This window comes from Tympanuchus pallidicinctus, unplaced genomic scaffold, assembly GCF_026119805.1.
Source record: "Tympanuchus pallidicinctus isolate F22 unplaced genomic scaffold, pur_lepc_1.0 scaffold9, whole genome shotgun sequence".
In the NCBI taxonomy this organism is placed as follows: Eukaryota; Metazoa; Chordata; class Aves; order Galliformes; family Phasianidae; genus Tympanuchus; species Tympanuchus pallidicinctus.
The window spans coordinates 23,317,006-23,604,264 of NW_026294813.1; the positions used below are offsets into that span (position 1 = coordinate 23,317,006).

A 287,259-nucleotide genomic window follows, 5' to 3' on the forward strand; every position below is an offset into this window, starting at 1 on the left:
ACAATACAGACCTGACACAAATCTGAGAACCACGAGGGCATCACAGCTCTTGGGTATCGAGCATGAGGTGAGCAGTGCTTGCAGTGAGGCACTTAAACCAGAACCCGAAAGGTAATTCGTGTACAAAGCCATCACCAGGTACAGTTACTCACACTGCCCTCAGTTCTGTTTAAGAACAGCTGTGTGTTCTATGCACAGTGTTAATGCCCTACTGCCCTCCCAGAAACAAGACATTAGCAAAGTAAGAAAGAAACCACACCACCATCACACAGTGTTAAACAGAGGATGGGTAGAGGAGCGCTCAGTGTGGGCAGGTACAGTGAGAGGATTCCAAATGGTGCCTCACACAGTGCTGTTCCAGCCAGTCCCCAGCTCTATTTGGAGAAAGGTCTGTGCTAACAGAATGCTGATGGTACAAATGCCAGAAAAGATCCACCTCTCTGTGCTCAAGCAAGGAATGCCAGAGAGGATGGGATGTAAGCCTTAGTGGGATTTACAGCAATTAGAAATGTAACCAATTTAATTGTGCCAATTAAAATACTTCGCCCACACCAGCATGCTGTATGGAACAGACCCACAGGTCCCATCCTGTGCTGTTGGAGGTGGGAAGTGGAAATTCCCAAAACAAGGCAGCGTTGTGCACAGCTGAGAAATTTCTGCATGCTGTGCAAACAGTGACGCTGAGCTCCTTCATCTCACAGCAAATCTGCTCTGGGTTGGACTTCCAACAGCAGTGAAGAGCCATCTCTGGCTCTTCGTCCTGCACTCCCTACACAAAGGAGCTCCACAACATCCGCTGTCTCTGCCACTCCAGCCCAGCTGGGCAGTTCGAGAGGAACAGGGAAGAGTCACAGTTACCAGAACAACAAATTTAAACTTGGCAAAAGTAATGAATTTTATTTACAAATACAGGTAATGAGGATTACAACTGAAACACTACCGAAACTCCATCTCAAAAACAATGATTTATTGGTAACGGCATTAAATGGAGTCTCAGGCTATGGTCAAGCAATTATCCAGGAGCTGTAGAGAGAAGTGAAGATCTCAGCTGGCTGCAGTAAGGCCTTCCAGTGTCTTGCACATCCTTAGTGGCTCTCTCCTTTTTTGCCAACTACCTGGTAGAGGAAAAGACAGACAGTGGCAATGAGCGGTGAACCCAGCAAGCGGCACTGGACTTTTTTTTTTTAGTCAGCATCAAAAAATCAACAACCACAACATTTTTCAACTACATTAGTGCAGCTGAGCATGCACTGCTGCATGTGAAGAAGCTGTGAATCCCTCTGAGGTGCTGAGGGCTGCAAGACACAAGAAACTCTTATCTTCAGTGTGAATAAAAGCAGCAAAGTATCAGTCTCACTTGAGAAGAGTTAGAAGACAGGAACTGCACAACACATCACATTTAGAAATGTTATACACCCAGCACTGGACCTCAGAATGCTCTGTGAAATAACACAGCAGGAAGAGAACCACAGGGTGCTCCAATAATGTTTGTTCCTTTCCCTTGGTGACCCTACTGTGTAAGTGCCTGACAGCATCTACCTTACCATGCAGCTCAAACCTGAGGAGAGATCTGGATTTTCAGTTATTCTTAGTGAAAACATTATTCCTTATGAAGACCACTCCTAATCTCCAATTCTACAAACCCCACCAGCCATCTCAGCACTTCTCATTTGCAGAGATTACCACTGCCACCACCAGACTTTGGTGAGATTTGCCAGCCAACAGCAAGGGAAACACCAGCACTCTATATTCTGCCATACAAGCTTACAGTTAGCACGGCTCATTAAGGAAGGGCGTTGGGTCCCGTTCGTTACAGATACTGGACACAGGCATCACAGCAGGAAGTGATGCAATTTTAGTCATTTTTCTGAAAAGGTAATCCCAGTGCTCTTCCCGACTCTAAAATTAAATACCCATTTCTAAGTCAAAACAGAATAAAAAGGAAGCTTTAAAACTTTGGACTTGAAGCTGCAGGAGACCTTTATCAAGACACCAATTGCCAACTCATTTCCATCTAACCAAAGTAGCACTTGGAGCTACGACAACGTTTTGTCTGAATTAGCTTGAATAGAGGTTACAGAATCTACGTTAATGGAAGATAGGATTTCCAATTACTACTCAAAGTTGAAAACTAAGGAGTAAAATCTCTCTTGTGCTCTGATGGACTCCTAGAGCCAGTATGTTGAGCGTTAATTACCTCTGCAACTAAATGACAACATACCACACAAGATTCCCACAGGCAATAGTGACATACAGAACTGTAGGAGTACCATACCACAGACAAAGGATGAAACCTCCACAACCTTGACTTAGAGAAGTCCCACTCCTGGAAATACTCTTCCCAATTCTTCCCCTTTTCTTCCATGTCTTGGAGGGGGCACTTCATTTTGTCTTTAGAGTATCCAACTGCTTTTGGTGAACTGAGTTACCACTATCAGAAAGTAATTCATATCTACTGATGAAAAGCACTTTCAAAAGACCAATTTCATCTCCCAGGAACCCTTGACCAGAAGCCCTTCACCATGCTGTGACCTCAACTTAATGCTCAGTGTCAGGAAAACTCCACTTGTCAACTTAAGAAAAAAAAAAAAATAAAAAAAATAATCAGAAATCCAATCATTCACGTTAAGATCCAATTAATCAAGTTAAAAAAAAATAAAATAGTTAATCTGACAAGAAGCAGTATTTATTCCTCGTATTTCCAAAGCAAACTGTGTTCAGACACAGAAAAGCAGAAAAAAAAAAGAAAAAAGAAAAAAGAAAAAAACAGTTGGAAAATTAAAGATTAGCTGTTAGCAAGTGTATAACTTCAGTGAAAAGTATTGCAATACCAGTCTGAAGTGGGAATTGACAACACGCCCATGTGAATTATCTGTGAAAATTAATCATGTTGATAACAGGTACTTTGTCAACACAGGTAAAAGAAACATTTTCTGACCATCCCACTGTACCTTCCCAAGAAGAAAGTGTGCATACAAACTTGCACCAAACAATCATTCCTTTTCTCAGGAATGGATCAATTTTCCAGCTGTTTACAGACATAACTGCCACTTAGCACGCTCCAAGATACTGGTCACAGCCCTCATTTCCCCTACAACAGTGGAATCTTTTGAAGCAGGTCCAGCAACTGGACTCACGCTGCTGCAGCATGATCAGGCCACCCCTACACAAACACCATTTAGCTCCTTACTTTCCCTTCCCTGCTTAATTTCCTTTGAGCAAAGTGGGGAACAATAAAGAGAAACTGGCAGCCTAACTTCTTACTGCAGTCACACCAAAGTCGGACATCAATCTTGACTGAGATAAAGAAAAAAAAAATAATCAAGTTTTCTGTAGAGCATTTCACAAACTCCATTACAGAATTCAAATCAAGCTGAAAAATGAGTTACAGACAAAAAAAAAAAAAGCTGTAAAACTGCTAGATGGTGTGCTTTTAAAAATGTCAACTTTGGGATAGAGTACAGTTTGTGAAACTGTAAGAAAGGGAAGTGTTTAAGATAAGATTTAGATTGGGGGGAGAGAAAGAAGACAGATGAGTTGACGCATCAGAAGGTAAAGAAGGCCGTCCCTGATTGCAGAAGGTACAGACATGGGTCTTGCATCAGTGCTGAGATTGTGAAAAGGGCAAAAGAGATGCTAGATAAGCAGAGGAAGCAAGGAAAGGGAGTATGCCACACCACACCAATCTGATTATTACTTTTTAATGTCTTCTGCATTTTTAGTTCTTTAGAAATGGGAAGTTACGCTGAAAAACAAACAAAGAAAGTGTTACAAGAAAAACAGCAGCAAAGTGGAGAGCAGTAAGTTGTTCTGAAAAGCCTTGATTCAGGAGGAGACCAAGAAATCCCCACCTGCCCATATCCCCAGCCTCTATAAAGGGGCAGCGAAGTTAAACCAGACATAAACAAGAACTCTATTGGCATTGAGTTGCATGGTCTTCCACAATTAATGAAATTTACCAGTGCATCACCTGGCTCACAGGATTTATGACTAAGCTCCCAGTCAGGAGTCAAAAGGTCACAGAACTTCACAGATGTCACTCAGCATCAGTTGCTTGCCTCTCAGTAGTTTGAGAAGCATCCAGGGCACTGGAAACAAACCTCAAATGTAACCTCCTATATCTTGAGTGCGGTCTGGTATAGGGCTGGGATTCTTTAATTCTGCCTTAAATCAGATCTCATGAAGACGAGAAGCAGAAATAATTTGGATTAAATTAAAAAGTCATACATTTACAGCAGGCTTTTCAAAAATTACTTCAGAATGTGAAATATGTATGGGAAGAAAATGTTAATTGCAATCTTCTGCTTCTGGGGGCCCTTTATTTAAGTAGGGCAAAGAGCCTGAGCTGTTCCCCCCATCACTTTCAGCTCTTACCTCACAGTTCTGCAGTCAGTTTATACAACTTCTCTTCCCTGTGACCCCCTTTCCTGCAACTCCAAAGACTTCCTCCCAGAGGATAAAAATCAAATTCAGCAGTCTTACTGATCAGGAAGAGGTCATGCTTACAGCCCTGGTGGTGTTTCAGAGCAACATGAGCAAATTCAAATCTTCCTAGACTGAAGGACACAGTGGTTGCTGTCACACACCTTAATAACCTATTGCTGAACAGTGAGCTGCTACAACCAACCCTGCGTTCACACCCCACTACATCTAGGTATCAAAATACATAGGCCTGATCCTCAGCAGAATCACTGAAACCAATGTTTTGCTCAGTGGTGGGTTTCTTTTTCCAAATTGAAAAAGAACATGTATAGAATCACCTGAGCAGCAATGATTTGAACGACAAAAGCATGGCTGGACTCATGCTCGTGTCTACTTCTACATTCTAACGCTTCCATCTAGAAATAAGTGATTTTTACAAACTCTTCAAAAAAAAAAAAAAAAAAATCAGGGGAAAAAGCACTTGTCCTCTCTTGTTAATTATGTTTCAATACTGCTTCTACCATAACTAGAAGAGAAATATGCATTGCATAAGTGGACTGAGCTAAGGCAGTGAGGCACCTGAAAGCAGTAAGGAGTGGGTCTTTTCGTCGATCATAGAAGACAAAAAGAAACATGAAGTTTCCCTGTTGATCTGTCAGCCTAAATATAACTAACACTCAACACTACATTAAGGTTCCATAGCTGGCAGGACCAGTGGAAGTGAAGGAACAGAAGTTCAGATTCCTGAGTACTTTGGCTTCCACGTCCCATTTGCTATGACAACATATTTTAACATCCTAACATTAAACTACATGTTCCAGAAATGAATATTCCTATTTTGTACAAAGTTGAGGAGTACTTCAACCAGGAAAGGATTAGCAGCCTCAAAAGCTAGCAGTGTATGCTCTTCCGTGAGGAAGTTCTGAGCAGTTCTAGACATTCTGATAATACCAGTGCAGTGCTACCCAGCGTTAACATTTAAGAAAGATACAGGTCCTGTAAGCTGGTGCTTCCCTCCCTGTCCCTTCCAGTGAATGTCACAAATCACATTCCTCAGTAGTGCAAAGACATTCACACGTGAAACCAAAACAGTAACTAGTGTGGTATTTAACAGGCTATACAGCAGCTTTCAAGCAACTGCACTGCATTTAAAACCAAAACAGACTTAAAAATCCCCTTGTTAACAACAAACAGGTAAGACTCGTTCTATTTTTTAATACCTTCATGAGATTTGTGTGCAAGAAGTCAGAATGACAGCTCAGGCTGGAAGGGGCATTGAGAGATCATCGGTTCCAGCCCTTTGTGGAAAGTGTGCCAGGATGAGACCACCTGAGATGCCCTGTCCCATGGATTCCACCATGTGCCTGCAGAGCCTGTTTCAGTGATCAGTCGTTCTCACTGTCAAACCATTTATCTCATCTTGAGATGTAAACTCTGAGTGGAGCTGCATCTGTTGCTGCCTGTCTTCTCCATGTGGCTCCTAGTGCAGAAGGGTCTCTTTGTTTAATGATTACCCTTAAGTACTTCAGCGTGAACTACACACAGACCTTAAAAAGTCTACTTTAGCTGACACTGACAGGAATAAGGCTGTTACAGCTTCAGACTAAGAAAGCATGTGAGCACTGCATCCAATTTACTGTTTTGCTCTCACAATTTAAAACATTGTAGGAAACATCATGTGGCTCACTGCTAGTCACTAGTGCTCATGATATCCCACAAGAACTATACATTGCTTAGCCAAAGGCACCTCTGTCAAAATTATCCAAGGAAAAAAATAACAGATTTAAAAGAGTGTGCCTTTTAGAAAATAAACTTTTGGAAAGCAGAGTATTTATGGAGTGTACAGAGAAATGGAACTGAGACAGATCAAATACTGAAACTATCAGTGTAAGAGTGCCACTTTCTTCCTCAAAATAACAGAGAAGTACTGCAGATTAATCATGTGACATTAAATAGTAATGGCAAAACCCACTGCAGGCTACAGTTCTGCTATCCTACAAAAAAACATGCAAGCAGGTTCAAAATGAATTAACCTATCTCTAGTTTTGAGTAGAACAGATGTGTTCCTTTAGAAATTTCTAAAATTGGTATCCATTAAACTTAGAGCATCTTTTTCAATGGCTTCATATTTCAGTAAGTTGGCAAAACTTTGTCAGGCATCTATTCATTAACATCATTACTCATTTTATTAAGTTTTAGAAGAAGATGTTAGATCAAGTTTTAACGTAAAAATCAGAGTACATAACGTGGCAACTGTTAGCATTTTTAGCCTTCTGAAGACATAGGTGGCTTGTGGAATAAATTCTGGGTCTTTCAATGTCAATAGTTGCATGGACCGCCCAGTTTGGAAGCAGTGGTGTTACAGCTCTATTTGTCTTTGTAAAGAGGGTAAGTCTTAAAGCAGTTTGTTTTTAACAGATACTACATTCTAAAGGAAAGCTGTAAGTAGCTTTGAAAGTTTCAATACTTTCAAACCCATTTCACATTCTCAAAAAAAAAAAAAAAAAAAGGAAATGAGAATGCTTTATCCTTCAGCATTTATCGGCCTGAAGTCATAACATAGCAAGTTGTTTCATTCCCTGATCAGTGTTAAAAAGTGTGTTTAATGTCATATTTACCTTGTGATCAATAATTTTTTGGATCTTGAGTTTACGTAGTGCTGCCTACTGAATAAAATCCATAAAATCCTTCACCAAAACAGCCACCAAGCCAATCACAAGGAGTCTGTCTATTTCATATGGAGACCTGCTTCCCTGCTTCCTGAGCACCAGCAGCATAAAAGTTTTGAAATCAAGGTACAGATCTCTCAGCTGTTAAGAAACAACACTGTCTATAGTGCAGATAACTGGACAGTTCCTCGTGTTTTCAGTAGTTGATGGACACATTCTTACCTTTTTAAAAAAGACGAAGAAGCAGTCGATGAACAAAAACAAAGGCAAGACCAAAGAGCTGTTAAGATATAGCTGCATGTTTTGTTTTGGATGTTTTGTTTTGAAATCTACCTTAAGTTGCAAAATTACAGCAACTGAGTGTATTTTAGTCAACTCTTTTCTGGATGAATTTAAAACATTTGTAAGTGCTTTTAAGAAACAAAGACTTACTCGCTTGAAGTCATTCATATTTGTTGCTTGGACTGGAGTTCCAATAAACGTAAAGTACATAATTCTTGTTGTCTCTTCATCCCCGTGATTAGACTGGACAAACAACTGAAAAATCCCAAAACACAAGCACTAAGGTGTGATGAATTCCTGAATTAGTGCACGAAGTGCTAGGCTCTCAGGATCTTTGAACTAACCACAGAAATGCTTTATCCAATCATAAAGGCCTCATTACCCTCTGGAGAAGCAACTGTCCTCTTATTTTAAATGATTACATAGAATGCTGTTATTTTCCCAGTGGTTTACTTAAAAGCATACACAGCTTGGAATTTCCCAACTTCCATTTCCAATCTGAGGACATATTCAGCAATCAAACAGGATATAAAGTCACAGTTCACTCTTCATTTAAATCTCACTCTAAATAAAGTTCAATATGAATAGTCTTAAGGCCTCCATTTCTAAGTGTACCTTATTACTACAGTCTGCACAATTACATGCTTTACAGCATAAACACTAGAACTACAGATTTATTTTAGCAATTGCTTTACTTACATGTCTTTGCAAAAATTTCTTTTACTTCATTACCTGTACTGAAAAGTCACGAGGTGGACAAAATGACTTTTTTTTTTTAATTCTTGAACACAAAATCCAGGTTCAGCAGGGAAACTTTGGAAACGTTACCGTGGGGTACATAAGCAGAGTGCAAACAAGCAGAACTTTTATTTGATCGCCCTATCACTTGCCTAGTGTTTGCACACTGTCCTGCCAAAAGCTAACACGGGATTTGATTAAATAATAAATACGTGGCTTGTATTTAACAGCATAGTTTTGTGGGGTGTAAGTCTACGTAATCTATCACCATTTCATCTGCGAGAGCATAAATTTGGGTTGCAAGGAGGGTGCCCTATCTGCACCCTACTTGCACACCACTTCTTGCCTCCTGATCTCTCCAAAGGAAGACAAGATGCCTCTCATGAAGGTATGATTGTAAAAATGCAGTAGGATTAAGTACTATGCTAAGTCCTGAAGAGGTGAAATGAACCATCTCTCACATAGTGGGTGAGAGATATGGCATGCACGTTGCCCTGGTTCACCCAAAATTTCAGAAATGCTTTGAGCATGAACAAACAGTACGCCATCAGTGGTGAGCAACTAAAGACATCTGCAGAGAAATCAACATCACAGTGCTCTAGAAGCCTATACAGTTTTCAGCCCCAGCAGATCATACAGGATTTACTTACAGTTACACTGTTAACATTCTGAAATTTAACATAGCGAAGTTGGATAATGCCATCTTCTTTAATATCATCTGGTGTTAGCTCCAGGGCTTGAGTTGGTTCACTTCTTTCTGCTTCTTCAAAATCCATAGATCGAGGAAGATTGATAAAGATTTTTATGTACTTTGGACCTTGTCCTGTGTCAAAATACAGAAGCAGGATTCAGATGCTTTAGTGTTTTTTTCTTTTTAAATGCTGCTCAAGAAGCCCTTCCTTATCTCATCATCTAAGTGCTATTCAAAAAAAGGCACAGACTTGAGATGCAAAAGGTACAGATCTGCCATCCTCACACCACTACTCCAGACAGTGAAAGATATCAGAAGTTGAACTACTTGCCTAAGCTTCAGTGACAGAATTCCATGCAATAAATCCAACAAATGTCTAAAAAACTGTTTTTCTGTGTCATGTGTGACATTTATGTACATTGTATTCAATTTTGTAACGTAAACCAACCAAGTATCAAAATTAAGCAGTTTTTTCACTACTCTCACACTGAATTCCTGAACAGAGGTTCCCCTCACAGCATGTCCAAATACAGTGAAACTCTATTTGTGTCAAACCAAATATAAGTGCACAAGGACAGAATAATGGTAATCAGAGAATCATCACAGACTCATAGAATGGCCTGGGTTGCAAAGGACACAGTGCTCATCAGTTCCAACCCCCTGCTGTGTGCAGGTCACCAATCAGCAGCCCAGGCTGCCCAGAGCCACATCCAGCCTGGCCTTGAATGCCTGCAGGGATGGGGCATCCACAGCCTCCTTGGGCAACCTGTGCCAGTGCTTCACCGCCCTGTGAGTGAAAAACTTCCTCCTAAGGAATGTGAGATAATTTGTTGTTGATTTACACCAAATTTACTTTCTGCAAATCCCAACACGATTTCAGTAAAAGGAACTAGGGACAACAGTAACATCTTTCAACATTTAAACTAAATGTGGAGAAAGCTCAGGTTTCCAGGACACAGTTAGAGACAGAGATACCTCACTTACCATTATCTGGACCCTGAAGTTTCATAGAATAAAGCTTGACTGGCTGACTAAAAGCAACAGTAATAAGCAGCTGAGGGGGAGAGAGGAGAAATTTGTTGTTAAATACTGTTTTCTTCATTCTCCAAACAAACATAGCACAATAAATAAGCCTAAACTTACAAATAAAATGTCGTGTGCACATTCTCTATATTCCATACGTGCACCAGTCTGCCACTTTGAAGTATCAGTAAATGCTACTCTGCTTACAACTTTTCTTCAGAAACGTGTAGAAAATTGGAAATGCTACAATGAACTTTTACTTCATCCACCTTCTGTCTCCACTCTTTTTCACACTGCTACAGCAATATAAACCCAACTCATAAAAAAAAAATACTTGCAAACCAGTCACTGAAAATATCTTAATATCCAGTGTACCTGCTCATCACAATCCGATTCCAAGTACGTAGAATCTTTACGTAAACAATTATCAAATCCATGCTCATCACTTTCATTAAGACATTCACAGCCAGCTTTGTTGATAAACGGCATTAAGTCCATCTGAAAGGAAAAACAAAAGAATTGCTGACTGCACACATCTGCCACAAACTCACCCAAAAGTAGAAGGAATAAATGAAATTCTTCTCTGAGCTCATTATTAAAAAAAAAAACAACAAAAAAAAAACAAAAAAAAACCAGAGCACACAGAAAACCTCAGGGATTTATATAAAAAAAAACAACTACGGGAACTTGTTGGATGGCAACTTAAACCACCCTTCTCACACCTATATGTTTGGTCCCAAAGAGTAATGTTCTACTCATACTGAAGCCCCATATACTAGCTTTAAAATTACTACATATTACAATTCAGGTTGTAGCTTCACAATATAAACTAAATTAAAAAATAGGCTGCTTAGAGAATACAGTTCACTTCCTGTATCCTACTTCCCATAACACTAAGAACTATGTTATTCCAAGTTAAACTACTTACTGCATTTTACTTATCCCCACCCACACCATATAAAGTGAAGTGCAATGCATACAGTGGAATACTTAACACAGAGTGGAGCTGCAAGAAAATTCAAGTGACCTATGCCTTTGAAGTTTACCAAAAAGAGAAACGTCCATCTAGATTTTGCTCACATTTGTCTAATGGATATTGTCAGCACTGAATTTAAAATAGTTAACCTCAAAAAAAAACCAACAACCAGGTGTTGGACTGCACGTCATATGGGTTTCTACAGATGCTCAAAATCAAGTTGAAGATGTTTGATTTTCTCACATGAAGGGATGCACACTAAACTGTGACATGACTTAGTTACTTGGTAAATTACATTTCACCTAACTGGGTTTTATTCTGCTGGCAAAACAGCAGGCAATCTCATTTAAGGAGTAATACTACACCAAGGACTGCTTGAAGAACACCATCTCAGATAACGGCTCTAGGAAAGTGTTTTGTCACATCAGAGCTCTCACTTACATGTTTCTAAGCACAGCTATCAGGTAGGCTTGTAATTTGAAACACACAATTGCCTTGATCCAAGAGGAAAACAAGCAGGACATGAGAAATAATCTCCTGAGAGAGCAAATATTTAAGTGGATTGCTTTGCTCCATTCAGATTTCAGCCAAAAATTCAATTATCCTTATCAAGTTTTGATTTTTCTAGAATACAGGTCTAGATCATGTGATGGTAAGAAATCTATTCAAGAAAAAATATTTTAAATTATTAGAGAATAGTTAAGAACTAAATTTTAGTTAAGTGATTTAGATGCAAGGTTTTAAAAATATCTTGTCTGAGAACATGTGGCCCTCCATTTTCATGGCAAACTGCTATGCAGCTGAACTATTACGAAGGTTATTTCCTTCAAAGGATTTTTTCTTATATAAATAAGAAAGAACATTAAAGTGGCAAGCAAGAAAGAAAAACAAACTCCCAAAATACAAATCAGCCTACCACAACAAGAATAACAAAGAGGACTTCTTAAAGAACAACCAGAGCAACTTTTCAACGGCTGTGTCTAACTATGTCCTTTACCATGGAAGATCTTGCACTTCAAAAATGTTTTGGGAAGACATACTGTGAAGCTCGAGAAGAAGAAAGAAACATAACACAAAGCTGCAGATGAATCCTTATCATAAAATATTGTTTTAATCACTTATGGCTACGTGCAGACATTTGTCTTAATATATTTTACAATTTTGTCACGTACATATTTAGTAAGCATGGTTAACTTTCAAATGTTGTCCCTTAAAGCCATGGGAGCTTGTAGGTTTCCCTACAGGAGCATTATTTGACCAGAAGATGTTTGGAAAGGAACAGAAAGTTCTAACAAGTCACGTAAATTTTAAAAAGAGACTCAGATAAAATATGCTTACATATCCTTTGGGAATATCTGTATCTTCATTATTTCCAGGATCATTCTCCAGGTGCTGCTTGATTTTTTCTTCTAACCCTACAGCATCTGCTCCTTGATACTGGTCAATCCGCACTTTGTTCCGAAAGAACAGAAACGTCGGTGTTGCTGAGATATTGTTGGTAGCAGCTGTTCCCTAGAATGCATAAATTAGTTACCAGTGTTCTCTAGCACACTATTACAAACATCAGGCAAAAACACTGTTTCACATGGATGAGAATGTACACATTAATATTAATCAAGCTACAGCAGCCCCAACATCACAGTTTTTCTTATACTGCAAGAACCTTCAAGTCAGACAACAACTTGAATTGAAATGCTTCAGATCCTCCTAATCTTTCCTACATTTAGGCATTCTTTCAAAGGATTTTGTGTTAGGTTGGTCAGTCCATCATAAAAATCCTACTACTCACATGCTCTTGAAGGTGAAGATCACCTCATTTCCCATGTTACAAGCATTCTTTACACCTGTGTTACTTCCCTTTCCAAAGGGATTCATGCACACCTCGAAGGCTGCAATCTTCCACTGTAGAAGGTGGCTTCTACTTCATTTCTACCTGTATCTGTAGCACCCAGGTGTTTTTTTTCCCAAAACTTGCCATAATTTAGTGTTGTTTTAAACAGCGTTGCTACTTCTACGCTCATCTCTCTTCGTTATCATTTGCTTTTCTTGAACATTTGCAAGTTCAAGAAGCTTCCTTTCAACACACCACTGTTGATTTCTGCTAACAACCCTTAAGTCTATCAACAGCTTGTCTGCAACACTTGTCTGTTAAAAACAGACACATAGTACTTGAGAGGAATTACTGGCACTGACTTTGTAACTGTGTTACATCAGTAGAACGCACAGCAGGAACTGCTAAACGACCAGCACATCTTTTTAAAGAAGGATATCAAACTGCTAATTGCAAGAATATTTTCCTAAATGTTTGGTCACATCTCCGTGAATATAATAATTTCGGATCAATAAAATTTCTTGTTAATCAGGAAACACATAAATGGACACTTATTATACTGATCAAGCAGCTTTCCTTCCAGTTTCTCAGTCACTGCATTGTCTAATTTTCCTCTTACAAAAGCTGAAATATGCTTTGGAATACTAACCTGGCACTGATGCACATCCACTTCCAAAAATGTTGCCTGAGGGTACTTGTTACTCAGAGCATTGAAAGCTGGAGCTATCCTTAAACAAGGACCACATCTGTGAAAACAAAATAAAATTCAACCTATTTTTAAAAAAAAAACTCTTGCCTCAAACTGAATCAGTACGTTCATTTTCTTACTTTGGTACATGTTGGGTGAAAACAGCCAATAATCTGAATTGCACAATGCTAATTGCTACATAATACCACGTCATCATTACTGTGTTGTTATACGAATTACAGAAAGCTATGGCTGAGCTTTACTGCAGTACATATACAACAACCACAACTGCCTGTGGATCCAACCCAGCCCCAATGACAGGCCCTGCAGCTGAAACAGAATCAACCAGCACCATTATCAGTTACCCCTATAAGCAAAGGTAAAAAATGCCTACTAAAGTGAGGTTATTTAGTAAATAAATCCTAAATCACATGGCAGAAAATGAAACTGAGCCACTGAGCTAGTCCAACAGCTCAAACAGTGAGAGCAGGGAGAGGAAGAACTTAGAAGAGACAGAGACTGTCTAAACCCTGATGTTGGGTGAGCTTCTAAACATATAAGAAGATTGTAACCATTGTCCAGGTAAGCACATTGTTATGTGGCTGCTCCGGAGCTGAAACTTTGGGGTCAGGGGCCTGAACTTAGTGGGCAGTGAAGCCAAGCAGCTGCAGCTGTGATCCCTTTCTAGGGAAGGAAGCATTGGCAAAGCAGTTGGAAAAGAGGCCTTGCCCCTATGGCAGTGATGTCATGATGGGAAGATATCCCTGCAAGGATGAGTCGGTAAGTTAGCCAGGCAAATGGGCCACCATGAAGAGAGATAAGCAGTACCTGAGGGAATCTGCTGAGCTGGCATTAACATATACCATTAAAATGAGCAATACCAATTCCTAAGATCCACACAACATCGCTTTTTTGCCTCAACAACAATATTACAATAAGAATCACCCAGACTAAAGGAATGAGTGGCTGTGTGGTGCTTGGCTAACAGGCTAAACCACAGCAGAACCATGCGTAAACTCTCTGAAACTGAATGCAACAAATCCAGTGCCACCTGTGGAGGACAGCGACATTAAAGTCCCTGCACAGGACGTGACATAGAGATGACATACTAAACCCTTTGCAGGGATCACCGGAGCTACTATTCACTGTGACAATATCGAGTCACAACGGCCGACTTCGCTGCGGGCATGAAGATGCAGCCACCTCAACACAGGGAGATCTTGACAACTTGTGCAAACGGCAGCGCAGCACCAACCCATGAAGAACCGCAGGCTATTCCTGCAGCAGCGCACAGACATCTCTCAAATCTCTAGCAAAGGGCTCCGGCCCGCTGACGGACACTCAGCCTCCCCTTCCCACCCTCACCCCGAGGAAGATCGGCCCTGCCGCCAGCGCCCAGCACGGCCCCACACCGACGGCGCTCCGCCGGCCGGGCCCGCGCCTCACGGCGCCACTCACCCCCGCATGGTGAACTTCACCACGGCTAGGCGAGAGCCGGCCGCGCTCAGCTCAGGCTGGAACTCAGTGTCGTTAGCGATCAGCTTCACGCCCACCATCCTCGCCGGACGGGGGGAGGCAGAAGGTGCCACAGCGGCGGCGCCGGCCTCTATCTGCAGCGTCACGGCGGGAAGGCGCGGCCGGCGTGCACCGCGCGGCGCGTCGCGTCGCGCAAAACGCATGCGCGCTCTGCCACGCTTCTCCCTGCAGCACTTCCTGCCGCGCAGCGCAGCGCCTCTCAATTCGAGAGTAGGAGGGAAGCGAGAACGGCCATTTTGAAAAATGGCACGACGGAAACCAGGCGGCCATCTTTGTAAGGGGCACGCCGGAAGCGATGCCACCATCTTTGTAAGGGGTACGACGGAAGCGAGGCGGCCATCCTTGTAAGGGGCACGTGTGAAGGGAGGCGGCCATCTTTGTAAGGGGCACGCCTGAGGTGAAGCCCGGTCCCCCGCGGCCCCGAGGAGGACGAGGCGGCCGCGGCCTTTGCCGTACAGCTTAGCACCCGCAGGAGGCCGGCGGCGTTGATATGATATAACACGATTCAGGTACGTTTGCCGTCCCGGTCTTTGTCGCCTCTGATCCCGCCGCTGGGTCCCGTAGAGGTGCCCGCAGTTCTGCTCTCCTGTCAGGAGAGGTCCGTCCCGTCGATGCGCACACTGATGAGGCAGAACCGCCTTTCACAGAGGATTCAGGCCGAACGCGGCGCCTTCCGTGCCTGCCGCAGCCCTCCGTCTGCGCCGCGCTGTCACGCTCCGCCGCTCGTCTCTATGGCGACGCCGCTGCCTTTGCGTGCCGTCAGTCGCGGCGGCCGGGGGGCGGCTTTACGACACTGGGCGCCGCGGCGGCCGGCCTCATCAGCTGCTCGAGGGAGCGCGGCGCCCGGGGGCTCCTCTGCAGAGCCGCGGCGGGGACAGGTGAGCGCTCGCGAGTCGGCGGCCTCCTCCCAGCCGCGGCGCGCCGTCCATCAGCCCCCCGGTGCGCCATGTTGTACGGGGGTGGCGGCGAGCCCCACCGGCCCCCGAGGATCGTTCTCGCGGTGCGGGCGGAGCGCCACGGCGCGGAGTGGCGGTGTGTGAGGGAGGGCGGGGGGCGGTGTGTGTGGGGGCGGTGTGTATGTGGGGGGGGGGGAGAGGCGGCTGCACCCTCGGTGCCGCATATTCACGGCGCTTCGTGGCATCCCGAGGCTGTTTCCCTTTTTTTGTGCCGGCCCCGATGCCACTGGTAAATAGGGGTACGGGTTGGAGTTCGCTTTGCAGCTCATGGGGTGACAGTGCTGAACGCGGTTGTGACAGCTGGGATCTGGAAAAACCTGTGTGGGTTCCCCGTGTCGCCCAGCGAGGTGCCAGGGCAGCCTGCTTCTGAGGCGTCTGCTAGCTCTGCTGCAGGATCTGGATGGAGCCAGAGAGCCATTACAGCTGAAACAGCTTTCTGACACCATCACAGAATCACCACGGTTGGAAAAGACCTACAAGACCATCCAGTCACAGATGCATAATGCTAATCACAGAATCATAGGGGATGGAAGGGACCTCCGAGAGATTCTGGAGTCCAGCCCCCCTGCCAAAGCAGGTTCCCTACACCAGGTTGCACAAATAGGTGTCCAGGTGGGTCTTGAACATCTCCAGAGAAGGAGACTCCACGACCTCCCTGGGCAGCCTGTTCCAGTGCTCTGTCACCTCACTGTAAAGAAGTTCTTTCACCCATTTGTGTGGAATTTCTGGCCGTTTCCTGTTGTCCTGTCTCCACATACTGCTGAAAACAGTCTGGGCTCGCCGTTCTATCCCCCTCACCTTAGATATTTATAGACCTGGATCAGGTCCCCTCTCTGCCTTCTTTTCTCAAGGTTAAACAGACCCAGTTCACTTAGCCTTTCTTCACAGGGGAGATGCTCCAGTCCAACCATCCACCTATCACCAATAGTACTGACTGAGCCATATCCCTCAACACAAAATCCAAACGTTCCTTGAACACCTCCAGGGTCGATGGCTCCAGCACCTCCCTGGGCAGCCCATCCCACTGCTGGACCACTCTTTCAGAGAAGCAGTATTTCCTAACGTCTGGCCTGAATCTCCCATGGCACAGCTTAAAGCCACTCCCTCTGGTCCTATCACCAGTTACACGAGAGAAGAGGCTGACCCCCAGCTCACTACAACCTCCCTTCAGATAGTTATAGAGAGCAATAACGTCTCCCTTGATCCTCCTCTACACCAGCAGCATTCAGCAGTGCATCCCAGCTGACCATGTCCACTTCCTTTATCTGGTTTTGCATTCATCTGTATACCCATGAGGTGGATTTCTGTGGGATAGCCCACATTACCTTCCTGCTGTTAAGTGCTTTTGGGTTGATATTCTGCAATCCTGTGCTTGGCTGCGGAAAGCAGTAACTTGTTACTGGAATGCCACAGTTATTGGCACATTGTGAAGATTAGGAAGGAGTTTGTGTCTGAACTAATTGGATTTTTAATGTCTGTTTTGGAAGGCATGTTTTTGTACTGTTGCATTTGTTTTTGATTTTGATTGTGTTGGGAAGGTTTTGGACCATGTTCACAATACTTTTCTTTGTGTTACAGTAACACATCGTGGCCAAATCAAGTGCTGTGTAAAATATCCAAGGAGAGCTTTGTCACAGGGCTTGAAATACAGCTGTGCTGTGTGATGCCCAGTGCAGGTGAATGAGTGAGAAGAAATAGAGAATGCATGAGGGATAGAGGTTCTGCCTGCACACGGCTGTGGGAGAGCTCAGCAGATTACAGGGTGGATGAAGGAAGTCCAGGTGCCTGTACCTTTTTAATCCTTGATCAACGTAATAGTCTTGGAGCAAGCAGAGGTTAGTTCCCTCCTGCAGATATGCTTAATTCTGATGTAATGAGTGGGTTTATTGAGGTCAGTGTGAATATTCAGGGCAGTAAAATGAAGTGTGCTGTGTTTACTTTGAGCAGTCCTTGCACCTCTTGGCTGTGTTAGGATGCATTGGTTCTCCTTGATAGCTACTTGCTTTTGTTTTTGTCTTGAAATTGGTATGGTTAATTACCAAGACAAATGCACCTGGCATTTCAGCTCACCGTCTTCTGGCCTGTTTTGCATGCATGTTTGTCCACGTGCATGGTGATGGCAGATTTGCCTGGCTTTTTGCTAGGCTGGTTGCCTGACATTGCTGTCACCACAATGAATTTGTTTCATGCAGCATTGATTGCGTTCTTCACCTGTTTACTCATAACTCTCTCTTAGCGAAAAATGGCAATTCTGCTTTCTTAATAAAGACTTTTAGCACAGTGTTGCAATAATATTTTTTTCATTTGCAAAGCAGAAAGTTGAGCTTGGATAAAGTTTAAAGGTGCCCACCTGCAGTGGGCATCATACAGCACAGCTGTATTTCAACCCTGTGAGAAAGAGCAAAGTTATTGCTCTCTAAGTTTTGTATTCAGTGCTCATCTGATGCGACCCGAAATGAAAATGTTAGATGTGTTGGAGTTTAAGAACTGAGCACGTAGATCCTTTTCCAGTGTTTTGTATCATGCAAATGTGGCCCAAAATGTCGTTTAGTAGAAAAAAACCTACAAAAATAGCCATTCAAACCTCCAGCAGACAAACATGGATTTATTTGCTGAAGAAGTATTAGCTTTTTGGAAGTGTTCTCTGACTTTCCAGATAGCATGGATTTACAGAGAGGAGATTTCACCCATCAGTCTCGGCGTGGGAGGCAGAGGAGCAGAATTTGGCACAGCTCCCATAGCATCCTCATGGACAAGCTGCTGATACATGCTTAGGATGAGCGCATTGTAAACTGGTGGAGCATACAGCCTCAGAGGGTTGTGATGGACAGCTTGATGTTCTGCTGCAGGACAGTCATAGTGTTGCACCCCGAGGGCTGGTACTGAATCCTCTGGTGTTTAATATCATCAGAGGTGGCACAGGCGATGGACAGGGCAAGTCTACAGGTGGTACAGAATGAGGAGGGAGGCTCACAGAGGTGTGCTGCCTCAGCCTGGAGAGATGAGCCAAGAGGAGCCTTGTGAATTCAGCAGAGGGAAGTGCCAGGAAGTTTCTTCCTGACAGCAGTTAAGCATTTGGGTAGGTTGTGTATATGCAGGAGTGGACGTGATCCTGGGCAGCTGTATCTGGCCCAGATCTTGTTCAGCTTCATTGTGATCTGCTGCAGTGCCTTCCTTCCACCCCATCCGCTCTATGGTTCTGTTGGATTTGCAACAGGCTTGGAAGGCAGAAATACTTGGCATTTGATCCCTTTATGATGAGTTGAAATTCGGCATTTCGGAAGCCTCTAACAATTCCTGACGGGCATTCAGAAACAAGCAGAATGTTATTAACAGAGCAAACACTGCTGACCATTTGTGTTTAGTAACAGATTTGCTTATTCACCATCTACACAAAGAAAGGTGTGAATATCTAAATGTGTGTGTTCTGACAGTTGAACATTTGTGCAATTCTGGATACAGTATTTTGTTTTCTTCTCCCTGCTGTGTCAATCCTCTGCTTTCCCAGCTGCATGTATTAAATGGAAAAGGCCATTAGTAAAAAAATTGTAATCACCATTGGGTAATTCAAATGGAAGCCATGATGTAGAAGAAAGGAGCCTCTGCCATGGATACATGAGTGCATACGGGTTGCTTTAGGAGGGGTATTGCAGTGCTTAACTCATGACTTTAGGAGAGAAAGATTCTGTATGTGCAAAAAATGTTAGGCGTAAAAATTACTGTTTGTGTGAAAATATGAAATCCTTTTAGAAGGCTTCTCCTGATGTCATGGATGGCAGCCCTCTCTGTGCTTGGTGACAATCTGAGGAATAAGGTAATTTAAATTCTACTGAAAATGCAGAAAAAAATGCATTAATATGTGGTAAACATTGATAGGGAAGGGAATGGTTTATTGTTAATATTTCTGAACTGCTTTGTTTGAGCATAAGTTACATTTAGAAGCAGATGTTCATTTGGCAGACTTCAGTGGTTCATTTTGGAGCTGTTACAGACCGGGAGTGTACATGATAAAGAAATAGTCATTTCATAGATGTTTTTTTGACAGATTCTTTTAGCACCCGCATGTATCCTCAGATGCGCTGGGGACAGAACTGGTACCAGCTGGATGGCTGGGGAGCTGGTTTTATTGTCCCAACACAAGGCAGAGGTGAAAGCTCCTCACCAGCTGCTGGGCTTCCTACCAGGAGTCAGTTCGCTTTGGGTGCGTTTTTTGGTCCCACAAACTGTTATCAGAGAGCTGTCTCAGGGTCTTGATTTTGAGGAGGTTCAATGATATCTCTAGGCTGCGTCTCATGGCTGAAAGGTGTGGGAAAGCTTGAGGCACCTGCAAGTAAAGTGATCTTGCAGGAAGAGTTTGCGTACAAGCGGAGGAAGGTTTGTGGCTCCATCTTTGATTTCTTGCAGCAACCATTATCATAAAGCTCTCTGATCATACATCTGACCTTCATCTTCACTCCTATGCTCCTTGTAGGTCATGTCCCTGATTTTCTTGAGCAGTGCACTACTGTTAACTGCTAAAATCTTCTCTGCAACTGCTTTGCCTCTTCTTAAACAGGCTTTCATCTGAAGGCAGCATTTTATTTTCTGCTTGCCGTTTTGTTCCCTAAGTTAGCTGTGAACACTTTACCAGTGCTATACATGTGAAAGAAGTACTCGATGGTGTTGATGGTGTTGTGGTTTGGTGAAGGTGTTAAATGAATCTGCGATTCAGCATTTAAGCAATAAGTTGTACTTGAGAAAGCAGTTCAATAGCCTTGCTCAAGTAGGGTTTTTTTTTCCCAGATTATGGAATTTGCCTGAATACCAGCCTTCATAGTGCTGCGGAGAGTCACTGACTATTCCACCAAGTTAGTACGTTATTTTATTTTTTTTCATTACTCATGCAAGGGCACGTTAATATTGATATTCTTTCAAGTCCTATTATTAAATAAATACAGATTATTTATCTTCTGGGGTTTCTTTGGAGGGAGGGAGAGGGCAGGATGGGATGGGGGCTTTTATCTGGAAATCTAAAGTGTCATTTTCGCTTTACAAAGAACGCAGTTGAAGACGCTGAAGAAGAGGTTTGAGAGTCCAGAGACATGAGATGAAGTAACTTCCAAAGTCAGTATATGAGAGAGTGTTCTTGGATCCACATTACAGCTCCCATTGCAGGAAAAAGCAAATGAAAAATTTCAGATCTGGGGAATATTAGAGAAAATTGAGAGCCTCCCTTTGGTCAGGTCTTTTCAGTAAGGTCTTTTCCAGCCGTTCTGCGTCTGGGCATTCATTGTGACTTTGAGAGGGGTGGTTCGGAAGTGAAGTGCAGTAGCACCCTACAGATGGCTTTCTGTACTCACGTGGTAACGCAAGGTCGTTCTTTCTTTCTGTGTGGAGGAGGTCACCAAGGCGCCTGTGGAAGTGGTATGGAAAGCCTCAGCCACCTCTGTGATGACAGGACTTCTAAGGAGGAAGAGCTCAGTTTGATGTCTGCAGTTCATTGTCCAGTTAAAATTTCCAGTCCCTATTTCTGCAAAAATTCTAGAGGGGTACAGATAAATAGAACACAGGGTTTCCTCTGCAGTGGTTCACCGCGTGCTTTTTGACCATTTGTCAATAGGTACTGTGTTTATTTGTTACTGGAGTTGTCATCATTGATGTAAAAAAAAAATTCTATATTGATTGTTTCCAGACATTAAGTGACTTTTGGTTTTTACTGGGAATGTATTTGATGCTCGGTGGCAGTAGAGAACTGTTCTTTGCAGTCTGAATTCCGCGCCAGTTGAGATGAGTTTGTGGTACTTCCTGAAAATGAAGTTTTTAATGAAGGCTTTGCGATGCCATACTAAAAAACTGGAAGGCAAGAGGTAGCTTTTCTTTCTGCTCTCTCTCTCCCCCAGGGGTTGGTATGAGAAGTTCTAAGAACTGTCTCTCTTTTATATAAAAGTTTTGGAATGTGAATATTTGTAAGCCTTTACATAGGATTTCTCTGTTCACGTTTGCAGTGCTTCCTCACTTTGGTCTGCATGGAAGGTACAAGATATATTAGATTACTTATATGTGCTAATACTTGTGACTGCTGTAATATCCTCGTGAAAATTCAGTATTTTAAGTATATTTATAACGTTGGTTTGTGTTTGTTTGTTTGTTTTAATAGCAATAGGTAAAGCATCAGGCTTACTGCAGAATTTGGTGAAACAACTGCGTACCCTGGTAGGCGAGCTCCTTTATTATCCCAGCATGCAGTTGTTCTCGTCGCTGAGACGATCACAGAGATGACTTATGGAAATGTTCTGATGCATTCCCTGATCTATGAGCAATAGGAAATGAAAAGCATGGGAAGAGACTTCATGTTGCTTATCAACATTTTTATTCCCAGAATTTTTCAGCTCTAAAATTATTGATGGATTGTCTTGTTATCAACTGAAAGTTATTTTGTAGGTTAAACTGGAGGTCAAATGTTTATATATATATAAAAAATAGTAACACAGAAAGAAAAAAACAAACCCCAAACACCAACCAAAGCAAAAAAGCACCTAGGTATAGTGTGTGCCAACAAGCTGCATCAGGGATACTGCAGTGCAGTGTGGCTCCCAGCCATGAAGGGCGGCTGTACAGGCAGGATGCTGTGGGACTGACTTTGGCAATTCCGTATTTCCAGCCCACAGCTACTGAGCCCCAGTAGTTGGCTGAAGTAAAATTGGTGCAGAATATTGTGCCTTCATTGTGTTTTAAATACTTCATCTTAACAGAAATTTCTCAGCTCGCCTTTCCCAGTGTGTCGTCTGTTTTATTTCATTACAAAATGTGGTAAATAGTTGACTTTGTATTTCTGTGATGCATCTTTGTACTGCGTCTGGACAATCTTCATTTTAGGATCTCATTCAATTCTTTTTATCATCTTTATATCTGTAAATCGAGTACCTTTAGGCCAGAGGTTTTGTAATTCCTCAGCTGACGGGTACACTGCCTTTATTAAGGTTGCTGCATCCTTTATGCCTTCTGAAAAATATTTTGCAGTTCTGTGTTCTGATCATCCAGACACGGAACAATTGATCCAGCATTGTGTAACAGCACTGCATTTACAGCCATGTGTTACAAACACTCGTCTCAGGGTGGTGTGTCAGAACAGAGTGCGTGCTTGGTTGTTGGTCTGTATTTGTATTCATTTACTAAGCAATATTGCTCAATTTTTAATAACTGTGGTCCCATTGGGTGCAAAAAAAGATTTGGGCATAAAATGACACTTTGTAGTGACTGCTGTTACTGTTCTCATCCTTTGAATTTACTGAAAAACCATTCTGCATCCCAGACTTCTCAGAAGCATGAGGCTTAGTGCATCCGGCTTGCCTGTGTCCTCTGTTCCAAGACTCAGGCCAGTTTTCAGTTGTCACTGCAGTCTGTAACACCAAGCTGTGTTATTCAGCTGTTTGCTGCTTCCCTTCCCCCCTTTTTCTGTATTTATTAACATGTTCCATTGCTGCTGCCACAGGGACTGTTTGCACTAGAAATGGAGTCAGTGTTTGTCCAAATTACTCTAAAACTATGTGCTTGAAGAGATTTCAGTGTAATGTTTATACAGATGAGAGATAGCATTAATTTGTTTTGAGCTCCCTGTAGCATGGCAGAAAAAAGCTTTTGAAATAGAAGGTAAAAAAGTGCTGTCTGCATTAAAAAGAAGGATAGGGGTTGCTGTCGAGGATGAGCACATTTGAGGATATTTCTTCTGCTGCTGCTTATTTTTCCATTGTAATCAATCAGAATTGCTTTCTCCGTATTCTAAATGACTGTAGAAAGATTTGTTTGTCTGCGAGCACACACCTGTACTACAAGATCATGCTAGTGGGATGAGTGCATATATATTAATATAAAGGCAGGAAAGTGTGCTGAGGTATTCCTTCAGTGAATTCTTCTACCGTATTTATACTTCTCTACATGGGAAATTCTGCTGGGAAATAGTGGGAATAGCTGGGAAATGGGATATACTGATTTGAACTATGCAAAGTTCTGAACAGAAACCTCTGTTAGGAAACACTAGGAGCATTTCCTCCATTCGTTTAGCACACTGATTTTCCCATTCATTTCTCAGTAACTTTCTGTAGCTCAAAGTTCTTCTGCAGGGTAGTTGAGCAACTGCTACAGCACTATGTGAATTCTCAGTAAGAGATGAAGAAAACTTTGGTCGTATCTGATGTAAGTGTTCTGCTTGCTGGCTATGTGCTCTGTTTTTCCATTTATTCTTAACAAGTACTGCTAAGTGGAAGAGTTCTTGTGTCTGAACATTGAAGTGTTTGGTAAACTCAGGGTATTGCTAACAAAAACAGGCTTGGTTTGGTGTTCAAATCTCCTGCTGATCTCAGAACTGGTTTTTTATTGGCCTTGCTGTTGCTCAGATCCCCGGGTTGTGTGCTGCAGCTTTCCCCAGCTCACATTTCCCCTTCCTGCTCCCTATTCGTGGCTGGACTGCAGCTCTGGGCATCTGTGGGGACAGCTGACGTGGCTGGCAATGAATGGGATGGGTCCAGAAAAGAATTAAAAATGCAATTTTTATTTTGTAACAGCTGCAGCAAGGGACAACAGAAATAGATCAGTTCCTCCTCTTTCAGTCTCAGACTTTCAATCAGTTCTTGTTTAGGATCCAGCTTCAGAGGGCTGGCAGTGGTGGAGGATTGAGAAGTGCTTTGCCCTTGCTGTATTTCCTTTTTCTAGCTTTTGTTAGTTCTAAACGTTGATAGTTCTAGCAGTGACTCTTGTCTCACAACTGAGTCACTTGTTGCACGTTCCAGTTCCTTTTCCCTCACTGCCTGCCCCTCTTAAGAAGCTTTTCTCACAGATTTCCCTCCGAGGAAGGCTGTAGAAGTACACCTTCAGCCACCAGTGCTGCAGATGAGGGCTTAGACACCAGAGACTGAAAGGTTCAGAGTTGTGTAAATATGTTATTTGGTGCATCTGTGAGGATGAAAATCTTCCTCACTGAGAGATGATTGTATACTGTGTTTTAATTGAGGAGCGGCATGTTGTAGTGACTGTTTCTTTAGGATAAAGTGTTCATAAAGTCACTTCAGACTCATCTTTTACTGCCTCGTGAGATAGGAGGGTGTCAGCTGAAGAGCAGGCATATCCATCGAGACCTAATTAATTAGTATTGCTGAAATTGACAGGTGTGAAAGCAGGATGGCTGGGAACAGCCTCGTGTTGCCCATTGTCCTGTGGGGCCAGAGGGCTCCCACCCACTGCATATCAACCCTGCTGCTCATGGATGACGCGTCGATGATCGTCACTGGCTGCCACGATGGCCAGATATGTCTCTGGGACATTGCTCCAGATTTAGAGGTAAGATGCTTGAGTGCAGATGGTGCCTAAGGTGTTTATCCTCGTTACCAGAGTGATTTTACTGTTCAGTATGGCGGCATCCCCTCTGGTCATTTTGTACTCGTTCATCTGTCCTTTCTTCATCACTTCACATGATGGGACTTGGATGTCACGCCATCCACTTCCGGTAGAAAATATTTCGCAATAGAAAGAGAAGAGTTTGCTCTTGAATTCTGTTACTGCTCCTTCAGTAATTTATCTTAAATAATTATTTCCTCTTTTTCTGAAGCTCTTCTAAGCTGTTTTCAATGCAGCTGCTTTGTAAAAACCAGAGATTGGAGGACTGTGTCTAGAGAGTTTTTTAAGGTTATTACTTGATTAATCTGCTGATTTCCATGAAAACTGAAAGAGAAAAGAAATCTAGTAGCAAAGATGAAGATTGATTAATTATTTTAAGGAAATCTAGTAGCAAAGATGAAGATTGATTAATTATTTTAAATATAGATTTTTACATTACACATTACTGTACTGAATACCTAAAATTCTCAATATCCGAGTTATTCCCGTAAATTGTTTGTTTAGTATGTTTAAAAAATAAAGAAGGAGGGGCCAGTAGAAAATGACTATTACCTTCTAGAAAGGACAAATAAAAGTCACTTTTTCTTTTTTTTTAATCAATGAATGCAATGTATGTAGTTTATAAATAGATGTGTAGGGCTGTGAAATGTACTCGACTGGGGGAAACTTGCTGCAATATAACAGTTGTTTTGAGTTGGGTCAAATTCAATCTATCATTTAAAATCACTGTTAACAAGAGTATTATGCAAAGTAAATTTTTACACAGATTTGTATTATGTTATTGGGTAGAAATGTTTTTTTTTTTTTCATGCAACATAGCACATCCTGTGCAAATGCCTTCAAGGTTATATGTCCACAAGTGTGCTAATAAAATGTGCATGTATACGTATAGCCACATATTTATATAATGTATAAAACAGAAATCTGGAATATGCATATTCTAGTTAAGTAACGCTGTTATTTTTCTCTCACATTTTGTTTCCCTGATTCTAGATTAATCCCAGAGCTCTGCTGTTTGGTCACACAGCCTCAATCACTTGTTTATCAAAGGCCTCTGCTTCCAGTGAGAAGCAGTACATAGTGAGTGCGTCAGAGAGTGGGTGAGTTCTCTGAGCATTTATTAATATGCAGATCTGTTAAATAATGGAAGTTTCAAGTAGAGTAGAGATCAGGTTGCTTGCACCTATGTCTTCTCATTCCACAGTGCTTTTTACTTAGTCCACTATCTGTAGATATTCCAAACGATGGGACTTCTCCACTGCAGGTACTGAGTGTGGTCATAATTTGGGGTACACAGCGTGACTGAGTGCTAAGGGGTGGGAAGAGAAGCTGAGCATAACGATGGCTTCGGAGATAAGGGGAGCCCTGCTGAGACAGCACCCTGCTTTCCCTCATCGCTGCTCAAGGCCAGATAGCTACTTATCAGAGCTGGCCATGAGCCTGGGCAGCTGAACCCCATGTGGAGAGGGTGCAGTCACTGTGCCCTTGTATTCACTTTCCTACCCTGGCCAGCTGTGGGACAGCACATCTTAGATGTCAGCAAGAGGACCATAGTTCGTTACTCTGACTAAGTGACTCTGGGAGGGCAGAGGTTTCAGGTAGTTGAAGAAACTGCTCTTGTCAGCAGGAATCTGGAATAGCTTTCTAAGAAGAGAGATGAACATTTCAGTCAGAACAAATAGCCTTGGTTTGCTGACTTGCATTGAGTAAGATGGGGCTATGTTTCACCTCTGTTTCTTACTTTCTGCCTGCATAAGTGCAGTTGGAGAAGTATAGGTTAGTTACCTATGCAAAAAATGAAATCATTTCTTTTTATCCAGGGAATACGTTTAAACAATCTTTTAATCTGAACACTGTGAACGTAGCTTGTCAGAACTTAGAATTTCCACCTTGTAGTGATTTCAGTACTAAGTAGTTTTTTTGGGGGGGGGTTTAGGGCAAGAACAAAAAAGATTTCTTTGTGAAATGATACATCTGATACAAAGGGGAAAAGTCACTGACAGATTTTGTTCTGAATAAATTTAGGCATAAAATTTCAAAAGTCAAAATATAGGGGGAAAAATCTGTACATAGGGGTAAATGCTTTTTTTTAACTCTCTGAAGTCTGAATTAATTCCTAGAGGTAACTGTAATATTTTCTTATCAGGTAGGCCAGAAAAATACTCTCTGATACTCCTTTTTGTTAGTTGTTCTTTGATTTCAAGTTGGTCTTAGAATTGCTGGAGAGTTCCAGGTGATGCTTCCACCTGTCATCAGCTTGGAATCTCTGAAAACTTTCAGAGTTCACTGCTGTGTGATAAAGTTCTGGTTTTCTGTAATTATTTTTCTTCCTCACGAATGTGGAAAAGGCAAGCTAATCTTCAGATATCTGATGGGGTGCCATCAATGTACACAAATGACTTGAAATAACTGTGAGAGAAATTGGAAATCCTCACTTACATACTTGCATGTACTTAATATTGATGTTTTATGATGTAGTGTGGTATTTTATTCATTTCCTTTTGTCTTTGTAGAGAAGAACAGTCTGCACAGATTTGGGTAGCACTGGATGCTCAAGTAGATTTTGTGGTTTCTTTGTCTAAATGCAATTCATACAGTCAATAATAAGCATTTAATTTATTCCAATGTAAATTCTTAAATCCTTGGAAGACTGAAATACTTTGGATGTAGTTGTAATCTGTCTTTTGTATTTTAGGGAGATGTGTCTGTGGGATGTGAATGATGGCAGATGCATAGAGTTTACTAAGCTAGCCTGCACACACACTGGCATACAGGTTGGTATTTGTGTATGATTTGGTAATCCTATTCTGCATTGTATAGCATGGATAACTACAGCCGAGTTATTGAAACGGGAATGAGAACATTCACTCTATCAATAAGTACCCTGCGTTTGAAATAGGAAACAGCAGGTGGGAGCCTCTGCAAAAAGCTCCTTCATCGCTACACAGCAATTTTGGACTATGCAGCCACTAGGATGTATTTATGTAATAGTGATCTTGGTTAAAAATGAAATAGTGTCTTGCATGGAGTGTAACTTCTGTATTGTGTTAATGTCCACTTAGTTCTACCAGTTTATGGTTGGGACTCAGCGTGAAGGGAGACTGTTATGCCATGGACATTATCCAGAAATTCTTGTTGTGGATGCTACCAGCCTTGAAGTTCTTTATTCTCTGTTATCAAAGATATCTCCTGATTGGATCAGCTCCATGACTATCATTAAATCCAACAGAACACAAGGTAAAGTTTTTTGTTGCTTTTATTGTGGCTTTGGCTCTCTGCAAGGGAATACATTTGCTTCAGCTTTTCCAAGAGGCTGGGGAGGAGTCCAGAATGTTGCTTCTTGCTTTTTTCTGCCACGTGGGGGATGAAGGTGATCTTGGGCAGTACCAAGCCCTAACTTTCTGTAAAAGTAACAGATGAGTAGTTATTTCTATCTCTGAAAATACAGGAGGAGAAGACTTGATAACGTTGTGGGTATTCTTTCTGTTGCTGTTACATCAGATGAGAGTTTAAGCTCTGGCCAGATTTAAACGCTTTTTCATGAGCTGAGCATAAAATACAGCTAAATCAACTCAACAAATTGCTCACCTGGTAAATTGGTAAATTGATTCACATTCCTTAGGAGTTCCTGTGAAAGATGGGAAAAGTCTTAATTTTTTAATTTTTTTTTTTTTTAAATAAAAGCATGTTCTGCTAGAGTGAAGAGTGGTAACCTGTTTTCACTGAGAGTTGTGAGAGTTTACGAGAGCACTGTGATAGTAAGGGCCTGAAAACTGGCATGAGACTGGAGGAAGAGGTGCAAGCACTCCAAATGCTAAGGCTGTCATCTGCATAACCAATGTGATGTGTGGTGTACATTGAGATCATTTGGCACATAAGAAATTGTGATTTTTTACAAGATATGTACATGCCATGAGTATTTCTTTTGATCAGTAGCTTTATAAAAAAGCACTGGCATAACATTTGCAAAGCTATTATTGCAAAAAATATATTTAAAATCCTGGTGTGGGCAAGCTAAATCGCTGTCCCCACAACATCAAAGTGACTGGAATAACTGGAAGTGAATTCTGATTTTAACTGTTGTCTGGACTGATTTTACTTCTTGTTTTGTAATCATTTTTATATTTTGTAATCAAGGCCTTGCCCCTTGGCTTGATGGAATTTTGCTCTACGCTTGACTTGCTTGGTAGAAACAGGAATTTCTAGAAGATTTGGCACTGGATGTGAATTTGGAGTGTGTGGTTTTCTGCCCTTCTCCTCATCACCCTCTTTGTATTTTGAGCCCTAGATAATCATTAAGAGTGCTTGCTTCTCTGTCATGAGACTTGCAGTGATTCAGTGCTTTCACGTTTGTGTGCATGTGCTTCTAGCATGCTGTTTTGCAAAGTAATTTCTTGATTCTGAAGCAAACGTTTCAAGATGGTTTTGATAAATTCCAGTGTTGAAGTATTGTCAGATGTGTTTGTACTCAGATATACACAGTGTGTAACACAACGAAGACCTTCTTGTACTTACCAGCTTATTTTTTGTTTTTTTCTCCAGAGGACACTGTTGTAGCAGTTTCAGTGACTGGCATCCTCAAAGTATGGATAATAACATCTGAAGTTAATCGCATGCAGGTAAGCAAAGGCTTTTGTATTACTGGTATGCCCCAGAAGTCTCACAGGACACTTACTGTTGGCTGTTGATAACCAGAATTTTTTTCTGGGACTCTGTTCTGATGAAGATGTGAGATGTGAAGGTGTCTGAAAGACTTACTGACCAGAGAGCATAATACTTCCCAGTATTCATTATTAGTTATCCACAGCTCAGTCTTACTGGTAATTTCTGCTTTCCTATGTACCGATCAGTAAAACTCTTAAAGGAGATTTAACAAGCTTTTCTTGCGAATGATCTATTAAGAGAAACAAATCGAAGACATAGATTATTATACTTGTTTAGCAACTATGAACAAAATAACATTATAAATAACACGTAAACAAAACTAGTTCCATTTTTATGTTTCAGGAGTGTTTATATCAGAAAAGCAACCAAGTCTGAGTTAAGTTGGAAGACCAGTGTAATGGAATTACTCGCTTATAGTCCTGTCAGAGGATGACAAAGACATTATTAGTATTTTTTGTTTTAAAATTTTGAGATTGATGAAGCCATTTGCTATCGAGGCACTTCTGAAAACACCTGTCATGCAACTGATCACGGTTTAGCTAATATCACATTTAACAGTTATATTAAGAAATTAAAAGAGTAAGCAGTGAAGAGTATATGAGTAAAAAACGCAAAGACTTAAGTAACAGGTGTTGACCACAACATAGGCCATTTGGAATAGTGAGAACCTTGAAAGAAAGAGCTGAGCTGAATCTGCTTAGTTTCAGCTGGCTGCTGAGAAGCCAGGTAATTCATCAAGGGCGATCACACTAAGCACAGCTTATCACATTAGCACAGCTAATCTGTCCAGCTGAGGAGTTCACTAGGTTTAAGTCACAAAGGAGAATGCTGCATGCTCTTGCAGATCTAAGAAAAATAGAAGGCTTGGTTTCTCCTTAGAAGTCTGCCATCTGGCATCTAATGAAACTGCCTAGTCCCTTTTCCATCACGTTTTCTGTCATGTTCTAAGTTCATTTTTAGCTAAGAAAAAATCAGCTGGGTGTCATCTTGTTATCTGATTGCCATATGCATGTTTTCCTGTGAAAAGACTGCCAGTTTCAGGGGCTGGTTACTGTCACACTGTCAGAGTATTTCAGTGGTTTGTCCTGTAGGACAAGATGTTTTTTCCTCATTTTTGTAAGATGGGGAAATACAATTTCAGGAAGATAGTGTTATGGCAGAGAGATCTGTAGCAGAGTAAGGAACTGTAATCTGGGACTTTTGAGCACCTGTTTCTGTTTTAACTGCATGGCTGTCCTAATCGTCTCTGCCTCTGGTCTTGTTTTTTTTCTTGTTGTTTCGTTAATGGAAGCCTGCACACTTCTGGTTGATTCAGTCAAGCGTTTATAACCAGCCTGGTAAGAGTGCTCAAACATACACCAGGTGGCATGATTCTGTGGCTGGAGCTGCACAGACTCAAGAGAACAGGAGGACATGGCCAGACTTGGCAGGTGGGGAGTGGCAGCAGTGTCCCACCTTCCTGCAAGGTGTCCCATTTCTCATCACTTCCTTACTCCTGCTCCTGTGTATGTGCTACTCGCATCTGCAGGCTTGACTTTTTCATCACAGAGCTAAGATTTGAGATAGGTTTTAGCAATAGGAGTATCAAAATGAAGCCTAAGTACTTGTTTCAGTTAGGATTCACAGAAACGTTGACCAGCTCATAATTTGAGCAAGATTGAAACCATCGGTAAATGCCTTTTTTGAAGTTGTTAGGACAGTAAGTAATAGCTTGGTTTAGTTGCCTTTTATTTAAAAATGTGTGCCGTTAATGTTACTTTTTAATTGTTTTTTTTGTTGGTTTTGTTTTGTTTGTTTTGTTTTTTTAGGACACAACACCCGTATTTGAAGAGGAGTCAAAACCTATTTATTGTCAAAACTGTCAAAGCATTTCTTTCTGTGCATTTACCCAGCGGTCGTTGTTGGTGGTGTGCTCTAAATACTGGAGGGTAAGCTATCTTATTCTCACTGCAGTAGCTGATGTAATTAAATTGCCAGTAAGACACTCAGAGCAAGTTGTTCTCAGCCCTTTTAGGTTGTCTCTGTTGAAACCAAAATTCATTGCCACATGGACATTTTAATCTGTGATTAGCTGGTGATAGACTTTTCTGTTTCTTCTCAGGTTTTTGATGCTGGAGATTATTCCCTTTTATGCTCGGTCCCTAGTGAGAACGAACAGACCTGGACTGGTGGTGACTTTGTGTCAGCTGATAAAGTGATCGTGTGGACAGAAGATGGTCAAAGCTTCATATATAAATTACCAGCCAGGTACTCAACAGTGAACACTGCTTTTTTTGTTTTTAGATGAGCACGTGGGAAATTTTGAATAAACTCTGTGTATCTTTGGCTTGTATTATATTACAAGATCATGTGGAAGTTATGGGAACTGTTATTTCATGAGCAAACCTGAAAGTGTGCGTCCTGTAGATATGTCACATCAAAGCAAGGATCTGTGAATGAGGTTGTTTCAGCCAGGCTTGTCCCACTGTTTTCTAGCGTTTTGATAACTCTTTCACTTCTTTATGGTAGCTGTTGGAGAATGTGTGATGGCAAGGAGCGTGTTTTGCATTTTAACAAATCAAAATATCATTTAAATATTTCCTTAAGCAGTGATTACAGCAGTGGTCTGTAATGTATTGTTTTGACAATTGAAAAATATAACATTTTAGGGCTTGGACATTGTTTTTGCTTAAGAACCTAGCATTTCATGTAGTTAGCTAATGATTCAGCAATTAATCTTGTCACGAGGAATTTTAATCTTTTCCTTTTGTTCTTAAACTCAGCTGTCTTCCAGCCAGTGACTTGTTTCGTAGAGATGTGGGGAAAGCAGTAGAAAATTTAATTCCTCCTTTGTTGTACAGTGTATTGGACAGAGCAGATAAACAGGTAAAATATGTTTCTTTTGTATTTTCCTTTGTGGATAACACTCCTTCAGAGTGTTGAAGTATGCAAACGTCATGACATCTTTTTTCTCTTTACAATGTAGACCTTCAGGATCCTTTTTTTTTTTTTTTTTCTTTTACTAGAGGAAGTAGACATCTGCAGAGATGAGTCTGTGGTCAAATGAGTCTTCAGTTCTCATATGATAAGAGTTTGTCATTCATCAGTGCCTGATGTTCTGATTCTGAGTTGAAAAGCTTAGATTTTCCCAGTGTGAAGAAATGCCAGTTCTGGCTAAAATCCTTGTTGAACTGTGCTTTGTTTTCATATCGCATTGTGAACTGCATCTGCTATAAAACAGATGTGTGATATGCCTAATCATTTATTCTGCTACAAGTATAAGTGACTGTCTGATTTACAAATACTGTCATTGCTGAACTATTGTAGGAATCCTTTCTTTATCTTAGCTATTTAAACTGTTGACAAATTTGAGCATAAATTTTAAACAAAAATATATATTTAGGATATATATGTATTCTAGATTTTTTTCTTTCCCTTAGAACTGATTTGTTTTATAACTAATCATGGTTTCCATCTGATTCATGTTGCTATATTTGGCCTTTCCTACTAGAAAAATGATAAAGCATATAGCAGTTGGTTTTTGTTCTGCTTTCTAAAATACACAGTGGATTCTGTGGGAAAAGTAAACATTCAGATTTGTGCATAGACGGCCTGTGTCTGAAGTTTTTCAAATTTATTTTCTTTTCACCAGTTACTAATATGTCCCCCAGTCACCCGATTTTTCTATGGACAAAGGGAGTTTTTCTCTAATCTGCTGATCCAAGGAGACTCTTCAGGGAGGCTGTGCATTTGGAGTGTTCCTGATACGTTGGAACAAGACTGTGCAAAAGGTAGGTGTGACAGAGTCTTTTGCTAGATCTGTTTGTGAGCGTCTCTGTTTTTTGTGTGTTTTGTTGCTGGATAAAGCACCGTTGCTTTTCCTGCAAATGCGTGAAGCTTTTCTGTTGTTCTTCTTCCTTTAATTGCTGGCCTCTTGTTAGAGCTCTAGTAACTTGAAGTTTTTAATATATGATCAAAATCTTATGCTGGACACCTTTCAGTTATTACTTTTTAATTGCTTTCTCCCCAAATTCCAGCTATGATGTCTGGAAGTGCCATGTGCTGTCTGCCTGTGTAATAACTTCTTGTAGCTTAAATCGCATGTTTTCCCAGTCTCTCATGTATTGCTTCCTGGTGTAGCTTCCCTGGCCCTGGGGTAGCCAGTCAAAAATGTATCTTTTACTTTGAACAAAGTGTTGTGACACGCTAAAAGTTGTAACTTTGAAATCTCTTAACGAAGGCATTCCTGTTCTGGTTCTTCAATTATTTTTTTTCTTTCCGTTCCAACAGGACTGCAAGCAACAACTTCGATATCCCTCCAGGAAGCTTTTGATAAACTTACTCCTCGCCCAGCTGGAATTATAGACCAACTGAGCTTAATACCAAACATCAAGGAACCACTGAAGGTTACAGCCAGTGTGTACATTCCAGCCCACGGGCGGCTGGTTTGTGGTCGGGAAGATGGAAGCATTGTCATTGTGCCAGCAACCCAAACTGCTATAGTTCAGCTTTTGCAAGGAGAGCATATGCTTAGGAGAGGTATGCTAACCAGCTTTTAAAAGGCACAACTGCATGACAGTGTGTGCTTCTCTCTTATTACATACACTGAAATACAAAATAGTCCTGCAAAGAGAGCAGTAAAGACAGGAGTTGGATAGCTATACTCTTCATAACTCTGATGTTACGTTGTGATGAGGAAGCTAGGTAACGAATTAACTGTGGGCAGTCTAAATGTATTTTTGAAGGAGGACTCCTTCACTGGAGGAGTTCACGTGTTTCTCCTGGGTTTCTGGGGTGCCAGAGAAAAGACAGGCAGCACATTCAGCTGAGTACTGAGGTGTCTGTGAGTACACACTGAAATGAGAATTCCTCCTAGTGTGTAGTGTAGCTGGTGGACGTGATACGTTGTCCTGCTGTTGCACTTTTTGATGCCAGATAGTGTTGCTTTTGTACTTTCATAAAGTTTCCAAAAAGGTGTTTGAGTCCAGGATTTTTTTGCAAATGCTGGCAACTGGAAATGATGTGTGAATGTTTTTCAAGTGTGCAAATGTGGATGTGTATGTGTGTATGTATATATGTGAGGTTGTCAGTTATGTCATATTGTTTATACAGATGATTATTTTTAAATGTGAGTTGTTTTAAGTTGATGTGTTATTCTGCAAATGACTGTTGGTGATTCTTACACTCATAAAATACAGAAGTGCTTCTATGTTTTCTGTGTAAGATTTGCAGTTGTTGCTGGAGAGCATAATTATAGTAAGAAACTTCTACTATGTCATGCACACATTCCATAGGATACTTGACTCTGGTATTTATTTACTGACCTCCTTTTGTTAAATTGCCAACTGAAAAGGTAGTTTTCATTGGTTGGAAGGTTACAGTGACAGTGGTTTTTAACTGATCTCAGTAGAGAGGACTCATTGTTCCTGCACTATGTTCACAAAAGTTGTTTTTCTTCTAAATTTAAATTTGTCATTTGTACCTGTTCTGCTCAGGCTCTCCTGTGGCTACTGCTAAATAAGATTTTGCAGTTTTTCTGATATTGCTCTCATTTGATTACATTTCTAGAAAAATTAATGTTCAAGTGGGAAAAGCTTGGTATTTTTTTTTCTTTTTCCAGACCTTTGTGGAGTGCGGTGGTTTTGTTTGTTCTGTATTTTTGTTTCTGATGGGATTATCTTAGGAGGTCGGCTGTTTTAAGACAGCTGAAAATTGTGAGATGGTGCAGCCACAGGAGTCATCAAGACCATGTGAAGTTAAAACAAAAAACAGCGAATCTTTTAAAGCAAGGCAAGGCAAATTCTTTAAAAACATCTGGCAAAAATGTAGTATATGTATTTTTTTTTTTTAATCACAGGCAGTGCTCTGTTTTGTTTATTCTGTCAAAATTTAAAACGTTTTTTATCCCTCTTTTCCACTTTTCTCCCCCCCTGACCCTGACTTTACCCCATTTCTCAGGTTGGCCACCTCACCGGACTCTCAGAGGTCATCGAAACAAAATTACTTGCTTACTGTATCCTCATCAGGTTTCTTCTCGTTATGATCAAAGGTATTTGATCTCAGGTGGTGTGGATTTCTCAGTCATCATATGGGATATATTTTCTGGAGAGATGAAACATATCTTCTGTGTACATGGTGGAGAAATTACACAGCTTCTAGTTCCACCAGAAAACTGTAGTGTAAGTTTTAAATAATATGTTCTGATAACCTGTCATACGCTTCCCATAAATGCTGCAGCCTCTTAAATCCTTCTTGAAAACGTGAATGCAATCTGAAATACCAAAGCTCCAGGTCTGAGCTCAAGTATGACCCTTATAGGCATTTAAAAATAATGTGATCGTTCTGTTAATTTTGGTTGTGTTCACACCATGATTTAGCTATAGAAATGACTAAAAATAGAAAAAATGGATATTCAAACATGGCTAGCTAAGGAAATGATTGGCTTTATATGATTATACAGCATTAACAGTGGGAGAACATTTCTGCCACATGAAGTGAACTTATTTCTCTGATGAGGTTTGAGGCTAAGGCAAGACACGCTAAGTTAGCCCATAGATTTTGAATGAAATTTCATTTTTCATAGCTTGGTTGAGCAGAAAGAATTTAATGCATGTAATGACATTGATTTACTTCAGAATCACAGTTTCTCTTTTTTTGTTCAAGACAATTTCTCTGCTTTTTGTTTCCTTGTTTTTTCTTCCCTTGTTCTCTTTCTGAACATTCTTCTGCTTTGTTGCCCTCACTTTCATTCCTGTGTTTCTCTAACACATTTCCTGTACCTCTGCACTGCCTCTCTCTGCTGTGATGCTAATTTGCCTTGGATGTACCTTTGAAAACATTTGTGACTTGACAAGTTAATCTGAACTGAATATAGATGTAAAGTTTTGAATTTAAACTGAAATATTAATGCACACTCCAAGTCTAGGAAGAGTTGGAAGAAAATACAAATTTTCTATTCAAATTGTTTACAGAATATTTCACAGTGACTTCATCTGTGGGAGTATTCATAAATGTGTGCCAGGGACCTGAGTGTTCTGTCTCATGCATCACAGTGCCTGGCCTTTCTTTTTTTTTTTTCCTTGTTTTAGTAAGGATCACACATCACTGTTAGGTAAAATATTTCAGCCTCTAGAGTAAAAAAAAAAAAAAAAAAAAAAAAAAAAAAAAAACCCAACAAAACAAAAGCAATTATATAAATGTGATGAGATTGAGAGTTAGTATTCAGAATTTTATTTTGTCAGATGACTAGGTCTTTTTTTTTTTTTTCCAGATAAATAAACAAATTCACAGTTGCTTCCTATTCAGATTTTAAATGTCTGTAAAACACTGATAGAAAATAATTAGCCTTTTGTGGAAAATCAAAAGGTTTCTGACCATTGTAAGAGCAAACAAATATGTAAGTGCATGGCTGCACTGAACAGTTGTTGGTTCAGTGCATAACGTTTTTTCAAGGTAGAGATACTCCTCAGCTCTGCAGAGATGGCTGGTCTGACAGCCTTTTGACTTTACAATTATGAGTGGTTTGCTTCTGGAAGAGTTTGGTCCAGTGGGATGACAGCAAGTTCTGCTGTGTATTTCTGTCCCTGTGTTTTTCTTAGAAAATACGTTGTTAATCGTTGTGCTTGATTCAGCGGAGATGAGAGTATTAAAAGCAAACTGCCTCCATTAGGATTAACCTGTATCTGTTTGTTTCTTTTAAAGGCAAGAGTCCAGCACTGTATTTGCTCTGTGGCCAGTGATCACTCTGTAGGTCTTCTCAGTCTGCGTGAGAAAAAGTGCATCATGCTGGCATCCCGCCACCTCTTTCCTATTCAAGTGATCAAGTGGAGGCCTTCTGATGACTACCTGGTGGTGGGATGCTCTGATGGGTCCGTGTACGTCTGGCAAATGGATACTGGTATGGTTACAGTCAGATGTTGTTTAATCAATTTTTTTTAATAATGCTTGGTAATCTGTGTAAGTTGCATCTGAGAGAAGTGTTAATTGTTTTCACGCTTTCTGTCTTTCCCTTCCCATGTTCTCAAAGTTTGTAGATTAAATAAACCTTTGTTAAATACGTACTTCAGTGTTTAAAATGACTTACTTGGTTTTGGAGAAGCCTAACTTGCTTTGGCCTTCTTCTTCATGTTTGCTTTCCCACTTTCCAGTTTGTCAGCACATATGCTTCCTCAGTTTGCCTGAAAGTTTGGCGTAGAAGTTCAGCACCTTAAGAATCATTAGCATCTTCTTCTGTAAAGTGAAGGATAGTGCTAAATTCTGTTTATCTGGAGTTTGTTTTCCTTTGTTATTAAGGGGGCTGATCTTCCCTTTAGAAGACAGTGATTAAGACAAATGAACAGAATGGGCAACAGGGCATGAAATTGCAAGCTTGATTGTAAGAAATGTCTTTGTTGAAGGGGAGAAAGTGAGGAAAAAAAATGTCTGTGCTGTATGTAACTACCTTCTAACGCCTAAATTCACTTAAAGAAAAAAATCCCAAACCTACAATAATACCCAAATATTATTTTCATCTTATTGTGAAATAATCCTCCCAGCGCTTGAAGGGAGGATATAAACAGGAAGGGAAATGGCTGTTTAGGTGGATAGTGATAGAACCAAGGGGGAATGGTCTTAAACTGAGACAGGGCAGGCTTAGGTTGGATATGAGGAGGAAGTTTTTCACTCATAGGGTGGTGAGGCACTGGCACAGGTTGCCCAAGGAGGCTGTGGATGCCCCATCCCTGCAGGCATTCAAGGCCAGGCTGGATGTGGCTCTGGGCAGCCTGGGCTGCTGGTTGGTGACCTGCACACAGCAGGGGGTTGGAGCTGGATGAGCATTGTGCTCCTTTGCAACCCAGGCCATTCTGTGATTCTGTGAAATCGAGATGAGAATTTCAACCCTGCTTGTAGCAGAGAGTTGCAACTAATTGATCCTTAAAATCTTTTCCAACCAAAGGCACTTGGTGATTGTTTTGTTTTGTTTTGTTTTGTTGTGTTTTGTTTTGTTTGTTTCTGAAGCTTTAGGAAACAAAAAGGAATCTGATATCCATCATGGGATGTTTAAGCCATGATAGTTGGAGGATGGGAAAGGGAAATCAAAGAGCTGAGAACAAGATTCTGCTCCATGCTGGGCCCATGCAGTCTCCAGTGTGTGCAGTGCAGGATCACACTGTTTATTTTTTAACTTGTTTTGATTTTTATTAATATTTTCTTTGCACACTTCAGCCTGTTAGAAAGTTGGGGAAATCCCATTCCTTGAGGAATATTACTACTAAAAATAGCTGTTAGCACCTCTGAAATTTCTGTGCGTTGCATCCCGTTGTATTGTGATTTTGGGGGTATTCTGCATTGTTCTTGCTTAACCTGCTGTTTTTCACGATGCTTGAAGGTGCTCTGGACAGATGTGTGATGGGAATAACAGCAGTTGAAATCCTGAATGCCTGTGATGAGGCGCTGCCTGCAGCTGTGGACTCCCTGAGCCACCCCGCTGTCAACCTGAAGCAGGCCATGACACGGCGCAGCCTGGCTGCCCTGAAGAACGTGGCACACCAGAAGCTGCAGACCTTGGCCACCAACCTGCTGGCTTCTGAGGCATCTGACAAAGTAAGCTGTGTTCCTCTTGGTCTGCTTCCAGAGCAGCGTCTGACTCGGTCTTCGTTTGAAAGACTCTTATCCAAGCCACTCTGATATTTTAATAGAAAGACCTGAGGTTGATCTGCCTGGCCTTGGTAGGGTCCTGCATTCATAGGATCAGTAAGGTTTGAAAAGACCTTAAGTTAGTTTATCTGGCCTATCTTTGTAACTTGAAAACTTTTTATGATTTCTTTTTTTAAACGTGGCTCATGAAAGAAATTAAAATATTTTTCTATTTCTGTTACTGCCCTTTTGAAATGGAAAATACCATTCTTCTTGCTAAGTGTGGGTCTATGTAATTGTCATGTCAGTATGTGTTTGTTAATATCTCAATGTCTGTTAAGAACAAGTAAGATTATGAGTTCATATTCTTCTGCAAATGTTTTCTTTTTGCATATGAGAGGACATTTTAGGTATTTAAAAGAACCTCAAGACAAGCAAAAGAATATTCTGACAATAAATGAGAACCCTGTGGTACCTATGTTTTTATTATTTCAGTCTTCTTCACGCCTGGGATTAAAATCTCCAGACAAGAGAGTAGTGTTAGATTTGCTTGTGACCGTATTAAATCCTTTAGCAGGAACAGTTTTTTTCCCAGACTGTTTAAACCTAAACAGTTACGTCTGCAGAAGCAAACGTAAGAAGCTAAAAGCTGATGGAGGAGTAACGTGTGCTGAAAGAACTGCTGGGATTTCTCTTGCTGATCTTTGCTCGTTAGGGATTTCTCTCACTACTCTTCTGTACAGAAGTTTAGGACCTTTCTGAGGGAAATCCACCCGGAATCACCTTTCTGACTACAGCTGCCAGGATGTAGCTAGATGAAAGAGAAGGGCTTTGTTTTTTGGGTTTGTTTTTTGGGTTTGTTTATTGGTGTAGGAAGATAAAGCATGGATAGGCATCAGTGTATAGCAGATGTAAGCATCTGTAAGTAGAATGGTCATTATTCCTTGCCTCTGCTAGGAAAGCTATGATTCTTGAGATATTTTATTTCACTGACAGACATTTAGGGATCATAATGATGAATTTGTTAAATTGAGATCATCACAATCCAAATATTGCTTTCTTTATTTTTGGTTTGGTTTTGTATGAGAGCAAATTTTATTATATTGGAAGGAATATCTGGGAAACTGGAAAAATAGCCTCGGAGTTGTATGCTAGAGAAGTATGTAAGAAGCTGTCCCTGCCCTGAACAGTTTGCTCTGCTTTGAGCAGATATTGGGATTAGAGGATTTCTAACCTCAGCATTGCTGTGACTCTGTCCCTTATATATGTAAAATCAATTAATAAAGATATTCTGATTCCAATCTGCTGCAGTTCATCATTTTTCCCTTTATAGTAGTCTTTAAAGCTATGGAATTTGATTAGCCTGTAACTCAAAAATGTTACTGGAATCCTAGGGAAAAACGCTTGCATTTTTCTTTTTGCTTTTCTCTTCACTGAAAGTGCTGGTGATGTTCTAGTGGGCCGAGTTTTGACCACCAGGGAGCAGCAGAGAGCCGCTTCCAGTTTCAGGTGTTCTATTTTGTTTAACTTTTTTCTCTATTCTGGTTGGAAAAGAGCTGTCACTTATAGAGGTCATTCTTCAGAGCAGCGTATGCTCAGATTTGTGCACAGTATTTCTTCTGCATCCTGTATGACTGTCAGTATCACTTAGTAAGTGATGTTGTGCTTGTGCATGCAGTGCAGATATTTGTGCTTTGTGCACAGGAGACCCTAACAGGAAGGTACTGCTACCCGCAGAGAAATGGTGCATAGCACTGCAAAATGTGTTCTGTCCCACAGGGCAATGAGGATTAATAACCAAAGGAGTTTGATTATTTTACTTCTAATTTTATAGTTTGCGTCATTACCAGAGACCTTATGTAAAAAGTTTCTTACATTACAGTCAAAGAAATTAACTAGGTTTTTGTGGTAAATAAGGAACACGTTAAAAAAATCAATGAATTTTAGAACAGGATTTGTAATTATGTATTGACATTTAGTTATTTCTCTTCTGGTTCCAATTACCTGTTATTTGCTTCTTATGGAAAAGTTATTTAATGAGCATGGTTTGTGTGTTCTCAGGATTTACCTGAGAAGAGCAGGAGGTCTTGTCCTAGCATTGATTGAAACCTTCTGCAAGGCAGCGAGTTGTCTTTTGGTGGAGGCAAAAAAGAAGAGTATAGATTTTAAGGGAAGGCTAGTCTTTGGTGCATGCAGTGCCTGAAACTTGGCTGAGGCTGTGGCAATGACAAGTACAACTCACTACTGAGAACTGCCCGCTGACAGGAAAGTGGGTGCAGCAAACTTACCACAGGTTGTACTTGCTCTCCTCCACTTCTGCTCCATGGAATAGAATGTGGGCATTCATCAGAATATTACCAGCCTTAAATTAAGAGTCTGAAAATTTAAAAAAAAAAAAAAAAGTATTATGTAGAAAAATGAAGATTATAATATCAAATACAGCAATTTGACTAGACAACTAGACTAGTTCTAGGTAAACAAACTCTGCGCAAGTTGTCTTTGAACAGAACTGAAAAAGCAATGAAAGGGCACTTAAAAAAAAAACAAAACAAAACAAAAAAAAAAAAAACAACACTTATTTTATATATATTTACAATTTTTTTTCCCCCTGTACATCTGTCTATGAAGCATAGAGAGGTTGTTCTTGTTCTGCTCATCAAGGAAACTGAGTGCTTCAGACAGGTGATTTCCAAACCTAAAGCTCACGTCAGGAGGTCTAGTTTTTCCTCTGAAGATTTTTCTATAATAAGCAATCTCATTTAAAAACAAATATTCTGTATCTGAAGAGTGTAAAGCGTAGCAGCAAGAGAAAATGCAGAATGATTTGAGATACAAAAATCTGTGAATGTAAACCTTGGGGTTTAAAATAACGTATTTGTTTCTAAACTAACTTCATACCCTGAAGCAGTTGGTGAATGTGAGATGATGAATATTATATTCCTTTGTGCTAACAGCATTTTGATGATCTCTACAAGTGTAATGGAAAAATAATATATGTACATCATTTGTGATTTCAGACACCTGTTAATGAAATCCTGTATGAAATTGACAGTAGCCAAGTAGTTGTAGGACTGAAAGTGCATGTCTAGTTTTTCAATTAGAGAATGTTAATATGTATGTAGAGGTAAATATGTTTGCCTTTGTGATTTGTCATGATAAATGCACCTGTAAGTGTTCCAACTGTTGAGCTCAGGGGTTGAAACAGACCAGATAATGGCTGTTTTATGTATTTTTATTGGTCAGCAGGCTTTCAGTAGGGGATATTCTTGTGGTCTAGGGGATATAAGACTTTTTAAGATACTCTCTTTGGTTCATGTCTGTGGAATATCAGGATGCATAAAGAACGGAATAGAAGTATGTCCCAAATTAGTGTTTGTACAAGTTATCAGTTATTTTCACAGTCTGGCTTATACCTCTGTAGTTATGCATGTGTGTATTTGTAAACACAGTGTAATAGCTGCAAACCTTGTTAGTTTCAAAATAACTGCTGTGAAATCTGCAGTTTATCTAGAGTTCTGTTTATCTGATAAACTTAAGTAAATGAAGTTATTGTATTTTAGGATTGTAAGATTTGATCACAAGTCTAAAATTGCTGATGTTATGAGAATGGCAGCCAATAATATAAGAACATTTTTCATGTTTTATGCCCATGTGATTTTTCTAACTTTCATCACCTTTGATTAAATACAAAAAAAATGTATAAGAACAATTATCCAGTGACAATATCAAAGTATTCTTTTTTTTTTTTTTTTTTTTTTTTCTTTTGTAGGGGAATTTACCTAAATATTCACATAACTCTCTGATGGTTCAAGCTATAAAGACTAATTTGACAGATCCAGATATACATGTGCTCTTCTTTGATGTGGAAGCACTGATAATTCAGCTGCTGACCGAAGAGGCTGCAAGACCCAACAGTGCCCTCATCTCTCCTGAGAATTTACAGAAGGCCTCTGGTGGGTCTGACAAGGGAGGCTCCTTCCTGACTGGTAAGCGAGCAGCTGTCCTGTTCCAGCAGGTCAAGGAAACCATCAAAGAAAACATAAAGGAGCATCTTCTCGATGATGAAGATGAGGATGAAGAATCAATGAGGCAGAGAAGAGAAGACACTGACCCAGAATATCGTGCTAGCAAATCCAAACCATTAACTCTACTAGAATACAACCTAACCATGGATACAGCAAAACTTTTCATGTCTTGTCTTCATGCCTGGGGCTTGAATTCTGTTCTAGATGAGCTTTGCCTTGATCGTCTTGGCATGCTTAAGCCACACTGCTCAGTGTCCTTTGGCCTTCTGTCTAGAGGAGGCCACATGTCTCTGATGCTTCCCGGCTACAATCAGCCTGTAGGCAAACCATCCTATGATGGCATGGAGTTGGGCAGGAAGGTGTCCGTTACAGAAGGATTGGGGAAGGGGACGTACGGCGTGTCACGTGCTGTCACCACTCAGCATCTCCTGTCGGTCATATCGCTGGCAAACACACTGATGAGCATGACCAATGCAACCTTTATTGGAGACCACATGAAGAAAGGCCCAACCAGGTAGAACCAGTGCCCCTATTAACACGTGATGACTTCTGTGTAGAGTCTCTATTCAAACACGGTGTTTAATTCTGTTTAATTTTACTGTGGAGTTTGCTGTATCAAGTGGCTTTAAGAACTTTAAATACCCACGCAACCAATGTGTTTCTTCTTTCATGGCAATAGTATTTTTTTTATGCCAAGGTAATGTTGTATTTAATCAGGTTGCAGAAGTTACAACGTTAATATAATGGGGGCTGATGTTAATATGATATGTTAATGTCAGTGTTAACGTAGTACAGGGCTGAAAGCCAGTTTCTGCTCTTCTTTTTAATATTTATAGCATTTAAATAGATGAAAAAGTAGGTCGGATTCTAGGTAAATCAAAACATACGAATGCACATAACCAGGTAAGCTAGAAATTGTAAATGAGATACTTCCTTGATGTCAGCACGACTGTTCTTTGCCCATTGCCTTTCAAAGTTTGTTTAGATGCGGGATCTTAGCAAATAATCTTTCTTCATTTCTCTCCCCTTTTTGCCTTTTCCTTCTTCATGCTCCCTCCTCTCCTACTTCAGGCCACCCCGGCCAGGCACTCCTGAAATGTCAAAAGTGAAGGCCCCTCCGTCGATGGCAAGTCATGCAGCCCAAGGACAAATTAAGCAAGGTAGAAATCACTTTCTTCGGAACAATTTCATACGTCTTCTCAGCTCCATGTGCTGAAGTCATCATGTTGTTATCACGTGATAAAAATGTTACTAGCTTCTACGTGGTTTACAAATGTACTGTTATATTCTAGATGAAAGTTGTAGTGATTAACAAGTTTTTAAGAATCAATTTAAAGTTCTCATATTGACATGGAGTCATTCCCTGACATGGAATTTTTGCGTATTTTCATTGCTTCCTAAATTTCAGATATTGAGGTGTCTGTAAGGCATTCACAGTTATTACAGAGTAGAAGAAAAATGTATACCATGCATATAAGCTGAAGTATAAAGGTGAAACATATGTAAACACATAAATATTTCCTCTTTCTTTTTAGAAGGAGTGAGATTTATTTTTTTTTTTAAACACTGCTTCTACTGCTGCTGCTGTTTCTATTATCTGTATTTATGAAAGATGGCAGTGGATGATACTGGATCCTTTAGGAATCTGCATTCTCTTTTATTTCATGAGTACAGTGGCTAAATATAAAACATAGAACAACCTGTGATACAAAAGAAGGATGTACATAAGGTTAGACTTTAATTCCTCAAGTGGTGGGAGCAGCCCAGAAGCAGTCCCACAGAGAATGGAGGGAGGATGGAGGTGCCTCCACCTCTGCTGAATTAAAAAGCTGCTGTTCACTGGGGCAAATGAGTTATTCGTCTTAATGGAAAAAACAAGTAAATCTGTGACAACATGGCGTAGCCTTTTTACGTTGAGTGCAGAGCTAAGGAGCAGTGAGATGTTTGCTGCAGCTGCTGGGGACACAGACAGTGTCTGCTCATGTAATTTCTTCCAAAATTATAGTTAAAAAAAAAAAAAAAAAGCTATTAAAACTTTGCCTCTTTGAGGTATGGAGCAATTTGCAATTTGTAAAATGGTTGCATTTTGCAGAAAACAAATGTTTACTGTTGTATTTTTTATGGATATTTATCTTTTGTATTTTGGATATCCTTACGTATGTCTTTAAACTATGAAACTGCTCTTGTATTAGGAAGCTGGTAAGCACAACAGGTAACTGACACATCAGTTGTGATTTTTTTATCATTTGCATCCAAAAGTGAGGTTGTTTATATCCAAAGAAGAAACTTGCTTGTCAGAGGTGCTTGTGCTTGTACTCTTGTGCTGAATACAAATTTGTTTTCATCTGTATTTTGAAAGAGGAAGCCAGTTTCAGGAATGATATGCATCAGGCTTTTGTTCTCGTGTAGGGATGCTGCAGAAGTAGAGAAGTAGCAGTCAGTGACAAAAAAGTGGAAATTAAAAAAAACCACAACAGTGCAGTAGGGCTCTTGTCTCTAGATCTGTTTTTTTAGCTGTTTACTTTTCTTTGGAAAATTTGTACTAGAGAGGCCAGTGTTTCCCGGAGATGGTATCTTTTGGGCAAGTTCAATGCCAGAAGAAGCATATCTGTCAGAGATAGCATATACTTTTGTTTTTAACTGTGCAGTTATATTGCAGTTATTCTTTCCTGAATGAAAAGAATGTCAATTTTCTTTTGAAACAGCTTTGCTCGTTATGATGGTAGACATGCACAGTGCAGGGTACTCACTGGAAGTATTTTTAACTTCATCAGAAATAACTGATAAAAATAGAAATTATATGCATTATATGCACAGTTCCTTTACTGTGATGTTTTGGGGTGTTTTACCAGTGTTTGGCAGTGTGACTAGAATGCTCCTGGAAGAAGAGTTTGAATGCTACCCTTAGGTCATACATTTATATCCCATTGTTGCTACTTACAGCATCTTGCTGCTCATAAATTACCAGTGCTTCTTAAAAATCAATTAGTATAGATACGATTAATGCATAGTATGACGTGCTGAATGTCCACCCATTTGACCTGTATTTGTCCTGAGCTCAGCACATCTCTGTGCTACTCTGCTATTGGGCCAGCTGCTTCCATCATAGTGACTGTTATGATTATTGACACTTGCAGGCAGAGAACAACAGCAACAGGGAGAAATTTCAAAGTCTTCAATTTTGTTTTAAGAAACAAACAAACAAACAAACACAAAAACACATAAATTTATTTTCCATAAGTTGAACAGCTTCTTTTATACATCTGCTGAAAGCAGTCTTTGTTGTGAAGTGACTTCTGCTGCTCATGCTGTCACTGTACACGTGCCATCGTGCTGCATTCATGTGGAAGGCATGGCAAAGTGTCCCTGATGCAGATGTCCTCCAGTGACAATAGAACTTCACTGCATGAAAAGCAAACAGAAGACAATGCTTAATCTGTTCAGGAGCTTGAACCCATTGTTGTTCTGCAACGGAATAAAAGAGGGGGATGACATATGGTAATTTCTCAGCAGGAAGGAGGTGTCAGATAGGGTCCTCTAAATCTCCACATTGACCTCTGGTTGTAGCTGTGTATGCCATAAGGTCTGCATGTCTTTTCATGTGATAAAGTTCAACAATGAGCATTACGGGAGTATAATGTTTAGAACTGATTTTAAATTGCATTTGCACAAGAAATTACACAGTTTACAAAGCAAATACATCACAGCTGCTGCTTGGAGCACGTGCCTTCCTGTCAGCTTGCCTGTAGTGTTACCCTGGATGCCTTACATCCATCTGCTTGATGTTCTCAGCCTTTTCCTCTGGTTGAGGTTCAAGCTTGTTCGAATAGAGAAAAATTTAAAATGGAACTATATTGAAACTAATCATCAGCAGTATGTTCTGCAGCATTTTAGATGAATAGGTGGGACAGCCCAGGTTTGAAAGGGATTGTTTCTGGGTTGTTACTGTTTGGTTGTAATGAGCAGTACAAATTTGAAATCTGTCTTCAGAAAAAAAACCCAAACAGAAGCAAAACTCCTGCTTTGAAATGCAGTCAACAGTGCTGCTGAAGTGAGCTCAGCTTTCAAAGTCCGTAGTTGTGATCTTTTCATTTGCAAATACCTTCTTCTCAAAACATGCAGAGTTATGCTAGTGACTCTGTTTTTCTGTAGTTGCATGCCTTCTCCTCACTGACACACTCCGCTTCTTATAAAGCCTAGAAGTTTTTTTTTTTCTTTTTAAGTTTAATATTATCACGGTTTTGTTTTTCATTCTTCAGTGATACTAATCTGTTTTTCAGAAGCTGCTATCCTCACTTTCCTATTTTTTTCTCTTTATTTCTTCTTCTTTCCTCTGCAAGTTGCTCCTGCTGTTTCTTCTAGCACTGAAGCTGGTCACTCTGGCTCTGACACTGCTCCTCCTTTACATACCTGTTTCTTAGTAAATGAAGGTATCTTTCCTCATTTTTTCTATCTATTGTCTTTTACTTTCAACTAATGTTCCTTATCATTGTTATGATGTGACTTTAATTTGTTCTTTGGAGGTATTTTTCTTTTCAAGAAATAGAGGTGATGAGTTTATTTTTGCATATTTGCTGCTAGAGGGTGAACAGATGGGGTTTGTCTGTCCGGGACTTTCTGTCGAAGTTCAGTTTTCAGTGACCACGTCAAAGCTTGGATTTCAGACTGTATCTTGTTTTGCTGTTGCTTTTTGACAAAATAATGAACCTTTTTAAAGTAGGAAGAATGTGAGTGACCAAACTGCAGCTACAGCATGCACAGTTCATGTCCCACTGCTGTACTTCCACGTGGGTATGGCTGCTGCTTCTCAGTGCAATGGCTCAGCTCCATCTGGAGCTTGGGGATCTTCTGGGAGTGCCTGTAGCACAAACCAGGAGGCTAAACCTTTTGTGATGCTTTATATTCAGAACTGAACAAAAATGAGCTTCACATCGCTTAAATCTGATTTGTAGTGCAGTGAAGACAGAAACTGTTCAATTGGACTACTTGGGGTTTGTGTTGATTTTTTTTCTAATAGAAGTTCATCTCCATAGTGAAGAATGACTTTCTGCCCTGAAGATTGGCACACACACAAATAACCTAACACAGACCAAACTAACCCACAACTCCTGAATTGCTTCAGGGAATTTGCTTTAAACCTTTGCTTTGATGCCTTATTGCTAAGCCATAAATCTGTGTTTTTTCATAGGAATTTCAAGAATTAGATCTTATTATTTTCCTTGTAGCATCATGAAAAACTTTGCTAGTTCAAATACTGAGATTTTTGTGTTCACCATTGCTGACAAATTAAAAATGGAGATCTATATGCTCATTGCAGGTATTTCTCATGCTTCTCAAGTTGAAGTAGATCATAATACTAAGAGCATGTTTTTGGCGTACGTTACAGGACATTTTAGATTGTGTTGTTTGGGGTTGATAGATTCCTCTTTACAGCTCTTAACTAAGTAATATTTCAGGCTTCCAGTGTGAAGCAGGATTTAAATGGGAAGAGTGAGAGTGGTGGACAAATGTGTGCTTTGATGTGCTGGCGTACCTCCTTAAAACATCTATAATCTTCCTAGTGGTAATTTATATGATTAGCTTTCTTTAAATGAATGGCATCAAACTTGCATTTAGGACACTGTGTGAAAATAATGGAAACTACTGTTTCAAAAAATCATTGAAGATGGTCTTGAACTCAGGACTGTGGCTTGTGCTTAGGAGCTTTTCAGTATTTAGTGTGTTGAACATGCTCTGAGGGTTGCAAGCTTGAAATTCAAGCCTGTGATTCAGTGCAGTTATACTTCCATTTTGAGGGAGGATGAAAAGAAAGAGTGTTTTTGATGTGTTCTTCTGTGTTTGAACAGGGTGGAGCCAGCTTGCTGCCATGCACTGTGTGATGCTCCCTGACCTGCTGGGTCTGGACAAGTTCAGGCCTCCTCTTCTGGAGATGCTGGCTCGCAGGTGGCAGGATCGCTGCCTGGAGGTGAGTTCATAGGATCACAGAATTACAGACTGGCTGGGTTGAAAGGGTCCCCAGAATCCCCCAGCCCCACTCCACCATGATTGCCCTCTCCAGCTCAGGCTCCACAGGGCCCCATCCGTGTCCTCGAGCCCTCCAGGGATGAGGCACTCACACTTTTCTGAGCAGCCTGTGTATCAGTTCAGCAGTAATATTTTGTTTTTTGTTTTTGTTTTTCCCCCCTCACCCCCAGTGCCCAATTCTAAAAACCCCAAATAACACGCCTTCAAATATCAGTCTTATGTTTTTAAGTCTTTGTTTATTTAAGAGACACATCGTTTTAGATGAGAAGCTTCCGTGATGTGCCACTGGATGGCAGCCTTGCTCCACTGCAACAGGAGCAAATCACTGAGGGAGTCCTCAGGGAAGCTCAGTTCCCAGCAGCAGAACCTTGGGGCAAAGGGAGAGAGGATGTATGGAGGTGTGGGAGGAGAGGCAGAAGTGATTAATGCGTTGCAATATTTGAATGTTTTGTTATTTTGGTTTTTATTTATGCAGAGTGCAGCTTTATGTACCTGTCCGATGTTGATGGCTTTTATTAAGCTCATTTTTCCTTAATATAAAAAGTACTTTCTGACAAAAGTTCTTGTAGCTGCTGATTCTAGATTCAGCAGGTCAGTTTTCCCATTAACCTCTTTCAAAATGTTGAAAAAATGATTGTATCTCTCTATATTTGTTTGTTCATGTGTTTTTTCTTAGCTTTTCTGTGACATATACTGTATATACATCTTCCTAACGAAATTCCAGGATTAAAATTTCTCTTATTCCATTATGAATCTCTTTGGGATCAAAAACTAACCTATGTGTTTTTTTTTTTTCCTCAAGAGACTGCTGAGTTGCTTAATTTGTTGGAGCTTGTGTACAGCAGTCAGTAAGTGGTTTGTCACCAACAGTGTGATAAATGACTGCTAGGCCTTAACACTGCACCTATGCTACTGTGGCAAAAATTTCGTTGACTGTGCAGCTTTCAGAGTAGGAAAGGAGGAACAGAGCTGGATTATAGGCTGTAGGACTTGAGCAGTCTTGTAACTTAATGGGGAATAGGCTTTTTGCTAGCTGGGTGCCTGTTCTTGTGCTAGATAGGATATACCATGAGATGGTTTTCTGAGAGGATAATTGCTTTGAAACTAATTAGGATTTGTAAGCAGTAGGAGTCCGTTTTCAGGATATCCTGAGGTGTCAAGCTAGCGTTCTGCTGATCCCTGCTTGCCCACGGTTTTCTGTCTTACCTTGATCGAGTTGCATAACTTCTTTGTGTGTATACATTGCCCTTTCTTCCACACTGCACACAAATGAGATTATTTCATTTGAAAGCTGTTCCTTGGGGATTTTTGTTCTGCTATGGTATTCCAACATCCAGCTTCGATATTAGAAAAATTATTTATTCGCTGCATATCTTGGAATTCTGGACAACTTTTGTTAGAAAGAAGGCTGATCACAAGTTGTTTCTAGAAAATTCAAATTTTGGTGATATTTTAGTGCATCAGTGCTACTGTGACTGGCAATAACCATTTTACTTGATGTAATGTGAGCCACCTTATTTCTTCCAGTGGTAAACCTCACTTTCTGTTCACTTGTGGGGATGTAAAGTAGCCTCTTTGCTGGGGAAGGTTTTCTCACAGTGCCTATGACTCTGTTATGTCCTGTGTTGGGAGTCACCATAGTTGGGGGTTGTCCTGTTTGTGGCCATGTTGTTTCTGTACTTAAGTTGGAAAGGAGCAGGAAAAAATGTGAGTTTTCTAAAAACTACATTTAGTTTTTTATACAAGTTTTTTTTTTTCTTTTCTTTTTTTCTTTCTTTTAAGTGATTCTTTTTGTCGTGGTAGCTAAATTGTACTGATAGCATATTGATAAATATTTCATGATTGAGTTTCTGTGATGTTTCGGTTGATGTATAGGTACGAGAAGCTGCCCAGGCCCTGCTGCTAGCAGAACTGAGGAGGATTGAACAGGCAGGCCGGAAGGAGACCATTGACGCTTGGGCTCCATATTTGCCACAGTACATTGACAGTGTCATATCACGTAAGTAATTGTGTGACTAATGGTAAAATAACTCCACTGATTGATAAAGGGGGAAAAAGGAATGCCATAAACCAATTTGTTAGCAGTTCTGCCAACTTAGGGAAAGAGGCATTTGAGTTATGCATGAAAATTTCTGGAAATTTTCGAATTTGGTAGTCATGAAATTGCTTGGGATCCCTAATGTTGATTAGATAAATAGAGCATTCAGTGCATTTCACTAGGAATGCAGAGTCTTTTGCAAAGGCTTTCCCTAGTATTGAGGGGTAGGGCTGTAGTTTGGAGATTTCAGAGAAGAAACCTACTTTGGAAAAGGCTGGCATAATTACCAAAGAGTTTAAGATTATAGAAATGGTTATGAAGGGATTCTTTGGCATCCCCAAAGCATAGAAGGGTTCTGAAAGGAACTAATGCAGCCGCGTGTAGGAGTTGACCTTCACTGTATGTTGGACATTTGGTACAACTCTTGCCTCATTGAGTGTTCAGAACCAATGGTTACTCAGGCTGCAGGGAGATTCTGGGTGAAGATGGCTCTGCAGTTATCAAGGATTCATTAGGCAGTAATTTATGGTGGTGAACATAAGATTACAGTATTTCGCTTTGAAATGCGGAACATTTTTCTGCCTTATCACATTCACAAAAGTCTAAAACTGGAAGTTAATGGACTTTAGGGCATTAGAAGGTTAAGCTCATTTTGAAGAGTGGGTGTGAAAGACGCATCTTGCAATGTTCTGCTAAGATTTCTTAAACTGTACTAGAAGTATATAAAGAATGAGAGCTGTTCCTTTCTAATCTCTCCTGCAATTTATAAAACGCGTGTAGCAGTAAGTCATTTCCTCCAGCTTTCTGCAGTCCCTTTTTGGTAATTTCACACCATTGTTCACACCATCCTCCTGACTTGACTTTGATTATTGAAATGCCAGATTAGATGTGCTGTTTCCAGCTCCTTTGAATCACGTACTCTTCCCTTTTCTATTTTTCTCTATATGTTTCTTTCCCCTTTCCTGATGTCATGTGTGTTAACACAACCACCTTATTATTTGCTAGGTCTCCTTTCTTTGCATATTTACTAAAAGATAATTTAAAATACTGCTGCAAATGCGATTCTCTAACTATTTTGGTTGTTTAATATGTTTGTAAGAGAAAGCACTGGTTTTTGTAACTAGTTTTTTGGCATCTTCATGTCCTCATTTCTTTTTTTGTTGGGTAAAGGCATTTTCTGAAGAAATCAAATGAATTACTGAAGTACAAATTAAAAAACAAACAAAAACCCTTAAAACTGAGACAAGTTGCGTTTTGATTTCCTGATGAATCTGACTGAATTAATTTTAAATAACAGCTGATCCCTTTTGACAAAATACTGCCAGTTGAAATGTTCCACTTGTAGGTGAAATGATAAAGGGAACTTCTTTTAAGTACATCTCCTGCAGCCTATGAAAGTCATGTGTAGTTCTGAATGATTGACCATACTTGGAACACTTGGCTCGTGGGCAGAGAAGGATTTTAACAAGATCTAATGTTATCAAGGACACGGGTCTCCTGTGTACTTTGAACCATGAAACATATGTATTTACCAAAACATCAGGCTTCTGACCATGATTGTGTACAAACATCTTGCAATAATGCACTGGTACATTATATAATATTTCTTCTTCACATAAATTAAACCACCACGGACCACTGTTTAATCTGTTACATTTTTCTCCAAAGATACATCTCCAGCTATTTTCATACTGTTCACTCTTATTAAAGCAGAGATTGTGCAAACTCTAAGAATGTATTATTGCAAGGTCAGTCAGCATCACGCAGTACACCATTCACTTAACTGTCCATAGTCTTTCCTTTCCAGAATGATGTACAAACACATCTGCCATTTGTAAGAAAGCAGTAAAAATATAAATGTATTTTTGTGAATGAGAATGTTGCCTTAAAAGTAAAGTAGTACACGTTCATTTTCCTTAACTGTGATTCTTCCACTGAAGGATGTAGCTTCTATTCAGGGAAGGATCTCTATCAAGCACAATTGATTTTAGAGAAATGTGTAATAATCTTATTAAATCTAAATTGAATGCATAAATTTCATGGGATGCGGTATGTTCAGGTGGTGCTGAGGCAGAGCTGCTGTTTATTGCAGCCTTTAGGCATGCAGCCTTTGCCTTACAAGGGTGTTGCTGCTCAGCCAGATGTGCAGCCAGGCCATCAGCAAGGAGTGGGAGTGTGCTGTACATACTGCCAAAGAGCCTCCGTTCAAACCGGTGGAGATTGGTGCTGTTCTGAATGTTTGGATTTATTTTTTAATTGCTCTTCTGGCGAGACTGCTTGTGCTCAGTTTGTGGAGTATAGCTTTAGTTGCCCTTCAGTCTCACAGTAGCTGCTGTAGCAGCTGTTAGTGAGTGCTGATTTCTCTGCAGTGAAACAGAATGACTGTGTTAGGAGCAAGGTTATGGGCTGTTGAAGTGTATGTAAGGCACTTTGTAGGGCCCCTGCTTCCAAATCAGGAATTACCACTTAATCAAAGTCACACTAACCCCAGCATTCTCTATTTGGGGTTCTTCTCATTACGTAAACTCTGCTGTGTGGAAGACTGAGAAGAGCATGTTGTGTTCCACATGTGCATAGCTGGAAGCAGAATGTTTAGTTCCGCTCTTGTGCCTGTGCTCAGGCTGTAGGCATGGTATGTGTGTGTACAGCAACTGCCAAAGATGGGCTGGTAGGAAAAAGAAAAGCTAATTTCCTGTACGTGTTCAATACACACAGCATGAATACATACAGCAATACTTTGGCATTTTTTTAGTTATTAGCAGATCAAAACATAGCATTTGTTTTAACACTAGATTAGAATGCACTTAGCTATCAGAGCAAACAAGATTTACAAAAGGAAAAAGTAGGGAGAAATCAGATGAGGAGTGTGGGTGAATGAATGACTTGAGTGCAAGCGCTCAGTATTGAAAGCAGTGATACAGAAAACGTATAGAATACATAATGATTAGCACATTGGAATTATGCCTGAGTTTGTGGTTCTGAATGGCAGGGTTGGAAGGCTGTTGTGCAGCAGTACCAGCCGTGTGAGCATCCACAGAGGTGCTGGCACCCTGAGGAAGAGCAGTGATTGTGATATCAGACTGGAGTAATGAAATTAATGAGGAGCTGCAGAGCTTGCTTTTGTAGGCAAAGTGTACAGATGTTCCCTTAGTTACAGTACAACACGTGATATAAGTTGATTCCTTGTTTTGAAAGATATGGGGAGGGATCAAGGGGATAAAAATAACTTGGAACGGCCCAAATGGACGTGATGAGTTTCTGAAAAACATGGCTTAGTGCTGGAAAACAAGCAGAAGGAATATGGTACAGTTCAAGAAATACTGCTCTACCTCCTTCATCCTCCATGTCTTCCCATGTCCTGACTTACTAGGGAGGCATAGAATACTATCAGCACATTTCCCTCCAGCCCATCTTAGTACATTATGAGAGTTCTTGTATGTGTGATGTGGAGAAAGTGCTTTTCTTTGACATGGCCGGTTGCTTTATAAGTGGAACAAACTAATAGAAGCTTGGTGCTGGTATCTTTAGCCATATGCATTCAATTGGCTCTTGAATGTCTCAGGAGTGCAGTGTTAGCAAAAAAGGTGAGATCTCTCCATTTGTATACCTGCACATATCCCAAGAGGAGCTGGGGGCAGGACTGTGCTCGCTGAGATCTACTGGATGTGCGTGTCTCTCAACTCCTTGATGTGTGGAAAGCAGCAATGCAAATTTGCACTGGATTATATTCTAATAATCTTTTAACTGATGCGGGAGAGAGCACTGTGAACCATGGAAATACAAATTCTTTGAGCTTGTGTCTGAATCATGTTGCCATTTAATGGGGAAAACTGTACGCTTATGCAGGTTTTATTCCCATACCTGGTTTTGAATTTTGAGGAACTCAGTAGTGTTGGCTGATGTCCCAGAGCACACTGAATAGTGCAACTTAGGAGCAGAAATGTAATCGGTGCTTGGAGGTGTGCTCATTTCCTGATCACTTTGTGTAGTGATTGTGCAGGAGTGCAATTGCAGGTAGCTCTTAACAGAGAGATCAGCAATTTGTATCATGTGTATTATCCCTTCCTTGTTTCTGAGCAGCCAGCTGAGGGAATTATGGCTTTAAAGGATGGGCAGCAGGGTCAGGTGGATTCCTTCTTAAAAATTCCTTCTTAATTGCTATTTCATATCAATTTCTCATTTCCAGCCAAACTTTTTGATGAATAAAAACAAAGGGGAAACACTGCATTATTTATTCTCAATCCAGAGCATGTTTGTTGAGCTAGTCGTGTAACCCTTTACTTTTACATATAATTACATCATAGATATGTTAACGTACATGTTATATTTGTAGTCTTTATATTCAGCTGTTAAGCTGTGCGTTATGAACATGAAATGGGTGAAATGAATGTGGCGTCATGATTTGAAAGTGTTGAGTTGGTTTAGCCATTGATATTGTCAGCCTTGCACATGAAGGGAAGCTTTGGAAGCTTCATGTTCTGTCTGCTAGGGTTGTCACGTAGCCTTTACCTGCTCCTTGTTTTCACATGTGATTGTTTCTGCAGTCTGTAGTGCATTCTCCATGAGGAACAGTGCTCAGTTCAAAAAGGGAAAAATGTCACCTCTGTTACCTGCTTATTTTGAAGAGCAAAGACTTCCTCAATGCAAGATGGATTCTGCAAATGATTTTTTTTTTTTCTTTTCTAACAGATTTCGTTGCTGAATGTTGTGTTCCTATTAATTTATTTTTCTGTTGTTCAGTGTAGTGTCTTCTAAAAATGCTGAGGCAGGTGTTTCATGAGCCCCATGCAGTGGAACCCCTGAATGTTCCAGCATGAAGTCTGCCCACCCAGCAGTGCAGAGCCTGATGTGTTTTAAAATACGTGGTGTTACTGCAGATACAAAAATGGTTCCTATGTCTTTAATGGAAAGCAAAAGGTTATCTGGCCGTGCCCTTTGTGTGCATGCTGCAGGCAGGCAGGCAGTGTGCACTGGGAGCTGCCAGATCGATCGGGTGCTGCGTACTGAATTAATTCCAGGCAGGAATCTGCTGCCAGTGAATGCTGCCTAAAAATTAGGTCTGGATGCTGCTGGTGCTTCCCATATTGTTAAACCTAACGTCTTCATCAAATTATTACTTCTTGTAAAGTGGAAATCTTAAACAATGTGGCAACGTGAAATTCAAGGGAGAACAGTTCAAGAATGTGTTTCTAAATTTCTTTGCTTTGATCATAACGCATTCTGATAACAAAAATAAGCATGATAAGTCTACAACAAATATGGTGTTGTCACTCTTATTAATATATTTCTGGTAAATGTATATCTCTGTAAGGAAGTTTTACTTAAGATTAACTGAGTAAAACATAATTGAGCTTCAGTTGATTTAAATGGGAGTTTTCAGTTAGTAAGGACACTGCGATCAGACCTCAAAGACTGCTGTATATCCACATGGTTGGTCACTCTGCTCCTGCAAATTCTTACTTTGCCGAGCACAAAGGAGTAAATGAAACAGATTTGCACGGCGCTATTTTGGTGTAGTAATAGAATAATCAGTTTATGATGCTACAGTAAATGATGAACTGTAATCATAGAGTCATGGAATCATTTGAGTTGGAAGGAACTTTTAGAAGTCATCAGGTCGCACTCCCTGCAGTGCACAGGAGCATCCACAGCCCCAGCAGTGCTCAGAGCCCATCCAGCCCGACCTCAGCTGTCTGCAGGGATGGGGCACCATCACCTCTCTGTGCAGCCTGTGCCAGAGTCTCACTGCCTATATTATTGATAACTTCTTCTTTGTATCCAATTTAAATCTCCCTGCCTTTAGTTTGAAACTATTCCCACTTGTCTTGTCACGGCAGACCCTGCTAAAGAATCTGTCTCCTTATTTCTTAAAGCCCCCCTTTTGATTTTTGAATGGCTGCTCTCAGGTCTCCCTGGAGCCTTCTCTCCTCCCTGCTCTCAGCCTGTCCTCACAGGGGAGCTGTTCCATCCCTGGCACCACTTCTGCAGCCCTCCTCTGGATGCGCTCTGTCAGGCCCACGTCCCTCCTGCGCTGAGCACTCCCCATCTGGACACGGCACTCCAGGTGAGGTCTCACAGCTCGGAGCAGAGGGGCGCATCCCCCCTCGCCCTGCCGGCCACGCTGCTGCGGATGCAGCCCGGGACACGGTTGGCTTTCTGGGCTGTGAGGTGACACTGCTGGCTCGTACCCAGCTGCCGTCCAGCAGCGCCTCGCGTCCTTTTCGGCAGGGCTGTGCTCCATCCTTGCATCCCCCAGCTTGTACTGAGGGTGCAGGTTGCCACAGCCCAGGTGCACTCCTTGCGTTTGGCTTTGTAGAACCTCTCACAGGCACCGCTCAGCCTGTCCAGGTCTCTCTGGATGGCATCCTGTCACCCTTGGGCCTGCCAAAAGCACCAAAGCTTGGTGTCATCCACAAACTGCTGAGGATTTGCTCCATCCCACTGTTAATTTTCCAGTGTTTTCTAATGTGTCAGCAGGCTTATGTTTCATACACGCACTTTCTTTCTGACCTTTTCATTTCCAAATCATGTTTCTGAGACATTTTGGTGAATTATGTAGAAGGTAATTGTGTATAGGAAAACATATCCTTTCTTGCTGGATTTTCATTTAGAGGAAGTGATAATGTACAACTATTGCCTGATTTTCTGTGTGATTGATATCTTCCTCCCCCCACTTTTTTTATTTTTTGAGAATCATTCAGATTGAATAATTTGTGCTTAGGTTTTAATTTTAATTATGTAAAATTGTAATTGTAAATTGTAATATTTCATATCCTGTTCTTAGAACCAACTCGTGCAAAAACATTTCTGTCTTTTCATTCTATTATCACTGGTCTTGCTAAGCTCTTTAGGTGTAGCACATCTAACGTGAAAGCTCAGCTGCTTCTCTTCAACCTGAGGATAAAATGCAGTGAAAGAGGTGATGTGGGAACTAAGGGACATGGTTTAGTGGGCATGGTGGGGATGGGCTGACAGTTGGGCTTTTCATGATCTTTGAGGTCTTTTCCAGCTTTTTGATTATTCAATGATTCTAAACAAATCCAAGGTGTTGTGCTTTGGCCCATCCAAAAAGCATTTTGACAGTGCAGTGCTGGAACTACCAGGTCCTTACGGGAGCTGAAAAAAACATGCTGGGAGACAGCCATGATCAAACCCCTGAGAGTGCTCCTCTCCATGTAGTTTATTAAGAACTATTGTATTTTCACTTATAAACCATATTTTTACATCTGGGGAGGACGAGTTGTTTATCACATCGAAACTGCTCCAAACTGAAGAAATGTGTGTGTTTGTTATTTTATTTTTCATAAGGATGCTGAACAAATGGCAGAGGAGCAGCAAGGGAATAGGCAGGACTTGGTCACCCTGTGCTAGTTGACAGTCTGGGGTAGCAAAGGGAAAGGCATTCCAGATTTATTTCTTTCTGAAGCTTGGCTGGTGCTGACAAAGGGCTGTAGTCCTTTTTTAATGGGATCTTAATGCCTCTATAGATGGCAAGCCTAATGCCACAATCAGGAAAGCAGCAATCTCTTCATATAATAAGATTTTTGATAGCTGACATAAAGGATACATCAGGAGGAAAGAAATCTTATCTGGGCTCTCTTCAGTCTGCTCCTTCAGCTTTCCTAAAGCTCTTTGGGAACACTATTTGTGAGGCTGTGCTTTTTCACTCTTAGCAAAACGCTTCTTTTGATAGTGCCTTGATGGAATTGCAGTAAGGTCTGGGCAGGGGCTCATAAAGGTGAAAGCTGGGCACAGTACACCGATGAATGATAGCCTCCTGTGATGTTACACGGCATGACTTAGTGTCCATACCACAATTTGCAAGAGCAATTAACTCGTACATCACAACCAAGTTATGCAGAATGGCTCAGATGAGGGAATGTACTCTGAAAGTGACATGGAAAGAGCTGTTTTTTGGTGGGAGAGATGCAGGATTAATAGATGTGCGAGAAGTTCTGCTGAAGTCAGTTTTATGGCTAAAGAGGATGTTGTGTCTTTCTTTTGATTGTTTTAATCATGTTAGAAGGTAAAAAGGAAATATGAGATGTCTACACTGTGGAGAACGTTTATAAAGGAAAGGTTTGTATTATAGGAAGTCAGAAAATAGTTTATCTTTGCTTTATCTGCATTTCGTAGTGCTACATTGCAACAGAAGATAATTTTATTTTTCCCTAGTGTAGGGTTGTTGTCTGAGAAAACCATTTTGACTTCTTATGGGTGTTTGGCTGTTATTTTTTCAGCTGGAGTTACCACGGAAGCCATTCAAACTGCTACTGCAAGCCCAGATTCATTGGGAACAGAGGCAAAAGTTCAGGAGGAAGAGCATGATCTAGTGGATGACGACATCACAGCTGGTGAGCCTAACAAAACGTATTTCTTTTTTTTTTTTTACTTATTGAGTTCAGTGCAAAAGAGATGGAACACTTTCTTTCTGACTTTCCATACTTCTCATGTGAAAATGAAACATATGCTTAACTCTAACTACTGTCTTTTTACTGCATTGCTTCTGAAACAAATATTCTTCAGTGTGTTTTGAGCTTTGTTGTCTGCCTGCAGCTGACATACTTAGCTCTTAGGTTTGATTCTTTATTGTTACTTCTTAAATGATTTACCGTGGTGAAAAGACTGATGCAGAGGTGCTGCCATCGTAATCCACTTCACTGAATTGTGTTTTCTTTCAGTGAGTAAATGCTGTTAGTGTGTCATACATGGAGTTCAAGTATGTTTTGGTTCTAAAAGACTAATACAGCTTTTTACCGTTGCTGTATGTTTCTGTAGACTGATGGATGGTTGAGAATTCCGGCCCCTCAAGGCATGTTCTGAAATGACAGGCCATACAAAAACAAACATTTAATTACAACAGTTCTCTTTTGATTCTTTTGTTCATGCTTGTCTGTGCAGCATCGTGGGGAAAATACTCGTATGCTCAGTATCAGTACCTTCAGAATTTGAATGACTGCAGTATGTATTTTGGCATAGCATAGCACAGATTATAGAGCGCAAGAGCTGTGCTGTTCTGTCAGCTCAGACTATGTTGTCTGAGCTTTTTATAGATTTTTGTGAAAGTCAGAAGGAAAACTATTCGTATTGACCAGAAGACTGTTAGTATGCCAGATGGAGTTTTGGGTCAAGTCTCTGGCTGAAGGTGACTGAGACAAGATTCCTGCTGGTTGAGGAGTAGACTGTTTGGAGCACAGAGTATTAACACAGGCTGTTTGGAGAAGGCTTGAAAGAGCTGTGAGGGAGGAAGAGTGCTGGAGATGCTTGTAGGGTCTGGGGGAATATGTGGGAATTGTCAAAAACAGCAATGGATAGAGGCTGAAAAAATGGAAATAAAGAACGGGAATTTGTGAAAGGGCTTATAGTACCCTGAAATGCTTTTCACAAGATATCCATTACATTGTGTTTTTTTGAGAAAAGTAGCATCTACTTGGTCCCATGTCTGTCAGCGGCCAACTGGTTCCTCTTCTGGAAGCCTCAGTAACAGCAGTATTACCAACTATAGAATACATCTATAGGCATGAGTTGTATCATTCCCTCATTCCCCTTTGATGCCCTATGTATTTTTCAGGGGAAAGATGGAAAATGGGCCACTTTATTGGAGGCAGTTCCAAATGATGTGCGTTTCCCTGCTCCCTGCCATTCCTGATCAAAGCGATTGAGCTTTAAAAGCTGTGTTCTGAGTAAATACAAAATTTCTATCTACAATTGAATGCAATCAGTTTAGTGTTTGTAGAATACATAAAAAAATTAATTCAAACAGTTTGAAGCTTACCTTGTCATCTTTAAACATGATGCAGCTTCTTTCTATAGTGGTCCTTTTAGAGCTAATACTTATTGATTGACTGCACAAAGTAATACCAGTGTGCAGTGGTCAACAGGATTTTTTTCCAATTCAAATTGGTATTCACCAAATGCTCTCATTCCTTCAAATAATTTTTTAAAAGGATCACTTCCACATTGGTCCTTTTAGAGATTAAAGCAGTTTAGCTTAGCTTGCTGAAAAGCACTGAAGCCTATTTCTGGGAAACAGCACCACAGTGCCTGTCAGGCATTTAACAACACACAAGCAGGAGTTATATGGGAAACTGAATGTTGTTGTTCAGATGTACTGAAAAGACATGCAAGAACAGGCTTCCAAGCTGTTATCTTTAATGCCTACAAGGCTCTTCTGGATAACTAAACCTAGAGCAAATATCTTGCTTAAATCATTCACATTAGAACAGTAGTGTTTTTTTGTTTTGTTTTGGTTTGTTTTTTTGCTACTTGGGTGGAGAATCTTCTGATTTCATTGACTGAACTTCTTCAAAATATATTTCGTATTTAATATCTTTTATTGCCTTGTAATTTTAATCTTAGTTGCTAACCTCATTTTAGGCTCTAAGATATCATCTAGCCTTTTTTTTTTTTTTTTTTTTTTTTAGAAGTATAGATCTGTTTTTAAATCAGTAAATAAAGGAAATAAGGAAGAATAAACACAGTGCTGTTACGTGTTTGAAGATGTGACTGTCTGCATTTGAGGTGTGCCTGGAACCCACACAGCAGCATCTGCAGGGATAATAAAACAAACACACTGCTGAGCACATAACAGAGATAAAGGGTCAGATGTCACCAGTGCTGTGAAAAAGGCACTGTTGTGGCGCCTCAGTACCTCTGCTGACAGATTTATTTACTAGCATAGAAAATGGTGTAACAGTGCAGATAGACTCTTTAGGAATTCAGTGAGTTTCCCATGTTCAAATGAAGGCCTTCAAGGAAGTAACTTTTAGGTTGCGGTAGTGTGTGCCTCTGAGCTGTGCAGTATTGCCTTAGTGCTGGACATAAATAATGTATTGGGACACAGTAAGGCATATATTCTAAATCTTCTATGGATTGCTCTTGCACCTAATCAGCAGTACTTCCCCACGCCCTGCATGTGGGGCTGGCACAGCTCTCGGGACCTTGCTGGGGCAGGGGAAACTTGAGGACCCTTCCCACCCCAACCAGGCTGTGACTTCTGGAATGAGTGGGGGCTTTGGCATTGCAAAATGGGGAATTTTTCCACAGCAGTTTCTTTTTGTAGCAATGACTTTGCTCGGATTGGCATTGACAGTGATGCTTGCAAAGCACAAACCCTTTCCTGGTACTAATTAAATATTAATTTGTTAAACATTTTTCCCCTCTTTCATGAAGTCTAGATATCATGTACCATCACCACAGCTGCAGAGATTACAGAAGTACTACTGCCTTGGTTTTATAGCTTAAAGGCTTGCAGAAATACAGTGGTGCATTACATTTGTGACTGAGCTGGGCTTCACACAGCAGCAAGCTAAGCAGCGCTCGGTGAACTTTGAGGCTTCTGGTAGCAATGTGAATGTAATGCTGGGAGATTCCATTGAGCTGAATACAATATGCACTGCTTCCAGGGAAAGGGGCTTGGGTGGCTAGAGACCATCACAGAATTGCACAGTTTGGGGGGGATAATCTAGCTAAAGTAGGTTCCCTACAGTAGGAAAAAGATTTTGTGCCCTCTAATTGGGTCGATTACACGAACGGGGGGATTTTTTTGGCTTTGTTTCTAGGAACTATTCAAAACAAGCTGTAGGTGGTAGGGAAGCTTGGGGCAAAGGCTTCTGAGACAACTCCTGGAGCTGCTACGGGATGACAATGATAGCACTGATAGTTGCCCTCAGCTGCCTTGTTGTGAAAGGGTGAGATTCCAACAGGAGGCCTGATAATTGACAAAGCTGGGTAAACTCTTGTCAGACCTATTATTCCGGGTTGGTATTCCTCTACATAAAAACTGAATTGAAACGGAATTTATTCCAAAGGATCTGATATTCCAAAAAGCTGGAAGGTAGATGATGGAGACTGCTTTAAATACGGAAATAAGGATTATTATTTGTCTAAGAAAGTTTCAGAAAAAAAAATCTAAATTTATGAAAATATGTGTGCCCTGGTCCAATGAGGGTTGTCTTGGTGCCTTCAAGTCTGAAGCAAGCTGCTGTGTTAGACCTATGCATCCTTAGCTCTGGGCTCTGCAAGGGGTCTGGCAGTTGTGCTTCCAAGGGCAGCGCAGCGAGCACTGCTTTTTTTAGGCTCCTTTTTGCAGAAGCACTGTATGTGAAGCACCATTTCCTCCTACCTGCTGTTGTGATGTTATAGTAGGTCCTAGGGCGGAACAGAGGAGATCAGCATGCTCCTTGTTTAGCCACGTGGCCAAGGGAGCCCCAGCCAAGAATGCTTTGTGCATCTTGTGCAGGTTGTAATTTCCAGTACACCAGCAGAGCTGCAGCAGTGACAGCAGTTCACACGCAGCAGGTCGTACGGAGAAGAAAAGCAGGGAGTGTTACTGATAATGTTTGCTAACTTGAAAGCTTAATCTTTTGAATAACTTCCTGTAGTACTACGAAACCTATTTTCTCATGTAACGAGTAGTATTTGTTAGGCAATAATTATCCATTAGCTGGTAACATCAGAAGCAAGGAGTATTGTTAGTTTATCTCATATTCTAAAACTAAGAATGACTCTGAAGGCACCAACAGTATGTTGTCTGTGTTATGTTGAAGGTTCAGCAATTTGCAGTCATGGTTTTTGTATTGTATCTTAGCACAACATTTGCAGAAATGTTGAATTTCCAGTGTTTTCCCATATTTTGGGTAATAACTATTTTACCCCCAGTTTCTAGATGTTCTGATGTTGGTACAGTCAAACTATTTTAAGTAGTTTTAATTTAGTTCCTAGTTGATATATTATTTTTTGCTATTACTCTTTTTAGCTCGAAGACTTCCATTGTAACAGAAGAAAAATATTTCATTTGTTTACCAAAAGTAGCGCGCGGTCATTTACTAAGCCATATGCTGTGCTTCTGTTTTGCTTTTTTGCTCCCTTCTTACTCTTGTTAATGTGTTGAGTCTCTGGACTGCTTTGGTGGTTTCTGTGCATCCTCTTATGCTGATGGAGCCAGACTTGAAAGCAGAAGCGACAGGTGCCATTGCCCAGTGCTGCCCTCCCCTCCTCTGGCAGCCTTCCCCGTAAGGTTTGCTGTGAGGTGGAGGTGCACAACAAACGACACCATCTGCCACCCCCAGCAGCCAAGCCAGCAGCCCACTGTTCAGCACAGTGTGGGTGCCAAAAGAGCCGATCTCTGGACAAAATTCCCGCTGGGTTTCTTTCAGGCAGCGCAGACCGAACTTGAGCACCTTCACCGCGTCACATACTTTTGTGTGTCTCTAAAGTCCACCACAGAGAGATAAAAGATGCACTTAATTTGTATTTAATAACCCATTAGAAAACCACCTACCACACTGTGCACTCTGACTTACATAAAACACCAGAAAAAAATGAGGTTTTACCATCTAAAGCAAACTTCATCCCGTGCAGATGCTAATGAAAAAAAGTAAAAATGCACACCTCTCTTTATATTTTCTATTACAGTTAAAAATGGAATGTGGATGCCACAAACACCAGTTATTTAACATACAGATGTTAATTGTTAATGGAGTATTCTGTGTACTAACCGGAATTTTGAAGTACCTTGAGAAGTTTGTCTAATCAGATATGTGCATACAGATCTATAAAAAATTAAGAAAGAATATAATTTCCTGCAATTTGTCTTTGGTTGTCTACAAGAAAGCATGAAGTTGTAGGTGAAATACTTTAAAAAAAAAAAAAAAAAAAAAGGCTTTTGTTTAAGAAATGTAAAGAAATGTAATTCACGCAGAACAAGGATTTTTCACCAAAGCTGTGTGCAGTTGAAGAGATGTGGGCATCTGCCATTCAAGCAGATGTCACCCAGTAAGTACCATTAAGAAATGTGTTCTTTGTGAGAGGGTGATGGGCTGGACATCTGTCTGAATGGCATCTGTCAGTGCTGGGCAGTGCCGTATGCCTTCATTAGGGAAGTGCTGCAGAGAACTGATCTGTTTGAGGTGTCAGACATGCTTCTAATTAATAGCAGAAGCACACAACAGAGCAGTTACAGAGTTCTGCCAGGCTCAAGCAGTGGCTGTGATGCACACCAGCACGTCACTTTGCGTTTAGTTCTGTGGGTGTAGAAATAACTGATGTTTCTAAAATGACAGTTAATATAAAAATAAGAGCCTTGGCAAAACTAGTATAAAAATATTTGAAGGAGGTAAGTCAAATGAAGGGCTGTTACATACTTTGATTGCAGTGCTGTGAAGTATCTTTGTCCTCTACTAAAAGAGAGGCATCCATTTCAATTCATCTTCTGAGCTATGGAGATGGGAAAAAAAGAAAACTCCAGACATTTGGATGTGCGTGGCAGCCGTGCTTTGCTGAACAGCTGTTTGCTCAGCAGCTGCAATGTGTCATCTTTGTAAGCTGGTTCTGAAAGTCCAGGCAAAATCTTACTGTGTTCTATCCTTCATGCAGCATAACTCACTGTATCGGTCCTTTTGCACTCTTGTTTTGTAGGTAGAAGTGAAAAGTCAGCCTATCAGTGTGCGTTACTATGTGAGCATGGATCTGGACTCATCTGAAGTCGTTTTGTCTGTGCTGGTGGCTGATGTCTTCTTCCAGCTCTGCCCATCTCCCTTTGTGCTGTAGTTCCTTTGGAAAGTTTCATTAATGTAGGAAAAACTAGTTCTCGTTGTCTTAGTCTGACGTTTGCACCTGGTTCGTATGCTTTCAGCTACTTGTCTTTTCTCAGTGACATTAGGCAGAAGTGCTTCAACTTGATGTTTTCTTTAATTCAGTTAAAGATTTATGAAAGATTATTGCAGTCAATTTTTTTTTTTTCCAGAGTGATGTTCTCAGATGTAGCACAGGTTGTAAAAGCCACATATAAAAATGCTATTTTACTAGTATTCTTGAGTCCTGATTTCCTTCTGTTTTTATTCAGTTAACATGTTAGTTAGCATTGCAATCAAAATCTTAGTAATTCTCATGCTTTTTCTTTTTTGTTCCAGTAATGGTGTAATGGTGTTTGAAGTGTGTGGTGGGAATATGCTTAAACCCGTGCAAGGTTTTCTTTGATTATTGAGGCAACTGAGCAAATCAGCAGTTTGTTTATGCTCTCCATTGGGTTGCTCACTGTGGGCAGTGTGTTTGGGAAGTGGGAAGGCCACCAATTTTGGAACAGTTCTTAGCCAACTTGTCTTAGAGCTGGAGCATGTGACAGCACTCCTGCAGGAGGTGCTTGCTTCCAGGTATGTGACAGCATTAGGGCAGCTCCTAGCAGGTGGTATCTCTGGAAGTTAGGGAGTGATGAGCAGCTGCAGGAACCTTCTATACTTTTTAAATTTAAATTGGGTTGCATTTGCTTAAATAGTCCTTGGACTGAGGAGATGGGATTAAAAATCCTGGAAATCTTTTCTGTTTCCTTTTGCATCTTAAATTTTAAATTTCTCATGATAACTTGGTGCCTAATCTTGTCATATATTGCCTTAACACTTCCTGTTATCCTAGCAACATGCAGCAAAACTGCTGTTCTGGGGTAGTCCTTTCAGAAGTCCCCGCTTTATCAATTTATAACCCTTTCTCTATGTACTGCTGTTGTGACTTTCATGCTGTAACACCTTCTCTGACCTATTTCCCTCCTCAAAAATAACAAGTTTTGTCTCAGCCATAAGTAATTCTTATGCTGGACTTCAAAACGAGTTGAAATCACAGAAGTAGCTACAGGCATCCACTACTGCAAGAGCCTGCAACTGTAAACATACAGTGTAGAAGCCCCTGTCCTTTGCCTTCCGCAAAGCAAGTCATCTGGTCATTTGGATGCAGTGAGTGGTTGTTTCATTTCACACCATCTTCTTCTGGTCATATCCCAGCAGAAGCACCCAATGCAGGACAGCTTTGGCTAGCTGATGTGTCTCTTTCCTGCAGCCACTCTGGTCTTTCCGTTGCCACAGAGGAAATACAGCAGTGCGGCATCTTGACTGGTATGAGATGAGAAGTGTCATCTTAGTCACATCATTTCTGTGTGCACATCTCTTCCAGCAATGGTTTGGGCTGTTTTTTCCGTCATTGATGGATCTTTTTCTCCTTTTTTAGTTACGCATAGCCCTTCAATTTTGATGTGTCACCCAACCCTCTCCGTGCATATTTTGCAGGACCTGGTGATAAGAAAAACATAGAACATGGGGAGTTTTGGCTGGGGTCTGTACCCAGTGGAAAAGAGAGCTGTAAGCTTTATCACAGTTTCAAACAGTGCATCTTGCCAGAGGGTGTTAGAAGCAGTGAGAAACAAAAGCTCCAAGAGGTACCAGGCTGACATTTGGAACAATCAGCACTGGGAACCAGTGTGCACCTTTAGGCTCCTGATGTTGGTGTGCTGGAGTTTCCTTCCATACCTCTTTCCATTAACCCGGGGAAGTTTGACTTGAGTCCCTCCCCTGCCTGAATGCAGCATTCCCCAGGCTGCCTTGCTCCGTGGGTAGGGTTGGAAAGTAAGGAAAATCTTCCATAATTTAACACGATGAAAATAGAAGCCAGTTGGCCCATTCTTGTTTGAAAAAATCTTGTAGTTTATTTAAAAAAAAAAAAAAAAAAAGTTCACGTTTAATAATTCTAGGTTTTACTGTTTGATGTATAAATAAACACTGCGTTAAGAAAACAGTTTAACCTTCTCTATGGCTAAGCATCTGATTAGCCACAGCAAAATCAGAGAGTGCTGGTCTTAAACTTAGTCCTACTGACACCTTTTTTAAAATGACATTTCCTTAATTTGCGTTGCAGTTTTTGCAAGTGGATTGATGAAAAGAGTTTTTAAGTTTGAAGACCTGTTCCTCTTGTTGTTTGGCCTCATTCTGCTCTAAACTATTTTACGTGAAGATAGAGATCTGAGATGTGTGGAAGGTTTTTCTTTTAACATTTCAATAGCAGCTGGCTTTATACTTTTGTATAGCCTTTTTCTATAACCTTCTTCTGCACGGATGATTTTTCAGATTAGTAATTTAAAACAATATTTGTCTGTCTGGCATGTGGAAAAATCTGTAAGAAGGTTTAAAATATATAAATAAAATCCAACTAGCAATAACTTGTTGTATTGGAAATTACTTGTTTTCACATTTCAGATAGCTGTATTTTGGGCAGCGGTAATTATTCAGGAATAAAGTATAATGTAACCCATACTGAACTTCATCAGAAAAATCAGTGGTTCAGTAGTAGCTTGTGTATGCAAAGACTTTAATTTTATCTGCTTAAGCCAGAGAGGAAGAAAGTAAAGGTTGTACGTTGCTTTCTTTTACCAGTCTCTGCGCTTTGATAAATAAATAGATCATCTAAGATTCAATAGGCCAATTGCAGCATATAATAGCTATTCAGAGGCAATTAAACTGCCTTTTTTCATGCCGGCATGTGAGAGTGCCCTTTCACAACCTTCAACTTGATTTGTGGTGATTCAAAATTAACTTAAAAGTCTTGTTTGCTGACAGCTTAAAGCTTAATTGACTGAAAGCCAAATAGAGTGTGTTCTGCATTCAGCACCAGAGCTGTTGCTGGAGCCGCGCGGCAGCGCCGGGTCCCTCTGCTCCGTGGGCCTGGTGCTGCCTGCACTGAGCTGCGTCCTGCCTCGCAGCGAGCTGGGTGCTGCCTTGCACTGAGCTGGGTGAGATTGGAGGTGCCTGGGAGCAGCAGCGTTGGTGCTCAGGGGGTTTACATGGCAGTCCTAAGCAGTGCTGAAAAGCACGTCATCGCTAGCCTGTGCGTTGTGCTGCTGGCAGAATTCACTGTGAAACATAACCCTGATCTCAGTCTAAACGCTTTTCCTTATGCTGCTGGAAGCTTTCAATTTCCCTGAATTTTTTTCAGAGAGGGGAAAAAGAAACAAAAAGTGTTTTGTCTGGAAGCTGTGATGCTTAGCTTGGTGCTGTTCATCAGCCACAGCTTCCTACGCGCACATCTCCCGCCCCTCCCGGCAGGGGCTGATGCAAAGCACCCAGCAGGGGCCAGCTGGAGACAAATGGGGAGGTGGGCTTTGTGTGTTACAGGATGGTCGGTAAGGGTGTGTGTAATACATCTAGAGGATGTATTAAATCGTTGCAAAATAATCTTTAAGCAGTGGGAATTTAGATCAGTCACAATCGGAACGGTGCTAAAAGCAAGGTAGCTTAAATTGTAGGCAAAGGGTATAATAGGTGCATCAGAAGCATGTAACAACAGCTTACGAGTTTTCTCCTGTAAATTCTTACCGTTCCGTTCATGTGAAAGTCAGATTTTAGTGTGTAAAAGATTAAGAATGTGGATTTTGATATTGCTATATTTCTTATTGATTTCTTGGCAAATCGTAGCTATCTAATTTTTTCTGCCTCCCTATTGATTTCCAATACGAGCAACATCTTTTTATAACGCATCAGGAAAAGTTACCATTTGGTTTCAAAATGAGTATAATGTAAAATAGTTTTATGTTCCTTTCAATAAAATTGTAATCATGCTTCAGAATGTAAAGTTGAGATTTGTACTGGTTTTATTGAAGTTTTACCTATGTCCAGAGTGATCTGAAACTTGAGAATAAATTTCTTTAATTGACTCTTAATCAACAACTTACTGAAATCTTCTTTGGGAAAAAGATTTCTTCTGTTTACATCTATCTCACTTTATTTATATACAAACATTGCTAATGTAATCTTTATCTGTTTTGCAATATTGGGTTTGCCCGATGGAATTATGCTCTGTTTATAATGTAGTGCAGAGTTATGTAGATGCCCGGAGTTGCCTTGTGTTTGTAAAGCTAGAAGATAAATGTCACTGTAATTTTCCTAAGGCTGATGGGCACATTTAGGAAACGTGCTTTTCTGCATACAGTACACACTTTTTGTTGCCGTCGTTCTGATCAATTGAGGTTTCTTATCTGTATCACTCCTTTTATTACTGAATACTTCACTGTATTCTGCAGCTCTGGGAACACAAAATGGGCGAGGAGCTTCTCCTCGTGCTGCTAAGAGCAGTGGAAAATAAAGACAAAATGGATCCTCTGCTGTTCAGATGGGGGAATATAGAGTACCTCTTATTCATAAAGCACAGCATTTATGCATCAAAACTTTTCTCATTACTGGTTATAGTGATTGTGATCAAAATTCTGGAAAGGTATCGAGAACATTTAAAGTGCTTTTGTTTATGACTCATTTATGTAGGCGGTAGCACAGAGGGATACGGATTTCTGGAAACTGCAGCACAAAGCTCCATTTAAAAATTAAAGCGATGAGGTTAGGGGACAATTAATACTTCATAAACGTGTGATTGTGGTTTTCAAATGTGATATGAAACAACCAAATGTTGCTACGGTAAAATTTATTCCCAGGTTATTAAAATTCGAGTCTATGTGGCTTTCAGTGGAATTAAATTAGTGTAAGATGTTGATTGCTTACTTGAGCTTGTTGGTGAAAATGCATGCTGAAGAGTGTAGCTAATTGGTTGCCGTGCTGTCTGGAAGGAAATGGGACATTTCAGCACACAGCTCACAGTGCAGTGGTGAGAAGGGATAGGGTTAATGCAGAGAGATAATAGGTTAACCCTGTGTTCCAAGAAAGAAATTTGCTGCTTTACACACTGTCAGATATTTAATTAGCTTCTTAAATATTTTTTGGTTTTCCGTTGGTGTGCTACAGATAGAAAATGACTGACAACAGCAATTTCAGTATTTGCAGGTAGATGGAATCCATTTGTTTACGAGTTCCACATGGCCTCATTATAAAGTAATAACTGGCACACAAGTCAATGCTTCCAGGAGCAGAAGAGTTGCAGTGGTGCCAAACAGAAATCTGTAGGTGCATGAAGTAATGAATAAATATCATCTATCGCTAGCTTTAATCTGAAGTAGGCTGCGATTTAGGCAATGCTGCACAGCTTTTCCAAGACACAAAGCATTTTTGGTAAGTCCCGAAATAACTGTGCTCAAGTTTTTCTTTCCTTTTGGTGCAAAACAAACTAAAGGCTCGCGTGATCAACTTGCAAGGCATGGCTTGGGCGTGGGGCAGGCTGAATTTGGCACGACTGGCGCTGCAACGAGGCTGCTGCTCCAGGTGTGTGGGTGCAAGGAAGAGCGCTGCATGGTGTGCGTGCACGTCCCCAAGTGCTCATAAGCATGGCACGCCGCACGGACGCTGCGTGGATACTGAGCAGATTCAGGCGTTGAGCTTTTTAGGAAGAATGAGTGATGGCTAATGATTATTTAATGACAGATCTCTGGGCTGAAAGGCACTTAGCACTCAAAGAGTACTGCAAAGCCTATTTCTCAAAGCTTCCGACAGGTTTATTTGGTCTCACCTTGAGTAGAGCAGTGCTGTATTGATTTCATTGGTGTGGATTTAAACACACTATTGGCTTAAAATAGCACCACCTATGCAGAAGAAAATCAGGGCCTTAACCCTTCGGGTTGCCAGCAGCAGCTCTGTGGTGTTTGGCTATGGGCTAACAGATTACTGATGGCCTTTTGTACCCCAAATGCTATCATTTTAAATTATGCACTGCAGTTTTTCAGTAATGTCTGTTTCGTAACGTTCAGTGTGGATAAGGCACGGGGATTTGTGTGTGGGTTCTGACCTCCGTGTTCCTGACCAGGGGTGGACGGTGGAGTCAGAGCCCTTGGATCTGACATTGGGTCTCAGATGAAAAATTGAACTATGTGAATTTTTTTTTTATTTCAAAATTTGAAAATCTTGGTGGCTGCAACAGCATTCTCTAAATAATAATGATAACCGTCATCGTCATCTATACTCATCTAATAAATGTTATTATTCCCCATGAGGGGTTTTATAATTCTCTTTCTAAAGTGCTGCAGCTGGCTGGCTGCATAAAATCAGGTTACTGGCACCACAAAGGGAATATGTTATCAAAAAGCAAACCAGAAAAATGCCCTGGCTTTAATAATACAAAGCTATGTGACTTATTGATATTTAATTATTAAACTTCTCTGTTGGAAGATGCTGTATGAAAAATTAGGAAAATGAAGTTTAAACACTTCCAGTTTCTACAGTAGTAACAGTGTTCCTTCATTTCGCATGCTTTCCTGCAGCTACGAAAACAGCAGGACAGTCATCATCAAACAAATGAGACAGCCAATAGGAAGGAGACCTTTTGGGGAGGGAAATTAAAAATGGATAAAAACAAACAAACAAAAAAAATGCCAGCAATTATTTAAAAGACAACAGCAAGAACAAAACAACCTGCTGTGCTTAGGAGCAATTCTTCTGCAAATTCTTATCTGAATTTATTTTCAGGTGATGTTATCAAGTGTTCTTTCATTAGCTAAGCCTACATATCTCCTTAATAATTGTGAGAACAATGGAAAAGGTGCAGGAAATCTTTGTGAGATGTACTGTTTTCTTCTTATGCAGCTTCCTTCCCCGTCTGATAGTTTGGTGGCAGATACCTAATAAAACACAGCAAATGATTCATTTAAAAGAAAATACCAGATGGCATGGCACTGAAATGCCTTCATTCAAACTCTGCATTTCAGCTATCTATAGGTAATGCCACGGGTGCATCCTGTTACTAATCTTTTATATTCTGGTCTAAGTGATAGGAATAGTTATAAAGGAATTGCAGAATACGTTATGTCTTAATGAACAAGCTGCTATTGAAGTCTGTTTGATTCTCCACCCTTTACGTATTTCCTGAAACAGCCCAGCTGAAGTGCTGCGGAGGCAGCAAAATGGAAACTGTAAACACCCTTGAGATAACCATAGGAAATAAAAACTGGGTTCCAGAGTTAGCAATCCCAGTCAGCCTCTTCAACTTGCCACGCGCTGCCAGATTTCTGCATTGTGCTTTACTGACTTCTGAGCTGTCAGCTAAATTAAAAAATAGACGCACAAAATGAGTTTTCCGTCTGCAAGTATGTACATTTTATAAATACTTTGAAGATTATGGAATTGCTGCAGGTAGAAACAGAGATGGCTCACGACTTAAAGAATTTGGGAATTTTCTGTATTTACAGATGTTTTTTTCACCGTTAATGAGCATAAGACTGAAAATAGAAATAAATGACTCCAGAGAGCATAAAACTTGTTTGTTTGCCTTTTTCTTGTAAGCAGTAAGGGAATGCATGCCCTGCACCCGACGCCCTGCACCCAATACTCTGTTCTGCTGGCCAGAGGAGGGAGCCATGTGTGTAGGAATAACAGAAGTGGCAGAAAGCACCTTCTTGAATCCTGTCAGGTTAGCATGGAGACGCAGTGGCTTTCGTGAGCTTAAATGAAATAGATTATTTTCAGCCTTTTCCTCATGGTCATTTCATGTTACCAGTATTTCTGTATATTTTTCAGTTCTGGATTATTTTCAACACTGTGGCATTGTAGGCTTGCAGAGGTGCTGAAATTACTGTAATTATTCTTCAGAGTACAGTCTTAAAAATTGAAAATGAAGGCAGACCCGCAGAGTGGCTTGACTCGTTAAGAATCCTGAAGAACTGAAGTGCCTTTCATTGGCACATTTAATTCACAGCAGTTTTTGTTTGGTTGTCCTCTCTTCCTTCCCTTCCTCCCTCCCTCTTTCACTCCTTATTTTTATTTCCTTCCTTCCTTATTTTTCCTTCCTTCCTTTCTTTCTTTCACATTTTTTGTTCACTTCGTTTTGTTTTTGTAGTTTGAAATCTGTGTTTTTTGCCATTTCCTTTTAGAGCACCATTTGAGTAAATTTGTTTATTTACTGTAAGAAAATAGTGCACCTGACAAGAAAAGATATTTGAAACTACTGATATGGAAATACCAGGCAGTTGCATGGATTATTGTGAGCCAAGATGCGTGTAAACAAAACTGCCTTTCCCCATCATAGCTCTTGAATGTTCTTCTATAATATTCTCCATAATGCAGAGACACTGTTACAGTTTTAAAAGTAAGCAGTTTCAGTGCTGGCTTGCCAGGAAGTTTTGTCATTTGTCGTTTTGCAAGGTTTCATTTATAGACAGTGACTGCTGACGATGTTCACTTTGTGCTGTGAAATATGGACTGTGACAAAATCATGAGGGGTTTAGTTGTTGGTTTTCTCTGCATCCTTTAAACACCAGGATGGCATCAGAATTCCCTGCCAAACTGGTGCAAGCTCTGTTGTGGTCTTGAGGAAATTATTTTATTTCCTTAGGTGAAAGTTGTGGGCTTTTTCAGTCCACTCTTCTGTGTGTATGTGTGCATGTATCTATGCACACAATGCACGCACAGATATGCACACATAAAGCAGATACGAGGTAGCAGTCCGTCCCTTACAAAACCACCTTCAGCCTTAATTCAGATCCATTGATTTCTATTCCAGTTAAACCTGAAGAACTTAATTTGTCTTTTAATCCTTTTATTGTAAGCCAGGATAAAATTAATTTTACCCAAGAACTGTGCAAAGCCAATTAACATGATCTTTAGAGTTATTTAGTAAAGTGCTCCAAACTGTTAAATTCACCCTGACCTCGTGGCTGCACTCTCTGACTGCTTTTTAAATGAAGCAATCAATAACCTGCAGCCTTTTAAACAATTTGAACTTCTGAAATGCTCTACCTGTATTTTGAATGCTTTGTGAATACCCTCTTTGCTTTGTGTTACCCGTAAGGCTGCCTCCTCTAAACACTGTTTAGATGTAGTTTTCAGAAGGCATTGGAATATTTAACACAGTCATTTGGTCTGAAGTAAACCCAAGTATAAAGAAATGCTTGGATGCATTATGCCCCTCCAACACTGTGCAGTGCTGGAGGCATGCTGTTTTCCAAGGTACACATGCACTGTTTTCCAAGGCACACGTGCACTATTTGCTGAGGAAAATGTGCAACATTAGTGTCCTTCCTCCAGCAGGGCTCCTGCTTCCACGCAGAGCTCTCTGGGGTTATTAATTTCCCCTCCGTGATAGGGTGATCAACTGTCCTGTCAGGAAAATGGATCTCCGTGTCACCCATCGCATGATTAAATGGAGCCACGGCGCGGTGAGAAAATACCAAATTTTCTCGAGACAAATGGAAGTGGAGGAAGGACTACTTCCAGAGACATCATTTCATTTTAGATTCTCCCAAACAGCTGTCAGTTTATTCGTAGGAAATCGTTGCCATTCATTTTACGCTTTTGTGAGTAATTAAAAAAAAAAAAAAAAAAAAGTGAATGCAAAAATCTTTTATGTATGTTTTTTTTTTTTTTAATTTCACTTGGAAGTTACAGCAAAGGAACGTTATGGCCGTTGTGCCGTCTGAGCGAGAGCCGTCGCGGGCACCTGGGTGCTGCTGTGCAGGGTGCTGGGGCCGGGTCGGGGCAGGGCCTGGTGTTCGGCTCTGGGTGCCGGCTGGTTTGTTGTGTGCTGCCTGATGAGAACTGAGAGCCCTGAGGAATCAGGACCAGCATTTCAGGATGCTGCGACGTCTGCCTTTCAGGGACCCCGAGCCAAGCCAGCTGTGTGGCCGTGAAAGAGCAGAGTGCAGGGCGATAGGAGCTGCTGTACTCCCTGCTTTGTCTGTGCAGCCCCTTTCCTGCCTTCTCCCTCTCCAGGCAGTCCCTATTGATTTTTTCCCCCTCTCCTGCCATTGTTCAGCTTTCCATTGGATTTTTCCTCCCCTTCAGCTGGCACGTTTCTGTCGCTACCGCACTGCTGTCTCTGAACCACGATGGCTGCATTTGCTTAAATGTAGTCAGCTTTCTGGAGGTAGCATCTCATTTCTGATGGAGCACAGGTAGACCTGCATTGGGCATGCTAATTAGCTCCTTCTTAACCTGTGCTCTGATGATTCTCATCCAGTGCTGTCTGGGTTTCCTGAAAAGGTTTGGTAGAGGAACCTAAGAGGAGTGTTAAGGCTTTGTTGTTATATATCAGATTTGTATGTCTTTTTTTTTTCTTTTTCCATTGCACTGGGAATTAGCTGAACATGAGCTGTACTTGTCTGGCTGTATTTCAGTCTCATAAACTTCTAAGATTTGGCTTCTTTATTCCTAAAAAAAAAACAAAAAAACAAAAAAAAAAACAAAACACCCAAAAACCCAAAATTGATCCACCCTCCATCAACCAAATCTAATATAGCCCAAGAGTTTTTAGTTTCACCAATAATATAAAACTTGGAGTTTTATTTTAAAATTCACACAACAGTGAGGTTTTTCCATGATTCCAGAGGATGTTTGTTAAAGAAACATTTGGGATACTGAAATGTAATGGCATATATCCTTATGCTAAAATTTAGTAAGAACTAGAATATTATGATGGATCATAACACAGAAGGTTGAGGTTTTTTTGGTAATAGAAATCCAGTATTCCAAAATACACTTTGTGAGGTAAGGAAACCAAAGAGGATTTCTATTTGTTACAGAAATTTAGGGTGAACAAAAATCAGGCCAAATATTACTTTTCACAAAAGTAGATAAACACAATTCTGTTGGTTATGGCTTTTTCCTCTGCAAAAGAATAAGGATCTATAAAATTTGATGGTTTTCTGCGTCCCCCTTCCTTTTTTTTTTTTTTTTTTCTTCAGCAGGGTCTTGACAGTTTTTGAAGGATGGGTGAGATAGCAGTTGCAAAAGTAGCTATTTAGACTTCTGTTGTGCATTTTGGGAAGTAAAAGTCATTATCTTCAGCAGCTGAAAATTCTGCTAAGGGAAGTAACAGTCCTGGAGATATGCTCTAAGTTAAATGGAATCTCTTTTATTTTCTCTGGAAAACAGAATGTTTGGAGTGTTACGCCTTGCTTTTGTTTTCCTTATAGCTTCTCCTTCTTGTTCCAGGCTGCCTGTCCAGTCTCCCGCAGCTGAAGAAGATCTCCACGTCCTATGAGGAGCGCAGGAAGCAGGCTACAGCCATCGTTCTGCTGGGTGTGATTGGGGCAGAATTTGGGGCTGAGATTGAGCCCCCTAAGCTGCTGACACGGCCACGCAGCTCCAGCCAGATCCCTGAGGGCTTTGGGCTGACGAGCGGTGGGTCCAATTATTCCCTGGCAAGGCATACCTGTGAGTATCCCTGTCCCTTGTTCTGGCATTTAGGGTAGGGTGGCTTTTAAAATATCATCGTGTACTAACGTTCCAGTATGCATCAAGTCATTAAAAAATTTCCTTTCGGAGGATGGAATAAAGTTGAAATGTGGAATGTGCAAATAAGCAGTGTCATAATAAGAGGTGGGCAAGAAGTTGGTGCTCATACAGAGAGCAGAGAAGTTTCCAGGATGGCAGCACAGCTGCCAGGCAGTGATGCACCAATAGTCAGCAGCAGCCCAACTTTCACTGGCACCGTCCAGCAATGCTGTTGGCGCTCCTTGTTCTCGTCTCTATGCTTACACTAAAATCTAAGACTGCATTTATGTAATTCATACTTTTTTTCCTATGAAAATATATCTTGGGCTGTAAAGAACAAGAGGGTGTGAATAGTGAACACCTGTCCTGCCTCTTAAATTGACAGATCTTCATTGCAGCATTTTGTAGCTCTTACAGTGCAGGAGTTCTGTCTCTACCTGAACACTGTCACAGTTTGCTTACTTCATGCACGTAATTCTGAGGAATAGACTGTATAGGATCAGTAACCTATAGGAAGACATACTTGGCAATGACTTAGAAGAAAGAAGTATCTTAAGCAAGAAAAAAAGACACAGATGAGTTCAGTGTAAAATGCTATATAAAATGTTACATTCTGGGCCCGTATGAAATGTAGTCCTGTAATGTTGCTGTAATTACACTTCCTACAAACAGTGACAGTGATCTTATATAAGAACGTAACATATCTGTGGGTTGTCAATTTGCTGTTAATATTGCAAAATGTAATGGAAGCAGATGCAGCTGTAGTGCTGTAAGCCTGTGGCTGGGTTCCTAAGCACGCTGGTGTTTGTTTTAGGGGAATCTGAAAAAAGTCCCCTGTGTCATCTCCCTACCATCTCTCTGAAGTGCTGTGGACTCATTGCTGGTATTGCTGGAAAAACCACCAATTACCTGGTTAGTTATAAAATAACTTCACAGGAGAGGATTTCTGCTCCTGTACTGGTTTAGTCTTCATGTGATGCCCAAGATGTCAGAGGAAAAGAGGACAAAAAATGCAAATATCTGAAAAACAGTGTATTGTCTGAGCTCAGAGCTATTACCAGGAGACTGGTTCTTACGAGTGGGAGGAATGCTTTTGCTAAGCCTGAAATGGCAAGAAGACAAAGCAAGGATCTGCACTTGTGCTGGGTCTAGGATCCTTTGAGCCCTGTGTGCTAAATAGTCAGTGCTCCAGGCCTGAAACTGATGTGTGTGAGGTCTAGATTATCACAGAGCAGTGCTATTCAGCAAAGTCTTGAAGGCCTCAAGTACCAGGGCATGACTGGACATTTTTCATTTCCTGTGTATCTGCTTGTTTCTGTTAGAGGATCGACTTCCTCCTGGTGTCTGTACAAGCTACAGGGACTCCTCTTCAGAAAAGATACAAAATTCATTCTGTTTTTTTCTAGTAATGTTTTACTCCAACTTATTTTTCAATAAAATATGCAGAAAAATAGTTTCAGAATAGTAAATTAAACATTTTTAAATGAAATTTAGGGAAAAAAAATAAATTTTTACTTACGTGTGGTGCAATACCATAACAATCATAAGTAGAGCTTCGTTAGTCTGCTGTTAGATTAAGTACCCTGAGAACTGCTGGCATGGCTGCGTTGGTGCCCAGTTCACAGAATCACGGAATGGCCAGGGTTGGAAGGGACATCAAGGATCATGAATCTCCAACCCCCTGTCACATGCAGGGCCACCAGTGCTGAGCTAGCAGCCACTGAACTAAGTTGTAGCAGATTGTACTCAGAGCCCAGGAACATCCTGCAGCATTACTTGAGTCACCAGCATAGCCACCATCATTCAGCTGGTGGGCAAACTGCCCCAGGGTTTGGAAAGCAAAGGGATGGTTGGTTCTTTAGAGCACATGCGTGTGATGTGCAAGTGGAACTGAAAATGAAGTCTTGTAATTCATAGACTCATAGAATAGCCTGGGTTGAAAAGGACCACACTGCTCTTCCAGTTCCAATCCCCTGCTGTGTGCAGGTCACCAACCAGCAGCCCAGGCTGCCCAGAGCCACATCCAGCCTGGCCTTGAATGCCTGCAGGGATGGGGCATCCACAGCCTCCTTGGGCAACCTGTGCCAGTGCCTCACCACCCTCTGAGTGAAAAACTTCCTCCTCATATCAAACCTAAGCCTCCCCTTCTCAGTTTAAGACCATTCTCCCTTGTCCTATCAACACCCACCCTCACAAACAGCCGTTCCCCCTCCTGTTTATGCGCTCCCTTCAAGTGCTGGAAGGCCACAATGAGGTCTCCCTGGAGTCTTCTCTTCTCCAAGCTAAACAAGCCCAGTTCCCTCAACCTTTCCTCACAGGAGAGCTGCTCCTGCTCCAAGAGCTCCACATCTTTCCTGTGCTGGGGGCCCTGGACGCAGCGCTGCAGATGGGGCCTCACAAGAGCCGAGCAGAGGGGGACAAACAAGGGGGACGATCACCTCCCTCTCCCTGCTGGCCACCCCTTTTTAATGCAGCCCAGAACACAGCTGGCCTTCCGGGCTGCAAACACACACTGCTGGCTCGTGTCCAGCTTCTCATCCACCAGTCCTTCTCCACAGGGCTGAAAACTCCCAATTGGTACAGATACCTGGGATTGCCCTGGCCCAAGTGCAGCACCCTGCACTTGGCCATGTTAAACCTCATTAGGCTCACATGAGCCCACTTCTGCAGCCTATTCAGGTCCTTCTGGATGGCTTCCCTTCCTTCTAGTTCTTTATTTTCTCTTCCCCTTTTACAGTTTCTTGCTCATCTACCAATCCCAGCTGCTTTCAGTCCTGGTGTTCTTCTCAGCAGTGTCGCCTGGTCAGAAGCTTGGCTGATGGCTGGGCCATCTGTGATCATCATAGCCTCTCTTCTCCTATGTTTTTATTCAGCTATCTACTTGCTGCTTTTGTTACATTAGGCTTAGCAGAACTGTGAGCTCCTATCTCTGAACTCCTATTAATCATAATGTCAGGAACACCACACAGCTGTCGGGCTGACTGATAGGGTGAAATTCAGGCTTTAATGTAGATGAAACTTGACACAGTAAAATACTGAAGTTTTACATCTGGGCCATAAAGTAATTTGTGAAGTGCTTAAAGAGCCAAAGAAGATCAGGATACTTTTGCCTGTAGTAGTTTAGATTGTGAAAGGCAAATGCCTTATCAGATGTTAGTGAGATCCCCATCCCATCCAAACCAAGTAATCTTACTTGGAGGTATCAACGTCTTCTCATGAGAATTTGTCAAATGAGAGCATTGTTACAACTTCAAGGAAGTGAAGAGCAATTGGCGTTTATGAACAAAGAAGACACTGTTTGCTCCCGGTATTAGCAGTAAGCTTGTTGGGGTTGGAAAAAGCCTTTAAAGTCTCCAAGCCCAGCTCATCCCCACTGTGATCACTGACCACATCCCCAGGTGCCACGTCTCCATGGTTCTTGAACACCTCCAGCAGTGGAGGTTGTCAAAGTTAAGAGAGAAATTACACGTAGCCTAACACCATGGTATTTTCTATTTAAAAGCAAGTTATCCAAATGAATTAGGTCTTCATTTGCAGTGTTAATGTGCGCACATTTATCTAAGTTGTACACATTGTGACTTACTGTATTTAAGAAAATAACTGATAATGTCTTGTTAAGCGAACAGAATTCTCCTGAAATCCACCCAGTGACCTTGCGTGCCGTTCTGCATTAATCTCTGTTGACATTACAAATAGTTCATGAGATATTTAATTACAAAATGCCACCCCAAAGTTTCCTCATTATAGATGCACCACGTTACACTCAAACTGCAGCTAATACTGTGTTTATAAAGAGAATGGGCTAATAAACCTGAATGGCAGGTTGGTCCTCAAGATGAAAATATTCGATTCTGTTGTTAATGCAGGATGTTTTGCAAAGCATCTGCCATCAGTACAGTTGTTAATGGTAAGCATTCTGCCCTTTATCTCAGAGTCGTATGTGACAGCATGCTATGGCAGTGAGGTATGCAGATGGGTTTTGCAGGCTATGTTCACACTTGCCTCCTTCCTAAGCAATTTTTTAGTTTCCAGGTGGCAACTTAGGGCAGTCACTCCAGTTTGGCTGACCTGTTTAGTGTGGGAACCACCAGCACTTAGGTTCCTACAGCAGACTGGTAAGGAAGACACAGACCTAATGAGGGAACCCAGCAGGTGCTGGCAGCAGCAATTAGCACAGAAGAGCTCAGGATCCTCACCTGGAGGAGCAAGAAATCATCTGAGCAGGAGAGCAAATTAGGGAAGCTGGCTCAGAAACCGACCAACCAAAACTCGATGCATCGGGATTAAAGCAAATAACTGATGGTATTGCTCCTAGTGAGAGACTGCTTTTAGTGTTGGCTGTTTTGCTGGCTGTTCCTCTGTATCAGTCATGCAGGAAGAGACTGCCCTGTGTTTGGTGACCTGGAGCTGGTTCTGCACTTATCAGTCTGCACATTTGGAAATTCAGTGCAAGACCAAGATGTGCCCTCGATAGTTTTTTCTGAGTTGCGATTAGATTAGTCTTAAACAGAATTTGGCCCTGAAGGGGAAAAATAATAGGAGAAAGGAACAGAGTAGTTTATAAAAATCTTTATGTTAGCCTTAGAGATAATACTTAGAAAAAGCAGTCAATCTGTATGGCAGAAAAGAGCCAATTGTTGTGGCAGATATTATGCCCTAATTTAAATCTGTTGGACTTTTCTTGCTTTCTTTTTGAGCAACAAAATCCAATCTTAAAACTTCAATTCGCATCAAGCATGCTATCTGAGATTCCTTCCTTCCTCGCAGGGTGGGTGGTGAACAGCCCTCTCTGTTGGAACCTCTGACAATTCCCACCTGGCAGCAACGGTGGACTTGAAGATTCGGTTCCCTAATCTACATGCAATGCTACCGATGTAAAATCTATATTTTTTTGTATGTCTAATGGGAAAACCAAAATTGCATATGCTTTTTGCTCTTTGGTGTCTGTATTAAGAAATAGTGCCCAAACATTGTCGATCAATACTTTGCATGCCTAAAAAGAGCACTTCAAAATAACTTCTTTATGAAGTGCTGCTTAATAAGCTGTGATAGGTCAATAAATCTGCCTGTGCTTGTGTTTGTAATGAGTGAGATGAAGGGAAGCTCAGAAGCTAATTTTATTCATCATACAAATTAATATTATTCCTTCATTAGGCTTGTAGCTTCCAAGTTAATCATTCTTCCCTTAAAAGAACAGGAGGGAATTCAGAGTCTCCTCATCTTAGAGCCATATGTGTAAGTTAGAGCTGTGCATGCACAAATGATCCCAAAGCCAGGAAAGTGCTTGGGGGATGTGAGATGTTTTGACTCTTGTTTTATAGAGCAGAAACATGGGAGAAAGGTGCATAAAAACAAGTGAAACAATGTTGGCTTGGAAACAACCATCAGGGTTTTCAGTTCACTGTGTAGAGATGGATGAGCAAATTCCACTGCATCCACAGAACACGTTACCTCCATGATGTGAGTGCATGGCTATGGCCATGTGCTGGGAGGTGTTTGTTTTACGTACGGAGACCAGTGAGCACAACGTAGGGTGATGATGTTCACAGATGAGTGTTCCAAGTTATCACATCTGCTTAAGAAAAATAGCTACGGTTGCGTGTGATGGGAAAATGTCTGAGATTGGCACAACGTTTGGGCAGGCTCCAGTGTGCTGGAAAGAAATGCTGCTGCCAGCAAATGATGGTGGGCCTTGTGGAAATGGCATCATTGAGAAAGCATGCAATTTAGATGAAAATAAATAGTATGGCTTAATGATATTATGCAATTAACAGGAATGAAAATAACAGGTGTACTGCACAGTTATCAATCGGGTTATATTGGCTTTCTCCTTCCTGCTGGATTATAAACAAATTTTGGATTAAAATAATGGTGGTTTGCTTTTTCTATATCACTGTAATATAATTTCATAGTTAGAGGAAGAAAGCATTTAAGCTAGCAGAGTTGGGTTCTCTCCATAAATTGAAACAAGTCTGATCTAAAACTCATTTACTGTCTTGGAACAGAATTGATCTTGCTTTCACATTTGATTCCCCCACTGCAGTTTTCGAGAGGAAGAAAAATGGCATTGTTAGGTCACTTTAACTAGGCCATGGGTAGGCAGCGAGGACTGTAAACCTGCTATTGCCAACAGCTTTTGTCTTTCTCCTTTGTCTCCCTTTGCAAGGATTTATGTAAAATTGTATGGAATTTTGGTACAAAATAGGGGCTGTATTGGTTTTGCCCACTTGCCAGCACTCCTTGCTGTTTGCTCACTTAATGTTGACAAGCACTATTAGGCTATTCTGTACAAATGCTATGAATTTACTGCATCTAGAGTCAACTGTTCTGACCTTCTAAGCCTGTTATATTTGCAAAATCTAGGTTGGTACTTATCATGGAGGAAATATTCCCTTTATGATTAAATATTTCTGAAGTTTGTAAGTCTTCAGAGTGAACGAGGACACTTCCTTTCTGATCAGATAAATAAGGCAAAAGTATATATATTTTATTGTAGGGAAAAAAAAGAAGTCTTTGCTGTTCCAAAAAGCATCCAGTTATATACATGCTGCAGAAGCAGCACTCAGTAAGGAGCCCTTTAATTTTCAAAGTTCTGAGAGTTTGTTGTACATTTCCAGGCAAATGTTGCTTTCAGGTGTTGGCACAGCCTGCCCAGGGAGGCGCTGGATCACTGTCCCTGGAGGTGTTGAAGGCACACAGCGATGTGGCACCCGGGGTCATGGTTAGTAGGCATGGTGGGATGGGTAGGTGTTGGGCTCGATGGTCTCAGGGGTCTTTTCTCGATTCTGTGACTCCTCTGTGGTTATTTCTCAACATTGCAGCAGTCCCTGAGCAGAAGTGATGAAAGGGCTGTTCGTGTAGGAACGACACAAACGTCTTGCAGGTCATTTTTTGTTCTGACTGAATAAAATGCAACCATGCAAAGTAACTACTTCTTAATACATTGTAATACCATATTTTTGGAAAGAGATTAAAACCCTCCCTGCCCATGCCAGTGCTGAAATTGCTGTGGGAGCTTCACCTGTTTCGCGGATGGAACATAAGTAACTTGAGAGAGCATCAGGAAAATTGAATCCTCTCCGAGCATAAGTTCAGTTGAAGAAATGAAATGTGCCACAATTAGATAGAGGGCAAAAAGAAATGCTGGAAGTATGTTATGTAAAAAGCAGGAGATTTGAGATGTGCTCAGTGCACATTGTTCAATTTTTTAAGTGTTCATAATTATGACTTTAGAAAAGTTATTCAAGTTTTAATTTAGGGCAGAAAATATCCTCTGTCTGAAAGAGAGCACAAACTCTGATAGAAATTTGCAGCTCCAAAATGAGGAGTTCATGGGATGTGAATTTTTAACCAGAATATCCAAAGTTAAGTTTCTCTCCTTCTGCTGGTATTTCATCCAGGTGCATGTCAAATCAGGACCTGTAAAAACAAAATCATCCAAAAAAAGGTGCTGATCTTTTTTAAATTTCTGATTAAAAAAACATTGTGTCCACGACTTAGAGAAAGAGAGAAGACTGAAAAAATCCCTAAAGCTCTTGTCCTTCACTTCTGTTCTTTTGTATATAAAATCAGAAAAAGATTGAAAGCAAGCTGAACCACATTCTTGGAGTCCATCATTTTTATTTAGTCCAAACTGGATGTTGTGGCAGATTATGAGAATGGGAACCAGAGTTATCAGTGTCTTGTTCGTGCCTATACTATTGATTTTCCTGAGCAAATTATTTAATTTTTTTAAACCTATCTCCAAAACGAGGATAACAGTGCTGATGGGTGTAATATGTTTAAAGCTCTTGAGATTCAGCAAGGAAAGACATCCAAGAAATTCAGAGGGGTACATGCATTCAAAATAACTGAAGTCTTTAGTTTTCAGGTCGCATTCCCATCAGCAGAAATGGAGTAGGCATCAAAGACTCCAACCTTTGTTTTTGTGTTCTGGAAACACTGGGGGAAGTGGGCAGCTCAGTACAGGCCCTGCTGTGCTTTGTGGACGGAGGTTTTGCTGCCATGCAGATGCCTTCAATGAGGGCTTGCAAGGATGAGTTTCCAGTCCTTACCCTTGATTTGCTTTGCTTGCAGCCTCTGTGCCTAACTTTGTTGCCATGTACTTGTGGCATATGTGTCACCATGCAGAGTAAGAGATGGGGACAAATGCTGATGGAGATTTGTGCATAGGAATGACATTTCTCGACCTCTCTTTTTCCTCTTTTACTGCCTGAACTCAGTCTGTCTGGTTAGTCACACCTAATCTTTAACAAGAGACACTTTCATTGCTTCATCCTTAATAACATTTAACAGCAGAAGATGCATGCAAATCATCACATCTTTCCCATGGCTGAGTTTTACTGCTTTTATTCAGATTTACAGGAGAAAAACCGAGTCTGCTGCTCGCAGCCATTTCAGCTTGTTCTTCAGAGTACCTGCCCTTCCCAGCAGCCATGGACTTGGGGTGGGTGTCACGATGCAGCCCCCTGCCCACAGAACAGGGTCGGTGGCAGAGGGGCTCGGAGAGCATCCCCACTAACAGGGCTTCTCCGGGACTAATTACCTCTTTACTGCGCTGACTCTAATGTGACATGTTTATTGCCTTAACTAACAACTCATTAGCTTAGTTGATGTTTTTGTCAATATTAATTCGTTCATTTAAGCCAAGTCAAAGCTTAAACAAAGATGTCCAGGCTGAGAAACGGGCAGCAGGATGACTTTTGTTCAGTTCATCTTTTCTTCAGCTCAGTGTACACAGGGCAGGTGTCAACAAGAGCAGCACTAGGAGTATCTGTATGAGAAATGCTGGAGTGCTTCACTGCAAAAAAATGTTTGTGATGCTTCTTAATGGGTTCTTTCATTTGAGACAAAATTCATGTGCATTGAAGCTTCATAGAATCATTACTGTTGGAAAAGTCTTTTAAGATTATCAAGTCCAACCCCAAACCATCTCCACTATGCCCACTGAACCACGTTCCCAAGTGCCACATCCCCATGGTTCATGAATACCTCCAGGGATGGGGACTTCACTACCTCACAGGGCAGCCTGTGCCTCTGCATCCCTGCTCTTCTGGAGAATAATTTTTTCCTAATATCCAGCTGCACTTTTTAAGAAGAAACTTTCAGCTCGCATTACACGCATCCAAGTTTAGTGTGAGTTCGTGTGCACAGCAAGACTATCAGTAGCTTTCCAGGATGCTGAAATGTCAGGAGCTTTATTTAATGAATCACACAACTCGTAGGAGACAGTTCTGAAAACCAGGGAAAACTGTGTTCAAATCAATAGGTTATCATTACCGCAGAGGCAAACTAAATGAATGTTATTAAGAGGTAACAAATAATTATGTAGTGATAATGATAAATTACCTTTGTCTGGGAGCGTTGTTTTAGTGTTTCCTCACATTTATATATATGTATGCAACTACTTTAATGAAAAACTAATCTATTGAATGAAATAGCGGGAGGGAGAGAGCTCTGTACGTGGGCAGATAGTGACAGGACAAGGGGAAATAGCTTTAAACTGAAAGAGGGCAGATTTAGGTCAGATGTGAGGGGGAAATTCTTTACCCAATAACAGGCAGGCTCAGCACTGCTGCCCAGAGCTGCCTGGGTGCCTGAGGCAATGGATGGCATGCCCTGGGCATCCTGGGCTGGTGGGGGGCAGCCAGCCCACGGCAGGGGTGGGCTTTCTGTGTGTATATTATGTAGCACGTCTCTGTCATCTCAAGAGCTGTCAGTGAAACTGAGTTATTAGTTAGTGTCTCATCCTTCTATTGGGACTTCTGTTCTGCTTCCACCTCTCAAGCTGTGATGCTGATAGCTTTGCCAGCAGCAGTGACCAGAGTCAGAACAACACGAAGGCTTTGCAATCATTTCATTTCACTCCCTAAATAAAGCAGTACCAGTCCCCACATGTTTAACATTGAGGAGCTTTCAGTAGGAAGTATATTTTGAGAACAAGGGAAATCATCACTGTAAAACTGGAATACTTTACAAATAGGCACCGTGGTTTGTGCAGGGCATGGGAGGAGGCTTGTGGAGCCCTGGTTGTCTGCACTGTGCACAGCTGCTCTGCAGGCCTGGCAAGCAGCAGGTGCTCACCTGGAGGTTGTGGTGGGTTTTGTGACTTTTATTTTCTCACTGTTTCTCACTCAGTTAAGCATACCTGGCTCAAACTTATTTTAGCTCCAGCAGGATTCAAAAATGTGTAACCTAAACAGGGCCTAATTTAACTGCTTTCTTCCCCATTTGTTTTCCTGAGACATTATTGCAAAATTATTTACCTTCTTTTCTGAGAGGTTTTTATTACTCCAGTAATATTATCACAGATTCTGTTTGAGTGATTTTTAAAATTTTTTTGCAACTCTGTTGAAGGGGAATTTCTTCATACAATTCGAAGGAAGCATCATGATTCACCCTGATTTTTTTTAATTTTCTACACACCATTTTCTGGCGTGTAGATTGACTATTTTTTTGCATAACGATTATTTCTAACGTAGTAAAAATACTGTGATTAAGAGTCAACAACAGCAGTGTTGGCATGGAGCTGTTTAAAGCAGATGACTGTACTGTGCTGTCTCATGTGCTCTAACATAGGGGCTGGTGCTACCATAGAGAACTTGTTCAGGATCTGTCAGGCAGAGGTTGGCTGGGGTTCAGCATTGCTGACGGAATGCAAAACTTTAACACATCCTTTATTTATGTGTAACTGAAAATTATCATTTGTTACTATAGCTCCCAAAACCCGATTCCTTGCAGAGTCAGCTGTAGGAGCTGTAGGTACTTTCCACAAAGCATGTGTAATCTGGGGACTACTTGTAAGACGCAACATTTTTCAAATTTAATTAAAAATATCTCAGGTTTCTTCTGTCTTTCCATCAGATTTTTCATGGATTATAGGAGTTTCTGGAAAAAATCTGAAAGTGGTATTTTTAATGAATTTAAACAGCCCTTAGGATAAAATATAGAACAATGCTTGTAATATGTAACACCTTTCATTGCCCTGGCTCTCCTTGACAGGCAAGGCACTGACATTTCTGCTGCTGCAGCCTCCCAGCCCCAAGCTGCCTGCGCACAGCACCATCCGCAGAACTGCCATTGACCTCATCGGCCGTGGCTTCACTGTCTGGGAGCCCTACATGGACGTCTCTGCAGTGCTGATGGGCCTGTTGGAGCTCTGCGCTGATGCCGAGAAGCAGCTTGCCAAGTAGGTGTCTCCTTATAAACTTGTGAACCCTGCGCCTTCTGCAGCCTGCTTGTGGAATTGTAGAATTGTTAAGGGAAAGACTTCTAAGATCATCTAGTCCAGATCCTGTGTTTAGAGTAGTCAGTCATCTCAGATACAAATAAAATCATGGAATTGTTTGAGTTGGAGGGGACTGTCTGGTCTCGCTCCCCTACAGAAAACAGGGATACGTACAGCCCATGAAGCGCTCAGAGCTCCATCCAGCCTGACCTTGAATATCTCAAAGGACAGGACACCCATCACCTTTATAGGCAACTGTGTCAGTGCTTCTCTACCCTTAGCATAAAGAACTTTTCTTATATCTAGTGTACATCTCCTCTCTTTCAGTTTGAAACCATTTCCCTTTGTCCTATCACAACAGACTCTGCTAAAGACTCTATTGTCCTCTTCATTATGTTGGCCCTGCTTTAGATAGTGAAGTACCTGTAATAGTCGGCAAGGAGATGGAAAAAGAAAGGAATCCTCCATTCTGGAGAAGGCAGGGGTTTTTTTGTTGCTGACATTACTATTTGTAGCATCAAGGAAACTTGTGTATTTAAGGATTGCTAAGAAATCATAAACTCGGTGAACCACAGCCTATCTTTCAAGTTTGTGGACAAGTTATCAAAGTGTCCTGAATAAAGATACAGATGGTTTAGGCTAGATTTAGCTGTCTTGTATATGTCTTGTACACCTGATCTCCTGGAAAAAAAATGTCATAGAATAATAGAATGGCTCTGTCATGTCTAGTGTAGCAATAAAATCTTTCAGATAAGTATTTGCAGCTGGGTCTAATGAGAAAGGAGTGTGTTGATTTCAGTGCAGGTCTTGGGCTTGCCTCATTTATGCAGACTAGATTCTCTTCTTGAAAGTGCCATTAATCACACCATCAAGTAGTCATAGCTAAACACAAAGTGAACTTACTAGGAGGACTTGAATAATAAAGGTAGTGTCCCGCACATTTTGTTAAGATCATGGAATTTTTGGATTTTATTGTTTGGAGTTTATTAGTGTGGCTTTGCAGCAGATTAGGGTTGTTATTGAGTATCCCTAGATGTATGAGCTGGGGCCCAAAGACAGTATATTTCTACTGGGGAGCTGAGTCTCACAATCCTTACTCTGTAGATCCGATTAATGACAACAGGACTATTTGTACAGTGAAGGGCTAGCAGTATAGTCTTCATTTTTATTATTGTTTGTTGTGAAACTGGCCACCTGGTCTGAAATTTACTATAAATTGCAAAGTAAATGTATTTTAATTTATTTGTTTTCCACCAAAAAAGCAAACAAACTCAGCTTGCTGACCAGTTTGAGTTCTGAATTTAGGTATGTGCAGATGGGATGTGTTTCCCAGCAGAATACAAACTCTCCAGTGTGTGAATCGTGGTAACGCTTTCCGTTTCAGTACAGCTTTCTGAATTTGCACTGATTGAAATTCTAGTGCTTTCTGTGTCTGGCACACAAAGTGTTGTGTGAATATTCACTAGGGGTTTTTTAAAAAAACATATTTAATGCTTAATTTTTTCTATATAGTGTTTTCTCCATAGTATTTTAATTAGTGACGTTCTTCTTTAAGTATTAATTATTAAATTACTTCATAAACCATACATTAATGTAGGAGCAGTTTCATTCTAGAAGACTTCATGACTCATCTGTGAAAGGTTTTTGCTCATGAAAAAATAACCTCTTGCTTCTGAAATTGCAGAGCTCAACATAACTGCTTATTTAGGTATTAATATTACTGCATTTCTTAAAATGTGGAGGCTCATTTTACAGTACATGATATTTTGCTTTGTGGCTTTGTTCATGCCTTCCAGGCTTTTGGATGTATTCTGAAGCTTGTAGGGGAAAAGAACTGTGTGTTAAAGGAGAAGAAAATGTTTATATAAAACTGCAGTAGGCATTTCTGTAGGGAATATTGATATATGTTAGAACTGTTTTGTTAGCATAAGGAGGGTCTGTGGTTAGCTTGCAGATATTTTTGTTTACAACACCACTGTAGTAACATTAGTTTAGATATTAAAAATAACATTCCTAATTGTTTTCCCGTTTTATTCTGAGCCTGTTGTTTGATACATTAGTAATTATTGTGTTTGGGGATTTTTTCTGTACGCTGTGCTGGATGAAACTATATGGTCAGAAGCACTTCTAATGATAAGCGTTATTGATGGGTATTTAAACTGTTGTTATAGTTATAAACAGTCTTCTGGTTTTGTCAAGAAGTTCTTTTGTTTGCAGCACTAACTTTGAAAACCACAAGCACTTGTAGTGGAAGTCCACATCATTAACCTTAGCGTTCAAGATCTAAACCTAGTTCTGAAAACTGCTATGTTGCAAGTTTTATTTTATGAATATGCTTAAAACTGTTTACTAATAAGCACACATAAACATTTTAAGTGATGGGTGCAGAAAGGAGCTGACTGCGTTTGTCTTAATGCTGTGTATGCATCCACCTGTGGGAGCACTAAGATTTGTACCTTTTGCATTGCATTAAGGGAGATTACCAAGTTTACATAGCAGTTTTGATTTCCTCAGACTGTGAAGGATGAGTGATTGTGGTGTGTTGAGGGCAGTTAGTGGATAAATCTGTACAAACTGGGTGAATATTGTTATCTGCCTGAACCTCGATTATTTTAGCTTGACAGAAGAAGCCAAGACATTTTACCTTCCCAAAGAATCTTGTGTGTTCTATTGTATTTAAATGTGGGCTTGCACAAACCAGTGAATACAGTTCTTCAGAAAGTAATTTTCATCTTGCTATTACATTCTCAGCTGTCATAAAGATTAGTATGGTTCTCTATACACAGAGCACTGAATAAATGAATGTATCAGCATGTAGCCTTGAGGAGCCCAATGCAATTTTCATGATGATAAATTGCATAATAAGCGAGAAAGTGTTTGCTTATTAATCCATAACAAGATTTAGATTGAAAATGGCCTGTTACATTCATGACAGATACAGTACTGACTGCAGACAGACTAAGATGGAAAGAAATGGAGCAACAATGTGTGCAGGGGGTTAAGTGTGCATCTTACCCTCCCGGTGCCCTGCTGAGCTGCCCCTTTTTGTGCCTGATTTACCGTGTACACAATAACAGTGCACAGCTGCCTGGCTTCTATCCCTGATGTTAAGAACGTTTTATGAAAGAGCTTTTATGTCAAGCTTGTGCTTTAAAAAAAAAATCACTTCACATTTATTGACGAAAAAAAAAAAAAAGAAAGAGGTGTTTTCTTTTTTCCCTTCTGAATTAAATATCTGAGCTGAAATCCAAAACGTGGGTGTTTATAACTCCTCCGCTCTCCCAGTTCATCCCAATCCCTGAAGGCTGCAGCAGGCAAGCCAGTGAAGCTGCTCAGGCATGAGGATTAAGAGTATTTTTCTAGCACTTATTAGGCTTTGATTTCTTGGCACAGGTGATTGTTGGGATCATTGCTGTCTGTAATTTTTGCTCTTTGGATTACAAGCTACCGTTTGATTCAGATCGTGATACTGTATACCAAAATGAACAACTTACGTTTCTGTCTGCATGTATGTTAATACACGTGTGTGTGGTAAATAATTAGACTAAATTTCTTCAGTTTTGACTGTAATTAGTGGAAACCTGTTTGTTTTATGTCTGTATACATTCTGCCTGTGAATGTACGTTATGTAATACGGACATGCCTAGTTTTCAAGTGCAGTGGAACAGCTTTGGAGTATTGCCTAAACAGTTGCTGAAATTCAGGTTTTTAAAGGACAAATGAGAGACAAATGAGTCCTTACAGTGAGGATGAGGAGGAGGCAGACGAATTCCAAGCTTCCCAGCTTCACGACAGGGAGGATGTTTGGTTCCTTCCCCTTTGTTCAGCCATTGCTTCAGTGCTGCACATGTAAACAGAAGGGGGTTTTTGAGGTGTATCGCTTGTGGTTCCTGTTAAATGAGATGGGATATACCAGTGGTTGCTGTTAAATGAGATGGGATATAACCAGTGGTTCCAGTCTTCGCTGCTTTCCCTCCCTCTTGCTTTAAAGGAGAGAAATGCATAGGAGCGCCTGTTTTGCAAATAGCTGCTTTCTCTCAAAGGCAAAACAGGCCCCACCTCTGCAAAAGACCCTCTGTGAAATCATGTACTTCATGATCTCTTTTCTGGCCTCTTTCTGTAGCTTCTCCTTGTCTGCGGCTGGCAGAAAACGTCTGGTAAATTTTCAGTTGTGGTGTCAGAACTGGCGATCTTTGCTGGGGTGTCATTAGGGTTTGATTCATTTGGATATCTGTTTTTTTTTTTTTAAATAAGAGATGAAGTCTGACTTTCGAAGGGTATGATGACCAAATTCAAGCAGACATCATATTCATTTTTAATAACTCAGATTATGAAATATGTTTTAGATTTAAAATACCTTACAGGTATGTTCCAAACTATTCCTTTCAACTACTTAAGAATCTAAAATTTTTCTGTATGTTTTAAAAGTGTCAGTTTCTATCTACATGCAAATTCTGATTTATTAACTTTTTTAATTGAGCAAGTTATGAGTAGAATTATTCAATTATGTAAACAATTTGGGTAACAGCTTCAAAACATACCTCCTAATGAGAATCAGCTTTTCCTTAAGAAAGCAGATAAAAAGCACAAATGAAAAACCCAGTTACGTGGAGTATTTGAACCCTGTTTTCTTCCTTCTGTGATTACCTTGGGATTTAAATCGGTGCACAGTGCTTGCCATTGCACAGACAGTGTCACAGACAGCAAAGCTGAAGGATGCAACCCACAGGTTAAGATCCTCAGCCCACCGAATTGTTGTTGCACTCGCATCAGTGCTACTTAATTACTGTGATGACCTGAGGATGGGGTCTGGCAGAAATGTGCTCCTTTGGAGAGCCTGCCTGAAGCACAGCCCTGATTGCATGGGCAAATAATGGGACACTGCCTAAAAGGGGTGTGTGTTCCCTCGAATGCCATCTCAGTGAAATCAAAGTAAGAACAATGCTCTTTCTTAATTGAAAAGGCAGCCAGAAGGAGATGATGGTTTTGGTGTATTGTCCTGTGAAGGGATGTCAGACACTCCGTACCACTGATGTGCAGGGCCGTGGCTGCCTGAGGCCGGGCGGCGCTGCCCACAGAGCACCTGGTCTGTAGGACCCACATAGGGACTCACTATGAAAGAAAATAATCCTGTTTATTAGATACGTTGTGTTCCAGTTTTGAGAGAAGGAGGCTGCTAGCTGTGTGGCCATACTTTCCCGAGAGTGCAGGAGTCTGGCCAGTGAAAATCAGCTCCTGGGAATCAGCTGGATGGCACATGTCAAAAGCAAATAGGTGTAGGAAAGCCAGCTTTCCTACTGTTTGGTACAGTTAGAATATCGTCTCTGGTATTAGAAATGTGTGCTAGAGGACAGGCTGTGACCATTTCGTCTGCTACACTCTTCAAAAATCAGTCCTGAAATGTCTGCTAACGGTGCATTGGGAAGACAGGGGCAGGAGGAGGACGAGAGGCACAACACATGTTGCCTCCTTGTGTGGGATGTACCGAAGTCCTGAAGCCCATCAGTACAAGAGCAGAAGTTTGGGTGCAAAAACTAGCGTTTCCCTCTATGCGTTAGTTCTGCATCTGCCTTTGTTTTGTTGGAGGTTTGGGCAGTGTGCCTGCCTTCTGAAGGAGGATGTGCAGGCCAGCTGGCCTGGCCCGGGGGTTAATCCCTGCCCGCATACTGCCACTGCTGAGCGATGCTAATGAATTAACAAAAAGCCTGTTGCTTTTCAGGAAAATGCACGCTTTACCAGGCACCCTGTAAGGAAGAGTGCTGCTGGCAGAAATATGAGGCCCTCTTATAGGAAAAGTACTGAGGCATTGAGGTTTCCATTGCTTTTGAAAGATAATGAGGTTGGTTGAACACCTCCCTTTGATACCATCTTCGCGTTTCATCACTTGTCTGTACAGTCCCTACGTGACTTTTTTTTAAGTTATATTCAAATTTGCTTTTCCAGACAAAAAGAGACATCTTCATAACTCTGTTGGTTTTCAAAACATTAATTTTAATGCATACGATAATGGTGGGGAATGGGAAAGGAAATAACAAACTTTGTATGCTATTTTTATGAGTTCAGATCTGTAAAATGGTTGTACCTTATCTTGTTGTTGCTTCAGAATAATAGTTCATTTGGTAGAAAACACTTTAACCACACTGAAGTTTTTTGTTGCAAAGTACCTGATTTGTAAGCTTCCAGTAAAAAAATATTCTTAAAGCTATTTTAGGGACACCCTTTAAAGAACAAACAAACACAAAACAACCTGCGTTCTGCAGACACTTGTTTCTGTTTTTTCAGACATAAATGAACAAAAGCCAACAGCAACAATTTGAGGCATGCATAAATAACTTAATAGTTTGTTTACAGAATGCCACCCCAGTCCTCCTGTCCAAAACTAGGAGTGGACTTGGCAGTCACCAATTTGACTTCATAATCTCCTGTTACTCTTCAACAAACATGTAGCTTTCCTTCAGTATCACTTCTAAGTAACACGAACGTGAGGTCTGGGATAAGACACGTTGGAATATGTGGTTTGTCAATTTTAGCTCCTGAAAATCAGGAGATCTCAAATGTTTGTGTTTCAGGGTAAATAGACAGACTAACCCAAATGTTTCTGGACTTCAGAAAAATGAGCTGATGCTTTTTCTTGCCGTTTTGAGTTTAGTATATTTGAGCTGCTTGTGCAGGTGGAATATGCAATGGGAAAAGCCCGTTGTTTGTAAGGTGTGGAGTGTCAGGAGTACAGGAAACATACGCTGTGATTTGTGCATGGCATTGTTTCAATTTCTCCTCTCTCTCGTTTATTTTCAGGGCAAGTGGAGTCTCACTCTGCTTTTAAAGCAGAACCTTGCTGACTCTGATAAACCAGTTTTTACCCATATGGAACCACACAGAGAGGGATGCAAGTGCAGAGTGTTTACGTTTCTTTTCACGATTATGCTTCTAATTCCCATGGCTTTCCTGCTAGAGAGGTTGCTTGCAGCCTTTTGATTTTGAGGAGCTTGCAAGGTGTAAAGGAGGCACAGCCAGCCAGCCCTGGGGAGGAAGGGATGGACAAAAATGGGTGCCCTCCTCACAGCTGTGCTGAGCAGCATCACCACCACTCTGACCAACAGCATTTGAGGCAGCACGCTGGATGAGGATTTGGAGCAGAGCGTTCCCACTCATCCATTTTAATAGCATTAAATGTGTAAAATGAATGCGATCACAGAACTGGAAACGGCAGCCCTTACTTCAATGAGTAATCCCTCAGAAAGCAGCATGAGTACATGGGTGTGTGAGGGCTGCAGAAGGAGACGTCTGGTTGTGATGGCTGTGCAGCTCTGCTGACAGCTGTGTGCTGCTCTGCAGGCATTGTGCTACGTGTTTTAATGAGTTACATCTTACCTAATTGGGCTGTCCTCTGTGTTTAGAAATGCATTATATTTTTTTCTGAAACCTCGGATTCTAGATAAGATGATTTCACTGCACTGGACTCATTTTATTGAATGAATTTTTACCTCATTTATGTTCTTTAGAGTATTAAACATCTGAAATCACAGGGATAGCAGAGATTTTATCTTCTTTCATGTAATGAAACGTTTTATTGTTAACACGCACTTAAATGACATGCTTACACTGAAGCAAATCTTCGTTTTTATTACATTCACACATATTTGTAATACAAACAGCTGGGATATATAAATTCCATTAAAATTTGATGGCAGTTTGTTAGACAGCGTTGTTCTCCTGCATGTTCTCAAAACTTACCCCCCGTGCAAAGGGAGAATCCCAGCTTCATCTCTGGTCTTCAGACAGAGATCGCTGCAGGTGGAGGTGGCAGCATGCAGGAAAGGACCTCATTTTTACAGGAAAATGACTAACCTGTCCATGTTGTTTACAGGCTAATATTTTGTTGTTGCTAAGCAGCAATGGTTGGGGAGCGGGGGGGTAAGTGAGGAGGCTACTTCTGGGTAGCATGGCTATAGCGGCAGGATTGTTTCAGGGCTGGCAAAGAGCTGTTTGTGGTGTTGCTTTTTTTGCTGCAGTATGCATGTTGGGCTCCAGAGGCTGTTTGTGCCAGGCTAATCCCACTGAACGCTGTGTCCCAGCTGCTTCTTCCCCGTCTGTAAAAGCCCAATTCCTTCTCAGAGGATGATCTTTCTTGGTTTCCACACAACCCTTTTCCTCCCATTTCCAGCTCCCACACCGCTGTTCTTTTCTGTTGGGAAAATGTTCCCTTCTGGTAATGGAAGCCAGGAGGTAAACACTGCTTTGCCATAATGCCCTTCCCCCATAGTATTAACTGAGCGCCTTCAAGTGCTACTGATTTTTGTATTCTGATTTTCAGGCAGATCGGATATAACTTCATACATTAGCTTGCTTTTCTGAAGGCAAAGAAGCTAAGAGCTCTTAGCCTGTAGAAGTACTTTCATTTTGGGCTGTGGATTTGGGTGTGGGTGCAGGAAGGATTTGTAGAATTTCTGGATAGTGTAGAGTTCGCCCAGCAAGAATGCAGTCTGCTGTGACATAGATAATGGTAGTTAAACAGTGATAGTTGAAGTAGTAGCCTTTTAAGAAAGGAAGCTTTCAGACAAAAATTAGATATGCATCTTCTTTGTCAGCTAACTTATTCTCTCAGTTATGACATAAGAGATATTACTTTTGATTAATGCAGCTATTGGCTACCTACTTTATTTTTTCTTAAATTTATGCTGCCATAGCAAATAAAAATGCTACATATGGAAAACTCAGATGCTAGTTAATCTCTGAGTGTTATTTGAAACACTGCAGAAAAACCTCGTGGTTAGAAATTTTTAAAGAGCATTTGAATAATTTTAGTAAGTAACATAAGGCATGGGTCCGTCATCTCTGCATGCTTCTGTAAGTCATGCACTAAAGCAAATTAAACTGAACAGATTCAGCGAGTTCAGTTCAAGAAGCCTCTTGCTTTAATCTCCTGAAACTAGTGCGTAGCTGAATTAAGTAGAATTACTATGAAAAGGATGTTTTTCAGCCAGAATTTAAGATTTTGTAGAAGTGTAAAACATAATTTCTTTGCAAGACATTCCTCATTTGCCTTGTCCTGGGCGCCGTGATATGTATTCAACACATACAGGTAATTTGTTAACAAGGCCTTTTTAACACTTGGGACAGATGCACATACTGTTTTCAATCTTCATGGTTAATTATTCGATTTTGTATTTGATGATAGAACACCCTGACTCCTAATCACTGCTCATTGTTGTGAGTCCATTATATTCTAACTGTTTGAGTGCTCCCGTTGACCTTGAACTGACATTATAAGCTGTTTCTAATCTCTTCACTCTATATTTCTAATGCTCCTTTTCTTTCTCCCTGCTTTGTCTGGCGCCGTTTAGCATCACAATGGGGCTGCCCCTGAGCCCGGCGGCTGACTCTGCACGCTCCGCACGCCACGCGCTCTCGCTCATCGCCACAGCCCGGCCGCCCGCCTTCATTACCACCATCGCCAAGGAGGTGAGCAGGGTGGTGAGCCCCTGTGGGACAGCAGTGAGCCGTCACACGTCCTGCCCTTCCTCCCCAGAAGGGGAAAAAGCAAGGATCGCGTTTGCATTGTTGACACACAAGTTACGATTGGGTTTATACTTAGCCGGTTATATCTTTGTCATATCGTGATCTACAGGTTGTCCAGACTTCAAATATTAATGTGTAAAAAATGCTACTTTTCCCCTCAGCAATGCAAACGCCACCCAGTTAAAAGTATGAATCGAAGCAGGATGGGGACTGAGCCGTGCAGGCTGGGGGCAAGGAGGGGGCGGTGCTCAGAGGTTGGTGTCGGTCGGCGCTGTCTTTCTGAGACTCATCTGAGTGAACCCAGATGCCTGGAGCTTTTGCTTAGCTAGATGTTCAGCAGCAGGCCACAAAAAGCCTGTTATAAAGCAGGCACCTGCTTCCTGAGGAAATACGAAGAAAAATGTCACAATTATGTAATCAAAACCCTAAGCATTTGCTCATTTTGACCTGTAGCTTCGTGAGGTTAAGTAATACTCAAAACAAAGGTAGACTTTTGTTTAAAAACTGCATCAGGGATGACCACTGGTGACTCATAATCAAAGCGAAGTAAAGCAAAGCACTCTCACCCCATGTAACGTATTTAGTAAGAATATTTAGCAAATCCAAGTTTGCATGTGTAACCCTGCTCCTTGTAGGTGCACAGACACACCGCCCTTGCAGCAAACACACAGTCTCAGCAGAATATTCACACCACAACTCTTGCTCGGGCTAAAGGAGAGATCTTGAGAGTCATTGAAATCCTTATTGAGAAGATGCCTACCGACGTTGTGGACCTTCTTGTGGAGGTAATGCTGTCGTGCCGTATGGCTTTGTGGTTTTGATGCAGTAATAAATAATGCCTTGGCCGGAACGGCATTGTGGCATTTGATTCTCTTGTGTACCATAAACCTTTTTAACTTAAAATGTTAAACACTTTTGTGGCATGATTGTGGGGGGATCAAGCGAGCAAGATAGTATGCTGGTGGTTACATGTGTGCTGGTGGGACTAGTACCTGAACATGCTGGGGGTCATTTGGACATGTTTAGCCTTCGTCTTCATTGGTGCCAACAAGTACTGGTGAAGAATGGTACAGGCAATGCAATGGTTCTGCAGTTTTGGTACAGATTTTAAATTTAGGTTTTGAAAATGCAGTGAGGCACAGAAATATTTTGTTTTTGCCTGTCAGAAACGTTACTATGAAGTATACAATGTCAGATATTTTCAACTTTCGTTTCCAAGGTTATGGACATCATCATGTATTGCCTCGAAGGATCTTTAGTTAAGAAAAAAGGTCTTCAAGAATGCTTTCCAGCCATCTGCAGGTAAGCTCTTCCTTTGTGAATAATGAGAACAAAATAATGGGGGTCTCTGGCAAGATGCATTTCATACTTGGAGTGGAACATACTTGCTTCTTACAACAGCAAATCAGAAGAATGGTTTTTAGCTTACTTCTAATATTCTTTACAGATTTTAGTTTTCTGCCACATCTGACAGATAGGAACCAGAAAAGAGAAGTGTTAACCAAGTATTGTAAAAGTCCAGAATGAGGAAAACACTGTGCAGTCTCTTGGAAAAACTGTCCTGCTGCCCTGTCATGCATCCTAGCTGCAACAGCTGCACAAGCACACCAAATTAATTGGGCAGCTTTCTTTCAAAGGGTTTATGAATATCTTTGTTGCTGTTGTTGCAGAAATGATAATAACATTCTTGAGTAACAAGCTAGATTCCAATATGTATGACCTGCTTGAGTGAATTAATTGACATAATAATGTACAGGCTGCAGAAGAAAAATGGACTAAGATGGTGACAGCAGAAAATAAGGATTTGGTTTGGAGGTTTAGGGGAGCTTAGTGGTGGATTGTTTCCAGGTACAGGTAGCTTACGTTGTGTTGACTTCCCCAAACACCTTTGAGCTGAATTGCTGTCTGTTCCTAAGCTGAAATGAAGCTGTGAGCAGCCAGCTTAAGCTACATGTCAGCTCTCGAGGCGAAGGTGGGCGTAGAAGCTCTCTTGCTTTCATTTCTAGATCTGTTGTCAGCAGCCCAGTCCTTCAGGAAAGTGTGCTCTCCTACTGGGAGCCTGGCCAAATAGCAAAAAAGTATCTAATTCACAGGAAGCCTAGGTCTGTCTCTGCTCTGCTCTCTGAAATGTCCTCCAGTGGGGAATTTTGAAAATAAAAGTTGCATCCCTTAATGGCAATAGCTGACTGCTGTTGCAATCTGTCTGTGTGATCTGTCAGTCAGTTGTTGGCACAGCCCTGCAATTTTGGGCGAGCCTCTCAGGCCTGCTGGAATTTTCTCCTCTCCCACCACATCCTTGAGCTCTGAGCAGATTTGGGAAGCAGGGAATGAAAGCTGAATTCAGGTAACGCCTGCTGGGGGGCAGATGAGCCCTGTGGCAGGAAGCAGGACACAAGGGCTGCTATTGAACTGTTTTTTAAAAAAATTTTTGAAGCTCTCATGCTGATGCAGGAGAGGCAATTGAAATTAAACCTCTCAAAATCAGAAGAGCTCTGCTGGTTTCTTTAGAGTGTGCAGATTCCCAGCCCCACTGATCTGGGAAGGGAGCTGAGCACCATTACGTGCTTTGGTCCTGGGATGTTTCTGCTTGGCTCTGAGCCTCTTTAACAGTAAAATGCAATTTATAACATGTAGACACACAACAGCTTAAGACTATGATGAATGTCCCAGTTATACCATTAAACCAGTACGACCAATAAATTGTAACTTTTGTCTCTCCACCATTACATTTTAATTTAATAAGCTATTAAAATATTGAGTAGTTTCAAGAAAGGAACTATTATTCTGTTGACAGATAAGACACTGATAGAAGTAGTTTTCCTTCTTCTTGGTACTTTAAAAGGCTTAACGTAACACATAAATGCAAGGGCAAGTGGGAATTAGTGCAAAAAATCTTCCCTTTCCTGTTGTACTTTTATAGTTATACATTATCTTAACGGATTGTTAAATTACAAGTAATATTTCCTATTATACATAGTTATAGCCATTGTAAAAATGATACAGCACCCCACTGACGTGGTCATTCAGCCCAATGGAAATTTTCATAACATTTTAGCAAGTTGTTGAGCATCTGGAGAGGGTCCAAGTGGAAGCACTTTGACGTAATCCTATTATTAATTCTGTTAATATCTGCTGCCCTTTCTGCTGACCTGCATTATATGCACACCTGTTGTGATTAAATTGTGTAGTTGCCCAAATACTTTCATTAGGTGTGCATTCTTATTCATAGCCTCCCATAGGGCATTTCTGCAGTGCTCTGTAATGACAAATATTTTGCTTGTTTGTCCCTTTGGAGGGGCGTTCATATTTTCATAGAACAGTAAAAACCCACAGCTGTGAACAGCAGTGTGCTGTGTTGAAGTACCAGATTCTTTCCTTTTTTCTTTTTCTTTTTTCTTTCTGTTGTACAACAGCAGCAGTCTATTGCTAGTTGCTGTGAGCATGACTCAGTCCTGATACGTGGTGATGAGGTAGATCCATCACCATGCAGAGTATTTCATTGCATGTGACTATGATGTGCGTTTTCTTTTCCCATTAGTGATATTTTCTTAAAAGGGGGTTGTATTACCTTTTGGCATCCTCACTACCAACCCATTTCTTACAAAAATGGAAGTGTTGAAATGCAGTGCAATATGCATGAGATATTTCTGAATTTCTTTAAAATTTTGAGGGCTGATATTGAGAGCAACAAAATTCTGTTCAAATTCAGCATTATCCTGATTCAGCAACTACACAAAGCTGAGTGGTCCCTGATGGACTGCGTTGGGTCAGGTCATGCATTTAGTACAGTTTGCTGACTTCAAACCTTCTGTGTAACAGCATCATCTCACATGGGAGTATAGATTAAATTTACAACAACAACTATTTTAGATTGCTTTTTACTAAGAAGCAGACTTGCAGAGAGTACATCAAGAATTAGACAAAGTGAGGTTGTACAACAACATTTTATGCATTGATTACTTGTGGAAACTTAGAGCACAACTGAAGGAATTCAAGGCCACTGGTGAAAGGTACCTTCCCTTCTGCTTGGTGGTTTCTCAACTGGTCTTTCACAACTTTCTGTTTGCTAGCTAGTGCACAAGTTCTTTGGACAAAGATTTGGAGCATTTGAGCATTCTGACAATACAAATGCTTGGCTTTTCTCTCATTGGCCATCTGTCCTATTCCCAAAGACAGTTTTCAGTTGGGAAGCGCAGGGAGAAAGAGCATGTGAGATGCAGCTCACCCTTAAGTTTGGAGGCTGAGTTGCTACCAGAAGAGCAGCACTGTTTCTTTGGGTCCAGCAGCATTCCTCCAGCAGTTAAATTAAGCTGTCTCTTGGCTGACTGAAGTTTCCTTGCTGAGCAGTAATGGAGCAGCACTCAAAGTGAGGTTTCCATTAAGATGCCAATGGTGGATATGGATGCATCAGCTAGGCTTGCAAAAATGGATCTGTAGCATAGCCGAAATATATGCTGGCATATCATTCTCTATTCAGCTCTGCCATTTAGAGGTTTAAAAAGGGAGGCAGAGGATTAAAATACTTAAATCTGTGGATGCTGCAACAATACTAAGCCAAAAGATAAAGAGGAAAGCGAAAGGGCTGACAACTGAATGTCAGCTGAAGGAGTAATGTTTTTTATAAAATTAAGCTCAAAAATGTCTGTTTTCATGAAGCTTTTTCCTGCAAACAGTCTGTTGTTATGTAGACTGATGGATTCTTCTCAAAGAGAAATACTGACTCAGCTCTCAGTCTAAATGGGCATTTAAATGCAGTAAGAGGAGAAATGCTGTATGCTTGCATATAACAGTATGCAATATTCTCTTTCTAAATCTGTTGAAGAAGGCAAGTGGACTGTGCCCATTCAGTGCTATAATGGTAATAATAGGGATTTAAAACTTCTTATGTATAAACCTTTTGTTGTGTTTTGTTTCACTTGTAATGATACGTAGTGTGTTTTTCTGTAAGTTTAAATATAAATCTTGAGTTTGCTGGTTACACAAAAGAGCCCTACAGATAACCTGCCTGGTCAACTGTGGCACCACTTTGTGTTGGTGATTGCAACTTGATATAAAACAGGGAAAATAGTGAAGGCTATGTTATTGCAGCCCCACGTATTATCCACGTGTGATGGATAACATGCCCAGTGCCTAATGCTGTAGGTAGGGAGGCATCCACATGCTGTGGACGCTGTGGATGGCTGCATATCCACGGCACTGGGCACATCCTGGAGCACCTGGGCTTAGTCTTTTAGTTAGTCTTGCTTTTTGTTCTGCATCAAAACAAATGCTTTTCATTTCCTTACTTTAGTTGGCTTAACACCACGTTTCATGCTGTTTTTCTTCCCGACTGCTAACGTGTGCCATAGAAAAGAGTGTATCAGCTGTGTAAGAGAGTTGTTGCTATGGCACTTCGGGAATCCTTAAGAGCATGGAGATGGTTCGTTACAAGATTTCCAGTTCAAGCCATAAATGTGGTCAGCAGTATATTATGATAGAACAATTTTAGCAGGCTCTGCTATAGTTTGCTATAATGAACTTTAACTGTAAAATAGAAGTTTAAAAGGGCATGCAGTTGACAATTTTCGCAGGTCTACTTTTCCATTTAGAAGAAAAGTGCAAGTATATTCCCAAGTAGTTCGGGGGGTTCTCTGAATATTGCAGCTGTTTGTGTTCAAATCAATGGCATACACTCCTGCTGTATTTCAAGGGCTACCACATGCTTCTCAGCTCCTTCTCGCCTGAACAGTGTTACAGGATTACAGCTGATTTGATGACTTGTCCTTTTTTTGCTTTTAAGTCGCTCAGTATGTTAGGATTGTCTTCTTCAACCACTGGCATCCAGGTTATGGTGGTGCTGAGCTGTGAACAGCACAAGCAGATGGATATTCAGGGATATTCAGCCTATTACATAGGCTGTTCCCAAACTCATCAGAGTTGTTTAACCACATGGTAACAAAACCAAAATTGAACAAATGTATTATATCTCTGCAGTGATGTATCAAGCATCAGTTAGCTTTGTTTGGTAAATGCCAACAATGAAAAGTGGCAGCTGATGGATTTCCAAATGAAATCTCTGTTCCCATGTTAACATTAGTTAACCAGTGGCATTGCAAATTAATTTTAACATCATGCAGGCAGGTCAGTTCTCACCTGTTACTTGTTATGATGTTCAATTCAGGTTCTACATGGTCAGCTATTACGAGCGAAGTCACAGAATAGCAGTTGGAGCTCGCCATGGTTCAGTGGCCCTCTACGATATCCGGACTGGGAAATGTCAGGTAAATAAATCACTGTGACTTCCTCCCCATAAAGCGTGGAAGTTATTGAAAGGAAAGAGCAGTGAGCTCTACATTTGTTGACATGCTGGGCTGCTGGAACATTATGGATAATGCTGAGGGGATCAATAGTTTAATGAAGGACTCAAGGTGTATAGGGCCCTACTGTCTTCATTCACTGGAACTGAATGGGTGCCACTGATGGGTTAATAATGAAAGCCTAAAGTTAGGTGATGGCCATGCTCTGAAATAATTGAAAAATCTGATTTTAAAAAGTTAGACTTCATAGAAGTCACAAAGGAAATCTACTGATTGTTTCCTCCTAGAACTCCTCTCTATTAAATGGCATAATGCTTCTGTTTGAGTATTTACTCTTTTCTGATATTAAACAAGATACGTGTTTTCTTACCAGTAACCTAGAAGAGGATATGCTTGAGGATAACACTGAAATGAGGGCTTGATTTGAATTTGCTTAGAACTAAAAATGTTTAAATAACAAAGCATTTACCTTTTTTGAAAAGTTTGAATGCTCTTTACTATTCCTCATGCTATGTGAGTAGCTTTTACTCCACACTGAATGTCAGTAGTAAAGCTGGAATAAAGCACCAGCTTTTGAATCTGCCTTATTAGTTGGTTTTGTTTGTTATTGTTTGTTTTGGCTTCAGGATTTCTTTGGTCTAAATATAATGGTTTTGTGTAAAAATGCTTTTTGTTTCCTAACTTGGACTAAAAGCACAAATCCTTAGTCCTTTGAAAGTATTATAAACAAGGTAGAATGGATTTCTTCCTGGTGAATCTACAGTGTCACTTAATACTTTGCTGGCAGAACTGTGTTCTTTGGTACGTCTGGTTCATTTTGTCTTTGAAGTTCTGTCTTTCATTTCACAAATCTAGCAGCTGACAGTATGGTATGTTTTGGTATTTTCTGTTAAGACAGCTGTCTTGTGGAAGCCGAGCTGGCCAAATTTGTTTTAAAAAAAGGTATAGGCAAAGAGTATCGGTAGGCTGTTCTATTTTGTTTTACATTGTCATTTGAATCATGATTTATTAATTTAACTATAAAATTGGTCCACAAGAACTGCTATTTATTGATCTATGAGATGTACTGAGCATTTTCGCTGCCTTGCAGTCTGCTATCAGCACCTAGCCATCATTATGCCTTGCTGCACAGAGGTCTGAATTTCCTTTTTCACATACACAAGCTGCATTACTTTTTTCCCAGCTATTCAGCAGCCAGCATGACAAAGCATCTGGTTGCTGGACGTCTCCTTCTGGCCATTAAGAGGCAGTGACCATGTTTCCTCGCTTTTTGTATCATTACACTGAAAATTAAGAGCATGAAGTCCAAATAAGCCTGTGAAGTCTTGTCATTTCAAGCTAATGGTTAATTCTTTGTCATTCTGCAGAGGGAAAAAAGAAAGAAAAAAAAAAAAAAGGGCACAACTATATACTTCTTCTGTTCACTCTGTCTTCAGGGCACAAGGAGATAGGTGACAAAGCCTATCATTCCTTTTAGTGGAAGTATGTAACCAGCGTTACCATCCTTGCATTTAAACCTTTGTCTAATTCATACTTCATCTACAGAACTGGTTCCAGGTGGTTTATCAGTACATGGAGTAATTCTGAATTTTTTTTCTTGTCACAGTGCGAATTCCAGGTGATTCTGTGTAACAATGTGCACAATCTGATTGCTACAGCAGTTTTGCAAAAGCCCAGAGGTGCTGACAGGCAGGACAGAAGTGTGCTCATAGCCGCATGCATGTCCGTGGCAAGACCTTCCATGAAACCATCCCTCTGACTTGATTTGCGCTGGTTTGGCAGGCGTACTAAAACACCTTCCCTTCTTTTCACTTTTTTCTTCAGTTCTTTTACAATGGTGTGGTCACCACCATCTGTCTATGCTGAAGGTGATTGTGCATAGCTGACGTTTGCAACCCTTTTATCCAAAGTGCTGTCTCTTCCATGTTAGCTGACGTCCTGTTGTGTTGGGTTCCTGGAACTAGCCCCAGATTTCTGCCAGTAAATTGCCTGAATAATTCACTGCCTTAATTTGATGTGTTGGTGAATGTGCACAATACTTGTTTTCTTGCTTTCTTAGTAAGCTTCTATGGAGAGCAAGGATAGGTAAGAAAGGGGTCCTTTGCAGATTTTATTATTATTCAAAAGATCAGAGAAATCTGCTGAGAGACAGATAGATGACTATTAGGAAGCAACGCCATCTGTTGGATACAAATTTCTTATCCCAAATCCAATCTTTCAAGTTATTTCTCGTAGTTAAAGATTTCAAGCTGCTTAGGAGACACGAAATAAATACAGGATTGTGGAGAAAAAAATGTTTCAGAAGGCTCAGCTTTTTGTTTTCTTGAAGTTCAAAATATTTCAGTTGGTTTGCTCAAGCATCAATTAGAGCATGTAGCTGGTTAGCAAAAGTTTGAAGTAGACATGAGAATTTTTTTTTGTTTATCCTCATCATAATTGCACTCATCATTAACTGAGGTGGGAGCTGAAATGGGCACAAGGGGAGTGCAGTGAGCCATGTGCATTGCAGGGACACCTCTGTGGGACAGCAGGCTGCAATGCCTGAGGAACACGGGACTTGTGGACATCCTCTGCTGTGCTTGGAAAGGGATTCCAGAATACCGATGGGTTAAAAATCAAGGGCTGGAAGTCTTTCATGTGTTCCCACAGCGGTGTAATTATGGTTATTTAAGTCTTTATTCCAACACTGACCTTTAGCTTAAATAACCATTTCCTTTCCTTGGCTGTTGCCCTGTGCTTTTACAGCCTTTGTTCCGTATGGTGAAAAGAATAGAGGACTTCGAAATTCCCTTCAGAAGGTACTCTGTGTTTTATTTCAACATCTTTAGACATACTTTTTTTGTTTATTCCAACCATACTCCCTTATTTCCTTCCTTACCTTTGGGAAAGCACAGAAGTGCAGAACTTTGAATGGCTTTTTACTGGAATATTTTCCAAAATGAAACTTCATTTGCTTTACCACCGAAGCCATCCGAAAACATCACCACCGCCTCCTGCGGGTCCAGGGAGAACGAGTGCTACGAGGAGCACTTGGAAGCAATCAATCCCATCCATCTTGTGCATATCAAACTACACAAACTCTGCTCGCTCAGCACAAGAGCAGGACCCTTCCTCCCTGCCCGGAGCAGTGCTGCAGGGCTGGCGCAGGTCCGCTCACCCCACGGTGCCAGAGCCCTCTGCATGAGAGCAGGGCTGCAGCACGCGCTGCTCCCCGCTGCTGGGGGCTGCCCTGAATAATTCATGAAAATATAATCCAATAACTTACGGCTGTGCATACAGAAATAGTTAACGTGAGGAAAATAAGGCTTAAAAGGTTTTGGTTTCGTATCCGTCGTGCTAAAAAAAAAATAAATCCAAATATTTCAATCTCGATAGCAAGGTCGGTGTAGTGTGGCTGTTTGGTATTGCTGAGATTGTCGCTTCACCACTTATACTTTATAAAAAATTCTGTGGCAGTTGCCAGAAGCAGAACATGCCTATCCTAAGTGAGCGCCCAGTTAAATGTGGTTATGTTATTTTTACACGATAGGTGAAATAGGACAGGAATTTTATCATGCCCTGGAAGGAGGAAGGGAGTCCTTTTTGGCTGGAATAATTGAAAACAGAAGCATTTCATGAGCTTTTTTCCTTCCAGCATATTTTCACTTTGTTTTCAAGAAAGGTGGTTGTACACAATGACTGAGAAATTACATCTAATGATTAATAGAATGATGGATGTCAAGAATCACCTTTTCTAACAAATAATAAATCAACATTCACATGTGATAGTTTTTTTTTTCTGGAGAAATTTACAATATTAATATCACTTATTTAACAAGGTGTCAATTATTAATACTGCCAGGAAAACGCTGCCTCAGAGCCAGTTGTCTGTGTTTTCAGTATTTTGTGTTTGGTTTGCATCACTGCTATTGCACAGATGCATCTATTAATGCGTGATTTCCACTTACTAATTTAAAAGACGGATCACTAATTATCGTACTCCAAATTTTAAGCTGCTCTGTGTTGAACTCTTTCTTTCAGGTATATGTCTTATTCATTTCAAGGGGTTTGGATTTGAGTTTATTTTTAAGGATATAATTGGACTGAAAATTACACCCAGGCTGTGTTCTGTCATGAGCTTTCCAAATACGTATTTTTTGGTATCTGATTTCTTCCGTGATTTAATATCGAGGTTGGGCTCTGCCCCCTCCTCTCCTATTATTCGATATTTTCCAAGCCTTGCTCCGTTCCGAGGGCACGGCTTTACAGCAGTGCAAGTTTGCATCCACTTGTTTTTAGGGTGCCCTCCGCAGCGTGCTGCGGGGAGCAGCGCCGGGCAGTGTCCTTCCCATGGCTGTATTGATTTGCCCTTCAGCTGTTTGCAGTGCATAGAGAACCCAGGGCCTTGTTGTTGATTATCTACACAATGTCTCGGTGAACATTATTGACCCATTGCCGCTTACTGCCTATGGCTCTTGATTTTTCACACCGTCTCCATGACACTCATAATAAAGCATACTATCTTATTGCTACCCTGCTCTGGAAGCCAACTGCTCTACCCGTAGAACAACAGCTGCCTTTCTGGAGAGCGTTTTATTTTATGTGGGGCAAAGATTTGCTGCAATTTTCAGGCTCTGTGCCGTTTTGGTGTGGACCTGCATTTGGTAGCTGAGCTCCATCCTGAAAGATGTTTGCTTTCTTGCAGAAAAAGCGTCTCGTTTGATCTTGCATCATTTTCTTGCAGATTGGAGAGGCGCTTTGTGAGGGTCTGCGTCAAAACTGCATTACAATAATCAAAACATTCCACGTCGGCTTAAAAAAAATAAAATACTGCTAGGAAATGCAAGACAATATTAAAATGTCAGGATCGCTTTTAAAGTGCTCAGACATTAAATTCCAAACTGATTGTGGCAAATATCAAATGACAGAGCTTTTTTGCTATAGCTAGTAAGTGAGCAGCTTTTTTTCAAATTCATTGAATTGTTCTTTATAGTAAAATAACTTGCTTGACATTATGGAGGTAAACACTCTCTAATAGTGACATCTGTTGCAATAACACTATTTTAATTTAGATTGTTACTAGCTACCACTGGGGCAATGGAAGGCTTTCTTTGTTTTTACATATTTACCAGTAGAGGAAATTTACAGTATTTAACTGCACTAGGAATTCTGTTGTGAAGCTTAAATTAGAGTTATTTAAAATATTAGCTAAACTTTGACTTACTTTAGTCAATTTTTATCAGTGAATCTGCTCAGCATTTTCCATCATGGGAGAAGTGGTGATTTTGTGAGCCCTTCGCAGCCACATTTCCTGAGGCAAATGGTGGGACGTAAGGGATGCGGAGGAGGACCGGCGTTGTACTCAGTCAGTGAGCAGCCTTCTGGGGAATGCAGCGCTGGGGGAGGACCCGGCTTCTTTGTAAGAGCAGATATTTTATCTCTTTTTAATAGTGCCTAGTACCACATCCATCAGTGTGGCATCAGCAGTCTCCAGAGCTGCATTTAGTAGTTTGCCGTGTATTCATCACTGGAGACGTCTCTCTCAGGAAAGCCGAGCTGGAGATGGTGGGAGCTGACTGACGGGTGGATGGGGGTGGGAGTGGAGGCTTGGAAGAGTCCCTGCAGCCTCCTGTGTGGGGCAGAACGCTCAAATCCAGCACTGCGAGGCAGCGACTGCTTTCAGAACATCATCGGTCTTGGTCTTAAATTTTCAGTGGTGGAAACTACGGGAGTCCCTGTGATTTGTTTCAGTAGCTAACCACTGAGGGTAACCAGCTGTGAGCTCCTTGGCTACATCACTGAGGGCTCTTCACTTTGGCTGAAAGTCCCAGTGCGCATTTTATTCATGAAGTTTTTTGTTTGGAAAAGGGGATTGTTTCTGTTGCAATCTATTCTTTTGTCTGAGGAGAAAACTCAGTTTTAAGTGAGGTTATGGAAGTGTGCAAGTAACATGTGGTGGGTATAACCTTGCCTATGTATTATGTTTTTTCCAGAAAGAGGACATTAATTATCATTTTAGTCCTTCGGTGTCTTCATTTGTCTGTTCATTTCCAGACCTCAGTGTCAGAGATGAGACAGAGATCTTCAAATGAACGAAATGAGGCAGCTGGAAATGTGTGTAGGAAGTGGCCCGCAGGTTTGGGATGTCAGCTGTAACATGCTGAATTGCAGTGCAGGTATTTGGTTTTGTATTGGTTTTCATGGCCTGGTAAGTGTGAGAAATTAATGCCCCAAAGGTAAAAAAGTGATTGGTTGTTCTGCTGATGCCAGGTGGCTGTTTCCAAGGATGAGCTGAGATGCAAAAAGGACAAATGTGTGACCAGGGATGCCAGGGCTTTCCACTGGTGAACAGCTCAAGGATCTCCCTGAGCAGAAGGTCATGAGGAGGGGCTTATCCCATGGGACATGTCATGGTGGCCTGGGGACCTGGGACCCATCTTTCAGAGGCAGCACTAAATGGTAGCACCCAATCTCACGGAGTTTGTTGAAGTGCTCTACCCAAATAGGTTCTGCCCCGAAAATGTGAAATCTACGTTCTTCTTAAAATTCATATTCTGCTTGTTTGTATAAATTTCCTCTCATTTCTGCTTCTGAAGAAACTGATTGATAGCTAAAAAGAAAACTCTATGGCTGAAACCAACTCTACTTTTTTCCTATTTAGGTTGCAGATTAATCGTGCTGTGCTCAAAACTGAAAACCCCAAAAACATAGTGCATGTAAGCTTGTCCCATGCCCTTAATTCCATTTTGAACAGAAACTATCTTAAGAAAAGGGTGAATAAGAATAACATTAAAAAAAAAAAAGTTGCTAAGTAATTGAGGTAATGCATGTGTGATTTTTAAAAACCTTGTTTCCCCTTTTTTCTGTGTGTTCTCACCCAGCTTTTATGCTGGATAATAGGAAGCTACCGACACTGAAATAGGCAGGTATTTGCTGAAATTGACTCTGTTGTTTCTGTCTGTTTCTGTTTTATTCATTGTTATGCAGAGATGGTCCTCTGTAGGCAGACCTTTTATTTGTACAGCTTTAAGACCCAGTGTGGTTCTTGGTTGCTGGAGCACAAGGGTGTGTTTGTAACAATCCGTGAAACTCATTCTGTGTAGCGCTTTGTCTGCTGACTTGCTTAGTAACAAAAAGGTGCTTGATGGTGTGAAGTCCCTCTCCACTTAAAGCGAGCTATTTCAGCAGGGTTTTTTGAGCAGTCAAAGCTTTTGAGCGTATGCAGAGCTCCCCTTAACTGAGTCATAGTTATCAGGTATTGCAAAGGTTAAGCTTTATCAGCTGCACAAAAAAAGGTTGAGGTTTCATCAAAAACTTCCATCCGCACAACCTGTCGACCACAATTTGATGATGATTATTGATTATTTCACAGCCTTTCACTCACTCTGGCACTGCGGCCAGCCTTGATATACAGATAGGGCTTCAGTCCGGCTAAAATAAGACTCCATCTTGATAATGGACTGAGATGAGATACTGTTATTTGATAAAGATAATTGATGTTTCACAGTGAATTGGAAAACAGTTCTGAGTACACCAGTTCTGTGGCTCTTCCATCTGCAAATGTGGCCATTGTTTACAAAACACAGTAGAAGACAGCAGTTAAACCACTCAGGGACTCTGCTGGTGCAAAACCACACCATTTTAGGATGGCTGGCAATTTCTAACCAAAAATAAAGCATTTTAACGAAGAAGCACTGTTTGTTATTGTGAGGTCAGGATGGAATTTCTGGAATGTATATGTAGCATAGAGCTGGTGAGACACCTTGAAAATCTCATTTCTGCTGCCTGGATGTACTTGATAATTTGTTTCAGGTGAGCTAATACTCTGTAACCTTTCTTTTATTATTTATTTGTGATGCTTGAATTAAGCCAAAAGCGATGTGAGGAAGCTGAAATTGTCAAGTGAAAATAAGGCATAGTGTATGTATAGATTTCATAATTTCCCAAAGTTTGAGCTCATTAGCTTAAAACAGTGCACAGTTTGGGTCTCCCATGGACGCCTTTGTTGACTGCACATTCTGAGCCTCTGGATTTGAATTGATTAGGGTATCACTCCTCGCGAGTTCCGGTCACCATGTTCTCTTAGCCCTGCTACAACCTTTGTAACCTCTAATTAAGCAATAGAAGATGGCAGGGAGTGGGGTTATCGTGAGATAATGACACCCCAAGTGTTTTGTGTGGCACAAGGTTCATCTATGTGTTCATAATCCTCTGGGGGAGTGATTATCTAATGATAAACGTAGCACACTGCAGCTCATTGATGGCGCCGCAGTGTGCTCATGCCACTGTCGTCCTGACTGAGTTACACTTCCCATTCCACACATCATTTTTTTCCCATTGATTTTACAAACTTACAATTTGGAGGCTTTCTTAAGTGACTTACATATCGTGCAAAGTCATGACCCTGGAGTCGTACCTTTTTCTTTGTCTTTTTTTGGTTCAATGTTTGTTAAGAATATGAAAAAAAAAAAAAGCATAGTAATTTTTGCTGGACTGAGAACACACTGGCTGGTTGGATGCAATTAAAAACAAAGTTACTATCACCAAGCATTTGAAATTCGCCTTCTCCTTTCTTTAGAGGTGCATTAATACAGAAAAAGAATGATACTGTGCAACTTTTTTTTTTTTTAATTGAATACTGAATCGGTGTTACCAGACTGCAGAGATATATTTCAAATAACTAGATTTTAGGATACATGATTATTATTGACTTTGGCATGATGGCAAAATATTAACGTCTGAAAGATGTTTGATAATATTTTGCTTGTCAGATTCTCCAGCATTATTCTGTAGCCAAAGCAGACTGAGAGGAGTTATTCACTGATTATACTTGTGATGATTCATAAGAACTCACCTTGTTTCTTACTTAGAGGACCTTTTTTTTGCATCATACGGGTAAGCAGCAAGCACTGCATCTCATTTGTGTGAGCTGTTTGCCCCTGAATGGCTCCCAATATCATTCATGACACTTCTCAGTAAGTTTCTCCAGTTGCCTGTATGTGCAACCCAGAATCTTGGGGCTGATACAGTTAGCCCTATTTGAAGTTGTTGGTGAATTCTTGCTGGGCAGCAGATACTGGCCCCAAATCTCCAATTATTTCATTCATACAAGCTATTTGGTTATTCTTCCTTTGAAAATCTAAGTGTTTGGGTATGAAGCAAGGGTCTGGCCCTAACCCAATTATTAATCAAGGCTTTACTCAAAAAGGTGAGAATTAAGTCTGCTATGTGTTGTTACATCTTTTAGGCACCTTAATAGTGTAGGAGTTCTCTTTCAGAAAATACATGTTTTTCTCATCCCATGGGATTCAAGCCAAATGAGTCCTCATGAGCAGTGAGTAGCATGCTCTTGGATTTCTTAGACAAGTCTTTCCACTGGCAGAACTAGTCATTAGGTGAATGGAAGGCAGAGGGAAGGAGTAGGGCTGTGACACAAATGATAGGAAATGTGGCAAAAAAGCTCAATAATGTAAGAAAGTGAAAGATAGTAGTGAGGAATCTAGAAAACGCTTTCACAGTATCAATACCTTTGTTCCTCCATTTTAAAATTGGATTCATGCTGTGCATTTGAACATCCCCTATCATTCAGTCTTGAGAATTTGTGTATTAGTGACACATGAGCAGTTAAGCATTCAAGTACATTTTTGTCTGTCCTGGTCTGATTAATTGTATAGGAAAAATCAGCGTACCTCCAATGCTGTTCTCGTGCTTTAGGGGTTCAGCTCATGTTTGCTTGTTCAGTTCTGCCTGGATTTTTTGAGTGACTTTGCATCTGTTACTGTTGGCTGGCTGACTTCTGTGTTGGAAACATGAAGAATTTCCTCTGAAGACAGAAACTCTTCACCTGCACAGGGTAGTAGATAATACAGGGATTCTGAAGACATGGCCACCAAGACCTAGTGCCAGTGTTACGGATGTTCACTCTTTGTTGTGAAGGGATTGTATCTTACGTGTAGTGCTGCATGCAAAGCTATTGGGCAGATTTTCTGCTATCCATCCATCCGAGTGCCTGTTGAGTGGCCTGATTCTGCACCCTGCACAGCTTTCTCCTGCATTGGACAGGCAGAATACTTACAGAGTTTAGGATCCAACCTCAATAATAATAATAAAAATAAGGCCAATAATAATCATTCATGCTTTTCATGAGTCATTGCAACATTATTTATTTACTAAATTTCCTTGGAGACCTGTTTAGGTCTGTGGGAAATGCAGGCTGTTTTGGATGTATGGCTGCTAGTGCTGTCAGAAGGATCGAGATGATGATAGTTCCAGTCAGCAAACCACTGTTGGGAGTAGTTGACTTCACCAGGGTCCTTTGTGTTTTTGGGGATCAAAAGTGGGTGCAGTGGTCAAGGGAATGACTTGATCTTCATGCCATCTGCTTACAGTTGTCTGGTTCTTAGCATTCCAGCTGCTCCGTGGGACTGAGGCTATCTGGGAATTTGACAGGAGTGTACTTGGTCTATTCCCTGATGTCAAAGACACTGAACAGGACATCTTGTAGGACAGACCATGCAGTCCTCCACCTGTCAGCAAACTTTTAGCAACCTAGCTCTACACCCATACAGACTTAGGGTCCTCAGCTTGGGTCTGACATTATGGATGGCATGTGTCTACTGCTTCTAATTTTACCCATTCATTTATTGAGTGTTACGATTAGTTTTATAGAGAAATTAAAATTGAAATGGAAAACTGAGGACTGAGGAGTGAGGTTGGAATTTGTTACTCATAGAAGATTGTGTCTGAATATAAGCAGGGAGAAGAAATGACACTTGATACATTTTATTAAATAACTATTCCAAGATTTTTTTTGCAATCATTTTGGCTTTTTCTTTTGCTTATTTGTACTTCTCATTCATCATCCATGTTGTCTCCAAAGTGGCAGAGGCTTTTCATTGCAAGCCCTTCTTCGTGCTGTTGGGAAACACAGAAGCAGAGAGGGACCTCGGCTCCAGCTTGCCCACTGCTGTAATGGGGGCTGTGTATTTTGACATGTGGTTTCTGAAAACTTGGCCTCCTGTAAGGAAGCCTGCTGAAGGCAGTGCCATTGCTTGCTGATGGCTGAGACTTTTCTAAACACTGAGTAGAATTAGTGTTACTGGTCTGAGTGCTCTGTTTGGCTCTCTCCAATATTAAAATCAGGGCTTTGACAGTCAAAGCAGGAATTGAATTGTGTCTAATATTTTATTTCTGTACCTAGAAGCATTTTCAAATTTCTTCCCCGGGGTAGAAAATTGTTTAATGTTATATTTGGAAGGAGTAGTTGCTGATATGTAATGGCTTTAGTTAAGTTTGATTAGGAAATAAAAGACAATGTACTCCAGTACGGAATTTTATAGGTATTAAAGGAAAGATGCCATCCTGTAATCTGAACGTGTCTGTGTATTTATTGACACTGCTATGCTGACAAGTTCAGAGGAGCCAGGGAAACCTGTTAGTAGGGGCACGCCTTCTCAACTTGCAGATAAAAGGTAATTACTGAATATAGCCTTTTAATTTAGGAGGGGCAGGAGCCCTTTTCTCGTTGTGGCAGGAGGGGGAGGGTTGCACTGTGCTGCCCACCAGACAACATAGCACCTGTGCAAACACAGTGAGGGCAGCGTGCTGCTGCTCCAGAAATCTGTGGTATGCACTGCCTTTGGTACAAGCAGCCGTATTAATGTGCAAGGAGCCGGGAGTGCTTTTTGTTTGGTTTAGTTTATCATCTGGCTTACATAAGCAGTAGCAAAGTTCACAAGGCAAAATCCATAGTAATGTAATACGAGGTAGATGTAACAGTGTTGCTGGCAAGCAGGGCAGAAATTTTAGGGGATGTGGTTCAGCGATGCCAGGACTAAACACACTCAAATTGTCCTTGGTACAGCCTGAGTTTCAAATGCAAGCCTTGCTGTAGTTCTTCCATTCCGTGCAGAGGAAGGCGACGTAGTGCTGACACGTGTTCCCCATGGGCTGCCATTGCTTTGCCCCGAGCTGATCTTTCTAAAGCTGCCCAATAATACAGTTGAGGGATTCTGTGCATTTTCCTTGTAACAGGAAGAGGTCTTGGCCTATCAGCAGCAAGTCCGAGCTGTGGGAGGGGTGTGGTAACAAAATAACCATCGTTTTCCAGTTTCTCAAATGTCTTTCCAAAGCAGTGTTTAAGTATGTTGTGCTGGTGGCAATTTAGCAGTGCATTTAATTGGACGGACCATGCGGATACTGGTTCTGCATGGGGAGTGAATTTACAGCACACCGACTCCTCTGCATTAACCCTGTTTGGATATTGTTGATCTGCTTCAAGTCTGCTACTGTTCACTGTAGATAAATCTACTTTTTACATATAATTCTATTCATTAAGCTACAAATTACCAATGCAAACTGCCAGTCTTCCCATAGAGTGCACTGTTAATGAGGGCTGTAACTGTGCTCTAACTTTCTGGCTTGAACAGGCAAAATAATGAGGTCTCTGGATTCACAGACCTTACTTTTTAAATCAGCAATAGTGGTTTTTGTTCAGAGTCACTTCTGTCCCTTTCTGTACTCATTTCTAATTGGTGTGGAGACTGTTTTAAAGGAGCTTGCACGTTCCTGTGGGCATATGGAGTTTGCAAATACAGGACCATCTTGTTGGGAGGGGAAAAGCAGGGACAGGTATCAAGTGAAGACTGTAAATCCAAGTGCAGAAATCTGGAGGGGCCTTGAATAATCAAAGTTAGTAAAAATTAAATAAGGAATTGATTCAGCTACAGCTTTTTGCTTAACTCTTGTGCCTCAGCTGTTGACATCAAGATGAGGAGCCGACAGTGTAATCAATTCCACTAAGGATTTTTTTTTTCCATTTTGAAGTGATACAATTCAGTATACAAAAGTCAGATAGCCTGGAAAAAGATATTAAACTTACTGACCATCTCTGAGGCCACCCACCCCCACTGAGATTTATTGCAGTGCTGGGTTTGTAGTGTCTGTAGAAGCAGAGACAGAAGAAAAGTAGGCATTAAGATTTTATACTGAGGGCCATAAAGGAAGCTGAGTTTCCATATATTTGAACTTATACCTAATTTAGCTGTTACTTCCTTTTCAGACATTATTTCCTGCACAAAAAGTAGTCTCAGCTCCCCTTTTTCCCCCTTCCAAAGAAGCTACCTACCATCCAGGCAGGAAGCAGAAGAAGGCTTTTTATATTTCATTGAATCTAGAGCAGCTGAGTGGAAAAAAAGTAGACCTGGTTAATGGAAAAAATATACATATCAAAAAAAATCTTGTGTATTTTTCCAGATGCAGTGATACTGCATTAGTAATCGTTAACCATCATACCCAAGCTACAAGAAATGCTCTGTGTCCCTGCCACTGTGTGTTCCAATGATAAACCATCACAGAGGTCAGCAGTAAGCTGGCACAGGGAGAAAGATCACTCTGTGTGCTTATATACAGCGTTCCAATCTCTTGTTCACTCAGTTCAAGGGCATGGGTTCCATTCATGGTCAAATTCGAATTTTTAATAGCTCTTACTTTCAATAGGGACCAACTTTTTATTGAAAATGGTGGGTTTTGAAGATCTGTGTCCGTAGGAGAATGCAGTCTCTCACTGCTGTCTGCAGTGCTGTGAGCCACATAGAGTTTTGATGTCTTTACCAGGCTTTCTTATGTTTACAAAAGAGTCTCATCTGGGAACACGATAGTTTTATTGCAGTGCACTGATAAGGTTGTATCAACCTCATGTTTGCTAGAAAAATAGTGTCTTCTCCTGAAATCTGTTTTAATAACCCTTTTACGTTAGATGTTTCAATTCTTGCTTTGTAGAAAACTAAAAACTGTGTTATAACTGCCTGCTCAGAGCTCATCTCTCTGCCTAGTGGACAAGTTTCTCCTGCCATAGCAGCTTGGAGGCCTTCCTAAGGCCCCCAGGTGAGCTGGGTTTGCTGGTGATCCATCTGATGGGCACACTGAAACCCTCAGCTCCATCCTCTGTGTGCCCTCCTGAAATGGGATCTGCTTATCACTCTTAGACCGCATTGCTCGCATTGCTATTATTTATCGTGTTTTAATTGCATCTTTCTAACAGTTTAGACAGCCATTCCCATTAAGGGTATGATTTGCATTTTGAGAGTTGGTTAGATGAAGTCCATGTAATAAATGGTAAATCCACGCTGTGATCTTTTGGAAAGCGTTCAGTGTCTTTTCTCCCTGTAAAGTGCTCTCTGGCGCTGGAATATCAGCCCAAACTTCCTCGCATCCATTCAGCATCACTCTTGAGGGATTTGTGGTTCAAGATCTGAAACTTCACCGCACTTTACAGCAACACATCTGCAAACCATGAGACCTGGCTTTTGTCCAGCACAAGCTCTTTTCCTGATGCCTATCAGTATTTTGTAATTTTTTACACAAGCTGTTTGTAATTGTTTGTAAAAGATAAAACCCTAAAGTAGGGATTTAAAATAAGTACATTTATTTTTTTGTCTCACATAATAGAAATAACCTGGAGAAAATACTTCCTTCTCCCATTTTCATTAGTATCCTGACCAAACTCAGAATTCTTATTTAAGATTGTTTTCCTTGCAGTTGCAGCATATAGCCCAGCCTATGAGATGTTGGAATGCCCTTTAAAAGGGCAGTTATCATGGAGATAGGAATTTCAGTAGCAAAACGGAATTGTCTGACATGTGGGTGTGTTCTGAGATGATACTGCATCATCATGAACCTCTACATGAACTGTGCTGGCATTAGTCTCACCAATGAAAAGCAAGCTGCTTCTGTTATGGACTTGTTATGGACTATCTGTTTTATGGGTTGGTGAAATGAGTGGCCATCTTGGTTTTGATGGCACCGCGTGGAGCCCTCAAGCTGATGAGAACATTCCTGAAGTCAGAGCATCCATCCAATGCTTGCAGACATCATGCTGTTGAGGAAGGAGGCTGAGTTGGGTTGGAGAGCCACACGCATGGTTTCCTTGCAGCCAACGCTTCAGGGGCACGGGGCTGTTCTGGGCTGTCTGCAGGACCCCACGGAACTGCTGAGGTCCATGTCTGTGCATTTTGGAAAGATTTTTAAAACACCCCTTAACACTTGGATGGGTGCAGCTGTCATCTAATTTCTTCTGGATTAAGTTCGGTCAAGAAAGAAGCTGCCTCATTTTCTGGTTGTCATTTGCCCAGGAAGTAAAAGCAAATTGTAATGAGGGAATCACAGCAGGAGAACCTCCTAACAAATGAGAGCACATATTGACTGAAAGCCAGCATGCCATTCCAGTGATAAATGTATTTTTATACACTGCTGCTCAAGGTCACTTTCTGCTCTCATTGTGCACTGCCTGTCACATCATGCAAGTCACATTTTAATACAGAGTAATAGTAATGGTTGATGCAAAATTATATTACTGTGAGATTAAAAATTAAGTTATATATTTTATTAAGTTAAAAATTTTAATATATGTGCTTTGACTTTATCTTGATATTATTGAGAATCCATTTGAAGGACAGAAAGAAAATTAATTTAAAGATGTAAATATACTTTTTCTTGGTGTAGTCCTGAAAGTTTTACTGCAATTGTTAGTACTTCTTGAAGGAGCACTGAAATGTAATTATTGAAAGTACTGAAGCTATTTTAAGAAAATGCTATAACATCTTACTGGGTGAAGCTGTGTAGTTTTGGAAACTGAGGTTTTATAAAATGTTCTGAGTGTGCTCATGCAACCCGTAGTCCTGGGAGGTCTCACGTGGCTGGCCTTCAAAGGACAGTGCAACAAATGGATAGAAAGGTTTTATCAGACACGTTGCTCATACTGAGATTAGACCAAAGCTGAGCATTCAGGAAATCATGTGTTTAGTGTGGACTGCGTGCAGCATATCCCTTCTGTATCTGTATTGTGATTACGTGTTGTAAAATAAAGAAGAAAGAGGGGGGATCATTGTAAGCAGGCAAAGAAAGGTCAGTAAGTGGGGCAAGGCAGACCGTGGCTGCGATGGGGAAAGGCTGTGGGCTGGTGTGGGCATGGGATGAATGGCTGGGAACAGGAGATTCCCTTCTTCAAATGCAGAGGCTAATTGAGTTCTGAGACACTGTTCGAGATTAATGTGGAACTTAGAGGTTCTGTAGGTATTCAGAGCGCATCACAGAACTGTGGAATAGTTAAGGAGAAGAATTCTAGGATCCCTAAGACCAGCCCCAACCCGTCCCCGCCATGCTCACTAACCACTTGTGTCCCAAAATGCCAGATCTGCACAGTTCTGGAACACCTCCGGGGGGCAGTAAGGGTGGGAAGGAAGTAGAGGGAGAGTTAAACCTCATCATTTCTTTTGTTTTTTAATAGCACCTTCAACACCTTGCTTTTTCCACCTTCTTTTGGTTGTTGGCTGTCTTCCCTCAGTCTTTGCCTTTAGCACAGTGATCTTTGCAGTTGCAATTCATCTGTGCTCTGTGTTGTATTTAGGCCAGCTTTCTGGAGCACCTTTAGGAGCTGACTGTGGCAGAGCACCTTAATTTCCAAATAACCAATTCCTTGTGCAGGGACTGTATCCTCTGCAAAAATTGGAGCTGATACTTTCATCTGTTCCAAGTGAAAGCCGTCAGAGCTTTTAATGGCAGTGCTAAGCTGGGACAAACCCAATGCTTTCTGCTTTTCACATGGTACCTGCTAGAAGTGTGGCACTTCTGCGGGTGCATCAGGCATGCTGCATCCTCGGTGAGTGATTGTTTTTGTTTCATTTTAGTTAAGCTACCCTTTGGGACTGGGGAGATAAATATCTAATAATAAATGTGGTAAAATATTGCTATGTCTCTATAGCAGTATATATGTTACTTTATCAATTTAAAGTATGCATTCCAGTATTTATTAAAATAAAATTGCCACAGTGATACAGTGCTTATTTTTTATGTCACCTCTAACAGAATAATGCAGTTCAGTGTAGGGTTTGCCAAATATTGGACTCAGAATTAGGTTGTCATAGCCTCAGTATATCATGTGTACAGGACAGCGGCGGTGACAGGTGCAGAAGTCAAATAGTCTCCCAGGAGCGTGCTCCCATTAAAAAACAATTGCTTGGGCAGAGGGAAGCTCCAAGCAGCTGCACTTTGTCCCACCCTGTCTGCCGTGCAAGATTCAGACGATTGCCAAACCAATGCTGCACAGATTTTATTTTAAATAGAAAATAATTTTTATTATGCAGTATTACACTTCAGAGCGTAACAAGAAATAATGCAAAGAGGCAGCGCGTTGCCGTGTGTTCCTGCCAAAGCACAGCCATCACAGCCATGAATGCAGCATTCAGCACAGTGCCAGCCAGGGCAGTCTGAGCTCCAAATGCATGGGTGCAAGCAAAATATTTTGAATGAGTAGCAATAATTTCGTTTTGTTCTGCTTATTCACTTTGCCTAGGAAGCACAAGATGTGCATTGCAAAGTACACATTTAGGTAGTGCACTAAAAAATAAATCTTGGCTTGAAAGGATTAGCATCAATTAGAGGAGCACTTGCTTTAAATAACAAAGCACATTAATTCCCTTAAGGATTGTACTTATTGGAACACATTTTCAGTAGTTAAGAAGAGCAACAAGTGTGCAAGTACTATTGATTTTCCACCTTTGTATTACCAAAACATTTTTTATTGACAAGTATTACTTGCTTGTTAAGTGCTGCAGTTTGATGGGTCTAAACATTGGATCATCTAATTAATTCCCCTTTCAAATCTTCATCCTAAGCTGTAGTGATTACCTTGAAGACGTAGGTTTGGGGTTCTGTTAGACTTTACTCAACTTACATGATGCACAATAAATATATTGATGGATTGTTAATGTAAGCCTTACTTCGGGTGCACCGTGCCATCTCAGTGGCTTTGCATCTTTTAGTGTCCTGGAGCTGGCTGTAGGAGCACTTTTGTTTTCATGTGCTTTTATTTTCACAGCCTACTTTCGGTCGATGAATGTTTCAAAGTCTTTTTTCACACACTGCAAGTCCCGCCAATTTAAAATTGGCACAGAGCCTCTTAATGCAGAGAGACCAGCTACTGTGTATTCTTCAAAGAAATACTTTCTGAGCTTGTTACTAATGTCTTCGTTATGGTAATCCAATAAAAGATGGTATTTTAAGGAAATTGCCCTCCTATCTCCTGCAGGAACCAAACCCTGAAGTTCCTCTAGCTCTGCAGAGGTGTTTGCCAATAAACCTTGGATAGATTCTGTGTGCTTTCCCAATTTGTGTCATGCTTTTGATTCGAGACCTAAGATGCAATGCTGAAATAGGAGGAAGAGGCTTCTGCTCATAGTATTTGCTGTTTTCTGACTGTAGGAGTTTGATGAACTGTTCCAGAAACTTCTTCCAGAAGTCCAGATGCTGTCGCATTTGTGTTTGCTTACAAATCTGTTCAGCACTGCTGTGGTGCCAAGTAAGGAATGCTCTGTTACTGCTCTTAGAACCAGAGAATCATTATGGTTGGAAAAGGCCGTTAAGATCACAGGCTCATTAGAGTTGCAGGTCACCCTTAAATGCCATCTGGTTCAACTCCCCTGCAGTAAACGGGGGCATCTATGGCTAGATCAGGTTGCTCAGAGCCTCGTCCAGCCTAGTTCATCAAGTCCAGCTGCCAACCATCCCATCACCACCATGCCCTCTAAACCGTGTCCCTAAATGTTCTCTCTTGGCAGACAATCCATGGGCACAAGGGGCCGATCACAGCAGTGGCCTTTGCTCCTGATGGCCGGTACCTTGCCACCTACTCCAACTCAGACAGCCACCTCTCCTTCTGGCAGGTAAGTGCCTTGCTGCAAGCCTGTGTGCCCTGGAGGATCAATGCAATCTGCCCACCTTTGGTTTTGTTGAGCATCATGTTTTTTCTATTTTTATAAAGTACAGATCTCTTACTTTGCAGTTATCTCCTTGTGAGGGATGAGGGCTTATTTCCATACAAATCAGTGTGTAAGTTCAGAGCAGTCAGACAACACTTTGTCCTGTTTGCTGTTCGAATCTAATCCTGTTGTAACACTTCAGTTTTACACACCTAAAACACCCACTTGGTTTAGGTTTAGGGCCTTGCAGGAGACCTCCAGCCAGTTCTGCCAGAACTGCTGCTCCTGCTCTCACACTGTCCCATCCCCTAGTAGGAATTTCTCTTCTCTGACTTCTGGAACCCAGTGAGTTCTCATAAATGAAGATCTCGGTGATATTTCTCCATTTCTTGGACTCAACATGATGCAAAACTATTCAAGATCAACACTGGTCCCGTTACTGCTGCGCCAAGTCCTGCTCAGCAGACACAGCTGCTGTACATTGAGCACAGATCCCTGGTCTGCCCCTCACACTGTCGAGCTGCCTGGAATTTCCATAACGATGCAGGGAACAGAAAGGCTGAAAGAAAAACAATACAAAGAGGGTCTGAAATGGGAGAAACTGAGGTTCAGGTCAACCTTTTATGAAGTACCTGGGGGTTTATTTTTTTAGCATAGGAGCAAACTTTGTGATCGTATCTGTAGAAATACTATTTTGTCAGCAGTGGATAGGTGTAGCGTGGTGGGACAGGTGAGCGTACAAGAAGCTTCATTGGTGCTTACATTTCCTCACCAGGAATTTTTTCTTCCTTTAAATGACTATAGACTTAAAAACTGACTCGATCAAGCAATTTGTGTAGACTATTAATTTCGTTTTGCAGTAGTCATACTATATAATAGAACCCCATATACCACTAATTATTAGTTAGCTTTTAATATATTCTCCTGGTCGTCTGATGCCTTTCATTATTTTTACAGGTGCCATAATAATTATTAAATTATTATCCATCACTGTTTTGCGTATTTTCTGTAACAGTAAATGGGAACAGCAAGAATCTTCATCCATCAGTTATACTTACTTGATTTAAGTACTCAGGGAAAGTCTAGAAAGCAATCAGAGCAGGTCATGTAAAACTGGCAGGCAAAAAAAATCAGGCACGTGGTTTAAAATGTGAGCTGCCACATTCTTCCAGGTGTATAAATGTTCACGTTGAAGTGGCTTTCACATAAAGAGTTAAATATACCTACACATTTAGTTCTAAAATGTGACCTCGTGCACTAGTGATTTTTTTTCCCTTCTGTATTCCATTTGGCACTATTATTAATGCAGGAAAATCAGTAACATTAGTCATCTTAAAAGGGTTATTACTCAAGATGATTTAAATTGTGAAAATGTCAGTGGTGCGTGCATGCTCCCTGCTAGAGATGCCGTGATTTACACTCTCTGACACCATTCTGCTGCTGAGAAGAGCCAGGAAAAAGTAATGGCTTGTACTTTGTCCTGATCAGAATTCAGAGCGTGGGATCAGCAGCAGCACGACTGCCATGTCCCAGGATTTGCCAGGGCTCCACGTGGCACACTCAGAGATACGGCACAGCAGCCGTCTGCCTGCTCTTGGACTCCTAAGGAGCGCCGTGCCTGAGGGTTTTCCAAGTAAAGGAGAGCTTGTAAGGCAGGGTTAGGCAGCTTGTTTTTAAACCATGGAGCTAGGCAGCATGCATCTGCAGTAACTGGCCTGCTTTATGGAGAGTGGAACTCATCAGATTTATCCCGAGTGCTTTATTTATCTAGGAGAAAATAATAAAAATTTGCTTTTTTTCTGCAACTGTTGCAGAACTATTGCAACTATTATGATGATTCTTCTTAATTTTGCACGATTTCACATTTGGTGTTTTAATTATTTTGACAAAAATATTCTAGCATAGACATAATCTTGAAAACTTCTCATGTTTCTCCTTAAAATTTGAATAGAAGCCTTTAATTATAAAGACCTACAAGTGAAGTGTGAGATTTTTCAAAGTAGTAAATAAACTGTTTCCTAGCTAATTTATTGATTTAAATCTTACAATTCAACTTGAGAAAGGCACAGGCAAGGAGAACAATAATTTAAAAAAAGATATGGGGCAAGCAATGAGCTCTGAGCAGCCTGGTGTGCTGTTTGGCAATCCTGCACATAGCAGGGGGGTAGAAACCAGGTGATCATTGTGGTCCTTTTCAACCCAGGCCATTCTGTGATTCTGTGAAGTGGTTCTTGATTGCTAAATGTAACTGAGTTCTGTGCGTAGGAGGGAAACTTCAAGTTTTTGACTGTAATTTACGTTGCATTTAGTCATGCACCAGTTTCCTTTCTCTTGTGTTGGAAGGATAAGCAGCTGCAGAGCTTTGGAAATGTTGCTCACAGTGCCTGCTGGTAGCACCGTGAGCTCCCCACAAAGAGTAGTGCCACACACCTGCTGGCTTTATTCAGCCATTCCTTTTGCAAAGCTCTGTGCTGTGGGACGCAGCACGATGCTCAGAACCTGGGCGCTGACAGCACTGCCTCTCCCACGCTGGGTGGGTCTGGAGAAATGTCACTTGGGCCTGATCCGGGTGGGCTGGGAGGCCTCTCACCAACAGCTGTCTCTGCAGATGAACACGTCACTGCTGGGCAGCATCGGCATGCTCAACTCAGCGCCCCAGCTGCGCTGCATCAAGACCTACCAGGTGCCACCCGTCCAGCCCGCGTCCCCTGGCTCGCACAACGCCCTGCGCCTGGCCCGCCTCATCTGGACCTCCAACCGCAACGTCATCCTCATGGCCCACGATGGCAAGGAGCACCGCTTCGTGGTCTAGGGGAAGCTGCCTAAGCTGAAATGCGTTTCTGTTACAACTCCATGTAACTCTCCCTTCTTTGTTGCTGTCCTCTGGTCATGGCTCTGCTTGCTTTACCAGGTTACAGCTCTGCCCGGTTTTCCAGGCCGTAGTTCTGCCTGATTTGCCAGGTTATGACTCTGCCTGGTTTGCCAGGTCATGGTTGTGCCCGGTTTGCCAGGCTGTGGCTCTGCCTGCCTTGCCAGGCCATGGTTGTACCCGGTTTGCCAGACCATGGCTCTGTCTGGTGTGCCAGGTCACAGCTCTGCCCGCTTTGCCAGGCCATGGCACCAGGTGTGTTCTCTTCGCAGCAGGGTGGGGGAAGCTGTGGTTTTGGGAGGCCCAGTCCCACCCTGACTGTGCCGTGGCCTGGCCGGTGGCTGCTGGCCTCATGCTGGTGGCCTGGTTCCACGTGCTCACAGGAGCCTCTGTGGTTTACCAAAGGCCCCGTTTACATGTATTCCTTCTAGTGACCACTGAATGATCAGTAGGTGGTGTGTCTTAGAGGGTTCTTAATAAGGGCCTAATTAATTGGGGATAATTAGTAGCTGAGTGTGCAGGAGTTGAATGGCCTCTGTTCTGAATGGAAGGGGCACGTTTCCTCAGAGAAAGACAGTTTTTGAGGAATTGAAGTGCTGCTGTGCTCAGCCATTGCTTGCTGTCTTCTGGAATAAAGGATAACAATTCACATGTAAATAAAGAAAATATCTCTAAGATTGACTAGCAAACTTGAACAGAGGAGTATTTATATATAAAGGTGTTTTTTTGCTACCAATGAAGGTATTTATTTTGAAGAAAATAAAAAGCTTTTTCTTCCCAAAGCTGCTCCCATTTGTGCTGGATCCCATGCGGAAGCAGGGTTGTGGTCTGGCAGGTCAGGGCCACTCTCCTTCACTGCAGGAGCGTGGGGTCACAGCAAGCCCTGGGAGGCAGCACAAATGGTGTCAGTGATTAACAATTCTTGCAAGAAAAACTATGAAAAATAATAAGTTATTTGAGCAGATATACTGAAACCATTTATTCGGTAGGAATATTCCTGTGTAATGTTAGATGTGACTGTGCTTCCTTCTTACATATCTAATTCTGTGAAATATTTAACCATGTGAAAGTATGCTGGTTTATGCTCACAATAAAGCAAAAACAAATCTATGAAATACTGTTTTATTTAAAAATATTGATGTATATGTTTGTATAGCTTTCTCTTTGCCATTTTTGTCCGAAAAGCTCGCAGAAATAAGGGGGCTGTCTTTACATGATAAAGTAAAAATGGTACTTATAAAATCCTCCCTCCAATTCCCCAAAAAGGAATAAATTAATTTATAAAACAGATTCTAAATTTAAAAAGCATTGATTTCTTTTTAATTTTTTTTTTTAAAGTTGGTCTGTGCAGTACATTATAGATGAAGGTGAGATTTTCAGTCCAGGAAGATACATATCTGTTTGCTGTTTGAAAATTAAGAAAAGAGCAAGAAATTAAGACCGTTAGGAATGTTTAACACAAACTGCCATAAAATTTAATCCTTTTATCTGGCAGGAATGTAGTGTATAGTAGAGAACACTGTTATAGAATATCAGGGTCTTCTTTCTAAGTGAACTAACACAACATGCATGTACATTGTGTTCGTAAAGAAGCGTGTGTAACTCTGAAGGTTAAAGATAGGAAGAAGAGCTAACAGAGACCTTCCATCTGTAATCTGAAACACTGCAGCATTCGGTTTGGATGCACGAGGAGAGTCAGGGTGCACTGTAAGCATTGTCCCATAGGCGTCCTGGGATCCCATCAGTTACATTAGGGTAGGTTCCAAGATGTGTATGTGTTTACTTTCAGAAACGAAACACAATCCCCATGGGAATGGTGGACCATAGCCCTCCAATGATTTCCTTTTGTGGTATAGTGAGCAAACATCTTGAATTATATATGCGTTAAAATGTTTGATTTAAGCTAGAAGTGAAATGGATTTTCTTAAATGCAGAAGAGAGGTTGTTCCTTTCCTCCCAGTGCTGCGGGTCAGCTGCAGCCCCACTGGGGTCCAGGATCCATCAGTGGGGCTGGACACAGCCCCCACTGTGGTGACTTTGTTTGCCCCAGTCCTCAACTTCACAGCCTCGGTCTCTCAGCACTGCAGTAAAATTTGTATTGTCATTCCAGTGTAAGCTTTTAGTGCTTTATTGATTTGTTAGTACTGTATTTGGACTTGTCCTTGTAAACGTGGAGACGTATGTGGCTTCATTGGCAGTTTACAAGCAAAAGATGACATGATGAGACACCTGTATGAAAGTGTTGTAATGATGGAAGTCACCATGTATGGTAAATGATTGAAGTGTCTGCCTCTCAAGCAACTTCTGGAGTCCACTCCTAGTCTGCTGTATGTATACTGCATACCCTGGTGTAAATATGCTTGTGAAATAAATCTGAACTGTATCGAAGAGCATTGCTGTTATGGCATCAGCCAGGTGGCATGCAAATAATTCCCTGCCTCTGATTCATGAATCATAAGTTTTTTCACCAACTTTTTTCGTTTGAAAGTCAGCTTAAGTGATGTCCTGTCTGTTGTGCTGGGAGGACCCGCAGCCTCAGTGCAGAGGGAGGAAGGTGTTGGAATGAAGTTCTTGTAACTCCCCAGCAGTGTGGCTAAAGCACACAAAATTGCAATCTTCCAGAAATTCACCAGTGCCAGTGTTTGCAAGATGGTGCTTTCCTTGTCACCTGGTAACTGATGCAAATAGCAACATTTCCTAGCGTGGAATGCAGGGTCCTAAGAATATTTGAGGTGCACTTGCAATGCAGATTATTTTTTCAATCGCAATTGCTTTCTGGTTGCTGAAGAATCCTAAGCACCTTGGGGCTGGTGGAGGTGTGCCGCAGTGTGCGAGGGCACCAGGGATGGTTACCAAATAACCCTTCTAAACAAAGCAAACAGCAAGGAGGAAAAAAAAAAAAGCAGCAACACAAAGGAATTGGGTGAATCCTCAGTTTTCACAGTGCACGAACATGTTAAAGTATTGGTGGCCCCAGGGTTTCCTCTTAGGTGAATGGCACCCGGCATGAGGGGCACGGTGCTGGCGGGGGGCAGAACTGGGCAGAGCTGGGTGAACTTTCACCTTTCCCCTCGCCGCTGACAGCGGAGCTGAGTGGTGAAAAATCAATACCTGGGAGCCAGGAGGGAAATATTTCCAACCTCTAACTAGAGAATGTATTTTGACAAGGCCAAGATAATCCAGGCTACACAGGAGAAAGAGAAAAGAAGACTCATTTTTAAAGCTTGACACTTCAAGGTGTTTTTGTGCAATGCTTTAGAGAGCATCGATACGTACAAATACCAAAGGTCAAAAAGAAAAGCCAGAAGAATTTCAAAAATTAGATGTGCTGGGTTTTGCTCTTTACTTTGCAAAACATAAACTGTGATTTGTGCATAGGAATGCTCAAATGTAGGTAACTCAGTGAGCTTGGACCCACAGTCTCCTCATTTAATAGAAATGAAAATATGCCAGAGCCTATATTGTACCTTAAGCAATTTACCTATAAAAAGTACATGCCTATTTCCTGCTATATATCTGCATTCAGGGACATTAATTGTTTTTGATTCGGCATGATTGCATTTTGATGCCAAAAGATCAATATTTTTTTCATTTATGCAGCATCATTTTTTTGATAATTTAATATCTAGCTGTGCGCTCGAGTTCTGCAATGAAATGACCAAAAGCTGCTGCCGGGTTCAGCTGAGAGCCAGGGTCGGAGCAGCACGTCCACGGTGTGACTGCTGCGCAGTGCCCTGCTCCCTGTTCTGCTGCTGGATGTCACAGCTGTGACTTAGGGGGGCAAAATCCCATCACGGGCAGCGTTGCCTGATGAATGTAATCCAGAGCACGGAGGCAGAGGAAGAGCCAGATGAGATCAATTGCGAAGGTGCTCTCTTTTCCAGCTTAAAAGAGCATGCATTAAGGCTGGGGGAGACGAGCCGGTCTGAGAGGTGGTGGAGATAAGGAGCAATGTACTTCTACATTATTAATTGCGTATGCGTGATCACCTCCAAACTGCCACAATATTCTGCTTGAACCGGTGCAGTAGCATTTGTCCGCTAATTAGTGGTGTTTGGAACAAGATACTGGAAATGAGAAATCACCTGAGATTTGTAGGGGGAAAAACAAAACGAAGAAAAGCTCTGCCAGATACATCCAATTTGCTGCCTTTGGCGGTGAGGGGTACGAGGCCATCGCAGGTGTGACAAAGCTTCCTTCCCAGAGCCTGTTTGGTTACTGTCCTCTTTAAAGTGTGTCAGACCTGCGTGAAAACAAAGCTATCTGAAGGTGCAGACCACCGAGGTCAGTGCAAACTACATCAAATGTATTGATCAAAGAGTTTTTCCAGAGAGCGTAATGTTCCTGTTTTACATTGCGTGTGCGTCTTGTGGCCCATCAGCATTCCTTGCAGCTGACTCAGAAATCCATCCACACGCGTTTGGCCTCCCCAGGCAGTGCAGGGGGACGTGCGTCCCTTCTGCAGCCTCCTGAGTGAGGACAGCACAGGCAAGTGCAGAGTCAGGGCAGAGAGACCCCTGTTTCAACCCCACGTGAAATGGATGAAAAGGACACGATTCCTTGAACGAAGCAGATTAACTACGGGGAAGAAAAAAGCAGAGGGATGGCGCATAGAAACATGGTCAGTGGGGATGAGTAGGGCTTGGGCTTGGTGACCTTTGAGGTCTGTTCCAACCTTAGTGATTCTGTGAAGGGTAGAGGCTATCTCCAGGCTTGCCTTTTCATGCACATTTCATGCCAGGACTCTGGGTGTCCACTGAAACCCCTGTGTGGAGAGCACGGCTTTCCTCTGTGTGGAGATGGATGCAACCATGTCTACCAATGACCTCACCAGTGTTCGGAAGTGGACTGAATTTGGTCTCAAAAATGATTCTTGTAGCAAATTTTTGTAGCCATAACATTTTTTCAAGTTAACGAGTCATTCTCAAACAAAGCAGTGTGAATGGAAAACCTTTAATATTTTTTTGCCTGTAGCTTATATATTTAAAAGCCAACGTATTGGTAGCAGAAACTGGATGAGACACAGAGATGGACCAAGTCCACCGGCTGCTGCAGGAACTTTCCTTAGAAAACACTTAGAAAGCCCTTGCCTTAGGACTTTGGGTTCTGGTGGCAGAATCCAAAACCTGAGTGTCCTCTGGCCATGGCCTCTGCCCGTGCCACCTTCAACAGCTGCAGTACATAGGTCAGACCTGAGCCTCCTGTCCAGAATGAGAGATGGAGGGGCTGCTGATGGCCAGGAGCTCTGTTTTCTGATGGGAGAGGTACCACGTTCAGCTTCCAGAGCTTGCAAGAGACACATTTTCCAGCAAGCATTCCTGAAAATGTGTGAATTGAGTCATGTCACACTTGGAGGAGTATTAAGCAGTGATCAACACCTGGAATCCCACTTGCCCCCATGAATGCAGTTAAGACATTCAGGCTGTAAAAGGCAACATCTGTATGCCAGAATTGCAACACATACAGCCAAGAAAATTGAGCACAACAGGAATAAGGAAAATGCTTGAATAGGGTTATGGGGGCAATGCTGTGGAGTTGGTGGCTGCACCTGGACAGAAGATAGAGGTCTGACACAAGGTACCGCAGCGGGGAAAGTCGGGTTTCTCTTGTTTTCCAAAAAAAAAGATGTCCCATCTGAGCCTGGCCTTAAGCAAACACCACAACTCTAATAGCAGTCATAGTTGGGTCTTAACAAAAATATCAGTAAAAATATGCATTGGGCAGTCCAAGCCTTCGCTGTGATAAATTGACACTTGATGGCAATAGTTGCCTGGAGTGCTCTTTGAACAGGAGGGCTCCTGGGGAACTTCTTTCTATCTCTGATGTCTGAAAATTAAAAATTAATCTTGTATGAAAAATTAAAAGGTGAAACTTTCTGCTGCAGCAGCGCAGCTTTTTGAATGTTGATTTTGTTTTTAAAATGAAGTCAGAGTGACATCTACGGGAAGATCCTTGTTGACTGTTACAATTAGAATATATGGTGTAATTGATTTCTGTAAATTAGAAACCAATTTACCAAGAACTGGAGTGGCCTAAAATGTGGAAGTGGGGAGGGCAGGTATTTATTTACTGCAGTGACCGATTTTAAACAGCATGTCCCAGCTCTGGGGCAGGGCTGGATACCAGTGAGCTGCAGCCGTTGATGTCCTTTGAGGTCAGTCTGCATCTGTGATTGTGGAGCAAATATTTCAAGACAGATTTGATGGTAGGTAATGAACTGCAATGAAATGCACGAAAGTGTGGAGTTGCACAGGCATCTGTTCAGCAGTACACAGCACCACTACAAAATCACAACAAAATTCTGCTTGACAGAGAAGTGGTTAAGATGTTAGATTGTGTATGATTACTTCATTTGCAGTTTAGCCAGAAATTGGATTAAAATTCATTTAAAAGCAATTACAGGTTTATTGCAGCAGTAAGCGCAGCTATTGTTCCACCAGATGAAGCAGATTTTTAAACCTAGATCATGTTTTCTTTATGAGAGCAATCCGCTCGGCCTCCTGCCAGCTCTGCCAAAAAAAATCAGGCCAGGCAAAATCGTTTTAGCAAATCATTCTTTTTCTGGAAAATGCTCTTCTCTGTATCTCTCAGTACTGACACCAGCAGCAGAAACAAAAACAGAAATATTGGGGTGAAAGGTCTGCATTGGACCTGCATCAGAGAGGAGCATCCCGTGCGGTAGGGTGGGAACTGAAACATCAAGTATGTCTGCAAGGATTATGTCGCCTGTGGTATTTAGTTGCTGCAATGTGGAGGATGTTTGTTAGGTCTGCACACAATTGAAGGACTGCCCTTGCCCTTGTCACTGGGCAGATAGTGGGAAACAACGACACAGAGGGGGTTGCCCCAGTATTGTCTTGTGGCTGGGTGCAGCAGTTTTGCAGTGGCTGCTGAACTCAGCATGGGAACAGGAGCTGCTTTCCAGATCAGCAGTGACTTCTTGGGGCTGTGCAGGAGGGACAGCATCACCCCAACCTGCAGCGTGCCCAGGTGTGTGTGCTAGCACTGTTTCAGCTGCTGGGGACAGCCACAGGCACAGCACAACACTGTCGTCGTTCAATGCTGTGGAAACTGTTGCACTGTTTGCAGATTTTCAGAGGATCTAAACTTAAAAAAATGAGCTTCTCAAGAGGCTGAATTCTCAGCAAGAGGAGATCTTAGTTACTGAGTGACCCTTTATTGATGAGTCCCTCTCTATTGGCAAATGCCCCCAGTAGTCTTGCTACTTGTGATGACATGGGGCAGGTTATGCTCCCGTTCCAGGTGAGCCTCTATTCAGCATGCCCAAGTAAACCGTCTGCTTTGTATCTCCTGAGCAGAGAGATGAGATGTGATGGCTGTTTCCTGTGGCTCTTCCAGTTTGGTTTAATGAAGTATGTGATCTTCATTTTTCTGCTCATGTAGGATCCTATTAAAAATATATATTATATCAAACATCACGTGAGAGCTGGAGAAATCCAGTGTAAATGCCGTGCCCTCCATGTGCAGAGACAGACGCTCAGCTGCATCTGCTGCTGGCGGAAGCACACGTTCATCACTGAGGTGCTGCAAGCTCTGCTGTTTGTGCCACGGCAGGAGCAGAGGGCATGGAGCTGCTGCCAGCAGCCAGAGCCCAGCGTGCTCGTGGAACCCAGCACGTGGTGGGAGGACTCTGAGCAGAGGCACGGCCGTCAGCATGCATGCAGTGCTGCTCCGGTGTGGTTTAATCACACAGAGCTATTTTAGAGAAGGAGGTGAAGCGGAACCCAGATTAGAAGCTAACCTGACATGAAAGCAATCAAAGTTATCAGCAAACCATTAAATTGCTTCCCGAAATCACGCCGCACTGCTCTCGGCGGGCAGTGCACAGCAGCGGTGCTGCTTCACCCACCTCAGGCCAGCACACGTCACCTCCAGCCTTGCCAGCTGCCCCGCTCCTCTGGCCAGGCCTCATGGCAGCAGCTCTGTGCACAGTGTGTGCACCTCAGTGCGCCACACGTGGCTGCCCTGCTCAGCTCTCAGCACTGCGTGGGGATGCAAGCCAGGCCTGGCTGTGCTCGCTGCCAAGGCTTAGCTGCATTGCTGAGCAGTGGCAGCGTGGGAACAGTGCTCTTCCTGCCATTCCCCCGTGCTGTTGCCACCCATGTCTACATACGTGCCTTTCTGCTTGGGTCACGAGCCCATTCCTGCCCCTGCTGCAGCTCTGTCCCGCAGGCTGTGGGGCCGGCACAGCGCAGCCATGGCTGAGTCCTCCTGCCCAGGCCCCGCACACCAAGCTGGCCTCTGTGCAGCCACTGAGCTGCCCTCTGCTCCCCTGAGCCCCGGGAGAAACGCTGCCCTGCACTGAGCACCGGGAGCAGGGTCAGGCGTGACAGCAGCCTGCAGGCCTGCTTTGGTCTGGCCGTGCTCAGCGAGCGGCTGAGCTGGTGGATGTTTGCTTTGCCAAAGCTCTGTTGGCTCTCCCGGCAGCAGCACAACGGCCTGGAGGGAGCAGCAGCTGAAGCCAGGGGATGGGGAGGCCGAGGGCAGTGGTTGCAGCCCGTCCTGCCAGGCTGGAGCCCCGTGAGCTCACGGATCGGCACAGGACGTCAGGTGGCTCACAGATGGGAGCATAAGCCTATTGATTTTTACTGGCTGGATAAAAATAGCAAAGGCGAGAGCTTAAAACCTTCACAAAACTGATGTTAAGCACTGTGTCCTACACGGTGGACAGCGGTTTGTTTTAAAGAAAATACAATATGTACGCATCTGTGTCTTGTGAGGCAGAGGAGCAGCAACGGATAGCATTTAGTTTGCAGGCCAGGGCCTCTGTGAGAGGTGAAAACAAACAAATAAAACCAGGAGCCCGAACCAAGCTGCATCCTTTAGGAGCTCTGTAAGTGAAATGAATTCAACCAACTTGAAATTGGCAACAGTTACAGTGTGGAAGATCTACAGGGTTTGTAATCAAAGAGAGAGCGGCACGATGAGTTCCCATCAAGTGCATTGACTTGGAAAATGGGGAAAGTTTAGGGTCAGGCTTAGATGTTCTCGGGGGAACGCTTACCATGGAAAATTGAAAGCAGAGGAGTCTTCAGACAACGCCACCATGATTACTTGTTTCAGTGTCAATTTTCCATACTTTTCAGGTTACTGGGGACGTTCACCTGCTCAGAACGTATGACAGAGCTCTGAATATGATATTAATTGTAATATTAATTACCAGACCCCCATGATCCTTGCCATGGTTTCCATGACATTCTTCCCCATGGTTAGTGCCAGCACGTCTCACTATCCATGGAGAAATTAAATGAAGCCACTGCTCAGTGCTCTCATTTTCCTCATGTGTATCTCAGTAGTGTTTTTCTGCAGAAGAGATACTTTGACTATGTTCAGTAATTCATCTTCACGTATAAGCCTGCAGGTGAGGCTAATATCAACTCCCTAATGGTCTGCTGTCTCACAAATGATATAAAATATTTGGAAGGAGCATAAATGGGACGTGTGAACTTGGAACCACAAACCACCTATCAGGGACATCTTATTTATTCGATCTGCAATGACGAGTAATTATTCTGTTTGAGAGGAAATAATCCTTCAGGTTTTGTCACCTGCCTTTCATGGCTCCTGCAGACATTCAATACCACAATCCCTCATGAACCTGCATGCGCGGCTCACAGGCAAGATTCCCTTGGCAATTCTGGAAGAAATCACCTTTCCTGTGACTTCAGCTAGATGCTCTGGTAGAAAAAGGATGCAGGAAAAACTATATGCAAGAAATCAACTGCATTATGCAGTCTTTCACTGTTCCTACAAAAAAATAAAAAAAAATTAGCCTCAACTTTGGGTTCCCTTTTCCATGTCTGTGCTGCTTTCTTTTCCAGAACTTCTACAGTCATTCCTCAGAGACTGTTTCTGCACACAGAAAATAAGCCCCATCCTAGCTTTTACTTACATGAACAGAATTTAAGCAAAGGATTATGCTAGAAAATGTGCCGTAAGCCTGCTCACGTGTCAATGTGTAAATGTGCCATAGGCCTGCTCACAAGGTAAAGCCAGCTTTGAATTGTGCAGGCACTGATGTCAGTAGTGCAGCTGTAATGTAGCGCAAGAAAATCGTACGCAGCATCGGGTGAGCAGCTTCCAGATCCTGTCGTTGCTCAGGTTGGACATTGCTCAGTGCCTGCAAGCAAGGCACTGGGCCAGGAAAGCAGCATCCGAGCTGCGAGCTGTGCTGCCCAGAGTCCATTCTGTGCCTCTGAGCCCATCTCGTGCAGGAAGGCTTCTGGGCAGTGCCTTCCAGATTTATGGGAGCATTGTTTACAAAACAATGGCCCTGCGGTTCCCTCGTCCCACGGGAGGCAGCGCGCCGTGCTGAGGTCATGGTTCCGAGGTCAGAGGTCCGAGTCGCCAGGGACTCCGAGAGATTAAATATCTTCTTCTCCAAAACTGCAGGTTTGGATAATTAATTGCTCCCTGAACATGGGAGCTCTAAATGATTGCCCTTTCTGAGATGCCAGATTCATTCACCTTTGCTTGTTATTTGTCTCTGCATGGGAAAGCACACGCAGATGTTAAAAACACAGGTCTGTTTGCCTGATTTATAAAATTCTAACTCTGACAAAGTTAGCATTTTGCTCATTAGGCTGACTGGATTTTCCAGGTAACCAAACACTGCATCCCTCCGGCGCTGCGCTGCCATGGGTTTAAACACACATTGGAATTAATCTGCTGGATAAAACCTTTTCTTCGTGGCCTCTCATTAATCACCTCTCCTTCCCATATTTCCTTGTAGGAAAATAGATTTTTAAACCTGTCAGATGTGGTTTTGTGGGATTCACTTTCTGCCTTTTCTGTCTGATCCGCACTGCCAGGGAGGAGGCAGACAATTAACTGATGGTTTAAAAATGCAGAGCGCTCATTACCGTACTTAGCTAAGAGATGTGAATTATGTAACTGCTGGATGCGCTTTGGGTATTAAATATAGATTTTTATTTTTGGATATTAGGTTTCCCAGCAAGGCAAGGGATTGACACGGCTGAAAAGTCAGTTCCCAGCTGTGTGAATAATGGGTGCAAATTTGTAAAAAAAAAAAAGAAAGAAAGAAAAAGGGGAAAAAAGAAAAAAGAGCAACTGGGTTGTTAACCTGGCTAGAAATCTGTGTTTGCTTTCTGCCGGATACACCGGACTCCTGGTCCCTCCATGAGAGTGTCCAAACAGGGCTTCTCTCTTCTGACTGGCACTGAATTGGGCAGTTTGCAGACCGAGAGCAATAATTTACTGCCAAACGTCCAATTCAGTGCTCTCAATTCATCCACCCTTCTTTCCGGGTTAATCTGAATCCTAGATGGTTTAAATTCCCATCACCAAATGCTCTGTTTTGCTCTGCCTGCTCCAGGAGCACAGCATCTGTATGTCTGAGGTGGGGCTGATCCCAAGGTGACAGCAGAAGTAATGGAGGCACAGCCTGGGGCGGACAGGGTCCTCAGTCCTTGCATTCCCCCCTTCCCCAGCACTGTGTTTAGCCCCACACCAGGGGCTTTGGGGATCTACAGGGAGCAGCCCCAAGCCCCACTGCTGGCATACAGCAGCCCTGGTTCCACCCAGCATGGGCTAAGAAGAGAACTGTCTGCGTCCACCCCGCCATATCGCAACAGCTCTGCACAGTGATGAGAAGTCCATGGGATTCCCTGCCGCGTGGGGCCAGGCGCAACCACCAGCAATGACCCTCAGCACTCCTTCTGCTGTTCTGCCCTCAGTGGGCTCCTACTGATGCCCCCCATCTTGCAGTCACAGTGCAGCAGGAGGGCTGAGTATCTCTTCAAAGCAGAAGTCACATTGGAAGTCACACCTTGCACTGAAAGAGAAAGAAAGCTTAACAGTGGCAAATGGGAAGAATGTGGTGCAGCAGAGCTCACACGGCACACCTTGACCTGTGGCACACACATTCAGCCCCAGCACCACAAAGCCTGGCACCAGTTACACACTGCTGCACAGAGTCAGGGCCAGGGGAGAAAAAATCTTCCAGTAAACCGTGCACGAGGCCCATGAGGAGGAAGAGTCTCACTTCCTAACAAAGCAGGGAATGATTAGCCTCTGCCACTTACGGGAAGGGCGGTGGTGGTGCCAAGCTGGCATGGTGTCGGCTGTAATTAGCAAAACTGCAGGGAGGCGGATGCAATAGGGAGATGGGGGGTGGGGGAGTACAACAATGCCGAGTCCAACCCCTGTTCCCATGCATCACCACACAAACTGTGACTGAGAACAGTGTCCAAATGCTCCCTGACCTCCGTGAAGAACCTTCTCCCTGTATCCAGCCTGAAATTCTGAAATTCAGAGGCACAGATGAGGATTGGGGTGACTGGCAGGGTGCAAGGGGCAGCGTGTTGCTGTGATGGGGACCGGGCTGTCCTGTCCTGCGCCAGGGCAAAGCCATCACCACTGCTGCCAGGCAGAACTTTGGAACTCAGCCATAGAAAAGGTGGAGCAGCCACAGTTATGAGTTACAGCTCATTTGAATCAAATGCTCTGTGTACCTGGGAGGAGTGGTAGTCCATCAGCTGATGGTGCATCAGAGAGCAGTGGGATGGAACACACAGCTGGAGGATCCCCGTGTTGCTAAGTGCTGGGGAGATGTCAGACGTGGCATGAAACACAGCTCGAGGCGCAGCGTCCTGCAGAGAGCAAAAGGCAACAATTGAAATGCAGAGAAAGCAGCAAAGAAAAGGCTAACCTGCAAGGCAAGAGATGGAGAAGGGCAGTGGCTGCGGGTGGGGAGAAAACAGGTTGTGTGGGGTGCTGGGAGCAGGGCTGTGGGCACCGCTGTAGCAGCGAAGCCTGCAGAGGAGGCATTGCACCAAACCCAGAGCCCAGATGCCCACCCATGGCCCTGCAGCTGCTGAGGTCACACTCAGAGCTGAACTTTCAGGTGTTGGCAACAGATTTCTCCTGTAACAACCTGTCATTTCCATCCATGCTGAGATCCTCCCACACTCTGAAATGAGGAACATACTAGTTGGTTTGTCACATGCTTCAACCGTGTATGTTTGTTCTGGAGATGGTTCTGGGTTGGTCTTGATGTTTGATGGTTGCTAACTGCTTGGGAAGTTCTGAGACCAGCATGCAACCCTGGGCTCACAAACCTGGAGCTGGACTTGGTCCCCTACCGAAGAGCTTGCAGCTGGAGCAGGGAGCAGATGCAGAACTGCTGTAGGGATCATAGGTCCACCGTGACAAAAGGGATCAGGTGTTAAAGCAAAGCAAAACAAATCATAGCAAAAGAAAGGGGGGGAAAAAAAAAGGAAAAAAAAAAAAAAAAGGAAAAGAAAGCAAAATAAAGAAAAGAAATCACCAAGCCTGGCTGGGAAGCAAGGCTTGAGATAAGAGCTGGGAAGAGCAGCAAGCAGATTTGTACCCATCTTGACAATGGGGTGATTCAAGAGAGCATAGCAACAGAGGAATAGTGCAGAGGAGGGCTTTGCAGAGGTCGGTGAGCATCCTGCAGAAAAGAAAATAATGTTACAGCAGTTACACTGCCATTAGCCAGGACTGCAGCAGCAGACAAAATGGATTGTCACTGAAAGCAAAAGTGAAACTTAAATTATGTTGAGCTCAATTTATGGCACATAATTTTATGCATTTTGATACCCTGGGTAAACATAGCAAAAAATATGCAGCCATGTTTTCCTCTCTGACAAAGGAATTTGAGAATAAGCTTCAAGATTCCTGAAACAGTCTTTAATTTTTTAGTATATTTGTGTTTCAATTGACGTAAATTGACATAAATACATTACCTGTGGGTCTTTGAATTGAACGTATAGAGTTGCAGTCAGACATTCAACTCAAAAATTTGATAATCTCTTCACCAGATTTTATAAGCCCTCTCTTACCACGGAAAAATATCCCTCCCTTCACAGTGAGTTCTTCTCTGTGTCACTTCTTTCTGGCAGAACGTGCATTTGTGAGCAGCCGTTTTCAAGCGTGAAGCACAGGAAGAGTAAAACTGGATGAAAAATCCCTGACGAGCACCTTGAGAACTCACTAAGGATTGCAATGACTTCTGTCAGACCAGAATGATGCTTTAGCTTCACAAAATTAGTTTCAAACATCATTGAATGGCCTGGGTTGCAAAGGAGCACAGCGCTCATCCAGTTCCAATCCCCTGCTGTGTGCAGGTCACCAACCAGCAGCCCAGGCTGCCCAGAGCCACATCCAGCCTGGCCCTGAATGCCTGCAGGGATGGGGCATCCACAGCCTCCTTGGGCAAATTGGCATCTTCTGCAGAGCTCCCATGAACTTCACGGAGGAGTCTGCTAGAGCTAGGCCTGCTGCTGGCAGGAGAGCAATGGATCGTCCATGGCTGCGAAATGCTGCTCGTGCAGCAGCAGAGCAGGTGAGGGATGTGAAAGGCTATGGGAAAATTACAGGGGCATTGTTGGCGTTGAAGGATAAACTGCTTTGTGCAGTGACACTCGTGTTGCAATGTCAATTGGTGGAAGGGCTTTGTGGTGAATTGTATGATGAAGAAGGAGCTATGATTCAAAAGCTGTCATCAGAAGGAACCTCTGCTCTGTATAAATAGTGCACAAGTCATCCACTTTAATAGGATGCAAACAACGTTGTCATGTACCAGATGAGACAGGTCGCAAGTCAACCTGTCATATTCTAGGACAATTGAATTGATTTGTGTTTGCTATCTTGTTTTGTTTCTAAGTGGTTTGCATGGAAAAATATGAGGATGCAGAGGCTCTGTTGGGTTGCAAAGGCAGCATCCCCAGAAGGGCTGGTGCTCAGTGCTGTGAACACGGGGTCAGTGGGAGGGGAAAATGGGCACATTCAGTTAACCCAGAGTCTTGCTTTGCTCGTGGTTCTCCTGGAGAACAAGTGTAATTTGTAACTGCTTGGTAAAGCAAAACAGAGCAGGGGCCCTGGGAGCACGCAGTCAGTCCTGCATGGCTCCTGGGACCATTCATTGGGCAATCGTGGTGGATCCCAAGTTCTGGGGATTAATTTGTGAGGTCCTCATCCTGAGGTCTCTGCAGAAGGTCAGCAAGGAGGAGTGCTGAGGGCAGGAGTTTGACTCCGGGCTGTCTAGTGCTTTGTTAAACCGTGGGATGTCCCCCAGCCTGACCTTACAGCCCTGCCTGTGGAGAAAACTGAAAGGACCCTCATTAGGCACAGCGTCACACTGCAACCCCGAAGATCTTAACTTCCAACTAACGTGTGGGGACATCAGGATGTCACTGTCACAGCAGGCAGGTGGCAATGGGATGTTGGGGCTGACACTGGTGTTGGTGGCGCTGACAGTGGTGGTGGTGGCACTGAAGGTGCTGGTAGGGGTGGCAAGAACAATGTTTATTGCGTAATAAATATGTAAATATCAGTGGGTGCTGCTATGTGTTATCATTAACTGTGCTCTAAATAATGCACCAAACAACGTGATTCCCACAGCCCCACTGCAGCCAGTATTTCCCACCCACAATCTGCTCTCTCCTGCAGGCTGTGATGCTCCACAGAGTCCAGCACAGCACCCAGGCTGCGGGCTGTACTGGGAGGCAGGCAGTGCTGTGCTGGGTCTCGACAGAGATAAATCTGTGAAAGCATTGTGAAAGCACGGTGACATTTTTAGGGCACACTATTTTTGCCTTATGAGTGGGCTGGAAAAATCAGAGTGGCTCTCAAGAAATGAAAGCACCTTATTTATTCTGAGAAAACAGCTCTCCCTGATTAACCTCCAGCTTTCCCACCGTGGCTCTCTTGACATGAGACTTAATCCTGTGAGGTCTGAGGTTAAAAGGGTGGCATTAGGGGGAAAGTCTGGAGGTGGTGTGGGTGAGCGCCAGCATTTGTTGTGCAACCTCTGAGCATGGAGATGTGCTGCAGTGCTGTAAAGCCATAAAGAACAACCACCCCAACAGGGACGTTCTGCAGCTGCCTACTGGCAAAGAGCAGCGTGACACAATGGCACAAGGACCTGTGAAAGATGTTCTTAAGCAGCTCCTGGGCAGGGAGTTCAGCAGAGAATGGAAAATGTTCATGAACAATCCCAAACTTTCCTTCTCGTACCTCCAGAGTATGCAGAATTGCTCAGGCACATTGATTTCCTCTTCTGCACGAAACCCCTTGAAATGTGGGTGAAAAGTCTGGTGATCTCTGCAGCTTATACATGGCGAGGGGAATTTGCAGCCTTCTCCCAACTCAACATATGCAAACTGCAGTGTGCAGAGGCTCAGACTTTCTTTTTCTTATTTTCTTTTTTTTTCTTTTTTTTTCTTTTTTTTTCTTTTTTTTTTTCTTTTTTTCTTTTTTCTTTTTTTCTTTTTTTCTTTTTTTCTTTTTTTCTTTTTTCTTTTTTCTTTTTTCCTTCCTTCCTTCCTTCCTTCCTTCCTTCCTTCCTTCCTTCCTTCCTTCCTTCCTTCCTTCCTTCCTTCCTTCCTTCCTTCCTTCCTTCCTTCCTTCCTTCCTTCCTTCCTTCCTTCCTTCCTTCCTTCCTTCCTTCCTTCCTTCCTTCCTTCCTTCCTTCCTTCCTTCCTTCCTTTCTTTCCTCCTTTCTTCCTTTCTTCCTTTCTTCCTTTCTTCCTTTCTTCCTTTCTTCCTTTCTTCCTTTCTTCCTTTCTTCCTTTCTTCCTTTCTTCCTTTCTTCCTTTCTTCCTTTCTTCCTTTCTTTCTTTCTTTCTTTCTTTCTTTCTTTCTTTCTTTCTTTCTTTCTTTCTTTCTTTCTTTCTTTCTTTCTTTCTTTCTTTCTTTCTTTCTTTCTTTCTTTCTTTCTTTCTTTCTTTCTTTCTTTCTTTCTTTCTTCAGTTGGGATAATAATAACAGTGTCAAGGACACCATTCAAGTTGATGCCTGGAGAGCTATTCAGTATAGACCTATTTACTGCCATTATAAAATGCCTGTGGATAGTCCAACGACCGATTTTCAAGAGTCTTTTTCTACTGTTTGAAGGATCAGGAAAATCTATCAAACTGGAGAAATTAAGCTATTTTTCTTCAGGGGAAGAGAAACAGAGTAGGGAGCTTCTCACATTAAAATGCTGCTGTAGATTCCCGATGAATGAAAAATTGCTCTGCATAATAATGAAGTGAGAGAGTGATTTTTAAAGGGCTTCAAACCGCCCTGCGCAGCTGCAGCAGGGGATTTCAGGGCACAGGCATCTTCCAAAGTGCTTCTCTTCAGAAAAATGTCAGCTTCGAGTAATTACTGACGTGCTAAAAGTTGATCACCGTGCTAAACAAACAGGTTCTGCTCCGATGGGCACCTGTCACCATTCTGACTCCAAGTGCCCTCCTGCCATCCTGAAGCCCCAGATGAATCACACAGCCATAGGGTCATTAAGGCTGGAGAAGACCTCCAAGATCCCCAAGTCCAACCCACCCCACCATGCCCACTGACCACGTGCCCAGGTGTCACATTCTCAAACTCCTCCAGGGATGGAGAATCTCCCACTCCCTGGGCAGCTGTGCCACTGCATCACTGCTCTTTCCAAGAACAAATTATTCCTAATATCCAGCCTGAGTTGCATATGATGGCATGGGCTGGCATATGGTGGCGTGGGATGACATATGGTAAGCATATTTTGGCACAGGGTGGATCAGGCCGCTCTCAGCCCTCAGCGTGCAGCTCAAGCATTTTCTGTGGCAGCAGGAAGCACAACTCTGGTCTGCTTTCCTCCTTCTCCATCTCCAGAGCAGCACACATGGGATCTCTGGCACTGTGGCAGCCACCTCTCTGCTCTCCCTGACCTGCAAGAATAGCAAAAGTCTTGGGGTCAGGCAACACGAACATCTGCATCACCAGCAAGGTACCATGCAGCAGCCCCTGCGGATCTCCCCACTGCCCTGGATGCACCCAGCTCCATCTCCTGGAACAGATCTGCCATGGGTGGGGGTCTGGTGGGGGTGTTGTGTCCCAGCAGTGCAGCTGGCTGCTCCCGTGGGAATACTGCTGCCCAGTGCTGCTGCTCCCGGCGCGCAGCTCCGCTCTTTGTTACTGGAGCTGCGGCCGCGCTTTGTGCTGCCGATTTGAATTTGACCCTTTCCAACACTAAAAATCAATACTCCCGTGGAGAAGCAGTGGGTGCTATTTTTCTAAACCCTGTTTACAGCCGTACAGTCTTTTAAGGCAGATGTTATCTGCTTCGGAGTCCGCCGCATACTTTACCAAATTTTACAAAGCATTTTCTGAGCACATAATGACGGTATTATCTCTGTCCACCTGCTGAGAATAGCAGTGGGCTTACAATAAATATCTCCTTTTGAGATGTACAAGTAAGAGTCCATCTTATCTGTCAAGATGGGGGAATAAAAGCCCCTAATTTACATCCCAGAAAGCGCTGGGGTGTGACAAAGGTCATCTGCTGACACTGTACCCTCAGCTGGAATGAAAATGCACGCACTGGGGCCGTGCTGCTGGAGGTGAGATATCAGTGTTGCCCCGAGCATCCTCAGCCTCACAGCACTGAGGGTGGAGCACCCTCTGGACCCTGCATGTCCCTTCTTACACTGAAGCTGGGCCCTCTGCATGGGGACTGGAGGCATGGACAGAAGAGAATGAGTGAAGAGATGTCAGGTATGAAATGTAACTCCTACCATAGAGGAAGAGCAGCCAATGAGAAAGCTGAGCAAATGGGCTGGACTCCTAAAAATTGTTATGATTGCTGAAGTTTTAAATAATGCATTGCCTTTGGATCACCGCTGTCCCTGTGGCATTCATCTTTGATCTTAGAGTTCGGTGGTAAACCAGAGATACTGACCCTTGTCGGCGCATTCTGCAGGCAGTAATTGATCAAAGATTTATTTATTAGCCAGGCTGTGATTGACTTATGGGAGTTTTGCTTGATTAAGTTAATTACCAGCGGCAGATTGCCATGTGCTGCAGCGTGGGAAGCTCTGCAGCCACAGAACTGCATGTGCCTGCTCATCATGGGCATGGGTCGTTCACCTGCAACCAAGACAACAGCAGTCACCATCAGAAACCAACCTGACTTGGAACAGAGGATTTAGCAAAGTCAGATTTAACACGCCATTTCCATAGGATGAGAGAGATCAAGATGTTAATTTTCAGACGCAGAAAGAGTTGGTTAAGTGCTGATTTATTCATGATGGTGCAAAAGGGAGAAGTGTCCATGAGGTTCCAGCACCCTACCGGAACGATTCACCCATGGGAGCACTCACCAGTTGGTGAAACACCACTGACAGAAACACCACCTTGCTGAGAGCTGAGCCCAGGTGGGACTGGTGGCTGCAACATCTGAATGTTCCTTGGAAGATCCCAGTCTGACCTGCTGGGATTTTCCCTCTAAATCACAGCGGCAATCCGGGCTTTCAACCTTTCCCAAACAAGTTCACCTGTCTTTAATTGTCGCTAAGAAATGGACCCCTCTCAAGCCACGTGTGCCGTCTCTCCTTCTGGCTGACAGACAACTGTCAGCAAGGCAAGAGCTACTAATTAGGAATTGATAAATATAAGTGTGCTGTCTTCCCCGTGCAGAATAGCACTTGACGACAGTAATTAATTGTTCATTGATCCCACAGGCTGGGCCTCGCCTGCATGCAGCTGCCCCGGGGACACTCACAGTGCTGACCCTATGTGGGCCCTGCACTGCCCGGCACGCGGCCAAGTTCCCCATCCCTCTGCTCTTCCTTCATCCCCTATTAGAACTATGGAAAGTAAAAAGCATGTGACAAATGGGTCTATCAGGCAGGACGGAAAGGCCAGGGCTGGCTGATGTGTGCTGGCCCTGAAATGAGCTGTGAATTTTGTCATGGCCTGAACACAGTTCTTCCAAGAGGAAAACAGTTCAAAGAACTTAAATGTGTCTGTGTCTTCATCTTAAACAGGTCTTTAAACAACATCTCCATGGGTCTTTACATTATGTCCTTGTAAGTCCCTAAATTTTCTCTCCATTTGTCCTCAAATTATTTCTCCATCAGTCTGTAGATGATGACTCCGTAGGTCTTTGCATGATATCTCTGAGGCAAATGCTGGAATGAGAATAGTTAGTCCCTGTGCATTTTGATACCCATTGTCACATTATGAGCTCTCCAAAGCAGAGCTCGTTTCCCACTGCAGCTATCTGGGTAGAGAAGAGCTGACCCAGCCCTGGGAGCCCATCCCAGTGCGCTGCTCCTGGGGACATGCCACATGTTGGTTGGGTGACAGCACAGGACATGCCTGCCACTGTTCCCAAGGATTTATGGAGAGGGCAGGGGCTGCCCCAGGGCAACTCAGCCCCAGGCGGGGAGAACTCAGCACTTGGGTCAGGCTCCTAAGCGTCGATCTGTCTGATAGCCCCCCAGGGAGTCTTTTGTTCTGAATAGGTGAAAAATTGTACCCACAAAAAGAATTCCCTGTCTGATCAATTCCCTCTAACAACTGTATTGATTAGCTGCAGTAACATTTTTCATTTATTAATTATGAAGAAGATGTTCCAGCACTTCCTTAAAGTTAACTATTGTGATGTTCCCCATCTCACCATCATCCTCCTGAGGTCAAACTGACTGCTTCATGCTCCTTTTGCAGGTGGGTTTTGCTCCTCCAAATATTTGTGTTGCAGAGCTGGGCTGAAGCAGCATCCCCACCAGAAAGCCCTCATGCTTTCGGGCATACTCATGTTCAGGTGATGACTTCTCCAAACATGTTCAGCCCTGTTTGATATTCAGCTTCCTTGGCAAAGATCTGCAATATTCTGCAATTCATCTCGTAATTCTCCTCAGAAATCTCATGTTTTCTAGATAACCAAACATTTCGCTGAAGCTTTCCCAACAAGAAGAACTGGGCTGGAAGGGATGGTGCGAGCTCCTTGCCCTGTGCTGGTCAGCTCAAAGCCCCCCATGGCCTCAGAGGTGGCATCTCCACAGGCATCTCTCAGACCAACGGGGCAGGAGAGAGCAGGCACGAGGCACTGAAATACAGCACACTGCTTGATACTCAGTGAAAAGCTTTTATCAAAAAAGAAAAAGAAAAAAAAAAAAAAAGAAAAAGGTAAAGCTTGCTGTTTCACTGAATGCCTGCTCTTTCCCAAACAACCCCCATTCCCCTCCCAGGGATGCAGGGATGCATGTTTCCACGGCAACAGGACGCTTTTCAGGGCCGAGGTGATGCTCCCCCGTCGTCACCAGCAGAACCCGTTAACGTGCACCAGAAGCTGCATCCAAGACTGCAGAGCCCAGGCACATCTGTGTACCTAACAAATGGGATTTCTCCATCACTTTTATTGCTGGAGCTTATTGACATCAGAGATGACAAATCCCGCGTGGGGGTCAGGAAGTCATTTGCACACAGGGAAGGGATGCTGTGGCCTCTAAATGCTCCAAATGAGCAATTCTCCACCTCCTTTGCCGTGGGTCTCTGGCAGCAGCTCCAGTACTGTGTGCAGCACTGAGGCTCCTGCTGGCCATGAGGTCCTGGCCAGCTCAGCACCCAGCACGACTCCAGCCCATGAAAACAAGTGATGGGTGCTGTTTGGGTTAATCAAACTGTGTCAGCACCGTAAATGGAGCAAAGGAGTCAAGGGAGGGTAAGGGAGCCTGAGTGCAAACCCTGAGGAGGAGCAGGGAAGGAGAAGGAAGGTCAGAAAGAGGGTAATTAAGGAAATGCAGCAGAGAGAAATTATACAAGAGAGGATTAGAGATGTACAATTGGTGTCAGTACCCCAACATAATAAATCAAGTGCAGCTGGAGGGAGATAGCACTGTGCAGAAGGAAACCTGAGGGTGATAGCAGACTGATTATGAGTTTGAAATATGGTATGTTGGCAAAATATCTGCTTTGATTTATGCTCTGTCAGAGGCCATCCCGGGAAGGTAGCAGGCCTTTCCCATATAGCTCTTCTGAGACTGAGACTCCAGCACTGAATTGATTTCTTGAGTTCACCAGTCCGTGCTAGGCTGGAGATAGTAACGAATAACGCAGAAGACAGAAGGAAAAATTAGGAAACCAGAAAGGAGATTAGAGTCAGAGGAAAACAAATGCATCGGGCACGGGCAGTGTGTGAGACGGAGAGTGAGCAGGCACTGGGCACTGTCTGCCATGTACTGCTAACAGAAAGTGCATGCCAGGAGAAACACAAGGCACCTGGAAGAGCTATTAATGCCTCATACATAACAAACTGCTCCTGGTCTGGTTATGTGATTGCAGCCTATGTTATGAGGAAAACTCCTATAAACAAACCTCACCCAGGCGGTTTCCCTCAACGTGGGACCATGTTATAGAAAGCTTTAATAACTCAGGTTTTGCCATCCTCCCCAAGCCAGCAATGATTACTTGTTCTTGCAGATGTCCCTGTAAAAATCCATACTTATTGCAAATATCCATATCTTGGGAACAGCTTCCGGAGGGGATGCTGGAGGGGAGTGCCAGCCAAAACCATGCCGCGGCAGGAGGAAAGCAGAGAGAGGGGAAAATGGAGAAGCTGATCAATACCTGAAGACAAGAGACAAAGAGAGAACCGTGAACAATTTTTATTCCTGGTCTGTGCAACAAGGGGCCTGAACTGCAGACCTATTTTCTCCTAGAGAAAATGCAGCAATAGCCAAAAGATGGAGCAGGCGGCCACCAGGACTGTGGTTGGAGAGCCTGCTGCTGCAGGACCCCATGCCTTCACCAGGAGCCCTGCTCTGGTCCAAGCACGGGGCTCCTGCTGTCAAGCAGATGGCAGGGAAAAATGATGGGTGGAGATTAATAATAATACTGATAGAGAACCAGATCGAAGGGATCAGGCAGCCACAGAGGGGACGAGCAATAATTTGAAGTCTCTATAGTAAATGAAGAGGACAGATGCTTGCTTGAATTTGGGGATTAGATGTTCGTGACTAAAGAGGATAATAAATGAAATGATTACAGCATTAAAATGTCATCCAGTGGAGCAACGGCCAGAGGGATGCTCATCCCCACAGATGGGATGAAGGGTAGACACCCAGGGCCCTGGGGTCATCACTGCAGCCCCACCAACAGCCAACTCCCAGCAGGTCCCTGGGAAACAGTCACAGTTCTGCTGACACCATTTTTAGCACGGAACCTTTTCCTTCTTTTCATGTCTTGGATTGGAAGGGACCTTAAAGATCAAAGAACCACAGGATGGCTTGAGCTGGAATGGTCCTTAAAAATCATAGAACCATGGGTTGAAAGGGACCTCACAGCCTTCCCAGCCCCACCCCTGCCATGGGCTGGCTGTCCCTCCAGCTCAGGCTGCTCATCCATGGCCTCATGTACCACCAGGGATGGGGCACCCACAGACCTCTGGGTAGCAGTGCTGCAGCCTCACCTTCCTGGTCAAGAATTTCCCCCTCCCATTTGATCTAAATCTCCCTTATTTTAGTTTAAAGCCATTCCCCCTTGTCCTATCCCTATCTGTCCACAAAGTCAGTGCACTGTTCAAACTTCGATAAACGTTGGTTCAGGACTGCAAGGTGGATGCAGGAAGATGCATAGTGACTCAAAGGGGGAGGAGGTGTTCACCTGGCCACGAGAGCAGGAGGATCTGCATGTGCCTCCCCATTGGGCTGCAGGTGGCCCCTCATGTTCCAAGAACACGACAGTGTGCTAAAATGGGGATCCCACGGCTGCCAGCATAACCGGCCCACGGGGTGACCGATAAGGAGGAAGACCAGCAGGTAACAGCAAGCGCTGCCTGGGTCTCTCAGTGCAGTGCCTGTGTTTATTATTGCTCAGATTAAGCAGTTTCCCATTAGCCAGGAGAACTGGCTAATGATGTCACCGAAGTATGAGGAAGGAGGAGGCAATCCCACCTGCCCCGACCCAGCCGCTGTGCTTGCTCAAACAAAACACTCTGGGTTGTGCAGTGCCACTGCAGCGCAATGTTCGTGGGGAGCGTGAGTGGGCAGGAGGGGGAGAGGGAAGTGCTTTATGAGAGCAGGCACTTCTTCTGCACAAATATCTAAAAACTATTAATTTCGGGGCAGCAGCTAGGAAGAAATACATGAAAGGGAAATTGATTTCTATTTAAATGGTATGTTTTCATCACCTTTTTTCCGAGCACGAACATTCATCTTTGAGTACCTGTGCTAATTGATTTCAAATGCAATTCAACACAATCACTGTAGAATAATAAATCTCGGGATGAAGGCACAGGAGGGGCACCATGGGGCACGTGCAGGCGGCAGGAGTGAGGAGGATGAAGGGCTCTGGACCCCAGCCCACCCCTGTCCCCATCCCCATCCTTGCGGCTGCTGTGCAAAAGGTGCAGGGCCAGACTGCAAAAGGTGGGCTCTGTCCTATTAGGGGAACTGCTGAGGACTCAGGGAGGTTTATGGGTAATGTGGTGGGTTCCACTGATGCCAACAATCCCTTGGAGAGAGGAGGTGATGAGGACCTGCGCCAGGTGGCTTTGAGGCTGAGGGAAATGGGATGGTTGCAAGGTTTGCAATGGGAGCTCAAGAGCTGGCACTAGGAAAGGACTCAGCTTGAGGAGTGCAACGGGACAGGCAGGGACTGCTAACAGAGCCTTCCAGTTCCCCCAGCTTTCATCCTCACAAGCACCTACCCTTTCACCATGGGCAGATCTTTTCTGACCCGTCTGGTGGCCCTCCACAATGGAGTAACAGCATCAGTGGACAAAGGAAAGGCAACTGATGTCATCTATTATCTACCTGGACATGTGCAAGGCCAATGACTTGATCCCATACCACATCCTTGTCTCTAAGCTGGAGAAATACGGATTTAAGGAGTGGAATATTCGGTGGAAAAAAGATTGGTTGGAAGGTCGTAGCCAGGCGGGTTGCTGTCAATGGCTCTGTGCTCAGGCGGCCACCAGTGGTGTCCGCTAGAGGTCCTTCTTGGGATCGGTGCTCTTCAACAGCTTCATCTACGATGCAGGCAGTGCGAGCGAGCGCACCCTCAGCAGTTTGCACCCCAAGCTATGGGGTGCGGGTGACACAGCACAAGGAAGGGATGCCATCTAGAGGGACCAGGACGCACTTGAGAAGTGGGCGCCCATAAACCCAATAAGATTCAACAAAGCCAAGTGCAAGGCGCTGCACTTGGGGTGGTGCAATCTCAGATACGTGTACAAACTTTTTTTTTGCTGGGGATATTGGCTACAGCATCTCCCTGCATAGGAGAAAAAGCAAAAGCAGTTTCCTTTGGACACAATAGTCAGGCAGTCAGGGCTCGGGCCTTTCACAGACATTGTGCTCAGCCCACATAACCTCTACTGAAACATCAGCGCAGGGTAGCATCAGGACAACAAGGAACGGAGGACAGCATCCACTAAAAATCAGCTCATGGCTGCTGGGATGGGATCACCTCAAGGATGAGTTGGAGCTCAGCAGGGCTTACAGTGGGGCTGGGCTTTGGGGCTGCTTCCAGCCTGCTGGGTGCCATGATGCTGAGCAGGACGGTGCTGCTGAGGTGCTGTTTGGCTCTCAGGTGTTTATCCTCCAATACATAATGGAACATGATACCCAAAATGCTACTGTGGGAAAATGGGCTAATGGAAGCCCTGTCTAAATGTGAAAGCTGTGGGTGAGAAGGAGGTGAGCTGCTCCTAGCTCAGTATGTGGCACTTGTAGACAGATATTGCAATGCTACAGGCTGTTGTGGTACTTACAGCTCAAAAGGATGCTGAGAAACTGGGGAAGGAACAGAAAATAGTCATAAAAATTACTTGCAAGCCAAAAATACACTGCGCAGAACCAGGCTAAAAGAGCCTGATGTGTGGAGCTTGTCAAGAGAGAATGAGAGATGCCCTGATTGCAGAACATGAAAACTTCTGCAGGAAAACCGGTGGAATAATGTGATGTCTGTACCCTGCCAGATGCACGACGCATGAGGGCCCCCAGCCGTGGGGATGTGTCCTGTGTTGATGGCTCTGCTGTTTCCTTGGCAGTGTCCCACAGGACTGACTGTCTTCTGGAGCAGACCTTCCAGACAGACCCAGCACCGGGGGATAATGAGTGAAATTCAAAGTGTTATCCTAATGAACAATCCGTGGACTTTGACATGGCACGGCAGGATGAAAGTTCAATAGCAATATTCATATTGAGTTATCTCCCAATTTACGGGGCATAAGATTGACTGCTTTTACTCTCATTTTCTCTGAGTCATTTCATATGCTCTCACACAAACATAGGGGCTGCCCAGACCCAAAGCTAAGCTGCATGAGTATTTGTCCATCATTTCTGTTTTCTCCATGACAGGACTGCAATGCAGTGGGCAGGATCTGCCAGCAATGGGCATGAACTGGAGCAAAACATTGCAGCAGACATCTCTTCCCTCTCCTCCTCTCTAGACTGAAGATCGGTGCTACCTCTGAAAAAAAAAAAAAGAAAGGAAGAAAGCATGCACGTTGATCACTGCTACAATGATTAAACCCAGGAACTGTTTGAATGTTTATATTGATGCAGCTGGGATCTCAAGCAAAATAAACCCGGTAAAATAGCCAGTGGACAGTCAGAGACCATGGTGAACCTATTGATTGCAACAGGGTCTCTTTTCTGTGCAGCAGAATGATCTCAGAAGAGCTGAGCTTCGGGTAATTTCTAGCAAACAATGTATTGCACACCATTATTTGTGGATCCTAAAAATCGAACCAGCATGCCCTGGTCTTTCCCATGTGCTTCAGAGAAGGCTCTGGTTAGAGGGAGCCCGGCATCACCGAGCATGTTGCTTTGCAATTGGGTGAATAGCAGAGCCAAACAGTTCTCCCAGAGCCACCCACTGCCCCACAGGAGACTTTTCCTGCCCCACACCGTGCTGTGCTGTGGCCGTGGCCATCTCTGCACTCCTCCTGATCACTGCCTGGCTGAGTTTAGAGAACAGAACTGCAATATATTATGCTTTATCCCCTGCAATATTCTCTGAACACATCCAGCGAGTTCCCCGGGTCAATTGCAGCTGATCCAGTTTGCAGCAGTTGCCAGAAGAGTCGGCTGATGGATGTCAGTGGGTTTGTGCTGAGCCCCACCCTGTGCTCGCCTGTGGATGTGCTGGAAGCCAGCAGGGCACAGCTTGAATGCTGCTCTGGCTCCACAGCTCAAACCACTGTACAGTTTGCTGCGCACTGATTGCTGGCACCTCCTCACATTTCACGTAGGGCCACCTTGGCCAGTGCAGTGAAAGAAGACCCTGGTTATGACTGGAAAGAAGGAAAGTGCCTGGCCAACCTGACAGCCCCCGTGGTCCTGGTGTGGGTTGTGGCACATGTGCAAATGCATGCATTCAAAAATTAAGCACGTGTTATTACAGGAGAAAACATCATAGGGCCAAGGACAGCTGTTTAAAACAGGTATATTGCTTCCCAGTGCAGGTTGGTGTAGAGGAAACCAGCACAAATTTATGGCAACAAAGAAGGCAGGTGATAAAACACGGTGTGAAAACCCAGGTATCATGGCATCAGCAGAAAGAGAAGGCACAAATCAGGGGTCCACACTGATTTACATTCCCTGTGTCAATAGAGGAAGAAGGCTCTAAAGTTTTACAGTTAATTTGTGTACCACAGGTGCTGTGGGAAGTATAAAACAGCTGAGCAGAACCTGATGGTTAAGTGTGTAAAATGTTTATAAATCGCTAAGCAAAGCAGCAGGCAGTGATCTCCGTGCTGTGAACCAGGCTCTATGGGACAGCGCTGTCCCAGCAGGACACCGATGAGACTCTATGGGACATTGCTGTCCCAACAGGACACCAAGAAGGCTCCCTGGGACAGCGTATGTGCATTGCACCAATCTAAGTGGATGATGATATATCCACAGGCACCGTGTTTGAGGCTGTTACATACAAGGGGCTGTCGGGCAGCTCTCTGTACTTACAACCAGATGCCTTGAGAAAAGAGAAACTCAACAAATCAAGGGGCAGAGCCATGAAAACCCGCATGCGTCACAGCCCGGCGGGGCTGGCACTGGGGCAGAGTGGCAGCGGTGTGCTGTGCACGTTGCCGTGTGCTTCGAGGTAACAAAGGGATTGGCCGCCGGTTCAGAGGTCAGCCATTTGATAAACTGTCTCATATTTTTCAATGAAAAAAATGATACTTCATCTTTCCAATGACAGAAAACTTGGAGACGGTTTACAGTAATATATGCCTTTTTTAATACATGGCTTGCAATCTCAGTCCGGCGGCTGTATGAAGAATGGAGTAGCAGCCAAAAGGTTAATAGAGCATCGGTCCTTTTTTAATTGAAAAAATGACGGAGGGACCATGTAGCAGGCCGAGCAGTAATATTATTACAGGCTGTAAGTACTGTTCCAGAGACTTACTGTTCATCTGGGAGCAGGGTAATGAACAGTGGCCGTGCTCTGGTTTGGAGGCAATGTGAGCACGCCCTCGGAGAGGCTGAGACCCGCAGCTCTTCCGAAACACCAACTGCTCCCAAAACATTTGGCTTTTGTTGGAGGATGCCCACTGCTCTCAGTTACAGGGCTCAGCTCTGCCTACAGGGGATGTGAGACACAGTGAGGAGCCTTTGCCTAAAGGCGCCTGGCAGCATGTTCATGGGCGTCAATCAGCAAAGCATTATCAACTGCAGGTAAATTACAGCAATTAACTTTGCCTGTGGATTTGGGCCTCTGGTCCTCTCCTCTCCGTGCTGCCAAATGCCCTGCACCAAAGCATCCTCATGCCAGCACCCACCTCTATGGAGTAGGCAGTGTGGGGCTGCACTGCGGGCCCCATGCGCCCATAGCCCCACAGTACCCATAAAGCTCCACCGCTCCCCACAGTGTCCCCACAGCCCCTATAGCTTAATGTCCTCACAGCCATGGAGGTGCCAGCTGTGGAGATAAGGTCAACTGAGGGAGAACTGTCCCCAGACAACACGTGTCACCCCAAGAGCTGAGCCTGGGACTCGTGAGGAGCAAAGCAGCCCCATGGTTTGTGGCACTGCCTCGCTGAGGATGGATGCTCGAGGGGAGCAGCACTATCTGTCATCTGTGAACAGCCTCATTTACAGAGAGACACCATGAGGAAAGGCAATCAGCCTGAAAGCTGCTGTGCTGGGAATGGGTAAAGAGCCCATGGGGGGGATATCCTGGTGCACAGCACACGGCACAGGGCACAGGGCACCAGGTGCTGGATGTCACACAACTCCTCTCCAAATCCAGACCCAGTGTCCCACTGCCTGTGACAGCTCCATGTGCACCAATTTTTCTCTCCATTGCTCCTACTTGCTGCCACAAACTGTGTACACCGCAGAGCCACCTCCATGAGCAGAGCTCCCACTCTGTGCTTCTGTTCTGGCTCTCCATACAAAGCACCGACCGAGGGCGGATTGCTGCCACCATTCTTTCTGCTGCATTTTTCTCCCCCTGCGGAGGATGAGCTTCGGTTACTCCCATCCATCTCATTCTTTCAAGTCATCTTCAGCCTGCAATTTCCCTTCACCCCGAAAAGAGTATTGCATCGATTCGCTCCATTCCAATTTCAGCAGAGGGATGCTGTGCACTCAGAGCTCCACATATGGCCACGGGGACACCTCAGGGACATCTGCAGGCACACGGGGCAGTGCTCCAGCCTAGCCCCTGCAGTGCATGGTGCTGATTTTCCCTGCCCTGAACAATTGTACCCTTAACAATGCGGGCATTGATGGCTTTGGCATTTTGCATAGTAGACATTTTTTTAGCCTGTTAACAAAATGAAAGTCAAATATCCACTGGAGTCACATTCCAGAAGTAAGCACCTCTGCCGCTCTCACACTGAATGCATCACAACGGTGCCCTGTGCCACATCTGACAACAAATATGACTTTAGATGTCACGCAGCAGACATTTAATTATCAGAGACATGGGCTTAATGGTGTTTGTGTCGCAGGAGCGACGCACAGTTGTATCTCAGCTCAAGGAGGCTGCGCTGCCTGCTTCCCAGCGGCCCCTCCTGCTCAGAGGTAACATTACAAAAATGGTTAAGCGAATCAGATTCAAACAAGGGCTGTTTCTCCTCCTGATCAATAGATCTGAACGAAACAATGCCAAATGCTGTGAGTTATGGCGTGGCACCGACAACGGTCAGGACAATGGCAGCAGCCAAGATGAATACACACCTTTTCCTCTGTTATTGCTTTAAGCCCTTTATTATCATTATTATGGGTGATTAAAAATCCCATTAATCAGATGCTAAACGGATTAAGTTCTATGAATTAATTTTCTGGATATAACTAAGACAAACATTCTGCTCAGAGCTCGTTTAATGAAATAGAAGCTGTTCATCTGCAAAATTAGGGCTGTGCATATCGGAGGGTTCAGCTGGAGCAATCCACTGCTGCAGGCACGGGCAGGGGCTGTGGCCACAGCCACATATTTTTTACCCATTCTAAGTAAAAGAAAGATTTTGCTGTAAGTAATTTATGATTCATTACACAAATAGCTCATTAGCCAGGACCAGAAAATAAAATTAGAGTCATTTAAGGAATAATCCCTTGATTTAGTATTTAAGAAGGAGAGACCACGTGATGGGCATGGGGCATCTGCCTGGAGACCCTGTGCTGGGGATTGGGGGCTGCCTATGGGGCCATGAGGATCCAAAGTTCCCTTGCCCATGGGGCGGGCAGTGACTCATTGCCACAAAACCCCGAAGCACCCACTTTCTTCCACCTTTGCACTTCCCTGTGCTGTAAAACTACCGCCAACCACTTGTTAAAAGCTGTGGATGATAATAGGTAATTCCTTAATTGCACAAACTTCAATCTGTTGAAGTTTGGCTGCTGTTCATAGACACCAACAGAAAGGTGTGGGACAGCCCCAAGGTTGCCCATGGCAGTGCTGCTGCTGCCTGTCCCCCCACAGTCTCTGTCCCAGTTGTGGTCAACGGGCGCTCGAGGCAGCAGGCAGTTGCCAGCAGGAGGGCTTGGCACAGGAAAGCTCCAAGATAAATTGTTTTCTCAGAAGAAATTTCGTAATCGTGTTATTTAACATGTTATCACCGATGACTCCTAGCTTCTTTTTAACATGACTACACGTTGCCAAACACCTGGTTCTGCAGTGCTGCCAAGAGTCACCCTGCAACGGGACACAGTCTGCACACAGCCTGACATGGACTGTGGGGCAATCTGCATCCCTGCAGCCTGGGACAATACCTGCATCCCTGCAGTTCAGGGGTACTGATACCATTTGTATCCCTTCAGTCTGGGGTAATATCTGCATGCTTGTTGCTCCGGGCACCGTCTGCATCCCTTCAGCTCAGGGCAGAACCTGCATCCCTTTGGTTTGGGGTAATATCTGCAGCTCTGGACACCATCTATATCCCTGCAGCTCAGTGCAGCACCTGCATCCCAGCAGCTCAGGGCACAGGCCCAGCCAGCACAATGGCTCTGCAGCCTCTGCCTCTCCTTTTCTACCCACCAGCAATTAAACAAGGGGATGGCTCTTAGCAGTTCTGTGACAGTGATACAGGAAATGAGTGTTAATTGATTTTTTCACCAGGATCTTTCCCTCCCACAACAATTACAGAGCTGCCTTTGAGTGTAACATATTGGAGACAATGGGATAAACAAGCTCCACTGTGGTGTGTTAGATCCCAGGCCACGTGAGCCAGCAGTGGTAATGTAGGAGCTTTGCTCCTACAGCTTACAATCAAAGAACCATGAAAGATAGGATCACAGAATCATTAAGGTTGGAAAAGATCTCCAAAATCCCCAATCCCAGCCCCACACCTCCATGCCTACTGACCATGTTCCCACATGCCACATCTTCATGGCTCTGGGACACCTTCAGGTATGGGGACTCTCCCACTCCCTGGGCAGCCTGTGCCATCTTTGGAGAATAAACTGTTCCTCATATCCATCCTGACCCTCCCCTGGCACAATGTGATGCAATCACCTCTCATCCGACTGCTGTTACCTGGGAGCAGAGGCTGATTCCTCCCTCACTCACGACTTTCAGGATCTGTAAGGAGAAATGAGATCTCCCCTGAGCTTCCTCTTCTCCATACTGAACAATCCCAGTTCCCACAAGGTCTTTGTCTTAAAAAGAAGAAGCCATCGGAGCATTTAAACCATCTCAAATCCTTAAAACATCATCAGAGACAAGTGGAACCTCTGCTGCAAACATTTATAGCCCTTTCTAGAAACTGCCTATTGAATGAATATTCCCTATGCCTGTGTAAATAAATAGGTGTATTCCTTATCATGGTAGGAAGTCCCACATTTGGCCTTTTGAAGTCATTTTGTTGGGAAAAAGAGAGAATATTTTAGCAGTGAAGAAGGCACCAACAATCAGCAGTGGTAGGAATAATCCAATTTTCTTCTCAAAGAAGGGCAAGGGTCCACCTAGAAGGTCAGAGCTCTCCTAGCACAATTAGAACTTTAATTAATGAAATTGGCAGGGGGAGGCAGCACATCTGTCCTCCCCGCTGGGTGTCCCTTGGTGCGTCAGCACTGCGGAGAGGCCCTGATCCCCGAACGACGCGCTGCTCCTTTGCAGCACTGTGTTTTTGTACAGGGTTAATCATTTCCCATCGTTCCATCTCAATTAAGGGGCCGAGTTCCACTCTCATCCCTGCCTGGCAGGTCATAATGAAATCAGTGGAGCCACACAGGTGTACATGGGAAGGGAACGGTGACCACGTGGCACCGCACTCTCTCTGGTCCTGCTGCCCCATAAGCAGCCTTGCAGCTGGGCACAGAAGGGCTGTTCCCAAACCATCCTTTCCCTGCTTGCATGTCCTGGAGGCTGCTGTCAGAGCAGAGCAAGGCATCCCTGCAGCATGCAATATTCATGGCCCCTTTGGGACAGCCATGGATCCATCACAGCAGAACCCTCTTGGACTGGTGCTGTGCCTGGGCCATGAGCCCAAGGGAAAAGGTTTGTTTACCAGTGCCACAGCACAGCTCCAAACCCGACCTCATCCACTGGGATTAATTTTTACACAATCATTCTGGAGTCTGTGATAATCACTCCATTAAAAAAATGAAGAGATTTGGGATTTTTTTTTTCAATGCGGGGGATTAGGTCTAAATACAAGTAATCTGCAGGAAGCTCAGCTGCATGAACACCACTAATCGCTCCTCTACTCTTCCCAGCTTTAGCCCTTTCATTAGTATTTTCCCCAATAGAGTTGTTTGTCCTCGGGGAGGTCGGAGCAGCGTCCCCGGGGCAGTTCCATGCATGGGAAGATAACGCTGAGTGCAGTGGAATCCAGAAAATGTTTTTGCAAATGTAATTAGAAGAAATATATGTCTGGGACTGCTCTGGCCACAGGTATAAGGATGCAGCACCAGCTTTTTAAAATAAAACAACTCAAGCACTTAAAAAGGACTCAAGCGGGATTTTAGTACTTAGTTCAAAATAATTGTCCCAGGAAACCCAGTTCAGCAGCTGTCTAACCTGAAAGCACTTACACACACTTGGGCAGACATTCAATAAAGCATTTAGATACCTGAGGCACTGCATCAGCAGAAAATTTGGGGCTTTTATTCAAGAGAGTGACTCAGGAAAACTGGAGAGGCTCCCGTGCTGAGACAGCCTGGTGTAGCCAGGTGCATCCGGGTCCGGCCTTGATGCAAGCTGGCTCCAGGCTGGCCCCAGGCTTGCTCCAAACTGCTGGATGCAGACTGGCACAGCTGGGTTCAACCTAGCTCCAACCTGGCTCATAGAATCATGAAATCATTAGGGTTGGACAAGACCTACAAGACCCCCAAGTTTCACTGCAACCCATCCTCATAAGTGATGTTCCTAAGTAAAACCACAAAGTCGTTAAGGCTGGAGAAGACCTCTAAGATCCCCAAGTCCAACCCCATCACATCCTCACCATGCCCACTGACCATGTGCCCAAATGCCACAGCTCCATGGTTCTTGAACACCTCCAAAGGAATCTACAACCTCCTGGGGCCACCTGTGCCAGAATTTGTCCACTCTTTCTAAGAAGAAATTGTTTCTAACATCCAACTTGAGCCTTCCATGGCACAGCCTGAAGCCATTACCCCTTGCCATATTAATCTTGTTTGCAATCTGTATCCAATCTGGCTCCAGCCAAGTACACCCATGTCCATCCAGGTTTATCTGATCACCTGCAGACCACATGGTGCCTACTCTTGCTTTCCCCGCTACAGTACCTCAGTACTTTTTATTGCCACTATACGGCCCTTCTTCTTCAAGTCCTCTGCTCCCTTTGTGCTCCGTGACTGTGGTGATCTCAGTGTCCATCCCAAGCCCAAGATGGCAAAGCCTGTGAGATGCCCACCACACCTCAGGCATCTTTGACATTCTCTACTGCTTACCAGAATGCTGGGATATCCACTTCCCTCAGGCCCCACACACTGACCACCGGTGCCACCTCCTTCACAGCCCTGTTTGCAGCTGGATTCACCTGGCTGCTGCAAGCAGCACAGAGCCGAAGGCCTTTAGGAGGGGACACTTACTGATGCAGCACCATGATTGGAGTCGCAGGTGGCTCTCTCTTTCCCTCCTTCCCTGGGGAATGGTTTTTCAGAATGAGCGAAGATGCTGCAAGCCAGCAGTGAAAGCTGAGTGTGGGGAAGGAAGGAGATGGTTCTGATCATAAATTCATAGAGCTTCACACGCCAGCAGGCTACAGACGCTTGTTTTTAAAGAGATTTTAAAACTATCCTGGGTGCAGCCAGTCAGATCAGGACACCCTCACTGCTTGGAGGACACACGCATGGGCAAAGCAAAGAAGGAGGTGAGCCAGCCCTGGAAAGGCTCCTTTCAGGGTGTGCAAATCTTCAAAGCACAACTTTCCCGTAGAGTTAAAAGGAGCATGTCCCATTTGTATGAATAAGTAAAAAAATGGGAACCATTCCTAAGCACGTGTTTGATCCTCTGGGTGTTTCCTCTGCTGGACCCAAGAAAAGATCAATGCCCTGATTTCTTTTATGTAGCATATCTGCATTCCTGCTTCTTCATTCCTCGACTGCTTGAATTCTTGTCCCTATTTCAAACGCATTTCTTCTCTTCCACATCTTTCATAGCATTAGGAAAATTCCTGTCATGTGTCTCTGCTGGATGTCGTTTCTTTGCTGGCAACCAGGTAAGTATTGATGCTGTTTTGCTGTAGCAATTTTGCTTGTTTCGTTATTGGAAACTGCTCTGGAGGAATATTCCACTTGGAGCTCTTGGGGCACGCCCTGCAGTTCTGCACTCCTGCACCAGGTCACAGCACATGGAATGTCCCCATGTCCCCAAGGTGTTCCCTGAACAGCTCCAGGAGCAGTGACACCACCACCTTCCTGGCAGTCTGTTCAATGCCTGAGCGCTCTTTCTGACAATAAATTTTTCCTGATACCCACCTTGACCCTCCCCTGGCACAACGCGAGGCCATCACCTCCCATCCTGTCACCGGAGCTTTTTGGCAGAGCGGATTCTAAAATCGGGTTCTTCTTTCCAAGCTCTGGTCCACAGAGTTTGTAAAGCCAACATGATGAGAAGAAAACCAGGCAAGGCAAGACGTTCCTGGGAATTTCCTATGGAGCTTCACTGTTTTTACATAAAGTGGAGCTCTTTTATAGCCAGCTGCAGGTTGGGAAGGCAGCACGAACAGCTGCACTGACAGTGTCAGATGAACACCTTATCACCAAGCACTCCAAGGAAGAGATCCGTCCCTGCACGTTGCTGCAATTGAGATGTCACTGTGTGCCTTTCACAGCATTAATTAAAACACTTTCCTGTATCTGAACACTGAAAAATAAGAAGCTGTTTCACCCCACAGTTTACAGACGGAAGATGCCCTTTTCCACAGTCAGATGCAGCCGCCACGAAAGCAGGTGTTATCTAAAGCACCTTCTGACATTGTGCATAGAGCAGAAGATAAATAAATTTCGTACTAATCAGTACATTAAGCTTAAGGAGTGCCCAGCCTCGTATTTGTCACAGTCGACCTGTGTTCAAACCCCAGCAAAGCTTGACTGTAGTTTGGCTCTGTTTATTGCACATCACTGATGGGCAGGTGGAGCATGTCTTTTTCCCCAGCAAAAAATGCAACTTCCCAGTGTGCTGGGTCAGGTCAGTCTGTCCAGGGGTGCTGGTGTGTCCAAGGGAGCCTGTCTGTCCAAAAATGTCTGTGTATCTAAGGATGCCTGTCTGTCCAGGGGTGTTTGCATGTTCAGAGGTGTCGGTCCACAGGTATCTGCCTCTTTAAGGATGTCTGTCTGTCCAGAGGGTGTCTGTCTATCCAACCACTGGAAAGCTGTCTGTCTCACCCCTTGAACCAAGGTACTGAAGCCATGAACAGAAGAGATTTTATGGGGAAGGCATATTCTCCCTCGGAGAGCTTCAAATCTAATCAAAACGGTAATTCCTACACATTTCCTATTGTGTGCCACTGTTGTGCTTCCCAGGGAGCACACTCACTTAAGAACAGGTATTTATCAGCAGCCAATGATTCAGCTCAAACCCTGAAAGGGCAAGGCTGGCACAAAGCAGTGGTGATGCACAGGGGAGAGATGCGTCCTCCTCTGCTCCTTTTTCCTCCAGGCAGCTTGCAAAACACCCTGTGAATAATGGAAATACCAGCTCGCCAACCCACTGCCTCTTGCAAAGGTTCTTACAAAAAACAGCCACCTAATTGAGGAGAAATTCTGTCTGCTTGGGGAAGGCAGCTCCTTGTACCTGGGCCTCCCCGCTCCTTGCGCTGCAGCCCTCAGGCAAGCCGGGATTCTGTGTCAATTACAGGAAAATCAATGAAGATACTGTTCAGGACTCCTCTTCACCATTCAGTGCGGATGATATCCTTCACTTTCTAGCACTGATTCATTTACTTTCAGCCTCTCTAGGGGCTCCTGACATATTGCTATCTCTGAAGAATCTGAAGCAAAAACTGCCTTTGTTTCTACTGCAACTTGTTCACATGCACTGTGCCTGGGATCAGGGCTGGGACCAGAGAAACCAGGTCAAAATGAAGCACTTTTAAAATAGGATTTTAAAACATTTCTTGCCAGCGCACCTCTCAGATCCCACCCAGAGAATCTCCATAGGATTAAGGTGCAAAGTCAGTGCAAGGGCTGAAGTCCCACCAATGGCACTGCATCACTCTGCAGCATCATACCAGGCCATGCAGCACAATACATAGCCTTCTGCTGCTTCATGACCAGAAACCTCTGATCTGTTCAAAAGCTGCCCTCATGGAGATAGCTGCAGGTTCCTACAGCCCATGGTGATCATCCTTCTTCAGGCTGGGACCTGGACAGGTGTGCAATATGAGAGATGTGCAACCTTGCTTCTAGGTGTCCATGCCCAGCCCCAGTACACATGGCCAGGAACCACATCAGCCTTAATGTTAGGTGCTACAGAGTGGATTTCCAAACATCCAAAAGTTGAAATTGTTTGTGACAGGACCTGAGCAGACTGAGGCTGGCAACACCATGCCCTATGAGGACAGCAGCAGACAAGTTGACTGGAAGTCATGTGAGGAGCCAAGTAACAAACCTATCATCTCCTATATCAAAGCAGCGTTATTTCCTGCATTTTCATCCTTTTCTCTCTCCACCAAAGCTGCATGTATTCCATAGGAATGGGATACAGACCTGGGGGCCGTACTCAGGCCAAATTCCCACTGAAAGATGAAGAACCATGCTGTGACGTTATACTCGACCCTGCAAGCTCCTTGCGTTCCTCCTCTTCAAAGGAAGCCTCATGCATGGAAAGCTTGTAGGTTATAGCCCAGAGCAAGGATGGTGCTACAAAGACAGCATTTATTATTTATAAGGCACTTCTATGAACTTGGGGCTCAGAGGCAGAGCTGTCTATGGTGGTAAACTTTATAAGGAAGAAAAAAAAATGCAGTTTGAAGAAACGCTGAAAGTACTGCATTGTGCAGAAGCTGTGTCCGTAAGAGGCATTGCTCAGATTACGGAAGTCAGACTCTCTTGGAGTTTACATGAAAGTCGCTGTGAGATTTATGAGGCAGTTTAGTTGCAGCTAGGGCTCTTTGGATAGCATCATGGCCTTTGGATAGCATCAAGCACCGTGTTTTTACACAACAAGGGGTCTGTGTGGGGGTCCAGCATCACCAAAAGCAGACTGTGACACAGGAAAAAGCTCCGTGGCAGCGCTCAGACCCTCCCCACCACGGGGACACTACGGGGCTGGCGGCACCATAATGCCTCCAGGTGTCATTGCCCACCACCTATTCATCACCCGTGACCCACTGATCACTCATAGCCCAGAGCAAGGAATGGGAACCCAGATGAGGTCTGCAGATCGTGCTGGGATGTAGAGATAAACGGGGTGCCGAGCCCCGCCTGCACCCTCGGACTGTCCCGCTGCGGAGTCCTTGGGACTGTCTGGGGACACCGCGAGGAACCCCAGGACCGTTTTGGGGTTGCAACCTGAGGCCGCTGGGAAGGAAACCGGACCGGGAAAGGCGCACCGGGGGACGTCCCCAGGTCTGCCGGGCGTGCGCCGTGCCTGCCGGGGGGGTGCTCGGTGGCGCTGCCGGGGCCGCCGGGGCCGGGACACGAGGGGGGGGGGGGGGACGGTTGCCGGCTGCCATTTCAGCGCGCCGCCGCCCGCTCCCTCCATTTTCTTGCCGGCTGCCGGCGGTGTCGGCCCCGTCCCCGTCCCCGCCGCCTCCGCGCCCGCCGCCCCCGCATGCAGCCCCGCGGCAGCTCCGCCGCACACGCCCAGCCGCGGGGCCGCCTCCCGGCATGAGGAGCTGCAAGATGGTGCGGGTGGCCAGCGTGCTGGGGCTGGTGATGCTCAGCATCGCTCTGCTCATCCTCTCTCTCATCAGCTACGTCTCGCTCAAGAAGGACAACATCTTCGGCGCGCCCCGCGCCGCCGGCCCGGGGGGGCCCCGCATGTACATGTTCCACGCGGGATTCAGGTGAGGGCGCGGTTCCGGATGGCCGCCACGGCCCGGCACGACGCGGGGGCAGGGGGCCGCCCCCACCCGCTCTTGGACTGGCACCGGGAAAGCCCTAAAGCGCTCGGTGGGAAAGCCCCCGGAAGGCCCCGCGGCCCCGGAGATGGCTCCTCTCTCACCGCGCTGCTCCCAGCACTCGGCGGCCTACGGGAAGCGGGCGGCCCCAGTTCCGTGGGACCCCCGGGCCGGGCGTGAGAACCTCGGTGCTTAGGGGCTGCTGTAAAGTGGGCACGGCACGGCTCGGCACGGCTTGGCTCAGCCCTGCATAGCTCAGCGCAGCCCGGTTCGGCTCGGATCGGCTCGGCCCGGCTCGGCTCAGCCCGGCCCGCGGGAAGCGGCGCGTCTCCTCCGACGCTGTCCGTGGTGCTGACGCCGGCCTTTCTCAGCTGGAGACAGAGCGCGGCCTGTGTGTGTGTCCGTGCTCGTGTGTCCGTGTTCGTGTGTCCGTGTGTCCGTGTTTGTGTGTTTCCGTGTCCATGTGAGTCTGTGCGCACACGTTTAGGTCCCAGTTCGCGCTGAAGTTCCTTGATCCCTCGTTCGTCCCCATTACAAATTCGCTGGGCCAGGAGCTGCAGGAGAAGCCGTCCAAGTGGGTATTTAACCGGACAGCGTTCGCACAGCAGAGGTGAGCGTGCAGCTCTTCCCACTTGTCCCCCTGTCATCATCTTCCCAAGAGTTATCCCCTCCCCCTGAATATTTGAGAAAATACAATTAGGGACTGCTAAATACTCTGGATTCTGAGTAATTTGCCAACAGTGAGAGACAAAGGCTGAATCAGAGCATTTCCCAAGATGGTAACAGCTATCTTGGAAGAATTGATGAATTCAGAGCAGAACACCAAGCTGCAGCACACATGCTTTTACCAAACGGAGTGACCCAGTTTCTCAGAGTGCAGGAGAAATTGTCATTCCTTCAAGATAAATAGCTGGTTGATTAAAACTCAAAGCAAATCAGACTGTAGCAGCCATGAAGTGCTATGCGTATGGAGGGCAAAACATGTCCAGCAATTCTAAGTACAGTGTGGCTTCCAGCTCCACTCTGGCTGTGGATTGGGCAGAAGGCAATTCAGTGGGGACACCAAGAGCCCAGACTACCCTGAAATGTCTTCACTGCACATTGACTTCTGCTTGCTGTTCACAGGTTCATGGCCATATTGCATTGTGGCAATGCAGAGACCTTCATGTTTCCTTAAGCTTCCTCAAAGCTTAATGTGAAACAAGATGGATTTTTATTTTCTTCATTACGATGTGATGCCTGCCCTGCCTCTTTTATTTAATGGCTTTACTGCAGTATGTTTATATACAGCAGTAAAGTCGTGAAAGAAACAGAAATCCTTTAGCCATTTAAGATGACTACAACCATCTTGGACTACAACATCTTGGTTTCATATTGATGAATGCTTGCCATTTTAGAGGGCGCATTATGTCTCTGCCCACATGCCCCATTTCAGGAGCCCATCAGCAGCTGCAGGCCATCGAGATGAGATGGCTTCTTGCCTGCTCCATCCTTTCTTTGGGGTCTCCCTGGCTGGTGCAACTGTGGCCACTCATCAGTATGGCCTCATTCCTGGCACCACCACCTCATCCTTAATAAATAACTGTCACCCTGCTGTTGGTATGAGCTAATGCCTCAGGATCTGCTGCTGCATTTGTCTGTCATCCATAACCCATAATTAGGGGACCCAATGGGACTCCATTAATGCTTAGATACTGGAGGATGTGAGTTGGAAGAAAGGTTGTTTTCCATAAACATGAGCAAATAAAGTGGTATTGGTTTTCTAATTTTATGCTCTGCTGGGGAAATTCCTGAGCAAGGTTAGTTCTGCTTGTTTTTGTTTTGTTTTGTTTTTTGTTTTTTTTTTTGTTTTTGTTTTTTTTTAAAGTATTCCGAATAACCTTTGCAAAAATGTCAGCATGTTTGCTCTAATAAGACATTAAGGACCTATGTTTACATAAAGGGAGACAGTGACTGTCACTTGTTCCATGACTAAAAGCTTCCTGATGAACACAGAAGGAATATTTGCATTTAAGAAATCAGCTATATTACTGTTAATTCAATGGGATGTTCTGGACTTCTTAGTTTTGCTTCAGATATCTTATGGCAAACACAGTGTCCATCATTACCTTAGATCCATGGTCCAGTACTGAGAGCTCTCTCATTGCTATCTGTTTATATTGATTTTAATTCTGTTGCACTGCATTGCTCAGTAAAAGGCTATATAACATTTTAGAAAGGAAAACTTAAGTCTATCTGGAAACAAGTCTCTAACACAGACAAAGGGGAAATGCATCTCAATGTTTTCTTTTTTTTTTTCTTTTCTTTTTCTATTTTATTTCAGACAAGAAATCCTTCAGCATGTCGATGTCATAAAAAATTTTTCTTTGACCAAGAATAGTGTTCGGATTGGACAGCTGATGCATTATGATTATTCCAGCCATAAGTATGTTTTTTCCATAAGCAATAACTTCAGATCACTGCTTCCAGATGTGTCACCGATCTTAAATAAACATTACAACGTTTGTGCCGTGGTTGGAAACAGTGGAATCCTGACTGGGAGTCAGTGTGGGCAAGAAATAGATAAGTCTGATTTCGTTTTTCGCTGCAATTTTGCTCCAACTGAGGCATTCCAAAAAGATGTTGGAAGGAAAACCAATCTCACAACCTTCAACCCCAGCATACTGGAGAAGTATTACAACAATCTCTTGACCATTCAGGATCGCAACAACTTCTTTCTGAGCTTAAAAAAGCTTGATGGGGCGATTCTTTGGATCCCTGCTTTCTTCTTCCACACGTCAGCAACGGTCACTAGAACACTGGTTGACTTCTTTGTTGAGCATCGAGGCCAACTAAAGGTCCAGTTGGCTTGGCCAGGAAATATAATGCAGCATGTTAACAGGTGTGTATTTTTCTCTCGCATTTAGCTTGTCAAAGTATGTATTTCTCCCTATGTGAACCCAATGGTTTTTGTTTTCCTAGTCTTGCCTTAACTCCCTGGCCAGTCAGGACCTGGCGCTGTTTGCTTTCAGAGCTCATGCAGTTCTGTCATTGCTTCAGTAAGTGCTCCAGGGTCTGTGCCATCATGGGACTGTTCAACTGTTCCCACAGCGGCTTCTGCAGAGGCAGAAGGAGTGCGGAGGAGTTGAGTGAGATTCTGCACAAGAAAAGAACCACTTACAGAAGAACTTGCTCTCAGCTAGCAAATAGGGTGCCAGCAGACATCTGCAGAGTGATCTAGGCAAATCTATTGCAATTCATGTATGGGTAACATTGCCACCTCTCTAGAAAATACACTTCACCAGGAGTCATGGGATTTGCTTTTCCGGATAAGGTACTGTTTTTCTGGGTGAAAAACCAAAAGCAGACCTTGAAAGAGAATGTTTAGGCATTTCTCTTCTTTACAGACTGACCTGAACAGCAATCCTTGCCTTACTCCAGTTATCAGCTGTGAACACTGATGTTCTCCATGCTATAGCATTTTTGGTGGTCTCCATACTGTAATCATATTTTTTCTTACAACAGGCCCACGATGTTACTTGTATCCTATAATAATTTGCCTTTGTTTTTTTTTCACAGATACTGGAAAAACAAACACTTGTCACCCAAACGGCTGAGCACAGGTATTCTCATGTATACCCTTGCTTCTGCCATATGTGAAGAGATTCACTTGTATGGATTCTGGCCCTTCGGGTTTGATCCCAACACAAGGGAGGACCTCCCGTACCACTACTACGACAAGAAAGGAACCAAGTTCACCACCAAGTGGCAAGAGTCCCACCAGCTGCCTGCAGAGTTCCAGCTGCTCTACAGGATGCACGGTGAAGGACTGGCCAAACTGACCTTGTCGCATTGTGCCTAAACACCTAAATCTTGAAGTGCCAAATGATTGTCTAAAAAAGTGCCCAAATCTGAGTTAAATGCTCTTCAGATACAATTCTAAAAAAAAAAAAAAAAAAAAAAAAAAAAAAAAAAAATCCACCCTAAAATATTTTCCATAATATGCAGATGCTTTTCAATCACCCTTGCCATTGTTCATCAAAGGGTCTCAGCACATTTAGCAACGCAGAAACTGCAGAAGCACTTATCAAATTCTGTGGATGCTATTCAAGCAGCAGCACCAGTGAAGCTGAAGTATTTTGCTTTTATATATATGCTATGAAATATGTTTTAAAATCTTTTCATATTTCAGCATCCCACTACATGCCTGTAAACATCTTATTTCGGTTGTTCCTTTCAGATTAGGATTAGGAACTCTGCTTTCATAAGGCATTACTTTTCTCGTACATGTTGCTGTGAGTTGCTCAGCACACATGGATTTGCCGTGGCCAATTGGTAGAGCCACCCCGAGCCCCAGCTCTTTGTCATTTACAAGTTCCTCAGTGTGGAACTCCATTTCCACTGCTTGCATATTTTCGTACTTACTGAATTTAACGTTTTTTTAAGAACAACAATGGAGAAGGTCAAAATATGGCTTGTACTTGGTTCCCCAGCCCCCTGTGTGTGTCAGTGCTGTATGCTGCAGGGGGGGTGGGGGATGGGGTGAGTGATTCCCATCCCAGTTAACTGTACAGGAAAATGTCCCCCCACCAGCCCGAGGGGGAGATGGAGTGAGGTCAGGGCAGCCCAGTTTCTGAGAAATGGCCTCGAGAGGGAAGTAAGCACAGTGGGTATGTGGAGAGCAGGAGATATGATTTTCAGGGTCCCAGTTTACATCACCGAGTTCATGGTCAGACAGCTGAATAGGTGGTCTCGTGTTCTGGTCAGGAACAGATGTTTGAGGAGATGGAGCTTTCTAGATACCTTTGAAGGTCAGGCTGGTTGCAAAAAGGACAAATCATAGGGTTTCTTGTATTTGAGAATCTTGGCCATGTTGTCTCAGGATAAAGGAGTCTGTAAAGCAACTGTTTTTTCTTATTAAAAAGAGTATGCTTCAAAGTATTTTAACATTTTTATATTACTCTGTATGATGCTGAGAACTGACTATTCATGGAAAGACGATGCAAAAGGCAATTCAAAACCATACCTTAACAGTGCACATTTTAGTGCACAGCACCCACACTTTAGGGGATAAGTGGCTGCACCTGGCACGCGATCAAATTGGGTGTATTCCAGCAGGGAGGGAAACCTCATCCCTCTGCACTGCCTGTAAATATGAGAATTTTTAAAGCCATTTTGAAAACGCCCTGTACTTCCTTGTTTTATTTATTTTCTGGCTTTTACTTTGGCATCGGAGCTGCGAGGGGGCTCGGATGCTCTTTGGCACCGCCAGCCTGGCGCCCACACCTTCAGGCACGCTGCTCAGGATGCTGATGGCTGCAAAGTTCCCTTCCCAGAGCACAGTCCCTCGTGAGACCTCGGGCACTTCTGGCTTGCCCCAGTGCCTGTGCTCGTCACTGCTCATACAGCAGAGCATGACTTGTGGCAAACGTCCTCATGGAGACGTCGCTGTGCAGCAATGCCAGAGCTGTGCCGTGCGGTGCCATGTGCTTTATTGCTAATATTGCTGTTGATTATCTGTGTTCAGAGCACCCATCCCTGCCAGACATCGTTCCCTGGGTGCCGGAACACACCCAAAAGCAGAAACTGCACGGGGAAGGGAAGGTTCTGTGCCAGTTGTTAATGATGTACAGTGATTAATCATTTCCAGTGCAATTTGCCGTTGAGCTGTACTGCAGATGCATGCTGGCTAAGTCCCGGATAGCTTTGCAGTTTATGGCAGTGTGAAGAAGGGAGTCCTGGGGACAGAGAGGCTGTGGTCTGGGACCCCTTCTTAATGGCAGGTGTTTTTGTTAGAAGGCAGGCTATCAATTTTATGCAGGGAGTGATCATCTCTATTAGCAAATTATAGAAATATGGACAGTTATCATTATATTTGCTTGAATGTGGATGCTGATGCACTCTGTACAGTTTTTTGGCTCTGAGTGGCGCTTGGCTACTGTGTGTTGTTTACATGGTACAACAACTTTAATGTAGACGTAAGGGTGTCCATCCGTCCGTCTGTCCTGACAGCACTTATCTTCTGTCCATTCAAAATGACTGCTCTAGAGCACCCGTGTTGGAAGATAATCATTAAAAATTACATGCTGAAACCAAAAATTGCTCCAAGATTGTTCTTCAGTTTTTCTTTTTTCCTTTTTTTTTTTCTTTAAAGTAAACTTGTTTCCTAATCTCAATAAGGCTAGGGAGGCCAGCTCATGAATCTGTGTTCTCCTAGTGGTGCTGTCCCCAGCCATTTTTTCTTGGGGGTTGAACTGGATCGAGGGGCCTATGAGAATGCCGGAGAGGGACTTTTTACAAGGACAGGCAGTGACAGAAAAAGGGGCAATGGCTTTAAACTGGAAGAGGGTAGATTTAGACTACATTTTAGGAAGGAATTCTTTACTGTAAAGGTGGTGAGACACTGGAACAGGTTGTCCAAGGAGATTGTGAATGTCCCATCCCTGGAAACGCTCAAGGCCAGGCTGGATGGGGCTGTGAGCAACCTGGTGTGGTGGGAGGTGTCTCTGCCTGTAGCAGAAGGTTGGAACTATGTGATCTTAAAGGTTCCTTCCAACCCAAACCATTCTATGATTCTGTGATTTTATGATCTCCTTCCAACCCTTGCGATTCTGTGATTCTCTGTTGAGATCAGAGAAGTTGCATGGACTCCAGCATGTGTGGCTGCACCACCGAGTGCACCTACGTTGTTGAGAACACCAGAATGGGAAGCTTTTATGTGCACGGGCTTTGATCCACCCCCCTTAGTAGGGCAAATGGGGCACTCCTGTAGATTGCTCCCAGTTGTGATGCAAGGCCCAAGGCAGAGGATCGTGAGGCAGTCCTGGGGTTCTGCTCTCAGGGCAGAGGTGTTAGTGCCAGTCCCAATGCATGGCCATCGCCACTGAGTTGCGTAGAAGTGCAGGGTGTGGAGAAGGAAGCATGGAAACGGCTGCAAATATTTGGAAATGGGAACACAGAAAAATTATTGACAAAGGGCCATATTATATCATTGATTTTTAAGCAAAACTCCCCATTGATTTTTTAGAACCACATTGAACATTTCAGAATCATTGATTTTAATGGGGAGTTCTGCCCCGAAATCAATGGCACAATACAGCCCAAAGTAAATTGCTTCTTAGTATCAATATTTTTTGTCAGAGCTGTTGCAATGTGGAAAACCATCTTTAAATTATGCATCCTTTGTTTCTGCCTGTTTTCTTAGATCTCTTTGAATTCTGCTTTTCTCTGGAGTCTGAAGGGAAGGGCAGTTGTGCTGGTTGGGCTTCATTCCCAAGCCCCGCTCCGAGGCTGGGTTCTGTGCAGACCCCCAGGTTGGGGTCTCAGTACTTTGCCTGGTGTCCCTCAGCCCCTAGGAGCCATCCAGATTGTGCTGCTGGAGATGAGGTGCTGGCACCTGCATCCAAGAGGAGGTCGGAGGAGTTGGGTTGCGTCTCATAGAGATGACAACCCAAAAGTGCAGACAAGGAAAGGAATGAAAAACAGACACTCCTTAAATCAGTGTCTTTTCAGGGTAGGAAATAGTGTTTTTCTTAAAAAAGAAAGCGTGCTCCTGCCCAGCAGCGTGGCTCTCTGCTGCAGGAGCTGCCAGATGCAGCCCTTGTGTTTAGGACAGCAAATCCCCTCTGCATTTGCTAGCATGTTGGCTAGACTCTTCCTTCCCTTTTGCTCGGTCCAAAACCTTCCCGTCGCTGTCTATCTAAATGAATTCATGATGGTTCAGGGAAAATATTCACTATTATTGCTGAATGTCTAGACAAACAAATATAGCTAAATGAAAGCACACGTAATGCAGCGTGATCAATACTTGCAAGTACAGAACCTTTCAGTTTACAAAGTCAGGAGGAGCTCTGGGCAAAGAGCTCCTGATGGCAGCCATGGGGTGATGGCACTGCAGGGACATGGGGATACGGTGGTGGTGGTGCTGGAATGGGGCCATCAGGCAGAGAATGGAAAGAGGAGGTGTACATAGAATGGGGATAGGTGTGCTACCTTTCCTTCTCTTTACATGCTTGTTTGGTACTTTATTTGCTTGTATCTATTCAGTGAATACATTAGGACACAGTAGGATACATTAAGAAAAACACAGATGTTTTGGCTTCCGGTTTGAATTGTGGAGTATACCAAAAAGTATTTGTGAAATATGACTAACTGTGAATGGAGATTGCAAAAACAAACCATTTAGAAAGCAGGTTTTCTGTAAATGAATGTGTCTTTATTCTAGTGGCTATACAGTTCAATGCCTCATGGAGTTGTTTCCAATAAAAAGACAAATACTAAAAAAAAATTAAAAAATATAAAAAAAATTTAAAATGCCATAATTGTAATAAAGGGTTCGTTATTTAATGGCCATACTGAAAGCATTATTTATTTTTAAAAGGCTGGTGTTGATAAAGGGCCAGAGTAATGTCTCAGGTGAAAGGCATGCAAGGCTGCACACGCTGTGAAATGTGTCCCGAGCAGAATCACTGCTCCCCTCAGGTCCCTGTTGGCCTCAGGGCAACCAGAATGGGACCAGCTTTGTCCCAGAGGGACGGATGTGGCCTTCACAGTGCGTGGTGCATGTAAATACGTCGTCACATTTGTAAGCAAGGAGCCTGGTTCTTGTTGTAACGGAGTGCCGCGTCGTGACCATCGTCTGTGGAGAAATAAACGCGATGATTCATTCTGGATCTCTCAGCAATGTTATTGTTTGGTGTGAATGTGCCTGCAACATTGACTCGTGCCAAAACATGATATTGAATGCATTGTTTTTAAATAAAATATTTTATTGTGCATTGAAAGTCTGTAAAACTCAACTGCGTCCACTTCTTCCCTTCGTGTTTTCTTAACCACATGCTGTCAATAGCAATTAATGGCTTGAACTGGAAGGTTTTTCCATGCTGTAGGCACACTCTGCAGAGCAGCAGATTGTCATTTTAATCAAGAAGTGTTCCATATTGCACAGGGTATATTGAAGCTGGAAACACACTCAGACAAACTGCATGGCAGTGTGCCGCGAACACTCAACGCTGGCAGGATGTGGCCCCGGCTCTGCACAGCCTGGAGCTCTGTATGCAATGGGTCAACCTGTAGGCAGCCCCCAGAGTTGGGGATTGAGCTCAGGATTGAGTTCAGGATCCTCTCCAACCCCCTGCACCTGATGCTCAGTGAATGGAACTTGTTTGCTGTCTCAGCCATGTATCTGCTGGACCTCCAGAGGTCTCTTCCAACCCCTGAGGTTCTGTGATTCCGTGGCATCCCTTAGAGCTGTCATTTTGCTGTGTCAGAACCAGTCGATCCTTTCTACTCTCTTTCTGCATGGTGGTCAGTTTGCAGGCTGAGAGAAGATGCACTGCTTGCCTCAGCCCTCTGCATGTCCCATATCAGCTCTTCTGTGGGCTTTTTGATGCTCAGCACTACACAGCTCCAGCTGGAAGCAGCCCCACCACCTCCTGTTCAAGATTCTTCTCCCTCTGACCACTACTGGAAACCAAAAAGTTACCAAATCAAGTGATGGTTCCAGTCTTTCTGGTCTGGCAATATTCTCTAGGGGCTATTTTTTGGCTTACCAAATTCAAAACATGCCTATAAAAGCTGATAATTAAGTTGCTTGCCTGTATATCTAAAAATTCCAAACCAGTTCCCAGCAATTTTCCATGGAAGTGTGCTGCTGACACCCTCCCTGTCGCTGACTTCTGAACACACAAGTTTCTCACTGCATTTGCCCCTAAAATGCTCATGGAAGAGGTTGGTTCCCACACCTTGGTGACAGGGGCTGTGCCTGGAGCCCTCTGCTGGGTTTCTTCTTGCAGCATCCCTCGTCGTGGTGTTCCCACCCTCACTGACCCCACACAGCCAGCCCTGCCTGCTCTCACTGCACCAGCGTCACCGTTTCCCAACACTTCCCACAAACCAAACAGTGCGGGGTGCCCCCCTCCTCCCAAGATAAATATTGCAGACTGGAGCCAGCTTTAATCTTTAACCACCGCCCTGGCAGCCAAGTGTGCCATCAGCTGCACCGTAGCCAGCCCTGCTGCTCCCTGTGTGCCCCATCTCCAAGCCCTGCAAAGCAGGAATCCAAACATCCCCAGCTCTGCCCCCACTCCACCTCATCCCCTCTTGGCTTCCTGCATTTTTCCAGATGTCAACTGGCTTTAGGGGACGCCTCCCAAGGGTAGCCCACTCTTGGGATTTCCTTCTCCATAACTCAATTCATGATGTAGTGATGGGAGCAGAGAAATCCTTCCCTCCATATCTCTAGGTCCAAGGAAGGCTCCCTGTGGGCCATGAGCTGCAGTGCCGGGGTTCATCAACTGACACAGCCCCGAACCATTTTTTAATTTGTCTGCTTGCATGGGATTCAGCTTCTTTGGACCCATTTTATCCTCTCAAGCACCCCCCTGAAAAACTCTAGGGGAAACCAGTCCATATTGCCAGGCTTGCTTTTTACTACTAGGAGGCTGAAATCCTGTCTGGAAGAAAAATCACAAAGAAAGTTGGTTTTCTTTCTTAAGAGCAAAACTCAGTGCCTGGGCAGTGCATGCAGCAAAGCAAACTCCTGTTTTGTATCCTCCCCCAGAGTAGCATCCAACTGCACTGGCGTCACTGGCTGTGCAGCTGCTGGCGTCACCGGGGCTGGAGCCATCCTCCTGCCCTCTGCAAAGCACAAAGGGCTTGTGAAAGCAATTTCAAAATGCCAAAAGAAAGCACTTCCAATATGTGCTTAAAATTGTTGGCAATTATTGGTGCCACCCTTGGCCTGTTCTCACTGTTTTACAGGTGAGCTCACCACTGTGCCACATCCCATGCTTGGGTAGGGACATCCTTGACCACCCCAGTACACAAAGCAGTGCTGTCCATATGGTTTGATTTTTGTTTGTTTGTTTGTTTGTTTGTTTTGTTTTTTAATTGCAGGAGAGAAAACTTTGCAGGACTTTAAACAAATAACGCATGCTAAAGCCAGTAAAAATGCACCAGCAAAAAATAACTAGAGTAACAGCAACCAGTTCTTACAATGAGCAGGTGCTCAGTTCAGTTCAAGATGCTGAACCAACAAGTTTGGTTCTATTACCCTCATCTTAAGGATGCAGGAGCCTTAGGTTCAGCCAACTGTTGGGTCTGCAGGTCCAGTGACACTTGCTCACCTATAATTGTGTCACAGCACTATGCAGCCCCCCCGTCTCAGGATTCCCACTGGATCACAGTTGTTACATATCTGTGCCCATGTGCACAGATCCCACTAAAGACTGTGCCCAAATCAATACCAATGGAGTGTGGTGGCTTCTGAATGCAAATGGCTCTTCTGAAAGTAAAGAGGATCAATACACAGACTAGTAAATTAGCGGCATTCATATTTTGTCCAAGGAAACAACTTCTATTCCATGTATGCTGGGAAGTAAACTAGACTTTTGTAAAACTGGGGAGCTAAATGGTGGCACTATACTTGCTTTTGTTTCTTGTATTGACCACTCCTCACTGTATCTGTGCCTATGTTTATACATACACACATCTACAGCACAACTGAGAATGCAGAACATGCTCTGTGCATCCCTCCCCACACTGCTATCCCCACTGGAAGGGGAAGAGGCAGTGAGCACTGACTGAAACACATCAAACTCCACATGAGTGAAGAATGCTTTTTTACTGTGCTGGTGACAAACAACTTGGGCAGGGGCTGGAGTGAATGCCTTCAGCATTATCCCCTCTCGGAGAGGGAAAGGGAAAAGGGAAGCGGAAAGGTAAGGAAAAAAAAAAAAAAAGGAAAAGGGAAAAGGGAAAGGAAAAAAGGGAAAAAAGGGAAAAAAGGGGAAAAAGAAAAAAGGGAAAAAAGGGAAAAAAGGGAAAAAAGGGAAAAAAGAGAAAAGAAAGGGAAAGGGAAAGGGAAAGGGAAAGGGAAAGGGAAAGGGAAAGGGAAAGGGAAAGGGAAAGGGAAAGGGAAAGGGAAAGGGAAAGGGAAAGGGAAAGGATGCCAACACGTGTAATGCTGACTCCCACTGCCCCCATCTCTCCCTCTCTGCTCATTCACCACAGCACCTCCTCCTCTGGGGTTTGCCTTTGCTCTCTTCCCAAAATCAACCATAACTTTTGTCTTCCCTTGAAAGGACAAAAAGATTTCACGCGTAACTTGCCCCAAACAAAGGCACCTCACGCCAGGGCTTTCTTTCTCTTCTTCCTTTTTTGTTTTCCACTACAGGCCAACAGCAGCAGGGGTGGCTGCTGTGGCGGGAGCTTGATGTATACCTACTCTGTGCTGAAAAGCAGGTTGGAAAACACTGAGCTCCAGAGATACGTGGAAGGGCAGTGTGGGAGAAGATGGATCAGTGGTTGTTGGTATCCATAGAGGAAATCTATAGGAAAACTGGGAACTACGATTTGCAGCCAGCTTGTAAAGAGACTCTGAGAGCTCCAGAGGGAGGCCTGGAATGAACAGTGTCTTACCTCAGAAGAGCACGAAGCAGTCACTTTTAGATTGGACTCAGCCATTTTGTTCCCCAGCTGCACTTTTGTTTTTCTGCATTTCTGTGTTTCTGCATGTCATGCATTTTATCTGCATGCCTCAAGGCAGAGGGATGCTCGGCCCTCTCCCCTTCTCTGCCCCATCAGTGCTGCTCTCCACAGCACCCAGACCTCAGCTCTCAGTGTTCCCTACAAAGGGACAGCACATTCTCTCTGTGCCCAACAGAAGAAGCGGGGCTACGACCTTCACAAGAGCAGCGACAGTTATCAGAGCCCTAGATAAGGCTGACATAAAACGCAAGGACGCAGCTCTCAGTGCTGCCATCTCCCATGTTACTGATTAAAGTGGAAAGAGGGGGGCAGGGGTAGCAGAGGGACTGCAGTGCTGGGAGCAGCTGCATGGCCTGGCACAGCATGGCACAGCTCAGTATGGCACGGCACAGCAAATCTCAGCCTGGCATAGCTCAGACCAGGATGGTGAGGCCTAGTATAGCTCAGCTTGGCCCAGTGTGTGTGCAAATATCCCAGAGCCCAGCTGTAGCAGGTGGTCCCTGTTGCCAACCCATGCCAGGGGGTCTCGTCCCCAGGGCTCTTGCTGCCACTGAATTCCTGACAGCTGCTGCCCACCTGCCTCGGTCCTGCTGCTCCTTGCCTGCCTCAGTGGGGCTGTCCTGGGGGCACAGGGACATCTGTGTTTGGGGGTCAGTGATTGCAGGGATAGCAGAGGGGAGAGCACAAAGCCCCTCGAGCACTGCGTGCTCCCCCCATTCCCACATCTCTCACAGCACTGTACTGTGTGCCAGAGCCGCGGCTGCACTCAGGTCCACTCCACAGCGCTGCAAAACAGGGAGGGATGAGGGCTCGTGTTGGGGCAGGGGCAGCGGGGGCCATGCGGGACCGCGGGCGTACTGCTGGGCGAGCACGGGGCTCGCGGATGGACCAATGCCCTACGACGTGCCAGATGGTTCAGGCAAGGACAGAACTAATGCAGTACAGCGCGGCTCGCCTGGCTGTACTTCCCTGCCCCGTACATCGCACGGGAGCAGCCAGGGCTAAGAGCTTTGCCTCGGGGATCCCCGGGCCGTCTCGATGCGCAACGCCGGGGCTCCGCGCAAGCAGCACGTCTGAGGGGCTTGCATCGGGATGCCGGCCCAGCGCCGCCAAAGCGACTCTGCGCTGTCCGCACCGCACTGCACCGCACCACCTGGCTGGGGGCAAGGGGACCAGAGCTCCAGAGCTGTCCTTGCGGAGAAACGCGGAACTCCAAACCCCAGAGCCCCGAGCTCCCGCCAGGATCCCCGAGCCCCGCCGGCGCAGGCGGGGTCTGGTAGCGGAACCCTGCGCCGCTACAAAGACTCGGAGGCACCTTTAAGGGCCGCAGCGCATCCCCGCCCCAAACTCCACCATTGGTCACTCGCGCCCGCCCTCCCCCCTTTCATGCCTCCTATTGGTGGATCCCCCCGTCAGTCGCGCGCGCCCCGCCCAGCGGGCGCGGCAATGCCGAGCGGCCGCGCGCTCTGGACAGCTCCCGTCGGCCGCAGACAGCGGCGGCGGCGGCGCGGCGCGGACATGGCGCGGGGCCGGCGCGGGCCCGGCTGAACGGCCGCTGCCCGGGGCCCGGCGGCCGCGGCTCGCAGCGCGGGGCCGGCGGAGGCGGCGCGCCGCCCGGATGAGCAGCGGCCCGAATGAGGAGCGGCCGCGGCGCCTACCGATGCCTCGCCGCCGAGCCCGCTGCCTGCGCCATGAACCCCGAGCTGACACTGGAACCGCTGGGCAGCCTGCATGAGCCCGAGCTGCTGGGCAGCCCCGGCCCGCACCACGGCGGCCGAGGCGGGGGAACGCTGCGGGTGCCGCCGCCCCAGGAGCTGCCCGGCGGCGGCGGCGGAGGCGGCGGGGGGGGGCGGGCGGCCATGGTGCCGGGCATGGCCCCGCTGCTGGACGGCGCCGAGTTCCGGCCCGAGCTGTCGGTGCCGCTACACCACGCTATGAGCGTGCCCTGCGAGCCCTCGCCGCCCGGCATGGGCATGAGCGGCACCTACACCACGCTGACGCCGCTGCAGCCGCTGCCGCCCATCTCCGCCGTGTCCGACAAGTTCCACCACCCGCACCCTCACCCGCACCACCACCACCACCACCACCACCAGCGCCTGGCAGGCAACGTCGGCGGCGGCTTTGCGCTGATGCGGGACGAGCGCGGGCTGCCCGCCGTCAACAACCTCTACGGGCCGTACAAGGAGGTGCCGGCCGTGGGGCAGAGCCTGTCCCCGCTGGGCGCGGGGCTGGCCCCCCTGCACGGCGCTCAGCAGGGCCTGCACGGCTACGGGCCGCCGCCGCCCCCGGGCCACGACAAGATGCTGGGGGCCGGCTTCGAGGCCGTGCCGCACCTGCCACGAGGGCTGCCGGCGGCCCCGGCCCCGCTGCCGCACCTCAATGGGCAGCACCCCCCTGCCCCGCCGCCCCACGCGCTGCCCACTGCCCGCGACCGCCCGCCCGCCGCCGCCCCCGCGCAGCAGCTGGAGGAAATCAACACGAAGGAGGTGGCCCAGAGGATCACGGCGGAGCTGAAGCGCTACAGCATCCCCCAGGCCATCTTCGCCCAGCGGGTGCTGTGCCGCTCTCAGGGCACCCTCTCGGACTTGCTACGGAACCCTAAGCCTTGGAGTAAACTGAAATCCGGCAGGGAGACCTTCCGGAGGATGTGGAAGTGGCTGCAGGAGCCGGAGTTCCAGAGGATGTCAGCCTTAAGGCTCGCAGGTAGGCTCCGCTCCCCGGACCCCGCGGCGCTGCCCTGGCTCGGGGCACTTCCTCGGAGCGTACGTGGGGCAGCCCCGCTCCCTCCCTCCCTCACCTCCCCCGTTGGGCGTTCCCGATGCCGTCTCCCGGTTCGGGCCGTGTTCCCGGGCCGGGAGACCGGCCGGCGGCTCCGGATGCTGCCGTTCCCGTATTGTCCCGCAGCCGGGCGCGGAAGCTCCGCATTGTTCCGCGCTCGCCCCGCATTGTCCCGCGGCCGGGCGCCCCCTGGCGCGGGCTGCCCGCGCCGCAGCGCTCCATTGTTCTGCGGAGCCGGGGCAGCTGCGGGGAGGCTGCGGGGAGGCTCCGGGGAGGCTGCGGAACCGTTTGTTGCCATAACTCCGCCGCTCTTTCATTTCTTTCGGTCCCGATGCGGGGCGACGAATCTTCGCCCGTTCGTGAGCGGCGGGTGATTGCGACGCGCGGCTCCGGAATTCCCCGAGCCCCGAATCCGCACTGCGAGGCCCCGGGCCGCCCCCCGCCGCCCTTCCGCAGGGCCTCGGTCGCCCCCCGCCGCAGCACGGGGTGAACCCTTCGGCGCGGGGCCCGGAGCACGCGGCCGCGTCGCCTTCCCAAACAAACGCGTACGTGGAGGGAAATCGATGCAGATGATGTTTAGAAGATTAAAAGAGCATTCACGCTAGCAACATAAACGCGTAGACCCAGCGTTCATTGATCTGGAACCTGAGCCGACTTGTTTCCAAGAACATTGCTGCAGCTCGACTTTCCCAGCACCCCGCTTGCCTTCGACCCCGTCTACCCCGTCCCGCCGTTCTGGGGCTGCCCCGGGCCCGACCCGGAGAGGTAACGCCGAGCACCAAGAGCCGTTGTGCTCGGGGAGCGGCGGAAGCCGGCGGGCATTGCCTGGCTCCTATCGGGCTACGAGGTTACCCCGCACCGCTGCCTCTGCGCTCCTTGGGGCTGGTGCTCGGGTTTTGAGCCTACGTAGGTTTAAGAAAGGCGGTAAAATACCCCTGAACCCGTTTTTGCTTCGAGCTGTGTCATCCAGATGCAGCCGTGCCCGTTTTGGTTCTGGTTCCGTTACCAACGCCGGGACTCCTGTACCGTCAGACTGCGTTTCCAATTGCTCTGGTTTGCTTTGAAACACAGGCGCTGAAAAAAGCTGCTTGCTCTGCTCCTAGGTACTCCTAACACCGAGCCGCTCCCGGCTCCCGCTCCGTGCGGCCGAGGCGCGGGCAGTCAGCGGGAACAGCGGCTGCCCGGACAGCGGGAGCCGTCACGGCCTCGGATAGGAGTGGAGGAAGGACGGGAAAGACCTTTGTAAATTACCGGCCCCTTCGGGAAATCGATTTTTTATTACCACGTGTGAATATGCAGCCTCATTATCTCGGTGTTTCCTTTCCCTTCCCTTGCTTTCTGAAGCTCCTGAGAGCAGGAGCGGAGGTAGAGTCGGCAACCCACCCACCCTGCGCTCTTCCTGTAAGTTTTTCTCAAAATGAACCCAAATGTTTCATCCTATGAGAGGAAGCCCCTCTCCCAGGGGAGCTGGACCAGGGCTATGATTATTTTTTAAAGGGCTCCAAAAGCCTGGAGAAGGGGTCAGCAGCAGCTGTGTCCGAGTCAGAGCAGAGCTGTGTGGTTTTCTTGAGGGGACGTTGGCACCAAGACCCTGCTCTGCAGCCCAGGAAGCACCATGTGCCTTTACTGAGTCCCGGGAGGTGAAACAGGGAGAACATTTCTGGGGACTGCCCTGAATTTGGGCAAATCCCTCTGCTGCGGCTGTGGCTTCGCTCCCCGTCCTTGCCCCAGTACATGCACCTGGTCCAGGGCTGCTGCCACCAGGGCTGCCAGAAGAAAAGGAGAAGCCTCTCCTGTCCCATACAGAGATGGTGAAACTTTTCATGTAAGTTCCATTGATCTGATCCCACCCCTACACAGAAGCCGCATCATGAAAGCCCCTCTGTAGGTTCACCCTCATGCCTGCTCTATGCTTGGTTACATGGTACTGCAGCCAAGGTAGCTGGCGGCTTCCACCCATGATCTGGGTGAGAACCAAGGCTGGGAAGTTTGAGGAGAAGAGGGCATGGGAACGATGTGTCCCACTTCCCTCACAGCCCCACAGTGTTCCTGTGGCCCCACGGAGGCCCCTTGGTCCCCGGCCTTCTCTCTGAAGTGCTTGCCACACGGAAACGTCCCTGTGAAATCTTTGTTTGCTCTGGCCTGGGTAGGGCAGTCTCTGCATTTCTGCCAGGATAAAAAATATCAATGATCACCAGGTGAGTCAATGCATTTATCAGCACAGGGGGTTCGAAGGGCAGAGTTCAACTGTGGTTCAGGTTAATTGGATGCGGAGCCACGTCCTCATGCTTGCGTTGCCTACAAAGTGCTCAACTGTGGCATATTATCACCAAATCCGTGGTAGGTAAATACAGGAAGAATGTGATTAAAATAACTCTCATGCCATATCCTTCTGCATGTTACCAGGCTCATGCAGGCTCTGAATGCTGGGTAAGAAGCCCCTGTTGGCCAGTTCTCACTGAACTCTGCTCATCGTGGTGCTGTCCCGATAAGCAGAGTGCTTTCTCCACTTGTTTACATCTATTTGCTGAATCACGTTATTGATGATTGCACAGTTTTGTACCGAAACACTATCGGTGATTAATTGGCTGGCCTTGCTGTGCTCACGTTCCCCTGGTTGCATGGTGGCCAGGCGGTACTCGAACCTGTAGCAGCCGTCTGGGATCCACGCGGTGAGGCGTGTCCCCGTGTCCCCCTGAGTGTCCCCGCGCATGCCTCCGTGTCCCCGTCTGTGTCCCCGTGTGCGCAGCGCCCGCAGCTCTCCGTCAGCACCACGGACAGCGGCAAGAGGGACGCGGGCCCGGGGTTCGCCGGCGCTGTCCGTGGTGCTGAAGGCGGGCGCGCTGCCCTCCGTGCTCCACGTGAATTTCCTTCTGAATCTTGAGACTGTTTTTTGTAGCCTGTCGATATAGCTATAACTAAGACGTAATAACGCCTGTATAAATTCTGTTAAGTACACATACCGCTGTTTCTTAGCATTGAACTAAACATACAGGTACGTAAAGATTATTTGGAACGTGCTTAGTGACTTGAAATATTAGTAGTTTCTTCAGATATAGATTAGTGGTTGTGTCTGAGCAACCTGTGCAGTAAATCGTGAAGCTGAGTGGTAAATCATATCTCTCAAGTACCAACTTTCTGAAATAACGTTCCGCCCTATCTTTTTTGTACCTCATTATTTCCGCAGACACTAAAGGTGTTCCTGCTCTGCAAACATTTGAATGCTCTTTTCGTTGAACCGGAAGTTTTTGTCAGCCTCTTGGTCAGCTGATAAAGAAAAATCTGACCACTTTCATCATTAAATACGTTTCTATCTCTTATTCACTCTACTTTTTTAGTAAGAAACATTTTTTTCTGTCAAGATGTGTTACTCTGAGATCTTCTAACCTCTGTTCTTCACTATTTTTTAAAATATTTTTTCAGCATGACTTTTTTTTTTTTTTTTTCCCCTAATATTCTGTCTTTATTGCCATTGACCTGAAAAACAAACAAACAACAACAAAATAAAATATAATAAAAAACAACCCAACAACCTTCAAATATTTCTCTGCATTTTAAAAATAACAATTTGTTTGTGGCAAGGAGCTGTAAAGGAGAGAACATTTTTGGCCAAAGGATTATTTCCTAATAACTTCTCCTCATTTTTTCCTTGTTCTTTGTAGCAGCATTTTGACTCAAACCTTGCACTTTTGCTTTTTCTGCACGGAACGTTCCTGCCATCCATCCATTGCAAGGGACTTTCTCATCCCTTGAAAAGCAACCTTTGGATTGGAACCCGAGCTCTGCAGGAGTGTGGAGCTTTAATATGACAGGAAAGCAGGAAAAGGTCTTGTGATGCCACCAGTTTGCCCCATTCCTCAAGAATCATCAGTGATGGGGATTTTCTGGCTACCTAGGCAATCTCTCCCAGAGCTTACAGGTACAAAAATCCTTAATGACTAGCCTTAATCTCCCTTTTTGTCTTTTAAATCCTTTGCTTCTCATCTTATCCCCATTAGACAGAGCAAAAAAAGAAAAAAAAAAAAGAAAGAAAAATTACTCCCTTTCTTCTGATAGCAATCTGTTTGTATTTAAGACAGCTATCATGGCTCCCATCTTCTCTACAAAAAGCCCCACCATACTTTGGAGGTGAATATGCAAACAAAACATGATGTCTGATGTGATTGATAATACATCTTTTTTGTACCCGGTCCTATCAATCTTACAGACTTGCATAAAATGCTTTCTGATTTATAGAGGACTTTTGTATGCAGAAATCACACGGGACTGACTAGTCTCACATGGGTTTGGTGATGAGATCAGCAGGACAACTCATTGATGGTAGATAGAAACTCGATAAAAAATAAGTTGGAGTGTTTTGGGGTAGTTTGCATTTGCTGAACTAGAAACTCAAACTGCTCCATTGTGAGGAAGAGGGGATCAAACCACTGCTAAATGCTTCACAGAGGAATTATTAGACAAGCAAGAGAGGCTGGCAGTTTCCCAAAACGCAAATTGTCTCTGGGACCAAAATATCTCTAAGTAAGCAGGGAACATATTTATGAGTAGCGGTGATTTTCCAGCAGATCTCATCTTGTAGTAATGGCCATTTAGAAACACGGGTCTGTGCCGAGGCATTAAGCTTTGGCAAGCAGCACACATCCAAAGAGGGAAAGGAGGAGCATGAGGAAGCTCCCTGGGAGCAATTCCCCTCCTCACCACGCAGCTCTGCTCTGTTTCTTCAGTGCCTACTTGCTTTTGTAACCAAAGACAGATCTGCTGCCCTCCCCATGCTGTTGTCACCCCATGGACTGCCTCCCTTTTCTGTCCTTTAAACCTCACATGACACTGGCACCGTGCAGCCCTGCTGATTTGGTGTGAGCTCCCAAAGCTTCCCCATTCCTCCTGTCACCTTAGTGCCAGGTTTTCCCTCCACCATGCCCAGACCTGCTGGTTGCTGTGTCTCCCATGTCCCTTGGCCCCATGCATGATGTTGCCTCGTGGCTCTGTGAGTCCAGGGCACACTGCTCCTGGGGAGCTGTGACTTAGTGAACCTCTGGGAAGGCAGACATGTGCCTGCCAGGCCTGCTCCTGCATTTTGTATTAAGCAGTCATTTTCTGGAATGCAAGAATAACTCAGATAGGGCTGAGGGCAACTCACACCTTGCTTTCCCAGAGATGTCTGTGGAGTTTTGCTCCTTTTCTTTTGGGTTCTTCATCACTGCACCATGTTTCACAGCCATTACTAGTAAGAACTTTTATTACCTGCTTTTAGTCATGAGCCAGAATTTCTGCAAACAGACTGGTTCAGAATCACAGAGCAAGAGCTCAGATCTACCCATTCCCTCACAATAGGACCCATAGGGTTCAAACAGTAGATGTGCATCAAGCCACATACCTGAGTGGAAACTATCTGAAATAATATGAAAGAAAGAATGAAGATGAGATAGTTCAACTCTCTTTAAGATTTCAGATCCACTCACTTCCCTACACTGCAGATTCCTGGTGTTTCCTGCACAAGGTGCTTCAGCACTTCTGTTTCGTACTTGGGAAGATGCCCCAGGGTATCCTCACAGGTGGATGCTGCTGCACCAGGCAAACCCTGGTTCCAGTGTTGTGCTCTAGCTAAAACAATGTATACACAAGTCCTCGCTGCAGAAGAGTGTTACAATTCGTTGGAAACTATTTGGGAATTCAAAAGAGAGCATCTTCAAAACAACAGGAGGCAGCGCTGGAAGGGAAGGACACGCTGAGTGTGCCTTGCTGCTAGAGCAACTGAGCAGTGCTGGGATCAACCCAATGGTGCCTCCTGCAGAGCCTGAGCATCGGTGGGGAGCAACCACCTCAGACCCCCCACCAGTGGGCTTCCAATCCTGTTCCATTTCTCCCAACCTCTTCTATTTTAACACTGCCCACCTGATGGCGAGAGCTCCAGTGACCACACAGCTGCACAAAGGGGGGGGTTTCTATCACTGCAGATATCCCTGGACTTTGGCAACAGCAGATCAGTTTTTTTGGCAACATAGATGCCAGATTCAGGCAATTAAGTTATCGCAAGGTTCTGCTCCTCACTCCATGCCTCAGTTTCCCCATATACGTATATCTGTATGTAATACTCTGCAGATTGCTTTGCTGCTAATTATGGAGTTCTTGGTGAAGCACAGTGGGAAAAGCAAGCACAGAGTACTTGGTGTTTCATTTTTTTCCTTGTATCCTGCTCTGCATTTGGTGCTCTGAACACCACCAGTGCGTGTGGATGCAATGCAGCAGTGCTTGTCTTGTGTCTGCTTCATGTACTGGTACGGGCATAAAGCACGGTGGAGGGGATCTACAGAAAAGCTGGAGAGGGACTTTTTATAAGGGCATGTAGTGAGAGGACAAGGGGACAAAGGACAAATGGCTTTAAACAGGAAGAGTGTAGATTTAGATCAGATATTAAGAAGAAATTCTTTTCTGTGAGCACTGACACAGTGGAACAAGTTGCCCAGGGGGACTGTGGTTGCCTCCTCCCTGGAAACACTCAAGACCAGGCTGGATGGGGCTTTGAGCAACCTGATCTGGTGGGAGGTGTCCCTACCTATAGCAGGGGGTTGGAACTAGATGATCTGAAAAGTCTCTTCCAGCCTGAATCATTTGAAGATTCTGTGAGAAAAGGATGGGGCCTTTGGGGCTATCCTCCTGCACTTGGCCCTGGTGAGGCCACACCTTGAGTTCTGTCTTCAGATTTGGGCCCCTCACTGCAATAAAGATATTGAGGCCCTGGAGTATGTCCAGTCTGGATTGTTCAGTCTGGAGAAGAGGGGGCTCAGAGGAGACCTCATCACTCTACAACTCCCTGAAAGGTTGTAGCAAGGTGGGAGTCAGCCTCTTCTCCGAAGTAACAGTGATAGGGTGAGAGATGATGACCTTAAGTTGCACCAGGGGAGGTTCAGGTTGGATATTATGAACAATTAAAAAGAGAAGAGCTGCACTGGCATAGGCTACCCAGGGAGATGGTGCAATCACCATCCCTGGCAATGTTCCGGAACCGTGGAAATGTGGCACCTGGAGACATGGTCAGTGGGCATGGTGGGGATGGACTGGGGTTGGACTTGTCTTAAAGGTCTTTTCCAATCTTAATGGTTCTGTGATTCCATTATTCTATGATTCTGTGATTCAAGCCCTTGCTCTGCCAGAGCCCATGGACCACACCAGGGGATGGCTTTTGTTCTATGGGTGTCCCATGGAATCCAGAGCTGGCTGTCTTGGAATTTAGCAGAATGCTTGTACTCCTGCTGGGAAGGCAAGAACCTGTGGGATCAGGGAAGATCCCAAAGGTTCTAGTGTTGAGATGAAGCCACAGCCTGGGCTGGGTCAGTGTCTCATGAGGCATGGGAGCGTGTAAATTCCTGGCTTGAGGGGGGCTCACAGTCATCTCTGAAGCAGCAGCCCACCATAGGGTGAGTTGACTCCAAAGCAACCCATGAAGATTTATGTCCATAGAAGACTTGGAATCCCTGTGCCCCAGCACAGGCAGCCTGGGGCTGCTTGGCTGCAGCTCACAGCCACCTGCTGACACACGGTGCATTTAAAGTGTGCTGCATGCTCGCTGAGCTCCACTCATTCTTGCCCCAGAGTGCAATAAATTGGTCTATCCCATCTATTATTTATTATTCTGTATTAATGATGGAAGTATATTACAATAGTACTTAGAGGCCTTTGTCAGAGATCCCACGCCGAGACTGGTGTTGCAGTGTTGCACAGAGGAAACAGTCCCTGCCCCGTGGGATTTACCTAGCCCTATTTCAGCTATCCAGCAGATCTGAAGGAGGTTTGACACAAATAGTTTGAGACCTGCTATATGCCAGAAAGGAATATAGAAGAACAAAGTCTCCAAATCCATCCGTTCTTTCCTCCCAAATAGCTGAAAAGTGCAAGTCTTAGATTAGGAAGGTGTTCATCCTGTGGTAGAGCTAAGAGAGAAGGATTAGGGTGAGAACCAGAAAAACAATCCCAGCAGGATGTGGAGGATGGCTGTGGAGCTGTTCTGAAGGCACTGCAGGAACCCCTGCATCTGTGCCAGATGAGCACCTTGCCCTTTCAGGAAGCTCTTTGGTGAGCAGAAAGAGGCTGCTGTCCTCTGGAAGAACAGGATTAACAATTTGTGTTGTGCTGCTCGTTTGTGTGCATCGCCTGGATGAGTGCCTTCAGAGGGTGCTCATGGAGATGAAAGAGATCAGGCAAGTTTAGCACGTGCATGTGGCAGATGGGAAGGAGCAGATAAAGGAGTGCTGGCTGCACACTCTCACAATGTGATTATTTGCATCTTCATTCAAATTGTTTCTTGTTACATAATGATTTTGTACACAGTGGAGTACTTAACCTAATTTGTATTGATCTCAATTGCTTTCATTTGTGCATACTTAATTCAGAGAGGTAATCAAATTGATTTTTGAGGCCTAGTTTTTAAGAGATTGTAGTAACGCAGATACAGAAGGGGTTGCTTTAAGTGAATCATATTGAAAGAAAACATTTCAAACCTTTTGAAAACGTTTTGATGGTCATTTCATTGTGTTCAGCTTAACTAGCATAATTAAATTTCCTTCACATTGAATTCTCTCTGAAATCAAATTGAGAAACATTTTTTAGTTCCACCATACAGATAACTTGGTTTGGTTGACTTGGTGCTACACCCGTCTGAAACAGCATACGGGAGATCAATATCCATGGCTTGTCTTTGCAGGCAGTAGAGAGAAATGACTTGCTGTGGATTCAGAGAATATTGCTCTCTGCTTGGATCCTTCTTAACAGTTGATTATTGGTTTTGCAGCTCTTGTGTCACTGTTGCAGTTACAATGATGTTAAAACATCATAAAGATGGGGGATATCTGAGGGTGTGGGTTACCTTCAGAAACTGCAAGATTTAGAAGTGTTGAAGATGAAGCGTGTCTCTTTTCAATGGTCATAGGCCATAAAATGCAGCCCTGAAAAAATCTCAGATGCCTGCATTGTCCTCCAGCATCACACCTCCTTGCCTGCTTGCTTTATAGGATGAGAGGTAATTGCCCTAAGTTGTGCCAGAGGAGGGTCAGGTTGAATGTTAGGTACAATTTCTTCTCCCAAGAGCGGTGCTGCAGTGGCACAGCTGCCCATGGAAATGGCAAGGTCACTGTCCCTGGGGGTGTTCCAGAACTATGGGGTTGTGGCACTTGGGGACAAGGTCAGTGGGTTGAGTTGGGGTTGGGCTTGGGGATCTTGGAGATCTTTTCCAACCTTAATCGTTCTGTGATTCTAAAACCAGAGATCCCTGAGGACGTGGTCAGGTTTTCGTTGGGATTTTGTCTGGGGCAGGACTTGCAGTACACATTCCATGGGACACAAAATCCCCTGGTATTTCCCTGCCCTGCTTCCCGTGTCCCCAGGAAGGCAAAGCCCCAGATTTGAAGCCCCAGGAGGATCCACCCCTTGCTGCCTACTCTCAGCCACAGCTCTCAGATGGAGGGGATGCACACATAAATCTCACTTTTCTGGCAGCTTTACTCAGCAGTGGTAATGGCACTGGAGAAGCCGCTGCCATTTGCTAGCAGTTGCTATATATTCATTTTTAATGACTGGAGTTAAATTTCACAATACTTCAGTCTTTATAAATTGAAGTTTTTAAAAAAATGCTTCTCAACTGCAGTACTTCCAAGTATTTGCCAGGATTTATTGCAATTCGTAATGCACAGGCTGGCTGGGCTCCTCTCTTCTGAGGGCAAAAATGGAAAATAAGAGTTATTGTTGCAGAACATAGGAATATTTTTGCAGGGGAACTATCAGTAGAATCAGAGTAACAGTACTCAGGAAAAAAAGTGAGCTTAATCCAGAAGCTGCGCTGCTCCCAAGGAGCACAAAACACAGTCAGAAATCAAAGTGAAAAATCCCTGCTTGTTTTCAAGCAGATGGGTTTGAGTGTTCTGCCTTCCTGCTATGGTCAGTTGGCATTTCTCTGCTTGTGTGGGTCTGCAGTCCCTCGCTCATGAGGCTGTTTGCACAGGGAACTGTCAGTGCCTTCTGGCGATGGCTTTGGCCTTTGCAGTGCTCAGAACTGGTGCTGTGGGCTTGGGGCTCCCAGGCAAGGCTGTGGGCAGGAGCATCACTATTGGGCCATAGCAAAACTAGAAGGAGACTACTGCTGAATTTTGCAATTTCCTCTATCAAGCATGATTGGTTGTCGTAGTGGATTTTTTTTTCATTTATATTTGCCTGAATGGTAAGTTATATCCCAGTTTCTGGGCCAATGGAGGTGTGGCAATAACCAGCAGTGATGCTCCTGTGAATCCATCTGCTGTGTGTAGCCGCGGAACAGCTATCAGAGTGCGAGCTGTGCCTGTGGGCTTTTGATGTGTGAGCCTCACAGCACTGTTCTGCTCTTCTACTGTGCAAATGACCTCTGAAAGCCAAGGGGTTACTGTGAAAAATCATGCAGCAAAGAATTCCAAACAGGCTATAGAAGTTCTTGCTGTTGGTTCATCATCATCACAAACGTTTCTGCCTGTGAGCTCAGGTCCTGGGGTATTATTGTAAAAGGAGTGCCAGCCATTGGAACAAGCTTGTTGCTTCTCTGGCTAATAAGCAGAACATTCATCTTGTGTTACACATCAAGTGCAGAATGCATCTCCAAAGTAAATCCCAAGATCCACGTACGGTAAAGAAAAGAAAAATGAAGGAGCTTAAATACAAAATACGTAGCATATAGTGTTCTGTTCAGAATTCAGGAGAGGAATTGGGCATCTCAGCAGAGAAACAGGACAGCCCAGCAGGCTGGGAGCAGAAGGACAGAGGTGGGTGACATTACCGCTGTGGCTGCTAACAAAGAGCTGTGGCTCACTGCTCTGCTCTCCTTATCTTGGGGACCTAGCAAAATATTCTGGCACATGCTTGATCTCAGGCTTGCAAACACCCTGATCAAAAGCCAGTGAGATATCCTGTGTATTTAAAGTAGAACATACAAAAATTTGTCTTCAGGGAATCTTACTTAGCACTCAGACCTGTGGGACCTCATGCACATCCAGTTATCTCCTGGTGCCTCCCCTGCCTACACACCCAGCACATTGCTTTGGGTGCTCAATTTTTGGGTTTCTAAGCAATGCCCCATTATGTGAGTGCACCCACCTCTGTTCTGAAGCAGCGTTTTTTTAACACTTCCATTAGTTTCACTGCAGGGCAATACTTCACTGTTTGAGGATGGAGTGTCCCTCTGTGCAGTCCAGTGCAGCTGTGGGATCTTGTTGTGCCTCTGTTAATGCCTTTGGAATCAGGAGATTTTCCCCTAAGTAAAAATTACATAAGGCAGTAATGAGTCTGTTTCAGAGCTCTTCTGATGTTCCCGTATAAAGCGTTGTTAGCCTCATGTGCACAAAAGGGATGAGTCTCCTTTTTTCACAGCTACGGCTTTCAATTATTGTTAATTGTCTATATTCTTCCATGGAATATATTCAGTATTAACTATAGTTAATAAATCAAGTTGCTCTTAGAATCAAAATGGCTACTTCCCTTCCTTCCATGATTAAAATGTTTCTCTTTCTGCAGGCAGGTTTCCTGGCTAATAACTTTATTTTATTAAAGTGCTCACTCCGTTTTTCTCTTCTGATAAATGCATGTCAAGGAAAAACATTTGCCTTCATGGTTCCTTTTCAAGAGCAAACTTAACAGTTCAAGGAAAGTATTTACGGAATGCATTGAAAAGCATATCTCTTTGCATTATTTATTATGAGATACCAATAACTGTAATATGCAGAGTATCTCTGGACATAAATTAGTGATGTTAGGATCCTCCTCGTGTCCTGGAACCGATTAGGGTCTGAAGCACAAGGGTGGGCACTAACCACCTCCCTGCACACGGAGCTCCAGACAAAGGCTTGGTGAAACGAGCATGGAGGCATGCATCCGTCCCAGCTACAGGCTGTTTTTTCAGCTCAATAAAACATTATCTGTGTTATCTGGGAGCTCGGTGATACAGAGGAACAAAGGGGCAGGAGAAACAGAAGACACGGTGGGGATGGGTTGGGGATGGACTTGATGATCTTAGGAGGTCTTTTCCCACCTTAATGTGATTCTCTGGTTCTATGGTCAGCATAGCCTGTAAGTGTCCAGTGCAGCCAGGCTCACTGCAGTGCCATGCCCAGGCACACGGCAATGGGTGCAGTCCTTACTTCAGGAAGTTGCAGACATTTTTGGAGTCTGAACATTACTCTTCTCATGTCACACATTGGAGCTGCAAATTTACTTAATGTGGCTGCTTTAAAGTCTGTCCACTTCCCAACTGATTCTCCTCATTGTGTCCCAGCACATTACCTAATCATGTCAACATATGGATTTTTTTTTATCTTGCTGCTTTGCGTAGACAGCCTTATCAGTCTATTTTTAAACCTGGATGTGCCGTGGCAGTGGTATTGGGTTCAGCACTTGGTGTTCTCCCTGTGCTAATAAATACGGATCAGCTATTAATACCGATTTTTCTGAGACCCATTAGCATCATTTGGCACAGTGAGTGCCTGTCTGTCGGACTAGCGATGGTGTGGGTGCTCTGGCTGGCTGCAGCCTTTGTTCGGAGATAGGCATCCCAAGACAGGCATCTGGGAATGGGCACCCTGGAATGGGTACCCCAGGATGGGCACCTAGGGAAGGGGAACAAAGGAACGAGCAAGCCAGGACAGCACGTGGGAATGGGCATCCCAAAATGGGGACCCTCGGATGGGCACCTCGGGACAAGCACCTCAGGGTTGCACAGCTGGGGACCACCAGAAGGGGACTGTGGACAGGGAGAGACAGGGAACAAGTGCGCAGGGATGTGGGCAAGGCTGGGGCTGAAGCCTTAAGAAGGTGGGGAAACAGAACACGGTGTTACTAAGCAAGGTGTGACTGCATGTGGTCAGGTATGTAGTGCTGGTTACAGCAATGCTTCCAAGCTCTGTGAAAAAATAATTGCTATTTAAGGCTCCACTGTTCAGCAGCAATGAAATAGGGTGCGTGATTGTACTGGCTGTGGTCCCACTGTGGCAGTGTGTGATGCCCAGGAGAGGGCAGGCCCCCCAGGAGTTGGGTGGCTCCTGCTCCTGCACGGACCTCAGGTTCTATCTTTGGCGTTATGCCTGTGGTCATTTTTTGTAAGCAGGCATTGAAATGTCAAAGCCAAGAAAGAACTGACAGTCCCAAAGTGTGGACAAAATATTCATTCCGAGTGCACTGACGTCAGCTTCCGGTTGTACTCTTTGCATGTGGGTGTGTGGTAGCAATTACCCCAGCGGTATGCGTTGTGGAATGGTGGCTGTGCAGGTTCCTTAAGGAATAGCAGCTGGGAGTTGTTCCGTGCTGTGGCACAAGGGAAGTACTGCAGAGCTGATCCTGCCCTTTGTGTGGTGCAGGAGGGCTGCAAGGTGCGCTCGGCTCCCTCGGTGTGGGTCAGGGCTGCTCTGGTGGGTGAATGCTGACCTTCTCTTTCTCTCTGTCTCTCACCTCTTCCTTCCCCAAGCATGCAAACGTAAAGAGCAGGAACCGAACAAAGAGAGAAACAACTCCCAGAAGAAATCTCGGCTGGTTTTCACTGACCTCCAGCGCCGAACGCTTTTTGCCATCTTCAAAGAGAACAAGCGCCCGTCCAAAGAAATGCAGATCACCATCTCCCAGCAGCTGGGCCTGGAGCTCACCACCGTCAGCAACTTCTTCATGAACGCCCGGCGGCGCAGCCTGGAGAAGTGGCAGGATGACCTGAGCACTGGGGGCTCCTCCTCAGCCCCCAGCACCTGTACCAAAGCATGATCGCGCAAGCCGCCAAGCGGCGCGAGCGCGGTGGGGCCCTTCACTGGTGACTTGAAAGCACAATCCTCCTGGATCGTCCTGGCCTGGCTGCAAGGAGAGGACACCGTACGGCTTTTAGTCAGTTGAGAAGGCGCAAGCGAAGAAGTAACCTCTTTTTCTGTAACACTACGCTCAGGACAGGCGAAGCAGGTCTGAAGGAAGAGCCGTTGGTGAGGCGAGTTCCGTGCCGGAACGGAGCACAAGGCTGACACCGAGATGCCAAGGAGGCCGAGAACCTGTTTTCGAATCTCAGGCATGGTTTTGTTGAGTGTTCTAGGGGAACAGAAGATCAACTCTATGTTTTTCTTTCTTTCTTTTTTTTTTAAATTTACTTTTTATTTCTTTTGTTCAATCAGTGAGTATAGCTTGATCTTGGACCAGAAAAAATCAGTTCACTTGAGCTCAAAGTGTCAAGCACAAAGACAATAGCTATAGAAATAGGTATGATTCTGGACTCACTACAGCTGTTATTTTGAGAGGCATTCTAATTTACAAAGTTGATAGTGAAAAAGTACATGACTACACAAGTCTCAAGCACAGTTTGCAGTTTGTCACAAATTCTGTGTTTGTACATGACGCAGATGCACACTCAGGAGGTCAATTTAACTGCTACACTACATGCAAACACAAATTTTTGAAAGATCTAGTTTTTTTTAGGTCATTAAGAAGTCCTTTTCAGTTACCAGGGATCTATTTTCTCCTCTGTAGTCTCACCGTTATTGAAACATATTTAGCGCTTGATTTTTTTTGTTCTTTTTTCTTTCTTTTTTTTTTTTTTTCTCAAAATCCTTATTGGAATTTTATGGTACTTTCAAGCAGGAAAAACAAAACAAAACAAAACAAACCCACAAACAAGCCCTTCAGATGTCATTGACCATTTTAGATGTGCCACGTCCAACTTAAAAATACCATCAAAACCCATCACACTTTAAGTTCTTTTTGTCCACCATTTCATCAAACCTGACGAGAATGCAGCACACCAAAGAGACAGGATTTCTGCAAGCCAAAGATATTTGTAACTCGCCTTTTTCTTTTTGCCATCGTTAGCGTGGTTGTTGTTTTTGAGATCAGAAAGCCTCACAAACACCGAACAGTTTGTAAATCTCTCACGGTCATTTGCTGCACCAGAAAGCAAATGCTGACCAAAACATGTGCGCAAAGTCCCGAGCGGCGCGGCCACTCCGTGTGCGTCCTTACCAGTGAATGGCCCCTGTGAAAGCAAGCCAAACGCTGTAATGCTTCGTTAGAGACACTTGAGACTTTTTTTATGTACTACTTAATCGAAACCAAAGAAACGTTTTCTGCACCTACTTCTTCTGCAACAAACTGTTCCATTTAATGAATAAAAGGAGAAAAGAAAAAAAAAAAAAAAAAAAAAAGCCAAACCCAAACCAACCAAGGAAGCACGTCAGGAAGCAAACAAGTGACACACTGTGTTTTGACAGACATGTGGGACATTTTAGGAAGCAGATTTCAAAGAAAGGGTTGACAAGAACAAAAACAAAGTAAAGCCGGTATGATTGCTGCTTCATTTGACAACTCAGTCATCTTAAAGTTGAAGATTGTCTTTAATTTGTGCCTATGCAGTTTTTTTTCAAAAGAACAAGGAACAGGGCAACCAAAACCTCAACAGCTACAATACCAAAGATGAGGATTCTCACAACTGTTATTTCAGTTCATTATCTCTTCTTGCACGACTAAGATGTGTGTAGCACCATTGATCTGTGGAAAGGTAATCAATTCTATTTCTTTGAGCAACAAAATGGGTGAGTTCATTTACGTTTTTCCTGTGTCTACCCCACGTGGAATCTCTCTGGGAGTTGCACGGACTCCAAGTGTAAGATGTTGGGATACTAAACTGGGATGTATGAACAATGTTTTGGTTGGATATTGCTTGTTCTATCAGGTCTCTTGTATGTTTAGATCTTCTGTATGTGAAACCAGTTGAATAGCCTATGCCTCCTTTCTCATACCCAGGGATAAAACTTGCAATGTATGTACCAAATTATTTACTTCTAAGTACTGAGCACTGTTACAGCCCAGCTCATTATGATCAGAATCTACTCTGATTTGTAATTGAGGTTTCAGCAGTTCACGTGGCAGTTTGGTAATTTGTCCAGATGTGTTCTGTTCCTTGGTCAAAGTCACAGTGATCCGAGTCATGACATGCAGACCTAGATCCAAATTTGGATGCAGAGCGATGGCCCATGTGTCATTCTGCTCCACCCCAACATTTAAATGAAACCTTCTTGCTAACTTCTGTGGAAAACTACAACAACTTATATTGAAACAAAATAAAATAAAAAATTTAAAAGCCTTGTCTGCCCAGGACAGGAGGGTTTTCTGAAAAATAAATTCAGGATATTCACAGCAACCAAGCTGACAACACGTCCTAGCTCTGGAAATCAAAACTTCTCCAAAACTGGATTTCCCATTCTGATCAAACATGGTTACAAACTGATCCAAGGAGCCTCTTAATCAGCCATGCTGTGAAGCTGAAACAAACAATTCAGGTCTGGGTGCTGTGCACTGATGCTGCTGGGTGCTGAGATGCTTGTATTCCACATTCACCTTTGCTCACATCTAAGGGGCTCCATGCATTCCAGCCTCTACATGCACATTCTGAGTGTGGCATTGACCTCAAGGGAAATTTCTCATTCTGGAAGTGTTCTAGTGCATTTCATAGCAGTGCTATGCAGTGCTGTTTCTGAGGTTACTTTTCTCATTCCATCCCATAATGCCTTTGTAACTACACAAAGAGTGGATGCAACATTGGTAGAAAACCAGAACACCATTTTCTACCTTCCTTTACCTCACTGCAATCACAAGGCAAAAAAGTGTGTTTCCAACCAGAGAGGAGCATATCAGTAGCAGTTGGTGTCCCTACCATGGACAAAAAAACCTGCTGGTCACGTCCAGTGAGGCGCATGCACAGGTTGAGAGTGCATCCCATACACTGCAAAGGCAAAAAAGAGCATACCTCTTGGAGTTTATGAGCAAAAACCTTTTTATGTCTGTTTAGAGTTCATCCAACAGCTTTGATAAAGTGCAGATCAAATAGCACTTATAAAATAATGTGTCTTCAATGAAATAATTAATTTTACCCAAATTGTGGAAGTCCTTGTTATGCAATTCAATGGCTTAAATTCTTGCGTTGATCTTTCAAATGTTGATACTGGAAACAACATAGGTAAACTGATGGAGTGGCACTGAGGACGAAATCATTGTCCATTCAAGAGTATTTGGTTAGCAGAACATGTGAGCCTTCTCTGTGCTGGTGATTGCAAGTGTAACAGTGCCCATTTTTCCCTCAGACCTGTCAAAATTCACTTCCATCTGAAAATACTGCTGCATTTTTTATCCCTGCTTCTTTCATGGTCCTATGTTACGTCTTCCATTTCACCCTCAACTACTGCAGGCTTCTATGTAGCAGCTGACTCAGAATAGGAGTGTCGATAGCATATACTGTGGGTAGATATATTTGTATGTACACACATGAACAAAATATAGAGTATATATTTACTATATATATGTATACACTGCTATGTATACCGTAATATACGCTATATTCTGTTCATACTTAAAAACCTCAAATAGATATGTTATGTTTATATACCATATATTTATAGGTCTGTATAGCTGTGTAATGTAACTCGTTCCTTTTATGTATTCTAATATGAGAGACTTCTATCTATGGACAGTATCCCAGCATCCTCCTTGTCGTGCGCTTGGAGTTACGATCATGGGCACATCCAAGATGAATTCAACTTTCAAGAAACCTTGGATATTGTTAAATCACCTGTGAAGGAACAAAGAATGTGCTTGATTACGTCGGTTGAATAGCTTTATTCCGGATCTCTCTTAACGAAAGCTAAATCCAAAGACCTGTGAAGAATTCAACCAGCAAAACTACTCTCAATCCTGCATAAGGGAATAAGGTCCGCCTCTTCCAAAACAAGACATGGTATTGACATGGTATTGGAAAGAGTGTGCTAGCTTTGGAAAACAAAACAAAACAAAACAATGCTTTTCTTGCTTGTCGTGATATCTGTGGATTTTTAAGACATGGGGAAAGCTTATACTTGGCCTCCTTTGAAGTTATTAAGGGGATTTTTTTTTTCTTTTTCTTTAAATGGAAAGCTTAAGATGGTTTTATTTTTTCCTGACAGTTGTAGCTTTTAAGCTAATGTATTATCTATCAATGATGTAATTTAATTAATTAAGTCTTAGAGTAGGTAGAAATATCTGTTCAGTCCAAATCCTACCTATTTTCATTTTATCTTTAAAGTTCAATGGGAGTTTTGCCTGAAAACAGGATCAGGGTCAGGTGTTAGCTGTTTGTGAGTACTTAATTCAGCGATTTGTGAATTTGGGTTGATTTTCCTTATTTATTCATTTTACTGTTGTAGTGCATCGGAGATGCCAGCCTATGTTAGTAGATACGCTTAAAAGTTAGCTTAGCTTCTTTAAGCAGCCAAGTTCTGTTACAGGCAGGAGGAAAATTACGAGTTACATAAAACATGAGCCTAATTTTAGATTCTTCCTTTAATTGATTTTAATAGTTAAATATAAAAATTTAAATTATTTAAGTTAATCTCTTCTCATCTGATTAGAAAGTGTGATGTACCTTTATTATGGCACACAAAGTCTTCATAATATAATTTATTTATTTAACTTATTCATCATCATCCCAGGATGCCCTTGTAGAGTTTTGTTTTTTGGTTTTTTTTTTCTTTCTTTTTTTTTTTTTTTAAATTACTTTTAAAGCACTACAAATAATTTCCTGTCCAAAAACAGAGCAAATTTTGAGGACAAGCAATGAATATTCAACCTAAAACCGTGCATTCAGAAACAACAGGAAAAAGAGACACTGAGATACTTTGCCTGAACTTTGTGGCTTCTTTAAACTTAAGCTGGGGGAAAAATAATCCATGCCAAGCAAAAAGAGAGAAACCCTTAACCTAGCTGCTTCCAAGAATGAACTTCTGTGTGTGTAAAAAAGGAGAAAAAAGAAAAAAAAAGGAAAAAAAGAAAAAAAGAAAAAACCTTTCTATTTCTAGTGAGAACCAAAGAGGCTACCTCACTGACTTTTTCCATTTGTAATTTTAATCGTGTTGATGATACCAAAGATACCAAAGATTTCTTTCTCTGTGCGGTCTGCATTTTGCTTGTGCTCTTTTATAGTTTTAACTTTTTCTCTCCTACTTACAGTAATGTACAGCTGCAACTTAGATACCCCAAAGAAATACTTCTGGTGGAAGCTGCTAATTCTGAAGACAGCATTTTCTTTGTTTTCCTTATGCCCTTCTGACAGGCAAAAAAGTCCAAGACCATCACCCCCTGCACCCCACCAGAGCCCAGTGGCTGGAGCACTTGTGTTGAGCCAGGGGTGGGTCTGGGTGGCATTTCCAGCCCAGCCCTTGGTGAAAGGCTGCAGGCTGCTGCGTGGATAAAGGGGTGGGATTCCTCTACTGAGTTCCAGACAGAGAAAATAAGCATCAAGTCCCATGCTCCAACAAAGCCTGGGCACAGGGAAGAAAAGGTCTTGTCAGTCTTTGACAGTCTGTAGATTTCAGCAGCAGGCAAGGGGCACAATGAGGGAAAGGGTTCATGCAGCTGTGGTGAGGCAGAGCCCATCACCCTGTGTCACCCCATGTCACCCTGTGTCACCTTGTGTCACCCCATGTATCCCCATGTCAGCCCCTGTCCCCTCATATCACACCATATTGGGATCTATCATGGAGATGGAGGGTGAACCTCGTGAGCCCTCTTTTCTTGACATGTTTCTTGTGTGTCCATACTCCCTCTTGAGAGCTGACTGAGTTAACCAAGCTTGTAAAGAAATGCTTAAATTCTTTTAAAGTCATTAAGTATTTGCTGAAGTCTTTTGCTGGATCAGGTTGTATAAGGAGTGTGGTATCACCCCACTTAATGCCTTGCACCTGCTCTTCTAGTGAGCATTGTGTATGTCCTTCACTCAACCTGGAACACATTTTTGCCACACTTAAACCATTGTTTTTTACATAATGCAGTGTGGCTCTTTGCCAGACTGAACCAGTATTTCAAAGAAACTAACACATAAATGCAGCATAAATGAAAATCCCATTTTCAACAGGACAAATTGATTTCTCCACTTTTCAAGAAGCTATCAAGACGATATGGCTCCGTTCACCACATGGTGCCCTCATGTCACCCCATGTCACCCCACGTCACCCCATGTCATCCTGTGTCACTCTGCCGGGCCACTGGGGGAATGACGCCTGCCAGGTATGGACCACTCTGATTCCACTCCAGGGCAGCTGCACCCCAGGCTCAGCATTGGGCTTTTAGGTCCCTGCAGGCAAGGGACGTGGAAGCGGCTGCTCAATCCTGATATTTCTTTGTTGTTGTTACAATTTCCATATGAAAATCAAGTAATTATTTTTCTCAAGTCAGCCACGAAACAAATCTCATGAAGCTCTATCCGTATCCTGTTCCTAGATGATTACTTATAGTTGGCTGCTTGAGGAATGAATGTTGCCCATTCCTTTTTGTTCCTTGTATCCTGTTCATGGGGTTGCAAGCAGCGCCCTGGGGAGCCAGGCCCACCTCTTGCAGCCCCCGCCACTTCCTGCTGCTAGCAGTGCCCACATCCCACTGAGAGCCAGAGGAAGGGCTGCAGATGGGGTGGGGAGTGGAACCCCTTGCCCAGCTCTCAGGCTGGGCCCTGCTCTGAAGTGCGAGCATGCCACATTAGGCTGCAGTGGGCAGCACTAGGCTGCACTAGGCCGCACTAGGCCATGCTAGGCCTCTGTGGGCTGCACTAGGCCGCACTAGGCCATGCTAGGCCACAGTAGGCTGCAGTAGGCCACACTAGGTTACACCAGGCTGCACTAGGCTGCAGTGGGTTGCAGTAGGCCACACTAGGCCGCACTAGGCCACACTAGGCCGTTCTAGGCCGCAGGGGATCTGGCCTCCCACTGTGGATCCACAGCAACAAGGTGCCAATGGCTCAACACAAGCTCCACTTTCATTAAATGTTGACTTTTATTTTGTATTTCAAGACCTTCAAGTCTATGGGAAAATAGAGGGACTTGTCAAGTGTGCTTTTTATATCTCTGTGTATTCCTTCAGTAGAAAGTTATAACAGTTCTCAGGATGCCTTCCCAGCGCAGAGGAGCCACTGGTCCCGTGTGAGGTGACCCCTCCACGCAGTGCCCTCTTGCCATGCCCTGTACAGAAGGGTTGGGGATCGGATGGACATAGAAGATGCTCAGAGTTGGCAGGTTCCTCTTAACAGTAACTGCTTTTCTTACCAGACACATGCTTTACTTGGAAAGTGTAACATTACCACGGGACGAGTGCCTTGCTTGAACCAAAGCAACGATTTTGCCAGTCTAGACCTCTCTGTGCTTTTTTTTTTTATTCTTCCTGTGAATACCTCAGCTTCAACTGGGCCGCCATATCGTACCTGGTGGGCTTATTGTACTGTGGTGCTTTGCAATGCAACTCTGCAAAGAACAACTTGTGATAATACCAAAGGCTCTCCTCTCCTCTCCTCTCCTCTCCTCTCCTCTCCTCTCCTCTCCTCTCCTCTCCTCTCCTCTCCTCTCCTCTCCTCTCCTCTCCTCTCCTCTCCTCTCCTCTCCTCTCCTCTCCTCTCCTCTCCTCTCCTCTCCTCTCCTCTCCTCTCCTCTCCTCTCCTCTCCTCTCCTCTCCTCTCCTCTCCTCTCCTCTCCTCTCCTCTCCTCTCCTCTCCCTTTCCTCATCCCCTTCCCTTTACCATTCCCCTTTCCTCATCCCCTTCCCTTTACCATTCCCCTTCCCTTTGCCCTTCCCATCCCCCTCCCCTTCTCCTTCTCCTTCCCCTTCTGCTCTCCTCTTTTCTATTTCTTCATGGTTCCAAAGCTTTAATATAAACCTGGGCATGTTGGCAACGCAGACCGTGCAATCCCTTACCGAATTTTCTCAGATATACCTCATAGATAATAGTTGTTTAGAGTAATGTTACTATAGCGTATGTAATAAATTATTCACTGTTTCTTTTTGGTAACTGTGATCTAAAAAAAAAAAAAAAAAAAAACCACAACAAAAAAAAAAGCTTTATACGTTTTAGGTTGTGCTTTTGTAATAGACAAAAAGGTGCGCTTAAAAATGTATGTCAGTCTTTCTTCCTGTTGGATTTTTTTTGTTTGTTAATTATGGATTGAAGAAAAGTTGCAGAATGAGCCCAAAGTTTACAGTTTCATATTTTGCTGAAGAAACAATCTGTGTTAATTTGCTCTGTTGAAAAAAAAAAAAAAAAGAAAAAAGAAAAAAAAATTATTTTCTACATTTGTGCTACTTGGTCTGAACAGCAACTTGTTCTGTGTTACCGTGTAGTTTTATAATTAGCAACTGCCAATCAGTGCTATCATTTTTATGCATGAGACAAAAACTTCTTAGCAATGTGATGCATCGTGGTTCTTAATGGCAACTTCTTTTCTTAAATTTGAAAATAGATCTTTTGGTTTAATGGCATTTATTTATGCATGGGAGCCTGTTATCTGTTAGCAGTCGTGGAGCAGTCGTGTATACGTTTAAACTGCGAAAACGTGCACAGTTTTGCCTCGTACAATGAAGTACCGATTAATACCAATATTTAGATCTGAGCTACTTGTGTTTGGAATGCAATTAACTCAAATTGAACCCCAGTTAAATGCAATTGTTATTTGAGGAGAATCTAACCATCTGGCAGTTTTGCCCAGCCAATTTATAAGGCAGTCATTAGAAGACACATTGCACTGACAGCAGAGCCAGCTGTGCATCTTCTCTGGAAAAAAAGCAGTTCCTTTGGCTTTATGGCCAAGCCAAGGCTGGCAGTGGGCTTCCCACTGGCACTGTTTCCATTGGGTCCCCTCCCTGCCACCCTCCCTTATTCGGCATTGGTCACAGTACTCTGTGCCCACTCAAGCCACCATTCCTGCCATTGGTGAGAGTTGCTCTTGAGAGCTCCCCCTTAACAGATTTACTGTCCATTACATCCGGGTCCAGATTTTCATCTGACCCTAAAATCACCAGTGGCACTAAGCATAAAGCCAAACCAACTATTGAGTACGCTTTATTTTGCATAGAAGAGTGCAACTTAGGGAAGTACGAAAGTCGCAGTCTTCTAACGAGACATCTGGAGTTAACGTCTGTAGGGTGTTTATATTGTCTATCATTAAGGGTATATTAGAGATGTGCTTTCATTAGTGCAAAGAAACACATTTTTATTTGGCCTTATAAAGTAGATTGTGATAATGACAGCTTCGTAATATCATGTTTTTTTTTTTTTTCTTATTTATCTGCCAAAGACAGTAATGGATACAAGAATTTTAAGCAGAATTTTTTTCTTTTTCTTTGTAAGACAGTTAATGATTGTAACAGTGTTTAATCTTCCAAAAAGCTTTATATGTTCTTCCGCAATAAGTAGAATCAGTGTTAGTTTCAGTAAACCCACCCCACACTACCAGGCCCCACAGACTCGCACGCAGCACAGTATTTGCACTGCTCCACGTTAATTCTTGTGCATTGTTCAGTCCGGAGGAACGAGGGCTGTGTGAGACAATGGCAGTGGGCGCTGCTGTGCTCAGCAGTATGCAGTCCAGCTTACCCAAATTTTCCAAGGTACTTGTATTATGAAATTCAAGGTATATTTTATTATGCCATTTTATGTCCTTTTTTAACTTTGTGGAAGGTGATATGTTGAACTGAGTGTAAGCTGAGTTTTTCAGACAAATAAAGTAGCTAAAGAGTGAATGTTATTTTATCATTAAAGGGTTTTTACTCAATGATTTGTGCCAATAGATGTCCTTTATCTTATGACAAGTACTACATTGTTTTAAAATTTTTATTTATAGCTATTGATGTAAAACCCACACATCCATATTATTTGCCAAAGTTCAATAAAAGAGGAAAACAATCCTTGTGCTTTCTTGTGCACTGAGCCGTCCCTGTTTGTTCCAGGCACTCTTGTGGTGAGCAACGGGGGTCCTCCTGCGGCGCAGGTAAAGTATGCAGGGACCCTGTCCTGAACACATCTTGAATCACCCTGTGCCAAAGCCAGGGGCAGAGCAAGGACAGGCCAAAGGTGCATGGAAAAAAGCTGGCACATCCATCTGGGAATGCAGCTTATGTTGCTAATGCCAGATGTGAATTGCATAATGGAGTAAGGAAAAAAAACAAGGTATGAAGAAAAGTGACTCACATCTGACCTAAATCTCACCTCTTTTAGTTTAAACTTGTTTCCCCTTGTCCTGATGCTCTGTGGCTAGCAGGCTCAGATGATGCTTTCAGTGACAGTGATGCCATGACCAGATGGCTGGAGAAAGATTGGGTGGGGGCAAGAGCACCGACAGCAAAAAAATAAAGTGACTGCAGTGAAACTAAGGCAGCCACAGCAGGTCATTCTCATTTCACTGGGACTACAGCCTCAGGAACACCTTTTCAAAGCACTTGACAGTGGCCACAGCAAGCAACACAGGGACACTGTGGGCAGCACAGGAAGGTCGGTGCCCAGCTGGAAACAGCCAGGTTGGTGCACACAGTAAAGGGAAGTGAGGCACGTGCTGCAGGAGGAACCTGCTGGGATGATGCCACACACGGATAAAACCTCACTGAGTGACTCCAGGGCCCATCTGAAAACAGCATAATGGCAGGAAGCCATAATATATTAAACCAGAAGATTAAAACAAACAAGGGCATTTTGGATCAGATTACACATTGCTTTCCTCATGTCTGACAGCAGAAGAAATGAAAGGCAGTAAAAGACAATCGGAGACCATAACGGTCTGATAGTTCAGCCATAAAAGTGCTGTGGGAGTGCTGCGCCCGGTACCCAGGAGCATTGCACTGAGTGCTCGTTTAGGACTGCCTCGGAAATGCAACATACTTGCTTGAGAAATGCCATTAGGCCTCAGTTGTGGGCAATGTTCACACGTTATGGATCATCCTTAAAAGCGACAGGGCCGTGGCGTGAACTGCTCATGAGAGAATTTACAAGAAAACAATGGGTCTGGAATGCACTTCCAGCTTTGAGCATTAGCATGACACACATTTTCACAAGTCACTATGCCAGAAAAGCTGACATCCCTCAGCCAGCAAGGTTTGCCACGTGCAAAGACCTATATATTATATAGGTCACAAAGTGTACAAAATATGAGTACGCATTAAGTGCACAAAACTTATCCTTAATTGACCATATACATATGCTATCATGTAGTATGCATACAATATAATAACAGAATGTATAGCACACAGATCAGACTATTTTTGTCTTAATAGCCTTGACATCCTGAAAGCTTTTAAGTCTTGTAGATGACTTACCTGAGGGTATAGCAGGAAGACAGCTGGAGTGGTGCCACAGGGTCAGAGCTGACCAAGTCCTGAGCTCCAGAAGTGGGGAAGGAAGATACTGGCTGGACAAGTGGGCTCCAAGAACCCTGACCAACACTGTGCTGATGCAGGGTAGAAATACAGGAGTCATTCTCTAAATCACCAGCAAATGCCATGCCTGCTATGATGTTGGACGTCAAAGCACACAAAAGAATTTAAAAAAACATACCCCACGATCTCTGTACAAATCCCATTTGATCTCAGAAGAACAGATTCCCAAATGATTTTTAAAGCTGTAAGTCACCAACCATTATCAAAGCAGTCCTCACATTTTCCAGCACCTCATTCACAAAAGCCAGCATGAACCAAGCAGGGTCCAAACCTGGATGTCACGGCATGCTGTCTGCTCAGTGCAGAATTCAAGAAGAAATCCACTCCCCTTGGTGCTGCAGCAGCTTTCTGCTCAGCAGATCCAGGCTCTGTGCACAGGCAATGCTTGGATTTAAGCTGTGGTTCTCGAGTGCTTCTGAAGCTTCTGAGCAACCTGACTGAGCCATAGATTCCCCTGTTTGTTGCAGGGGAACTGATGGTCTTTAAAGGTCCCTTCTAACTCCAATGATTGTAAGATCTACAGCACTGCACGGGAAGTAACAATCTCCCTTTAGGCAGCTTTGGGCTCAGCTGCATAGGAAATCATCCCAGGACTTCTTTCTCCACCCAGGCTCCCCTTCTGCTACGTTGCTCACAATGAAGTCAACAGTAACCCCAAAGTCATACTTAGTAGCTTCAGTTTCTTGCTAGTTCTGACAGTGGAAGCAGAGTGCTGCAATTTAATTTAACAAGCTGTCTTCTGCTGGAAAACATGCAGATGTAATTACTCAAGTAGGTATACGGACTTGGAATGAAACTCTTACCCCAGTCAAATCCAATGGCAGCTGATTGCCCAACCATTCTTCAGTGTCCGTCTCTCTCCCTCCCACCCGTCACATCCAGTAATGAGAGCTCACTAATGGATCTGCTTAAGTACACAACAACTCTCATCACTGTTCTAAAAAATAATCAATCAGGCACTTAATTTTTAACATAAGAAATAAGATGCCTGGAGACCGTTAACAGATAACTAAATAGATTAATGATTGCAGGTGGGAACCAATGTGAAGCTTCACACGCTGTCTTCCAATAAGGCACCGAAAGAGCTCTCACTGAGACACACAGCTCAGCCATTTCCTCCAAAAGTCTTTAATTGAAATTCCATTGTTACGGTACATGACACACAGCATGGTTATACAAATCGTTACATTACATGGAAGTCCTCCTTGAATCTCAGATAAACACGGTAGACTAAACACAAGTATTTGTGCACGTCTGGCATGAAACAATCAAAGAAACACCCCTCTCCTTTACACCTCACATTTTGTGCTGATTTCCATCTCTCTCGGTGTGACAAAAGAACACAAGATGGAACTTCCAAATATTCCAAAGAAAACCCCTCTGACTCCAGCTCACTGAATTTATCCCTGCGCTGTTCGGTATTACAGCACTGCTCCTGGAAGCTGTCCTGTCTGCTAAAATGCACCAGATTTCATAGAACTCCAAGGGAGAAAAATGTCACCCACACTCCCACCCTGCTGCGCATTGCCAAAGCAAATGGAAATGACAAACTTTCTCAGACAAAGTTCTGCACGAGGGATATAATTGATAAAGAAAAGTCAAGCTAGATTATGGTTGGAGGACGGCGGCCTCCCCACTGCTGACAATTCCATGCGCTTGGATCAATTCAATCAGAGCAAAGTGCTCAGGATCTGACGAGACCAGGTCCTGAGTTAATAGCACCAAATGCTGAAAATCTGTCAGAGGGGAAAACGGAATGCGCAGCAGCAGTGCTTAGAGTACAGCCTCCCAAATGCAGCAGCTATGAAGCACCGCGGAGTGTGGCTGGCAGGAAGGCACAAGAATGGAGGGGAAAATGCCCCAAAACACATCCCCTGACCACAGACAGGACCTAGGGCAGCGGCTTGGATGTGGACAGCCAGCTTGGAAGCATCCAAAGGAAGGTCGAGTGCACTTCACTGCTGAAAAACGCAGTGGCAAATGCCCCCGGACAAAGCCCAGAATTGGGAGATCTGAATGGCAGATAAATTCCTACTGTTGTCAGTCTCTCAGGTTTCATTTTTCAGATTTATTTCTAAGTGCAAGGGGAAAACACTGATTCCTATTAAAAATAAGAGCAGAGCTTGCTCAGAAAGCTTTTTGACAGGCTCTTGGTGCTGCTCAAAGATGAAATAACGTGTGCTAAATAACAGGACAGGGTGATATCACAATGAACTATTCAGGAAAATGAAATAACCCACTGGCTGTATGTGACATGATCCATCTGCTAAAAGCTGGAAAATTAAGCGATTTCTGCATTATGGTCTGATAGCAACAATGGCTAAAGAAGCTTAGTAATTATCTCGCTTGCGGTTAGCTCACTAAAAAGTGCATTTTAAGTACCTGTTATGTAATGCCTCATAATTAGTGCCAGCCAGTATTTTCAGTACTCTCTCCAATATGGAAATAAAAAGCCAATCTGTATTTATTGCACTGCAACGATCCTGTAAAGTTAACCTTCAGTTCCCAGATTCAGAGATGGCCACAACCAGCAGGCAAGAGGAAAGGGGAACGAGCAGAAAGATTTGACAAAGCCTTCTGCCACCCACCCACAAGCATCACACAGAGAAGTGGGGATCGAGAGGAGTCTTCAACCAAAGAGATACATAAAGCCAGAGTTCATTGCCCACACTCACTGCTGACATCATCGTTCTTTTGACATCGATTCAAAGTCTTTTCAAGTCTCAGCCCTACACCATGAGGTGACCCTGCCAACTGCACCTAGGCAGGGATCAGCTTCCTGCTCCCCCTTCCTGCTGGGACAGTGAGCAGAGCCCAGGGGCTGAGCAGAAGGCTCAGGGAGGGAGCCAACCTCCCTACAGCAACGCAGGCATTCAGATGCCCACTGTGCCAAGACAGGCTCAATGAGAGCTGAAAAGAGTGAAGGCAACCAAAGCTCCTGGAGAGAGACAGCTCTGGACGATTGCACCAGGCTGCCATGTCACTGGTCCTACACAACACTCAAGAGTCTGCTCTCTACTCATGTCCACTGAGAGGGAAAAACTGTCCTACAGATTCTCCTGCTGTTTGAAAACAACACACTACTGCTAATCAGAGAGCACTGAAAGCACAGTGAGGTTCTGGAAGCCACAGCCCTGGGCAAAGAGCGTGCTGCCATCTGGGCACCTGCAGGCCTCTCCCGGCTTCTCCTGCCCCAAGAGGAGGCACACATACCGCAGACAGAGGAAGATTTCCGTGCTACAGCAGCAATACAGGAGGCCCTGGTGCTGAGGACTAAGCCTGTCTCACCAGAGCCACACTGGGAGCTACAGGCTGGCAGTGGAGCGGTTTCAGTCAACCCTTGAGGCATATGGGGCCATGGATGCTCACGTGGCAAGATTTGTGTTGCTCCATGGCAATGCCCAGGCTGCTGGCTGGCCAACACAGCAGCCATTTATTTTTTTAATATCCCCTAGTTAACTCTAGTAGCATAAAACAGAACAAGATAAGTCCCTGTTCTACCAACAGAGGCCTATTAGTTTTTTAAACAATCCCATCCTTGAAAGATCAAGGATTCAAACTGCTCCTACCTCGGTTACATAAGCAAAAATTACTGTCCGAGCAGCAAGCTATCAGATTCCCAAACCTCATGATGAGCTATCATCACTTTACAGAACACCCTGCATTGCTGCAGGACTGGCATGTCAGTGCTATTAAGCCCTAAAAGCTTTCTCACTCCACAGAACTGCTGCTGCTTAGCAGTGGATGCAGCAGCATGGTGCAAACAGATACCTGCCCAACATGCAATAAGCACAGGTGAGCTAAGAGAGCAGCTGTAGGCTCACCACTGCTGCCAGAAATTGAACAGATGGAATTTAGCTTCTGACAGAGGTATGCTAAGAACACAGCCATCAGTGTGAGGGGCAGCCTGATCTCCTCTCACTGTGTGCTTGGACATCTGCAATGTAAATGACTCTTGATTTATCATCTCACTTTTAAACAGCATCATCAATTAAGCTAGATCAATTGTACCTATGTAACTCCATAGCATCCCACAAAAACCACAGGCCTGTGACACAGCAGAAAGCACAGAGTCAATCTATAAACTTGCTGGAGAACTAGCCCAACTTCCTACACTTACCTAATCAGAGAAAGCCCTTTTTAATAATGATAAAAAAGCCATTTTGCTTAGAAGATGAACCAAAATGTTTCAGTGTGTGCTGGATTTGAAACGCGCTGTACACATTCTGCAGCATCAGCAACCAGAATTATTTCTGTATGCTTTACAAATGCAGGGGTTTTCCTGCAGGTGATGAGTGGTTTTCTTCTCTAGAAAATATAAACAAACCCTGTGAGTTCTACTATTCCAGCTAAGCTTTCACAGGAAGTTTCCAGCAAGAGAAAACAAAACAAAACCTTATCTTTATGCTCTAAAAAAATAGACATGTTATTTAAAAAGCATTAGAGGTCACTTGATCTTCAAACCCACCTGAAGTCAGAAGAAACAACTGGTGGCTACGCTAGTTATGCTATGCTTTAAGTAAAAACAAAAATAATTGTTAATGCTTGATCTGGAAAACTGAAATTAATGCACTCGCGATGAAATTGCATACAAATAAATCCCTGCATAGGAAATAGAAGCCAATCTGTATAAAAGCCCTGTTTTTCGTATCTCGAAGTTTTTCAGTGCATACTCATGCTAACTCCAATCAGAATCAGATGAGATGAGACCTTCCCACATCTCACAGGATAAACCTACTTGTTACAAACACTTCTTAAACAAAGGAAAAGTAAGAAAAAAAAAACAAAAAATCCTCCTCACTGCTCTATGAGGTTACCATTGCTGGGACTACCAGACTAAAGATGTAGCACAGGAGAGCTTGGTCAAGCGCTGCTTCACCAGGACAGTTCCTGCACAAGACAGCCTGCCCATCACAGCTGCTGGTTGGTGAAGAAGGCTTTGGTCTCCCTGCAGACAGGATTCACGCAGAGCGGGCAGCAGAGCGTCAGCTGCTTGGAGCAGATTTCATTGGACTGGATGTGTGAGCAGACCAAGTCTGCCAGAGCCTGAAAGAGAGTTAATTAAAACACAGCGGTGAGCAAACCTCCCTGCATAAAATCAGGGAACACTGGAACATGGGTCACCCAAACTGGTGAGACTGCCTGAGTGCACATCTGTCAGTCTTTGCTGGTTTTTAATATTTTGTAACCACCCTCCAGTCTTTCAGGAGAAAAATCCTGTTTTAAAACTGTGCTGACACAGTACCCTACAATAAGTATTCCACTAAAAGACAGCTATTAACAAATACAAAACTGTTCTTCTTTGTTAAAGCAAAACTTGTGCTGTTGGAGTTGTTTTTTTTTTTTTAAAAATATGTAGCAAATAAAAGCACTTTGTGACACACAGATCAAGTTCAGGGATTTCTATCCTCTGTGCTTAAAGTATTTTAAATCTATACAAAGACATCCACAGTGTAGCAGGAAACACACAACTGCAAACTACAGTAACTACTGCATCAAAGAAGATACCTTGGAGAACAGTGGGTTTCCATTAAGTGACTCTGCTCTTCTGATGTTTTCAACGCCACACTGAAGGAAAAGCAAGGAGAAAAGTTAAGTCTGTTAGATCCTTCGCTATGTTAGCCTCCAAAACCCTTTCTTCTTCATTCAGAAGCTGCCCCAAAACAATAAAATGAAATATCACATTTTGAACACAGTAAAAGTAACTCAGATGCACAGTTTCACTTTGCTGCCAAAAATCTGCTGACTCTTTTTTAGCAAGTTTAGAGTGAAGCCTTTTTTGTGCTGCTATAAAAAGCTCCTTTGAGCTTAGATTTATTTTCAATTTATAGAAAAAATTTTTTTCCCAAATTATACTGCAAAGAGCAACCAGAAAACAGTATTTTGAAAGAGGTAAAACAATTTGAGAGTCCAGTTATAAAAACTGTCAACCATTTACCTCATTTGCTAAAACCTGGGCATACTCAATATCCAGTTCATAAAGTGTTTCAATGTGGTCACTTGTGAATGCTATGGGGACCAACAACATGTTCTTCTTTCCTCTTTGGCACAGTCCTTTAATTGTCTCATCCGTTTGTGGACCAAGCCAAGGCATTGGCCCAACCTGTGAAGAGGGAGAAAAAAACAAACCTCAACAAATCACTCTTAGAAAATGCACCCATGTTTTTCTTTAGCCGGACAACTCAGATTTTTAACAAGGAGTCGATTATTGCTATTTCTCTGCTTTTGACTCCCTCCCTTTATCTGTTAGGTTTTACAAAGACATACCATCCCACCGACCATCCATTTAAATCCTCCCAAAAGAGACCCCGGGTTAGTCTTAAAGGAGACCTCAACTGCATTTGTTTCCCTGGCTTTGCAAGATGTGAGCGTTCAGGATGCAGCGAATCTGCTGAGCCACCCATGAAGTATTCAGTGCTGATGTGCTGTAAGATGCAGCTTAAAGAACAAAACAGCACTGGCATGGGAGTGCAGTGCCCCTGAAACACACAATTACTTGCAGTACATGACTGTGCTAAAACTTCAGTTCCTTCTGATTTGCAGTAGTAATAATAAATATGAAATAACGCAAGAAGTCTTCATCAAGAATAATTAAGCCTGTTTGGATTAAGCACTATCATTGTTAAGAATGTTTGTTTCACAAGGACAATTTCTGAAAAATTGCTCCAAGGTCATCTTGAAGTAACAAATCCAATGAGTGCTCAATTTTTCCTTCCAACATAGGAAAAAAAAAACCTGCCAAACTGTGTGTTATGAAATCACGGGGCATATAAAAAATGTACTTCAGATTATGCAGTATACCAAAGAGGCAAGAAACTATGGACGAAAAATACTTGGAAAAACTGATTCAGGGTGCAAGGCCGTGACTCTGTCCTAGCAGAAATACCAGCTGGCAGCACTGCCGTCCCCAGCACCCACCTTGGATTGCCAGACGAGCCGGTAGGGGTTGGAATGGTTCAGCTTCTCCATGACTCTCTGGACAGTAGCTCCTACTTCTTGTGGATACGGATCACCACGGTTCACCACCTTCAACACATCAACACCAGAGCTTTTTCTTCCAAGGAATGCGTTTATGTCATTACTAAGTGTGTGGGATGGTGGTGAGGACACAGCCAGGGGCACCAGGGCTTGGCTACCAGTGTCCCCACAACCCCCCCTGCCCTGATAAAGGAACTGCATGGCACTTCTGCAAGGGTGGTTTCACTGTGCCTCCGTGCCAGCTGCACACCTTCCAACTCAATTCAGACAGCAAGAAACGTGTGGATGTGGTATCTGGGGACACGGTGGAGATGGCATGGCAGCTTAACTTGATGATCTCAGAGCTGTTTTCTAACCTCACTGATTCTACGGCTCTAAGATTCTGGCCTCATGGTCACAGAGCAGTAACTGGGGTAACTCACAGACATGGGAAGCGAGTGGGCTGAGAAGAGGATGACGACGTCTTTCCTCTTGTCAGGTGGAAAGAGGTCCAGTTCCTTCTGTATGTGATCGGCAAAGCACTGGTCAGGAAACAAAAAGGCAAAGGCCTGGATCAGCAATTGCTAAAAGGTAACACATGCTCACAAATGAAACAGCAGCTTCCACACGCAAGGCTGCCTTCGAAATGTGCTAATTCCTAGGAGCATCTGACAAACAGACAGATCTGTGTCTGTGTTTGCTACAGGCTAAGCAGGAATTCAGGCTGATGGCCTCTAGAGGTCCCTTCCTGCCAACTCTGCTGTGATAACACAAATACTTTAGGACAAGGTCACTTTCTCAAGTTATCACGCCAAAACGGAGAGCATGAAATATCCCTCCAGCTTTGCACAGATCTGTACCTGAATGAGCAGGGGGTGTGTGGGCCATCGGTCAATGATACTCCACTTCATCTTCGGCTTCTTCCCCTTTTTATTGTAGTAGCGATAAATAGCATTTAAGCTGCTTCCTGAAATACAGATAATTAAGAACAGAAATTTGTGCACGGAATCAGCAGACTGTCAGATGACAACAGTCGTGTAGGAAAGCACTGTAATATTTTAACACGCTATCCATGTTTTAAAGGCAACTCTAAATCACAGCTGAGAGCATCAGAGCAGGACGAACATCTTGTAGCCGAGAGCGACTCGCTAAATCACTCCTTAACCAAAGAACCGTTGGAGTTTCCATGGAGAAAGCTTACTCAGAGGCGCTCCTGGGCTTCAATTTATATTATCCTACAACAAACATAAAGCTATCCTGGGCTAAGAAGTTCCCGCATGAAATTCAGAATGACATTAAACAATGAAGACCTTAAAGTCTATGGAGGAGGTCTCTCACAAGCTCTGACCTGTGGTGGAGCAGCTGTACTGCGGGTACTGCGTGAAGGCGATGGCTCTCTCGATGCCGTCATCCTCCATCTCCTCAATTGCTTCCTCTGTCAGAGGGTGCACGTATCGGAAGCCAATGTAGTACTTGTGGGGTGCTGCCAGACAAAACAGGAAGAGAAACTGCAGGAAAAGCATCCGCCAAAAACTCCCAGTAAATAACTGCTAGCTAACAAGCACAGTGTACAGAACCAGACAGACTTATGTAGATGGAAAAAAACGAGACAGAACTCTACTTCCTTGCCTCCAGATAACCCTTTTAAAAAGCAAAGTTAAAGGGAAGATGATGCAGAACTGCCATTTGATGCATCTGCACCAGCTGCCAAGCTGGTGAGCCTGCTCTGCCTGCCAGCCCGCAGCGACAGGAGCTGCCTCAGACTGAGGTCAGTGTGCTCAGGAGATCTCGGATTCTTCCATTTCTGGTTAGTTTGTTTTTCACAAAGATATCTGTGCCTTTAAACACTTCATTTTGGAGGCAATACTGTCCTCTCCAAGGACTTTTCAGGTTTTTCCATTTTCCAACTCTAATCTTTAGGGTGTCAGCTTTGAGTGTTTTTTGTTTGCTTTGTTTGAAGTGAAGAACAGCGGCTTCTAGAACAAACCCAAAGTCTCTTTTTCATAGTTTCCAGGTCACTAGCTCTGAAAAAACCTGTAACAGGTTTCTGAAAGAAGCAGACGTCCTGTGCTTGTTCTGCACTCTGTAGTTTTAGGCAGGATTCAGAAAGCAGGTTTAGCCGGCCCCAGCTCTTTGCAGGAGGCAAGAGAGCTCCCAGCTTGGAGAAGCAGCAAGTCCTGAGCTGCCTTCAGGTCACCTGAGGGGTGACCCTGAGCATATTTAAATGGTATTAAAACCAAAACTCTGACAAACCAGAGCAAAGATATTAGGAGTTTAACATGGGAAAGAAGACGTTGGGAAAAAATGATGATCAGTGTGAGAACTTGTTGCAATAGCCTCATGTTGCTGTGTTCTGTCTTGGATCACAAGCAGCAAAGAGCAGGGTTTCACACGTGTACACATGTTCAATTTGTTGTTACAGTTAGAATCAGGATTACATGACAGCCCCTTCAGCAAAGAGCTGCCAATCTAAGGAGCACATCACGGTCCCCTCATCTTGGGAGTTTTCATTCTGCTGACAAGGGAATCTCAGCTAAAATACAGCTTGTAAGAAATAACAAGAACCCTTAAATCTGAAAACAGTGAAAAAGGCAAAATGCATCTTCTTGAAGTCTAATTACCATCGCAAGACATTAGCCTATTTGATACCAGCACTAGACAAACAGACATGGATTTTCCTGTCATCATATTCGTGTGATTTATTCCTACAGACCACTGAGCCTACCCAGCTCTGCTCATTCAGAGCAGAAGAACTCCTGTTTGTTTTCAGACTGCTGCCTGTAACAATAAAGCTTTGTTTTAAAATTATATTGTTCCCAGATGACATTGGTGAGGCTGTTTATTTATTACTTGATCTTAGTCCCATTGCCAAAGTGTAACGTGTCAAACGTATATCCCATGAGTCAGTGCATCAGTAGACTGATTTATGTGTATAGAAGGAAACTTTACTGATTCTGTCTAGCTCGAGCTCTTCACCAGCTCCAAATACTCAAATTACTGCAAGCTCGAGCCCCAACAGAAGGCCAGATCAAGGCAACAACAGCATGCAGTATACAACTTTTTTGCCACGAGATTCACGTCTCATAGTCACAAGCAACAAGTTACTCATTAACAGGGCTCAGGGCTATGAGCAATGCCCTGATACAGCACTAACATGCACAGCTCAGCCTGGATGCACACCTGGTTCAAGCTGTTCTGAAGCAGCCCAGTGCTGGTATCATGACAGGTTACCCAAAATGCTCAAGGGAATGGCTGGCACATTCAGTATTTAAAACGGTAGCTACCTCTGGGCAAAACCCGAAGTCTTTAAATGAATTCTCAAAGGTAAGGGCTGCAGAGAGTCAGGCATGACTGTGCAAAAAAATGTCAAACAAAAGTAAGTGGGAGTGGTACACTGAGAACAGCAGATAAACTTTGTGAGCCTTATCTCCAGAACCTGTTGCAAGCCTAACCCCTCAAGGGCTGCAGCTGCTAGAATACTGCTGCCTTCCATGCCACAGAAGGGGGCACGCCTGGCTTCAGGCTCTGACTGTACTTGACTACAGTTGGAATAAAATGAGAAATAGCATCTGAGGGGAAAAACAGACCAAACGCATCTGAATGAAGGCAATGGTGACATGCTGCATGCTGAATGAACGGGGAATTCTGTCTTGGCCTTTCAAGAGTATTACTTTTCACCCTCCAGACACAATTAAGATGAGCAAACAAACCACAATCTCCTACTTCTAGCCTTCTCCTATCCAAGTCTGAAGAAACGGGCTCCAAAAAAGCTGAGAATCTGGGAATGTATATGGTCAGACACAGAGGGTGACTCCCTGGCAAACCAGCGTCACGCTTCCAAACATTTTGGGAAGTGCAGCAATGCTTTATGGCTGCTGAGCTGAAGAGAATAGAGAGCTCTCTTCTTTGGCTCCTCGTACTCCAGCAGTTTTTCCAATACAAACGTTTAGCGCTTCTATTGGAGTGGCAGGACGAGAAGTATTATCTGCAGCTGACACATTGGTGAGGAGCACAGTGGGTAGCTTAGTGATCTCATTAATTCCTTCTGCTCTCAAAGCCTGCTTGCTGCCTCAACAAAAAGCATGTTGCAAAGGCCTTCGTGAACAGAGGTGATCCCCAGATAGCTCATTTCAGGCAGCCAAACCATTACGGCCCTGCCTCTCTGGCTTGTCAAAGCAATGGTGCTTCACTCTGACTGTCCCACAAGAGGTCAGACACAATACTGAGTACAGCCACTGTGCTCATTCTGCGACACGGATGCTGAAGTGTAGCTAAACATGTACAAACTCCGCCACAAGTGAGTTAAAAGTGACTTGTGTGTCAACTTTGTTGGGAGTTTTAGGGAAAAGCAACTGAACACAGCTGCCCAGAGAAACTGTGTTCTCCAACCCTGGAGGTGCCCAAGGCCAGGCTGGAGGGGCCCTATGCAGCCTGGTCTGGTGGGGAGCAGCCAGAATTGCTTGTGAAGGTACTATCTGCTTCTACCCACATCAAGCTATTAGGCCTTATCTCCTGCTCCTCAAGTGGGGCTCTCCACTATCCCTGTGCCAAGCCCTGCAGAGCTCAGCCACAAAACCTTATCTTTTCTTCTTCCTTGCTCCTGAAATGGGGCCTAACTGCTGCTAGGTCTCTTAGCCATTATTAGCAGTTACAGACTCAAGCAAGTTTCGAGAGCTCTGAAGGAACCCATGACTTCAGAGAGACATCTCAGAGGAACACAAGACAGACCCACATCTTTGCAGAACTTCTCTGGACTCCTGACCCCCTCCCATGCAGCCCCTGTCCTCTCAGCTCAGGCTCAAACAACATCAACAGCCAGGATGGACATGCAGTTTTACTCTGTGGGTGCAGACATTTGCTGTCCCAAATGACCATCATTCTCACTGTGTATAAATAGCCACAAACCTCCAACTCCTTTATGAGTCAGAACTTCATTCCATTTCTTGTCCCTTTATTAACTCACAAGAAATACACTCTCCTTTCCTGTCATATAAGGTTCAATCACTTCTCTCTAGGGCAGACTTCTTCAAGTTCAAGTAGAGCCTGCACCTTGCATTTGTGCAAGCACAAGTTGAGACTCCTGTCTTCAGACATCTGAAAGCTATGTGCTTGGTCTATGATAGTCATCCAGGTTTCTTCCCACAACAAAAGGAATGAAACAAGGGTGCCTTTGGCAAGTGAGCTCTTCTCTCTGACAGCGACCTTGAGGGCACTCTATATGCCCTACTCTCTCTTGATAAGACAAGGAAGGAGCAGAGGCCAGTTCAACTCTAGTGGCTGCAGTTAGCAAGATGAAATGTGTTAGAGGCATCCATGGTGGCTACAACCAGGGCAGCTTTGAAACTCCTCACTTTGGGCAGAGATGGCAGCTGAACCACAGCAAGCTCTGGACCCAGCTGGAGAAGGTGGGTGCACATCTGGCTGTTAGTTCACGGTGCTACACTGCATTACAGTGGGATGAATGCATACTGACAGCAGGCTGCTCTCTCAAACCAAAGCCACCAACAGTCACAGCAGTGACTACAGCACAGAATTACACCTGCATGTCTGTGGACCCCATGTTTTTGTGTATACTGAGAATAGGAACGTCTGCACCGTGATTTCCTAGCAGGACTGCGAACACTTTACACTCACAATTAAAGCTCAGAAGCAAAAGTTGCTTCAGGAACTCATACTTAGAACACATCAGGCCAAAACAGCTGTTAGAAAACAGAGAGGGGTGTAGAAGTACCGGTGTGAGGAGACATGCTGTCCAGCAGTTTCACCATGCCTTCTCCCTGCACCGCCGTCCACTTCTTGATGGGCGACCCACCTCCAATCCTGCTGTACTGCTCCTGAATTCGCGGTGTGCGGCGTTTAGCGATGAACGGTGCCAATTTACTGAAGCATTCAGAAGGGATCTGCGTTAATGTCGTAACCCAGGCACCCCTGGCCCCTTCTCCAGACACATCTGCTAGAGCGGGCAAAGTCCCCAGCTTATAAACAAAACAGCACTGCATGTCTAATGTTCTATCCCATCACCCTTCCAAACCCGCTACATGACAGCAAACCACAATCTGCAGACTAAAAAGATTAATCTTGGCACGCTTTTTTTTCCCAGAGAATTACAACACCGTTCCCTGCACCGAAAGGTCCAAAGCTTGAGCAGCCCCAATAAAAGCAAACATAAATTAAACTGCAGTTTAATGTCAGAGCCAACACTGAGCAGTGACTGGAACACACAAGTTCACAGCATTCCTTACTTTTGAACTGGAAGTGTCATGAGGTCCCGGTCCAGGAAGAGGCGCAGTAAGAAGTCATGTACATCATCCAGTCTTTCTGGACCTCCCATGTTTAACATCAAGATTCCTGTTTTAGGTTTCCTATGGAAGAAAGAGACATTTCAAATCCCAGTGATGTACAGCTGTTTGTTTTTTTTTTTTAACTGCGAAATAGCCTGCCTGTCAGCACGTCTTTTGCAGCATCTTATTTGAAGTTCACACTTATGAAACAAATGCGAACAACAAATGTGAGCAGCCTGAGAAAAAACGATCACTGTGCAACACAGAAATTAACTGGAAATGTACAGAGAAAATTCTCTCAGCTGTCATTGTAAGTTCTTTACAGAGAGAGTGGTGAGGTGCTGGAACAGCTGCCCAGAGAGGCTGTGATGCCCCATCCATCCCTGGAGGTGTTCAAGACCAGGTTGGATGGGGCCCTGGGCAGCCTGGGCTGCTGTGAAATGTGGAGGTAGGTGGCCCTGCCTGTGGCAGAGGGTTGGAGATTCGTGATCCTTGAGGTCCCTTCCAACCCTGGCCATTCTGTGAATCTGTGATTCTGTGTGGTAAGGGAAGGGGCAGAGCATTGCCCACAGGTCATCTCAGCTGAATGCCAGCCACAGTGCTGACCAAAACACACGGCACCTCCTGCAGAACGCAGGACACGTGCCAACACTGCTTTGTCTTCCTTCCTGGGGAGGGACACCTCGCTCTCAAAGCAGCGAGGGAAGCAAAACCTGGCTGTACTTCATGAGCTTGTATGTGAGGCCAACACGTGGCTGACAGCACCATCTCCATGGGGGTTCCCAAGCACAGCTTTGCAGTTTCTGAGGCCTTTGGCTTTCATGAGACAGGCACTTAAGAGTCTGGCAAGCCAGGTGGGCACAAGAGGAGCCTGGGGCTGTCCTGGTGGCTTCTGCTGTCCTCCTCTAGGAAGACTGATGAGGAGGCAGGAACCAGAAACCAGAACAGCAATGTTTGCTCTGTGCCTTCTGCACTGCCTTACTGCAGGCTTGCGCTCCATTTTGCTCAGCAGAGAACAAACACACTGATCTCCGTCCTGCAGGCGGCGAGGCTCAGGGCACTCAGCAGCAGTGACACAAGCCAGACCCATCCCCACGGCCATTCTTTTTGCTACACAACCAGCTGCAGCACGCAGGCTGGACTGCTCACCCCACAGACAGCACAGGATCGTGGCTGTGCCCACCCATGGCCCTCAGCAGACTTACCGTGCTTCTGGCTCAGCCTGGAGCTTGGTGTTGGGAGCTGCTGCAGCCACCTGCCCCCTCCAGCGCACTGGGACCCTCAGCTGCCTGCCGCCCGCCACCACTGTGGAGAGAGAATGGTACGTCAGTGAGCTCAGCCCGGCGGAACACAGGAGCTCAGTCAGGAGCCGGGGAGATGGGGAAACCAGCAGGTGAGGCCCGAAGCATTCAGCACTGCGGTGTCCAGTAACACAGCCCAGCACCTGTTGTGCTGTTGTGCACAACGTGCAGCTCCCGGCCAGCGCTCCTCAATGCCAACGCTGCCCATTGCGTGCACCGCTCCCCACCTGCTGCTCACAGCGCCGTTTCCAAACGTTTTTTGTCATCCCAAGGCACATTTTTTGTAAGAGTTGTACCCGTGCGGATCTCCCACAGCGGGAACAACGCCACGTCCCGAGCTGCCGCCCGCTACCCCCCTGATCCTCCTCAGCAATGCCCCCCGCAACGTCCCCTGCGACGCGCCTCTGACAGCACCGAGCCGCGCACTGCCCGGACCGCAGCGCGGCGGGGCGGCTCCTGCCCGGCACCGCTCGTGGCCGCGGAGGGCGGCGCTGTCAGCGCGGTGTCGACGGGCGCCGAGTGGCGCCAGGAGCCGAGCTCAGGTCCGAACCGTCTGAGCGTTAAATTCCCGATATCGAAAACATCGCCCAGCTCCACGCGGTCGGTTTGAAACACCGCCTCGAGTTCCTTCCAGAGATGACAAAGCACAAAGCCCCATTCACGGGACGGGCGGCGATGCGGCCGCGCTCAGACGGCGCTCCGGAGCCCGAGGAGCGCCCGCGCCTCTCGGCGCCGGCCGCGAGACCCACGCGCGGAGTGCCCGGCCCGGGCTGCGGCGCGGGGCGCGCGGGGGCTCGGAGCGCGGCGGCCCGGGGACGCGGCCGACGCCGTTACGCAAAGGCTCCTCCGTTGTGTAACGCGCCGCGGCCGCCCGCCCCGCCGCCTCCCGGCCCCGCACGCCGCGCTCCGCGGCCGGGATCGCGCCGCCCGCCGCGCTCCGTCCCGCCGCGCTCCGCCGCCCCCGGGCCGCCCGCGCCGCACTCACGGGGTCGCGCCGCCCGGCCGGCAGCAGCCATGTTTGCGGCCGCGTGCATTCCCTCAGACGGCCCCGCCGGCCGCCGCCGGCCGCTCCGCCCAGCCCCGCCCGCCCACCCGCGGGCACGGCGCACGCCCGCCGCAGCGGGGGCCGCCCCCAGAGCCGCCCCGGGGCTCCGCTCCGCGCGCGGGGCCGGAGTGATGCTCGGTGCCGCACGGCGGCTGCGCTCGTGGGAAGCGATTTCCGCGTCGCCGCTCCCGGGAAAAGCCGGCGTTCTCAGTCGGCGAAACGAATTCCCCCAACGCGCCGAGCGCTGCAACCCAGGCCCGTAATGCAGAGCTTTAACGCTTCTCTTCTGTCCCTCGCAGAACCCCGCAGCTCGGGTCCGACTTCGGCGAGAACAAAGGAACGCGACGGTGATCTCAGAGCTGCGAGTGCGTGAGGTTCGTGGGGCCCGGGTTGGTTCCCCCGTCCAACCGTCAGTCTGTGCAGAAATACCTCGAGGAGAAATGAAAGTGAGCATGAGGATGAAACAGCGTGGATGGCGCTGTTTACTCCTTCTGATAATACAAAATTAAGCTCTATTGTATTGCAAGTACCTGGAGTGCTCTTAGTAATGGCCACAACGCTCGAGGGATGTGAACTTGATGAGACTTTGCGGAGGAGCCGGGGTGAAGCTGCTGCTCTTCCCTGGCAGCTGTTGTGTGCTTTCCCCAGTGCCTGATTGATGTATTGATGTTATCCATGAATGCAAACAACATGAGTGCTTGTGTTACCAAAAAATGAGTGCTTGTGTTACTAAAAAATGAGGTCAGTTGGTAAGGACCCTTGTGGGCCGCTAGACTAAATAACAGCAGAAGCAACAGAACAACAAAGGCGATTAAATTAACCCCAAGAAAGAGCTTAAAAACGAAGTTTTTGTGCTGGAGAGCTTGGAAACTGGCTTTCTGGAGAGCTGCTAGAAACACCCAAGATCATCATCAATATGAAATCAACAGAGAAAGTAACAAACTCAACACAAAACAAACAAACAAACAAAAAGACACACTGCACAACCACGGCTGAATGGACAGAAATAAAGCCAAGCAGCTTTTACTATTTTTCAGCCTCTAATTTTTTTTCCTTAAAGAACAGAGACCTGAATGGCACCTGGATGCTGAGTCAGGAACGAAGAGCCAGCATTGACTGGGGCAACATGTGCCCGTGGGCTGTGCTCCAGGTGCAGCCACAGCTCCTAACCCTCCTGCAGGACCCTCTGAGCAGGGTTTTGCTGAATTCTGTGCTCTCTCCCATGCCTGGACCTACCCAGCCCTGCCTCTGCATCACGAGCAGATTATGGAACCGTGCAGCGCTCTCCGTTACAGTTGACTCCGTGGCTTTTCATCTCAGCCCTCTTCTCAGCTCCTAATCTGATCTGCCTCTTCCAGGAGCTCCCTGCCAGTCCTCCATCCTTCCTCCCTGACATGGTGCTTTTTAACCCTGACAAAGCAGCTCATCCCTTCTGGGTTGAGAGGATGGCAATATGCCAACAAGAGGTATCTTTTCCCAACCTCTCTCTACCCTCCTCAGCGCTGCAAGTGTTTGGACAATATTTTTTTTTCTTTTTTTTTTTTTTAATAAAAAAATACTAACATGCTCATAAATCCCTACATATTCTGAATTACAGAAGCTTCCCAAGCATGTCAGCACGGCAGCAGATATAAATGCAAGCAAAAACACCGGCAGTGAAAACAAAAATAACAAAAAACACAACATCCCAACCCCACAAACAACACAAGCCCAAAGGGAGCGATTACCATCTGGTACCATGGTCAGCATTTGGATAAGGGTGGACTCTTCCCATAGCTTGCTGCCAATGCATTTCCTATGTCATTTTAGGAACAAGAAACATCTGTTGCAATCAAGCTAGTTCATCGTCCTCTTCTACTTATTGGCACCTACACAATGCTACCCCACATCACAGGAAATTTATGTCTACACCTGTGTAGGTATTTAAAATAATCCCTAAGTCCAGACAACAAACACATTAAATATATATATGTATATATGTATGTAAAAAGAGAAGTAGAAGTAGCAAATGTGAGGAACAGCTGAAGCATGGCGCTGCGCGAGAAGCAGCTCTTACAATCTGCTGTCTTTTTCTGTCTCTAGGCCACAGTAGGACTCGGAAAATCAGTTAGGAGTATGAACTCAAAGAGATGCAGGTAAGAACCTGGTTCTTATCCTGCTTGTTATCCATGCTTGTTTCCTCCTGCACCTTTGAATCCTCCACTCAAAAGAGGCAACCTGCAGGCCACAAGGCCGCTGTGGTCCCCAGGAAGCCCCAGCACAGCAGCTCTGCAAATGGCCATATTGCTTTCAGTGGCATTGCTGGTGTCAATCTAAATTAATAGTTATTTAGCTTAAAAAAAGAACAAAACAACATTTTTTTTTTTTTTTCCTTTAGAACATACATGTGCTGTGGGAGAGACATGGAGCTGTTGGTTGTGTTCAGTGGAGGGCCACAAAGATGACCCCAGGGGTGGAACACCCCTCCTATGAGGACAGGCTGAGAGCTGGGGCTGTGCAGCATGGAGAGGAGAAGGCTGCAAGGTGACCTGATTGCAGCCTTCAGTATCTAAAGGGGAGCTGCAGGAAAGAAGGGGACAGACTTTAGCAGGGTCTTTGGTGATAAACAAGGGGAAATGGCTTCAAACTTAAAGAAGGGAGATTTAGGTTGGATATAAGGAAAAAGTTTTCCAGTGAGGGCTGTGAGGCACTGGGCACAGGTTGCTCAGGGATGTGGTGGATGCCCCGTCCCTGGAGACTTTCAAGGCCAGGCTGGATCGTGCTCTGGGCGACCTGATGGAGCTGTGGTGTCCCTGTGCATTGCAAGGGAGTTGGACTAGATGACCTTTAAAGTCCCTTCCAACTCTAAGCATTCTATGGTTCTATACTGTTCTTCCTCATGGAGATATTGTCTATGCCAGGGGAGAATATATTAAGCAAGTAAGCTGTAAAGGCCAAGCAAATGGAAATAAGCAGACGTTACAGATCAAGAACTGCTGTCCTGCACACCAACTTGTGCTGCCATAATTTATTGGTTGCTGATTTAAACCAGATTATATAATAGCATGCAAGATGAAGAGAAAAGCCTTTTTTTACAAAAATATGGGTATCGCGTAGCTCAACATGAATGGCAAATCCAGATAAAGTCTTGGTGCAGTTAGCCAATGACGCACCTACAAGGATTCACATTATTTATGGCTAAAAAGCGTACAGATGACTCAACACATTAAATATTTAATTAACTCTATTTGGTAGCTTGGTTACAGCTAGAATCTGCTAAGATGCGGTAGCACAAGAGTAAACTGAGCTAGCAGGGAAACATGGAACTGTTCTACACTGAAAACATCCCCTAGCATTGAGTGAGGAAGCAGTGCTTGAATTACAATGATCAGGAGAGGACAGTAACAGTGCACAATGCTGAAATCCAATTACATTTCAAAGTTACCGGTTTCTTGTTTGAATAACTCACTGTCTGGTGGATGAAATAACCTTACTTTCAAAGGCACTGCATATACTCCACTGCCCGTGGACAGCTCTCCAAGAACATGTCCTCTCCTCCTGTAACTCAGCCCACGTTGGGTGCGTGTGGTCCCACCGCAGCACTGCGCCCACAGGAAAGGTAGGAAAGCACACCTCACAACGAGCCTTATCCTTTCTAACCAATAAATAATTTGGAAAAAACAGAAGCCTCTTGCAGTGGGATTTAGTGCTGAGTACTACATACCTTGCAACTGAACAATCTCACATTTCCATTAAAAGCAGTAACTTAATTATCCCTTTTTTTTTTTTTTTTTTTTTTTTTTAAGCATTTCGTTGACCTATTTAGATGTTTCTTCAAATCATTCTCAGAAGTCAGGATTTAGGAATTTGAAAAGCTTGGATCCCCAGTTTCTCCAATAAGAAAAGACAAGAGAAAAGAGAAGTCTAAAAACAATTAGATGCCCTGTGTGTTCTTTTTTTAAATAAAGCACAGAAATTAAAAGCAGAAGCGTATCTTGTTTTTTTAAACGCCAGCTTACCAAGATTTGTTTCCATGTTGACAAATGCACCTAACTTTTTTTTTTCCCTAGGCCTTCTTCCAGTTTATTCGTAGCATTTTACTTCAAAAAAAGAGAACTTTTTAATTTTACTTTTCACACGCCAATTTAGTGAATGTATGAACAACAGGGTGCCAAAAGTCTTGTTCTCAGACAGGTTAAGCAGAGTGTGTCATTCATTCCCAAGCATCAGTTCCTTGATTTCTTAGGAGTTTATCAGCAGGATGGCTATGGTTTGCAGCGCTGGACAAAGCGAGGGTACAGACAGACATCTCGGATGTGGTGCCGATCCAGAATCCAGGTCAGGAATCGCTCCAATCCCAAACCATATCCACCATGAGGACACGTACCATATTTTCTCTGTGAAATTAAAAACACAGAGATTAAACATTTCCTTGTTATCTATGCCACAGTTGCAGTGATATCACCAAAGCAAAAAAAAAACAAAACAAAAAACAACCCAAACATTAAAGACAAATCCCTTCTAGCACCACCTTCTGCATGACTGACGAGGAATACAGATGATGCTCTTCTCAGGTAAGGTGTTCAGTTCCCGAATTTCCTGGGGCAAAGTAAGGACTAGAAGAGGAAAATGGAAGGAGGAAGTCATAACGACTTTTTTCCAACCTCCTCCTTTTCTCCTCTCATTAAATGAGATAGAGCTATTTGAGTCTGAAAAGATCAGTGTGCTTTTATGCTCTAGAAATGTAGCACAGCAGGGAGACACTACATAAGTAGTGTACTTGCAAAGCACGGTTCAATGAAGGCAATGAAAGCAATCTGACATGAGCAGCATCCGCTTCAGCAAAGAAAAGCCATTTTAACAGAATGCAAATTATTATCCATTGCATTTTGGCCTTGGTTAAGTGACTATCTGCTTTTGGCCACAAAAAAAATCTTTCCAATTTCAACTGCGTCATCTTAGAAGTGGTTTAAGAAAATGACAAGCAGCACATTGAACCTATTTTACATACCTGATCAGTGTACCAGTAATACGGTGTGGGATCAATGCCTTCTCTCTTGTAGCCCTCCAGTAGCTCCTCACTGTCCCAGATACGCATAGAGCCTCCAACAATTTCACCAACATTAGGCATCAGCACATCAACCTACAACACACAACAGACCATACTGTTACAACTTGAGCACATGCAGGAAAGACAGCTCAAACTTAGAAGTCAACACATTCTCCTATGCAATTTCAAGTCTCCAAAGCAGAAGAAAGGCAATTTCTTCCAGACTCAATTAACCGATGGAAGAAATCAACTCACTGTGTTCCCCGACTTAATCTTTTACTGAACTGCTAAGCCACAAAAGCAGTAGCTCTCCTAACATCCACCACTCCTCCAGGCTGCCAGACAGCTAGTTTTCAGACAATAAAACCTCTAAGGAGTCACCAACCAGAGGGCAATGAAAATTAAGCTCAGAGCGATGTCTTGACATTTAAGCACTTCAGCATTGTTTCGTTTATTTCTGTAGCACCAACAAAGTCACACCAGGAGATGCTCAGAACAAATTCTGGAGTGAACTCACCAAAGTTTTCCTGTAGTACTCATTCAAGTAGATACCCCCACTCTATTTAGAAGGCAACACTATGTAAAACGTGAACTTACAGATTCTGTAAGCCGGGAATCATCGTGACAGCGCTGCATGTAGAAGGACTTGATCTCTGCAGGAAATCGGCACAGCAAGATTGGCTCATTGATGGTGTCTGTCATGAACCTCTCAGGAGCTTCAGGAATATCCTGAGGTTAAAAAAGGCTCTATTAATATTTAAAACAAAAAAACACTCCAAAACCTCAAGACCCACAGCGTATCAGGGAGGAAGTGGAAAAAGACACTTTGAGACCACATACATTCATCCTGATGTACCTGTATTTTAGAACAATTATCTTAGGAAGATCTCAAGAAACTGTATATATATACATATCTAAAAACCATACAGATCTCAAAAACAAATCTCTAAATCTGTTCAATAAAACTCAACTCTACCCAATAATCCACACAGAAAATTGGGCACAACTAACAGACACTGAACAGCTTACTTTCTTTCCTCCCTGAAACTGTTTTCCAGTTTCTGGGCCTTAAGAACAAAAACCTTAGACTGGCTGGGGTACCCCACCTGCCCCTGCAGGGCCACCCAGTGCTGTGCTCAGCACCACATCCACAGGTTTTGGAAGGAAAACTCATGATTCTAGGGTGCAAAGATTACATGGAACCCTAACTCCCCCTCCAAATTTACATTCCCCAGCGCCAGTGCAATGAGACAAAACAGTCCAGACAAAATCCAGGCCTCTTGAAGGTTTACAGCAAAGCTCATTATAAACAGGATGAGAATTTCACTCTTCATCACTCCAAGCAAAACACAACAGATTCACACAGGAACAGTGAACACAAGGGCATCACGATCCAAACACTGTTCTCCAAGGGATTTATACACCTTCAGCGTACAGCTGAGGTATTTTGTTTTTGAAGAACCTCAGAAAGACTTACTTCCCCAAACTCATAGTAAGTACCATCATCCTTCTTCACATCATGTTCCTTTAGCCACTCAATTGCCTCAGCATAGTTCATTCGTCGGAACGGACGTTTTGGGGGTTTGAAATTCTGTAAACAAGAGTAGAGATCCCAACACTTAGGAGAGTGGCGTTCGAAGATTTACCTTTCCAGTTGATCAACAAGTCCACTTCCTCAGTCAGAGCACACACAATACTCTCTGTTGTGCATCAAAAAGTTACTACTTAAAAGCTTGAAGTACGGAAAAACTAGAGCCAAACAAAAGCATCTTCCAAACCCAGCGCCTCTCATAGAACAGATGCTGAAAAAGTCAGCAGGAGACGGAAGGCAGGAAGCATTTTCAAAGCTGCTTTCTTTCTGTCTGCACTCATCACACACACTAATGTTGCAAACAGTGCAGTCTCTGCAGGGCTTCCAAAACCAAGGCCACAAAAAAGCACTTTTGCTTCCCTGTGCACTGAACTGGTGCAGAATTTGCTCTTGTGGGAAGTTCATAGTGTGGGTTACTCTTCACACCTCCTGCTCATCTGTGATCAATTTTAAAATGGAACCTCCCAGTGTTTACCAGGAAAACGGGTCAAAATGTCAAGGATGAGAGTGTATGTGTTCTGAGAGGAAAGCTGGTGACAATAGATAAGATGGCTTTAAGAGACTACCAACTATCCTTGCAAAGGCAGCAGGAGACAAAGGGTCTCTAACAAATGAAGACAGCTTTACAAAGCTTCATCTTCCAGGATAAAAGTACAACAGCAGAATTTCATTTCTCACTTGTGGGCGACCTGTGAGTACCAGTTAATCATTATTATGAGCTCTAGGATAGAGGTTTTTATTCCACTAGTGATGTACACAATAAATGCCAGCACACTGCTGGTTCCTGGACCATATCAGCCATGTTTAAATTCTTCCCCCTCGGTCCCCAGCTCCTGGAAGAGTCATTGCCAGCCTTGCAGCATTTTCATTCTTTATGTCACTTTAAATACCTCTTATATAAGCAGAGCCCACTGCTGTGCCCTGTCTCCCCTAGGTAAACAGGGTGACCAGGAAAGGTAAAGACCACACTTGTGCCCCACACACGGCTCCCACACCACTGCTCGCTTACCGGGTTGAGGTCAAGCAGTAAGCCTGATGCAGGTGATGTCAAGACTCTGTCCACTACATCACAAACTAAGCTCTCCAAACGGTTCAGCAAGTCTTCAAAACTTATAAAAGGGCATTCGGCTTCAATGTGAGTATATCTGAAACATCAGGTCATGATGTTACATGTGCATGTACATAAACATGCACAAACAACAGATTTTTAGCTATGAAAAAAAATCTTCTAAGAAAATACACAAAAACCACTTTAGTCCCCTTTTTCAGCTCTCCCACTTTTACTCTGTGAAGGAAATCAAACAAACAAAAAAAACCCAACAGTGTGAACTGTGCATTCTTAAATGACAAAGTTTCCTACAAATGCATCAGCTCTGCTTTGACCAAATCCTCAATATCAACAACCAGCTGGACAGTCACTGACAGCAGGAGTTACCCCCAAATACACTTTTGCTCAGCTGTTTCACTTTTGCATTCTGCTGTCTTCTTACTGTGCTTTCTATCATCCAGCCACCTGCTACTCCCTCAATTTAGAAATTCATTCGTGCATAAATAACAAAGAAGTACAACTCTCTCCATACTCTGCCAAGTGTCTGCGTGTCCTGGATTGCTCAGCTCTGTACGACTGAGCAATACAGAAAACGTCTCCTAGTGCTGGAATGCAGGTCTCCAGGTAGAGCTGAGATGACTGTGTTAAGTAGGCCTCTTCACCAAAATAATCCAGCTTGAACAGAGTTGAACCTCCTTCCACCTGTGTCTGAACTAATGTTGGTGGTGTGACCTGCAAAAGAACAAGAATTAAGGACAATGATGACACTGCATTACAGCAGTGACGTAAGGCCAGAATGTATGCACACAAGCACTTCATTCTGATATGCTTCAGCACCCCAGAAAGAGGTATTCATGCCATCTGTGAATCATGTTGTAACATCTATACACCTCAGAAGTGTCCATACACCTTTGAGATCTATATCTGTGAAAGCAATCACATCACGGCTCCCTATGAAATGACCTTTTCCTCCCCACTTCAGGTTAATAGGGAAATCTGTAAAGGCTTTCCAGAAAAAAGATTGCCTTAAAGTAAGGAGCTTAAAGCAGTCACTTGCCAAGAAGGGCAAATGTACTTACTTCATAATATCCATTGGCAAAGAAATGATCCCTGAAGGCCTGCACCACCATGGAGCGCACCTTGAAGATTTTGGACATATTCTCGCCTCGAATCATCATATGCCTGTTGTTAAGCTGCACATCAACCTCTGAATCCTCATTGAGGAGATTGTCAGCCCCTCCTGCTGGGGCCAGACCAATAAGCTCCCAGTAATCACAGTTCAGCTCGTGGCCTCCTGGAGCCTGACAGTTTGAAAGAGAAACAAAACTTTAACAAGTGCATTTTTCATTTCTGTCTGGCACTGTGGCAGAGACAGCAATCCAGTTTAAACAAAACATACTAAAATCCTTCTAAGCATAGTGGTATCAAAGTGACTGTTGAGTAATCTGATCATATTACCCTTGCAAATGCCATTTGGAATCCACCACAAGTCTCAGACTTAACGTGAATGGGACTGAGCACTACTGACAGATAAGTAGAAGCTTCCAGATGCATTAAGTGCTATGTTTATTCATCTGGAAGAACAGACAAAGGCAAAGGAAAACTTCTTACTACCTTCAACTAATTAATGAGTGGTTATAGAGGAAAACGGGGCAAATATCTCAAGTTGTGGGACAGGAGATTTCAATTGGCTGTAACAAAGGGTGGTGAAATCCTGGAGAATGGACCTTGTTGACCACACCATCTCCTTCTTTGGAGATGTTCATGTGTGTTTGTGAACAAGACAGTTGGCAGCCTGACCTCACATCAATCTCCAAGATGGGCCAGATGGCTTTCACAAGTCAGCACTTCACCAAAACATGAAAAGAGCAGTTTTCATGCTGGCCACTTTCCCCTATGCTGTTTGCTGCTATCTAGCAAACAGACCCCAGGGCCAGGGCTCAGTGCTGCTCTCAGCAGCACCCCCGTGTGGGTCACTGCAGGCCTTTGCCTGACAAAATGGCATCTTTTTTCATTTCAAGACCAATGATTTTTATATATTTGGTGGATCACTGCACTAGAAGCATTACAGTGCTGTGACAAGACTGAAAACCAAAATGCTTTCAGGGTATATAACATCACAAGCAGTAACAAAAAAAAGTAGTAGCTTAGAAGTATCAAATGCACAAAAACTGTCTAAAAAATGTATTTGATCCCTGTCCTGTTTGCCTGCTTTTAATTTTAGACATCATAGTTGCAAATGCCATGAAAGAAAGGAGACTGTGCTGATTTCTGACAGGCAAACACAGCAGTAGCTTTGGCAAGTGGTTGGTTGGGTTTTTTTTTTCCCTAAATCAAATTCATCCTGAAATCATTCAATGTTTCCACCTTTGCTTTTCCTCCTGTCTGACAAATGAGGAAATGTTAAAGAGGAGAACCAGAACAGAGCACCATCCAGCTCCCCTACCTGCTTGCCTTCAGGAACAAGGTTCAGTGTGCCATACACTGCAACACTGCTCTCTGTAGAGAGAAGGAGCCCGTTGTAACACTGACACTACAGAGAGAAAGAAAGAGACACAGTTAATTCTAATTTTCAGTTTTCCTGATAATAATAAGATCTATTGAAGTCACAGACAAGATATGCTTGTCATGCTGACAAAAAAAAAACCTCAAGAGTCAGGAGATACCACTTAACAACAATATAATCAGTAGGCTTAGAAGAACTTCAATTATTTAATAACAGAACTCAATCAAAAACAGGAGGGGAGTCAACTCTTTGAAAAGGTAGATAACTGCAGGACAAGGGGAAATGGTTTTAAGTTCAAAAAGGGAAGATTGAGGTTGGATGTCAGGGGGAAGTTCTTTACTGTGAGAGTGGTGAGGTGCTGGAACAACTGCCCAGAGAGGCTGTGATGCCCCGTCCATCCCTGGAGGTGTTCAAGGCCAGGTTGGATGGGGCCCTGGGCAGCCTGGGCTGCTGTGAAATGTGGAGGTTGGTGGCCCTGCGTGTGGCAGGGGGTTGGAGCTTCGTGATCCTTGAGGTCCCTTCCAACCCTGGCCATTCTGTGATTCTGTGAATATAACTTACCAATGCATCTGAAAGGACACACTGAAGGAAACCTGTGCCATCTCTCAAAACAATGAACATCAAATTTTTTCCTGGTTAAAAAGAGGGAAAAAAAATAATAGGGAGACTCAGATGTATTCACTGATCCATCTGAAAAGATCCAAGTCCAAAAAACCATCACCCACTACTGTGCAGCTTACTGCAGAAGGACCACAATTTTATTTTTCTATTAAAGACAAACCACAAGCATGTTCAAAGACAACACTGAAGTATTAGCTCAGTTATAAAATAGCAAGAGAAAAGCATGCTCCAAGCTCAGCATGGCTCGGATTGTGCTGTCTTGCCATAACTTTGCCATGGTTCAGAGAGAACCACACTTCTGTCTAATTGTAATGCTGTACACAAAGGCCCAAGCTACACCTGAAGTGACAAAGGGATGTCACCCTGGTCATCCATATCCCCACAGCAGCCTCTGACCCAAAGACTGACTTTCTAGAAAATGCCTGAGATATCCAGGTGTGTATCTGCTTGGTCAAGTCCTTGAGTGATAATGTGAAAAAATGCCATCTGTGAATGGTATCAGCTTTGTCAATGCCCCAAGGGCTCTTTTTTATTTTTTTTTATAAGCAGCCTACTAGAAAGTTTTGCACAAGTCTGTCACTTCTCAGCAAATGCCACCTTGCAAACAAGAGCACCAATTGCTCTGAAAACAAGTTTAACTTGTTGTACTTCTAAAAGAGTTTATGCCTCTTACCTAGCTTTAAAGAAAATGCTCTTTTGTTAATCATGCTGAGCAGGTGCTAGTTAGCTCCTTAGTCCGTAGGATTAGACTAAAAAACAAGTCTTTTAAGAAACCCTGTAGGACACAGCTGCAAATCCAATATCTCAAAAATTTGTGACTAAGAAATATCTCCATCCTCATACAATAGGCAGAATTTGTCAACGTTGGACTGATTGGTGTGATACACCAACAAGGCCACATAAGTGACGGTCTGAAAACTTAAGAGTGAGCATTGTTTCATTCAATGTGAGTTCTGATGGCTACTAAATTTGTTCCACCTCTCTGCAAAGGTTTGGCACCTTACAAGAGCTTGTGGCTTACCTTGCCTACGTAATCTGTGAATCCAGCCAAAAATCTTTACTCTCTGGCCTCTGTAAGCCTCCAGAGCACCAATCTTTACCTGTAAAACAAGGAATGGAAACAATCAAATAGAGGAACACAACTCACCATTTAGATGGAGTTTTCTACACAATTACTTTAAGTACACGTGTGAGACATTTCCCTCCCCAAAACAGTAACTGCCATCACAGATGCAACTAAATCAGCAGAAAATTTAGAAAGGGTGCCTCAAACACCATCTCCTGCAGTCTGAAGTGTGAGTATATCTCTCTGGATTAATTTCTAAAGACATCCCATAGATGAGACCAGGTAGAAAAGAAGCAGAAGGCACCAAAACGTGGACCTGGCAGAGGTATACCCAGATGTGTAGCTGAAGCACCAAATCCCCAAAAGCAGCAGGACTCTGCAAATAGCCAAACAGGAACTGTTTTCCACGCCTCAGTAACTTAAATTACATCCTCTGATCAGCAGTGTTTCACCGCTCTCCACTACAACAACCAGCCAAAGCAGAATTAATCCAAACTGAAATACGGCCTCTGCCAGCAGATACTGACACAAAATAGCCTGATGCATGAATCAAAATGGTTCAGATAGCCACTGGGTGCGTGGGAAAGTCTGTATGCTGGAATATACCAGTAACCAGAAAAATAAAATGATGTTTAGGGACAAGAACCCAACAGTGGCCTCCAGCAGATGCCAGAACTACAGAGCAGAGAACCAACCTTTGTGCAGACAACATACTGAAACAGAGGCACATACCAACCATCCCACATCTTACTCACACATTTTGGTTCTGGAAGACTGGGATCGTTCTTGATGATAACTTTCTTGGCTTCCTCCAGGTTCTTCTCTCTTCTCAACAGATCTTCTGCCTAGTTGAGATGAAAAAGAAAATATTAACTAATTGTGACCAGGCTTTGTAAGTAGGGGCTGCAAAGTACACTTACAAATACTGTTGTCATAAAATGCTGGTGCATAGCCTGCCCCTAATTCAAGGCCAGAATGAGAAACACTGCACAGCAGCATTTCTTGTTTTTCCCAGAAAGCTTAAACCCAACAGATGGTGATAACTCAAAGCTCACTCACTTTTACCCATTTGCTTGCCCCCATCTAAACAAGGACAAGCTGTAAATAACATACGTATAGTAATGATAAAGGTGAAGAACAAACTAAATGTTTATGGATGGGGAGAACAAAACTAATGACATCCTGTGTTTTTGTAAAGGAAAGGCAGCATGCTTAAATCATAGAATCACAAGGTTGGAAAGGACCTACGAGGTCCTCTTGTCCAACCCTCCTCCCATTACCATTGCTACCACAAGCAACTAAACAAGCTACTACCTCCAACTTGGCACCACTTGCAACCTACCTCTTTCTTCTCCTTCGCCTCATTCTTCATTTGTTCCCTGTGCCACAGTTTTTTGACATTTTTCATCTGTGACTTGGAAATAATGGCCCATCTCTAAATCAGTCCAAGCAGAGAGCAGAAGACAGAAGGTTACAACTGTGGCCCTCCACACAAATAAACTTTAAAACAATTTGTACTAGGAAGATCAAATGTTACAGTACCTCATTTTCCTTCTGTGAATCCACATAAATAGTAGGAAATGGTTCCTTTCCTGCTGTCATCAAAGCCTAAAAATGTGATGGGTAAAAAAAAAAATAAATCAGTGGTGCTGCAAGTGAATTAAAGGAATTCTGTTAGAGAGGCCAAGCAGACAACGCAGCTCCAGCCCTTTCGGTCAGAGCTGAAAAAGTTCATGCAGCTCAGATAAAAGAGTGCATTTGCTGTACTTACCTTTAAAACAGTTTTGAATGGTTTCTTCTGCGTTCCATCACCAGTGGAATCGTTGCCCTCTCGTTCAGAAACATACAACTCTTCTGTAACACATCATAAATACCGGGCAGTTACTCAAGGAAAAACCAAAAAATCAGCAATGGTAAAGCACAAGAGAAAACCAGACACACCCAGGGATGCACATCAGGACTGATGGAGCTGCCTTCTGCCTTCCTTACAGCCAACTAACTTCCAGGCAGGCAGGAACAAGCTGAGAAAGCTCGGACAGCTCAGGCCAGCTTTTGGCTCATGCACAGCTAACAACTGCATCACCAGAGATGGAAAAACCTCCCTCCCTCTGCCAGCAAACACCACAGAGTGAGACAGCCCTGCAGGCACAGCCCTGTCCACGTGCCAACTGTTACAGTGTGAATCACAGAATCTAGGTTGGAAGGGACCTCAAGGATCACGAAGCTCCAACCCCCTGCCACACGCAGGGCCACCAACCTCCACATTTCACAGCAGCCCAGGCTGCCCAGGGCCCCATCCAACCTGGCCTTGAACACCTCCAGGGATGGACGGGGCATCACAGCCTCTCTGGGCAGCTGTTCCAGCACCTCACCACTCTCATAGCAAAGAACTTCCCCCTGACATCCAACCTCAATCTTCCCTTTTTCAACTTAAAACCATTTCCCCTTGTCCAGTAGTTATCTACCCTTTCCAAGTGTTGACTCCCCTCCTGTTTGCAGGCTCCCTTTAGGTACTGAAAGGCTGCCATGAGGTCACCCCGCAGCCTTCTTTTCTCCAGGTTGAACAAGCCCAGCTCCCTCAGCCCATCTTCATAGGGGAGGTGCTCCAGTCCCCTGCTCATCTCTGTGGCTCCTCTGGACCCTCTCCATCAGCTCCCTGTCCTTCTTGTACTGGGGGCTCCAGACCTGGACACAGCACTGCAGATGGGGCCTCATAAGGGCAGAGTAGAGTGAACGCTTGTGTCCAAGGTTCCACGGTTTGGTTCCAGTTCACAGAGATCAGAGCACACCAAGGGCTTCTATATACTCCTGCGCTTATGCACACAGCTACAGCTGTACCTATGTGTGTGTAGCTATAGGGATAGATAGCTGAGCATGTATAGTCATCCACAGACGTATGCTCTGCTCTTTGTTCCTCGTGAACTGCCAAAATCCGCGTTAGAAGTCCTGGGATGGACAGAAACGCATTATTTGCTCAACTACTGTCTGTTCACTTCTTATTTAAACGCCGCAGAACAATTCCAGGCTGAAAAAAACCGAGCTGCGTGCGTGACACGCTGCCACGACGCAGCCGCCGGCAGGGTTCCGCTGCGTCCCACACAAAGTCACCGTATTTGGCGCAGCTGTGACAATTTTCCCTTCCAAGAGCCGAATTCTTCACATGCCAAGGCCAGGCCGCTCCCAGGGGCGCCTTGCCGCCCCATCGCTGCGCGTGCTCAGGGCCGGCCCGGACGGGCCTCCGCAGCCCAATCCTCCGGGAAGCCCAGCGACCGCGCCTCCAGGCGGCCGCCGCCATCTTCTGCTGAGTGCCCGACAGCCCCCCACCTCCCCGACCGCCCCGCCGCCTCACCCAGCGCCAGAGCCGCCGTCCTGCCGATCACCTCCCCCGCCATGGCCGCCGACCGGAAGTAGCCGCACCGCGCTTCCGCCGCTCTACGCCAAATCGCCGCCGTTAGCGTCAGCCCCGCCCCACGGAAGCCACGCCCACTCGCGTAGCCCCACCCCCGCGTAGCCCCGCCTTCTCGTTGGCACGCGGGTTGCCCACACGTGATCAAAGTTCAACTCTTCTTGGGGTTTTTTTGCCTATTAGAATCGCGGAGTAGAATGGCTTAGGTTGGAAGGGACCTTTAGGATCATGTAGTTCCAATCCCCTGCTAGAGGCAGAGACACCTCCCACCGCTCCATGTTGCTCACAGCCCCATCCAGCCAGGGCTTGAGTGTTTCCAGGGACGGGGCACCCACAGCCTTGCTGGGCAACCTCTCAGAAAAGAATTTCTGCCTAATATCTAGTCTAAAGCTACCCTCTTCCAGTTTCTTAAAAAAAGAAAAAAGTCTGTATGTTCTGGAGACAAAGGTGATCTTGGCTTCAAATTTATGCCTTTTGTACTTTTTGTATTTTTGCACAAAAATACCTTTAAAAAGCTGATTCTAAGTAAGTCCATCTGAAGAAGAACCCTTCCACTTACTTGTGCTGGAATAGCAGCAGTAACACACGTTTATTTATCTGACTTTACCATGAGAAATAATAAGCACAGGCTAAATCTTGGCAGTAGGACAAGCAGGAAGGGATGTGAGTTACAGTAAGGAAATTCTATGAGATACTAGGAGAAATATTTTACCCTGAGGGTACTCAGCTCTTGTAACAGAGACACAGAGAGGGCGTGGGATTGCCATCCTTGGGTGTATTCCATGTGCTGGACAAACACTGGACATCTGGTCCTTCTCTGAGCCCTGGACTGCACTACAGACCTCTAGAAATCCTTTTGAAGTGAACAACTGTAACAACGAGTGACAGCAAAGTGTATAGCCACTGCAATGTCACAGGAATGATGAATGGATCTTACTACTTAGAATTAATTTCCAACTGCAACAGGCCTTGTACCGAAATGCCTTATCAGAGAGTACAGCCTGAAAGCCCAGCACCTGCCTTGTTGGTTTAGCTAGCTACAAAACACCACATTTGTGTTTCCAGTAGCTGTCTATTCCCCAGCATTGTTTATGCCTTCAGAGGTTATTATCAAACTTAGAAATTACTTATCTTTTGCTTTAGCATCTGCTTTGATTTTTTTTCTTGAGCTAAACGCTAGAATTTCCCGTTGCTGCAGATAGGAATATTGAGCCCCGTCCCTGGGGCTGCGTGCCCTCTCAATGGGGACTGCCCCCCGCTGATGCCCGCTGATACCCATATGTATCATAGAAGAGAATCTGAAAACTTCACTGCATTTATTTGCATCACGTGTTTGAAATGTACATTCCTTTGGACAATAACTGCGTACCATGATTTTCACTATAAAAGCATTGGAGGAATCGTCCTCATCCGGAGGCAGCAGTAGGTAACAGCTGCACATTCATACAAACGAGGGAATACACCTGCAAGCACAGAGATCACAAAACACTTTGCACACTGCAAGAATGGTGCGTGATACCTTTCCTACAGCGGCCGTTTTCTGGTTATAACAGTGACAGCTGTACCTAAAACCGAAAAGAGCAAACTGCCAGCTAAGGGCAGAGCTCCTGGGACAGCCATCCATTAACAAACACACGGCGTGAGAAACAAGACCTGAGCAGAAAGACAGCAAGTGAGAAACAGACCTGTAATGATGGATTTGGATTTCTTCATTGCAGGCAAATTTGAGCAATGAGCTGTGCAAGGCACTGTGGCACAGCTCTCGTACAACGAGTGCAAGGAGAGCTGCTCCATGCCGTGCAGCGAGCTGCAGTCAGACACCGAAGGAATAACAAACAGAAACACCTGCAAGCATCAGAACACCTCAGTCTGACACTGACTACAGGTTTGTCACCAGATGTGTACAGCTCAGGTGACAGTATCCATGTCTCTCTCAGGAGTGATCAAACTCCTGAGTCTTTATCCCCATAAAACGTAACAAAATGGTGCACACAGAGTCACTGTTGCTTAACCATTTGTTTTCAGAGTCAATATGAAATGTAGCTGCAATTTTATACCAATACAATGTTAAAAATGTGGAAAAAAGTTTTTGATTCCAGGTGTCGCCACATTGCTCTTTCCATACTGCAGCACACCCGTCCTTCAGTTTCACATTACACAGCTGAAAAAGGTTTAGGAGCTCTGTAGGACGTTGTTGGCTTTTCCATGCTTCCAGCAAACTGAAGGAGTTCTGATAAAGCACAAAAATCAGATATCCTTATGCCATTCAGTTTAAAAAAAAGTATCCTGAGTTTAATATTCTGAGTGTGTGTGTGTGTGTGTGGGTGTGTGTGTGGGTGTGCAGTCATTTGGATAAGAAACTTCTCCAGAACTGCAGTGAATCAGCTTGTTTCAGCAGCTGCTGTGCCTCCTGTGGTGCTGCCCAGCACTGCATCCAGTGGAGCTCTTTTCTTGCGGATGCTTCGCCCCGAGGCGATGAGGTCGGCGTATCCCCTCTGGTGGGAGAAGGCGTAGGCAGAGCGCCGTGCAGACACCCCCCGCCGGAAAGCACTCTGCCTCCGCTGCCATTGCTCCTCTTCTGCCAGGTACTTCTTACGGTTCTTCTGGATCTGCGTGCATGCAAAGAGAAATAAATTTGTGGGTCGTAAGGCAAATGACTTGTTTTGTATTTTTTTCTTTTTTTTTTTTTTAGAGCGGAAACAACCTGATACTTTAACAGAAAATGCTTAGCAGGAAGGTTTTCTTGTTTAAATTTGATTCTGTTAGAAGCAAGAATACATGCAGAAACGCATGGAATTTTCAGAATGACCTACTGCATCGTTTTGCACTTTGTTATGTTCATTTATTTTTAGAATGTCTTTCATTAAAGCAAATTGAAGATGCACTGATTGAAAGCTATTCTTGTGTTTTCACACAGAATCACAGAATGGCCAGGGTTGGAAGGGACCTCAAGGATCACGAAGCTCCAACCCCCTGCCACACGCAGGGCCACCAACCTCCACATTTCACAGCAGCCCAGGCTGCCCAGGGCCCCATCCAACCTGGCCTTGAACACCTCCAGGGATGGACGGGGCATCACAGCCTCTCTGGGCAGCTGTTCCAGCACCTCACCACTCTCATAGCAAAGAACTTCCCCCTGACATCCAGCCTCAATCTTCCCTCCCTCAACTTCAAACCATTTCCCCTTGTCCTGCTGTTACCCATCCTTTCAAAGAGTTGACTCCCCACACTAACACTTAATATCTTTTTAGACATAACTGCAGTATTAACTATTTGCAAACTCACATGCAATTTGCCAGCTCAAGGCAGAATAAACGCAAACAAAAATTGGCCACTATATCATGACACATAACTGACACTCCAAAACAGTGCAAATAACAAGAGAAGCTGTGCTGTCAGTAGCCTCAAAGCAAGTTTTGTGGTTTTACAAAGAGAAGTGCTAGGCCAAGCCAAAGAACAGATTAGCCACTGATCAGTTTACTGATCTGTAGGCTGAGATGCTGCATGTACATATGCATTACACAGAGGCACATGAGGGACGCAACAACATGTTGAATAAGGCAGTGTTTGTCACACAGTTGGAGGCAGGCCTGAGCCAGCCCCTGGAGAGCCCAGCAGCCTCCTGGCCTCCAGCCTAGGGCACAGACCCCAGCTTGTTTCTCATATTAACACCAATGCTGATGCCTGTAAGTAAATATGTGCCAAAGATGAGACTTTACTCACTCGATCACTTTCTGAAGGACAAATTGTCATGGATAAGAAACGCTGTGCCACCACAGGGAGTAAGCAAACAGCGATCGTTAAAGCCATGGTCAGCCAGAGGTACAGCTGTCTCAGAGCGTTTGGAGCAGTTCCTAGCAATAAAAGGAGCAGAATTTAGTGTATGATGTGATTGTGGAAAGTAGCTACACAACACAAATAAGATAATGAGTGCCACAGCTTCTTTCCTGTGAAGCTAGCACCCAGGCACTGACCTGTGCAGCAAAACGTTCAGCTTTTATTCAGGCTCCAAAATAAATAAGTAAAATAATACAAAGTTATTGTAGCACTACTATTACAATTCACACCCACGTCAAAACTCCTCTACAAGCTGTGCGATGCTGCAAGACAAATGCCTGGCTGAGAGGCAAGGGTTTTGTCCTGCTTTAAAGGTTACAAAGCAAGAAGTTCTCCTGGTATCACTGCTGCAGATGTGGTCTGGAAAGCAAGTGATATTTCAGTACAAATGCCAAACACCCAATCTCACAGAACTTTTGTCAAACTGAGTCGCAGGTGTATCTTTAAACACACATAAAATACCCAGCTAGGAAGTATTCATAGAAGTCTAGAACGTTACTAAAGTTAAAAGAAAATATTATGTTAGAGGCAACTACCTTTTTTCAATTGGATTCAGTTTAGCAGAAGAACATAAAATTGAGGGGTGTGTTATTTCTTTTGAGGTTATTTAGATCTGAGGCAAGATACTAAAGATTTTAGAAAAAAATTCAAAACTTGGTTTTCCTAAAAATGAAAAAATTCCAAACAAAGGGCAAGACACACAAAACACTCACCTGTGAACTGGAAAGTAGAAGGAAAGAGAACATGGATCCCTGCACTGTGGAGGTCAAATGTGACACCAAAGTAAATTGCAATACTCCCAAATACTGAGAAAGCATTAACAAAAGTCCAGTAAGATGTATCCAAACCAATCTGAAAGTAAACGAAAACTCCAAATGAGTTTATTAATTCAAAAAGCAAAGACAGGACAAATAATGTTGTTATTTGTCATTCATGTAATAATGTCATTCAGTTACACTTCAGCTTAAGATACATAATGTCAACAGAGAAGCAAAAAGGCAAGCAGATGAAAACTTCTGCAAATTGTTTTGCTTTAATAGACAAAATTAGAAACACGACCAGAACGTGTTTTCAGAGCAAGGGAAGTAAGGAAGCTAAAGCTTACTTGCCTGAAGGTTGACAACAAACACAAGAGAAGTTGCTGCTGTGACAGCAAATGACTGATAATCTGAAGGTGCCTCTCCATCTTGCCCCATAGTGTGAAGGTAAGCTCCATATGGTATGAAGAAGATTACCAGTGAAGTTATAGCTCCGTGAAGCAAACTTTTAAAGAATTTCTTGTAATTAAAAAGTAAATCTTTCTGTCCCAAAACATACAGTCTTGGGAATCGAAGACTCAATTTGTCACTCACATCCTTAATAATGGAACAAAAAAAGAAAAGTTGCAGCAATTTCTTGTTCTAAGCGTGAACTTCAGAGAGTAAGAAATTCAACTACATAATGCCCCCCCACACCCCCAACTCCTCAAATGGCAGATTTATTTTTCTCTTCAAACATCTGTGCAGGCTGCCAAACTTTCTAGAGTCATGCACACAACCAGGAAGAAACAAGACTGGAGCTTCTAGCAAAACTATTGCATGCTCCATTTTCAGGGCTTAATGATTTTAATGATTTTTTTCAACCTTCAAGAGATTCTATGACTCTATGCTTCTCAGTTTTCAGCCCATTATTTGCAAGGACAAGAACATTCACATTTGTGTAGGGCTTTTCAGCTACAAATTGCATTCGAGTTTTTCCCCTACACTGTGAATAAGCAGAAGACTACCATTGCATATCCTGACTTCTGTTCTCTAACATATTCTCAAATGAGAGATTAATTTGATACTGAACTTATTTCTTAACTTTTGTAGTAGATGTAAACACACACATTGATTTGTTTGGCCAGCAGGTAACCCTTGCATCGAAAAAAAGGTGAAGAGGGCCAACACCACTTGTTCTATTGCACTAAAAAGAAGCTGCACAAGGTGTATTTATTCCATTAATAAAAGTTCTTGCTGTATTGTATACACGAAATCACAGAACATATTTTTGACAAGCAGCACTGGCACTGAAGACCTCAGAATCGACTGACTTTAGCTACTTCAGTAACACCCTCCTTATTGTCTTTTGCTACCCCACATGCTGTAAAGAATACATGTTAAAAAAAAAAAAAAATTCCTTCTGCATAAACGAAAGCAACTTAAAACTTGATGCTGAATGTTTTTGGATTAATCTGTTGTTAGCAGTGTGGAGAATACCTGGTCAAACAAGCCAACTAACAGAACTGGGAGACTCGAGTACAGCACGTTGTAGAGCGTGATGAACCAGTCTTCGTATGCTGTCTGAAAAGGAGGAAGAATTTAAATAGCTACTGATTACCTTTTTTAATTCACTTTTTCTATGATTTTCTTTCTAATACTTCAGAAAATAAATCTGCCCCATCGTACCACTATATCATATGTCTCTGTTTACCATTTTGCTTAAGCCCGTGGAGATGCATCTCATCTCTCACAAGCTTTCTGGCACACAGATGAGTACAGCCTTTCAACAGCATGTGAATTTCAAGCATTAACATTTACACTGAGCACATTTCAAGCCATTCTCACCAGCAGTTCAAGATTAAGAAAAAAAAAAAGAAGTTTTGTTTTTTTGCTGATAAATAAATGCACTGCCTCTTTTTACCTAGGAATATTTTAAGTAGAATGGTTAAGTGAGGTTTCCCAAACTACTGTTTAACAATCTCCTGCTTTTTTTAATTCCCTGTACAATCATGGTATTTATTTTAAGTATTCTGAAGTAACACTTCAGAACACTTCAGAAGTAAGTAGCTTAGTAATTATTATTTGTAATTATTTATGCTAATTTTGGGTTCCCAGCGCTTCCCAGGCTAAACGTTTGCTATTCTGCACTAACAAAAAGGAAGACTTGCCTGTTAATATTGGACACGAGCATGCCTTCTTACCTGGGCAGAAAAGCCATTGAAGAATGAATACCAGATGTGGACTAGTGTGAAAGCGAAGTTTTTGTAGAAAAAATATCTTAGAAACTTGCACATCCTAATGTAAGACCATCGCCCGTGGACCAGCAGCAACCTCTGCAGATAGCGGAACTGCCCAAAAGAGTAATCGCTGGACATGACAGCTTGCATCCCTTCCTGGCCACTGATTCCAACTCCAATGTGGGCAGCTATGTTAATGAAACAAACAAAACATACTTTGCTAAACAAAGAGAGAGGCACAACGTGACCAAGGGCAAATCTTTCACCAGTTCTGATTCTCTGCTTCACGTTCTCCAGCCTCGTTTTATTTCTGCATAAAGCACAGAGGCTTCATTAAAGATTAACGCAACAGTGCAAATGCTCTTCCTTGCCCTGTTATTTAGTGCTCACACCTTCACTGCTTTTTGGATCCTCTCTCCATGTTTGAGCAAACTGGCCAGGCAGTTACAGACTTCCTAACATGAACTGTATCCCAGATGTTTGTTTTTCAATGGAATTCCTTAGGAAGTGTTTCAAAGAGTGCCAGCTGCAACACAGGAGGCCAATGCCACAGAGCAAGGTGCATCTAAGCTATCCTTTTGTCTTGATAATGTTACACTCCTGCAATCCTTAGCATGGTAACAGATGTAAATCAAACCCCTTCTCACAGACTGTCTACATAAAAAGTTAAAACACATCGCCAAAAAAGCATGAACCATTTCACAAAGGGTCTTCTTAAAAAGGGAAAGCACAGTCACAGAAGGCTAACAAGGACTCAAGAAATGTTAACGTGGGCAATGAAACAGATGGCAGAGTCTTCTGTACAAGCAGAAATAGAGAAGAAACTGTGGAAGAACTCTCGTAAGATATTCCCTACCAAGAGAAGTCTTACAGCTGCCTTACTTTTAATCATGTTCACATCATTGGCACCGTCCCCAATAGCCAGAGTAATAGCTTTCTTGTATTTCTTCACAAGATCAACCACCATAGCTTTTTGCTTCGGAGTCACTCGACAACAGATCACAGCCTTGCATTCACATGCCAAATCGACAAAATTCTTCTGCTGCTGCTCTTTGTAAGCTTCAGCCCTTCTTTTCTTCTCATTTTGCTTTTGTTTCTCTTCTTGTGTTTTGGGGAATTTCAGTTTAAGTTTCTTCTTCTTCTTCTTTTTCTTCTCTAGCAGGATTTCATTCTGTTTAACAAAAATGTTATGTTCCCTTCTACACCATTTTAAAACAGCACTCCAAGGGCTGCCTATATGCACAACACATTTAACTTCACTGTGCCCCATTTACAGTATTTTAACAAAATACTCATTAAAATGTTTGTCCAGAGAAGCAAATAAACAGCTATGGAGCAACGGAAACAATATGCCTGGTGGAATGAACGAAAGCAAAATGCTTGTGTTTAATGTCACAGCACATCTACAAAGGAATATTTCTTCTGATGGAAGCTAATTCACCTGTTCAACACAGGTAGAAGCGTTTCTTATAAACACATGTTCATTTCTTTATACAGAATAAAGGCTCAGGTCTGGAATGCTGAAGTGCAGCAGACGGTCCTTAGCTCTCTGTTGGACTTTCTCCTTGGCAGGTGTCTGTAAAAGCAGCCTGCTGACAGGGCGGGTAATAGTCACTGAATTACTGATAGTCATCTCTGCTAAAAGCTCTTCTCTGCTTTCTAAGCTCACGTTAAGAGCACCATATTGCAGGACTGATCAGAAAACCTGTCTTTTGTTTCTATGCTTTCACTCCTGTATTTCATTTCAAGCACAATTTCTGTGCTTGTACAGCCCAGCATCCTCTACAGCTGGCAGTGATCTCCTTCATTTTCTCATTTTGTTCCATTAGACTGGGATCCCCATGAAGAACAAACACTCTAAAACTCATACTGTGCTTTTGTAGAAGCTTCGTTTTACTTTGATGGCAGCTACCGGGGTGATGTGAAAATCCCAAGGCAATCCTTCACTGACTACTATTTTCAACCTTGAAAACTAAAAATACTTCTGAACATAAAAAGCAAACAGAGATGGTCAACTGGTGGCACAATGGCCAAAGAATTTTCATTAATTGGTTTAGCAAAGGATACAAATGAACAATCCCCAAGGAAGGACACCGTCACATGGCAACACCCCCACGTCTCGAATACAAAGGAGATCCTTCTTCATACATACCAACCAGGAGCCAGTGATGATCAAGGCACGATTTCTACTTCCCTGAAAGAAGGGTTCATTCATTCTTAGAGATGAGTGTGTAGTTGATCCAGCTCTATTCCTCTGGTTTTCTAACCTAGTCTGAAGAAGACCACTAGGAAGAAAAGTGAACACTATTAGAGAAAAAGAGTTGAGACTAAACTTAGAACTAAAATAAAGTTTGCAGACACAGCATTTTGAGTAATTATTTACTGGTGAACTTAGCAGTGTTGGGCTCATAGTCGGACTTGATAATTTTTTCCAATCTAAGTGATTCTGTGCTTCAACTATTCTATAATCAGTCCTGGACTGAAAATCTGCAGGAAAGAAATGCAAGACCTGCTGCAAGGCTTCTCTTGACTTTCCTAAAATTGAGTCAGGAACGGTTGCAACACTGTCACACAACCCTAATTCTTCTCCTAGCCCCACACAGCTTTTCCTTGGGTCTGTTCATTTTGGCTAAGCTCAGAATACCTTGTAATCCATCATATGTATATTTTTATAGCTTAGGTCTGTGCTGCGTGAGCATAGGACAGCATAAAACATCAGCTGGAGTTCAAGGATGAGCACCAAGAGCAAAACCTGGCAAATATTCCAGATTTGGAATACAAAAGACCTGCTTAGGCCAATCTAGATGAGCTCTCATAAGCACTTTATGAAATCTCATGATTATCAGAGGAACGGGACCATGAATCAAAACAGGAAGCCATCCAAACTGATGGCATAACGCTCTCTCCTAAATGATGAGAAATTGCCAGAGATGAGCCAGCCATATCAAGTGCCTCAAAATGCCTACAAATCAATGAAGTATGAATGCTCTTCACGTTTATTTTATTTTATTTTATTTTATTTTCAGGCCATGGCAGCAATTTATTTATTTGGTTGCTTATTAGCATTTTTTAGGGACCATCGTGACATTGCCACACAGTGAGAAGCCTCAGCATGACCATCTCCTGTAGAAGCCCAGAAGTAAGCAATCACCCACTACATTAAAAAAAAAAAAAAAATCAACTAGCAACACATGTTTCTCCATAGAACTTAGAATATGCTAATCTTAAAAACAAATTCTTCAGAACCATTCAGAAAGTCTGTCTTCCTCAATACCAGTGTTTTCCCAGGAGAGGTTGCAGGTTTTTAATCAGTTGCACTACCAAGGACACAGAACTGAAGCTTAACGTCAACAGCAGCTGAACTAGAACTCAAAACCTCCTCCAGAATGCTACCACATTTACTCACAATGAAGATGTTGGCTTGTAAAATTAAAATTCCAGAAAAAAAAAAAAAATAGAAGCAGTGTACAGTTAAACAGCCAGCAAATGCTGTTCAGTCACTGAATGACCACCATGGAACAAACCAATGTTACTGCTAATCATAAAAAATGAACATTTTTAACTCCTACACAAGAAATTCCTTGTGTTTTCCACTTGCCTGATATCTTCTCCATAGCAGATTGTTGTTTCATCTGTTAAGAGTTCACAAGAAAATCCAATATTTTCAGCAGTTTCTACAACAGAAATAAATACATGAATATATAAGAAAGGAAAGTCTCTGCTTAAAGTTGAGTCTTGAGTAACTGCTGGGAGGAAGCCAAAAGTAATTTTTGAAATTATGTTTCAGCATGAAGAGTTCCTACCACACAGTGTGATAAACAGGGAGAAACATATTAGTACAGAGAAGCAGGGGAATACTTGTTAATTATTTCCCATAGAACAAGAGCTGTGCAGCAATAAAGATACAGTGGATAAGGGGTTTAAAGTCAACAACTTTATATTTTCTGTGCCATGTTTACTACCAATCATACACTATTGTGGTAGAATGCACTGTTACATGATGTTTTGAGTGCAATAACTCCTAGTGGCCTGAAGAGTCTATCAGCCAACATTATGGAATAAAGTTCTACCAAGACTTATTTAACTTGCTTATGGACAAGCTGTCTCTGTATCAGAGAGCCATTACACCAAATCCAGCACAAGAATCAGTCAGTGCAAGAAATGCCACACTATCCTGCCCCATCTTTAATCCTGATTCACAAGTGATGCTGATCTGACTGCGTGTCCATCCAGGCTGTACTACAGCCAGTCTTACTTGCAAACTTAATACCATTTTTTGATGAAATGTGACTGCAGAATATTAACTTCCAAAAGGAAAGTAAATTAATCTTGGTCAGCAGCATTTCTAATTTCTTTGAAAAGTACATTTTCATTGTAAAAATGATGAATTTGGCAAGCAAGTGTTCTGTCTTCAGAGCCAGACAAACTTGGTGGCAATGAAGATGCTTTTTGTTAAAAGCAAACTGCCGTCTGTTTGCTTTGCACCAAGAAAAGCAGTCACTGGGTACTTCTCTACAGAAGACAACCACGAAATCTGTCATGAAAGCTAATCTCATGGAGGAACAGAAGTTACACAGAAGCCCATATATTAAATCTGGGTTGGGAGTAGCTGGCATGAACTGCACAGTTTTGATTTAGTTGGACTTTCATACTGCTCTTCTAGAAAACGTGCCTTATTATAAGTCTGCATTTGTCCTTGTTTCTCTTCTCACTGTTATCCTATTCTTGCTAGCTCTTTGGCTGTTAACAAACTCACCTTTTTTGTCTCCAGTAAGCACCCAGATTTTAATATCTGCTTTTGAGAGTTTTGAAATAGTTTCTGGAACTCCATCCTGTAGTTTGTCTTCAATAGCTGTTGCACCAAGAAGCTAGAAGACATTCGAGACATGTGCATTCAGTAGGATAATCATCCGTAGAAAATAATTCTTCTGCAGTAAAGAATAAAACTACTTTGGCTATGTCTTCAAGCCAAGGTAAGGCTCAAGGTAAGAATTAAGTAAACACAAACCCTTGCATGTAAAAGTCACTACACTGAAATATAGGTTCTAAAATGTAAGAAGATAAATTGTTAGAAACTGGAGAAGAGGATGATTGAGATGGTGGAAAGTAAAGAAAACAAGCTGACTAAAATACATCCCCCTCATTTTTAAGCTTTCCTTAGAGTTTGTATGGGTCCTAAAGCCAATAAAATACTGAAAAGATCTAAATCAAAAGATCCTATAAACAAGGATAAATTATTTTCAAAGAGATCTGTTTCTTCCTACACAGGAATAAAAACGCATTAAAAATTTAATGTCTGACATACAATCAAGTCTTTTTCTATTTCCTCATATACTTTGTCCAGAGCTTCATCACGATTGCTTGTAGCTACACTGGCCTCCATGAACTTTTTATTCCATGCTTCAAATTCATCATGACTGATGTCTCTATAGCAGAGACAGAGCGTTCTTAGAGTTTCACTTGCAAAAACCTGAAAAATAATGAAAAAAACATTCACAAAAAAACCCCCCAAACACAAAAACCCTTTGAAAAAAGGACCTCAAAGTTACAATCATAAACGTAAATCTAATAAAACAAAGTCTGTCTGCATAATAAATCTTGAACATCTCATAAATGCCAAAATTAAATTACAACTGACAAGGCAGCCTGAGTTAAAAGTCAATCTGAAAAAGTGATAAACAGAATAGAGCTTAGTGATACGGAATACTCCTTAATTAATAACAAAAATATAAACTAATAGACAAAATTTAAGTTCACTTCTCTTGGCAATATAATTAATGCTTTTTTTTTTTTTAAATATGCAAAATAACCTAGTATGGGTATGATTGTTTCTCAAGTTTGGGATTATGTATATAATCAATTACATGTTTGCATTTGTTTTAACAGCTCAGCAAAAGGACATGAACTAATTCAGACTATGATCAAAACAAATTTAACATGAGATTGCAAAAACAGCATATTAAAGGCAAACATACATCTAGTGCTTCTTCCGTCGCTTCTCTCTTTAAATTCCTTGGCTGCAACCGTTCAAAAATTACTGTATCAGCTCCTTTACAATACAGCCTGATACGTCCATTGGATTCTCTTACTGTTGAGTAAAACAGGAGTGTTGGACAAAATTGCGGGAGGGCGTTTACATAAAGGAATATTTCAGATTAGATTCTTCATTCTACTACTAAATACACGAACTACATGACCACGTTTCTCCGTGGTACATCAGCCCTCATACTGTTCAGCTCAGCACCTAGGTTGAGAAGTGCATTTCTCTTTCACGACAGGACAGGATATTTAGATTGTCCCCCAAAAATACGTTTTTGGTGATGCTTCATACAACATTAACATCTCACTTGCACACAGGAGCAGGGCAGAGACATACACTAAAGATATTATGCATCATAACCATCACCACAAAATCAAAAGGTCTGCAAACAACTCAAGACTGACTATTTTTAAAGGTAATTAGAACAAAAAATAAAGAATTTTTATTTTATATTTATTATTATTATTGTTTTATATATTTATACCTCAGCCTGCATACCTCATTCCTACGAAGCACATACACAACCAATTTGGTTCTAGGAAAACAGGGAATTAATTATCTTTGTCACATTACTTCAAACTTCTACTAAAGGAACATAAGATCTCCAGTAGAGGCCTCATCTGAGCACCACTGACTGTTGAATGGACACATTTGCACCTAATTACAATGCCTTATTTTGCAACTGAGATCAATGTGGACTAAAATCTATCATAAAACTTTGTGTCTGAGAGCTATCTCACCTAGGAAATACAAGAGACTTTTCCTAGAAGAGATCTTGCAAACTAGAGGTTGGCTGTAGTCAACTTACCAATGACAGACATTCGTTTTCTATCACTGTTGAAATCCAAGATCGCGAGGACATCGTAGGTTCTTTCAGTCCCCATTTCACTTATTGTGATGGTATTTTGTGTTCGTGAAAGAAAAACATACCCAAAGTTTCTGGCTGCTGTAACCAAGGCCCCTTCATCTGGGGAGGCTGCCTGGTAGTTGATCTGACCTGCATCATTGACAAGTGAGAAAGAAAGCAAGCCAGGGCACACCTGAGCATTACAGGGGCACTCGGATCACACAGCTGAAAATTTCATGCAAACTGACTGAAAGCCAAACATGTAATGTCGCATTCCTCCCCCTTTTGAAGTGGCATCTGACACAATGCTGACAGAACTGCCACCAGAGGAGGAGCACTGGGACCATCCCTTTTTATTATGGGTACTTCCCAAACAGGCTGAGTCACTGGTCCCCTTCCACCCAAGCACAAAATGCAAAAACTAACTTATCCATCTCAAAACAAATATTACTTAATTTCTCAAGTACTGTCATTTGAACACTTCCACAAAAGTGCCAAAAACCAAAGCAAAACATAAGTCCTTGCCCACAGGTACCACCAACACAGTACAATGGAAACAACTCCCAAAAGGTCAGTAGCAAGAGCATGAGCATGCAGGAAACTTTCCAAGAGATCTCTCTAAGATTGGAGTAAGGCAATAGTGCTCTCCTCTTATGTTGAGCATCTCATAAATGTTCAACATTAATTTCCAAGTGTATGAAGTCTTCATCACACCTTCATTCACCTTCACACTTAGTTTCTATCAGTCTTTCTGTTACTCATTTTTGTTACTGGCTGCTGACATCATTTGGGTACACCTACAGGACTGTATTTCAAAGAGTAAACAAATGAAATCTTCATGTGGAAAATAAATGCTCAGCTTTCCACACTGAAAACAAGTTTCCAGATGTTTGCGCTTCCACACGTGTATGGGCAACCAGAGACCATGCTAGTGTCATTTTATTTAAGGCTTATGTTTTTTGAGATTTAAAGATGCTTCTGAGTAGAAAGAAGACTGTTCACAGGAACTCAAGATGTTTATATAAACCATTCCACTACGTTTCTCAGTCTGCTGTTAATGAAGGTGCGTATCTGCCAAAACTGTAACCATCATTAAGGACAGTTTTCCTTCCACAAAGAGCTAGATAAATTCAGCACAGGATCTGGGTTTTGAAGAAGAACTGGGTCTTGCTTCTGTTTAATTTAAAAGAACAGTCTATACCTCCATGCTTATAAGATCGACATTAGTTTTGGATTGCTCTGTTGTGCAACTGAACTTCAATTACTGTTTCCAAGAGCAGAAGAAAAAAAATATACTCACCATTGGAAACATCCACCATGACTGTATGACAAATAGCGAGCAGAAGAAAGAACTCCTGGATTTCTGGTTCCTTTCTGGACTTTATTTGCTCTATGAGATAGTGATCATAGAACAAGAACTTTCCATCTGCATACATATTCCAGCTGAAATCCACTTGCTGCTTAGAAATAGAAGAATTAGTGTTATCCCATGTGCAATTTTTTGAGCCTACCTGCCTCTCCTCATACCTTAGCATGACAGTACTCCTACAAACTAGAGGATCTGTGATGCTGGATCACACCAACCTACCTCTCGGTGGCTTGCGAGCTGGCCTGCTGCATCCCGACAGTCTCCTGCGATGCAAGCACCATCCGTTCCAAGAAACAGGACAGGTAAAAAAGATTGTTACAACTCATTCACAAGGTCAGCAGTACAGAGTAGCTATGTATATTGTACCAGAATATCTCAGATTAAAAGGAAAAAAAAAACAAAAAAGTCAGATTCATTCGTATCATCAGTACCTTTTATTCTGGTGGCTATACCTGCCTACGCCAGGTGTCACTATGCCAGTGATAACAGAAAAATTAGAAAAAAGGCGTCTTGCAGAATTGTCATAAAACATCCATGCTGTTCTAACAGAGCTTTCACTGTCAGAAATCCTTCTTTTTAACTCGGAGGTCAGATGTTTAAGAAGCACACTCTGTTGTTTGCACTGACAAACAGTGGTTCTGTTACAGAGAACACCACTGTGTTATTCCAAATACTGAAATCTAGACAAGCTCTAAAAAAATAGAAGGAACTAACATTAAAATGAAAAGCTACTGCTCTTACCACACTTGCTTAGTTGTTCTTTGGATTAACCCTGTGTCAAAGCATTTCTAATAAAAGAAAGCCGTCTGTAAATTACTCATTTCAGACTTTTCTACTGGGAAGATTCCACTTCACTGTTTGCCCTTCAAAAGGATGAAAACAAGGGGAAAACTACAGTTCAATTTTACTGGAGCTTTACTCAGTGCCAGGGCTATTCTGTGGAAGTTTGAAACGAGAAGACCTCCATGCACCTGATTTCAAGCCAGCATGCAAGTTCCTACTCATTTTCACAGACTTACACTGGAAGATCAACCTGAGGCTGCCAGCTGTGTTGTGCATGCAGGCTGTCAAAGAGCCCCTGACACACATCGGGTGCACAGAGGACAGTGGTTGGGCAAAGACACTCTGAGCAGTGCACCCAAATATGGAATCGCCAGTGCTACTGCCAGGAGCAAACCCTGCCTTTGGTACTGCAAAACTTTGGCACTTGACGTGGAAATCAGAACCTGGTTTTTACTGTGGGTCTTGCAACGTCATGGCACAGACTTACCGTATCTTTGGCCATTTATGCAGCATTTTTTAAATGTCATGATGTTCTGTGTGAGAGTTCCTGTCTTGTCTGAGAAGATATAATGGATCTGCCCCAGCTGCTCATTCAGAGTGGTGGTTCTGGCCTTTGCAGCCGTGTCCTTCTCAGGGTAATACATTTGCAGGTCCCAGTTTATAAAATAACTTTGGCCCAAACGAATCACTTCGACGCTAAATGAAATAAACCAGAAGTTGTTGCTGCCAGCCGTAACTTATATTTAAAATAATGACATTTTATCAGATCTGGAGGGCTCTGGCTGCACTTTCAGGGACTCAAGACTGCCCATATAACATAGGAGCTTAAGCCAAAACAATCACATTTTACCTGTTTATTACAGAGTGCCATAACCCCTAGACAGGCCACCCAACCCAAAGTCAGACCACACAGCTCAACTTCAACAACACTGCAGTGACTGCGGAAAAGCCTCTGTGGCCTGATCAAGCCAAAAAATATCAATGCTGCTACAGCAAATAGAAATCCAACATGGAAATAGCATTTTAAGTACCATTGGGAGAAGAGGAGGTAGAAAGCTGAAGGACTTCATGTTCTAGATGTGCTTGTCAAGAGTAAAATCATTAATGCGTTTAAACTCTGACATCAGAGCATCGTATACCCAAATTCTAGTGATTTTGAAGTAAAATAAATACTAACATGCTATTTGTTAGAAGCAACTAATAAGAATTCGTTGTAGAATCCCCAATTAACAGAACTTGATTTTTATTACTACTATTAAAAAGCACCTCCTTTCTGTTGTATTCATGTTCACTGTGGTACCGTAATCTTTTCTTTTAGATCTACTTCATGTTAAGAAGGATTTAAGCTTTGAAACTGAAGTGTGACTAGGAGCTTTGAGGCTGAAGTGAAAGCCACTGGAAATAGAAATTATTTTGATAAAATAAAAAGTCTTAAAAATAGTATTCAACTTTTTGTTGACTTTGTGAAAATTCTGACGTTATTGGGATCACAGTAGTTAAAATAGAAATAGGGCAGCTTTGCACAGTTTTAAAGGCTGGGCTGGATGGGGTTTTGAACAGCCTGGTCTAGTGGATGGTGTCCTTATCCATGGCAGGGGGGTTGGAAAAAGATGATCTAGGAAGATCTCAGGATCTTCCAACCTGAACTATTACACGATTCCATAATTCTATGATGAGAGCATTAAGGTTTTTCTTTAGAAGAATGAATATGTTTTTTCATTTTATTACAAAAGTAGTTTCCTTCATGCACTACAAGACTGTAGAATTAGATCAAGAATTTAAATAGCAGAAAGATATGTCTCCTATACTGTCACAGATCACTGCTTGGGAAAGTTTTCTCCTTAGTCAAATTGTAAAGTACATATACACTTAACAATGTAAGAAAAGTTCAGTATCTTCAAATTCTGTCTCAAAGGGATTTGGGTGATGATTCTATATGAAAATGTTACAGAAAAAAATCACCTTCTTCTAGTATCCTAATGAATAGAGCATAGATAGTATATCTGCCTGTGTTACCATCCAACCTGAAGCTGCATCTGTCACTACCATGGAAAATCAACTTTGTTGGCTGTTAGTTCATGCAATCAACAGAATATCATCTAGTTCCAACCACAGTAATATAGGCCAGTCACTACAGCAAGCTGCCCAGGTAAACTCAGCCCTGAATGCCTCCAGGGAAGGGGCATCCACAACTACTTTGGACAACCTGTGCCAGTGCCTCACCATCCTCTGAGTAAAGAATTTCCTCCTAGTCTAATTCTGAAGTTTAGTAACTGAATTCTATCAACGGTCCGACTGTTGAAAGGTGCTGACCTACCTCACATAGAGAGAAATGGGAACCATAGTGTTGAGAACAATGATGTAGCCCCAGAAGTTAAGGAAGCCACGGTAGGGAGGACTGTAGTCCTGTGCATCGTAGAGGTACCAAGACGAGTTGCCAATCTGCTGCTCCCAGTAGGTGTGCCCGATGGCAAGGCCAGCCGAAAGCAGGATGAGGACAACAAAAATCTGCAGCGTACACACACAGGCATATGGCACCTCAATAACATTTGCTAGACTTAATTACCACATCTCCATATTCAAGCCAAAATATTACAGGTACAATAAATAAAGAGAAGGTGAGCAAACCTTTCCCACAAAACAGACTCTTTAGGTAATCTGGGTTCTAATTTCAGTCTATTCCCCAAGCACAGTTCTCACGTTTTGACACTTGCTTATGTAGGCAGCAAGGAGGGCACAGGAACATGCACTGAGCAGGGCCGTACTGGTGCTAAGTGCCTCCACCTGCCAGCTGCCTCTGCCTCTTTCCCAAGTCTCAGGGAATCATCTTGCTGATTAAAGCACGGGTTGGGGGACAGAGGCATTCCTCATACAGGCTCCGAGAGAAGTGCAGGTGCTGAGAAGATCTTGGGAGGACCTGGATCCTCAAGGCTCTCTACCCAGCAGTTCAGTGCAGACAAAAGCACCTGCAAGACTGGTTATGCATACATTTCTGCATCATGCAGGCTGCCTTGTATCTCCATTTTAGGGCCACAGATTCCAACAACGTGAGATACACTGTTAGATTCCTCCCCCTACTTCATCCCAACTCAAAACAAAGTAGATGTACACTGTTTATATCAGAAGGAAAAAAAAAAAAGCTTTCTAAGTTTGCACTCACTATGTTTAGTTAAAAATGAACTCAAACTTCTGAATTTTAAAGAAAAAAAGCTTACAGTGTAAACCATGTAATTCATAAGGGAGTCAATTTTTGTCCTTTTAAATTTTGTCTTTCCACTGTTTTTCATTATTTTTGTATCAGCACCTAAGGTAGAAGAAAAAAAAGGAAACATTTAACACAGCAAATGCAATTTTTAAAAAGTGGGAATAGTCAAAGTTTATAAGAGAAGGCCACAATTCTCCTGCTGGGAGTACTCTTTTGATGAGCAAATGTTACACACTTTAATTCCACACATACCTGCAAATATGACAACCCCATGGCAGAAATCTGTATTCCTAATTTTACATCCACGTAATAAGATCTTGTCAGCATCTAATGCGTAGCTCCTGTTTCTCCAGAACAACGTTCCTGTGAACTTATCCAGTCGGTTATTAGGTTCTTCACATTCAATCAGACCTAAATTTTGAGAACGTGTTTAATAAACAGCGTTTTCCACCAAAAACCTCTTGTCCTCTTTTTCTTTTAATACTTCTCAAATTTTAACAAGGGGCCTGACAGCAAGAGGGAAGCTCTCTCTGGATCTTAAGTTCCAGTATGAACACTGTGTTCAGCTCCTTTTGCTACCAAAGACTTCCCAGCAACGATCTCACAGGGTAAGACAAGCCTTCGCTGCCTGTTCAGACATCTGTGAATATTTAGGCTACAAAAAGTGACACTTTAATTCTACTCTGAGAACTTGCCCTGTTCCCACTGTCTCTGATCGATCACTTGATAGTTCCACTCCCACATTCAGCTCGCCCCAGAATTTTGGTTCATGTTGCACTCATTTTCATCAAAATATAAGTAAATAAATAGACAACAGATTTACAAAGATATAAGTAAACAAATACAAACCTTTCCAGGTACATCTCCAACAGCAAACTGTTCTTTTTTTTCCCCCCATAGAAAAACACATGCAAATGCTAGTAAAAGGTCAATGTGCCATAGTTCATTCAAGCCCCAGGCCTTATCTTCAGATACACTGTATTTTGCTCAGCCTCACAGCATCCTTGTGCAATTTGCCAGTAACTCCAGCATCACAAGCACCAGTATTAATGCTTCAGTCCACTCTCTGCTGTATTTATGTGGGCTGTAAATTATTTGATCAACATTTGAATAGCTGTAATAATAAAAATATAACTGTACAAACCATTGAAGTCTGCCATCGCATTCTCCTCTTGAAGATACCTGTCTGTTATCTCAAGGGCCATTTTAAATTTTAAGTTTGTCTCACTAAAAATAAAGGATAAAAAGCACACTGTATTAAGAGCTTTGATACAGGAAACACGTGTTTTTGAACAAAATTAAATTAAGTGAATCAGTGCACAATAGACACCAGCCTCCCACTTGGAAGGAACAAGCAAAGCTATGCGTTTCCACGGGCATGAAACACTCACGAGCAACACAACCAATTATTACACTGGCTGATTTTCCTCACCTACAACATCAGACACTGCAACAACCCCTTACCTCCTCTCAGAAAAGTGAGGTTTCTCAGAAACACTGCTGTACTTCTACAGCAGTAATTAAGTGCAATCAATGGTTTGTTCAAAGCAATGTTTAATAACTGGCATTGTTAAAAGCTCCAATTGAGAGCAAAAATTTGGCATGATGTGTATATATGATGTATGATGTATAAATTACTGCTTACAAGATCACTAAAAGTTGACTGAGAAAGCAAAAGTAACATCACCTCATTAGGTGAAGTCCCTGCCATCACAGACTTCTCTTGAAAAAACAAAAAAAAACAATACTACATTTTCTGACAACATGAACTAAACAACACTTGCAAAACAACATGACAGAAATAGTAAGATTTACACTGTTTAAGCAGCATCAATGAAAAAAAACTTCCACAGAAAATTGTTTGCTTATTTGGACTTTTGTTGGTGGTTATTTTTCTTGCTCAGGCAATAAGACACGATTAGAAAAACAGAAGAGGGCAGGTTGCAGATCTCTGGCAATAGACAGTCCAAGCTCCCGTCAGCAGCTAGACCTCAGATGAAGTTATCCAGCATCCCATCAACCTAAATCTTGATTACAACAATGGTAAAAATCCTTCATTGTGAGAATAACCAATTCTTACATAAATCCAGGCAGAATTTCTCCTGAAGTCTCTTGCATTCCTTGTGCTGTCAGTGTGCATCCTTGGGAACACTTTATCTTCACTGCAACTGTGAGATACTGAAAGACTGCTATTAAACGACACTTCTCCAGGCAGAATACCACCACTTCCTGCTCCTTTTCTCAGTGTTCTATGTTCACCAATACTTCAGCCATCTTGGTAGCACTCCAATGGACCCTCACTAGTTTTTAATGTTCTTCAAACTGTTGGAATCAAGCACTGGGCATTTTTCCTGGTGTGGCTAACAGGTGTCAGGAACTATGGAACAATTTCATCTCTTGGTTGGTTATAGTAGGCCTGCCAGAGTCCACTGCTCCAAGGGTGCACTAATGGCTTGCTGTCCACAACAACCCCCAGGTTGTTTCATGGAGCTCCTTCCAGTCAGATCCTGGTATGAATTGCTGGCTGGGATTACCCCACTCCAGGTGCAGAACCTCACAGTCACCTTTGCTCTCAATTTAGTTCAGCTGGTTTCCCCATTCCTGTCCCCCAGACTTACGGTCTGTCTGTTCAGTTCTCACATTAGCAACTCGTCCATAAGCATGTATTGCCAAATGCACTCATAAAATCAAGGTGGATTACATCTTCTGCTATGAAATGGGCCCCATATCCAATACAGAAGATATTTCGAGACGGAAGCAATAATCAGACTGGTTAAGCACAATGTTAATCCTTGGCTTTCCCCAGTCAAATTCTCGTCTTTCACATGTCTGTAAATAGCTCCCAAGATCTCTCCTGTTCCACAGTTTTTCCAGGGAATGAGGCGAGGCAGTCTGGTCTGCAGTTTCCTTCATATCGTTTTGGCTCTTTTTGGTGGGAGGGTGTGATCCTTGCTGCATTCCATGCCTTGGGAACTCCCCTTGTCTCTGTGATCTTTTGAAGAAGGCTGACAATGATGCAAGAAAGCTTTTACCACCCTCAGATGAATCCCATCAGGCTTGTCAGGGACAGTTTGTACACATGATCTTTGACTGGACCATCCTCTACTACCAGTTGTTTGCCATTTGGTTTACCATTGCTGCTTAGCACAAGAAGTTAGGAACTGACCTTTCCCACGAAGACAAAGCAATTAATCACAACCTTACCTCAAAAATAACTGCATTAATTTAATTGCCTTATTTCTGAAATATACTCTTATTGCTCTTTTACCAGAAAGCCAAAAATAAATTAAAAAAGACCCTTTTGTACATTCTTACCCATCTAGTTCAGCTGTCTCTACATAGCAGAGGCTGTTTGGTTCTGAGCTGGATAGCAGCAAAATATCAGCCTAGTAAAACAAATAAATAAGCAGCAAATAAATTCAAGTCAAGATCTGTACAGAATTCTGTAGGAATATGAAAGAAACGTATCTAAAGCACTTACAGGAACGAAACTATTCTTCTTCAGACGAATGATATCACCAACTTTAATATCTTTCCATTTTGTGCTTTTGAACCTAGTAGCAAAATAGTTTAATGATTATTACTATTTCATCTAGAATAGTATCCACACTACAAATAATGAAATACTAAACTTTCTACAGTACAAAAACATTACATCTTGGTTAAGATGCCTCTTGTTTTTGGAAACAGTAATTTAAATGGGGGTCTAAAACTTGGAAGAAAGCTTATCTCCTTTCTTCCCTGCTTGCTTTTATATGGGTTTCTGTCCACCTCTCCAATGAAGCTGCTCTTAGCACAGATTGAGTGTCACTAAGAACTAAGTTTAAATGACTACTTTCAGCAATTTCCTTCTTTTTCCTATTAGCTTTTCACACAGACATATGGAATAGCAGAGAACAAAAAGCTGAACCTTTTCTGTCACGTATGATTTATGTAACAAAGCAACACACATCAGTTACTAACTTCAGAAGAAAACCACGAACCTTCCTTCCCTGATGACTTCACATGCTCTATTGTTAACCTCATTGTCCATCCTGTGACGAACCTGAAAAGCAGCAGGAGAGAATGTACACCCAATCACACAGAACAACTGTTTTCTTTTGCTTTTAGTATCAACAGAACGTGTTTCTTACTATGTCATCCACTAGGTCTTTGACCGCAGTTATTCCCAGCACCAAGAGTAAGGGCACCAGTGTTGTATACCATGACAGAGTACTTATCTGGGGAATTGCCTATCAGAGACAAACAGAATCAGTGCAGGATAATCATCAGGCTCACTTCAGAAACAGTAAGAACAGTTTAACAATTGTGATTGCTTGTACTTTCTCTTCGAGCTTCTGGTTTATGAATGGGTCATGGAAACCATCATGTTTTACACAGTAACAGACAAAAGAAACAGCTTTTCCTCACAAAATTAATCAACTCTGCAACTAGTTAGTCTAAGGTAATACAAAAGTAAGGTAAGGTGATCAGGATTTCTGTTAAGATATCCTTAGTTTCTATAGTTGTTCAGATACGGTCCCTCACAGAGCATCATGCAATTTCCTAGAAGGACAGCAATGAATTGTGTCGCGTTATTCAATTTGGTAGATCAGCACCTCAAACTCATTTCACAATTCGTATTCTCTGTTTATAAAACATGCCTTACCTGCAAAATGAGGAGTACCAGAAAATAGCTGTTGGCTGCTCTTTTAAACTGTTCAAATAGATTCAGTGGTAAAAAAGTGACAAGATTGTACTTGTACGTCTTAATTGCATTTCCCTGTTGAATAAAACAAGTGTCATTCATAACATAAGATTCTTCTTGCTTTACAAATGTACAGATCATACTTTAGTAAAACATTTTACTAGTGAAATCTTCCCTATAAATTTTGTTAGACTTGTAGCTTTCTTCAATAGTTTCACATGGGTTACTATCATAATGAAACACAAAAAAAATAGTCTGTTTCACTGGCATTAATACAGCCAAAAACCATCACAGACTTCATATCTAGCTTTGTATCACCAGGGACTACAGAACATCACACAGCCACAGTGCAAAAAGGACACAGCCTGTCCCCAGGTAGCTCCCATAGGAGCATGGTGCAGGGGGTAAACTTCAGTGCTCTCCCCATCCTGCTCTGTTTTCTCTGTAAGGCATATGAGCATTATTTGCTACATACACAGCATCACTGTTAGGGATGCAATTGGTGTCCGATGTCTACCCACAAAAAGCACATTCAGACACAAGTCTTTGAATCAGACTTCAGGAGGGACTATGTGAGATTTGCTCACGATAACCTCCATCAGTCAGGCATAGAAGACTTCTATTTGAATAACGGCTCCACCTGCAGAAATTTTGGTATAAAATGTTCATACTCATGCATTAAATAACATTAAGTTTGCAAGGCAGATATCTCAGCAGGCACAAGGAAACACATAAGCCAATGCACCACCAATAACACCATACACTTAACATGTTAACCCCAAAGTCCAATTTTGTGTCAACCACAACTGGCACCGCAAATTTAATACTTTGAATTAAAAAGTCTCCTTGATCCTAATCAGGTGTACTTGCAATAACACTGTTTAAATGAACAGACATTCCCTACTGTCTAATTTTAAGACTGTTCCAGACAAGCTTCATCAGAATATTGCTTAATCCTACACACAGCCTTCTTTGATAAAAGAAGACAGCTTTATGGATGTTTGCAAGAGCTGTAGTTTGGGAGATAAAATTCAGAGTTAGGACTGAGGATATCTAGCTTTTAATTCTTTACTTTGTCTTAAGCAAGTCTCATGATACCTAAATTTTCTATTCACAAACTCAAATCAATTACATTTCCCTGCCTCTACTGGAAATCCTAATAGAGTATTCATTGTGGCTTTTACACCAGTCAACAACATTTGAAAAGATTTTAATGAGATCAAGCAAGCATTCACCCTGACAAGTCCTATAGCCATGTAATTGAGGCACAGAAAACTTACAGCATATTTGCTTTTTTTGAAGCACAGAAATATTTTTCTCTTAAACTGGGGCTGTTCATGGAAGTGACGATCATTTGCTTTAACTTGCCAGCTGCAGTCTGGAAGAAAAAGGTAAATTAGAGTCAAGATTTGATTGTCACACATGAGGAAGCCATTCTACCAGTGTCAGGTTCTTTCAAACGCCATCTTTTTAAGGTAATTCCAATTGAAACAAGACTGGAACTGACTTTTCATATTATACTGTATAATAAAATGTCCAAGATATTTCCAGATTACTAGTCTTTACTAACAAATAAATTAATTAATTAAAAAATAAACTGACGTAGGAAAAAGTCAAATAACAATTTGGAATTTCCACAGGAAACTGAAAACATAGAGAAACACTCATTCAAGCTCCATTGACTAAATTCCCTATTTCCACCCTTTCAGTTTGCTTTTGCTAACAACCGAAGCACTGTGCACTCAAAAAACAGGGTTTCTCAGTCTTCTTAAAAATTGAAAGATACACTCATTTTTTTTGAAAAAAATGCATTAACATAAACATAGCGTGTTTTCATGAACAATCACAAGTAAAAATTTGATGTGCTCAGCCATAAGTTTTCATTGCTTGCTTGAAAACTCAGGAATATGAATTACAGTATGCAGCAAATTTAATAAAACTAAACAAGAGATGTCAGCAGCAGCCTTCTGAAGTTCTGGACAACAATCTTACAGAATCACTTACAAAGCTACCCAGCAAGCTTGCTTAGATCTGCTACCTTCAATATTTGGCATTTTAAAGCTGGAATTGATACATAGCCTCCTGAGGGAAAAAGTCTCAAAAGCATTTCCTAGGAAACCATCCATTTCTATTCTGAAGTTGTTTAGAAAACTAAGAAAACCAACAATCAAATAGAAATAACTGTGTTATGCTTTTTCAATTTTCAGGTTATGGAGAAGGCAAGTAAGTGAAGCTCTGCTCAAGCAGTTCTTGGACTGCAGGCCATGTACTTCTGGGATCCACCTTAATTAACGTGAGGATACAAGGCAGATCATTACTGTTACGCACCAGGTAGTGGCACAGAATTCTAGATGCAGACTTGAGTTCAGTTGATTTTCATACAGATATTTATTAGATTGAATTGCCACCAATCGCTCCTCCTTTTGGGTAAGCTAGATGATCTTTGGAACCTTGAAGAAGATGTTTAAGGCCCCTTCCAATCTGAGCTATTCTGTGATTCTAAACCAGTCCAAATCCTATCTAACACACAAATTACAAAGAGAAGATGGATCCACATGTGGCTTGCTTCTGACTTCAGTACTACTAGCTACCCAAAGCAAGTTTCCATCAGAGTAGTACCTTTTTTCAGTGGCTCTTGGCTCTCCTTGGTGCTCCTGTTGATTTGGTTTTGCTCTGCTTCAATGGCAGGCTGCTGGCTGTCCAGCTCATCCTCTGTGTCATCATCACTGTACGGCACCACTTCGTCATTAGGTTGGGAATCCTCATCGAAGGTGGTCTCCGAGTCCCGTTCCAAACTCATGCTGCCAGTGCCCTGCAGGCATTTTGTAAAGGTTTAGAAGCAGAGCTAACAAAGCAGGTATTGACAAAGTTTATTTGCCAATAATGTTTAGCAAAAAAACAAATTTGAAACTAGTTCCCCTGGAGTAGCTGAGGGCACAGAACTGTGCTGTATTTAATTATGCACACACAACACAGCAGACCAGGAAGATCTTACAGTCATGATACAGGACATCTTTAATGGGATGCAGAAACAAGCTAGCCTGGGAACATCCAGCTCTCAGTAGCCACGCCACCCACATCTGCAGCAGCATCAGGATCAGAGGGGTGCAGGAGCTGGGCCCTAGCCTTCTTCAGCATTTTTAGGTCACTGAGACCACTTCCACACCTTCAGCTGCTTGCTGCAGCTGACAGCATCCAACTGGCTGTAAACTGAACCCAGCAACCAACTCTCACTTGTAACTTCAACCCACATCCTCCCACAAACAGCCACCTGTACAATTCCTAGGGAGCTCTACACTGACAGTTGGCCTATTCACTGCTTCACTTAGTGTCCTGGCAGTTTAATGACTGACCTGGTACAACAGTTCAGATTGCCCCCATGATGTGTACTGTTCATTTCTAGCCACGCTATTTCCAAACTTTGATATACTCAAGCTTCAGTTACTTGTTTTGGAAGATCAACACTTCTGAAAAGACTGATATGATTGAAAACTCCAAGGAGAAGAAGGGGCTGCCTCCTGGAGCTCAGGAAGCCTGCCAGCCCCAGCCAGCCTCCCCTGGGTCCCCACAGCCCAGTGTCACCTCAGCACACGCAAGGCTGTGTCGCTCTATCTCCACACTGCTGTCAGCAAAGCCAGCCAACAGCAATCACTGGGGCTGACATCAAACCCTGCTGGTAACCGCTTTGGTTTCCGTTTTTACAGAGCAGAACTGCCTCCCTTCCTTAATATCTCTTATGAGAGACATAAATATTAAATGTGCACTTAATATGCTGCTCAAATGACACGACCGTGGGCTGGCAGCCCAAAGCACGATGCACTTCTGAGCAGCAGCACACGAGAGAATGCTTCGGAACAGCCAGCTTAAAATTAAAACCAAGCCTACAGGCACCAGATCAGAATGGATGGATGGACACAGCTTCTTATAAAACCACACATGCTGCTAGGAGCCACTCACCAATACCATTAGCTGGGACATTACAGCTGGTCACTAAAACACGGGACATGCAACGTGAAACTTCTAATTGCCTGTTCTAAATACTCTCGGAGTTACAGAACTCATGAGACTCATAGACTGAGCAACCACAGTTCCCTCAGCTGCTCCTCACTGAGACTTGCAGAGAAGCAGTCACAGACACTGTAATATTAACACCTCGTGTGTGGAACAGAACGCAGGGAACAGCTGAAAATACTTACGTATATGGTCCTCAGAACTAAAAGCACCACTGGATCTTTGAACTGCTCTCAAGCTAAGGCAAAACAAGTTCACACACCTGACACACAGAGTCTTCAGTCTATTAATCTTTACTCAACTGATTAATTAATTAAATAATCATGAAAAGACCTAGATGTATAAAATAAACCCAAACCACCACGCTGCATTTCTTTTATAAATGCACAGCTAAACGGAATCACCTAAAACACGCCATGATGCTACCAGTCCGATGGCCTGTCCAAGGGAAATTTAATGGGATTGCCTTCCTTCTGCATCCCCAAAGAACTGAACTGTCAGGGGCACCCTGCCAGCAGAGAAGGGGTCATTACAGCATGTATGTGTGGATATGGCAATTGGGTACATGGCTTAGTGGGCATGGTGGGAGCGGGATGGGGTTGGACTAGGTGACCTTAGAGATCTTTTCCAGCCTCAAGGATTCTATGATTCTGTTAAGGGATAGCATGGGTCTGGGTAATCCTCCTGCAGCCCACTATTTAGCTATCATAAAGCAGCACTGAGATCTGGAGTCTTTCAATGGCAGGATATTGCATTTCTATCCCCACTTCAGGGATTCCAGCCAAATGCTTTAATAGAGTATCACCCCTCATTAAAAATACATTGTTGAACTAATCTACCTGTAAGAAGAGATTCTGCAAGATAATAGGCAAATAACAAAACTAGATTTGCTTCCAAAATGTGAGATGGATGACATACTGCTCAAAATAGGTAGACAAGTTTTTGAACAAGCACACAACGTATCTAATGAACAACCTCCTTAATGACACTGTAAGGAAAAGCCTTTACTTAAAAGAGTATGAACAGCACACAAATAGGACAATAACCATCACTCCAAGCTCTTCTAAGCATCAACTGAATGAGCTCAAGGCCTGCAGCCACAAGGCCATCTATCTGTGCATCTACTTGATACAGAACAGCTGGACTTACTTCAGGGAATGACTGCATTAAAATAATTGAATAACCACAAAATGACATACATGGGAGGAATGATGTTTCCCAATCAGAACAAACAGTCATCGTTCTGAAATGTACTAACTTCCTTATGTACCCTCACGGAATACTGGAATGTTGGTAGAGTTCCTTTTTGAAATACTTTGGAGAAAGGCAATATCAGTAGTTTACATAACTATTTTAATTCACCTGTGACTGCAGGTACAGTTCTTTTCACCTGAGGCAGTCTCCAGGCAGGCTTTGGCTTTCCCAACCCTTTCTGAGAATGCTCAAATAGTATCTCTATTGTTCTTCCCACATCATCTGTCTCTGTTTTCATCTTTCTGTATGTGTCCTTTTTGTGTCTGAATTTTGGCAGCAGTTCCTTGTTGATCTATGTACATCCCAGCCACACTAGCCTGACTTCCTGCTCCAGGAGGAGGAGATCCTTGGAAACCAGACAACAAATCTGAACTCTCCTCTCCACGACCGTGCCCCATGGAACACTTCCAAGCAGATCCTTGCTCTCCTGATATCCAGGACTGTGGACTTGAGTGGTGAGGCACTAGCACAGGCTGCTCAGGGAAGTCACTGAGTCACCATCCCTGGAGATGTTCAAGAACCGTGGAGACATGGCACCTGGGGACATGGCAGTAGGCATGGTGGGGATGGGCTGATGGTTTCTCTTGGTGACCTTTTCCAACCTTAATGGTTCTGTGACTTGCCTTGCTTCCTCCAGTCAGGATTCTGAATTCCACCACCTAATGGCCCCATTGTGCAAGACTGTCCCACCCTTCAAACCCCAACTGCTTCTTCCTTGTTTGGATATATAAAGGCTCGGTAGACAATGTCCTCTTTGGTTTCCTATACCTTAATAATATTTATCTTTACTGCGTATGTTATGACACAGGCAAGATAGAGGAGGATGTGAGCAGTTTATTAAAAGCTTAAAGTTCCACACCTAGAAACGTTACCTAGGATTCAGTTTAGTTGGAAATTCTCAAATGCACTTAGAAACCCGAGGCCTCAACTCTTCAAGGTTAATCAAACAAATGCTGCATTAAGGAAAAACAAACAAACAAACATGGCTTATAATTCAGAACACATCATATATGTTATACGACCTTGACGTCAGCCTAAGAGTTCTCTCTGACTATCATAAACCGTGGGGCTTGGTGCCTGGCACAGTAGAGCAGCAGACTCTGCCCAGACATCACAGGCAATTGGCTCCTCAGCACCTGAGCTAGCAGACACACAACAGCTCTCAGTACAGTTTCAGGAAACAAAACGGCTGAATATCTGTCCTGGGAAAATAGGTGCTCCTATTTACTTACTTTCAAGCTGCTCCATCAGAGTGCAGGAAACAAGCAGCGACTTGCTGGTCTATCAGAGCTCCCACTCTCTTGCTGTGCATGGTGATCCTGAAAAAAGTTGCCACCTCGAAACCTGCTGTACTTGGGCAGTGCCAACACAGGCTTAACAGGAGGTGACTCAGACTTCCCATCCTAATTCAAGTGATTAAATGTGGCTAAGGGAAAAACACATGTGGTGCAGCAACACCTCCACATCACAGATCCCAGCTCATCAGAACACATGTCACACCTGGCAATTCTGAGCTCACCTCCGTGGCACAGCAGAACTGAAAAGGTTAAGGCAGCTTTCAGAGAACCAGACCATCTCTGCAAAACCTTGAGAAACCTGTTTTGTGAGCGGTGTCTCATCTGAGTCAGGTTGTTTAGGTCACCTACTTCTGTCACTCACCCAGACTCAGATTTTACACACACACACGTATACGAACAGACAAACAAACACTGCAAAATATACATTATGTATATTTTGATTCACAATACTAATCTCATCTCACGGGAAATATTTCTAAAAAAGATAATTTCAGGCAATTTTTGGCCACAACTTGTGCAGAAGATACTGAGAACTTCATCCGAATAGCAGATTATTTCCTTTTCCCTCAAACATTACCATAGTGGAGGCACCTTGCATCATCAGCACACTGACAGCGAACAGTAACATCAGCACTGACATCCACCACAAGAAGACAGGTTTAAGATGGTTACAATCCAGTAACTAACTTCTCCTCACCTGCCTTCCCTTCCACTCTTAGCTCCAGGATAAAGTCACCAAGGGCAACCACTCACTAAAACGGGTGTTTCCAAAAACATATTTCACCAAATTTTTTCAACCGCAAGGATCAGTGAATCACAAAATTACTGAACGTGTGACAATGAACACAAAGAATATTCTAACATAAATTATCACTATGAGCCAAAAGGACTCTACAGAAGGAAGGGATTAATTTGACACTTACTGAAAACTGGAAGCTGACAGCAGACAGATCCACAGCTCACAGTCCCGACTGTCTCAGGCCAAGCAATGATGGCTGAAGATGAGGGCACTTACAGAAACAAAACGCTAATTTTACCCATTATCTGCACTAGGATTTTTCATTAACAGATATGGACTTTCCTTCTCCTAAAGTCCAAGTCATACCAAGTTATCTTTGCAAATGATAACAAAGGAGGCAACCTTTGTTCAAGCTGTAGCCTTAAGAGTACTCTGCGGGGGTTTCCACCTGGATTTTACACAGATTATTCAACTTCCTCCCACGGTTGATGGTATAAAACTACATGGTTTACATTAATAAAGGAAGAAATAATTATTTTTGTGCATATATGAACTGTTTTGGAAGACGTTTTGGAAACTTAAACAGTTATTTTCCCAGGTGTTTCACCTCTCCATCAAAACCAGCAGGGATTTTAAACGGTACAAGTTACTTCCCGCTACAGATCGCAGTTGCAGATCGCAGCTACTGCACCTTTCCCATCACCATCAAAGCTGGGAACTCTCCTGGGCTGCTCAGCAGGCAGCATGGCCTGAGGGAGCTGTTGGACAAAAAAAGCACTATTTCTGATCAGATCTCCAGGCCATTCATGCTACCTCCTCTTCTCTCCCTCACAAAGACACTTCAGCAACTGTCCTGGTGCTGTCCTCGGATTTGCTTACACTGCTTTCTCTCCAGTGCTCACCCTTCCACGCTTTTTCTTTGCTCCTTTCTGCTCATCACTCTGCACCAGCCTATAGACAAAGGCATGCACAAGTTTGCCCAGTCTGCTTTAATCTGCTGGTCAGATGGAAATTCATATTTTTGGTTCTAAGAATAGATGAGAAAAACAACAATACAACACAGCACTAAACAGATCACTCTAAGTCACAGAATAACTTCATGAGCTTGGCAAAAAATGGAGATGCAGAAGCAGTGCACTGTCCCTGAATACTTGCAAACGGGCCTGAGAGCCTGAAGGTCCTGAACCTTCAGTCTGCAGCGGACAAGGCAGGAACCACATCCTTCACCCCAACAAGCACAGGTCACAGAGGGTAAGAGATTTGCCCAAGGCCACATGGTAAGTCACAGACAGAGCCAGGGTTGGGTTTCAGGAGCTCCAGGCTAATATCCTGCATTCAATTACGTCTAAACAAAGCACCTCATTTAGCAGAGGCCAGGTAAAAGAAACTGCCAAGGAAGAACATCAAAACCCCTCACAATGAAAACAAAATCAATCAAACCTCTCCCAGTATCTAAACACGGGTAGCTCATTACCTGTGAAGCCCAGTAGGAACACCAGTGGCATTAAAATAAAAGCCACAGGAACAAAAGAAGATGGAAAATTAACTCCAGCTAATTTAAATAGAGGACTTCAATGCAAAGCAAGCAAGTGGCTTGTTGAATTCAACATCACAAATTGCAAGCCAAGGGACTGGAATATTCAGAGGCTCTGAATGAAGAGAACAAGTTACAGGGCACTGCTTTGCATTACCTACAGATTAACAAAGGGACAAACACAGGTTTGGGTCAGATGCAGAAGCAACCATACTCTGAGGTGATCTTCAGTAATATCAATGCGGAGACGGGTGGAGAAAAACACAGAACAAACACCCCTCAATGTTCGAATCGGTCTCAGAAAAGAAAGCCAAATAAAACAGAACCAAACAGATCCAAGCAGAAAACTGCGAGTAAATCCAAGCTTACAAGGACACCTTAAGCAGGGAATTAAACCCATATTATCTAGAGACAATTACAGAGTTAAGGAACACATGGCAATGAAGTTTGTTAGCAGCCCCACCAACATGCCCAGCCCTTGGGCTCCCTGCAGCTGCAGCACCCGCTGCCTGCCACGCACTGAGCAAAGGCAGTACAGTTACTGCCAGGAGCAGCACATGCTGTGCCTGCATTTTCAGTGTCTCTGCTGACATTCACTCAGTGGAAGGACACCTCGTGTGCCAGTCCATTTAACACTGCTGCACTTAGGCCTCCGGAGGAGGGATGCTATGGAAACAAAGCAGCAGACAGTAGGGCTGAGATGCAGATTTGTGTCCGTCAGAAGCTTTTTCCATCTGCCAGCAGCGTGATGAGCCTCACAGAACAGCTCGGGTTGGGAGGGACCTCAAGGATCACGAATCTCCAACCCCCTGCCACACGCAGGGCCACCACCTCCATATTTCATACCAGACCAGGCTGCCCAGGGCCCCATCCAACCTGGCCTTGAGCATCTTTTGGGACGGGGCATCCACAGCCTCTCTGGGCAGCTGTTTCAGCCTCACGAGTAACCTCCAGCACTCTGCTACAGAACCACAACAGTTTCTTAACATGGACTCCTGTAACTGCTCTAAAGGCTCAACAAACACGAACTAACGGATAATTACCCACAACCACCAAGGGTGTTTTCCTCAAGAACACACACGAGGAAGGAAACCGACTCACAGACGCGGTGCAGGCAGCGGGATCCGCAGCACGCCCCGTCCTTCCCTCGGTGCGCAGCTCAGAGAGGGAGCGGCACGGCCGGGTCGGCAGCCGGGTCGACGTCCGGCTTCAGGACACGGCTCCGCATCGCCTCGCACGGCGTTCCTAAGCGAGCAAGTGCAGGCATTCACGTTTTTTAAACGGCACAACAACAAAACACACGGCCTTCAGGCTCGGGTGTCCTGAAAGACAGACAGACAGATAGACAGAAAGAAAGAAAGAAGGAAAGAAAGACCACAACAAAACGATTTGCCCAGACCTGGAAGCTCGACTCCTTGCTTCGCCCTCCCTCCCCGCTGCCCCCAGCCCCAGGTCCGGCCTCGCTCCCGCACACCTCACCGCAACGCAAAGCGCAGGCCGACGGGCACCAACCCCGGCCCCCGCCCCAAGTTTCGGCACCGCCCGCCCGCACCACCTGCGTGCGGCTCCCGGCCCCCACGCCCGCTGAGCGACCGCTCGTGCCCCGACGGCCGCCGCTCCGCCTGCCGCCAGACCGGCCGGACGGGTTCCGTGCGGGGGGAGGCGCCGCGCCGGCGGCGGGCGCGAGCCTGGCAGTCACGCGTCGGATCGGGAGGGAGAGGCTGTGACGGACCTGCAGCCGTGCTTGGGTCGGGTGCTGAGGTGTGAGACGGGCGCTGAGGTGGGCTGAGAGGCCCGGACACAGCGGTGAAGTGGAGTAACGCCTTGGAGGCTGCAGGCGCAGGATTGCGTGGAGCTCTTGGAGCGGGGCAGGAGGAGGGCACTAAGATGGTCGGAGGGCTGGAGCACGTAACTACGAGGAAAGGTTGAGGGAACTGGGCTTGTTTAGCTTGGAGAAGAGAAGGCTGCAGGGAGACCTCATGGTGGCCTTCCAGCACTTGAAGGGAGCGCATAAACAGGAGGGGGAACGGCTGTTTGTGAGGATGGATAGTGATAAGACAAGGGGGAATGGTCTTAAACTGAGAAGGGGAGGCTTAGGTTTGATATGAGGAGGAAGTTTTTCACTCATAGGGTGGTGAGGCACTGGCACAGGTTGCCCAAGGAGGCTGTGGATGCCCCATCCCTGCAGGCATTCAAGGCCAGGCTGGATGTGGCTCTGGGCAGCCTGGGCTGCTGTTGGTACATAGCAGTGGGTTGGAACTACATGATCTTTGAGGTCATTTTCAACCCAGGCCATTCTATGATTCTATGACTTCTTCGGACTTGACTACAACAAGAGCCAGGAATGTGTGTTTGCAGCCGAGGAGACCAACTGTACCCTGGGCTGCATCAAGAGAAGTGTGACCAGCATGTCGAGGGAGGTGATTCTGCCCATCTGCTCTGCTCTCGTGTGGTCCCACCTGGAGTATTGAGCCCCCAGCACAAGAAGCACGTGGAGCTGTTGGAGCAGGTCCAGAGAAGGGCCACAAAGATGATCAAAGGCTGGAGCACCTCCCCTCTAAGGACAGGCTGAGAGAGCTGGGAGGAGAAGGCTCCAGGAGGGCGGTATAGTGGCCTGCCAGGACCTGAAGGGGACTACAGGAAGGCTGGGGAGGGACTTTTTTAAGGGCAGGTAGCAACAAGACAAGGGGAAATGGCTTTCGGCTATCAGAGGGAAGATTAGCCTAGATATCAGGAAGAAATTCTTTACGGTGAGGGTGGTGAGACACTGGAACAAGTTGCCCAGAGGGGTTGTGGATGTCCCCTCCCTTGAAGCAATCAAGCCAGGCTGGATGGGGCTGTGAGCAAACTGGTGCGGTGGGAGGTGTCTCTGCCTATAGCAGGGGCCTGGAACTACGTGATCTTAAAGGTCCCTTCCAACGCAAACCATTCTGTCCTTCTGTGATTATTCTGACTTAATAAATACTGCATAGCACAGCCCCAGAGAGCCGTGATTTGCACAAGACAAACTGGCAGCTGTGCGATGGCAAAAGCAACATGTCCTGATGTGTGTGAATGGCGAAATGATAGATGTCTTTCAGCGTGATGGTTACACCTAACCAGGGGATGTAGGATAATCAGAGCCTGAGGCAATCCCTGTATGGAATTATTATGGATAAATAAGAAGCATTGGTTGTCCTTTGAGGGTGAAACTGGAGCTGTAGGAACACACAGGGAAGAAAGCCCTCTGAGAGGCACTCAGGAAATTTTAGTGCCTCTTGTAAGTATTCACTGCATTTGGCATTGTGAAGGAAATTGGTAGGATGGGCTTGGCAGTTTGTGTTTGATGAGAGACAAGGAATGTGAAATGTAGTGCCATTGAAAAGATTTTTCAGATGTGTTATGTAGCCCGGCCTAGAGGAAAATGGTCACTAAATATTCCTAAGGAATAAAGAAATATTTAAAAAATGAGCATAAGACTTCTGCGTGCACGGATAATGCCATTTATGGCAGGGGAAATGCAGATGTGCTTGCTGATCTGATGTCTTAGTTTCAACTGAGACTGAACTGATTTCCTCATAGTGTCTGGTATGATGCTATGTCTTGGTTCTAGGAGAAAAACACTGTTGATAACACACCAATGCTTACAGCTGCCTGCTAAGTCAAGGCCATTCTCATCAAAGGGTCCAAGTTGCTGAGAGGAAACAGAATCAGGACAGCTGACTTAAACTAGCCAATTAAAGGGATACTCCATATCATATGGCATCATGTGGAAGGAGTTTTGAAGGGGTTGGAATTCATCTCACGGTCTTCTGCTGCTAGGGGCTAGCTGGGCATTGGATTGGGGAGGTTAGCAATCATTTGTGCATCACTTGTTAGACACATTCATGTAATATATATTGGTCATTATTGTTATCGTTTTCTCTTAGTAAATTGTTCTAGCTCAACCCACGAGCTCTACTTGGCTTTTTCCCCAGATCTCTTCCCCATACCTTTGAGAAGCACAGGGGAGTGAGCAAATGACTGTGGCATTTGGCAACCTGCCGGGTTAAACCACAACATCTGATCAAACAGGAGAATTGGAAAATAATTGCTCTCTCTTAAAGTAATGGTGGGAAATGTAACATCAGTCAAGCACTTCAGTGTTTAACATGCTCTTTCTTTAATAATGCTTTCTATTTTTGATTCTGATGCTGACCACACTAAGATAAATATTTGTTTTTGTCAGTTTCTCCTTAAATCAGCACAGCTTTTTTTTTTTTTTTTCATTTAAATGAAACTTTTTATTTTTTATTTGACCTCATGTGAAGCCTCAATAACTTCAGCAAAAGTTGCTCTGCTACATTCTCTCTGCTTTTTGCTTGGCTACCCATGTCCTGCAGCTCTGCTTCTGAAGCCGTATGCCTCAGGGCAGATTGAGACTCACCCACTTGCACCCACAGCATGGTACCTGTCTGCACAGGGGAAATATGTGTATTCTGGTGTTGCATTGCCTGTGTTGATCCATTCTTGCTGTGGGCAGGTCTGGATCTTGGATGTGTTACAGCTGACTGTGTTCAGTGGCACCTGTGGGAGTAGCAGGGGGGTGCAGACAGGAGCTGAGCAGCGTCCCCAGGCTCCACGAGCAGTTGTGCAGTACTTGGGGAAAGCATAAGGGGAAAGCACTCAATCAGGAAGGGCAGACATCTGCCAACGAGAACTGCTCAAATGCACACTGGGTACAGCTTTGAGATCTTCACTGTGCTGCCTGTTTGCATGGCTCCTATTAGCTCCTGTTCAAACAGCAGATGCTGTTTCCCAGCTCCACTGCTTGCACCCACAGGGCAGCAGCCGAGCTGCCGCTCTGCACACTTAACGGTTGCCAATGGTGCTGACCCTTAACACTAGCACCTAGCTGGGGCTGGATCTTTCCACAGTGACCAAACCTGAGCGGAATGAAAAGATCCTTCACACAGCAGAGCACTGTCATAATGCAGTTATATGCAATAATTTCAGCCAGGAGGGAGGAATCGTTCCTCCCTGGAAGGTGTTCTCCTCAGTCCCCTTGGAGGTATGTTACTGTGCTTCAGGTGGTGAGGTTCAGTGTCATGGCCAGCTGCAGGGCTACCAGCAGCAGCATTCTTGAAATGAGAAATCTACAGTTTATCTTAACGTATTTTCCTTCTGGCTTAACACAAGTCTCATGGTTGATCATGCATAGAAGCAGGAAGAAAAAATGATAAAAAGAGAACATGCTTGGTTTCTTGCTGTTTCTAATCAATGAATCATCAAACTGTCAGATTTTTGTTCCCTCACTGCAGGCTTAGCTAACAAAAGTGTAATTGATCAGTATGTCTATGTGAGAGTAAGGTTAGCATGGTCTAGCCATTCGTTTATGAGCAAGTGTTGCAGAAGTGAAACCTGCAGCATGTGGATGCTGCTCTGTAATGAAAGTGACCATTGTAGCAGACTGGCAGATGTAAGAGATTACTTGGTTTATTTTTCAGTAGCAACAATATTGAATTTCCCTGTGCCTAGAAAAGGCTTATTCAAATAGACTCTTTTTGCCCCTGGATCTAAAATCTAGGGCTGAATTCCGGAGTTCTGTCTCTTAACTCCTTTCTCTTATACTACCTGCATCACTCTTCCCTTTCATAGAAATGAAACCATGTTAATTAAAATCAGTATCATTTTGGGTTAACAAAAAAGCGAAGGTTTTTTGTTATGCCTTTGAGAATTCTATTTCTGTCCAGGCAGCTACTTCATGCCTGGGGCCAGATGGTTTGTGTATCAGTTTGTGGCAGGCATCTGTATGCGCAACTGGGTTTGTTTGGTGCCCTGTCTGGAAGAAAATTACTAGACACATTAAACAAATAAACAGAGCAAAAAAACCACCAATACACAACAGACTTCTTGCAGTGGTTAATTACTATGACAGTGATTAATGGTGCAGGCAAATACTACCTGTACTTGAGGAAAACACAGTGACCATCCCAGAGATCCGGAGTGTGCAGAAGCTCCCACTGCTGCCACCTGCAGACCCTGATCTAGACTGGTTCCAGCAAATACATCTAAATTTCTCCTCTATTCCTACTCTGTTTCTGAATCTTTCTCCTGTACAATTCCTTTCTCTCCCTTATTCTTCCAGCCGTGTTCCAATTTCATACTGCCTAGTTCAAAATGCTAATAGTAGCTTTCACATTTGCAGACCAAATATATTTCATTTTTATGCCTCCCATCACTACTGCATGCAGGTGTATTTCAGGATTAAACAAATTTCCCTTTGCAAAATTCCATCTGGTAGGTAAGTAAGTTGTGCCATCCTGATTTAAACAGACACAGCACTGAGAAGTGATTTTCCCCGTATCCTAAGAGCTTGATGTGGATTGACCTGCAGGTGAATAACAGTCCTGTTTGTTCATCCTGGTTCTGCATAGCATGATGGTAGCATGCATCTTGAGGACCTCCTTGAAGGGTCCTTTGTGTACAAGGCATAACAATAACCAAGGTTCACCAAAAGGTAGAAGTTGTCACTTTTGTATCATGATAGCTTTCTTATGGACTTCATCAGAATGTATCTGCACACCTACTTCCATCTCTGACTGCCTGGAATGTCAGTCTAGGCTGTATTGCTGAACTTGCCATGTATTCTTCATAGACTGATGTTTCCTAATTGCTCTGTGGATTCTGCCTACCCTTCTCTTCTTTCTCATACCTCTGCTTACTGTGCCCAAGAATGCCTTGACTTCTTGCTCTAGCAGTCCAGCATGATGTAATTTCATGGTGCTGCTATCAGCAATTTCAGTTCACACCCTGTGTTCATTGCGTATGTGAAGACTCAGTGATACGAGCCCGTAATGTAACCATGGAGCAGCACCTTTGCATGAGAGCTTAAAATAACAACGGGCTCAGTTGGTAACTATATCCTCTGCAGAGAATAAAATTCATCTCCAATTCCAACTGATAAAAAAAATTGCTTTCTATACATTCCGTTTCCTGATGATGATCCTTCAAATATATACACTTAGATGTTACAGAAGTCTCTGTTCCTATGTAAAACATCTTCCTCTCCCCTCCACTCTCCTCCCCTTACCCTTTGCCTTCCCTCCCCTCCCCTTCCCTTTCCTCACCTCACCCTTTGCCTTCCCTCTCCTCCCCACCCCTTACCCTTCGCCTTCCCTCCCCTCCCCTTACCCTTACCTTTCACCTTCCCTTCCCTTCCCTTCCCTTCCCTTCCCTTCCCTTCCCTTCCCTTCCCTTCCCTTCCCTTCCCTTCCCTTCCCTTCCCTTCCCTTCCCTTCCCTTCCCTTCCCTTCCCTTCCCTTCCCTTCCCTTCCCTTCCCTTCCCTTCCCTTCCCTTCCCTTCTTTTTCCAATGAGTTCTCACAAATCAAAATCCTGTATTTTCTGGCTGTCACCTTTCTTCCCTGCAATCTGTACAGCAAGCTGTCATTTGCCATTTTTGTGTGTCTTCCTTAAGGGAGCATTATTCTTGCTTAGCATACGCTTGATGCATTTCACAGTTCAGCTCCGAGCAATTATTTTTGCACATTTTTGATATGGTGACCTGCGTTGTTGGACGCACAGCTGTGCACATTTGGAGCAGTTTGCTGCTATCTCACTTCCCTCAGTGCTGCTGGTGTGAAGCTGAAACTGGCTCTGTTGGGCAATGCCTGCAGTAATTCTGCAGAAATTCAGTGCCACAACAGGATCATCAGGACAGAAAAAGATATTAAAGTAATAGCATCACTTACAAATTCAAAGTGTCATACAAACATTCAGTCGTTCCAAAGCAGTTGAAGGAGATGATTTCTAGCAGGGTAATCTCAGGGACCTGAATGAAATCTCGGCAGCCCCCCCTGCTGGGCTGGAAATAAATCGGTTTGGTCTGCCCTCTTTTTGTGCATCGCCTCTCTACAGAAAAGTTTATTGACAGAAATTTAGAGTAAAATCTAGACTTAAAATGAACAGGCAGAGAAGCATCCGCTATCCAGAAACGTACTCGGCTGCAAAAATGTCCAATAATACATTTATGTGTGCGCACCCACAGGGATGTAAGTTCTGTTTTTCTCCCTGTTAATTTGTTTAAACATGGTGGCTTAGAAATATACTTTCATTATAAATTTTCATCAGAGGAAGCATATAAATATTCAGTCTGGGGAGTATGCCTGTTGTTGGCATATGGGGGCCTCAAGGTGTGTCTGTCAAAGTATGAAATACAATTGAGAAAGAGAAGTTAGGGAGTTAGGGACATTGTAGGAGAGAAACGTGGAAGTAGAGCAGGAGAAATCCAAATGGGCAGGAGAGATGAGGAAGGGAGTGAGGTGGAGAGGGAGAAGGCAATTTGTTCATTCCTTGTGGTATTACATATTTGTTATTTATAATTTTAAAGAAGGTTGGGTCTTTCTGGAAAGCTGTGGGAGAGGGATATATAACCCCTCTTCTATAAGTCTTTTAAGTTAACCAAGTCAGTATTTTGCTTTAAGAAAATTCAAAAATAGTTCACAAGACTGATGAGCTGTACGGGGTAGTAAATCATACATGTATGATAAAGGGATGTGTAAAAATGGGGCAGAACCTCACCAAAATCTGTGTTGATGGCACATAACGTGTCTTTTCATTGGGTTGCTGGGTTGCTTTATTTAAGGTCAGACCCATAAACTCACTTTTTAGTTTTGTTAATCAAAAATAGCAGAGCTCTTTGGAGATTCTTCAATCTGAAGTTTTCAGAGGCCTTCTCATGGCTGCTGGTGCTTGCTGTATCAGCTTTGTTCAATGAATGAGAAGGAGCTTAGGCTGGTAAGAGGTGGAAGTTTCACGTTTTAGACCATTCTTTTGATCTGAGAAGGAGCAGCTTTTAGCACTTCCACTCTTGTCTGTGCAAGATGGATACAACTTCTTTCCTACTGCACGTTTGTGGCCCAGCACCAGCAAGCAAATAGTGAGCAACAGCCAGCGAGTTGCACCCACACACGGTGCTGCAGCAGCAGCCGGTGTGTTCCAAGTCAAAGATCGAGTGTCCAACACAGGTGATTGCAGATTAGCAACATTAACTCTAGTTTTGGAGTCTGAGTTTTGGAGTCTGAGTCTTCTGTGGCTTGGAAATGATAAAGAAAGACATCGGAGAAACAGAAACACAGAATGAAAACCTGAATTCCCCCAGCCTTATGGAGATAACATTGTGAAAGGAGAAGTGGAACTCCCACCGAAGCTCTTATGAAAGGAAGCACTCGTGCTGGAACACTCATCAGGGTTTGCTTTAATTTTGTAGAGGCATCTCTCACTCCCGAGTCCTTCGAGAGTCCTCCAGAGAGGCGTCCTTTGCTTTGCGCTCCCTCGTAGAGCATTCTATTTACGGTCCACTAGCGGCACCATCCGGCCATGCTCAGGAATGCTCTCAGCTCCTGTTCAGATTTGGGTTCCGAAATTTGGAATGTAGCCTTTCTCCATCCCCGTTCTGCATTGGCCCTTGGAGATGGTGAGGTTATTTCTCGTGAGGCAGCCTGTACCCTTCCCCAAAACAGCTTGTATGTGGCAGGCAGAGGAAGGCAACCCTTTCCTTTTCCAGATTCAAATCTGTTTCCTAGCAGATCTGTCACTGAAAACAGCGCTTTCAGCATTTCTTGCTCGAGTTGGTCCCACTGCCTGCCCCAAAGGCTCCTGTGCAGCTCTCAGACCCTTCATCTGTGTACATCCTGCTACGGGACTTCAATTAGCTCTCTCCCTCTTGCTGACTTTCTTCCTCCTCACACTCAAGTTTATTTCAAAATTTATTTAATCTCTGCTTAGTTTTCTTCCTCCCAAACTTGAATTTACTTCCTTTCTCTGTATTTCTTCTCCTCTTCCCCCCATTTGCGCCCACCTGGCCCCACCGCCGAGCAATACCGCCTAAGGGCTCTCTGATTATCCTTGTCTAAGATCGCCATCATGTGGCCTTTGGGCGTAAGTCCACAATCTTTTCTAATTTCTGTGTCAACAATTCGAAGAGCAATTCAAAATAAGCCACTTCATCCCACTTTCATCCCCTTCTACAAAACCACATTAATTGCAAGATGGTGTTATAACTAACACATCCATTGGCAGGCCATTCTTCTTGGTTTTCCAGGGGTTACCTCAGCCACCAATGTTTACAGAATTCCATCAATTTCTTTCACCCCAATGGATCACTCCCAAAAACATTTCCTTTGGGGTATCTGAATATACACCCCAAAGGAGGACACTTTGGGATCCCCTATCCAGAGGGCTGTTCCACTCCCATACCAGCAACTTTGGTGGAACACAGATTGACAACCTCGATCTCTTGCAAGACCTAAACCCAGTCGTGGGACTTGAACACTTTATAGCTCGGTCCCTGGTGGGACTCAGACCCACAACCAAGACTAAAACTCACTCTGGGCATCCCTGTAGTAGCATGCAGTTTCTTAGGCTATCTGTCACCAAACTGAAATCATTGCTGTGTATCATTTTAATAACTGAAAATCTGATGATTTCCAGATCTTTCTCAGCTTCAGGAGCTGCATGGTAAGGTAGATGCTGTCAGGCACTTACACAGTAGGGTCACCAAGGGAAAGGAACAAACATTATTGGAGCACCCCGTGGTTCTCTTCCTGCTGTGTTATTTCACAGAGCATTCTGAGGTCCAGTGCTGGGTGTATAACATTTCTAAATGTGATGTGTTGTGCAGTTCCTGTCTTCTAACTCTTCTCAAGTGAGACTGATACTTTGCTGCTTTTATTCACACTGAAGATAAGAGTTTCTTGTGTCTTGCAGCCCTCAGCACCTCAGAGGGATTCACAGCTTCTTCACATGCAGCAGTGCATGCTCAGCTGCACTAATGTAGTTGAAAAATGTGGTTGTTGATTTTTTGATGCTGACTAAAAAAAAAAAGTCCAGTGCCGCTTGCTGGGTTCACCACTCATTGCCACTGTCTGTCTTTTCCTCTATCAGGTAGTTGGCAAAAAAGGAGAGAGCCACTAAGGATGTGCAAGACACTGGAAGGCCTTACTGCAGCCAGCTGAGATCTTCACTTCTCTCTACAGCTCCTGGATAATTGCTTGACCATAGCCTGAGACTCCATTTAATGCCGTTACCAATAAATCATTGTTTTTGAGATGGAGTTTCGGTAGTGTTTCAGTTGTAATCCTCATTACCTGTATTTGTAAATAAAATTCATTACTTTTGCCAAGTTTAAATTTGTTGTTCTGGTAACTGTGACTCTTCCCTGTTCCTCTCGAACTGCCCAGCTGGGCTGGAGTGGCAGAGACAGCGGATGTTGTGGAGCTCCTTTGTGTAGGGAGTGCAGGACGAAGAGCCAGAGATGGCTCTTCACTGCTGTTGGAAGTCCAACCCAGAGCAGATTTGCTGTGAGATGAAGGAGCTCAGCGTCACTGTCTGCACAGCATGCAGAAATTTCTCAGCTGTGCACAACGCTGCCTTGTTTTGGGAATTTCCACTTCCCACCTCCAACAGCACAGGATGGGACCTGTGGGTCTGTTCCATACAGCATGCTGGTGTGGGCTGCTTGGCACTGGGAATTCCTGTATGCTTGGAAGGTTTTTCTTCTGGTATTGGTCAATACCTGTCCCAGTGGCAAGCTGCACAGCTATGGGGATAAGCAGAGCCTTGTGCACACACCTCCTTCCTTTTGTCTCTTTTGCTGGCCATTCTTCCTTCCTCTGGGTCTTGGCAAGGAAACATTGATTGCAAATACCAATTTTAAACCTTCATTGGAGTTCCTGTACTACTTTAGTACCTTTCCTTCAAAGCATGCCTCAACTGATTTTAATATGGGGGGGCATCAACCAGCACTGTATGTACAGAATGCTGTATAAATTCCCAGTAAAACTCACTAAATATTTTAATAATAGAACCACAGAATCATTGAGGTTGAAAAAGGCCCCAAGATCATCCAACCCAACTCCACCATGCCCACTGACCATGTCCCCAAGTGCCACATCTCCAGGGTCCTGTAACACCTCCAGGGATGGGGGCTCCTCACCTCCCTAGGCAGCCCGTGCCAGTGACTGGACCTCTCTCTGAGAGAAGAAAATAGAATTCAGTCCATTGCACAAGCTTGTAATTGCTCCCGAACACTTGGCTCTGGAGATGCTATGTAAAAATGGAGGTAAAGGGAATGGTGGTGAAGAAACTCTGTGTGGGGCACCAGGCAGTGCTTATGCAGCCTGCATAGACTGCAGGTGAGCTGCTGCCCAGGGCTCCTTGGTTTAGCAGTCTGGATGCACACAGGTGCAAACGCACTTCAAAGGATTAAAAAAAATTATAATAATGAAGTTTACACTTTGCATTCTTCATTAAAAAGGAAAAACCAGAAAAACATATTTTCTCTCCCTCTGGCAGGCTCTGGGGAGCAGAGAGCCCTGAGCTCTACAGCCCCTCAGGGCTCCCATGGGAGCCCAGAAGCAGCTGCCCTGTGGCTGTCCTGGTTCAGGGCTGGGCTCCCTCGCTTGTCCCCCCCAAAGCTGTGCTGTTCTCTGCATTCAAAATGCTCAAAAGCTGTGAGAGCTCCAGCTGATTCCAAGCCTCGGTCACACAAATGGCTAATGTTTGCTATTCTGGATGTTAATTTCATAAAATTAATCTAACACATCTTGAGGGAAATTACTGTGTGCAGATGCTATCATTTATCACAATTATTTTAAAAGCCCTAATCTAGCACTTCACCGAATTCTTCATATCCGCTCACAGCCACGCAGCCGTGCTCCCCTTTCATTCCTATGGGGTTCTCCATTCATTCCTATGGGGTCCTCCAGTCATTCCTATGGGGTTCTCCATTCATTCCTATGGCGTCCTCCAGTCATTCCTATGGGGTTCTCCAGTCATTCCTATGGGGTCCTCCAGTCATTCCTATGGGGATCTCCAGTCATTCCTATGAGGATCTCCATCCATTCCTCCACTCATTCTTACGGGGATCGCCACTCGTTCCTATGGGGATCTCCATTCGTTCCTACAGGATTCTCGTTCCTATGGAGTTCTCCTGCCACAGTTCAGGGCACTGTGGGTGGAAGAGAAACACATGGCCAACTCCTGCATTCGGTGCTGTAAATGTGTCAGGGTGCAGCAATCTTTTATTATTCTGGAATGAAGTAAAGGCGTGATCTCCAATGTCATGCTTTAGTCATTCAGCTATTGCTTCCAATTTCATTCAATTCATAAACAATAAATTATCATATGATGTAATTTTACATAATTCTGCTTCCAGTGTAGGAGGCAGGAAAACAACAACAACAACAACAACAACAAAACAAACAAACAAACAAAAAAAAAGCTGTATGTAGAAATTCAATCAGAAGACTTGTTTTCAACCTGAGAGCTCCTCCTGTTAGCAGAGATTTTCCTCCAGATGAGGAACTCCTAATAACGAGCTGTGAGGCTGCATGCTTAAAACATTATCCCCCAGAAATTCCTAACCCTTGCTTCAACAAGTCAGTGCAGCTAAAGCTGGCAGAAAGGAAATCATCTGAATGAGTTCTCATTGGAAATTACCCTTTCATTGGAACTGGCATGGCTTATGGCAGCACTCCAGTTAAAAAAAATATATTCAATTGATAAATTCTGAAAAAGATTTGCAAACAGTGAAAGATTTTGATTCAATTGGTTTTGAGGTCGTGCTTCATGTGTAATATTTAAAATAATTGCTTCATTTCCAAAAGGTGATTCTCAAACTGAATTATTTTGGAGTTTCCATTGCATAAATGTTTTCATTATTTCATTTTTCCTGATTCACTCTGAAGCAAAGTGTTGGAAAGGAGGAGTCTCTCTTAGGGCAGAGGTTTGGACTTTGGGATGCTCTTAATTGTTATGCAGCCACATTGCCTACACCTTGCCTATGTGCTCTGTGCCTTGGATTGATGCTTTGAAGCCAAGCACAAGGTGGGCCACCATTATGGGGCTGTCGGACCCCACTCTCCGGGCACTGTTGAAAAAATGAATAAAATTGTCATGCTGGTATAAAAAGAACAATTTAAAAAGTCAATCGTTTAGCACGATCACTTGGCCTGGACTGGTAAAACTAGACCCCAGTAAGATCAGAGTGGCTCTGAACAAGCTGAAGGGCTCTGATTACCAGAGGAGACCAATGGTGCAGTCCTAGCACTTCCCAAGGAAGCTCCCAACTGAAGGCTGAACTTGCAGCTCCAGCTCCCAGTGAAACCAAGCTGTGTAATTAATGAACCAGACGCTAACATTCCTTAAAAATGCATGCTTTTTCCTAAGTGATGTGCTTTGTGAGAAAAATTAATTTGTGCTTAATTATTATCTAATCTGAGAAGAAATGTTCTGGGGAAGTCATACCTTCAGCATCTTTTAACTTCTTTCTTGATGATAAATTTCCTGTTTCTACTTGCAGTGTTTTACACTTGGTATAATCACATCAACAGGAGAATCCTTAGCAAAACTCACTACTTACTGCTTTTGCCTTTAAGGCTATCTCATAATTATGTATTTAACTAATCAACACTCCAGAACTTACAGATGCAACAGATAGAAGCTTTGTGAGTGATTTCCCCACATACATCTTCACTGTATTGCAGCAGCTGAAACTGTAGAATCATAGAATGGCTTAGGTTGGAAGGGACCTTGAAGATCATTCAGTTCCAACATCCAGCTCATGAGATCCCGCACAGGATAGCAGGACTAACAAGGAGCTAATGTATTTTTAACCTGTGTGGGCACAAGCTCTGGTGGTGGCAAAGGGCTGCAAAGCGTCAATGGTGGCTGGATGCTGTAGAGCACCTTGTCTATAGACAATCTGCTGGTGTGCCAATGGAACATCCCAACATTCATTGTGTCCTTCAGCTTCCTTTCTCCAGCTGCACTGGGTGCCTGAGAGCCAAACCTAGCTAGATTCTTGCAGACACTTCCCAACTACTCTTGAAATACCTTACACTCTACAACATCATCTAATTTCCTAGGATCTCCTCTATCATCAGCTGCAGAATTTGTTGGTGCTCATAAAGATAGTATTGCCAAATCTACCAAATGCCCAAGCAAAAACAAATTTCTGCCAGAAATGTTTCCGGTTTCTTTTGTTGTTAAATCTGCTGGGCCTTATTTTCCATTCAGTTGCACTGGTATAATCATAACAGAGTAAAGATGGGAAATATTATGCATCAAGTGCAGAGAGAAATTGAGTTTCCTCAGTTGGCACAGTGCTGCTGATGGCAGGTGATGGGTTTGCAGAGGAAGGCAGTGGTGTGCCATGGAAACCTCCTGCCTGGTCCAGGTAGGGATGAGTTGTGCTGGGTGCTGGTGGCTGTGCTGAGCTCTCCCATGTAAATCCATTCTATTGGTAGAGCCCGTTATGCACAAACTCCCAAATTATCCAGGCAAATGATTTGTGACCAGCTGGGCTGTGTTGGTTTGTGTTTGATGAATATCTGTCCATCACAATACTAACTCACTGCTTGGATGCAGCTTCACAGAATGATGAAGATTGGAAAGCACCTCAGAGGTCACCAAATCCAGCCCATCCCCACCTTTCCTGCTGACCATGCTTCCAATTGCCACATCTCCACATTACTGAGCATGAACATGTAGGACTTCCCTCTGCATTGCACAGTCCCATGATTTCCTGTATCATTTTTCTACTCACTGTAGATAATCCTGTGGCAAGTTTTGCAGGAGTTCAGAACAGCAGTTGATTTGCATTAAGGCTGCTGTCACGCTCGGTGCTGACCTATACTGCGTGTTATGAAGGCTGTTGTTTTCTTGTATAGTTTTGGTTTGGATGAGCAGGAGCCGTGTTGATTTAACTCCAGCAAAGCAGCCATGTGAAGCTAATGCTATATTATTAACACTAGGTGAAACTTCCAACTTGCAGCATTGTGACAAAAGAGAAGAGACAATAGCAATTGCTTGGTGGCTTTTTCTAACCTTTGAAACATGTATTTTACTCACCAAGACCACTGCCTCTCTTCTCTGTGTTCTCAGGCAACGCAACAGGAAGGTAATAAGCATGACATTCACTGGGGAAAATGCTTTTTTTTTTTTTCCCAAAGCAAACTTTCATGAAATATTAATTTATTCATTCTCATTTTTAAGCTTTTGCTATTTCTTTTTTCTTGATTTACATCTCCATAGATCCAAAGCTCCGCATGGCGACATGAGTATCAATAAGCACAGCTGTGGGATGTGGATTGGGAAGGCACTGTCTGTCCTTCAGATCCCCCAAGAAGGGAACCGAGAGGCAAAAAGGGGTCTGCAAGGAAAAGCAGGAAGGGTTGGTTTGGGAAAAATGTGGTTTACAACAGGAAAATGGGAATTTTTCATCTGGCTGTATATGAACAGATACACTTAAACAGAAGATTACCATTCTAACTATTATACACCTCTTCACTTGTCTGAGCCACAGGGCTCGAGAACCCCTCTAGTTGCATCCCTGCCCACAAAGGGGTCACTGTGCAGTGCAATGGGGCTGGCCTGGGGGCACGAGTGCCTGCTGCAGTGAAACACTTTTGGCTTTTCAGGTGAAATGGGTTTCAAAGGGATACTTGGAAGAGGAAGGCACTTACCCTTGTGAGGAGAGGAAAGCTGAGCAGATGAATAAGAAGGGACTAGAGAGGAGAAACATAACAGTGTGGGCACATATGTGGAATACTTTCCAAAGTGCTATAACCTGGGGAATTTTTTCTTGGAGGGAATGGTGCTAAATGAAAGAAAAATGACGGTTTGTAATTGTGGAATTCATCTGTGGGCTATATTGAGAGCTGGAAAGATGTATCTGGAAATCTAAAAAGTGTGTTTTATCAGTTCATATTTCTGAAGAGTCAGACCTTGCTTGCACCTGTAAGTAATCTGCGTTACAACCCCTGTGAAACCCATTGCCTTCATGGCTTTGTTTTGCTGTGCATTTATCTGTGCACAGAAAAGCTGAAATACATTTAACTTTCCAAAGAATTAGACTGGGATGAGCTCTTAGGATGGACTTTTCCAGCATCACGGCAGTAGTAGGTCAGCTTACAAATTTGGGTTTGAATTTTGTCCATCCCAAACATGAGTACATGGGAACTCCTAAGGGCTGGAGTGGTTCCTTGGCCGGATGGACCTTCCTTGGGCTGATGACTATTCCCTGGCCTGATGATCACCCCCTGACTTTGGCCATTCCTTGGACTGATGACAATTCCTTGACCAGACGGACATTCCTTGACCTTGACCATTCATTGGTCTGATGGCCATCTTTGATCTGATGGCCATTCCTTGGACTGATGATTCGTTGGACTCATGGCCATTCCTTGACCTGATGATCATTCTTTATCCTTGGCCATTCCTTGGCCATACCAGCGATGCAACACTGATGGCCTCATGGACAGAAACAAATGCTGGTCTCAGAGAGATGTCCACTTTTGGCAGCAGAGAAGATAGCTCATAGTGCATTTCCATTGGCCTCACATCAACAGACGCCAAGTCCTGGCTCATCACTGGCTCCATAATTAATGGAATTAACCAACACCAACTGTACAATGCTGTGTTTGCTCTGCAGTAGCCTGGTGCAAAGGTCATGGCACTTCTGAGCTCTGTGCTGCTCCAGCATTTCATTCTCATACTTCTTCAGTAGTAATTCCTTCCTTCCTTCCTTCCTTCCTTCCTTCCTTCCTTCCTTCCTTCCTTCCTTCCTTCCTTCCTTCCTTCCTTCCTTCCTTCCTTCCTTCCTTCCTTCCTTCCTTCCTTCCTTCCTTCCTTCCTTCCTTCCTTCCTTCCTTCCTTCCTTCCTTCCTTCCTTCCTTCCTTCCTTCCTTCCTTCCTTCCTTCCTTCCTTCCTTCCTTCCTTCCTTCCTTCCTTCCTTCCTTCCTTCCTTCCTATAGAAACACTCTTTTTCAAGTTCATCATTCTTATGTGTGTGTGTGCATATGCACGTGTTTTGGATCTGCTGTATGCACATCACACAGACACGTGTTGCCTAGAAATGCATTTCATCTCTCTAAGAATGTTCATTCCTTTCCCTCCAAGGAGCCTCCTGGCACTGGTTCTGGCTGTGGCAGAAGCCAACTCGAGATTCGGAGAGCCCAAGGTGTCAGACAACCCCAATGCCCTTCCGAACGGAAAGAAATGGAGATGTCATTTTAAGTCCATGCATCACTCCTTGACAGTAAGCCTTCCTATTCTGAACAAGAACAGCACAATTACTCCCTACCTTCGTGCAGGGCCAGTCCTTTGCATCTCAGCCTACCAGGAATTCTTAACAGACTTTGTGAGGTCTCAGGACATCTGGGGCCATCTGCATGGCATGGAGGCCATGGAGGTGGCCAGCAGCTCTGTGCCAAGTGGTACAGTCCAGGTTCTGGACGTCGGGTGCAGCAGAAAGGTAGGAAAATATGTATGTTTTTTACTTACCCCACTGGATTGAATCTTAAAAGAACCGTCATTAGGTTCTAATAATTACTTCTAATACATGAGTGAGAACAGCTCTCTGAATAACTTACAGAGGAAACAAACTTTGAGGCACCATGCGCTCCTGAATATCTGTTCATCACATTTTAATGCTGATGGAAAAGAGAAAAATGTTGACAGCATTTTTGTGAAGTTCTACCCCTTTATGGCCATTGAAATTAAAGCTTTT

At 43.8% G+C, this 287,259-nt stretch overlaps 7 protein-coding genes across 16 annotated transcripts; 3 read left to right on the forward strand and 4 right to left on the reverse strand.

Annotated features, from left to right (window-relative positions):
* Positions 1-870: 870 nt before the first annotated feature.
* Positions 871-14,984, reverse strand: TXNL1 (thioredoxin like 1). Of its 2 annotated transcripts, XM_052670093.1 has the most exons (9): positions 14,779-14,984; positions 13,282-13,378; positions 12,140-12,313; positions 10,201-10,323; positions 9,787-9,856; positions 8,762-8,934; positions 7,524-7,628; positions 3,698-3,745; positions 871-1,115 (listed from the first exon to the last, which is right to left on the reverse strand). In XM_052670093.1, the coding sequence occupies exons 1-8, from the start codon at positions 14,874-14,876 to the stop codon at positions 3,719-3,721; spliced, it is 867 nt and encodes a 288-aa protein (XP_052526053.1). In that variant the 5' UTR covers positions 14,877-14,984; the 3' UTR covers positions 871-1,115; positions 3,698-3,718. The 2 variants fall into 2 exon arrangements, with proteins under 2 accessions (XP_052526053.1, XP_052526052.1); XM_052670092.1 differs by lacking the exon at positions 3,698-3,745 and having other exon boundaries at positions 14,779-14,983.
* A 165-nt stretch (positions 14,985-15,149) lies between these two features.
* WDR7 (WD repeat domain 7) lies at positions 15,150-126,096 on the forward strand. Of its 3 annotated transcripts, none has more exons than XM_052670023.1 (28): positions 15,150-15,365; positions 24,953-25,124; positions 26,175-26,281; positions 27,877-27,955; positions 28,244-28,418; positions 29,724-29,800; positions 31,655-31,774; positions 31,948-32,093; positions 32,609-32,711; positions 33,478-33,616; positions 34,116-34,364; positions 35,784-36,004; positions 37,527-37,722; positions 39,193-39,407; positions 43,210-43,979; positions 44,537-44,625; positions 47,806-47,895; positions 49,312-49,430; positions 51,365-51,488; positions 59,768-59,881; positions 77,147-77,368; positions 88,430-88,616; positions 98,000-98,117; positions 98,810-98,959; positions 99,394-99,476; positions 104,335-104,434; positions 123,064-123,168; positions 125,813-126,096. In XM_052670023.1, the coding sequence occupies exons 2-28, from the start codon at positions 24,966-24,968 to the stop codon at positions 126,014-126,016; spliced, it is 4,461 nt and encodes a 1,486-aa protein (XP_052525983.1). In that variant the 5' UTR covers positions 15,150-15,365; positions 24,953-24,965; the 3' UTR covers positions 126,017-126,096. The 3 variants fall into 3 exon arrangements, with proteins under 3 accessions (XP_052525983.1, XP_052525986.1, XP_052525985.1); XM_052670025.1 differs by lacking the exon at positions 15,150-15,365 and adding an exon at positions 15,632-15,734; XM_052670026.1 differs by lacking the exon at positions 47,806-47,895 and having other exon boundaries at positions 15,151-15,365.
* A 38,417-nt stretch (positions 126,097-164,513) lies between these two features.
* On the forward strand, positions 164,514-169,727 carry ST8SIA3 (ST8 alpha-N-acetyl-neuraminide alpha-2,8-sialyltransferase 3). Its single transcript, XM_052670094.1, has 4 exons — positions 164,514-164,753; positions 165,295-165,417; positions 167,131-167,688; positions 168,366-169,727. The coding sequence occupies exons 1-4, from the start codon at positions 164,575-164,577 to the stop codon at positions 168,646-168,648; spliced, it is 1,143 nt and encodes a 380-aa protein (XP_052526054.1). The 5' UTR covers positions 164,514-164,574; the 3' UTR covers positions 168,649-169,727.
* Positions 169,728-178,909: 9,182 nt separating this feature from the next.
* ONECUT2 (one cut homeobox 2) lies at positions 178,910-201,413 on the forward strand. Its single transcript, XM_052670087.1, has 2 exons — positions 178,910-179,978; positions 193,525-201,413. Exons 1-2 carry the CDS (start codon positions 178,910-178,912, stop codon positions 193,809-193,811), a joined length of 1,356 nt encoding a protein of 451 aa, XP_052526047.1. The 3' UTR covers positions 193,812-201,413.
* Positions 201,414-206,400: 4,987 nt separating this feature from the next.
* FECH (ferrochelatase) lies at positions 206,401-220,930 on the reverse strand. Its single transcript, XM_052670089.1, has 11 exons — positions 220,820-220,930; positions 219,739-219,838; positions 218,495-218,614; positions 217,984-218,132; positions 213,601-213,735; positions 213,113-213,219; positions 212,696-212,794; positions 212,214-212,321; positions 211,234-211,398; positions 210,804-210,863; positions 206,401-210,341 (listed from the first exon to the last, which is right to left on the reverse strand). The coding sequence occupies exons 1-11, from the start codon at positions 220,866-220,868 to the stop codon at positions 210,207-210,209; spliced, it is 1,227 nt and encodes a 408-aa protein (XP_052526049.1). The 5' UTR covers positions 220,869-220,930; the 3' UTR covers positions 206,401-210,206.
* Positions 220,931-223,852: 2,922 nt separating this feature from the next.
* NARS1 (asparaginyl-tRNA synthetase 1) lies at positions 223,853-236,200 on the reverse strand. Its single transcript, XM_052670074.1, has 15 exons — positions 236,090-236,200; positions 234,512-234,594; positions 234,283-234,348; positions 234,083-234,175; positions 233,496-233,585; positions 232,696-232,774; positions 231,615-231,685; positions 230,994-231,080; positions 229,627-229,848; positions 229,080-229,279; positions 228,509-228,644; positions 227,386-227,499; positions 226,506-226,637; positions 225,870-226,001; positions 223,853-225,255 (listed from the first exon to the last, which is right to left on the reverse strand). Exons 1-15 carry the CDS (start codon positions 236,130-236,132, stop codon positions 225,124-225,126), a joined length of 1,680 nt encoding a protein of 559 aa, XP_052526034.1. The 5' UTR covers positions 236,133-236,200; the 3' UTR covers positions 223,853-225,123.
* Positions 236,201-237,445: 1,245 nt separating this feature from the next.
* ATP8B1 (ATPase phospholipid transporting 8B1) lies at positions 237,446-270,149 on the reverse strand. 7 transcript variants are annotated; one of them, XM_052670052.1, is made up of 28 exons: positions 269,829-270,147; positions 262,511-262,703; positions 261,172-261,269; positions 259,853-259,966; positions 259,338-259,436; positions 259,188-259,249; positions 258,686-258,758; positions 258,520-258,590; positions 256,349-256,431; positions 255,457-255,615; positions 255,215-255,303; positions 254,317-254,507; positions 252,487-252,695; positions 251,436-251,479; positions 251,148-251,304; positions 249,809-249,997; positions 248,936-249,048; positions 248,266-248,430; positions 247,717-247,828; positions 246,559-246,634; positions 245,113-245,245; positions 243,843-244,131; positions 242,925-243,148; positions 242,221-242,304; positions 241,099-241,338; positions 240,697-240,841; positions 239,870-240,000; positions 237,446-238,755 (listed from the first exon to the last, which is right to left on the reverse strand). In XM_052670052.1, the coding sequence occupies exons 2-28, from the start codon at positions 262,689-262,691 to the stop codon at positions 238,528-238,530; spliced, it is 3,759 nt and encodes a 1,252-aa protein (XP_052526012.1). In that variant the 5' UTR covers positions 262,692-262,703; positions 269,829-270,147; the 3' UTR covers positions 237,446-238,527. The 7 variants fall into 7 exon arrangements, 6 of the variants coding, with proteins under 6 accessions (XP_052526012.1, XP_052526009.1, XP_052526008.1 ...); XM_052670049.1 differs by lacking the exon at positions 269,829-270,147 and adding an exon at positions 269,771-269,789 and having other exon boundaries at positions 251,148-251,307; XM_052670048.1 differs by lacking the exon at positions 269,829-270,147 and adding an exon at positions 267,378-267,574 and having other exon boundaries at positions 251,148-251,307.
* Between the last annotated feature and the right edge of the window lie 17,110 nt (positions 270,150-287,259).

Coding starts and splice junctions, on each gene's coding strand:
- ATP8B1 (XM_052670049.1), bottom strand. CDS start 262,691: ATGAGTTTGGAACGGGACTCGGAGACCACCTTCGATGAGGATTCCCAA. Junction 249,049..249,808: donor AAAACGAATGTCTGTCATTG/GTAAGTTGACTA, acceptor TTTACTCAACAG/TAAGAGAATCCAATGGACGT. Junction 247,829..248,265: donor AAATAGAAAAAGACTTGATT/GTATGTCAGACA, acceptor AATGTCTTCTAG/CTTCTTGGTGCAACAGCTAT.
- WDR7 (XM_052670023.1), top strand. CDS start 24,966: ATGGCTGGGAACAGCCTCGTGTTGCCCATTGTCCTGTGGGGCCAGAGG. Junction 26,282..27,876: donor GTGAGTGCGTCAGAGAGTGG/GTGAGTTCTCTG, acceptor TTTGTATTTTAG/GGAGATGTGTCTGTGGGATG. Junction 47,896..49,311: donor CTGTTTCTTAGTAAATGAAG/GTATCTTTCCTC, acceptor GTGTTTGAACAG/GGTGGAGCCAGCTTGCTGCC.
- TXNL1 (XM_052670092.1), bottom strand. CDS start 14,876: ATGGTGGGCGTGAAGCTGATCGCTAACGACACTGAGTTCCAGCCTGAG. Junction 12,314..13,281: donor TGGATGTGCATCAGTGCCAG/GTTAGTATTCCA, acceptor TATGCATTCTAG/GGAACAGCTGCTACCAACAA. Junction 9,857..10,200: donor AATCGGATTGTGATGAGCAG/GTACACTGGATA, acceptor TCTCCCCCTCAG/CTGCTTATTACTGTTGCTTT.
- FECH (XM_052670089.1), bottom strand. CDS start 220,868: ATGCACGCGGCCGCAAACATGGCTGCTGCCGGCCGGGCGGCGCGACCC. Junction 218,615..219,738: donor CAGGCTGAGCCAGAAGCACG/GTAAGTCTGCTG, acceptor TTTCTTCCATAG/GAAACCTAAAACAGGAATCT. Junction 213,220..213,600: donor GTACAGCTGCTCCACCACAG/GTCAGAGCTTGT, acceptor TCTGTATTTCAG/GAAGCAGCTTAAATGCTATT.
- ONECUT2 (XM_052670087.1), top strand. CDS start 178,910: ATGAGGAGCGGCCGCGGCGCCTACCGATGCCTCGCCGCCGAGCCCGCT. Junction 179,979..193,524: donor GTCAGCCTTAAGGCTCGCAG/GTAGGCTCCGCT, acceptor TCCTTCCCCAAG/CATGCAAACGTAAAGAGCAG.
- ST8SIA3 (XM_052670094.1), top strand. CDS start 164,575: ATGAGGAGCTGCAAGATGGTGCGGGTGGCCAGCGTGCTGGGGCTGGTG. Junction 164,754..165,294: donor ATGTTCCACGCGGGATTCAG/GTGAGGGCGCGG, acceptor GCACACGTTTAG/GTCCCAGTTCGCGCTGAAGT. Junction 165,418..167,130: donor ACAGCGTTCGCACAGCAGAG/GTGAGCGTGCAG, acceptor ATTTTATTTCAG/ACAAGAAATCCTTCAGCATG.
- NARS1 (XM_052670074.1), bottom strand. CDS start 236,132: ATGGCGGGGGAGGTGATCGGCAGGACGGCGGCTCTGGCGCTGG. Junction 234,595..236,089: donor GACGGCGGCTCTGGCGCTGG/GTGAGGCGGCGG, acceptor GATGTGTTACAG/AAGAGTTGTATGTTTCTGAA. Junction 228,645..229,079: donor ACACGCAGACACTTGGCAGA/GTATGGAGAGAG, acceptor CTGATGTTTCAG/ATATACTCACATTGAAGCCG.